This window comes from Thunnus thynnus, chromosome 5 (assembly GCF_963924715.1).
Source record: "Thunnus thynnus chromosome 5, fThuThy2.1, whole genome shotgun sequence".
Lineage (NCBI taxonomy): Eukaryota > Metazoa > Chordata > Actinopteri > Scombriformes > Scombridae > Thunnus > Thunnus thynnus.
Window position 1 is genome coordinate 10,882,391 of NC_089521.1, and position 288,358 is coordinate 11,170,748.

The 288,358-nt window shown below is 41.3% G+C and overlaps 10 protein-coding genes and 1 long non-coding RNA gene across 18 annotated transcripts in view; 5 read left to right on the plus strand and 6 right to left on the minus strand.

The window, feature by feature from the left end:
- Positions 1-668: 668 nt before the first annotated feature.
- tbxas1 (thromboxane A synthase 1 (platelet)) lies at positions 669-8,395 on the plus strand. The gene is made up of 14 exons (XM_067589187.1): positions 669-772; positions 1,657-1,813; positions 2,309-2,402; positions 3,103-3,155; positions 3,263-3,359; positions 3,507-3,623; positions 3,833-3,921; positions 4,003-4,151; positions 4,478-4,608; positions 4,764-5,093; positions 5,243-5,331; positions 5,519-5,656; positions 6,346-6,508; positions 6,805-8,395. The coding sequence occupies exons 2-14, from the start codon at positions 1,713-1,715 to the stop codon at positions 6,916-6,918; spliced, it is 1,665 nt and encodes a 554-aa protein (XP_067445288.1). The 5' UTR covers positions 669-772; positions 1,657-1,712; the 3' UTR covers positions 6,919-8,395.
- Positions 8,396-8,403: 8 nt separating this feature from the next.
- On the minus strand, positions 8,404-17,816 carry parp12a (poly (ADP-ribose) polymerase family, member 12a). Its single transcript, XM_067589186.1, has 11 exons — positions 17,403-17,816; positions 12,299-12,434; positions 11,898-12,162; positions 11,609-11,809; positions 11,294-11,483; positions 10,512-10,686; positions 10,053-10,288; positions 9,883-9,970; positions 9,644-9,774; positions 9,402-9,553; positions 8,404-9,100 (listed from the first exon to the last, which is right to left on the minus strand). The coding sequence occupies exons 1-11, from the start codon at positions 17,723-17,725 to the stop codon at positions 8,844-8,846; spliced, it is 2,154 nt and encodes a 717-aa protein (XP_067445287.1). The 5' UTR covers positions 17,726-17,816; the 3' UTR covers positions 8,404-8,843.
- Positions 17,817-17,920: 104 nt separating this feature from the next.
- cfap263 (cilia and flagella associated protein 263) lies at positions 17,921-24,195 on the plus strand. The gene is made up of 9 exons (XM_067589190.1): positions 17,921-18,271; positions 18,815-18,950; positions 19,286-19,447; positions 19,532-19,681; positions 19,895-20,005; positions 20,258-20,356; positions 20,520-20,627; positions 23,376-23,531; positions 23,701-24,195. The coding sequence occupies exons 1-9, from the start codon at positions 18,186-18,188 to the stop codon at positions 23,839-23,841; spliced, it is 1,149 nt and encodes a 382-aa protein (XP_067445291.1). The 5' UTR covers positions 17,921-18,185; the 3' UTR covers positions 23,842-24,195.
- Positions 24,196-24,407: 212 nt separating this feature from the next.
- srgap1a (SLIT-ROBO Rho GTPase activating protein 1a) lies at positions 24,408-110,057 on the minus strand. Of its 5 annotated transcripts, none has more exons than XM_067589181.1 (22): positions 109,310-110,049; positions 77,699-77,894; positions 69,602-69,764; positions 63,227-63,289; positions 57,671-57,850; positions 56,775-56,903; positions 55,013-55,234; positions 54,283-54,384; positions 48,932-49,129; positions 48,299-48,383; positions 47,136-47,163; positions 45,573-45,678; positions 43,315-43,375; positions 42,481-42,558; positions 42,123-42,257; positions 39,876-39,981; positions 39,429-39,653; positions 38,111-38,190; positions 33,972-34,152; positions 32,090-32,227; positions 28,119-28,491; positions 24,408-27,277 (listed from the first exon to the last, which is right to left on the minus strand). In XM_067589181.1, exons 1-22 carry the CDS (start codon positions 109,371-109,373, stop codon positions 26,870-26,872), a joined length of 3,321 nt encoding a protein of 1,106 aa, XP_067445282.1. In that variant the 5' UTR covers positions 109,374-110,049; the 3' UTR covers positions 24,408-26,869. The 5 variants fall into 5 exon arrangements, 4 of the variants coding, with proteins under 4 accessions (XP_067445282.1, XP_067445284.1, XP_067445286.1 ...); XM_067589183.1 differs by lacking the exon at positions 45,573-45,678 and adding an exon at positions 44,844-44,877 and having other exon boundaries at positions 109,310-110,044; XM_067589185.1 differs by having other exon boundaries at positions 27,157-27,277; positions 28,043-28,491; positions 109,310-110,055.
- A 1,287-nt stretch (positions 110,058-111,344) lies between these two features.
- On the minus strand, positions 111,345-116,929 carry rxylt1 (ribitol xylosyltransferase 1). The gene is made up of 6 exons (XM_067589189.1): positions 116,702-116,929; positions 116,371-116,556; positions 115,001-115,103; positions 114,540-114,854; positions 114,227-114,397; positions 111,345-112,399 (listed from the first exon to the last, which is right to left on the minus strand). Exons 1-6 carry the CDS (start codon positions 116,847-116,849, stop codon positions 111,997-111,999), a joined length of 1,326 nt encoding a protein of 441 aa, XP_067445290.1. The 5' UTR covers positions 116,850-116,929; the 3' UTR covers positions 111,345-111,996.
- A 2,719-nt stretch (positions 116,930-119,648) lies between these two features.
- zgc:112052 (protein C19orf12 homolog) lies at positions 119,649-123,587 on the minus strand. Of its 2 annotated transcripts, none has more exons than XM_067589192.1 (3): positions 123,504-123,587; positions 120,617-120,777; positions 119,649-120,391 (listed from the first exon to the last, which is right to left on the minus strand). In XM_067589192.1, exons 2-3 carry the CDS (start codon positions 120,774-120,776, stop codon positions 120,126-120,128), a joined length of 426 nt encoding a protein of 141 aa, XP_067445293.1. In that variant the 5' UTR covers position 120,777; positions 123,504-123,587; the 3' UTR covers positions 119,649-120,125. The 2 variants fall into 2 exon arrangements, with proteins under 2 accessions (XP_067445293.1, XP_067445292.1); XM_067589191.1 differs by lacking the exon at positions 123,504-123,587 and adding an exon at positions 121,243-121,464.
- On the plus strand, positions 123,571-130,672 carry uri1 (URI1 prefoldin like chaperone). Its single transcript, XM_067589188.1, has 11 exons — positions 123,571-123,943; positions 125,042-125,076; positions 126,236-126,314; positions 126,588-126,723; positions 127,952-128,043; positions 128,145-128,208; positions 128,299-128,494; positions 128,583-128,823; positions 128,957-129,108; positions 129,244-129,484; positions 130,024-130,672. The coding sequence occupies exons 1-11, from the start codon at positions 123,872-123,874 to the stop codon at positions 130,210-130,212; spliced, it is 1,497 nt and encodes a 498-aa protein (XP_067445289.1). The 5' UTR covers positions 123,571-123,871; the 3' UTR covers positions 130,213-130,672.
- Positions 130,673-133,679: 3,007 nt separating this feature from the next.
- Positions 133,680-162,240, plus strand: LOC137182751 (zinc finger protein 536-like). 3 transcript variants are annotated; one of them, XR_010928368.1, is made up of 6 exons: positions 133,680-133,998; positions 143,169-144,987; positions 150,483-151,418; positions 151,707-151,789; positions 151,880-151,920; positions 157,228-157,274. XR_010928368.1 is itself a non-coding variant. In XM_067589195.1 (5 exons), the coding sequence occupies exons 2-4, from the start codon at positions 143,376-143,378 to the stop codon at positions 151,900-151,902; spliced, it is 2,571 nt and encodes an 856-aa protein (XP_067445296.1). In that variant the 5' UTR covers positions 133,680-133,998; positions 143,169-143,375; the 3' UTR covers positions 151,903-151,920; positions 157,228-157,347. The 3 variants fall into 3 exon arrangements, 2 of the variants coding, with proteins under 2 accessions (XP_067445296.1, XP_067445294.1); XM_067589195.1 differs by lacking the exon at positions 151,707-151,789 and having other exon boundaries at positions 157,228-157,347; XM_067589193.1 differs by lacking the exons at positions 151,707-151,789; positions 151,880-151,920 and having other exon boundaries at positions 133,681-133,998; positions 157,228-162,240.
- Positions 162,241-181,538: 19,298 nt separating this feature from the next.
- On the minus strand, positions 181,539-198,469 carry tshz3a (teashirt zinc finger homeobox 3a). The gene is made up of 2 exons (XM_067589196.1): positions 198,068-198,469; positions 181,539-185,793 (listed from the first exon to the last, which is right to left on the minus strand). The coding sequence occupies exons 1-2, from the start codon at positions 198,105-198,107 to the stop codon at positions 182,477-182,479; spliced, it is 3,357 nt and encodes a 1,118-aa protein (XP_067445297.1). The 5' UTR covers positions 198,108-198,469; the 3' UTR covers positions 181,539-182,476.
- A 34,576-nt stretch (positions 198,470-233,045) lies between these two features.
- Positions 233,046-288,358, minus strand: part of LOC137182753 (neural-cadherin-like) — a 99,517-nt gene continuing 44,204 nt past the window's right edge. The window contains exons 10-34 of the mRNA XM_067589197.1: positions 287,892-288,060; positions 286,974-287,144; positions 285,712-285,884; positions 282,078-282,245; positions 279,774-280,023; positions 279,149-279,276; positions 278,542-278,728; positions 277,021-277,164; positions 275,357-275,640; positions 273,196-274,804; positions 272,376-272,469; positions 271,371-271,555; positions 270,141-270,370; positions 269,375-269,652; positions 267,065-267,279; positions 265,422-265,549; positions 265,113-265,240; positions 250,901-251,024; positions 249,733-249,916; positions 249,285-249,451; positions 246,484-246,748; positions 245,667-245,850; positions 241,162-241,412; positions 234,725-234,879; positions 233,046-234,082 (exon numbers count right to left, since the gene is read on the minus strand). Of these exons, the coding sequence (XP_067445298.1) occupies positions 233,516-234,082; positions 234,725-234,879; positions 241,162-241,412; positions 245,667-245,850; positions 246,484-246,748; positions 249,285-249,451; positions 249,733-249,916; positions 250,901-251,024; positions 265,113-265,240; positions 265,422-265,549; positions 267,065-267,279; positions 269,375-269,652; positions 270,141-270,370; positions 271,371-271,555; positions 272,376-272,469; positions 273,196-274,804; positions 275,357-275,640; positions 277,021-277,164; positions 278,542-278,728; positions 279,149-279,276; positions 279,774-280,023; positions 282,078-282,245; positions 285,712-285,884; positions 286,974-287,144; positions 287,892-288,060 (6,438 nt within the window). The 3' untranslated portion in view covers positions 233,046-233,515. The remainder of the gene's footprint in view (positions 234,083-234,724; positions 234,880-241,161; positions 241,413-245,666; positions 245,851-246,483; positions 246,749-249,284; positions 249,452-249,732; positions 249,917-250,900; positions 251,025-265,112; positions 265,241-265,421; positions 265,550-267,064; positions 267,280-269,374; positions 269,653-270,140; positions 270,371-271,370; positions 271,556-272,375; positions 272,470-273,195; positions 274,805-275,356; positions 275,641-277,020; positions 277,165-278,541; positions 278,729-279,148; positions 279,277-279,773; positions 280,024-282,077; positions 282,246-285,711; positions 285,885-286,973; positions 287,145-287,891; positions 288,061-288,358) is intronic.
- On the plus strand, positions 243,855-245,851 carry LOC137182760 (uncharacterized). Its single transcript, XR_010928369.1, has 2 exons — positions 243,855-244,001; positions 245,688-245,851. It is a non-coding gene; the product is annotated as an uncharacterized lncRNA (long non-coding RNA).

Here is a 288,358-nt window from a genome sequence, read left to right on the forward strand (position 1 = left end):
TATGGTCTGCCATCATTCCCATGACTTTTATGTCTACAGAAGATGTTTCCATAGTTTAGTGATGAGTGTGATCTTCCATTGTCTCTTTAAACTGTCAGAAAATGACACTGACCCCTGGAGCACCTGTTGGGTAATGATGAACAACACACATGTACTCCACATAGAGCCAAGTGAAATACCAAGTTATCACTGTATTGAACCATGTTTACACTGTTGTGTTCAATCGAGTTGTAGAGTGCATGTGTGCAATTATGTTGGTGTTTTGTGAATATAAAATAATTGACATTTTTGCTTTAAGCAAATCTTAAAATCTCATTTTTCTCAGAATACCAAGATTTTTTCTTATGACTAACTGAATGCAACATTTTCAATCAAGGACATTTTTCAAGGACATAGCACACATCACCTTTATTAATTTATTTTCTTTTATTCATATAATTAAGCACAGCACACATCACACGCACATATACTTGGGCTCAAATCTCAAAGTCAGTTCTTGTTGTCATGTCCCTAGTCCATGGTATCTGTCATGTGTCCTTGTTACTGTGCTTTGTTTTATTTGTTTTTTCCTACTTTCTTTCTTTTTTTTCTTCCTCTTTCAATATTTGATTCCACTGTGAATGGGGTAAAGTCGTGCTGGGTGCAGTACTCTCTGTACACGCCGGTACAGTAGGGGGCAGTATGTAGCTAAGCTCTCTCTGGGATGCGACCAGATGACAGGACGAAGAAGATTTCATAACATTTATGCAACGAGAGAAGAGAAAGCTATGAGGTAAATAAACGTCTATGGCATACTCACTTTCGTTTTTGACAAATTTGGAACAGAGCTGTGCGTATATCTTTTTCCAAATATAAACATGACGCTGGATATGAGGACATGAAAACGTCAAACATGTCAGACAGCTTGCTAGATGTTGTAGCTATTAGCCTAGCACCTCAGATGACCTATGACGTCGGGCAAACACTGTATGTCAACATAAACAAAGGCTGGTTAACTATTAAAGTCGCAGTGAAACGGTAGTTAGAACATCCTGAGCTTCTGTACAGGGTCGTATCTCCCAGTGAAACGGAATATTTGGTAAACAGTGAACAGTTACAAAAGGGATTTAACTCAAATTTTCGCATTTGATTGGACCGCTAAAAGTGGGCGGGACTTACAGAATAAACACGATACGGAGCAAGTTTGAGATCTTAGTCCAGAAAGAGATGCCGCTATGTATCTCTTCCCTTTAAGGAAGTATAGTTCATAGCATGACATTTAAGATATAGTCTATCAGTCATGATTTGTGTGGTGCTATCAGCATACTTGTAGCTTTACAAAATACTTACACAGTGAGATTTTTTAATAAATAATCATCTGTAATGTGAATATAATGACTAAGTGGGTAAGGGAATAGCTAGAACGGTCTGGTAAGTTCAGAAAATTACATCACTGTATTGTAATGCAGCCTTGAAAACCAGGAAAAGACTAAACTTATGCCATATCACGATATTACATTAATCCAAATCTAAGATGATATCCAGTCTCATATCACAATATTGGTATAATATCAATATATTGCCCAGCCCTACTTATAGTGATAACTGAGGTGTCAAATACACATATTCAATAGCATTTACAAAGCCCTAATCTTTTTCTGTCTTGTTATATTCTAGGTGCAGTGACCCAGTGCAGGTGGTAGAAAACTAAGAGCTGTTTTTTTTGTAACATCATGGAGGCTTTAGTTGACTTCCTAAATGTATTCCACATAGAGGCCAGAGGACTTCCCGTCACACTCAGCCTCTTCCTCGTCTTTCTGGGTCTTCTCTATTGGTGAGTAAATGCTTTGAATCCCTGTTGCATTTGATGTTGCAGCTGCTGTGACAATTAACTCAGTCATATAACTGACCAGTAACATAAATGAAAAATGTCCATGGTATAAAAAGTGAAATAGAAATTATGAGATTGAGGAAAGTCAAAATGCATACAGAATTGGTACAGTTTGTTAAATTATACCAACAGTATAAACTTTAGTCTTCTAGCAAGTTACATGTTGTGTGTTTGAAACGCTGCCCACCATGAATCAAAAAGTTGAAAATAAGATTGGAGAGTTTAAAATAAGACGTGAATATAATATTTGTTTCATGCTCCCCTGTCTGAGATTATTATTACACTTAGAAATTCAACACACCCCAGATATTCATTATATCTGGCAGTGGCTCTGTGTTTATTTTAGCTGTGACATCCAAGAGTGTATTTTTGGAATTTTTTTACTGTATTTTCCTTTAGTCATCACTCATCAACACACCTCTGTGCTCTTTCTTTTAGGTATTCAATCTATCCTTTTTCAGTCCTCTCTCGATGTGGCATCAAACATCCAAAGCCAATGCCGTTCCTCGGCAACATATTTATGTTTCGGCAGGTAAGATATGATGGATGAAGATTTAACGTTCTGTGATCTCTAACATCTGCTGGACTTTCTGTCAACCTGAGATTTTCTTAACCATAGTAAAAAGCATGGCCTGTACTGAAAAACCTTTGAATGCAGATTGATTTGTTTAATCCATCCAACCCCTGAAAAAAAACCCCATCTCAGTCTCAGAGATTATTGTGAAGATGGAAGAGAGACTCTTATCATCATCTTCTTTGAAAGAAAGTGCACCAGCACCTAAATTTGTTTCTATCGGAACAAAAGTCATGAAAAGCATGTTTTACTGAAAATATTTTTTCTGGTCTCTCAGTTTTTCACATTATTCCTCTGATACAAACCACAAGATGTGCACACAAACAAATGCACACACAAGTTTTCACAATTTTTCTTTATGTAAGTGCATGTGTTTAAACATGCATGCTTCTCTTAATTAGTTTCATTCCTCTCTCTGGCTTTTAGTTCTGGTGAGAGATTATAGTTTCAGTACTGGTCCTTTCATTGGGCCATCAGTTGACTGCTATGCAGTATATACAGCTCTCATAGACGCATGTTAAAGAGTTGTGATGCTATCATACTATAGTTTACATAAAGACAACAGTCCATCATTTGGTTTTCAACATGGGATTATTTAATTCTTAAAGAGCTTCACTAGCTTCACTCACTTCCCTGAAAACTTTAATGTTGTTTTCAGGGATTTTTCAACCCTATCAATGATCTCATAAAGACACATGGCAGAGTTTGTGGGTAAGTAAAACAAGCAATACATTACATTTTTCAATTTGTTTTTTAAAAATCTTCCACATTGTGAAATAAGATGAATACTTTATACAATTGTGTTGTTTGTATTTTAGGTATTATTTGGGCCGGAGACCAGTGGTAGTGGTGGCCGACCCTGACATGCTCAGACAAGTGATGGTCAGAGACTTCAGCAGCTTCCCAAACAGAATGGTGAGGACATTAACTAAAACATATCTAAGAGAGGAGAAACAACTGCCTCATACATTAGATGTACACTGTGTGCTGATTCCAACATGAAGTTTGTTGATGTAATGATAACAAACGTTTGTGCCCTTACTCTCTTGTCCCTCTATATAGACTGTTCGCTTTGCAACCAAACCCATGACTGACTGTCTGCTCATGTTGAGGAATGAAAGGTGGAAGAGAGTCAGGAGTATCCTCACCCCTTCCTTCAGTGCTGCCAAGATGAAGGAGGTGAGATAGGAATGCTCAGATTGACTGGGCGCTGAACAGAGGCAGAGGATATTTATATGTTCCAATTAGAAGGGCACATAATAAATGGCTACATGATACACCTCACAGACCTATCAGGGGATTATTATTTTTTTGACTGATTATCTGTCCATTCCTAGAAGTCATCTGCAGTTATGACAAATGACACTGTCTTTTGTGTTGTCCTGTAGATGGTTCCACTCATCAATACAGCCACCGGTGCCCTGATGGACAACTTGAACACCTATGCCGAGTCAGGAGAGGCCTTTGACATCCACAAGTAAATGCGAACACACCTACAAATCACACACAATCAACATACACAATTAAGATTACTTAGTCTTGTTCTGTCCTCTCTCAGGTGTTTCGGCTGCTTCACTATGGATGTTATCGCCAGTGTGGCATTTGCAACTCAGGTGGACTCTCAGAACAATCCAGATGACCCTTTTGTCCACCACGCTCAGATGTTCTTCTCCTTTTCTTTCTTCAGGCCCATCATGCTGGTTTTCAGTCAGTCCAATCTATTTGTATTAATATTTATGTACTCTATATATAAACTATGATATTCGAGACATGTTTCTATAGGATGCTATGAAGGAAAAAGAAATAAATTAAGAAACCAACCAGAAGCAGAATGGTTTACTGTCCTCTGTTGCATAGATTTAAGAGGAGTATGTCACAGTTATCTGGGGTTCCCAAGTAATTCTTATTTGGATGATAAATTTGAAGAAATTGAACATAAAATAAAATAGAAACAAGTAAACATAAAACATTTTTATGATTGCACATTGAGTCATTTGCCAGTGTGTAAAACAGACTCTTGTTTTTATGTGCAGTTGCGTTTCCATTCATCATGGCTCCTCTGGCGGGACTCATCCCCAACAAAAGACGAGACCAGATGAATCAGTTCTTCATCAACAGCATTCAGAGGATCATCAAACAGAGAGAGGAGCAGCCTCCTGAACAGGTGAATCTTGATAATCGCAACTTAAAAATGTGTGTTAAATCCTTGATCTTTCATTGAAATAGTTCTATGGATAACCCACAATTTCCTTCATGGATATACTTTCTGATATATAGTTTTTTTTTAAATGAATTTCTCATGTATGTTTCTGTATGTAGAGACGTCGAGACTTCCTTCAGCTGATGCTGGATGCACGAAGCAGCAGTGATGCAGCAAACCATGCTGATGAGCCCGAACACAGGAACCAGCAGACGCAGCCGTCAGCCTCGAATCAGGATGACGGTCTTCACTCACAGGAGACACCCACCAGGCGTCCACAGAAAAAGATAATGACGGAAGACGAGATTGTGGGTCAGGCTTTCGTCTTCCTCCTAGCAGGCTACGAAACCAGCAGCAACACGCTAGCTTTCACCTGCTACCTGCTGGCCATTAACCCTGAATGTCAGCGCAAAGTGCAGGAAGAGGTGGACGATTTCTTCACCAGACATGTGAGTGTGTTGCCTTGTGGTTTGTTATGATCTCATTATGGCTTGGGTGGAGAGTTGTTGGTTTATCTCACTTGAACTTTCTTAAGTTTCTTTTAAAACTCTTCATACATTACTCTGAATTTATCATGTATTCTTTTTTTTCCTTGTAGGAGTCACCAAATTACACAAATGTCCAGGAGCTGAAGTATCTGGACATGGTCGTCAGTGAAGCATTGCGCCTTTATCCTCCTGGATTCAGGTAGGAACATTAAATGAGAATAAAAGATGCATTTTTACTAGCAGTGTCATAAGGTGCAGTTCACTTTTTGTTATGATTATTCTGGCCAAGACCTTTCAGGCATTGCATGGAGTAAAGAAGGAAAAATTAGTTGAGGTGTATATGACATGCATGATCACTCTTTTTCATGGCATTTTGTCCCAAAAAGGTTTGCACGAGACATTGACAATGACTGTGTGGTGAACGGCCAGTTCCTCCCTAAAGGAGCGACGCTGGAGATCCCAGCAGGCTTCCTCCACCATGACCCAGAGTACTGGCCAGAGCCTGAGAAGTTCATCCCAGAGAGGTAGACGGTTGTTTTTACAGTAGATAAGTAAATAGTACTATAGTATCTTCAGCTTGTGTATCAGTATCATCTAAATCTTGTAGATGGCTCACTGACTTTGTCTGTTACCACCTGCAGTTAACTGAACAATCAATCTGTTGAAATGTCACATTACTTCAGCTGGACATTACTGAAACCAGCTCAGAACAGCACTTTGGGGGATATGGACCCTCACAAAAAATCACTATGATTGAATATTTGTGGATTAACATCATACGATGGCAGTGAATAGCCAGTACATAATGACTGTTACTGGTGATATCTAATTGTAACTGTTTTTGACACATTGGCGGGCAAAATAACTGTACCTTTTTCTTCTACAGTGCCATGAACCATAGTGGTGTTGCATCTAGTTTTTTTTTTTAATGTTTTGTGTAAACAGTGATGTTGAATGAACCTCATGCAACTTGCAGTTCACCAGTGCAAACACATTTCTTCTCTTGTTTCACCATGTAACACCAGTACATAAACTGTATCCCTGCAGTCCAGTGAACTTGAAACTGAAATATGTCCAACACTGCTATAACAACAGCAGTAAAATCCCTGTATTGCACTAAAGCTAAATGAAATACAGTATTTTGACAATGACCTACTCTTATTTACTGTAGCTTTTAATTCATCCAAAAATATAACTTGTGGTTGATTTCCAGATTCACACCAGAAGCAAAGGCCAGTAGACATCCATTTGTATACCTGCCGTTTGGGGCTGGCCCCCGCAACTGTGTGGGAATGAGGCTTGCCCAAATGGAAATCAGAATGGCTCTAGTTCGTCTGTTCCAGAGGTTCAGCATTGTGGCCTGCTCTGAGACGAAGGTGGGTTGGAACGACTGAATACAAACAGCATCTGTATTATCTGCTAAAGATCATTTTGAGTCACAGAAAGGATTCATACACTTAAGAGATAAACACCCAAACACTGCACTTGTGGGTGTCACTAGACATGTGAGATTACTGTGATTTGCGAAATTTAGCTAATGGAACTAATAATGTAAAAATTCAATATGTGTCTGTCAGCTGTTTCCATATTTGCTTATGAACATAATCCTACATTAAAAACACAAATATTTATGGAAGATGTTGCTTTCACATGTGGTACTCTTTTCTTTCAGGTTCCTCTTGAGTTGAAGTCATCAAGCACTCTAGGACCTAAAAATGGCATATTTGTGAAAATCACAAGAAGAGACAGTGAAGAAAGTCAAGTGAATTCGCCACCAGACGATTAGACAATGAGTGTTTGTCTTCTAGATGTCAGAGGGAAGAATGAAGAGCTACAAACCATCCTGCAGGTCTATATTCTTATAGTGGCACTTAGTGTCATTGTCTCTGGCTCACTATCTATTATTTTACAGTAAGTTACAATACACAGTATACCTCCATCTATTGCCTTTTTTTTGATTGAGAGTGAGCTGGAAAGTGAACTGAAGATGAGCAACAGCGCTGCCATGCTGTCATGATGACATTTGCACAGAAGTGTGGTTGGTCTAAGTGCTCTTCACTCAGGCAGTTTAGGTCCACTTGAGCCTTCGACTGACTTCTCCGATTGTTAGCGTGATAAAACAACAAGGGAGAGCGAGGGAGAACACAGAGAGCAAGGAACAAAGGAATAGGATTGCACTTTGCTTAAAAAGAGCAAATCACAGACTCTTACCTCACGATTTAGCAGTATTGATAATTTTTAGCTGCTGCCTTTCATAAAGTCTTTTTCAGGGAAGGAATTTTCTCATTTACCATGAATCGGTACAATATTTTTTTTATTTCACAATGAGCAGGTAACTATTTTTCTGTTTTGCACTGTAGCATTAGGTTTTATAATTGATTTGTGCATTTAAAGGTTTGACCTTATCACCTTCTCAAGTTTCTGTGGTTATTATAATGCAGTAATGATGAAAAGGAAAAGAAAGTGAAATTGAAACTTGTGCAGTGTGTTATGTAAAATCTAATAATAATGACGAAGCGAGCCTGTAGAACTAGTTGAGCCAGATCAGTCGATGCGGAACCTGAAAGTTTGCACATTCCCTTAACAAAAGAACAGTCTGTTGTGTAACTAAGCTGCTCACTCTTTGCTCCTGCTTCCAATAGACTGACAGAAAACCAGCATCCCTGTATCCACACATGGGCTTTGTATACTTGTGTGATTCCCTACAGGGTTACTACTGATATCTCCCTGCAGTTTGGTTTGTTCAAGAAATGATACATGCAAGGAGAAGTTCAAACTGCTGTTTCCTGATACGTGATCCAGTGTTTATTAAATGTCTCAGAATAGGAAACTGGACCTAACTGGATATTACATTGAATATTAGGTCCAATTTTAAGGTGTTGAGCCACAAGTATTTGATCACTTTATCTCTTAATAATGTCATCCATGATTCTTTAATGAGACCATTTATACCTTTTATTGAAATTGGACGAAGGGCATTACATAATTATTCATCATGTATGTAAGTGACTTTCATCCTAGTTTGAATTTTAGCTAATGACTGAGTGATCCAAGATCAATTTCATAAGATGAATTTTAATCTTGAATGTATACAATAATATGTATATTACAGCAACTGTGATCAAAGGTGATTAAAGGCCTGTTAAAGGTCTTCATTTAAAATGGGTCAAATACCTCTTGTTTGTGATTAAATATTATAATGTGATGAGATTTCTGTTGGATACACAATGAAAATAATGACATTAAATGAATACATAAACTACTTTCATGGTAGCTTGCGATCTGTTTATTTCAGAGCAATCAGTGAATTTCAATTCATATTTAAACACCAGATCATTTGTCGCCCTCAGTATCCTTCATTTAGACTTGTGTTCAGACATTGTCATGACGAAATAGACACCATCATCAAAATAGACATGCTCAAAGGAAAAGCTCTCTAGTAACTATACGATCTGTAATGCAAAAGTATTTTCTGTCACCTAATAAATTCATCAAAACACACCAATAAACTTGCAGAAAAATCCCATAAGCAGTCAATTGTATTATAAGTATATATGGATATCCAGAGTTCTAATCTTGCCACATTTCTGTGTTGATGTTATTTCACATAGAAAACTACATAAACCCTTAAAGCCACTAACAGCTACAGTATAGTAAAATTCCCCTGACCATTGACGTCCTCAACAAAAACAGCACCACTGTTGTCACAACTCAGGAGTAGTCAATGATGTACTCTGGATAAATCTGTTGTTTTTCAAAGACGACGAAGATGCTGGGGTCCCTCTCCCTGTCAACGCAGCTATCATAGAGGGTTCGGCTGTTTCCTTTTGATGGGGGCCGAATGTAGCTGCTGCTTCCCTTGGTGTACTCCCCCACCAGGACCAGAGCAACAAACATGATATAGTTCAGACTTCTTTTGGCCCTGGCGTATCTGTCTGAGTAGGACGCATCTCTTGCAAAGTAGCTCCCTAAAAAAAATAAAAAAAGTATACTTGTAGTATGCTGCTTCATGATTAGACATTCAGTTCTGAAAGCCTGATAAACCTGGAACTTCTTACAAAATAATGTGTTCTGAACATATTTTTAATGTGCACTAAATTTATGATCAAAATCGTCTCTAAACAATGTCACAGCTGCTGAGATGGGAAACAAAACTGTAATCAAGTCACAAGTGGACAAAGTAAAAGTGCGTTCTGGACAGCCTCCAATATCATATATGCGATATCATATTTATGATATTACTAAAATTCTGAGGCTTTTTTTCTGTACCTTTGCCGTATGCCGTGCCATGCACACCACACATCCTCCAGTCAAAGTTTTGCTCACAGATGGCCTGAATCAGGGACTCATCTGTCCCGTGGAACAAGTACTTCTCATCCACAGGTTTCCCTCCGCTCCTCTCCTTCATCTGCTCTCTCTGCCTGAACATGAAATATTTAAAAAATTAATGTGATTATGTGTTTTAGGGCTGCACAAATTATTATTATTAATAAGCCTTGTCTGTGATTTACCACTGAAAGACTTTCCACAGAGATGGGTTCTGGATTCTTTGGATGCTGTTGATTTTAGTCTGGGGCATGGTGCGCCTGAATAACATCTCAATCATTTTATACTCCTTTGCAGATGTAGAAAGAGGTATGAGCTGAAAGAAAAGAGCTCAGGTACAGGTCATCAATCAAGGGTATAAATATGTGTTCAGTGTTCTTGAGGGGAGGGGGGTTCTAGTGTATAATACATGCTATGAAGATACCTTGTATCCAAAATCAGGTAAGGCACTCTTGTCCCAGTAGGATGGGACATTTTCAGCTGTGGAGGGGCTGGAGCTAGGTGATAACGCACTACCGAGGAGAAAAACATACAGTAAGAATTGTCTGACTGGAGAAGTCACTTGAGACACGTAAAAGGATAATACAAAAATACCTCTTCAGCTGCACTTCCACATCTTGAGCAGACACAAAGCGAGGCCTCCTTCTGACCTCTCGTTTGGTTCTGTATTTTATGTTCTGCTGATACATCTGCTGGGCTCCCGGTGCACCTTTGAAGTTGAGAGTATACTGCTGTTTGCCAGCACTAAAAGGAATCTCTGTGTCTCTATCCGCCAGGTATACATTCTCCAGAGTTTGAGAAGTGACAGAGACTGGTGTGTCAGTGTCACCCTAAACAGAAAAAAACCAAAACAAAACAGAGAAGAACTGAACAAAGTTTTAAAGTATAACTTGATAGAAGATGGAAAAAAAATTAATTACTACGGAACAGACTAACAAAACCAAATCTTATTCCCTCAGACAGGTACGATACTATGAAGGATCACAGGCTCTTAAAAAATAAGTTGTCTGAACAAATGAGACTTGTTGCTGCTTTCATCGTCCTCTGACTGACCTGTCCAAACTCCTGCCACTTCCCGTTTTCATCCTTCCAGAACCAAAGCCACGTTGTTGTGAGAATGAAGTGAGGGGGCTTGGAGACAGAGGAGGCGGTGGACAGGCGACGAACCGGAGACCCTTCGTATGTCATTGTCATGAAGTCCACTGACTGCGCAGCAGGGGGTGCAGTGCTGAAAGCAAACAGTGAGAGTGAACCAACAATTCCCCCCAACACTTTAACCAGAAGTCTGTGAATACCAGACTTTAAATGTAATTGTTGCTCTAGAATAGAAATAAACGGGGAAGACTGTTACTATGTGAAACATAGACTTAAAACCCATCATTTCAGACTGGCTTTTTTGTAGTGCCTTCTAATTTTATGGTTTTATGATTCTTAATGTTTTTATTGCTCAATTAATTTTACATTTTATTGTAATCTAATCATTTTGTATAGTGTAGTGTTATATAATTTCATTGTTTTGTGTTTTTTATTGCTTGAATTTTTCAATTTTACGTTAACTGTTCTCTCATCATTTACTTATCTTTTATTGTTGGCTTATTCAATTAATTTTTTACAGTGGGTTTTTTTTCCTTGTTTCCCTTCATTATCTTTTATCATTTATTTTATTTATATTTTACAAGTCACCGTGTTTAAATTCTTGGTATTTTACTTGTATCTTAGTGTGCATTAGTCTCCCATCTTGTGTTCACTTGTAAAGCACTTTGAATTGCATTCGACTTGTATCAAAGCCGCTATATAAATAAAGTTTGATTGGCTGACTCATTCATAATGATCACCTTCGTAAAGAAAGAAATCCAAAAATCCCCAATGTGGCCGATGCTTGATCGGTGCAGCTTGTGTCTTGTCCTGGGTCACAGTAGGCCTTCTCAATGTCCTCCATATTGGGCAAGTCCTTCCAGGTCACATGATCACTCTCTAAAACCTGCCATCTGTAAGGTAGGTGCCAATGGACACGGGCACACTTATCTGCAAAAAAAACCATAACAAAGATAAAAAGGCAGTACAATTTCCTCTCCACACACAGATCTACACACATGTATTGAGAGGTTTCTGTGGATATGACTCGTCTGTTCTGGTAGCAGCAATGTTACCTTTGAAGCTGCAGTGTCTGCGAATGAAGAAGAGGCAGATTTCATTCCTGTCAGCATCACTTATTGTTTTAGTTGCCCCTGCAGAACTAGTGGGGGATGTGGGGGTAGTGGGGGTAGTGGGGGATGTGGGGGATCCAGGGTTGCTGTGGGAGGGCTTCTTGGAAGGCTGCGGCACCTTCACTGGCAGCACTGGAGGAGATACTAATCACACACATAAATACTTGTATAGACTATCACTATCATAAGATGACAAAAAGTTCTCAAATTATTCATAAACGTAATTCTTTACCAGTAACAGCAGAGGGTTGTCTCTCATGTTGACCTAAGATGATGAATTTATTTCTGTAGATTCCAGGAAGGTTTGAAATAGTCTCCTGACTGAACCCTCGGAAAATCTTCATTCCTTGTGCTTCAATGTTATGGTTCCTCTTACATGTCGAGCCAAACTTACAGTCACCTTGGAAATGGTGCAGGCAGACGTGAAGCTTGGTGCATGTGGTGGTGAACTTGCAGGAGCCGTGCACACCATTGCCCTTGTTGTAATGTGGGCATATCTAGGTATTGGGGGGAGGGTTTGACCAGAGTGTTACAACAAAAATATATGATTCAGAGATTTACATAATTTTCTACACAATAGCAAGAGATTCTCAAGTCCCACCTCTGTTTCCCACTGTTGCCAGTATGACCTACCTCAGGCAGCAGATAAGGATCATTCTGCAGTAACAGCTGGAACAGCTGTTTCTCTGTCAGGTCGCGAAAACCCCATCTCTTCAAAAGTTCAGCATTGTACGGTGACGCCAGACTATGGGGATTTTTACACTTGTGTCTGAAAATGACAAAAATGCCATCTCAGGAGTTTTAGTTTTACTGAATTTTAAATTTCAATTAAAATGTGGTTTATGTAGTTCCTATACACAGTGTATACGGACCTCTAGAGATTTAAAAATACATTGACAGTACTGTTTTAATACTACTGTTGATACTGGTTGCTGATGGCCAGGATATGAAACCTACACTGGCATAAATACACACATTTGTAATCATGTTTATGGTTTTCATATGTTAATGATAATAGTTTTGGGTTGCTGTTATTGTTGGTTGGTTTGGACAAAATTAGTAAAAATATGATATTCCTATATTCTGCAGTCTATGTAGTGGCCTTATTCCTTGACATGTAAATTACTGGCCATAACAGCTGTAGTCAACAACACTTACAAAGAGGAAATAATAAATGTGATAAAGGTGAATTGATAAGATGTGAACACTGCCATCTTCTGTTTGAATAAAGAACTGGCAATTTGCATTTTTGATAACAGCATACAGTCACATGATCTGCTGTTCAACCACACTTAAGTTTTACAGTGTGTGGAGTGCATAGTTACAATAATAATAATCTTAATTAAACTTTGTTTTGTTATTTCCTTCATATAGACTTTCAACAGCAAAATGGTTAATTTTTCTTCAAATATAAAGGCCATCTTTTTCATGTATGAATGAGCAGCTTTCTTTTGGTATATTGTGCGTTAGACTGAGCTGAATAAGGTTATGGCCATAAGGTCAAATGTCATAGTGACGTTCTCAATTGACAGACATTTTGACCTGTCATAAGCAGGAAAAACACAGGTGGAACTAATAACATTACATTCAATGTACCAGTGAGTCATTCCAGTGAACTGGTATGCACAGTAGCAGGACCTTGAAACTGGCTAATCTAAATTGAATTAATGTTAATGATTACACCTGCATTTGTCCTGCTGTGACATCAAACTGTCTGCTGAGAAAAAGGCTTATTTCTTTATAAATGCTTCATACTCTGCATCTACCTGAAAGATTCTGTGCTCTCACACGGGTGTTTTGCATTGTTTTTTATTTGAGTTCCTCCTAACTTCCTAACGTCAGTTGAAGTTAGGAGGAACTGTGCTGGAAATTACATAACTTGTTACTTAGTGTACCAATTATATGATGAAGTTGTGAGTTGTCCTGTGCAACAACACTTCCAGGGAAGTGACTGATTTTTCTAAACTTTATTTAACCTTTATTTAACCAGAAGAGTCCCATTGAGATTAAAAATCTCTTTTCAAGGGATACCTGGCCAAGACAGGCAGCAGTATAGGCTAAATAAAAAAACAAAGTTACAGACAGAAAACACAAAAGGAGACAAAATGAACTCTTTTAAAAACATTTTAAAAGAGAAATTTCTCGGAAGTCAGTTTTGTAACCAGGTAAATTAAAAACATTGACATCTTAAGGAATCTGCCTCTAATTCTTTAATTCTGACTAACATGTGAATCAAACAGTCAGCACATACCAAGTCATGAGCAAAGGTCTTATCAGGCAACACAAGTAAACAGCTATGAGGGTGGACCACGGAAAGGGTGTAGTCTCAATAGATTTAACTTTTTTCCAAATATGATAATCACAGGCGATGTAATACAGTAGATTTGACATAAGTTTTTTTCAAAAGTTAGAGAGTTATAAATCGACCGTTGCACTACTTTTGATTGCGAAACTGAGCTCGATATCTTTCGAAACTCTGGTCAAACCACAGCCACCTCTAAATTTAGAATGCGCGCATATTCTCACCTTTACGATAAATGCACTGCACTAAGCGAGCTGGGAATTACACTTTACTCTGGCAGGTGTCTCACTTTCCAAAGACAAGGCTATGGCGTATTTATTCTACCCGAGCACACCAAATACAATACAATTTATCAAACTACGTCAGACTAGGCGCAAGAATACACATGTGACTACGTCCAAAAAAAAAAAAAATTATGGATAAACCCTCCGTGCCGTAACCCATAGATTTCCTGAAGAGTGGTTTTGAAGCTCAGAGTGGTGGGTCCAAGCCCCCAGGAACAGCGTCGGGCTTTGAGAGAAGGGCCTACACGACACGCCCACTTTACTAGATCACACGCCCCCCTGATGTTACCATAACAGCATGTCACATGACACACCACCCCGACCCCTAACCATCCCCGTCTTCATGCCTAAATACAACCAAGTGGGCGCAAAAAAAATCGACTTCCGGGTATGAAAGTACCTGGATCTTCCGCATTGTGCGGCCCATAGAGCGAGCGCACTAGTGACTTTCGCTGGCCGAGTCGGCTACTTCCGGTTTAGCCCACCGGTTAACTTGAATGGGGATAAAACAATTCAATCATGCGGCTCTTCTAGGCTTTTGAAATGTGATCGGACCGAATGGATTTAATTCTGACAGTAAGACAAGTCATTTCGCGGGGGTTGTGACTCTCAAAAAAATGTATCCATCTGATTTACAGATGTCTCTTTCACAATGTAAGTCTATGGGAAATTGTCTTTTTGGGCTAGTGTGCATCACATGACCTTGTAATTACACGGTTTGGCCGCTGTGTCAAATTTGCTTTAAAGCCTGGCGCTCTTCCTGTATCCAGTTGTCTTTATACATCCATGGCCAAACCATGGAATTTAAACTTCCGGGTACGAAAGGGGCCCAAAAAGCATTTTTCCCACACACAATCATGGGAAAAGGAGCAGCTGTAAAATGGTGGATACATTTTTTTGACCATCACAACCAAGCCCCCAGGAACAGCGCCGGGCTGTGAGGCCAATTTGACATAGCGGCCAAACCGTGTAATTACAACATCACTTGATGCTATTGGGCCCAAAAAGACTTTTTTCCATGGACTTACATTGTGAAAGAGACGTCCGTAAATCAGCGAATAAACTTTTTTGAGCATCACAACCCCCGCGAAATGACTTGTCTCACTATCAGAATTTGATTCATTCGGTCCAATCACATTTCGAAAGCCTAAAAGAGCCGCATGATTGAATTGTTTTATCCCCATTCTAGTTAGCCAGAGGGCTAAACTGGAAGTAGCCAGCTCGGCCGGCGAAAGCCACTAGTGCGCTTGCTCTATGGGCCCAATGATCTCGGAAGATCCGGGTAATTTTATACACGGAAGTCGAACTTTTTTGGCTTCATGCGCCACTGAGCAACTTTCATAGGAATGAACGGGCCCCGCCTCTGACGCTGTATCCAGTTCTCTTTATACATCCATGATCACAACCCTCATGAAATGTCTCCTTTCACTATCATAATTTGATCCATTTGGTCCAATCACGTTTTGAAAGCTGCACGATTGAATTGTTTTATCCCCATGTGTCTGTCTTGGCCGGTGAAAGTGGGCGCACGGGGCCCATAGAACGTGTGGAGTATGTTTTCATGTGGGTAATTTCTTCACAGTGGGAAGTGGCTTTTTTGGCTTCATGCGCCACTGAGCAACTTCCATAGGAATGAACAGGGCTCTGCCTCTGACGCTATGTTCAGTTCTCTTTATGATCCATGGGTGGCTCTGGCCATTGTCATTTTGATTGTGCCTGACTCCACCTAACTCCTGGCTAATCTAAAAATAGGCAATGAGGTGGAGCATGGGTGAGCTGAGGCTAGCCACCTGTGACGCCACCCACTTGTCACTCAAAGCGGCCACGCCCTTAATTTTGCATAACTTTAAGCCTTAATAGAATTTAAATAAGTGAGTTGGTAGTTATATGAAAATAAGCAGTACAATGAAGACACTGTAATGCCACTCAATTCTGAAGATTAGTTCCTGGCGGAGAGTATTTAACCCTTTACTAGACCCATAAGATTTACTACGTGTCCAAATAAGGTTCTTCTTTACTCATCTGTACATATGTGAGGATTCTATTGGGTACTGGATCCTAAACAAGAAACTATGCTTATTTACACACACATTGTCTGCATTCAGGTCACATTATACATTCTAAAAGGAGACAGTCTGACTGTCTGAAACAGAGTACAGCATATTCTCTATGACCTTGGTTCCCCTAGGATACAGCCAGCCTTATCAGGACAGCTGCCTTACCCAGTCATCTATAACAGACAGAGAGATGAACTGCTCTGAAAGAGACAGACCATGACCTACTGCTCCCAGGTTTGCAGATGACCCGAAAATGCCCCAGGAAACACTGTATCATATTACCTTTAAGCCTAAAGATGGCAAATTACTTTACAGAAATTAGATTAATTGGATTATATTCATAGGAAGCATAAAGCATGTTAATTGTGTCCCTTATGAATGAAAACATGCCATTAAATTGCAAGTTCACTTCCATGACCGGTCCATACATAAGATCCACCCTCAGCTTCACCAAAACACTTGAATGTTTTATGTGTTCATTCCACTGGTACACCTTTCAGCCTCACCCACTCCTAGAACTGGTCTGCTTGTTTAGAATCTGTAGCTGTCCCACCCAATCCCTGTCAGCCACCCACATTAAAACCCATCTTGTTGTTAAAGGGACTTTTCCATTTCTTTGGATTGCAGAGTGACAGAAAGTGAAAATGCTTGAGTGGTCACAGTTGTCCTGAACTTGAATATATCAGTCATTGTCAGGATTTTTTTTTTCTTGCAACCCAAAAATCAAAAAATAAAGTAATGTCCCTCACAATTTGTGGGCAGAGTTTCATACTACAACACCTAGTCTTCGGAAAGTGAGACGTGACAGAGTGAATGTCTGACTCTTCATGTCAGCTCGCTCTGACCCGTTCCAATGCATTTGCCGTAAAGGTGAGAATACGCGTGCAACCCCAATTTAGGAGCAGCCGGTTTCACCACGGAGTTGTGAGTGACGGCTAGCTTGACCGCAGTGAATGACGGCCGAGGTTTTCATTGTATTATACTGGAACTGCTTTAATCTCAGCATATTTTAGTGAAAGATGCTCTAGTATTAATATGAAGTAAAGAAAAATTACAAAACCTTCAAATATCGGCCTACAGCAGTCTGTACTTACCCGAAAGTGCAGTCTCCGCAAACAAAATACCTGCACAAATGCAAACTATCGCACTGTGCACACTCTCCGGGTTTTTTCTGACAGATCCGCAGGGTGGTTTTCGCCACAACCAGACTGTCCGGGCTGATTATTTGACCAGAACCAGAGACACTCCGTCTGGCCTCTCGAAGAGCTATTTTACCATCGTCGAAGAGGACTTTCCTCATAACTGGTTCCGCGACAGTGAAACTCTGCCTGATCTTCTCATCCAGGCTCTTGAAGTCCAGACATCCCTGGTTGTCGCACAGGGTCTTGATAATAAAATTAGAGATGGTCGTGGTCATCCTGACATGAGTTTCGCCAGCTCATCAGACTGTGTTTACAACGGGGCTGCCTTAGTTTCCCACAGCTCCAGCGAAGACTGTTACAAAGAAATGAAACTGAAACTTAAAAAACAGGCCCTGCCCCTAAAGTCGTCTATCATCTAATATTAGAATAAACACAAACATTAACATTGAGCTATGCGCATGCATTAATGAATCTGACCTTTCTGTGGACGTCATTGCCTTCATAGAAATATGTTAAATTTACATCTAAAAACTGCAAATATAGTTCTTCTTCTTCTTCTTCTTTTTCTTATTATTGTTGTTGTTGTTGTTGTTGTTAACGTTTTAATCACGCTTTTTAAAAATCTGTCTATAGGCCTATTCGTTGAAAAGTTAATTGCAGGGTTTTACACGAGCACGTGAAGGCAACACACTAGCCCTAGCAACCACTGCGGGGGCTCAGTGTACCTTAGCAACCATGGAGGACGAGATGTTGATGGAGGAAAAAAGCAAGGTCACACAAGAACAGAAAGAAGTCCTCTACGGCCGAGTCGAAGAACTTAAGTAATGAAAACTTTATATTCAGAATATAAACGTATGGCTGAAGACCATGGATATGTTAAGAAGAGATGTATTAAAGACGTTCAGCCTAATGCTACATGGTGAATTTTAAGGCTAGCTTAGCTTCTTTAACGCTGGCTCTGTTGTTGAGCCGTAACAGCGGTAAACGTCAATATTATATTAAAACCTATTTAATATCTGTGGGAAGAACCATTAGCTAAATGCAGAGGGTCAGAAAGTTTCTCTCATACTAGTGTTATTCTTACCTAGCAGCACCTTGCTCATACTTCAAATTATTCTAGCATTTACATTGACTATGAAAGGAGTATTTTCGTTTAAAATGTTGAGCTGTTACTCTAGTTTCCTATAGAAATGAATAGAGGTGATGAAAAAAAGTTATTAGCTAGATGGTCAAGTTGTAAACAATGTGAAGCCGTCTTGTAAAGTTTTTGGTTTATCTTTTCAGCTTAATCAACCAAACTTTTAAAGTTTGAAGCCTTTTTTTTTTTTTTAGCTGACTTTGAAGTTGTTGTCCCCTCCCACTAGGTATTCCATTGCAGCCCTCCTGGCAGAGAATGACATGTTTGAACGTTTCATCAGCCGCCTGGATCCAAAAGACCTGGTGCCCCAGCCTCCGGGAGAGGGCCCGGGGCCAGCAGGAGCCTCCCAGCTGGAGGGTGGGGTAAGACTATATACAGTCACTATCTATTGTGATTGGGGGTTTTCCACTGAAAATGAACGCAGGGAGAACAGATTTTGCTCTCTCTGTCTACACACAAAGAAATATATAGAGAGAAAGCTACTTTCCCCATTATAAATGACAAATGAAAGAATTGTTGTTAGTTATTTAAAACCCTTTTGATGAGCTGCTTATATTCTTTTCATGCCAGTAAATTTTGATATTGACACTGAAATGATTTTAATTGTGTTCCAAGGAAAGATGACCTGTCTGCACTGTACTCCTGATAGCCCCACGTCATTTTGTGTGTGTGTGTGCTTATTCTTGTGCCTTGTCAGGGTCGTGGACGGAGGCGGAGGTCCCGGTCCAACATGTCAGATCGCCTCCTGCAGCTGACTCTGGAACAAAAGCTTTATGTGGCACAGAAAGAAGTAACAGAGACACAACAAGACCAGGAGAAACTCAAACAGAGATACGAGAGAATTCAGGACAACTACAAGGTTACTGCATGCTCTTGCCCAAAAAAAACAAAGACGAAAACACATTGTTATATTTCTCCTCAGTGATTTCTTTTGTCATTCCAGGCCTCCCTAAAAGAGGCAGAATTACGTCTGGAAGAGATCCAGAAGGCCAAGAAGGCGTTTGAACACAGGCTGCTCAAACCTAAGAATGAGAGCAAATTGGAGATGAAGGAGCCCAACAAGGTGCTCCAGTGCATTGTGGACAAGTTAAAGGTAAAAATCAGGTTCAGTATAATGACATCAACCTGTTCAAAAGAGGAATATGAATAGATGCTAAAACATAAATCGACTACTCATTTTAACTGAAAATTTTCTCTCTTTTTTTTCCTATTTTATCTTATTTCCACTGTAATTTTCTTTCATTTTTCATCTTCTTCCCTTTGTCCACATTCTCTTTTTGGTATTCACACACACAAACTCAAACAGGTCACCCAGTTGGAGAAGTTTAATCTGAAGAACCAAGCACTGAAGGTCCAAGAAAAGAAGCTCCAGCAGCAGCTTCAGCAGAAAAAAGAGACGGGAAAAGCTGAATATGAGGTAGAGAATAAAAGCGTGAAGGTATAGCTGAAAAAAAGAGATGGTTATATCAGTTATGTCTCAATAGATTGTTGGTTGATTGTGTAGTTTTTTTTGTTAGACCGTTACAAAAAGCTGTGCTGTTCTGCTTTTGTAAAACAGGGTTAGTTAAGTAGTTACATGCTTGGGAATTTACCTTTTAACTGTTGTTTATCACTTCCAATCATTCACTTGTTAGTAAATGTAACAGTGTGTACTGTGTGTCGTATCTAGGACATTTTCCAGGCATACAATGAGCAGAGAATTGAGAAAAACCTGGATGAACTTCAAGTTAACAATCTGAAAGTACAACGTGTCCTCAGTTCACACAAGGTAACTCATTCTAAATTTGCATATGAGAGAAAGACACATTTCTCAGTGTGGTTTAGTATAGATGTACGAAATCTATCACACCTTTTGCAGTATAGTTCATCTTACCTCCAGCTTGTCAAGTCTGTGTCTATATGTTTGTTTGTGTGTATGTTTGTATGAACAGGAGATGCTGCAGAGTGTGACGTGGGAGTCTACGGAGCTGAGCAATGACATCACCAAAAGGAAGCAGATGCTGGCAAAAATTGAGGAGGAGATACAGCATGCTGAGAAGGTTTGTTATGAGTCCAAAAATGTTCTGGACATTAAAATTATTCAGGACAGACTCAAATACATGAATGAATCAGTTAATATCCTCTATTGTCTGCTCTTTAAACTAAACTAAATTTGGACCTCTGTTTTGGTAGAGACATGCATGTAACCATTATTGGTATGTATCCCCCCCCCATGTTGATGCTTTGGAGGACATTGCAAAGCTCTGGTCACTGTATGCCTCCTCTGAGTTAATAATAATGGGGGATCTTAACCTGGACCAGCTCTCTGACAGCTCTTAACAGATTAAAAGAACAATGCATTGATCTTAATCTTTTTCAGCTCATAGACAAACCCATCAGCTCAAATGTCAAAAATCCTCTTAACTCTACATTAACTGACATCATGCTTACTAACAGTCCGCACAAATACCCTGCCTCTGGAGTTTTAGCCCTTGATGTTGGTGATCACTGACCCGCTTGCCTGTGTCAGAGACACCAAAATCCCTAAATCTCAATCTCAAATTATCATCACAAGAAATTACAAGCATTTTGATCCGCAGGATTTTTTTCATCTCTGACATTGATAATATTTTCTCTATTACTGATCCTGCCATGGCACTGGAGAACTTTTCACAATCTTTCAATGTTATTGCTGACAGATATGCCCCTTATAAAAACATGGAATGAAAAACAGACACAGTCCTTGGTTCTCCCCATAACTCTCCAATGCCATCCACAACAAAAACAAAGCCTGGTCCAAGGCTAGATCCAGTGGACTGGTTAACCTTTAAGCAACAAAGAAACATCTGCACCAGTATGATAAGGAAGGCTAAATCAAATTATTATCAGTCAGCTCTCTCTGCCTGTTATAGTTCCACTAAATTTTGGAACACTGTAGCATCCTTTAAGAATTAATCGCGATTATATCTCTCACCTCAAATCACATAGATCATCCATAGTTGAAGCTTAAAATCACCATTTCCTCTCCTCTCATCTTTTATTTAATAATAAAAGTCTAAGATTCAACTGTAGACAATTACCTTATCAAATACCTCAGCTTCTTCTGGCTGCAAGTTCTTTTAGTTTGGTAAGCAGTGCAGATGTTCACAAAGCTCTGCTTAGGTTTAAAGTGTGCAAAAACACTGGTGCAAATAATCTTGATCTTCTCCATCTAAGTGCCGCCTTAATCTGTCCACATCAAGCACATATTTTTAACCAAACCTTTTTAACAGGCATGATTCCAGCTTTGCAGAAAAGCACCTTAGTAGTACCCTTACATAAAAGTGGTGATGTCTCCGATCTAAACAACTACAGTCCAATGTCTAAACTTCCTTTCTTAGCAAGAATCATAGAATCATTGGTCAATTTACAACTACACACTTTCATTGATTCACTAAACTTTCTACAGCCACAACAGTCTGGTTTTCACCCGGGTCACAACACAATAACAGCTGCTGTTTGAGTCAATGATAACATTGTCTCCTAGATAAAAAACAATGTTGTGCTGCTCTCTTCATTGACTTCTTCTTCTGGCATTCGATACTGTTGATCATACTCCACAAACTACAATGTATAGGTTTAGATAAAGCCACACTTAATTACAGACTCAGACTGTTGTTGCTGATGGAAATGGGGTGCCACAGGGGTCTACCCTCGGTCCATTGCTGTTTACATTATACATAAATAACAAAATTCTCCCTAATCAATACGTCAACGTCCATTTTTTTGGCAGGTGATACAATTTTATATGCCCCAGGCTCCATCCCGGCCCAGGCCCTGACTCGTCTTCAGTCTGCCTTTGATGCTTTCCAATTATCACTCTTTAATCACAGACTAGTTTTAAATGCAGAAGGACTAAGTACATGGTATTCTCCACCTCCATCAGTGAATCTGACTATCCTGCCATTAAAACTTTAAATGGCACCCATATTACTGTTGCTAGGTCATATAAATACTTGGGAATTTGGCTTGATAGCAGAGTATCATTCAATATTCATGTTCAACATTTGACTTTGAAATCAAAAATCAAACTAGGCTTCTTGTATAAAGTTAAAGAACGTCTGTCTTCTTCCAACTGTAAGACTATTGTGCAGTCAACCTTCATGTCTGTCCTTGACTGTGGAGATATTCTGTACTGTCATGCTGCCTTATCAACACTTCAGCAGTTTAACTTTGTGTATCATAGTGCATTATACTTTATCACAAATGACAAATTTCATACTCATCATTGTTCTCTGTATCACACGGCTGGATGGACTTCCTTAAAGTCAAGAGGAGATAACCATCTCATGTTATTCATGTATGAAGCTCTACTGTTGAAGCTTCCCAACTACCTCACATCTCTTCTCTCATTTAAATCTATTAACTACAGTCACAATCCACTAACTACTTAACCTGAGATATCCTTCATGTTTACACTTATATTAGCAGAACTGGTTTTAGGTATTATGCACCTTTTAAATGGAGTGAACTGAAAACCGCCCTAAACTTGAGTCTTACATTCCTTTTGGAGATTTTAAAGCCTTATTATTTGATGTTTTTATGATTCTTGTAACTGTTTTTATTAATTCCTTGTTTGTTGTGTAGTTGTATTTTTTCCGGCTGCTGATCGTGTTCTTGTCTTATGAATGTTTCTTCTCAGGTCTCTCTTGGAAAAGAGATTTTAATCTTATTGACATTGCCTGATTAAATAAAGATTAAGTAAATAAATAAAATAATTCCCTTGCTGTACTCCATCCACTTTTCCTACTTCATTTTTTTCTCTTCAGGAGCGTTTAAAGGCAGAGGCCCTCAACCAACACCTGCGCCGCCAGATGGCAGATTATCAGGCTCCTGAAATCATTGAGTACATGCACATCAAGGATAAACACAAGAAGCTGCGGCAGAGCATTCACACATGGGAGAGGAAGGTTGGGATTGCCGAGGTAAACCATGTTTTATTTTCACTCTCTGGTGTAAAAATGGGAGCAGATTTTGAAGCGTAGTATCTTCTGTTGCACATTTATATCACACCAAGCCTCAGTCCAGCTGGAAAAAAAACGTTGGCGTGACAGTATCCAAAACAATGGGCACTCTCTTTTCTTTTTTCACCAGATGGCCTTGAAGACCCACACTAAAGCCTGGAACAAACAGAGAGCCACTCTTACTCCTGCAAACAGTGCTGAGGCTGGAGCTCGGTCTGGAGAACACCAGATCCCAGTAAAGCTCCCATACATAGCAGAACACAGCACTTAGATGAGCAGAGAATCAGAGAGCTTACAGGATTCATGTAGGAAAACATTACCTGTCCCAAACTACGGTGCTGACTTCAGTGAAAAATGCCTCGTGTCACCATATTACAATTATCCTACATTTAATGATTTGTCATAATAATTTGAGACTTTCTTGTTGGGGAATGTGGAAAGAAAACTCACTAAATGTGAGTCCTTGAAATATTTTTACTACACACCATTATTAAGAATGAAATGTACTGTCAAAGTTCTGTAAATTTAAAAGCCAAGCTTCATCAAACTATTTCTTAAATATCATAAAAAATCTCTGCATACCAAATAATAATGAAGAATGAAAACAATTTGATTTCCTATACTGTATTGATTACGATGTCCGTTCTGCATAATGAGTACTTTTCAGTATATTTTTCTGATAATACATCTGTACTTTTACTTAAAGTAGAACTTTTATTGTGTATGTTTACATTGTGGTATTTCTACTTTTACTTACATAAAAAAATCGGAATAATTCTTCCTCCAGTGATTATAAATAAACTGAAGTTTACAGTGGAAAAGAAATCCACCTCAGACTCGACAAACTATTTCCTTTATTAGAAAGAAATCCATTGAGGTATAAGCCCTCAAAGAACTCTAAATGTTATGATGTTACATGCCATATATACAGTTATATACATAAAAGTGCAATGTCACAATGGGTAAGCTGTTTATTTATTATTTACTCTGTCATATAACTTTGGAAAATGGCATCATTACTTATTCATGTGTCTTCTTCCTGCACTGCATTTTCTCAAAACACAGCATCTGACATGAAAATGCAACAGCACAGAATGTCTGAAGTTCCTCTAAAACATTTTCAAAGGCACTTTCACAAGTACATACTACAGATGTACAGAACACCACAGAGTAGCTTAACGCCTACACACGGCATAACTGAGTCCTACTGTTGATGATGTTACATAGTGACAAAAGCACACTTTTTTTTTTTCTTTTTTTTTCTTTGTTTTTTTTTACAACTGGCTTCATAGGTGCAATATCTGTATCTCTGGATATTTATTCTACATCATTTGTTCTAAATTTAAAGTAATTTCTACCCAGAAACACAAAAAAAACATAACAAAATGATTATAAAAATAATGAAAGTTAGTAATTCAGAAATCAATTAATTTTTGATTACTATACACACAATATCTGTCAAGTCAAAGATAGTGTAAACCTGCTGTTAGAGAGCATTGCTTATTCATTGCAAACCAAGTCTTTTCTAAGTGTTGTTATGCTAGCCACACATCCAAGACATGCACCCAGTTCTGCTATTTTTTACAGTACAGAGGTTACTTAAAAAAGACACATACAGGGGTGCAGTCACACGGTTGGAACTCTGGCACATACAGTTTTATGGGGCTATTGCGTTTTGAAATTATTACTTGACATGGACGCGTATGAACTGACCGACGGGCTGTTCGCTGACGGTGAAAGACTTCCTCTTGTTCCACATTTCCTGCCACACATCAGGCGTTCAGAGGTGTCATCATCCACAGAGAAAGCCTCAAGGTCAGTCAGAGAGCAACACAAGAACACACTACTGACATTCTAACCTGTGCATAAAGCAGACTAGAGGGACTCAGCGAGCTGCTGTTTTCAGAGATCTTGACAAAGAGAAGCACAGGAAGCAGGGGGAACACATTAGGAGGCTTTTACACTAACAGTCATTAGGTCCATGGCTACCGGCAGCACTCCCACAGGGCGCTGCCATGAGTCTATACACATCAGTCACTATGAAGAATGCCTACATCGTATATGGAGGGTCAACATCCATGCTTTAACTTGTAGTCATGTCTTTGGGTAGATAAAGCAAAGCAAGGCGCAAAAGAAGCGATGGCATGTGTTCCACGCCGTATAATAGCATATGTGTTGTATATACTGTAGGTAGGAGATGATTTGTCATAATTTTTAAAAGTACAAACCACTTTCACACTGCTCCCCATGGGATACACAGATGCAAAGGCATAAGTTATTAGGCATATTTTATCCCCGCATCATAACTTACTGACGCAAGAATTCAAGAATGCATCGAAAATGTTCAAACAAAGTTCATAATGAAGTAGTGGTTTTATCCAATAGTCATATCTCATTCCAGGCAAAGTGGAAAATATGTTAAAATAAAATTTGAGTGGATCCAGCACAGAGGTGATCTTTGTACATTTCTGAGACACAACTGATGGTATGCTTTGCCAAAGAAAGTTGCTGAGTTTACACGCTACTGAAGAAAAAAAGCCTACTTCTATCAGTACTATTAATTCATTAACAGAGTACCGTTAGTTGTTAAGGGCTCTTCAGACCCATAATCAGTCCAACCTTCATACCACTTCTGTCCAGGTAGTCACAGCACCTTTATAATAGTAACATTTTAATATTTGAAATCAGTTACATCTCAGAGTCAGTAAGGCCTTTGGACCAGTTCACAAATGCCTTCAAGGGCCCTCCTAGGTTAAAGAAAAAAAAAAAAAAAAAAAAATCTAGTTCTATGTGTGAGAATGCCACTGTGGTCACTGCAGTTCTCATCAAGCTCCGTTTCAGGTTCAGTGGTAAACAGAGGAGCTACATGCACTGTGTTTTGTTTCAAAGTTACACAGTTCATGAATGTCTGTAAACTAAACTAACTAGTGTACATTTTCTAAAACCTTAAAGGAAGCCTTTGTGATTTGTTGTTTGAGTTCATTAAGAAACAGACTTATGTTAGATAATATTAACCTAAGCTTAAAACACATAACTGTGCACGTGTTATTGAGACAGCAGATTTGTCCGGCTGACAAATCTGTAACTCCTACACCAGTCTCAGAGTGCCTTTTATGATCTACTTTTTTAACTTCAGAACACCAAAAGGAAACAGCCATCTCAAAATGCAAGTAGTTTTTTCCTGTCCAGGTCCATGTATTCTACACGCTCTTTAAAGTATAGACACTGCTAGCAGCCCCCGTGGAAACTGGTTAATGAGAGTTTATCTTGTTTTTCATGTCTGGTTTCTGTCCCAGAGGTTACATGGTGCAGGACTTGTCCAGAGGGTCCTGAGGAGATGTAGCTGGAGGCTGTGGGACCTGGTTGGATTTGGGCAGGACCATGGGCTTGGGTCTCAAGGCGGGAGGTTTGAGCTGCACCCCCATGCGGGGCGCTACCATAGGCTTGAAGGTGCTCATGGTATCGCTGGAGGAGCTGGTGCTGCGGCGGATGGGCGGCTCAGTGTTGGCGGTGGACCTCAGCATGACGCCATGGATGGGGCTGAGGGACTCGCTGGAGCTGGCCGGCGTGGGACCCCCGCCGCTGCTGCCGGAGGTCTGCCGCTGCTCCAGGGTGTCCAACACCACGTCGGGGGCGTGCTTGGCTGAGCTCTGCCGCTCCAGCTCGCGCAGCTCGTTAAGAGCCGTGTTCATTGTTTCCTCTATGTCCTGCAGGAGACAAAGAGAGTGTGTGTAAGAGAGGAGGGGGGCGGGATGTGGAAGGATGATAATGACATAGGTGAGAAAAATGAGTTGGACACAGGAAGGTTGGTGTTAAAAATGAGAAAAAAACCAAAAAAGACAGGGTGGGGGAAGAAGAAAAAGAAAAGCAGAGATGATATGAACAGCAAAGACGTGAGAGAAGGGATAAGGTAGAGTTAGGCTCGGTACGAAACATAAAAAGCAATGTTAACAGAGGACCACAGTGACAGATTCTCAAGAAAACACATAGCATGCATTATACATGCAGAGAGTTAGTAGAGAGTATTACTTTGCACCGACACCCTCCCTCTGCATGCTAATGACTTTGGATAGCAAAGGAGATGCAGAGATGACAAGATATGTTCATCTGAGCATGCTCCCGGTAGGCAGACAGACAGCACAGCACAGTTTAAAGTGCTCTCTGTGACCTCTGCTTTCCAACTGAGGCTCTATACAAGCGTCATTCATGGCTCTACTTTTCATAAATATGTTCAATCTGTGCCAACATCCACTTCAACACAAATTATTGCCTGTCAGGCACGAATATGTTTTGTAACTCTATATTTCATAGGTTTTCTTTGCATGATCACAATCAAGACTACTGTAAATAAACTGTGATGAGTCCCAATGTCAAACTATGCTCCCTGCTGTCTGCCTGTGAAGCTAGTCTTTTGCGTGTATTTAGCACACAGACACAGTTGCAGCCAGAGGAAGCAGAAGACAGGGACTGACTATGTTTTTACAGGGCGGGGCAGGGCTTTGATGATGGAGGGAGCTGCGGTCGGGTCGCCGCTCTTCCCGCGCTGACCTGTGCGATGGTCTCCGGATCCAGGGGCTTGCCGCCATGGTGGTGGTGGGTGTCAGTGAAGCCTGTGTACTGGCCCGAAGAGGTGGAGCGGCGGATCGGAGGGCTCTCCATCTTCTTCAGGGACTCGTGGCGGCTGATGTTAGTCAGGCTGCCGTGGCCAGTGCGGCGCCGACGCTCGGGGCTGTCCATGGGCAAGTGGTTGCGACTCCGCAGCATGTCCCGCGGGCTGAAGTGGCCTAGAACTGGGGAACCCATCTCAGGGGTGCCTCCATGTCCGCCATGACCCTGCTGGGAAGGGTGCACCATGCAGTGGACGTCGCTTGGGCGGGCGGGAGGCCGCCGAGAAGGTGGTTCTGATCTTTTCCTGTGCCTGCTGGGAAAGAAATATACGAGAAATATATTTATTTATTGTATTACAGGTTTCATAACTGCAGAAAAGGCATCTTTTACTATTTTAACATCTAACTGCACCCAAACACTGTACTTTGAGTTCAGCTTTTTGTTTTGTAATTACAGTTTTGTGCCACCTCACATCTCTCTTATGTAAACTTCTAAGCCAATAAAAAAGACAGTCTTGTTTTTGGATTGACTGCTATGTACTCAGTAATTTAAGCCCTTCAATTATTGAATTTATTTGGGTTTAACTCTTGAGACAAAGTTATCCTTCACACATGAAAATCCTCAAAAAGACATACAAAGTCTTTCTATTACAACATGTGAGCATTATCTCTGGTCAAATATTTGAGCCTCATCAAATATTTGCCACTGTAGAGAAAAAAAAATTAATCATCAATATTGTGAGAGGAACCCTAGCGTTAGTGCCTGACAGCTCCAACAAGCTTATTTGGAGAGCAGGTTGAGTGGAGTCTAGCTGTCAGCCAGAGGGGGGACGCCTGTGGTTCATCAGAGCACCAAACACCAGGCTCTCTGGGAGAAGCTACAGCTGCCTCAGCAGGATGGCTGTCCTCTATCTGAACCTGGACCAGCACAGCACCACATACACACACACACACACGCGCGCACATACGCGCACACACACACCTCATCTGTGACACTCTACTTCATACTCACACAGATGCATGCTTGCTGGGTTATGCATGATTTTGCTCCACAGTAACATCTATTCCTTTGAAACTGTTCTATTGCTCCATAAAAGGCCAATAGAGCAACACATCTTCCTCAGTACGGCTCTAATAGGCTCTGCTCTGCATATTTATGAATACCAGCTCCACAGTAGCTGGGGACAGCCTGAGTCAGAGCTGTAATGTTTAATACAGCTATCATCACACCATCATCACTTACAGCCTCACAGCAGGATGACTGAAGAGGATATTTGAGCATGACTGTTGGCAAAGAAATAGAATTTTAATATAGCGAATTTAATAACTTATTAATTTAAAGTTATGTGGTCTTCATTACATGAAGATATTCAGATGAATTTTTAAAGTGAAAACAGAAACTAATATATCAATTTTTTTTATATTATGCTATCGCTTTCGGTGACAATTTGAATCATTAAATTCATAACATATAAAAGCTAATACATGTCAGGTTAACAATTTTAATTGCGTCAGCATTACTGGTTCTTTGTGATGATGAACAAGCGGTGAATGAGTCATACTTTAATCACTTCTCTGAGGCAAATGGCTCAATTTGAAAGTTTACATCTGCCTAATGAACGTCGTCAGAGCCATTATCATTAAGTTTTACAGGCAGCTTCATCACCATGCTAAACAAAAAGCAATAACGAGTAGGGATATCAATGATTACAAGGCACTTAGATAATGTAATTGGGATCTTCCCGTAAAGCCACTGTGCTTCAGTATCTCCCCAATCGTGTCATTTCATCACCAACAACCCTCCCCCCCAAAAAAAACAACAAGCGACTACTTGTCTACATTAACTAGAGAGTCTCAGGCCGATTCTTACGCAAGACACTGAAACCCATACCTGCTCACACACTGCAAAACCCTTTAGGTTGAGTGTGTGAACAAAATGTCTTAGACTGATGTGCCTGGTGAGAGAAAAATACTTTTTTTTCTGACTGCAGAGGAAAAACCTGGGAAAGTAAACAACTGCAGGAAGCACTGATAACCTGCAGGGGGAGCAGTCTGCATTCGTAACACCAGTCCTCCTCTGGGACAGCGTGTACAACAACAGTCACTGCAACTTACTCTGCATGCTGTCACCACACCAACAGCTCACCCTTTGTTTATCATGGCCTTGCCCGATAATAATGTAAATCACAAGACATTCCTTAAGTTCCTCTCCCTCGAATACAGAAAGCGACTGTAATACTTGATATGATCGCATCAGCGTGCGTCCTTTCCAGTAGGAGTGTTCATTTGAAAGCCGCGCTACTGTTTACTGACACTTGCTGTGATGCCAAACTTGAGGTCCGTTGGGTGAGTGGGTTGTTGATTGAGAACACCAGGAGAGGAAAATATCTAAATAAAGCTCAGGCTATAAATGATTCAACAAACAAGGATTTGTCTGAATAGCACAGCAGAGTGAGTGGGAGGAAGACAGGAGAGGAAGCATGAGGTGGGGATCACCTGGGAGCTGGTGACAAGTAGAGAGCGTTGTAGACGCCGGCTTAGGGGAGTTAGAGGAGTCTCATTAAGGCTGAATGTGGAAAAAAGACGATTCATTCACATATATACTTCATCCGCATACAAATACCTGCAGTGGTGTAAATATTTCTCCTAAGTATGAATCATCGACAGCTCGACGGTGAAAGCAGGGGGAGCGAGTATGGCTCGGAATAAAATAGAATTTGTTCATGTGTTTGGCACAGACGTTTCAAGGTCGCTTACTCCACCAGCAGATATGCGGCAATGAGAAGAGGAGAAGGAGACAAAATACTGGCACGCAACCAGCGCACGCTGCCAGAAAGACTGAGGTGTGACTGGATATGTGTGTGTGTCTCCTCTCTGCGTGTGCCATTCCTCCATGTGTATGTATATATGGTCCGGTGTGAAATGCTGATGACCAAGCACCGTTGTTAAATGGGTTTTAATACTCGTACTTTACAACAGGAACTGTCTGTTCGCTGGGAATAAAATAGAGAGGGAGAAGTATATTCCTCTAGTGGCAATTAGGCTTAGAGAGGTGAGGTGAGGATACAAAAATGACAGGAGGCAGCGGATGTGACACTAAGGAGTGGGTGCACACTGTACAGCTCGTTCCTGCTTCCTTCAGTTCTGTTTGAAGGTGGAAAACATTACTGATGATTTTCAGCAACATATAATCCAAGTACCCCACCTCTCTAAGAAAAACTGTATAACGAATTCAAAGTTTGTTCATTTTTCTAGTGTCTGAGTGTGTGTGTGTGTGTGTGTGTATTCACACCTAAAGCTATTTTATACATCTTGGATTATGCAACCGTAAAGTCTTTGCAGCTAGACTATGAGTTGTTATTGGATTGGCCATCTCTCATTAGATAAAGCCAATGTAAAGTCTTAGATGTGTTGTGGTCATTCATGGATCACTATGGTGTGAGGAGGACGGGCATTAATTAACACAGTGGGGTGCTTGTTAGTCTCAGATGTGTCCTAATGCATGTTTGGGTGCGGTAAGAAATCTTAAGTACTCATCAGAAACCTTTATGAGCTTTGGTCAGATCTTTGCTGCCTCTTCATTATTAATTTTGTTGCTCTGCGCCTTGCAGAAATTCCTTCTCAGTTATTATGGCAACCGTTATTTGATTTTCAAGTCATTAAGTGTGAGTTTCTGTAGATGATGCTCTTCATCTGTTCGACAGTAGTGTTTATCACTTCTCATGCCAACTGTCCTTTTCCAAACTGATCACTGCTGCTGCTGCTGCTGTTGTACAACAGAAACAGACATGTAAAACTCATCACTTCCTTTGGACTAAAGGACTTTTTTCCGGAAAATTAAAATTCTTATTTAAGTCCCATACAGCATGTTTTTGAGACAGACATAAATAGTGCACTTGGGTGAATACCAACCTGGTGATGTAGGCCTCAGAGATCCTGGTGTCAGAGGGTGAGCCAATGTCTTTTCCTGAGCATTTATCCTCCCCGGCGTGGCCGCTGCTGGCCTCGCTGTCAGCCTTCTGACTCAGAGTGTCTGAGAAGTTGTCATCTCTGGGACACAGAGACAGAGTGACATTGAAGCATAGAGAGAGCAAGAGGAAGTGACAGCCAAAAAAAAAAAAAAAAAGGGAGAAATCAGCGAATCAGTCGATCTTTCATATTTTGCACCATTCTTTGATGACAGTATTTGCTATCAGTTTCCTGTGAGTCAGCATGTCTCCCTGCCTCCCGAGGCCCAGAGAGTCAGATGAGTCATATTCCTCAGTAGCCTGGTGATGCACTGTGGTGGTGACATGCACACACCCACACACCAGCCAGCTGTAAGGGTTTCAAGCGAGGTGTGTGACTGGATACTGGCTACAGTTGGTGCCTGTCAGGTGGCGGTAATCAGAGCCACTGAGCTGCACTGTTGCCCATGATGATGGTGTATTAGCTGATATAAAACCACAGTCACTTATTTTGTGCTTCCACATGGATACACTCAGACAGAGACAGAGCAAGGACAAGCACTTCTCCAAAGCGGAGGCGGCAGTAAACTAAATTTACAGACAGACAAGAGAAAGTCTGAACATCCCGATAGCTGAATCTGGAAGGGAGACATCCTGTGCTGAAGTGGTCTCTCAGACGTCTCTCTGTGTGTTTTATTCTGGGTTTTTTCATGGGACCAGTGAAGATCACAACCCTGTCTGCTCTTAAACCCCGCCGCCTGCTCTGTTTAAAGTAGAGAGCAGCGTGTTACTACACTCGGGTCGACCCGTACAGCTGTAAATTCCCCCGCTCTTTCATTAACTAAGAAGACACACCATCAGCAGTGCCACTCCTGGTGAATTATTGATAGAGGCACATTGACAGGATGGTGGCAGAGTAAAGAAGGGAAGGCATTCTAAATAGCCATTTTGTTGGCCAGCTACTAAGCGATTGGAGTGATTTTGTTCTTGTCCCAACAAGACAGTAAATCCAGTCCATTAGGCACCAACAGTAACCATGGCAGAGTGAATGCTTGTTAGGGCTGGGAGCGGGAGACAGTGACAGAGGGGCTGGTTAAGGACTTTGGAGATGGAGAAATGCTCCACAGCTGAGCAGGGAGAACAGCGGAGGGCAGGACAAACAAGGTTGAAGGTCCTCTGTGCATGACCCTATGCTCAGCTGATGGCCCATGGCCTATTACATAGCAAAGTCAACAAGCATGAGTTGTTGTTTAACCTACAGGTATATCATCAGGGAGAGCTGGAGAATTATTCTTTGAAACACACCTCTAATGCTCTGACTGGAGCTGGTACTAGTTTAACAGGTAAAACAATCAGAGGAACTAGAGGAATACAAAGTAACATTTTCTCAGTGTACCACCTTTATGATTAAAAAAAAAAAATGATAAAAAAGGTACATACATGTTTTGGTTACTCTCACTCACTCTCACATGGTGTATGTAGAAATGCATGTAATGCTCAATAAAAGGCATATCTTTATTTTCAAAAATAGTGGTATAATAATTCTCAAAAACTTCCCACACTTAGAGGTGAGGTGATTAGAGGTGACCTGGTTAGTATCCACTGTGCATGCAAGATTTGTGCACCATGCAAGTTTGGAGGACATCCCATATATAAACACAAGATTGCAATCATTATTATACCAGTTACTTCTGTACACAGTGTTCTAATATCAGTATGAATTCAATATGCTGTCATGGAGCCTAAATTCATATGCTCAACAACTTGATGCTGAATAGATTTGTAGACGTACATATATATAAATATAATAAATATATATACACACATATGTATATAAAAACACTCACATGTCCTGGACAACTATATACTGGTGTGGCACCAGGCCGTCGATGCCGTTGTGGCGTCCCTCCCACCAGTCTTCAGACGCCCGTTGATACAGCAGCAAGGAGGCGCCCTTCTTGAAGGACAACTCCCTGGATGAGCGCCCGACGTAGTCAAACTTGGCAATGGCTTCAATGGGCTCACCCTCTGTCAACGGAGAGAGAGGATTAGACAGGTCAGGTACAGTAATACCTGATACATTTAATTTTGCTACAAAACACTCAAGTTTAATCTTAATCCGGTCAGACAATACAGTACTCGCACTTAAATACATGTTGATGCACGAAGAGTTTGACACTGGCATGACACACGTGTGCATGTGGATGCTCATGTGTGACAGTCCGTGCACATGGAGTTCAAGTGTGCCGACTGTGTGAGCCAGTTGGTAATTTTAGTTGTAGTCAGGCCAGGGCCACAACAGGCCCTGAGGAGCTTTAGCAGGATATTTATAGCAGCTGGTGAGAGGAGATCTATATGACTCAGGGGCATGTTAGCCACTGTGTGGATCATTAGATTGGGTTGATATCTACTCAATAACTATACAAGTAGACCCCTGGATCACTGACATGGGAAATAAACATGAGAAAGACCAGCAAAACTTAATAGTATACCAGCGCAAGTGGTAGTTGCAGTAATAATGATGCTTTCTTTCGGTTTATTTTTTATTGATTGCTCTCTCTAAGCCCATTATTTTTCATTTAAAAATCACTGAAAACCATGTTGATGTCAATCCCGAGGAAAAAAATCTGCAGTTTCAACAACAGCTACCGTCGACTCTTCTATATTCTCCTACATAAAAAAAGGTACAAGTCTCCGAGCCAATATGCATGCACTACAGCAACACAGGTCTAAAAATAGCTTCTTTATTCCTCCCTCACTCCTACCTCTGCCCTCCTCCCGTCTCACTCTCTCACTTTAAGTCAGACAGGGGGTCCCTGGACAGACGTAGCCTCACCCTAGCGCAGGTTCTCCGTATACATTGGCAGGGAACAAAGTAAATGGCTGAAAGCTTGTATCGGCTGTGAAAAAGTCATCATGATATATCTTTCACAGTAGCCTGAAAGTAATCCCCAGATGAGCAGAAAGGCCACGTGAGCGAGGAAAATGCAGCCACGGTTCTGAGCAGAGCGGAGGTTTCTTCATTTCTCTCGGTGTCCTTTTCAACCTTATCTATTTTTATTGTATTTCTTTTTCAACCTTTCATTTGCCACCTTCCTTGCATCACTGGCTTGTCAAGATTGACGTGGTGGATGTGACGTGGCTCCAATGAAATGTGACAAGCAGGAATTTACTGTCTGAATTAATTGGGCTGCACCGCAGCGGACAGGCTGTTAATAAAGTTGACGGCGCCCTTATCGGTGCAGGGGATTTCTCTTCCTCTCTCTATTTTCGTCCGTCTCTTTCTCTCTCTCTCTCTCTCTTCAACCTATCCATCCAACCTCTTTCATGGTCTGCAAATGTTTACCCAACATCTCTGCCAAAGTCACACAAACACTGTAACGTGGCTGTGGCTAAAAGCAGCGGGCGCACACGCATACACACATTCGCTGTGACTAGAGTTAGAGAAATGTTGAACCGTGAGAGCCGGAGGCCTGTGGTGTAAGAGATACGAACTGTCAGAGGTCTTACACAAGCCACTGGAGCGGAGGCAGTGTGGATGTTGCTCTACATCCGTGTTCACACATAGAAATAGGGGAGCAGAGGCCTGGCATGAGAGATGATTAAGATCAATACAGTAGAGGAGGGTATAAAACACTTTTTCTTTCTCTTTTATCCATGCTTTGCTCTGATGAAAGATGTAAGTGGGCTAAAGGCCCCTCTTTATGGGGGGAAAAAGGGATAACCTTCCTCGTACAATAAAATGCACTGCCCTTTAACATGTGCAATCCAATATACAGTATGCCTGCTGGGGCACTTGACAACAAGGACATCCCGCTATCCTCCTGCAAAGTGATATATAATCAATGTGCCAGTTAGGTCACCTCTGACCTTGTGGTGAATTTACCAGCAGATAGAACATCAATGTATTGATGGTGTGCGAGAAGTGCCACCCTAAAAACAGACAGTTAATCTCCCTGCGTGACAGCCACAGCTCATGGGACTGTCATGTGTGTCAGCGATGGGCAGAATTACACTGAAGGACAATGTATGGCTGAATACAACATGTAACATAACACCGAATATGTCTTCATCATCCATGATGGTCCCTCTCTTCATTATTTACACTAAAATCTGATAAAAGTTAACTTCCCTTCCTGTGTGTGTGTGTGTGTCTCTCTGTGTGTGTTTGCTCTGGTCAGTCCAGATCATCTATCTGGGCTAAAGAGCTCTAACACGCTCCAGGGGGGAGCTGCACCGACGAGAGGGCGACTTAAACCAAACAGGTGAAATGACTTTTACTCGTCTCTCTCTCTGTTTCCTGCTCACTTACTTTAAGGACAAAAAAGGGCAAACACATTTTGAGCCTTGAGGAGAGAGAGAGAGAGATTTAAAAAAATGTAGCTCATTTCAGTCTGCAGAATCAAGTGCTGGTAACTAAACAGCAGTTTGTTTTTGTGTCTGAAATCCAAATGAGGTTATGGGGATTTAAAAATAACTGATGGCAATAACTTGACCACAGTTCAAGGCTCCACTGGGAGGGACTCAGCTCAGTTAGGGCATTCTCCCAGTCCACTCAGAGAAGCTTTCAGAACAAAACCGTGGTAGCTAGCGAGGGATTTCTGGAGAACATAATCTTTCATTAATTACTCAAGGAGTTGATAGCTGCCATCTGTGTTTTACAGTGGGGATCCTCACATGCAGAAGTTTCCCTGTCCAATCAAATGTCCTCTTTAGTTATGAAGGATATCCAGATGATGATTTTAATTTGGAAGCGGAGTGATTAACAGCTTATGTAATGAGAAGAGATCAAATATACTTCCAATGTGGCACTCTTGAATAAACTCTGCCTATTGAAACTGATGATGAATGATGACAGGGAGTCCATAAAAACAATTGGCTGGGAAAAGGAGACGGGATTGGGGCAACTGTTGTCACCATGGAAACAGGTTTAGGGAAGTCTGTTACTAAGGCAAGATATAGACTTAGCTCAACTACAGGTCGACTCTTTTTTTTTTTGCTCACACCGTCTACATCTGGTCAGCTCTCTGTCACGGATATTTATCACTTTTTAATGAGCTGGAAGTTTTATTGTCTTCTTCTACATTTCACTGGATTTTAAACAGCAACGCCTGACCTCGTCTGATCTTCTGGTCTCAGCTAACACAGTCACTGTTTAATTTGGACTGGACCAACTGGTATCCGTTTCACTCGAACAAAAGCACCACATGTATGACCACACATCTTGAACGTATACCACCATGTCGGACAGAAGTCTATTGTGTCCTCTAGTTTCTACATGATGTTTTTCTTGGACACATGGAAATGTGGTTAAAAAGGAGAGAAAATAGACAGTGTAATTTCTGAAAATATATTAAAATCTAACACTACTGACACAAACTTTATAAACTACTCTAACACTGTTTTTACACAAGGTAATGAAAAAACAATAAAATCAGGGGGATTGAAAAATTTAACCCAAGACTGTGACCCTGAGAAAACAGGATTTCTTTCAAAAGGGGTCCAGTTGGTGCAGACCACCATGGAATTTGCAAAAGGGGGGGATGTGGAGGTGTCCAGGGCCCCAAGGGAGAACCTGAACCATTAGAATATGAATGGCCGTCCATCCTTCTGTGCCTAGTTCCCTGGCCATTCAAGGTTACTGCATTTAACAGGCTGAAAGGCAGGATTAGCCACCCCGAGCTGAAGAGAGCTGGGTTTAACCCTCGCAAAACCAGACACTGGGGAAAGCTTTAATCTGGAAACAGCATATGGAAGGGAGAGTGCAGCGTTTTACTTTAGGTGTGTGTGGTGCAATAGTTAAGATTTACGAGTGTGATGTTAAATGAAGGACGCTGTTGTAGAGGAGAGGCTGATAATACAGTTTGGTGGGAAACTGTAAGGAACAAAAAAGGTCCAAAAAGGACAATTAGACACATGATTTATATAAGTAAGTGCATGTGATTATATACTACATGAATGCATAGATGTTAGTGTTGTTACTCACCATCCTCACTGGTGTGTGTCTCCGTCCCTCCCTCGTTGTCTACCTCCTCCAGGGCTCCATGCTCACTGTAGGGGCTCTCACTATGGGAGACAACATGCAAACCATCAGAGTCACAGCCACGGCAAAGGTCAAGGGTCAGGAGAATTTTTTTTTGTCCCTGCAGCAAAGTTTTTTTCTTTCACTACTTTTTCTTTCATCTCCTAAAAAAAGATTCTAATTTGAAGACACTTCATCTCCTAATCATGTTTGCAGCAGAAGACTTATGCTTAAATCTCAACGGCCGAGCCTCATTCCAGTGAAGATGACAAGGAGGAAGTTCAAACAGCGGTCATTGTCAGTATTCTATGAGAGGCTTATATCCTCTATCTGGTGGTTGGGCCTCCTTTTCTAAATGGTCTCCTTCTGGCATCGTGCTGAGAGAGCTGGCAGTAATGCCACACACATGTCCACAGATTACCCCTGCCCGGAACTGAGTTTCCCCTCTCGTGCTAACATGTCACCAGCCTCCTCTTCTGTTGCAGGAGATGGTGAGATGGGTGATTAGCTCAAGCCAGGGATAAATCCCTGTGTGCCTCAGCCTGTGGTGATGAAGGGGATACAGGCATAGAAAAGAAGAAGAAGAAGAAGAGGCAGATAAAGAGAGGAGGAAACAAGTGATAAGTCCTGCTTAAAGATGTGGAGCTGGCAAAGAACTCCGGTATGTGCTGCTATTCACCTAATCACCGTGTCCCTGCCAGGTGACCTCTTTCTCTTTCTTCCTGCGGTGATCATGGTAATTAAAGTGATTGTTTCAGCCTGTCTCACCTAGAAAGTAGTCCACCATGTAAAGTCAGCACTGAAACATGCTCTGCCTTGTCATGTTCTTTAACCACAGACACCTAATTGGTTTGTAATTACTCATATAAACTCCACTGACGTACTACTAACACAGCTGCAGCGTTGAGCTGCTTCTCAGAGCACACGCATACCTGCATGCTGAGTGAGTCTCAAATGAAGGAGGTTTGGCTGTGTGCCTTTGTGCTATTCACGATTTAAAAAAAAAAAAAAAGGGAGTGAGAAAACCACTGCTGTCTGCCCAACTCTCAAACGTACATCTCATTTAAGAAAGCAGTGACCTCAGAATGCTTTTTGTCTCCATTTTTAATCCTGGATAAACTACGACTTTACCCTTAGGCACCAGTGACAGGGTGGTATTGTAGTTAGCAAGTGTGTGTGTGTCTCATAACTCAAGAGATCACAGGAAACTGAATCCTGAAGAATGACGTTATGTTTGGATGATCCATCTGTAAAAGCATCAGCTAAATGCTTCATTCCTCACCAATAGTCTCCTCCAGCCATGCACTTCTCATAGATGGGCCCGTCCAGTTCTTTGGCATCAGGAAAGATGGTCTCATGGTGGATGATGATGGTCTTGATGATTTCGTTGACGTGGGCCTGGCAGGACACCTGGTCCTGGCTGTCCGGCGTGGGCATGAGTGTGGGGCCAAAGCATATGGCCAGGTTGTATGGGTCCATCATGTTCTCGTCACTGTACTGGGACAGGCTGGGAAAGAGGAGGAGACAAAGGATGGAGAATGGAGGGAGGTAGGAAAAGAGAGAGAGATAGGGATAAGGTGAATGAGAAAAGGCGGAGGGAGGAAACAGTGAGAAGGACATGGCAGCAGAGACAGTATTTTAGACAAATCATGATGCATAACTTAAGAGGGAGCAAGCCTTATAAAGTGAACTGACAGATAGATTTACTGTTTAGTGTCTATAAACTTACTGGTTGAGGAAGGCGAAGAGGTAGCGCATAACGATGAGGACTGATCTCGGAATGGTCAGGAGGATCTTGCGGATGTACAGCGCTCTCTCATACAGGTTTTCTATTCCTACAGCAGCAAAAAAAAAATATTGTTAAATGAATGAAGTTTTCTTAGCTTCAGTTCAGTGTGAGGGTAAGGATTTACATCTGGAGTTCATTTTTGTCAATTGGCCTCTCAGATCCAATGCACCACCTTGCATAGCAGCATATTTAAAACACTCATCTATCTCATGGTGTCCACATATTGGTTTTACTAAACCAAGTGCCAGGATATAAATACAAGAGCATATTGAAGCTGAGCCTGTTACTTATCAAAATGACTGTAGGTTTCTGGGGGACTGGCAAAGATTTACTAATGCGGTAACGTTACGTGTGTGTGTGTGTAAAGCACACAGGAAAACGTATTCACTCTGTTGTCGTGACCCTCACGTCAACCTGTGTTCTTATGCTGACAACCACACAGGAAGAGGAAGAGGAAGTGGGGAAGGAAGTCGGCACTCTTCGTTAGCACCTGACACTGAACACACCAAGGGGTTTTTCCTGCTCTAAAAGAAAACGGCATCTCTCTAAAACTGTTCTGTCCACATCTCTCTGCAGAAACAAGGATAATAACAACAAAAGAGTAACCGTTTCTCAATAAACTTCAGCACGTGATCATTATGGAGATTTAATACATAGGCAAAACATTATAAATCAATCTCGTTTTGTGCTTTATCAATAAACAAGAGAATGCCACCCTTTAGGTCTTTCATTACTATCTCATTTGTTCCGCTGTGGCACTTGAAGCAGCCTATTTTATTTGGCTGAGCTGGGGCTGTGCTCGCTGCTAAAAATAGCCCTGTCACCCTCCAGCCACTCTGTGCCATCTGGGATTTGGGCTTCTGGGATACTTGTGATGCATTTCATCTTTCATGAACACCTAACTAGGATTCTGCAAGGTTCCTGAGACCTTCGGAAGCTACTATTTTAAGATCTACTCCAGTGCAAGCTTATACATCACTACAAAACACATGTGTAAGCACACCCAAGAAAAACATCCCCACTGCAAATTCCAAAATGAAAGATATCAGGAGCTGCAGTGTGTTGCTGTGGTGAAAAAAAAAAAACACAGTCAACTGAGAGTAGTTAAAAGGAAAAGTGATCCTGAAGCTGGTCTAAGCTGCTCCATATGTAATAAGCAGAGGGTTTTTAATATGGAGCCTGCTGGGCGTACAGCCCACACTGCAATCACTGGCATGTTGAGCTGGGGAATGTAAACAGGGAATCCCCATTACTCATCCTGCACAAATGTGTAAAAGTACACCCAGGAAGCACACACAGCTACACTTTGCACGCTCACGAGTACACAAAAGCCTACGCGAACACATTTCACACACAAGTACACATGGCGCACACGTACAAGGCGTTACAGCGCACATCCATGTCCATGTGACTCCATGCCTGTTTCATTGTTCTTTAACAGATCCTCAAAGCCCCCCCATGTAATGTCTTAAAAGATCAGAAAAAGCCACACAAGGAGCTGACTGATCTTCGAGCTGACTCACAGTAAAATGACAATGTGACTATTCTTGTGAGGATTCAACTGTAGATTCAGCTCTGGGTTCAACCATTGCTCAGGACATTGCTGCGGACATTTAACATTCCACCACCATCATGTAAGCATGACCACTTATGACACATAATAGCCTTCTCACTACTCAACCAATACCACAGTAAAAACACTAAGTGTCAAAGAGAAGTCAGAGCCATTCTGCTAATGAAATTCTACAGATAGTAGTTTTATCTATATAAATTTATTTGTATAATTTTATACACTTTTTTTTAATGTCACTAACTTTGAGATGCACACATAGCAAGATGAGGACCAGTGCATATTCAGTGCACATACATGGTATACAGGAGAAGAGCTATGTGATGTGCATACTTAAGTTTTAGTTTGATCATTTTGCTCTAAGAAATGTAGACACAACTGGGGGAAATGTTTTTCCAGAACTGCTGTATGCTATGAGTTAATTTGGCAGTAAAGTACATAAGTGAGGATCCATATTGCATCTGGATGAGATGAATTTGCCTTTTGAATGAGAAAAAAAATCATTAAAAAAAGTTAAAGATTTGAACAGGAAAACATAGTGTTGTTATGTCAGAACACTCTGCTCTGATTGTAACCTCACAGATATTAAGCTAGTAAAAAAATGTGTGTTCACTTACTGATGCAGGAGAGCAGATCACTGAACCTCTCTTTGGGGAAAAGAGGGTTCTCCAGACCTCGGAAATAGAGTTTGAGAACGCCAGCCACCGAGTTGATGTCATGATTGTTCTCATCATCTGTCAGAGGGTCGTTTCCTAAAGACAAGACAGCAGGTCAGTTGGATATCTTTAAAAAAGATTTAAATGCACATGATTTAATGTAAAATATATGCTCCACAAATCAAAAAGCTCACTGGCTAAATATCACGATGAGTCATAATAATGACGTAATTGGCCCAAACATTTGGATCTGATAACAGTGAGTCAAAAATAGATAAAAATCATTTATTGTTCCGGGAATTTAGCAGACATCATGTACCTCTCTCAAACGAGTTCTTGATGTCATTGACTTCCAGCTGGGATCCAGATACGCGAAATATTCCTTGATGTTGAAGGCCTGCACAGAGACAGACAAAGACAAACAGTTTAAGGAAGGTGAAACAGAAGCCAATGGAAGAACATAGACACACTCATAGAAAGAAACTCCCTCACTCAGCAAATAAAGCCTACTTTAGTTTGGACCTAAAAGGCACATCCTGTTCGTTAAGCCCCTTCACTTTTCTAATTAGAGATAATTAATGAGTCAGAGGCACCGCAATCAAGTTTTACTAAAGTGTCTTCCAGCTGGGATTAGGACTTAATAAGGGGAGAGGTCAGGGGTCAAGACGAAGCATAATTAGTCTGCTGTTTGTCTTCTTTTAGCTTTTTCTTAGTACGTCATCAGTTGGCTGCTTGATGAGATACAGCAGACGACCCAGCGAACCCTGAGACCTCGCTGCTGTCTCATCTTTAATGCTTCAAAGTTAACATTCTTTCTGAGTGTCCTTTTCAATCTGGTTTAAAGCCTCATCACTTGTGCCAGGCTAAGCTGTCTGTCTGTCGGGGTGGAAAAGGCTGCGCCGTTGTAAACAAGATGGAATCTGCATTTTCCCATGACTGCAACCAGAGTGGAACAAACTGTAACCCCAAGATGAAAAAAAAAATAATGTACACGCCCAAACAATTAGCGCCTGTAGATTGCTTAGGTTTCACTTTTCACCAAAAATAAAGCAGGTTGCAGACAGTTCAGGAAGAGAATATACAAATATCAGTGTATGATTGTTTTACTTAAGTGGCTAAATGTCTACACACAGTATAATAACAACAAACTCACCATACAAATTTATGTAGCGAATACAGCTTTCAACCACACGAGGAATAGCCTGTCCAGAGTCCTTTAAAGACAACAAAAAACATCAGATCACATATAATTTACACTAATTGTATTTTTTTCACATGCACAAGAGCCATAGAGCCCAACCAATACTGGATTTCTGAAAATGATACAAATGATAATTGAGAATAATACTTTTTTTTTTTTTTTTTTTTTTTTTTTTTTAAATAACACAAAAACATAAAATACAGTCAGTGGTAAAGATAATCTGAGTTAAGACATTTTACAGTTACACAATGCACTTTTTTATAAAATATAATTATACCAGTAAATATAGGAGTACTTTTTGATCAATAAATGTAATTGAAATAATTTTTAATAACTCTAAATATAGAAACACTTGACACAAAACTTTATGCAGTATTGAATGTAGGATAACACATTTATTATGGCACTTTATGTCTCTACAATGTCTTTTTACATATCTGAAAACATACATGTTGATGCCAATATATATCTGTGATGACCCAATATGGACCGATGATAATAGCCTTCCGAGGTATTGGTCGGGCTCTGACAAAAACTGGTTAACGTGACGTTCAAAGTACATAAACATGCACACCCAGTGTAAGTGAAGTTGGTAGGTTTAGATAGAAAGTGAGGGTTAGTATGCTGAGATCTCACTGAGACAGACTGAGTTGACATAAACAGCTGTGAAATATCACAAAGTATCGAACAAATCACTTACTAGACTACAACAAGCAGCATGTAAAACCCTGTTGTCCCACACATTTCAACGGGGCCCCAGTGATCCTAAATATACTTTCTGTCTTGTTATGCTAGCAATCAGTGTGTTTGAAGTGATGAGAACTTATCTAAAGAGCAACACGCTCGATATGGAGTTCTGGGCAGAAGTAGAGGAGATGAGAGGAGCTGCACCGTCTCCTTAAGAGAAAACACATTCCTCTCACGCACTTAGACGTGGACTGTACTCTTGTTCTGCCGCTGTGCCAACTGCTCCCGAGGCTCAGTGCTGGACAGGGACTCAGTACATGCTTTTAATGATACAGTGGATCTGTTCACATCCCTCAGGGGTATACGCACGGTCCAAACACAGCAACCATGCCAAAATCAACTATCTATCGTTGGAGTGGAACCGTTGAGGGTTGAGGCACAGGTCTGGTGCAGCAGGATTATGTAATACTATCTCTTTGCGTATGTGAGACTGGGGATGAGTGCTTTCTATCAGATAAACTCAATACCAATTTCGACATTGGAAATGGTTCATGCTGTTAATTTCCAAAGACAATTCGACCTAAACAATTTGCTGTAACATCTTTGTTGAAGGAATATTGATTGACCAGATTGTTTGGAAAACAAAACATCAAATCAGTCTGTCTGAGTCAGTTGATGATTACAAGATATTAACAAACACAACAAGAAGTGAAAATGCTGTTAAGGCAGGACAGATAAAGGAAATGAGCGCAGGCAAGCAGCATGGGCCCCCCAAGATGCTTCAAGGTGTCTACCTGATGTCGAGCGTGTGAGTTCCGTCGTCCGCGGCTACAGAGAAATGACGCAAGAGCCACAGATGGAGAGAGAGAGAGAGAGAGACAGAAAGAGAGAGAGAAGCAAGACCCAGATTAGGACCACAGCAGCTGCCCATCAAAGCTTTTACTAAGAGTGCACCCTCATTCCACTCTGTGCTGGCATCACACCCAAAAGAAAACAGTGGGAACTGGACAGGACAAGGCAGGACCGGACATGGTCACTGGTGGGAGGCAGAGAAAAGGCCGGAGGAGGGAGGCAGCACACCTTATCAGTCTGGCATCCGCTCACTGACTGTCATTTACCCTGCTGCTTTCACTGGCCTCTGCTCTCACTCTGGAGGAGGAGGAGGAGGAGGAGAGAATCTCTCTGCCAGAGCAGCTCAGTGATGCCGGGTCAGCAGTGAGTCAGTGGAGCTGACTGAGACAAACATTTATCCCTCCAACTGCCCTTCCTCTCCTCCCGCAGCCCTCCGAATCTATCAGTGCCACCCCTACATCTCAGACGCCGACTGCCAGAGCTCACTTACTCATGAGGGAGGTTTCAAGAATCCATCTTAGCACAAATACGTTGTTGTTATTTGTTGGTAAGAGATAAACTAAAGCTAAGATGCTTTGGGGGAACCCACCAAAATGACCAGAAAGCCAGAGCAAGACAGGAAATAGATAGGAGAAGGAGCAATGTCAAGCGGGCAGACTGGTAATCGGTACCTTGATAAATGACTCCAAATTGCCATTAAATAACCTAACATTAAAAACAGAGCGGGGTCTAGCCCGCCGGGTGCCAGTGTGGGTTTTGAGCGGACCATTGGGATGTCTAGAATACAAAAAATGCATTAGAATAAGTAAACAATGCAGTTTTCCTTTCAGAATAGTTCATCTCTGCGAGGCTTCTCTCCAATAACTTTCATGCCCTTAAAGAACTTGAACTGAAGTTGAGGCTGACTAATCTTTAAAACCGCCCGACTTAAGATGACAGACAGGTGAATGAGGGTATTTTCAGCTGCCGCTGAGACCCATGAATTATTTTTTTCTTTATAATCCTGTCTCTTCTCTCTCTACAAGATATCACAGGCCAGTGAAATATCAGACCTGCTGAGAGCATCATGTGTCAGCATCCACCTCATGACAGGCCCCGCGGGGCACTGCCTCTCTTAGTTTGTGTGAATGTGTGTGTGACTTAATGCAATTTGGCTTTTTGTGACCAGCAGGACTGAGATGAAAAGAGTGGAGGACTTTAGTCCCTTCTGCTGCTCAATCACAGTGACAGAACTACTCTGCACAGGAAGGACTGGTGATGAAATATCTGTTCATACCCACACAGAAGATGAAATATTTGTGATGTGAGTAAAACTTTGTTTCAGATTTCCTAATGATGTAAAAGCACTGTTACTTTACTGGTATTTCACCTGAGTATAAACACCATTAATTAGTTTACTCAAGAAATTTTGTGTGCACAGAAGAAACATTTCTATTCAAAAGAGACATTGTTGGACGTGACCTTTCCCGTGTGATTCTAAAAGGACAAACTAAACTTAAACATAGATAATTTTGATTATTAATATAACTAAATATTACAAAATAACATGCAGTAACAAAGTTGAATCAAATGACTTTTCTTTGCTGACTCACAATTCACTGTGAAAGGCTCCATAACTGTTTCGTTTCTGTTTCTCATAAAGAGCTGAGAATAAGGTTATATAAGTCAAGTATGCTGATTCTGTGATGGGAATAAATGTAATAAGTTAATTCCATACTTTGATCCATTTTCAAATATGCAAAACTCCGACTAAGGGTTCAACTGACCCATCAGTTCTTATTCACTCCTCTGGTTGTTCTTGAAACCTGACGCTAAAACATTAAAATTTCATGCAAATCTTTTGCTCTATGATTACTTAAATATTCTCCACTTTACCACCTCTCATTCCATCTAAAGGTCTGATAAATAGTACTATTAGGACCGGGAAGTACAGTAACCCAGCCATATGATAGCAGCCTAAGCTTAAAAAAAAAAAACACAGAGGCTTGCACATCTGCTCAGTGCTCTTCTGAGTCTAACTATGGACTCCTCTGCTTTCATGGTCACAGAAGATTTCACACGACAATTTCCTGAGGCTAAGTGCTCTCGCATTGATGAGCTGCAACACGTCACAAAAGTTTCTGTCGTCCTCGGAAAAGAAAAGCGGACTGGATGTGTGTCTTGAATACGCGCAGGTCCGTGAAGTGTGTGTGTGTGTGTGTGTGTGTGTGTGTGTGTGTGAGTGTGTGCTTTACCTTGTGGTCATGTAGTCAGCTCTGTGGCCTGCGGGTGAAGAGAGAAAAGAGAAGAGATGTGAGGGGAAGCTAGACATGTGGACATGCCAGAACCTGTCTCTGAGGTCCCTGCGGTGCATTGTGCATACGCCTAGTGAAGCATTTGAAGCCTGCCATCTGTCCGCAACCGCTGGCCTCTTGAGCAGCACAAACAAAAACCCATACACACACCTACGCGCACACACACATCACACGCACACACACACGACAGCTCATGGCTTGCACAGAGACTTATACAGGCAACTCTTTAGTTACATCGACCTGGCACACAGTTGTACGTTGACAACTGACACCGGCACGGCCAAACAGAGACACACTAATCATTATAGTAATACACAGAGCTTCAAGTTTGGACAGGCAGAGTAAGATTTAGCACAAAATAAGTTCCAAATGGTTTTGGAGAACAGGAGTAGTTTTGAATATGGCCATCTGTTCCCGTGAACAGGATCTGACCTGTCTGTGTATCTGAGTGACTCATACTGTACCTCAGCTCATTGACAGCAATATGATTAAGGGGCACGTTGGAGAAGCAGGAGACTTTTCTCTTCCTCATTAGGACACGGCTCCATCACTTATTTAAGCAGACAGTTTGACTGAGACCACCAGGACTTCAGGTTAGCACGGTGACTGACAAGACACACTTTGGGTTGACGGTAGATTAGCTGAGGCCTCCAGGAGATCCCACCAATGTAGAACAAGGGGAGACCCGTCGTAATGACCACCACCCCTCTAATACATTGCAGTCCATTAAGTTTGGAGCAAATCAATCACTAAGACGGATAATACGAATTCACAATCCCCCTCAGCTCTGGCTTGCCTGGCTAAAACCCAGATTACTGTCTAGGAGCTTTGACTAGTGGAAAAAGCAAGCAAACAATGGGAAATTTGCCATGGAAAAGACTGAAATTGCTCTGGAGGACTGCAGAAAAAAAAAGACAAAATTCAATAACCAATTGTTAGTTATGTTGGCTGTTTGGACACAGATTAGAGCTAATACATCCTCATTTTTGGCTGGAGGAAGGCAGGTGGAAGGTAAGAATAAAGTGCAAGTACTCGACACAGTGTGAGAACGAGAACAGTGGGAGCTACGAGAGGAGGGTAAAGTAAAGCGATTGTGACCGTACCTTCACCAAGTGTCCTCTTCAGCAAGTCATGTTTGGCCTGCAGTTTGGAGATGAGATTGCTGCCCTCCAGAAACTCCCGGAATTTCTGTGGAGAATTGAGAGTAATTACACGGCGGCCCTGAGTGCCAGCTACAGTGCCCACTCTTAAGATAGCAATCTCCGATAAGGCAGCCAAGGGCAAAGGACACACTGAGAGTCTTTTTAAAGCCTTTATCAGAGCATGTCCATCTTCAGACTGGAACAGGATAGCGGCTGGGCTTACAAAATGGAAATATTTTGGGAGAGTTACCCCTCTGCCGGCTGATCAAAGATTTCAAAAGGGGGCTAAGTGAATAAATTCAGAGTTTTAAGTCCAATAGAATTTATAGATTAAGCTTTTTAATTTCTCCATAGAGGCTTTGAGTTCATATTCTAGAGATTTTCATAGCATCTATTAGAGTGTGTAATCAGACAAGGGAAATGTGGCGTTTTCACTTTTTAAAATATCTAAATATAGAAAGCTAAACGAGGCATCAAAGAGTCTACAAGAGAGATTTATTTTTATTTTCATACAGAAATATAAGACATCTTTCAAGGTTTTTCCTCTTTCTATTAGGCACCCTTTCTTCTCTCCAGCCACACATCTCTACTCACCATGAAGTAGAACTGCTCCGTCTCCTGCTGGTTGGCCCTCCTCTTGGCAATGCTGGGTTTGCTGAGGTACGTCTCCGACACGGTGGACTTGACTGACTCGGTGGATCTGCTGTGGTGGAAACACTCGGACACGTCATAGTCTTCGATGGTCACCATGTCCTGGATGGTGGTGAGGGTGGCCTCTGACGTCTTTTTGATCTGAGCAAAGAGGGAAAGGAGGGAAGATGTTGAAGAGTCATTTGCCAGAGCAGAGACCGCCCCGCTTAAAAGCTTGATGTCATCTCTTCACTTTCACCACTGCGGCGTACTAAGCAGCTTGAATCATCGCACTTCCTAAAAACCTCTCTTGCTATCCTATGACACTCTGAAAAATTCAGGTGGTTTCTGACAAGACACACATTCCAAAAAAAAAAAAAACACTATCCCTTGAACATGACGCCCAGCCAAAGCAATCAATTTGCATGCACTCAAGAGGGGCCAGAGGTGAGTAGGAGATGGTACATCCAGTTGCAGGCTTTTAAGATTCATTTCCATAACCGCCTCTTCCCTGTCAACAGAACTGCTTCTCTTGGAGCTTATAAACGTCAGGACTTGGCCAAACATGCCCCGCCACTTACTGAGAAAGATGTTCGGCGAGGGAGTGCTGCAGGCCATGACTGTGTCCAGTATACAGTATGATCACACAAGACAAGAGAGGATGTGACATACAAATAAGAGGGCAAATGAGTTTCTAATAGCGCAATAAAAGTTTAAGACATCAAAAGCTGATAAAAATTGATTGTTCTTGCAGTATAATGTGATGGAACAAGAGTCTTAGGGCCAACGTTGGCTAAAAAAAAAAAAAAAAAAAAAAACAATGTTATGAGAATAAAGCTGTACTTTTGAGAAATAATCATAATTTATGATAATAAAACTGGAATTCTTGTGAGAAAAAGTGAAAAAAAGAGAATTTAACTAAGAAAAAAGTTGTATTATTTTGAGAGTAACATCTTAATATTTTGCTATAAAAGTTCTCAAAGTAGGAGAATAAAAAAAGTCTCTTTTTTAGGAAAAAATGAGAAAAAATATGAGAAAAAGTCATTATATGCAACTTTTAATTTCAAAACTTCTGTCCTCAAGAGTAGCCCTAATTCTACATTAAATACATGGCCATATGGGCTGAGGACATTTGCAGAATGAGGAAAAATAGGGATAGAAATAGAGAGAGAGAAAAAAAATAACGGAGACAAACTGACAAGGAGGAAGAGTCTAGAGACTGTAAAGTGTGAGCAGGAATCACTGATGTGGAAAAGCTGCAGAGGAGAAGAGGCCCAGCTGATGTAGAAACACCAACAACTGCCTCTCAGGAAAAATTCAGCAAAACGCTCCTCTGCATTCAACAGAGACACTGCGGGGGGGGGGGGGGGGGGGAGTGGAGCGCTGTGACCATCGCAGCTTGATTGTGTGGGCTTTTAAAAGGTGGGGGCATCACAGGTCAACGGGGCCCTGAGTGAGGCGCAGCTGGAATTCCTCCTAATTATGTTTAATGATCAGGAGGACCCCCACTCAAATGTGTCACCATTTCTCAATTATTAAGTGAGTCTGACCTCAACGCTAATGAAAGAACTAACTGTTACACACACAGAGACAACAGTGGATAATAGCTTGTTTTTAACTGCCTGTGACTCATTTGGCCTTTAAAAAAAAAAGAAAAAACCCACCTGAACAGCAAGGTGGACTTCACCTCTTTCATGTGTTGCTGTGATGGATTACAGTGCTGACACGCATGCCTCTGTGCACAATGTGAGTGTAGTTACAGTGTCATCCATCCCATTGGAAAGCAAAAACACACTGCAGGTTGGAACAAGGCTAATGACAATGTACAAAAGGAAATTGGGAATTCTGGGATCATAAAACTTCGCAAAAACATCATCCTTGTCTTGTGACGACAGTCAGGGATTGTCAGTTGGTGATCAAAGGATTGATTTTCTGTGCCAGAATGAAAAAGAACCTGCTGACTCTAATAGACAGAGAGAAAGGTAATGAAATAAAATGATAGATTGGTGATGCTTGAGTCCTCTCCTGTGAGATTTAGACAAATCAAACATCCATGACATGTCCCTAAAATAGATAACTACCTGCCACAAAAAGTCATTAGTTCTGCATTCTGAGTGCTTTTGGTCTCCCTCTCCTCGTGTCCCTGCAGCCTCATCCTGGGTGGCCTCGTGGAGGCGAGAGGCCCAGCTGTCATCAGAAAGACAGGACCCATGCATGCGAGAGAATTGCTCCCAGTGAAAAAAGCTGTTGGGTTTATCCATTATTCAGCAGACGAATAGTTACCAGTGTTCACTGCTGGGCTCAATTACAACGGAGCTCTTAGAGAGACATGGTGGACATGCTCATTAGTCCCTGCCGCTGCACAACAGACCTGGAGAAAGTCCCTGGGATTTAGTTAAGTTTGTTTATTTTAATGCAGAACCTTCACCCAAGTGTCTTCTACGGTGCTATATCAACAGTTCAGCAATTGATGAGCCAAGTCTCAGTTTGGTTTACTTGTGGTAAACGTTTTCTGAGCCGAATATAAGTCATGTTCCATTCGCCACACTTTGGAATCAATGTTATACTGCGGGGCAGCCGTATAACGTCACTAACAGTTATTTCAACACCTATTATCTCATCTCAGAAGGAAAACTGCTGTCCCCAGCTTTCAACAGACCCTGTAGTAAGTGTGTAATCTGCTGATCATCCCGCTATGAACACACACACACATGCACAGGCTTTGATGTGCCTCCCTGAGATTTATCTGAGGAAAAACAAACACTCCCTGCAAAGGAGATGGTTTTAGATTGCCTAGGTTTAGTGTGAAACGTCTTGAGAATAACCGTAAAGTGTGCTTGTGTATCTGGTGAAAAGACGGAAGAGAGCAGAGGAGGAAATCATCATCTGTGCCGGCTCTGGTGCATACAGAGGCAAATGAGATCTAAATGGCCAGATTATTAAATCTGAAAAAGAGATGAACCATGCTGACTGATTGAGGAGCTGCAATGAACGGTGTCTTCAGAGTAATTGTAATTGTAATTTCTGCCGTGACTCACACAGCAGGGTGATGTTACCCCAACCCCTCCAAGTGAGAGTAAGATCCAAAGTCTTCCTCCCCACATCGCACCCCATTCACCACTGATGCAGAGTAAATTATTCAGCAATGTTTTCTTTCACCATTTCACGGGAGTCAAAGAGGTTTGAGGAAACAGCTGCACTTCTATTAAGCACTGCCCTGCAGCTTTTCCTGGCCGGACGAGCACGGACTCTCATGCTCTCTTGTACATTTGACAGTCGTGCTTGTAGGTCGACACAGAGCTTTGAAAGTTCATTTTTCAAGGATGTATCTGGCACGCTGTGCCCAGGAAGAGAGGCCATCTGGTGATCCTAACACAAGGCAGCAGCGCCCTCCAATTCTGACCCACCAGGACATCCGCTTAGAGAGGCAGGCAGACAAGGACATGAAGCACCAGAGCTTGTCATCATACCCACACACACACACACACAAGGGTGCAGTAATATTGTACATACTGCATGCAGTGTGAACTGTGATGACACCAGCAGGACCCAGACCAGCCTGGATACACATCATAAAACAACACACTGAGTCTGAATGATAATTAGTAGGGCTGCAACTATAGTCTATGAGATGTCAAAGGAATAATAAAAATTACCCAGGAAGAGAGCACAAGGTCATATTTTGAAATGTCTTGTTCTCTCTGGCAAACAGTCCAAAACCCAAAAAATATTAAGTACAATGATATCAAACATATAAAACCAGTAAATCCTCACATTTAAGAAGCTAGAACCAGCTAATATTTAGCATTTTCTTGCTTGGTTAAAGTCATAATCCCTAAAATTTTCATGAAATCAAAGCCAGTTTTTGATACGATTTATGGTCAGCATTTTGGCACATGTCAGCAACAGCCATATATAGTTGTTTAATTGTTAGTGGTGGAGTCCGCCATTCCCGTGCTGGATTCAAATTGCCTACGAACATACAAGGTATTCACAGGACACAATGCATGCATTTAATCATGTTTTTAATTGTCTCTCATTGATATCAGCCTCACTGTTTACTGTTCACTCTCCTAATGCTCTATCAGCGCTGTATCAAGTTACCACTAATGCAAACCTCACATTTCCTACTGCTGCTAGTTCACTTTAAAAGCATTCAACTGGTGAAACATGGAGTAACTTTTATTATGAAGCAGTCAAAGGAGATGCTAAATATTTGTCACAGAGATTAGCGCTGACAGCAATCATTCATCAAAAATGCACCTACAAAGTCCTCAGCTGGGTAATCAACTTGCATTCTCGCATTTCTGACAAAGTAACTACTAAAGGACCGTTTGCTGCATTCTGAAATATGTGGGATTATACGGCATTTGCTGTTACCATAGGTAACCAAGGGATGTCGCCAAATCAATCAGGAATGAACTCTTAAGGATTATGACTTTAAACAACTTTAAAAATTAATTGATTATCAAAATTGTTGCAGTATAATTTTTTGCCCAAAAATACAGCTATCTTAGTCATCATCGTTCCTTCCTGTAGATGTATTTTCAGTCAGTTTCACTTAAAAGAAGCTCAAGCCACAGTGGATGTAGAGGAAGTTGAATGACATGTTCCTGTGTTTCTGTTAGTCTTTGTACAGGCATAAGAGAAAGTGCACTGATGTGGAGGGAAGGAGAGAAACAGAGGATAGAGACAAAAGGCAGTGAGAGCTCATAGAAGGGAAGCAGGCCAGACGTTATATACAAGCCAGTCTGATGGACGTGATTGCACTCTGTGAAACAACAGCAGTCTTGACTATTGGCCTTTGTTTTATATTTTAAAAAAAAAAAAAAAAAAAAAGTTGAATTACTCAAGCATGCTGCAGACAGATTAAAACAATACAGCCTGCATAGATGCACCTTCAGTGTCAAAACAGAGCAACAAAAGATAGGTTTGTGCAAATAAAAGCGAGACAGTGAATTCTACCGGCGGGAACAAAAATTGAGGCTTCACAGAGAGGGTTTGATGGCTACCTGCAGGGCATGAGAGAGAGGAAAATATAGTGTGTGTATGTGTATATGCAACAAAAACTTTAGAGATCATCAGCAACTATTCTCTGTCTCAGCTTGGATGACTCCATGATGGCTAAAGTTAACTTTTTCTTTAGTAGCTTTAATACTCCACATCTTGCAACCAACAAATGGCAGCATAACGGAACTCCTGCATCTCTTGCAGACAACAAAACCAGAGCGGTATAGAATATTTTTGACGTTTTCAAATCCCCTATTTGCCACAAATACCTGGATATTGAGTTACATTTATTTGCACCGTTTTACCTCTTCGTTTTCGATCTTCAGAGTAGCTAGGCGAGACTGCAGCTGCTGGAACCTCAGTATGAGTTCCCCGTTCACTGGTGGCTGCACTGAGATCTGACACACCTGGGGAAAGAGGAAATAGACTGTCAATGATCAGCAACCTGAAATTACAACCTACTGGAGGAACAAGGAGGCCAAGTAACCTTTGGTTTAAACAGGATATAGGAATCCAAATTCTTCTTCAATTGCAGAGCAAACCACAGTGAATTCTGCTGACTGAATGCAGACAGCCGCACAACAACAGCTAGTAAACAGACATGATATCAGCGGTGGTATTGCCAGCCAAACAGTAAAACTCTTAACACATGGTGAGCTACATGACTGCAGGGTGAGGAATAACACATAATTTGTCAATTGCAGTGCCCCATAAAACCTGATCTGGCAGCTCAGACGCAGTAAAACGCTGCACTTAAGCCACTGAAAATCAGACCTCATTAAGTCTGAGACTTTTTTTTTTTTCTAAAATCAACTCCAAATTCACCTCCATGTTGTTCAGTCTATCTGTAGTATGCACTGAGCACACAGATGTCTTTGGAGCATTTCCACACTTAATAATAAAATAAAATAAAAAAAAACATATTTTATTGATTCAGATTTGGTCATGTAACAACAACCCAATTTATATAACGACTACACAATTACATCAGATATTATCATCATCACACCACCTGTTGTTAAATGAACTCTGTACCTCGTCTCCCATGTGAGGCTGGAACTCGAATTTTGCTGGTGGGCAGAAGGCTGTAGGGTACATCTCCATGAACCTCTGTCGATCACTGCGTGGGTCCAAACTGTCCACAGCATTTTCGATGATGTCAAGACCCTCGTGGCGTGACGTCTCAAGGTTGTATTCGGCTGACAGGTAGGTCCGCAATGCCCGATTCAGACTGGCGTGGTACCCCAAATCACAGCACTGGATGGAAAGAGGAGGATCAACGTAAAATGGAAAATCATAAAGATGAGTAGTTATAATTTGATGAACCTTTTAAACTTTTATTTGAAATACTTTGAAATACACTCAGGACAGGCAGGAAAACTGGAGACAGCTGAATCCAATGTTTTCTGATACTGTTTAAGGTTTGTTTATATTAGTAATATCAGTAAATCCGATCTGATCAGTTCAAAAACAAAATACTAAGAATAATGTTGAAACATACCTGTAATTCAATGGTATATACTCAAAGAAATAAGACACATTCCATTACTAAACCATGGTTGTCCATTCACTTTCTCAGCCAGCAGTGTTGCCTCTGTGTTACACAACCTCAATGTTACCTCCAGGACCTAATGCTGATTCTTAATAACTAGAACCTTGGCCAAGGTCTCTCCTGGGAAGACACATGAGCCCCAGGCACAAAGTCACATAGTTATACACACAAATACGACATGGCCTGACTGATAGGCAAACAGGATACCACTACCAGCCAGCATGTACACTTTGTTTTTGACTATAAAAAGTCTCCTTCATCAATAAACAAATGTGTACAAGCCTGCAAATACAGCTCACGCAGAGCGCATCCCGCACACAATCACACACACACACCCTAGTGAGATGTGAAGGCTTGTGAGCAAAGCGGGGAGCAAGGGAATTTCAGAGCACAGCATGCTGCTGAACAGAGGTTGCGTTTCTCTTCTCCTTCATTCCTGTCTGGAATATAAAACCCCAAATGCTCGCTAAAAACCCGGCCTTCTCCTGTTTCCTTAGAAACACCACAGAAAATAGTGCGGTAAGTTAGTTTCTCTAACAAAATAATAACAACCCAGGTGAGCCATATTATAAATAAGTCATGTTTATTGGTAGGGTAGCGGAAGGTCAAACAAAGCAATCTGCTGGCAAGGCAGAGTAAAGAGACCTGAGTGCTGTAGTGAATGGAGTGATGACCCACAGCTGTAAATGACAAAAAAGGGGGTCAGGGCCAATCCCAGACTCCATTCAGCCTGAAGAGAGTCTGAGAGATGTGGAAAATATTCAAAACACTGACATACTGTCAGAAAAACACGGTAGAACTGAATATAATATGTGGGATTTCAATAATGACATGGAGAGAGGGGAAAGAGGAAAGAATAGTTTTTCTTCACAAAATTTAATAAGCTGCTTTACAGTAGTTCTGTCCCACACTGTAATTTCCATCCCACAGTCTGGTGTCCTAAAATGTCTTTTATATTAGTCCTGGCTGCTAAAGTCATCAGTCTCTCCTCTGATTATGATTTTCAAACTCTTCTAAAGGTCTGTGAAGGTGGTTCGTCTGCATGAGGAACACAAAGAAACATAAAAACTTCTCACATGAACCTTAGGTGGTATAAAACTCCAGAGAAAGACGGATGCAAAATGTGTTGGCACTCTGTTTATGCAAGCGTGTGCTGAGCAAAAACTTTTTTGAGTCTTATTTCAGGCAAATAAGCCTTTGGTGAGAATGAAACTGTCTTAGAATAGTACGTGGTTTTATACTTACATCAATTAAGTCCGACAAGTCGTGGATGTAGTATTTGAAAACGGAGGAGTTTGACGCTTCCAGTGTCAGTAGGTACTCGTTCCGCGCTTTGATCGACTTCAGCTTGTTCTCGGAGTACTTGGCTTGACGCTGATGAGAGAATTAGAGGCAAGAATGAGAAACAGACGAGCAAGAGAGGAGGAATGTAATGAGTCTGGAAGTGCCTTTCTGACAAGTGATTGTGCTTTTATGTCTGCACGCACTGCGCATCACGCAGCTGAGACTGGATTGCCGGCAAAGCAACAGCTTCAATAAACATAAGAGCAAAAAAAAAAATTAAAAATAGCCAAAACAGGAACAAGAACAGAAATAGAAAAATCTAAACTAAAAGTGTCCTTCACTTCATCTGGGATACGTCTGAGCCACCTGTCTTTATCCTACACTTCCTCTCAACCAGACAAACAAGGCTGTTAGTTAGTCACCATCCACTGACCAATGGGCTCCGACTCACGCACTTCCAAATCATCCATATTTTAACACTTCCCAAATGCATTGCAAGAAGAGCGGTGTGAGAAAAAAATTCCTTTCCCCTGGACATTTAACAATTTGTCACAGAGATTTAACAGAAAACAGGCCCCTTCAGAGAATGTAAAGCTGTAAAAGACTCTGTTCAGCAGGACTTCTGAGCAAAGATAGTGTTCTTGTGGTTGCACGTGATAACAAATACATGTGAATATGAAAGTGCTTCATATCCTGATCAGATGTTTTGTTATATTCAAAGTACTAAAAGATGCTTAATGTCTAATGGAAAAGTGGATGGTGTGACTACTAACTGCTGATGGCTGCCTTTTAGCTTACACGCAACTGCCACAAATTGGACTGGAATGGTTTCGGAATGTAAACCCCAGGCGTTTTACCTTCTCTTTCATCTTCTCAATCTTCTTCACGGAGTTGCGCTTCTGGTATTTGTCCTCCATTCGGATGCTGAAGACCGGATCTCCCCTGCCAATCTGCTTCTCCTCTTGCTTCTCAGCCTCCTTCAGCTTGCTCTCGGCGCTGATGCTCTCCGAGTGGTACATGTGGTAGGTCTTCATCACCTGGAGACACAGAAAAGGATCTATGATGTGGAGAATAAAAATAATTTCTAATCTCTGTCATTATTTCATCCAACTATAAAGCAAGAACTCTCTGTCTGTCCGTATGTACATATGTCTGTATGTATGTATGTATGTATGTATGTATGTATGTATGTATGTATGTATGTATGTATGTACATATGTACATATGTATGTATGTATGTATGTATGTATGTCCTTCACATATCTCAAGAACCGTTCATCTGAACTACTTCACACTTGGCAGGTGTGTTGCTGGGGACCCAAGGATGTGCGGTGTTGAATTTGGTGCAATTTGGACATGCAACACATTCAATATTAATAAACACTGAATAAGCTAGAGATAAGCAAGTCACTCCAATCTGCAGTAGTAGGGCCCAGAGGCTGTTCTGGACTCAGCAACTGAGTGAGAGAGAGACAGGCTGGTAAGGAGAGACAGTGGTTAACAGCTTTCTCTGAGAGAGAGAAAGCCTGTGAATGACAAAAATAAAATGTTATTTTCTTATTGTTTCACGGCAGTTATGTTCTAAAGCACGAATAATTAACCATCAAACATTCAACAGGTGATTAACTATGGAGACAGATGCTCTTGGTTTCTGTTTCTTTTTCTTCCTCTGCATTTTTCCTCATACATCCAACTCATTCAGCAGTAAATACAAAGAACAACAGGACAAATCAGTGTTGTTTTTTCCCCTCGTGTGAATGCTGTATTTCAAGCACGGCAGCAGAAGAGCGCGCAAATGAGAGAGAGAGGGCACAGTGGAGCGAGGAGAGGGAGCGGTGGAAAGCTTTCTCTGAGACAGAAAGCCCGTGAATGAGATAAAAGACTGACCAATCAGTGGTCTACAGTGTTTTCACGTCACCTTTTAATATCAGCTCAGCTCGAGAAAAGATTTTTCACATAGCGTGCTCTAAAAAAATGAAAAACAGACAGCTTTTAGATTCTTAGCCTTTATACTCACTCAAATGATCCGAACTGAAGCCACAGAAAATAAACCATCTAAGAGCCCGATATGATTGATCCACTTAATTTTAGAATGCATGTTTTTTCAAAAGCTCTGTTATGTATTGTATTTTTAAATGCAGCCCTCATTATACTTGAAATGAGAAAAGACTCACTATTACGGTACTTAACATCTGTGTATAAAAGAATGTTAGTTTCTTTCATGTTGTTGGTGTTAATACTCATTCACACCTCACATCAACAGTATTTATTTTTCTATGCGTTGAAGCAGCAATACCAGAGGCCAAGCAATAGGTCCGTTCCAAACCGGCATGTTTTGAAGGGGCACTGCACTAGTGTGCAAGATCGACAAAAGGCAACACCCTGAAACTGAGGTCTCTGTTAAAAAAAAAAAAGTTGTCTCAGGTCAGTTTCTCTGAGGTCAGGGGTGAAAATAAACCTTCTTCATAGTCGAGACTGACCTTTTGTACCCACAACTGAGGCTTTCATCATTTGACCCGCTCATTCATCTCAAATCGATTTAACTCATCTCACAGCAGGCGGTTCGTCTCTCGCTAAACCACAAACCAAAGACAGATTCCGTCTGGCCCTTTCATACAGGGCACTCATACAACCACAACAACCACAAATCACTACAGCTAAATGTAATGCTGCTTTAACTGCCTCATGTTAGGATGGGGGGAGGGGAGGGCATTTAGCTCTTGTCTTTGAAGTCAATTCAAGTGAATACCTTTTGAGTTTTTATTAAAGGTGTAGCAGTTGATATTTTTTTCTGTTTAACATGTAGCATATACTCTCAAATAGATTTAAATGGGGATATTTCTTATTGTGCAAGCTATAATGGAAAATAAGTTGAACCCTTTCACTCCTTGTGTCATCACAATGCAGCTATTCAGTACAAGAAAAATGCATTATCTTGATGGTGAACTGTTGATTAGAGCTACTTCCTACGGTCTGAGTCATCATCGTAAGAAAAGGTAAGAGTGTGTGCGTTACATACTCCTTGAATCCATTAGGCAGTGACTCAGTCGTTCAGCAACAGGTAAACCACAAAACACAAGCAATGAATTCTTCAAGGGCAGAGAGACCAGAAAGATTATAAAAGTCTTATTAACACTGGCTCAGAGTGTATTTCGTCAGGAGGATGGAGGACAAAGACATCTGGGGGCTCTTAGGACAGTGCAGATGAATCTCTGGCTGTGGAAGAAATGCTGATCTGCAGCCCCTTTCACAAATGCAGTCTATCCCTGAAATGTTCAAGAATATTTCCTGCTGTTACAAAAGAGGTTTGCAGTTACACATCTATCTGTTTGTGGGTGAAAAAAGTTCACACAGAACTCAACTGTATGTGTGAATCCCAAGTTTATAGCTACAAATCAAATCTACGAGTACAATTTAACAATGAGGATTGGTGATGGATTGCTTGTTAACTAGTCATTTAAGTTACATTTTTACTGAAATAAGTCCACATTTACCTACAAAATGGGTGACGAATTAAATAGTGGCTCTTAACGTTACTTAATTTTTAAAATATCATGTATGTTGCTTGTCTTACACCTACAAACAAGGCCTATTTCAAAGTATATATTTATAAGGGAGTTCAGCATGAGTGTTGATAAGTTCAGAGGCTCAGAGGCTGCTCAGTTGGGGCGTGCTTTAAGCGCCCTCAGTGGACACGCCCCCAGCATTTCAGAGCATCCCCATTGGCTATTCAAGAGGAAGCGTCAAATGTGGGACAAAAGTATTTGTACTGGCAGATTCTGTGTGAACTTTTTTCACCCACAAACAGTTAGATGTGTAACTGCAAACATTTGTGCACTCACACTTTGGAAATTATTTGTGCAAATCTTTTTCAGATATGGTGATACACAGCTACAATGCATATGACCCTAATTTAAGCCCATACATTTGGAGATGCCAACTTGTATAGTGTCAACTTTAAAATACAAACTGATCCAGACCTTATAGAGGTCATTGAATCATGTAGAATCATGGGTGTTGTAGTGTGTGAGTCTAAATCTTTCCATATAAACAATCCTTTGTTTTTTGCATTAAATAAGTTCAAAAATGACAAATATACAATATTATGTGAATATCTAATCAGAAGTGAGACTTGATCAAACCTTTTTGATACAAAATCTGTCTTCAGTAAAGCTAAATGAGTTTGAGTTCATGGCATTTGGCCAAATTTAGTGAACTGAGAACAAGGGCAGAAAATACACTCAAACACCCAGGAGAAGACAGCAATATAGAGCACCTGTGGTTTAACCTGGAATGAACCAACTCCAGAAAATTACAGCTCCACAACCTGTGTATGCAATACACTTGTCTGCACCAAACCTCAACTCCAGTACAAATAGAGACTCACCCATCTCAAAATCTAAACAGCTTTCTCCCAAACTGAGTTATTTCTGTATGAATGGAACAACAGAGCAAAGCCCGATTTGTCTGGAGCCCTTTGCCTTTGGTGAGGTTTGGCCTAACTGGAACCAGTTTAGAGATGGGTGACTGACCTTGGGCCATGTACTCTTTACTTACTGGTCTGGAGTCTGCCGCTGCTGTGTTTACTTTGCTGCTTCTTTTAGAGGGACATATTTAGAGACAGACCAGACCTGTTATTTCATTGGCGGTAGCCGACATCGGGACTGTGGCTGTCTGATGCAATAGCTACCAGCATGTGTGTGTGTGTGTGTGTGTGTGCGTGTGTGTGTGTGTGTGTGTGTGTGTGTGTGTGTGTGTGCATGTGCGTGTCTCCTCCCACAGGGGCTAAACCAGGTCAAATCTGGAGTGCGGACTGTGGTGAGAGTGACACACATTGAGTTTGGAGTAACACGTTGTTGTGTTTGGAACACATCGACTCCGCTCTAGTCCTCAATAGTGAGTCACTGGAGACTATCAAGCAAACTAAACTGCTCTTCGCTCTATCTCTCGGGAGAGCACCAAACCCGCCTTGGCTCATATCTCCATCTGTGGAAATCCCAAGTTACCAGGACGATCAATGCCGTGATCATAATATGATACAGTATCTGAATATCTGACTATATGAGTTAGTTTTGATTGATGAGCAAACCAGTGCACACTGATCATGCTAACAATGTCACTGATTATAGTGAGGTGACATGACTGATGACACACACACACACACACACCTTCCAATGTTTTTTAATCATTTTTTTGGGTTACAAATGAGACATTTTGGTATCAGGTGCACTGTGGTAGATTCAAGTGCTGTTGGTCACAGTGTAAGTGTTCATGTCGATAAGTTACAGCCTTGCTAGAAAATGAAAGGATGGGCCCCTGGAACAGTTGTTTGAGACCCTAGAGAAAGTCATACTGACATTATATTGCTTGATCATTGCTTGTTGTGGTTGATGCCTGTGAGTGATGGAAAGTGGGTTGTATGAATTAGGAGACAGTATAAACCGATAGCAATAGTATGTAAACATCACTGGATACGAGTTTAAAAAGAAAAAGAAAAGCCGAGATTCATCCAGGTAATCTAAGAGTGCACCAGATCAACATGTGTGAGGCATTATACTAAGCTAGAAGGCTACCAGGGCTGATTGTGGTAATTAAGGCAGTGGAATTAGCTATTGATTGACCAAGGTCAGAGCAACACAGAGACTTCAGCAAATGCATCGAACAGAGGAGATGAAATAGGCTTTATAGGAACTAGACTGCAGATGTGCGGCTTGTATGATGCAGAAGTTTGATGGTCTGGTGAAATGCTACTCAGACAAACAGAAACTTAACCTCTAGGTTCAAAGGTCTGAAGCCAGGGCTACATTTACTATGCTGTGTTTCTCAAAATATGTACAGCGTGAGTCTCTGTGAGCTAGCGGTCTATGGTGTAGCATACAGAATATACTATGTCTACAATTCAGGCTGGGGATTTTCTGTTGCATGTCTCTCTGTCTCTACTGTCAACTATTAAAGTAATGATGCCAAAAAACACAAAAAACAATCTTGAAAAATATATATGGCAAGCTTGTTACTTTTTCGCTGAAACCCCCCTGGTGTGGCTTTGCATGAATTTGTTTTGAAGAGCAAGAAAACACAGCTGATAAAAACAACAAAACATGAACTCCAGTGAGTCGAGCAAACATGACGATGACACTTTGCATTTTGAACAGCGGGTCCACGATGGTATAAAGATTATGTTTTCATTCTTTTATGCTGTAAAAATGATTTCCCTACAGTTTTGAACAATCCTCTTTGTACTGGTCTATTTGTTTGAATGTTAGATACAGGACATCTAACAGATATCCCTGAGCTACACGTTAAAGACTTCAAGCTGTTACAAATGCAGTCAGTGCTATAAACCAGTCTCAACCGCAGCAAAGACCAATATACTTAAGTGCATTAGTAAAAAGAAGGCAGGCATTACTACTTACTGTGTATAGCTCATTTAGGACCTTCATTAAGTCTTCCTGGAGCTGAAAGGCTATTTCCTTGCTCTGAAAATGAAACAGACAGAAAAACAATTAGACTTACATTGCAAATTGCTAATTTGACAAAGTGATACGCTATGTATCACTATGTTTCTTCCAGACAAAACATTATAGTGAAAGCCCCTTTCAAACAATGTGACCTCATTTAAAACCATTCAAACCATAAATTCATCTCTGCTTATTATCAGGGATACTCAAACATTTCTTTATACGACCAAATTAAGAAATTAAATCCCATCATGTTTTATGTATATTAGATCCGGTATAATTCTGGGGTTTAGCAGTGATGTGTAAGCTGCAGACTCGGGTCTTGTAAGAATAGTGAGCAGCGAACAGACATTAACCTGTGACCACGGAACAGAACAGTGCATTAATCATCCCGTGTCAAATACAGGGTTTTTTGTGTGAAAGTGGCGTCACGACAGCTTTTCCACTCAAATCGTTCAACGCAGCTTGAATTTCACTGTCCACATGCTCAACACATTATCTGGCTTCTACACTTGAATGTGAGGGATTTTTTCCCCAAATATGTTAACTCAATCAGGCGTGCCACAAGGCTGACCCAGTAATACTATCACACACACACACGCCCACTTTAATGCATCTCACGGTGTGGGATACAGTTAACAGATGAGAGAGATCCCGTGATGGATTTAGTAGGGCTTTTACTATTAAATTAAGTGTGGAGCGTCCATATTTCCTTCACACTGGCTCATATACTGTATCACGTTTATGAGATTATGAGTCATGACAGTGAATTTTTGATCTCTCCACTACAGTTGATACCACGCGCCTCTACCTGGGTGATGTTACAGCCTTGGCCTGCACTCCGGGTCTTTCTCTAACCCAATTATGCTCAGACAAATCTCATTCCGGGAGCCGCTCCTGACAAAAGGCTGTGACGGTCTGAGAAGGCATCGGACCATCTAATGTAGTGGGATAGAGTAGTGATTTACTTCTGATCAAGAAATGGAGTGCACAACAGATTTTTTTTCTACTATTGCAATTCAGTCAGAGTTGTTGTTGTACACACGAAGGGCAAAATGACTGATAGGAAAAGACTTTTTAAAAAGTAGGTTGTGGGGCTGTTCTTTGGTCGTTTAGCTTTAGCACTAGATTTATAAAATATGCATTAAACAAGAATTTTCTGGATCCAAAGCCATGTTTTTATAATGGTTGAATCATGGCCATCAGAATTTGTGAGCAGTCTGTCAGCTGGCTTTAGCCGCAGGATCTAGTTCATACACAGATGTAAGCTGAAGCAAACCCGCTCACACCAGGATGATCCCAAACCCATAAACTAAATACATTTCATAGTGATATAGCATGCATTTTGAGGAGCTGTTTTCAAAAAAAATATTGCTAGTTACTCAAATCATGAAGCAGTACTCATGGTAAAAAAATACACTGCAACAAAACTGCATCCCAACAAATTGATGACCTGTGTATGGGATGGGATTTCCTGGCTGGAGACTAGATGAGTCACACATACTCTGCAGCCAAGCACACATGTGGCCTCCTGTGGGTTTGAGCAACGGGGAAATGTCTCTACTGAGGTCACACACCTCATAGAATCAGGGGGAACAGTCTGATTCTCAGCCCTGAAAAAAAGATTCCTCTGGACTATAAACATGCAGACAGAGACAAAAGGAACCCTCCTGGAAACTTGGGTGCACAAACTCTCACTCTGGTCCAAGACAAGTCACTCACAGGTAAAGCTGCACGATGTCCAGACATGTGAATAGACGGCAAAGAGGATTATGCTCTCTGTTACAGGCTGCCAGGCTGGTGTCTGAAATTAGAGCGTCGTGCTGAGTGACCTGGCCGATTGGCAACATCTTCCTAGTCACCACCTGGTCCGTCACTTCCCTGATTTGTAGCTCTTACCTAATCGGAGGGCAAATAGCCTGTAAGCCTGGATAACCAGAGCTTTAGAGGGGCCAAACTTGGCAAGAGGCAACCACAGGCATGTTTGTGAATTAAGGTTAGATAAGAGAACTGCAGTAAAGTCTTGAGTTTTGGGTAAATTATAGGGTGGTCTGGTTCTACATTTATAGGAGATCTGTAATTATTTCTTGAAAAAGATGACAGTACCATATTTTAAATAGACTGCCTTTTAATTGTAAATTCTTGCATATCATAAGGATGGTAGAGATACAGGCTTTCTCCTGTGGGAAAATCCATTAGCAACCATCAGTTCAGAGGACAGAACCTTTGACTATCTGTCAGATCTAACACTCGTCAGCTCTTCTCCATTGAGAAGGCTGGGAAGTGATCCAGAGCTCAATGAAAAGCCTTCTAAGGGATCACATGAGCTGCGAGAGTGTGTTTGTGTGTGTGTGTGTGTGTGTGAGAAAGAGAGAGGTAAAGACGGGGATGAAAGCAAAGGGACATTATATTCAAGACATGTTTAAAGTGCCCTCACCAGAAAAGCTGCAACTAACAAAATACTTTTAAGAACTCTTTTTTTTTTTTTTTTTTTTAAAGTAATCTCGTTTTTTAAACGGTGGCTAAATGTAACACGCATACTGTACACCTCAAATTACAAGCAATAAGGGCTGTTTACCAAATGCTGTTTTGTGTAACTGATGTCGTTGATTTGATTTGCACAATTTAGCCTCCTTTCATTTTAAAGGAATCTCAATTGAATTGGGGGTTTCCAATTCGATCCAATTTATTAAAAGGATCCTACAAATGGGTTTCCCCTTTTAAGGTCGTACCATCTGTATTCCAACCACATTAGAAAGATGAAACAACCCCAGAGAGGAGAAACCATGTCAGCCTTTGGGGAGTGGTGGGTTTCATATTGCCACTGACATTAATCATGGTATAGAGATGGCAGTTGAATACCCTGTGGGGCTTGTGTGTGTGTGTGTGTGGGGTACTGAGTTTAGATCTGAGTGTCTTGTAACTGTAACACAGACAAGCTGTTAAGATGCACAGTAGAAAGTCTGACAGAGTTAGGTGGTGGATTTGGTAAAAATGTTATCTAGTGGTTAAATGAATAACTTAGTTACACAATGTAGAATTATAAAAGACGACAATTTATCCGTCTTTTACCAGTAGCTTATCTGGCTATAGTGAAGGTTGCCAGATATGGTCAGGTTTTGGTTTCTATAAAAGCCCAATGGTGCCAACCCTAGCAACCTCACTGTGACGAAAAGACTATTTTTCACTTTGGAAATAGCTAGGCTGTCCCCCCCCCCGCCTCAAGTCTTTATGCTAAGCTAGGCTAACCACACACTTAATACACAGACATGAGGCTAATATTGATGTACTCATCTCGCTCTCTGGGAAAAAAAAAGCTAATGAGCATATTTCCCAACATTGTTGAACTATTCCTTTAAGATATATTGTAAAACCAAGTGTTATCTTCAGCTGATTAAGCGCGAAGATCAAACACTGGGGGTGTAGGCCTCCGCTCAGCCATAAATACACGACTGTAAAATGAACACTATTCAGCACATGCTTTGCCTGTGGAAAAGTTAAAAACTGCCTCGAGCTTTAAGAAATCCAGCTTGTAGCTGCAGCCACAGAACGTGACTTCCATAAATAAAATAGGGCAGAGTAAAACAAAGAGCCAGTTGTATGAATAATGAAAACTGAATACATGTGATAAGATCTGTCCAAGCATAAAGAGAGAAAGAAAGGAAAAAAGAAAGAAAGAAAGAGAAGTCCACTACTTGACTCTTGTATTCAAACAAAGAAAGCAAAAACAGGGTCTTTCTGAAAGGATTTGCGGCTGTGGTGTCATTAAAGATGTCCACAATACGGAACTGAAGAAATAAACACACATGCCAAATGGCAAACAGGTCAACCGGAGGATGTTGACGAAGACACCGGGGCTACTCTGGGGTCCTCCTCTACTGTTCCACCTCACAGCATGAGACCCAAACATACAAGGAAATAAAAACACTAGTCTTTGATGTGCTGGAAGGATGACAACGCTACAGCTGTCTCCTAGAAGCTGTGAGGGAGCCCACGTAACATCGGGGACTTCTCTGTTGTTTGTGCCTCGTTACTGAAGCTCTGCTGAGATCAAAGGCTCAAAGAGGCTTTAATTAGAGGCCGAACCGTGTCTCAGGTCTCCTATGAACCGGGACCTCCCACCAGACTGCCGTTTGTCTGCACAGTGTCACCTGGATCCACTGAGAAACTGCATTAGAAACTTTAAAAGGGACAGCTATTGCACATATGGTTAGATATTGCAGATTCCAGAGCAATAATGATGCGGGTGGTGCAATGGTGGGACGGGTTGGATTTAGCAAAGTGTCTTCAGAGTTACACTAAAAACTGTAAATCAGCATTGAAGGTACTCTATCATTATGATCATCAAAGTGTGTTGGGTGAGGGGAGGCAACGAGAGTAACATCTGAAAAATTACTGTCTGTTTCACATCTGGCCTCATTAGTAGAACCATGAGCCTTTAAACATTATCAAAAGGAAATGACTGCTGCAGCTTCCTGTTTGTGTGCTGGGGGTTCTGGTGAGTATTTAAAAACCACGCCCTCATACAATCAGATGAAACCGCAGCCTTGAAGAGATGTTAATTACTTTGAAAACGAATAAAAAAAAAACCCTCACTTTTACTTGGAGGGTTAGATGGAGGTTTGCAGCACAGTGGAGTTAGAAAGAAAGAAAGAAAGAAAAAGTGGCAGCTGAACTGACACAAAAGGCACTCCTCTGAAGCAAGCCCACTTTGTAATTTGGGCCTGCGGTGAGTTCATGTGACTCCTGAAGCATAGGAGCTCATAATCTGTTAGGGAGTTGTCGTCTTTGTGGTGAAACAGGCAAGCAGAGGCCCAGTTTTGGTCATGAAGCCACAGTCTTCAGACGGGAGAGTGGAGGCATACTGATCCGAAACTGTGGTGACCGAGGCTCCTCTGCGTTGCTCTAATTCACAAAACTAAACCACAGGACTGCAACAGAGCTTCATCCCGTCAATATATATACTGTACATACAGTACATATCCTATCGTGCAACTAAATATACTTTGTTGCCAAATGAATGGGTTAATTGAAAGTGAAAGATTGTTTATATAACATGAGTGACTGGAGACATTGCTGACCACTATGAAAAATCTGGATTGTGTTAGCGGTGAGTTCAAACTTCTGTTTTGTTGATCAAAGACAAAGTCATATCTGAGCTGTTTTAGTAGAGGTCAAACATTGGTATAATAAAAATCAAGAGAGAGGGGGGTTGAAGCACTCGTGTGTGTGAGCGCGTGGGAGTGACAAATACATAGAGAGAGTTGGCTACATTAGTTGAAATGACAAATACTAGTGGAAGTGACTTTGTTCTAAAGATATTTCATAAACATCAGAGTGAAATGAGTCCCAAGTCCCAAGATGAACATAGTGACATTAATGTGGACCAAAAAGGATGTTTACCTTCTTGTACCCCGTCTTTAAAGGGGACATATATGTCAGGTATGTTAAACATAGTCAAAGTTCCAAAACTTGCTCTGAACACTTTGTTTGCAACCTTTTTTTCTACCTTGCAAGTTGACGTCAGCTTGTCGCCCATGCCCATAAACTGCCGTCCATGCCGTAGCCTTTGTTGCTAAGGCTGTTCGATGTGTTGTTTGCATTGTCCACTATCATATTGAGGATCGGATTTCAGCTCAAACATGCATGGATGTATTTGAGAAGTTGACATTTTGAGTAAAGAAGGAGAAAAAGTAGTGAAATCATACTACTATAGTTTGTTGCATGGTTTAGCCTCCGCTGCCAGCGGAAGTCTCCCAAGGGGCAGCTTCCAAGAACTGGCCAATCAGAACAGAGAGGCCCCCTCAGGAGGGGGGCCTTAAAGGAGCCAAAAGGACCTGTTTCAGACAGAGGCTAAACAGAGGGGCTGCATAAAGTCAGTGTGAGGTTTTTTTTTTGAACTGCCAATCATGCAAAGATATTCCAGGAGCGTCCCAGATTAGATGCTTTTAATTTACCAAAGTTTAAACTTTCTCTACAAATATGTAGTCATCAGCTATTTAAAAATTTTGATTTCTTTTCATTCTATTCAATTTCTTTTAGATTCCTTTCTCAGCCCAACTACCTAAAAGGCCTCTCTAACCCTAACCCTAAAAGGAATGTTTTGTTTTTTCCTCTAAAACCACAGAACCTACCCCTAATTTCTACCGTATTGAAAAATGACTTAAGGGCCTCAAAGCTTACATCATACATATTGTAATACAGCTAATTACAAGGTATTAGCTCACTTGTATAATCAAAATGTAAGTATTTGTTAGCATTGTCTTTGGGAGTGCCCTGACAATCATATTTAGCTTTAGTGTGAACATATTTTGTATTTTCCACCCTCACCTTCTTGAGTAGCCGTGTGGAGTCCTCGCTGATCTGCATGAACCTCATGATGACGTTGTTGAGGTAGATGTCGCTCAGTGTGGCGTGGTCCTTACTCTCCCTCCTCACTTGGTTCAGCAGCAGGTACCAACAGTTGACTGGCGACAGCAGGTTCTGGTCTTTCCTATATAAACCAGGGAAACAGGGTTTGTTTGTTTTTTGCATCAGTGCAACATTTTTCTGTCACCATGTGAATGTCTCAGCCTTAATTTCTTAAGATTATATTCGTCATTTTCACACGGACACTGTGACAGTTCCTCGCAAAGCAGGATGTCTACAAACACCTCAAGTGCACTGAGGCCTGTTACAAAAGCAGAAGAGAGATACGTCATAGGCCTCCCTTGGTATTAAATGTCCCACATACTGCTGGTTCTGGACCTAAAATACTCTCCATATATTACAAGTATATTACACAGTTAAAATGGAAATACTTTGTATCAGTGACATTTCTGGGGCAGAGCTCATGCAATGCTCTGAGCCAAGCGGACTTCCTTCAACTAGGGAAGAGTGTGCCACAGGCTTTAAATACACTTAGTGGAATGAAGTGGGAGAAGCCATGGATGTATTTTAAGTGAAGTTGAAAAGTATTATTACATATGAACTGTGACAGTAGAAGACAGACAAGGAGGGGGAGAGAAGTCACAGCAAAGGGGAAAGATAGGGATCTGAGTGCAAAAAAAAAAAAAAAAGCTAAAGAGTAAAACATACAGCAGAGCCTGAGAGTTGTTTCCTGTGCTGTGTGCTGCTGCTTCCAAGCTAACTGTAGGACATTGTCCAGGCCAGAGTGAGCTGGGGCCCTGCGTAAGCACTGGCCTGCAGGCTGACTTCCTCTGGGTTAATCTATAACATTCCTCCTGCCTGCCAAAGAGCAGCACAGAATACGAGCGTGTGTGTCTGCGCATGTGCGTGTTTTGGAGAAGTTTTAAAGGTTGGGTCGTTGGGGTCAAGCCTTGCAGGAACCATATGGAGACTCGCCTCTGCTCTCTCCTCACAAAGTTAGTTTGCATAGATAGTCAGCACTTGTCAACACAACAGGTGAAACTCTGCACTCTGCAAGTGACCTGGCCCTGAACTAGCCTTCAGCAATGGCACAGCATCTGCTGTAAGAGCAAAAAAAAAAAAAATCAAGCATTTCTCCAAATGAACAGCTGATAAACATTCCAACCGGCTGAAAATTTCCCTTAGACTTCACAAAAACAGGAAGCAAAATGCATTTGATAAAGGCAGAGCCAAACAGGCTGACATGAAAAACATCCGAGTGTTCGAGAGCACGGTCGTTTCCTACCAGTAAAACACTGAATGAAAAAAACTGATTTAGCTAAAAGCTGAGTGATGCACTGGTGCCACATGCCCAGGCTACACGTGCAAGAGAAAGCTAGAAAAAGAGAGAGAGAGAAAAAAAAAAGAAGCAGTACCAGAGCTACAGCAGCAGGACCGCTGGACAGCATCACACACACACACACACACACACACACATACACACACTCACTGTCAAAGAGCAATTACCATAAATCCTTTCTGAATTATGTATCAGTAGAGTGCGATACTTCCATTCTATGGCCCTAAATCTAGACGTGTGAGGACAGCACATGTGTGTGTGTGTGTGTTTATTAATTCATGCTCACTTTTGCATGTGCAGTTGCATAATGTCCAGGTGACCACTGACATGAAGTTGGACATCATGGACCTCTGCAAAAATGTATAAAATAGCCTCCTCAACAGCAGTCCTTTGCTTTATGTTTGATGTCCCTCTGATCACCTGTCACCGTTTTGCCCCAGTTGTTAAAAAGATGAAGCTAATTTGATTAGGGATGCAAAATAGCTCGAGTAAAAGCAGCCTGTTGGCAGGATTAGCCGATGTATGTTCAGCCAGCACTTGAATTTGCTGGAACTCACCTTATTCCTTAAAGCAACACAGCAGGACCCCTCACTGTGAATAGTTTGACCTAATTCACAGCACCAGAGCTAAACTGATACAGTACGTGCACACGTCTTATAAAAATTCAGCATGTCACACTATAGGCAGTCAACAAAAGCAGCACCCTTCTTTCACATGAAGCCTATTTTTTTGATATCAGACACAAGGATGACCCAGAATTCATTATAAAACAGTCAAAGGAGAAAATAAAGTAAAAGTGTGTTACACAGTAGGGATGGCAAAAATTACAAAAAGGTCTAGAGAAACTCTGGGGGACATCACTGCTGCACCCAAATGTTATTTCCCCATGAATCATGAATACATTTCTTCAAGCACCATGTATGTTTGTTAATGGGCTGACCTACTAAAATCAAACTGAAGGCCTGCAGTGAAAAGAGGACAGAGTGAGAAAACAAGCTGGGACTGACAGGCCGTGACGACAAAATAACCTCTGGGAGTTGCTTACCCCACATAATGGCAGGAAAATCTCTCAATGTCATCATTTCCCCCTCAGCCAGGGCAGGAACTCAGTCAGACAGACACACAGACAGATAGACGGGCCACAGGAGGCAGAGACTCAGGTATAACGGGAAACTGCTGGGGCTGTACCTGACTTAAAATGTTATCAGTCGAATCAGATTTGGCTGTTCAATATGGAGATTCAACTATTCCTTCCTCTTTTTTTTTCATACAGACTATCCAGCAATCAGAAAATCCATTGGCATGAGTTTCAGTGATGATTTCAACCACATTGACATCGTCAAATGCAACAGAGTCAAGGAACATATTTTTGAGCACTTAAAAATCAATAAAAGACAGGTGCGTATGATTCAAGATTTGAGTTGCGGCCTGTTTGAGTTGCTGACACATAATGTTGGTTTACTATATGGATTTGTTGGAATAATGAGACAGGCAGCACACATGTATTTTTGTTTGTGTTTCTGTTCTGTTTCTTATTGCCTATTTTTATTTCACTTTAAACATCAAAATGTGTATGAATAAAAAAAAGAAAGAAATAGTTTTCATTCATACCATTGCCCACTATGAAATAACTCTTCTTCAACAGGATAGGCCTACTTCTTTATTTCTCTTTAAACATAAAAACAAAAAAATGTAAACAAGAATAAATTAACAAATGAAATTATTTAAGATTGGAATTATTTTAAGATGAAAATAAAAACAGTAGACCTGACATTTTTAAATAAATTCACAGAATTGTCCGCTTTCAAATAACAACTTCTCATCTTCAACAGGATCGGCTTATTTATTACGACTGCTCGACTTGAAGGATCTCAGTCGAGTGAGGGGTCTCCGACAGATTCAAGATCTTTTTTATTATCATTTTACAACACAAGGTTGCATAACGAAATGTAGTCTGTAGCCTCCCGATGCCACACACAAATGGACCAACAAACAACAAGTCACAAAAACAAAATTATTTTTTATGTTGTAGTGAAGAGGATGAACTGAGGAGTCTCACAGCCTGAGGAAAGAAGCTGCTCTGTAGTCTGGTGGTACGACAGCGGATACTTCTGTATCTCTTGCCAGATGGCAGCAGGGTGATCAGGCTGTGGCTGGGATGGGTATTGTCTTTAAGTATCCTTTGGGCTCTGTGCAGGCTCCTCACCTCACTGATATCACATCAATTTTAGGGCACAGCCCTTGAAACTACTGTCCTGGAGAGGCCAGTAGGGAGACAAGCTCATTTGAAACTTGCTGCCTGCTGTAAATGCTTTTGAACGTGTGTGTCTATTCTGGCAGCCTAAATCCAGGAGTCACTGAGTCAATGTCAACATACTTGCATGCTCATACAATAACGGGCTGCTAACAATGAATGAAAATTACCACTTAAGTATGCAGGGCATTGAAACAGGAGCTCTTATCAGCAGTGGAGGCAAAATGGCAAAGTCCTCTATTGCCTTACTGATAAGATCTTTCATTAATGAACTGCGCTGGCGGCCTTTATAGCTGCAACACAGTGACTGACGTTCATCTACAATGTGGTCTTACAGCTGCTACCAAAGCAACGTGATCACTGCAAATCCAGTTGGCCTGAGTGTATCACTTACAGGAAGATTTAAGTTTAAAAACTAAAAAGCAAGCAACAGGGTGAAGGTTTTCGGCTGAGCTTCTTGTGTAACATCATAAAAACAGTTTGATCTACTTTATCAACGCATGACTCGTCCAGCGAAGACGTCCAAACGAAAATGGCGTTGAGCTTTAGTCAAATTAGATTGTTTTTAAGAATTTTCTCCACTTTGCAGCTCATGCTCAATTCTCTGCAGACAGTAACTTTTAGCAATATCTACAATATGCAGCCGCAGCATGTTGTACACCTACGTTCTATCCTTCGAGACAAAGAGAGGAAGTCCTTTAACCAGAAACCCTAATTCTGGATAAAAGCAGCCTATTTAAGATGATCCCCGCTGTGGCTTTGGCAATATAAATAATTCAATGAGTTCTCTGAGCACCATCTCCGTATCCCTCCCTGAACAAACTTTGCATAATACAGTATCTGGTTGTGTGCATGCACGTGTGTATGAGTGTGTTTAAGAAGGAGCGGGAGAGACAAGAGGAGAATGTTTGCCCATATTTGTTCATTTGTGTGTGTGTGTGTGTGTGTGTGTTCTGCAAACAGCCGCTAGAACACAAATGAACGGCAGACAGGACTAAATAGCGCTCCGACAGAGCGTTGCTGTGGCCTGGACATCATAATGTGGCCCTGTTGTTTTCTCTCAGTGCAGTTTAATTGAGAGGAATAAACGTTTATCCAGAGATGAACGGTATTCCAGTCCATACATGAATATATATTCAGAAAATCTTGATTCCTTGAGAAGGTGTGGTTGTCAGGGTGACTAACCAGGTAGTATCGTGCATTGCTACTGTTTGTCTGGGTGTGCCCATTCGAAAACCCACTTAATTCTTAAAAGTAATGGTTCCTAACCTGGAGTTCAGGACCTCCTGAGCCACAAGATAAATCTGAGAGGTTAAGCGTTGATTGACAGGATGGTAAAGAATAAGAAAAAACATATTTCTGCTGCACAAAAATTGTCATCGTTAAAATCATATTTCTTATTTGTCCTCTCTTTTCTTTTTTCTAGAGAAACACTTGATAGTTTTACCTCTTCAGATGAAACACTCGCTCTATGTCTAATCTTCTCACACCTCACATGCACAAGTTGTGACGAGGGGTCTAAAGAAGACAAAAAGTTTGATAACTGCTGTCTTAAAAGGATGACACCGGTGGAATTGAACTTTTTCCTTATTGTCATTAGTGGCCATTCGATGTTTAAACCCCCTGATGCATCTGCTACAATTAGAGGCTACGTGCTGCGTGTTCCTCTGCAGTATTTCCTGACTAAACTCCATTATAAACAGCTCACAGAGAGATGATCGTGCCTCGTGTTGAACAGCATGCGTTTCTGTTGTGTTTCCTTACTTGACTTTACAACAGCTAAGTATCAAGTTTAATTGGGACCGTTTCCCATTTTCCCATTACAGCACACATTTCTAACAGTTTTTACCTCTGATGGTAATGAAGAGGAAAAACAGAACTTTAGGGAAAAAACACAAAAGTCTCTTCATACTGTATTTCATTATTTAGTAAAGCCGACTTTTGATATAATTGCAAATCACTGTTACTGTGGTGCAACACAGCCACACCAGCAGGAAATGTAGGCCAATACGTGTTACTGGGAATGAAATAGTGTGTTTGTCAAGGAGGCAGGATGTCTTTGTAGCTGCTTAAATTGATTTTGTTAACAACTGGAGGCTATGACGTTCAGCAGGTGAAACAAACCTGCAGCAGAAGAAACATCTGTAGCTTCTGAATGCGGCAAATAGTTTGGTGTGTTAGTGTGTTTATTTTTTTATCATTTTGTTTTATCTTCCACTCCTCTTATTCTCCCAAAAGGCACTTTGCTTTTTTACAGACCTTCACAAGAATTTGCTGGCTTAATTTTTATATTTTAATTAGCTTAATCAAATAAAAATTAGAATATGAATTATTCATTGTGTTTAATATATTTAATTATACATCAGACATATAATATAAAAATGTTTCTGAGAGGCTCACATGTCGTCCAGACCCACTAAAGCTGAAAGTCTGAGACAATCTCTGTGTCTTTAAAAACATCAGTTTTTTTTTCTTTTCTTTCTTTTCTTTTTTATAAGAGTTGGCATTTTTACTTTCTAGAGCAATCTTGCCTGCAGTTTTGTCAGACTCGACAGCTGAACAGCAGTACACAGGACACTTCCCCTGAAGCGAGATGGATTCCTCTCCAACAGAGAGCTGGCGCAATACTCCCACAGGTGGCACATACTCTGTGCTTTCTGACAAACACTAACTTTATTTCACTCCTGAAGAGGATAGGACTGAACTTCTACTGCGCCAAAACTTTTTCCTAGTGCCTAAGGAGCATGAGAGTGACGGAATTAGACCTGTGGGACATACAATGACATATTGGTGGCAGAAATGAAAACATTTACTAACCACCTGCAGAGATCCCGGGTTGAATGGCAAGGTTTGCAGCTGGGTGGGAAGCCAGTGTGGGATCATGTCCCCCGTAGCTTCACGAGTAAAAGGGCCTTTACAAATCAGGTTGGGATTCTGAGGAGATAGCATCAATTTCCACTTGTGTTTTGTCCCGCTGGTAAAGATTCTCGATGAACAGTGAAACAAAAGTAGCGGGTGTATCGAAAGGAGGCTCGTGACCACTGTCCTCTCCACAGTGAACTGAGCATTTCAAATTTAGGAAGAAAAGGGGAAAAATTATCCTCCAAACAAACAAAACCTATTACACATACTGCATATTAATGCAGCTTTAACTACAAGAATGACGTCTTGTCAACTCGTCTCACCATCAGTTATGTAAACCGGATTCAGAAACGCCGCTTCACGGACAGTCACAGCGCTGGCCCCCTTTTGAATGCAGCTTGTCTAGACTAATTACCCAGAGATTTAGCCCCTCATTTTAATGCTACTTTAGCATTTTTGCTGCTCTGCCAAGCTGACCTGTCATTTGAATGCTGGCTAAAGGCTACGGACGGGAATGAAAATGCATCTTTTTACGCACCATAGACAAATCTGTCCAAAGAAAACAGCCGAGAGAATGTGGAGAACACAGAAGCCCTACTGTATGTGTGTTGTTTATGTGAATACAAAAATATAGACCTCGCGATTTAAAACCCACAGGAAGGTTTTTAATGTTATTCAGACGTCTTGTATTTACTTAAGAAATACGCTCCTAGGTACTTGCCAAATGTTTGCCCTGTGAATCAAGTGACCAGACTGTACATCACGCGATGAAAACCACAGAGCGCCATACCAGAGTCCCCTCACCAGTTACTCACATGGGCACACACAGCTGCTAGAGCCATTGGAGTTTCATACAGAGAGCAGGGTCTATTTGCAGACGGCGAGGACAAACATACGTTTTATTTTTGTTCCCACCGCAAGTTCAAACAATATGCTAATGTCTGCTTTTTCCATGAGTAGAGTCCTACAGTTTAATAAGGTCAAAAACTACAGCACACTAAACTGTGTCAAGAGAAAGAGAGAGAGAGAGAGGTTAGGGGAGGAAGAGAGAAAAAAGAGATAGATTGAGAAAGGAAAAGATGACAAAGGCAGCAGTTTCCTCTTATCAGTTTGAGAAAATGTTCAATTTTATGCCGTATTCTTTTTTTGTACCAATCCAGTTTCATTTGTTGTGAAAGCGGAAAAATTTACATCGTAGAAGAATTAAAATCATAGCAAGGAATTAACTTGTAAAGATGAATTTCCTACGCTAGACAGGTAAACATCACTGTGAGAAAAGAGAGCATCCTGGCAGTAGAGCTTCAGAAAGGGTGATTTCTGTGATGAAGACATGAGACGGCAATGAAAATAAGATGTCACTGAGCTGCTTTTCTGTCTTCATCTGACTGACTTTGAATATGAAATGAAGATTGATATAGCTCATCAGCACAAGAATCATATTAGACCTTAGTGATCCTATCAACATTACAGTGAAAATGAGCTCCATATGTCTGCCTAAAATCAAATGTGTTGTTTTTTTTTTTGTTTTTTTTTAGACCAGCAGACTATTAGTATTCCCAGGCCCAAAAATGAACCCACATAACATCATAAACAAACTCCTCACTTGTACTGCTGGTGATCCTTGGTGCTGCGAGTCTTTGCCATGAAGCGCTCGGCCAGTTTCTCCAGGTTTCTGGAGTATTCCATCTCAATCTCTGCCTTTTTCCTGAAGAAGTCCTGCAGATCCTGCAGCAGCTGGACCCTCATCTCTGTCTGCTGGTCCAGACATTTCTGCTGCTCCACCAACTGGGCCCGGATCTCTGAGAAAACACAGGAAGAAAACAAACACACAGGTCAGGATGGAGGCAGAACCTGAAGGGCAAGAAATACAGTTTGTATCTTCTGGTGATAAATCAAGAGATTCTTAATGTGGTAGAAAATATGATGTACAAATGTAGATATGATGTAGTCATTCCAGGTGTTATTTATTGGAGAAAATCATCTTTGATCAGCATAGTTAAGACACTGGGTGCAAACAGTAAACTGAGCAGACAAGGGCAAGGAGTTAATTGGCTACAGATGAGCGATAACATGATAATATCATTTATCATTCAACTGGTAAAATCAACAGTTGTTAATTTTCACCTCTTATAATTTTAATACATTACCCCAAATTAAAACCACAGCTCTTGCAATTGAAAAATTACACTTATTTTAATCATCTGTTTGAAAAAAAAATCCCATAAAGAATCTGTATTTGCTTTGGTTAGCTGCAGGTAATATGTTGAAGTTGGCTCTTTAATGTGGAGATTTATAGATATTGTCATTTGTTTTAAATGTTCTCTTTTTGAAATTGGGGAACTGGTACATCATGATTTGACATAGGGCCGTCCTGGTTGTTGTTTGTCTTGTAAATCCATAGGCTAGGCACAAAATCAATCATTCTTTCAAATCTTGAATGAGTCAAACACTGAATCATTCAGCCGTAGTTGTTAGTTGCACAACTCGGATCTACAAATCAGCAGGAAAACATCATTCATCTAAAATATACTGATGTGCAAAAAAAGGACAGCACATGTACACTACAGTAGTAGAAAACAACTGAATGCAGCTTATTATCCCTTAGTTATGGCTCTTTGGAATGCTTGTAGGGATGTGAGGTTGGCCACAGTGGTCTCAGGTGTTTCATTAAAGCTGAAAATAACTCCAGGATGAATGGAACCTGATTCCCATCACACCCGGAGTTACAGTGTAGAGCGGGCCACACACACACATACACACACACACACACACCCTCATCAGTGCTTGTAACTGAAAACCCAAGTCCCAAAAAAGCAGAGGGGCTGGCCTCACTTAAACAAGTTGTATTTGCAGGTAAATTACCCTCTGAGGTCTTTTCTGAGGAATCACGCCTGTCAAGAGTGCCCCCTCATTTAAATTTACATCCTCAACAGGACAACTAAGATCTAACACACATACATGCATGCACACACACACACACACACACATACAAATTGTTCCCTCCCTGTGTCCTGCCTGGCCAGGGCCATGTATAATGGATTTCTTCTAATGGAAGGTAGCCGGGGCCAGACATCTTCAGCAGAGGAAACAGATTAATGAGGTGATTTAGAACCACACAGACAACAGAGAGGGGCAGAGAGTGATTCCTCATCTTAAAAAGGCAGAAAACACTAAAGCTGCAACATGCCTTCACAAATGATTTGTACAACTCACGGGACAAGGTGCTATTATAAAAGGTAACAGCTTGTAAGGTCTTAGTGGCTGTTTCTGGCAACATATGGAAAATAAATAATACGGTCAGCGGCACTGAACAAGGACCATTTTTTCAGGGCAAAGTTTAACATGCATCATATTTTCCCTTCTTACAGTTGATGTGGTGATTATAAAGTAAACACCTACAAATATATGAGAGTATGGCCATTCCTTGAGAGCAGCTTTAAATATGTGTAGTGGGATTTGAGAAAATTAAATCAAGAAACAAATCATAACCATTTCTGATCTGGTTATGTTACTTGTGCGCTGATTTTTGAGTCCATAAAAGGAGTATGAGTCATTGTTTATCATCAACTCTTTTGTTTAGCTGTGAGACACAGTATTCCTGGAATATGGGAACATCGTGACAGTGCAGTGTCCTCACCATAAGATACACCGGGTTCTTTTAAATGAGATCATATTACTGTACTCGTCCAATATTGTACTGAACAAAAAAAGTTCATGCAGCACTGGGACAATACTGATTTGTAACACTGTCATGTGCACTTCATATTAATATATGGTTAAATAAATCCCAGCCCATATGAACGAGTGTTATTCATTAAACCATCTTATTATGTTATGTTGCACAGCCCTCTAGTTTTTTGCCCTTTATAGCAGCTTATGCCGTTCTGCCCAGTTTCAGATGTAGGCCATTCCTGAATAGCGGCTCTGCTGCAATTACCAGCTTTCAGAATGTCACAATGAATCATTTTTCTTTTTTTTTTTTTGGTTAGTCATAGTTTAGAAACTGTCCTGTTGAGTGTCTTTCTGTCTCAGGCAGGGAGGTTCAACTTGCAACTTTACCACATCAAATAATTTGGCTGTTTTTGTAGCCAATAGACTATTTTTCCTCCTTTGATGATTACAAGCTCCGTGTAACGACAGACACATGCTGCTTCCATCTTGTGTAGCAGTCTGTAATTGTAATTTATTGTAGTTACTACAACATTAAAAAATCATTTTCATGTGCAGTTGATTTTGTCATTGTCTGCCTGCCTCTGACCCCATAATCAGCTGAAAAGAAATATTCTTTTTGTTTATTTCAATGAGAACTTCAGCTTTTGTAGTCAACATCACTTGAACTAGAGACTAAACTGAACCGGAGCTAGGCAAACAACAACAGTGAAAACCCATCCTAGCCAAGAGTTTCAATCTGGCCAACCTGCTGCTTAATGAATGCTCTCATTAATATGGAAGTAAAATGGACTGAAACACAGATAGGCATTTGATGAGAGAATAAGACGGCAACAAATGCCTTTGCAAAAAACAGCCGAAAGATCCCCAAGAGCCTTTAAAGGAAACCATCAATAGCTGAGTACATCAAGCTACTTAATGGCCAATCAACTGCTGACTCAATTAGAAAACTTCCCGTCAATGAGGGGTGAGAGCTGCATTTATGTGTGTGCTCGTACGGGCACGTGTCCTTAATGCAGTAATCAAATTACCACAAGGTTCCCCTCCATTCATCAGCATTAAATCTTCTCACAATCTTGATAAATTAACCATTTACGTTGGAGTTTTTTTTAGAAACCGTTTATTATTTCTTGCATTTTAAAAGGAGCAGCTACTTCCTCTCTGGCACTCACCAGGAAATAAACCACTTGATGTAAACAGACGTGACACATGAGAGGCGTTCCAGCAAAACTAAATCTGAATGAATGCTTATCACTGCAGCTACACTCTCAACCACAGTGAACGACGGGCATCGTTAACTTGGATGATGGGATATCAACGGCGAAGTAGAGGCTTGGCTTCAACCAAGAACTCAAAACTTCAGGTCACTGGTAGAATGTATAGATGACCGTGTGCATGAAGAAGGTAGTTGTGTTTAAATGTGACTGCAAGTCCACCAGGCCTTTTTGATAAATGGGTAAACCTTCCAATTGCTTCCATCTCCAAAGGATGTGGGGATTAAAACAAAGCTACCATGGCACTGACACAAAGGAGCGTACTGGATCATTTAACACAATTACATTCATGACTGCACATGGAAACTCATTAAATCATTCATTTTCTGAGTCAAACATTGGCAATTGAAGCTGTAGCACCAAGTTGAAGTATGGAGGAATTAATGCTGCAAGGCAACCCACCTGTCAGAGAAAATTACAGGTCTAGCACTTCCACAAAATAGGACATGTTTTGCAAACACACTTTTTAGCTCAAGAAAATTGGCCATGTCCACACTAAGGCAGATCTTTATTTTCTCAGTTTATTTTCTCCTTTTAAACCGAGCCGTTTTTTGTGTTTGACAAAAAAAAAAGTGGTGTTTTTCGAAACCCCTTTCATAAGTACAAACGGCAACCTTTTGTCACCTCGGTGACTGCTAATTTTGAATGTCATCTGAGGATCAAAATGTCCTTAATAAATTGGGTACGAGAGTAGGGGATTCTTTCGTAAAGCTTTATGGTGCCTAAGAACTATAAAGCTTATAAAATAGTTTAACTGATCATCAGTGGAGGTTTGGTTTTTGTTTACCAAAAGAGAATAATGGAAAAGTTTTTACTGTTTTTACATTTGATTATAGATCTTGAACTTTTCACATACAGCAAGTGTTTGTCCGTCTTAGATTATGACCACAGATTATGATCTGGCATATATATAAGAGAGAGAGAAAGTTATCTAAACCCAATGGCAAATATTTGAAACGAATAACTAAGTTACTGTAGTGTTCAAGGACAGCCAAACAGCTCCCTTTGATCATACTGATGCTTCATTTGAACCCCCTGCTGCAGGCAACATCAGCTGTCTGACTGCTTTCTCACAAAACTAACACAACCCACACAGACTCACACATGGGACCTTGAATTTACTTAACGTGCTAACCACTGTAATCCACATTTTTTTCTCAAGTTAGATCCATCTTAGTGTCATTGCGAGTGTTCCTCTACTATTACATGGTGCATTCCTGCCATTCTGAGGTCATCTGTATGGTAAACACGTGTGGCCTCTGTGCCGAGGGATTTGGGTGTGGGGAGAGTGTGTGGTGGGGACATCAAAGCCCTCTGTGATCCTTTTCAAACTGGGGAGCTGAGAGGAGATGAGAGCACCTGTGCGCCGTGTTGAGAAATGACGCTACAGGATACAGAAAGAAATGGTGTAATGTTGCTGAAAAAACAGTCTGTCACTGCATTTCTCTCTCTCTCTCTCTCACTCTCTCTCTCTCTCTACCTATCGAGCAAACAATCAATCCAACAAAGCTCCGTAGGCTTTTATAACCATTTTGGGGTTCATGTTGACATGAGTGGCTTGCAGAATTAAAACAGGGCCTATAAAGCAGTCAGCAACAAATCCAGCTGACTGATGAACATTCAGTCAATGTGGCCCAGAACGCACATGGTGTCGATATGGACAATGAAAGAGCGCTGTTTGGTCTTTGTGGTGATCAGTTTGGACCAAAGCCCTTTTGTTTCTAAACTGGATGTTATCCAATTGCTCCTTTGGAGGCCACATCACATACTTCCAATAACCCCATTCATGGCAACAAATATGTCCAAAGTTGCAGTTCAGAACGGCTTCTGATTTGCCAGATAGGCCTGTTCCATTGTCAAAGAAACTGCCTTGTAAGCAGGATGGGTACTGACCCACAATGTTGACCTGCAGAGAGAGAAACTGGGCTTCAGTGAAAACAACTCACCCACTGTGAGAGGGCCAGAGACATACGTTTTTTTTTTTTCCCCTCTCTGGAACCCAGTAACATGCTCTCCCCTGATGCTCCCAATTAACCTTGTGATGAATCGCTCTCTCTAAAAAAGTATCTGTTACTTTTGCTGAATGCACTGTATGTATTCCTCTGCCATAAAAGATTACAAACTCTCCAAAAAGTTTCTACAGTTTCTCCAAGTTGATTACAGTCTCTACCAACAGCTATCTGGGACATGCTGTACCACATCAGTCCCAAGGCTGCGTTTCCAAGCCACATGCAGAGTGGCTCATCAGCAGTACCTGAAATAGCAGCTGAGGCTTGAGGAGGGACAATATGTGAGGGTGCCCGGCCGCACCATCTGCCTTAGATCTAGGATTTGGGACTGGCAAAGTTGCCTGTGCCTCTTCTGGAGGTTGGATACAAAACAGAATAGATGTGATCAAAGGTAATTACGAAATGGCTGATCAAGTTTTTAACAGAGCACAAGCTTTCAATTACAGCTGGAGTGGGATCACATGCCTGAAAGAGCCAAGTATCTACAGTATGTCTTCTTTTGACATTTTTTGAGCATTCATAAAATCCAACAAGGCTATACTGCCATACGTAATTATAGCGGGGCTATCAGTCATGTTCATGCTTCTTTGATAAATGTATACCATATGGTTCATTCCAGCAATTAGATTGGTAAAAGATGTGCCTACTACGTTGCTAATTTCCACAGAGCATGGCTCACTACGTAGTGAGTTGGTGTTTATGTTGAGTCTTGCAGAAACCAGGAATCTGTTGTATGAGCTGGTTTACCTTCTAATGTCTCTACACATTTCACACATCAAATAACAGACGATACACTCATTTGCACTCCTGCCAGTGAAGAATGCCCTCTTAGTTATTAATACATTACTGTATCAGTTGAAAAGAATAGCTTGGCTTTGAATAATCAATGCAAGCTATGGAATAAGGCCATGTTCGCATTAGATATTAAAGAGCAGAGAGATGCAGGAAAGATAGTAGATCAAGAATGTAGGAAATATAAAGTTGGACATAAGCCCATGGCAACACATGGCACACACCTGTGCCAAAGAAGCAACCAGCACAATTCATGTAGTCACAGTGTTCAACCGATTCCTACCCAGTTTGAAAACTGATATGGCTCATTCCCTAGAAACCTCTATTGGTTGGATGGCCTTTTGGCCATCCTACTCTCCACCTGAAGCGCTCTCTGCCTTCTTTCTTTCCACAGTGTTAAGGAGAAGCAGATGGATGTGAGCTAAAGGTCTGCCAGGTGACTGACTCCTCACCAGTCCTGTTCCACCGGGCTGCTGTGGAGCATTTTATCACCAACACCTGGACCAGATGGGGAAACACTTGAGGGGACTGCTCCAATGAGCACTGAAAGGCGTCATGTGACCGACAGAATTAGACAAAGGCTTTTTGGTATGCTACTCGAACTGTACAAACTTGATTTGTAAAAAGCAAAGTGATCAGCCTCAGCGGATGCATCAGAGGGGCGCATAACACAACTGGCCTCGAAAGTTGCCAGTGAGAGTCTCCAATCATCACAGCAAAATTCCTTGTGAGTATAATTACTAAAATGCACAAAAACAAGTATCCAGGAATTCACTGAAAGCCCATTGTGTACTGTCAACAGATGGTCACACTGTTCCCTCAGGTGGTGTGTTACAACAGGGTGTATTTTGGTCCTGAATACTAAACCCCTCTTGAATTGTACCAGTAAGTTCAAGTGAAACCAAAAACAATTCCAGGTCCATTATTTCATTCAACCATTTTATACCTAAACATAACTATTTTTCATCTTTTTTTTTTTTTTGAAAACTCTTAAAACAAAATGGGGTAAACCCACAGCCAACTGTGGCCTGTTGGCTACCAGTGTAATATTACCTCACTAACCCTAGCTTTGGCTAGACTGCATCCACTGGTCACATGTCCCACATCATGACTGGTGTAGCACCCTCAAGAGTCTCCCAGATGGGAGAAGTTTCTACATTTGACATCCTGACTCATAAGGGTCGGTGAATCATGACCCAGAAAGTCACAAACAATGTACTTGTAAAATAATCTGCTGTTAACTACCGCTAAGTCACATGGTATTCTTGTAATGACTTCATTACGTTGGTGGGACCAGTAAGAAATTCATCATGTGCTTGGTATGTGAGACATTGCTGGACCTTACTACCCCCTTTGCTTGATCTGGACTTCACCGCTGAAGTGTGTCACCGATTCCTGTGTGGTTATCATCTGAGATTACGTCACTACTCAGATTATATTACTAATGTCCTTATCTCCTTTTATTTACCAGCATGTTTAATACAGTCTCAGTCTGTGATGAAACATATAAAGCACTGAAATGGCGACAAATCCAATTTTAGGTTAAAATAAAGCTGTCAGGGACACAGTTACAACCTGAGGAATAGTCAGGTATGTCTGAAGAAACATAGATTTGCCAAAAAAAAAAAAAAAAAAAAAGTAGAGCAGATTCTCTCCGATCACAGCCAAGCTACACACAGCATACTGCCAGCTTTGCTAAAGCATTTTATCTCAAAATATTACAGAACTGGCAATGTGGGCCCCATTACAACATCTGACTGACATGTTAGCAGCTTCCAAAACCACAGAGAGTGTTCCAATGGAAGTACTGTAGACTACTGCGATCCAGAGAATGACTGTTAAATCACGGTGGAAAAGAGCCTGGCCCATAATCCCCTGTTTCTTTCAAACACTGTGAGCTGAACCAATGTCCTTTGGGATATTTCATGATCTAATAGGAGTATGGCATTACTTGTGTGAAGTGGCTTACAAGAGGTACATATGCAGCAACATATCAACAATGGCAAATTAGTTTGTTGGTCACTGCTGCCACATCCATACTGCTGAGGAAGAAAACACTATGAACTGCAACTGGGTCACATAAATTAAGATTTCCTCTGACACAGACACAAACAACCCCCCTCCACACAACATAACAGGTCCCATGGACAGAGACGTAAACCAAAAAAATTTGTGATTATACACACACACCCGCTGCTTCTCTCAGCAACTACAATACACACATACACACACGCACACACAGGAAATGCAGTAGTGGCTGTGATTTGACTTCTTGTGTTTTCTCTTGGGCCTGGGAGTATTGTGGGCGGCAGACCTAAAGAGCTCAGGTTCCTTCCTGCTCTCTGGTTTTTATAGTCTGATTCAGAAACAGCTCAGCCATGCCGGCTAACCGTGCTTACTGTTCAAACACAATACACTCCAACAGTCAAAAAACAGATGTGAGACTAGACGATTCTAAGCGGGCAAAATAAACACTTAAATCTGTGTCAGTCCCGTTTAACGAGGTAATATTTAAAATGTGTGATTTCAATAACTGAAATGTAATAATGTCTGCCAATTAGATTCAACTCTTCCAAATAACATGAGCCAAAAATTCACAGTTGCTAAGGCAACACCCCTACAGACAAGAGGCCTACAAGCAAGCAGGAGGGAGATCAATCACCACTGACATTACGGTGGCCTGTGAAGACCATCGTTTTGATCCAAACCAAATAAGAGAGCGAGGAGCTGAATGCTGGGAGAAGTAAGCACACTTTAGAGGCAGGGCTGTTTGTTCAGCTGCTGGTTAACATCGAGACATTCTGTTTGATCTGGACACCAGTCTGTCCAGCCGAGATGTGTGTGGTTGTATGTGTGCTTGTGCTTGTGTGTGTGTGTGGGTGGGTTTGCTTCTGTGTGTGAGTGTGTTGATATATACAGTGCCAGTCAAAACTTCACACCTTCCCATTTTCTTGAATGAGAAAGTGTGTCCAAATGTTTGACTGGTACTGTACATGTATGTTAATGTGAGTACCCTCTTAAAGGAACACTAAACCTTTTGGGTGTCAAATAAGCCTTGTAGACTTGAAAAGTGATGCAAAAAAAATGTGTAGTTTCGTATAGGATGACAGGTGTATCATCTTAGATTCATAGCAGTGATGGGATTGCAATGGAGTCCCGTCAAAGCTTATTAAAACTTCCATAAAAACTTCTCAAAACACTCCTGTGGTTCACTTGGCTGCCCTACATGATAAGTATATTCCAAATACTCATAGTTTAGTCATCGTGTTGTAGCCTCCTCAGAGGTAATGTATTAATTGAATTATTGGCGATGCAAGGATATTAGGAGCATACCGAGTATGCAGATCAAAGGCAGAGAGAAGGATTAACACAGTGAAAAATCACCCATGTGTCTTTGTGAAATATGTGGGACTACTCACTGGGCTAGTTTGTAAACTACTGTTGTTAGCTGCCAAACCGCTAACACTCTAGCCAGCTGGTCTAGAGCTAGTCAGACACACTTGGTCTCCGGAGCATCTTTCTTTTTTTCCTCTGTACTGGGCCATTTACTCCCTTTTGGCATTTTGTTCTCTGGATTCTACATTATTTCATTTCAACAAAAAAAAAGAGTTAATGAAGGGGGAAAAGGTTATCTCGGGTAGCAAGCTTGCCAATTGTCTGTTAGGAAGCTAGTTAGCCCATGAAACAATAAGTTTACACAGTTTACGCAAACCATTCCTCTTTTACGGAGCAAAAAATAAGCTAATCACCCATTATAGCTTTCTTCATTTTGGAATCTCCGGCCCTCTGTTCCCTAAGAGGTTAACACTGTCAAGACAGCTTGCTATTGGTCAATGGCACAATGTCAAAGTTCATCAAAGCTGCCAAAAATCAGTATAAATTCACTTCACACCCTTGAGCGAATCCACTAATCGCAACAATCCAAATGCAATGAATTGATTTCACCACAAAATGTTAACAATTCAAAGACTGATGTGATCAGGCCTTGATACTTCAGAAGTTGTTTGAATAGTTTCCATGGGCATTTGGTCTTTTCTGTTGCTGTAACTCTGGGTCGCCGTTGGAATTCTTTTGTAGCTGCTGTGAGTCAAAGCTGACTACAGATGCTGTCCTCTGCGAAGGAGCAAGCACATTTCAGACATATTTTAAGCCTATACGGGGCGAGAATTTGATACTCAAAAAATAGATTTTCAGCAGACTCTCCTTAACAAAACAGGGGATAAAATGATCGACTCACCTCCACTTAAACGCTTCACGCAGTGGTAGAATGTGGACACGCAACTCTAAAGATGGGAAGTGGTTACATCTGTGTGGCTCAACATCAGAGAAAATGGAATTTGTGCGAAATACATTGATCTCTTTCAGTCTCTTGGCCAGACCTCACCCACTTTTCTCATTCATCTCTACACCATACCCAGCTGCTCTGTCTGCTGCCCTAAAGGGACCAGTGTGGGAGCTTGTGTATGAAAGAAAGAAGAGAGAAAGAGGGATAAAAAAAAAAATCTGTATACTGAAAACCAGTCCGGGCAAAAGCCCTCAGCATGTTTTAATTTAAAGGCTAGCCCATACACTGAAGTTTGAAAAACTATACTGGGCAGAGTATGAACAGCTCGGATGTAAACTTTTTCAACTTTTCCGAATGAAAAATGACACCTCGCCTTGCATATGGCCTGCCTTTGTGCTTTTGTTTGGGGATATTAGTGATGGGAGAGATAAAGGGGCTAAAGCTCATATGTCAAGACAGCCTCTCATTCTCAACAAAACTAACCTCAGGCAAAAGACTTGGCTGGGCAAGCCTATAGCTCTTACAGTTGGGATGTTTGTTTGGGGTAACAATACTATGAAAATTCTGTGGTCAGACAGCTGAAGAGATAAATGCCATTTAAAAAGGGTGCCACACCAGAAACATCTGGAACCGAGGCGCGCAAGCTTTCATCTATAGGAATATTTACTTCCCCTCGCAGAAACCAAATAGAAACCGAAGCATGCTAGCAGGGACCTGAATAATACAAACACTGAAAGATGAACCTTAAGAATGGCAGAGCAGTTATGTGGCCTGCGGTGATAAGCGTTTGAAGGAGGGGTTGTTTCTAAGAGACTGTGGATATATTCCCTCCTCGTGGGCCCCAAGGAGGCGGGAAGGAGAGAAAAGAGAGACAGAGAGTGCATATAAACGAATAGCTGCACAATAAGACTCCTCACCTACGCACCTGCATGCACCCTCAACACAAACAGGTTGACTTTAGACTGTGCACCTGTGTGGGGCTTGAGTCCATTACATTTTGCAGGTGTGCAGAACAGACGGCTGAGACATTTCCAGAGGGGGAGACGGATCCATATGACAGCTTTGTCACTTTCACCTTCTTTGCCCTCAGTTCCTGAATCTCCTGTGTGTGTATGTCCTGACCTCTGCTCTCCACCCGTCTCCCTCGGCTGCACACTGGACAGTTTAGTCTCAGGTCATGTTTTGTCAGCAGTCTCTGATGGTGCTCAGAGTGCTTGTGGTCTGCTCTCCAACACTGATGCTTATTCCTGTCTGTAGGTCATCAGTGCATTTACTGACTTCAGTGAGACAGCAGTGCACACAAATTTACAGTAAAGCAACCAATTATTATTTATATTATTGCTTTATCTATTCATCATGGTTTTTTAATGAAGCAAAGTCTATAAAATACAGAAAATGCTTTTTAAAAACAGTCCAAACTCTCAAAATATTCACTTTACACTGATACAAAAAAGTAGCTAACATTTGAGTAGCTGAAAACAGTGAAATGTGTGATATTTTTGCTTGAAAAAAAAAAAAAAAGTATGCATATCTATTTATCTCCACACTGCCTGTTTGCTTACCTGTCTCTATTGTCCATCCACCTGTTTGTCTCTATCCAGACGATCTACATAGCTGCTGTCCTACGCCATCTGTCTGTCTCTCTGTCCAGCTGTCTATTTACCCGATGTGTTTGTACATCTGCCTTCCTTCACAGTATGCACACCTCTATTTTAAAGGCCTGCTCTTTTGTCTGTCTTCCCACACAGCAACGTGGAGACACAAGAGCTGGGCAGGGACCAGGATCGGTGGCCCGGAGCCAGCTGGACCCGCTGCCAGCTCGGATGACAACATGTTCCCGCAGACGGGACACCATGGCACCGTTGGGCCAGAGGAAAGTATAGTGGGGAAGAGATGACAGTACATAGCTACAGCTGAGGTGTCAATGACAGAGACGGACCACCCAGCTAACGCACCACCAAACAATAAGAGAAAAAGAGTCATGGATCATAAACAAAACTCTTAATTTGATCCAACAGACTCTCCATTTTTTTTTACCATGAATTGCACAACAATAACTGGATACAGACCTAACCCTGATTTTTTTTTTTTTTTAGTTATGTGTGTGTCTGTGTCTGTGTGTGTGCACTCAACTTCCCTTGAACCTTGACCTACTGAAAACTGCATCCCAAGAATCAAAGCCAAGCAACTCAACTCAATTCAGGGTTTCAAGTTCAGGGATTTGTCTGAGCTTAAGGCAGAAGGTCCACTGAAAAAGCACAATGCAAGCAAATATGATGAACAAGAGATTAAGAACATAGTGTATTTGTATTCATTCAAGTGCAGAGTATTCTAATCATTCAGGTTAGAAAGGCTTGCTGGCTCAGGAGCTTGGAAAACCAGTCCCAATGTTACTGAGGTCTCTGTTAAAGCCCCCCCGAGTCTCCCTTATTCTACACACCTTCTCCATAAAAACAGCCTGCCTCCATGACTCCCTTCAGACTCTTCAGAAAGGTTTAGGCCCTTAATGTAATTTTAGCGGACGGCTCTCCTAGATGAATTCTACATATAACCACAGAAGAGGAAGGGGAAACACACCTGGGGGCTATTTTTCATTCTCCCTTTCTTGTTCAAATGTTTCATCTTTCGTCTTAATGAAAACAAATACCAGCAAAAAAAAAAAAAAAAAAAAAAAAAAAAAATGGCCGGTAATATTAGCTTAATCCGTCTTTTCATGACTCCAAGAAAAAAAAAGATCAGTAGATGAAGGGAGACTGTGAACTTCAAAAATATGTTAATGCAGGAGCAGCTTTAAGAACACAAACAAAAACACAAACACCAGACAGCAGTGAAGTAACGAGGAAGCTCCTAATGGTTTGTGCTTTAATCAAGGTTTGTCCTGCAGACACGCTCTCCATCATTACTCTCTCGACCCGACCGGTTGAGGCAGATGGTCGCCCACCTAGAGCCCGGTTTTGCTCGAGGTTTCTTCCCATTAAGGGAGTTTTTCCTTGTCGCTGCCGCCTGGTGGTTGCTAATGGGGGAATGTTGGGTCTCTGTGAACTAAAGAGTAAGGGCCTAGACCTGCTCTATATGAAAAGAGCCCTGAGATAACTTCTGGTGTAATTTGTTAAGACTGAGGCTGAAGCTGCACATTACTGACGAAAAGTTAGTATCCTCACCAGCTGATGATGAGGATCAGCAGTGTTCATGAACAGACAGTTAGTCATAGTATCACAGTACAGTGTTACAAATAAAAACACATTGAAATGTTTTTCCTTCCTTCCTAGATAACCCTTGGATGGTTTGGATGCTTACTACAGAAAAACATACTTGGACTCACAAAACACTGGTTATATTTATGCTTTAATGTTTGTATTTTCAAACAATATCCTTTACTTTTACGAGAAAAAAAATTTGAGGATGAAGAATAACCAATGAGTTTGGCTGATGTCATGCTGATCCATCCCTTTGCATTTTGCTCTGTTCTTGGTTTAGTACAAGCAAAAAAAAAAAAAAAAGACACCACCCTCTAAACTCTTCAGACATCAAGCATCACTTTCATTAAAGAAGAGAGAAATCCAGAGCTTGACAAACTACTTGTGCTTAGTTATGGTCACTGTGCTATGATTGGACAATCACTGCTCACCTCAGAGTTTAGCAAACGGTCAATTCCTGACAACATAATGTTAACATATGGAGAACATTTCATCCATAAGCCCACAACGGTCAATGTAGAGTGAGTGAAAAGTAAATCATTGTCAAACACAAGTGTATGTGGTTACTTTCCAACAGTAGGGTGGGAAGAGATTTATCTCAGCTGATATGTTGTTTGATTCCTACTCATTTCTTTCTGTGGTTGGGTCAGTGATTGATGACACCTTCAGGAGTCAGCCAACCAGCACGTGTGTGCCAGAGACAGAAAGAGCAACAGCCAACCTCAATCTTGCAGCGTGGAGTACATTACGACTAACATCACAGGGGTGCACAGCTACCCTGAATTAAGGGCAAAAACCAACATGGGAAACATCAGCCATTCCTTCCTGATTTGTTCTGTATCCACTAAACGGCGAAGAAAAAAAAAACATCATCCTTTGCTCATGTGTTTTCCTTCTCGTTACTGACCACCCCTTGCTGCGCCCCTCCCCTCGCCCCGCCACAAAAAACAGCACCTCACAGGATGTGTGGTTTCTGGGCCTTTGATAGGGTTAAGCCAGTAGAGGAGCTGGAGGGACCGATGAGGAACAACCCTACTATTCAAGACCAGGCCTGTAATTCCAGAGGCAAGGACATGTGCTGCAAAGCACGCTGGGGGAGAGAGCGAGGGAGCAAGAGAAGCAGAGAGGGGAGGCAGAAATGGTATGAGGCCGGTTATTAGTTGGAAAAGTGTTAAAGAGGAGGACTGAGGGCTCCACTATCTCATGAGCCAGAAGTAGGCAACACAAAGTAAACTTTCCGACAAAAAAGGAAGAGTGGCTCACATTTTGTTGTCAGGCCTTCAAGCTCTGTATACAGTAAAAACTGTTCCTGGACCAACTCTGGCCTCTTTCATATTATTATATTGTTATTTTAAGTAAACTGAAACCTGCTTCAGATGTATCAGAGATAGGTCAAGTGGCACCAGAAAGGACAAATCCATGATTTAAAAAAAGGACAAAGACAATAAAGGCGACGCAAATAGACAAAAGCATCATACAGACATGTTCTTAATGGACAGAACATTTCACTGGTGGGAAAAGAAAGTTAGCACGACTGCACAGTGTCAGTGTTCATTCCACAACAAACAATGGAGTCTTTTCTCAATTGTACACAAAAGCTTCCATCTGTTGCTTTTTTCTCGGCCTCATCTGTAAATCGAAGGATTGTTTTGGTAGACTTTTTTTTTTTTCTTGTCCCTCTTTGCTTCATCTTGGTTATCTCCCACTTCAAACAAAATAGAAAAAAAAAATATCCCCAAATTCAATTTAGGCTTTACATTTGCTAACAAGACTCTTAAAAAAAAAAAAAAAAGCTGGAACCCATGAACCAGACTTTCAAAACTTATAATCAGTTCCAGCGTCCTGCTCAGATATTCCCGGGACAAGTTTTTTAAGAGACAAGGCTACTTTCAAGGTCAAAAAAGATGGATAACACGTCTTATCTGCAAAAGAGCAGCTGGCTGAGACAAAGCTTAAAGTTTATACTATCACTCTACGCACACACACACACCACACACACAGACACACATGCTCATTCAGCATAGTCTAAAAATACTTTTACAAACCCAACTGTGTCTACACACAGGCAGTATTGATTACTAGGGTAATGCCTTTAAATTAGAGTCCAAGTAGCACACAGCGTCCTTGTGTGCTAGCCTCGTGAGTGCTAGTAGGATGTATAAATGTTTGTTTAGCGTCATGCTCTGTGTGTGTGTGTGTGTGTGTGTCTGCCGCTCCCATCTGTCATCATTTCAATCTTTCTGTGCGAGTAAATGATGCTACATTTGACCAAAAAGGGTTTGCAGGTCATGAGAAGTTCTACAATAGTGAGGAGTTCTATGAGACAGAAATCACATGAATAATGCATAAATGAGCAGAAGTACTGCAGAAAAAAATGCAACACGGCAACATCAACAGACTGTAGGAAAATGTTCTTAGTTCAGTCGAGTAAACTCTTGGCCTTGGAACAACAGTTTATAGGTAGCTGACCATAAACGGCATGACAAAGAGATGGCATAAAGATAAAAGCTCTCGCTACCAGTGGCAACAGGGGCAATGGAAGAAAAGCACTCTAGCATAAGGAGGCATTTATGCTCCTATTTTAAACTTTTCTGTGTATGGGCTGAAAACAGTGTGTACAAAAAGCAGAAACTTCCCTCAAACTCCTCTGAGGAAAAACAGTTCATCTTTTCCCACCTGGTGCTCAGAGTTGTGACAGCTGAAATAATCCACTGGTGGAGATGGCTTCAGCCTCGTGTAAACATAGTCACTTTGGGGAATGTGGAGTGTGATCTCTTTGCACGAACGGTAGAGTGATATAAGAGTTGTCCTTCAAAAAGGTGCTAGAATATACAGTCTTCATTAAACGTAGAGTTTTTGAGATGTCTGAGTGTTATTGAGACTAGAATGAAGCAAACACTTAAGACTGCTGCAGTTCTCTATACTGAGGACATTAATAGAGGTGTTCAAACGTGCTTCATTAAAACTTAACACTAAAGGAGAGAGTTTGCCTGCTAATGTTCACAGTGCTGAATCAAAACACCTCAGTCAGCTTAACGTTTGCTGTCTATTAATATCTTTGTCATAGAGAATCAAGTCGAACTAACAACTACTACTTTCGTCTCAGTGCGGTTGACAAATAGCTAAAGCAATCTATTTACTTTAGTAATGGGAATGACTCCTTTGTGTATTGCAGAAAAATGTTCTCAGTCTAAGCTGAGCATCATTTCGCTATCCTGACGTGGTCATCTCTGAGCACAGCTGATGACATCAGCTCTAAAAGGGACATGGGGGAGCAGAGTAAAAGCAGATCAAACACCTGATGTATCTGGACAGCTGGTGTCCCGTGAGGAGGATAAGAGAGTTGGGAGCCAAGGTCTCTGAGGCCAACTGAGTCCGATCAAGTCCGCCTGCTATTTCCTCTATTCATCTTTCTCACTCTCTTGACCTCAGTTTGATTAAAAGAAGGGACTTTTAATACATAGTGTAATGGGATTATTGTCCGTTGTAATTAGATTGTCTGTTGTTCTGGTCGATTATATATCAATCTTCTTCAACTGATTTTTTTCCCCCCCAATTGACAGTGCTAGCATATCCTTTTAATATTTCTTCTGCTTTTCTAATTGAGTGAGGATGTTTTGGAGAGCGCCCTGTTCAAGCCCCTTTGAGGGATTTTGCACCTCTCATCACATTTTTCTGTTGTCTCTGTGTACATCAATATGAGTCTTTTGCAAATGTGTAAACAAATCAAAATCAAAAAATCAAAAATCAACAGAAAGGCCTGTGGATGTGCAAACATTTGGTTCTTTTTCAGGATATTTTCTCTGTAAATACAGAAGTAGGAAGTAACCAATGCATTTTCTTGTGCACAGATCCAATATGAAGATTTCTGAGAGGATGAAAAGATCTTTCATCCTTTGGGAGGCTAGAAGAGAAAAACCTGAGAGTTGAGGCGGCATTGACGACAGGCACAGTTTTTGGAGCTGTAAAACCATGAACACACTGAGAACAAATTTGAAATGTGTCAAAATTCATTTTCAGTTGGTAACCACACTTTGGCAGCTATTTGAGCTGAATCAAATCACCTCGACCTTTATAAATACAGTAAGTTTTATGTTTGGAATTCTTTGGGAAGCACCCAAGGAGTTCCAAAGATCTAAACTGCAGATACTATTGCGGGACTGTATCTGCAACTAAATGTGCAGAGAAAGAAAAAAAAAAAAAAGAGAGAGACCACTGACGAGCACATGGTCCATGTATATGTATATGCATACAGTCCACCTGTACAGTCATAAACTTTCAGCTATATGCAGACAATCCATGCAGACGCTCGCAGACACGGGTAGACGCTGAGATTTATATCACGAGGACCTTTGCGGCCACACAAATGTGGAAAGTATTTGAGTTTAAACCATCCCTGATCAGAGACCAAAGCGAAGTATATACCCCTATATTATAAATAACTCTCCTGCCTGAACAAGCACATCAATATGACATGCTTTAAATCCACACTTGGCACGCTTTGGCCTTTAGGCTGACTGGTCACAGGCTGGGGGATTGAGGGCACAGGGTTGGGGCAAAGAGGGTATGTTGGGGGTTTGAGTAATAAAGTGCATTGGTGGGTGCGCTAAAGCTGGGATTGAAGATTGAGGGTAGAGAATTAAGGGCAGGTGGAAGACAGTGGTGGGGGGTTGCCCGAGGGCTGTGGTTTAAGCTGAAAGCCAAATCTGATAGCCTTTATGAATAATGATACCATGCACAATGTCCCATACATACATAACCATGGTCCTTGTTGACCATGGTTATGTATGCACAATCATTCTGTTTAATTTTAAAGGTATTATAATTAGTGGTGTATGCAAACACTGAATGAATACAAATATATATTCAAGCTGATTCCCACCATCAGACATTTGTGAAGGGTCTTTTCCAAAAGCCACGAGAAAACGCCATTGAGATTTTGCCAAGAGCCGAACTTCAAAGTTAAAGCATAATCTAAAATCAAAGAGCTATAATTCTGCTGATATGATACACTGCTACATTTCAACCAAATATGCACACATGCATTTTTAATGGCTGATTAAGAGCTGTAAATGAATCATCAGAGCCAAAGAAAGAGGGACCATCTTAAGCCTGCAGTCATTATCATTTTATTATCATGCAAGTTTCAAACGTTCCCAAAATCGAACAAAATATTAAGTAGAACTCCGTGTTTCTTGAGCTGCGACTAACCAAACTGACAGCTCAAAGCAAACTTTAAAAGAGAGAGAGAATTTAATGCTGTACTGAAGGATTTGATTTTTTTTTTTTTGCTCTGTCTGATGCAACAACATCTGTAAGGCCAAAGCCGCACTGCGAGGGCATAATAATGAGGCTGCCTTGATCGAGACAGCCCGCTGCAGTGCAGCTGAGTTTAGTGGTTTAAACTGAGGCGTGGATAAATATTTGCTCTACATTCCTCTCCCCCCAAACATTAAAAAGGATCATTTCGTCAATTTTCAACCTTATCTCTAGCTATCAGAATTAGGGATGGAGTATGAAAAACGCCTGCTGTTGTTGCCGATGTTCTCTGTGTCTCAGGAGCACAGCTGCAAAATCTGTTGTTCTTCTGGCACCGGCGTCGTCATTTGACGGGGTGTGCTGTAGATGCCACTCAAAAACAGAACTTCCTTGTTCTCTTCGGTTGTATTGCAAACTAGCTACATTTCCAACAGCAAAAAAGGCATCCCATAATATGAGTGCAGAGGATGTTATGGACGAGGATACATTTCACAGTGTTTTGGCTGACTCGGATATTCTGCCGTATTTATTGGAGCCAGAGTATACAGCCGAAGAAATGCAGTGCAGAGAGGTCGAGGCTGTGGCTGCATTTTGAGGGAGGAAGCTTGTGCGCAATGCATCCTGGTACATGTAGGCACTGCTGGTAGGGCTCCACGAGTGGGAAAACTCAGCTTTCTCGGTCGATATAGCACACACTGAGGAAGTTATTGCTTCACTTGACTACAATTACTATCAACACTGATTGGACATCCACATTAAATGTGACACCTAACAAAGGAAATTTAAGAAAAGGGGAGCACGAAGGAGGAGGATAATGACATGTTTATGTCAGATTGAGAGCTACTCACTCAAACACGTGAGCAACAGAGCACATTTCTCAACTCTCAGTTGTACCAACACTTGATATAACAGAGGTCTCATTTTTATCTGAAACATAAATTTGGACGTGTAACTTTTTAACTTGTAGCTAAAATATGTTGCTTTTTGCCATGACACAAGAAAAAGGAGACAAACACAAGCAAGTTACAATAACTGCATGAATAATTCAATAATGCTGATATTTACCAATGTTTTTATTAGCTATGTGTTTAGCAGAGAACATTTTGCCACTGAGAAATTCCTCATCACTGAAAACCTCATGTAACGGGGGATTTTTGCAAGCCGAGTAACTTACTAATGAGTGGAAGCATAATATACTGTAAGTAGTTCAATCTTTATTAGGTCTTTTTCCTCACTCAGCATTACTTTAGAAGACGTAGCTGTACTTCAAATCACATCCTAATCTTTCCCCTCACTCAGGTTTCAGATTGAGTGACCCAACCGCATCCCGTACTGCCGCCTGAGGCCCAATCAGTCCCCTTGTCACAGTCCTGGTCACAGCCAGCAGGGGTGATTTCTAACAAGGTATCTGAAGTGAAAGCCAAGCCGCAGAGAATGAGGAAGTCCACAATGACCGCCCCCTTCCTCACAGGGCAGAGGCTAACATGACTAACTTCAACACTTACACACACACACACACACACACACACATACACACACACACACACAGAAGACGAGAAAATGAGGAGGCTTCACAAAAACCTCATTTCCAGATAATTACAGTGGAAGCCAATACGGAGGAAGTGACAGAGGGTTACGTGTTGTTATCTCCTCCGACCTACCCTGAGGGAAGCTTTAACGGCCAATCCTCCCCCACTTTCCTAAGTACCAGTGACGGACTCTGAGAGCAGTTTCTCAGGAGCTGAGATGACATGTCTTCTACTTTAAAGATGTCCATCAGAACATCTCATTAAAAGCCTCTGTCATCTTCCCTGCGCGAACACAAACTTGACTGGACTGGACAGGTGAAACCGAACGCCGGTTTTGCCCGCAGGAGGCAACACCACACAGATCCGCCCAACGCTTTCGGATTACCATAAGAGATCTGAGCCGAGCGCGGCCAGAGGATGGGATCGACCTCTGGGCAGCTGCTCAGAGTGCGAGAGCGGGGGACAAAGAGGGAGGAAGAAGAAAAGAACAGACAGATCAGCTTTCACTGCTCTTTGTTTCTCTACACTATAGCGAGCAAGACTGGGGCTTTCTCTTTTCTGTCTCCCACAGAGCTGGGAGATAGAGGCCACCCTTTCGTGAGCGTGTGTGTGTGTGTGTGTGTGTGTGTGTGAGAGAGACAACGGTCCAGTCATGCATGTGCCACACACCCAGCCAGGTTGCCATGCATCACACACCTCTGACACGCCATTAACCAGGACAAATCACAGGACCCCAGGGGAGATGGTAGCTTCCTCCACATTGCCTGATTAAAAAGTGAGATATATGAGGCATGTCCACAGTGTCTGTGGCCATGCTAAAGCAGCTGACTGAGCAAGTGTATGCAGACCCACACACACACACACTGCTGACATTTTTGAATTGTTCTAAACATATTCCCAAGCGACAATGGTGCTTCAGCAATTTCTGTCAGCCTGCTCTCAGAGCAGATCATAATCTATAATTAAGAGGGAGATAAAAAGTGTCCTCTATACTATTTTCTTAATGACCATTTGTGTCAGATAGACTACTTAGGGTTATGAGAAAAGGGGCAGAGCAGTACAGAATCACACTCATTCTATTTCCAGACCGGTTTGATCTAAAAAACTAACTTTGCTTTGCAGCCCATGCCACTCCTATTAAACTATAATAAAATGGGCTGTCAGGAGTCTGCAGGGACTTCTTGCAGAGAGGAATGTGCTCCACTTCATCCTAACCTAAAAAAAAAAAAAAATCCCCCAGAAACAGATATGACACGACTAAGATTTCCAAGAACTCAGTTGCAGCTACATGCGGTGCTACTGTGCTTTGCCAGGCCGGTTCCTTAACAGGATTTCTTCACACAGACATCACTGAAACAATCAGTAGATGGAAATATGATAACAGAAGCATTAAATTACTTTTTTAAGTGCAAGTTTAGTTTCTAAGTGTGCTGTGGAAAAATACTAACAGCTTGTTTCCACCACAAGAACTTTTCCAATGGTCCAGGAACCATTGAAAGACCTCAAGAACCTCACCTGTGTTTCAACCAGAGTGACCAGGGACTAAATTGAGTTCCTCTGCTATAGTTTCCTTAAAAAAGTAGCTGATTTGGGGGCAGTACTTTCTAATGATCCAAGAATGAGCAAATCAGAGACAGCAGCTATCAAGAGAGCTAGCCAGTGAACGAAAGAAACAGAACTTCATTTGCCGATTGTTTCATCACAGTTACGTACTAAAGCAAAAGTAAAAAAGAAACATAAAACACTACCCTACTTTCAGTATCCTTTTCCATCTCTGCATGTCCCCAATATATCTGTTCATTACTTTCATTCAAACATCAAAGTCGCTCCACAGTATATACAAAGAACAGCATGACTGTTTCTTCTTCCTTCTGTGTGAAAATTGCGTCGTAAAAATCATTTTTTGAATCCGTCAACAGACTAGTTTTCCTAACCTTCACAGATCTTCACGTGTACTGACAATCCAAACAGTAATGAGCAAAGCTTTAGTTCCTGTAGCTTCATATCTCCTGAAACTATTTGGGCAAAAGGGGCTTTTATTTCCAGGAAAAGGTGTGCCAGTTAATAGTTACTTTGCAGTACGCAGTATAAATGTGAAAAACATGGGATTGAAGACTCATTAATTATTCATTTGAATGGTCATTGGGTATCCGCCATCCCTGCTGTCGGCACACCCATCCAATAGGACAGAGGAGGGAGTTGGCAGAGCTGAGGACTCGGGTCAAGGAGCAGAGGTCAGAGGTTTGGTGACCAGAGTGTCAAGTTGTCCTGGACAAAGGGCCGCCAGTAGGGGTTCAGTGAGAGGACAGAGACAAGGGGCAGCACAGACAGAAAATGAATACCACAAGTTGCATGTCAGTAGCATTTCACTTAAATTCTATTATTAATTAGACTGCTGTGTGTGTGAATGTGTAACTGTGCTAGAAATAGTTGATGACTCAGGTGGATTCTTTTCTTTCATCTGACGGTAAACCACAGGCAAGAGGAGGATACGAAGAAAACATCCGCTGTTTCATCTATTGCATAATAACCGCATGACTTCAGGTCTCATGACAATAAAATAATTGTGTTATTTATGGAAACTGTTGACCAGTGTTGCATAGCAGCAAGGAGAGTTTTCAGGAGAACTAAAAGCTTCACAAATGCATCGAAAGATAAAAAAAAGGAAACTATAAATACAAATTCATGTGTCACCTTCAGTTTATTTCACTGTTTAAAATGATCTGTTAGCCATGGAGGAAATCTCTTTGAGAAGGGGGCATAACACAACCAATGAGAAGGACAGAAACTTTCATCATGTGTGACCACTGGAAGCGGGACACAACGAGCAGCGGAAGAACACGGCTGACAGATCTTTATCCGAAAATGGCTCTTTTTTTCTTTTTTTTTTTTGAAATTTCCGAGCACCCCTCGTATCCTCGAACCACAGCTATGGTTTCGGTTTCCATCTCGGGGGAGGGTGGAGGAGAGTTCAGGCTGAAGCTCACAAGACCTGCCCCGGGGCTGCTCAGACACCAGTCGTGGCTGCACACTCGGCCCTGGCTGGCCTCCTCCCGCAGTAACCCACAATGAGCCTTTATTGTGAGGCTGATAAACTGAGACCATGGGAAACTCTTCCCAGCTCCTCACTGCACTACGAAAAACAGACCGCATGCACCGAGAGAAGCAGAAACAGAGGGAGAGGTGACCACATGAAACAGTGAAGAACATTTTGGGGGTGTCCGCAGCAGCCAGACTGCATTATATTTTCAAATTAAACAGAGCCGGCTTCTTGGCTTGAAGCTATTATCAATCAGCCTTACAGACACAAAAAGGGGAAGAAGCCTTTAGTTGACATTTCATTGACCGCTGCTTTTTATAATACTATCCCCCCCCCCAAAAAAACTTCTCCTTAAGGCAGTCAGCCAATATGGCAGCCGTCCCTCAAGGGGTGGTCTTTGGTTATTGATTAGGGGGGCAGTTGCCTCAAAGGCTGCTTCCCTCGGGTCATAAGGTCAAGACAGAAGAAAGGAAAACGGGGGGGAGGGGACAAGGAGGAGTCACGAGATCAGTAAATTAAACTTGTGTTCATCAGTGTTGAGGGTGAATGGGAGAGAGATGACGGCAGAGGGTGGAGGGGAGAACTGTTTGGAAGAGATAGTGTGTGAAATTTTACACTTCATGTAAACTGTGATTTTTTGCTTCACATTTATCAGACCCAAAAGGATCTGAGGTTTGTGTGTGTGTGTGTGTGTGTGTATGTGTGTGGTGTGATGACTGAGGCCAGAAACTAGTGACTTTACAGTGGCTTTGGAAAAAAATGTGATGCAGTTTGCAGCATTTTGGGTTATTCTGCAAGAAATTGTGGCAGATGTAGCGCTGGGGACAAAATTTCAAGCTCTCATGAGAACAAGTCTTTTCTTTTTCCTACGACACGGAAAGTCGCTAATGTGATTGGCCTGTCTTAGTCAGGTGCTGGAAATATGACTAGCCATTTGATGGACGCAGACAAGGCTTGACTTGCTGCTGGGTTTGTTATTCCTGCCAAACATTTGATTGTTTTGAATTGCATTATTTCAGGAACACTGGGAAGACTGCCAACTAAAGGCAGTCGGAAGTAGAGAGACATACACGCACAAGTTAAGGCCCAGGATCAGATAAGGTGAACACAATGCTACAGTTGTTACTAAAGAGACTCCACATTTCAGGGTGTTTTTTTTTTTTTTATATAAAGGCATTTCTTATCACTTTAGGTTTGGGTTTGTTTATGTCTCAGTGCTCTAATGAAGTCAAAATATCACACAGAACCAGATCTCCTTCCATGCAAAAAAGTGGAACAAAGGTGGGAGTTCTTAGTTTACTCATTTTTCAAATAAAAAAGCCAAATTGCAGCTTATGTATTAACTCCTTTTCTGTTTTTAGATTACTGTAAACTAAATATCTTTGGGTTTCGGACAAGATATTTCAAAATGTGGGATCGCAGTGGCACTAAAAGACTGAGTCAGCAGTCCACTGTGACTGATTGAATGTAACGAATTGCAGAAACACACATTTTTTATAGTCGGATTGACAGACAATCTTTAATGTGGATCAGTCACTTCATGGTCAATACATGATTCACTTCATAAGGTCAGTATCAGTATCGCTGCATGCCTAGTAATTCAAAAACCTGATAAGTAAGCCAGCTGGTAATATAGCTATGCTTACTGCAATTACAAACTTAACGTGAGTAAAATGACCTGATTATGGTGTTAAAATGCCTGTTTCAGTAATCAAAGATCTGCCTTGCATAATCAAATTAGCGGAGCGCATGTAGCCTATAAGCAGTGAGTGACTATGACGCCTCTCTCTGAGCACATCAGTAATTGATCTGATGAGTTAATAACTCAGTAGCAATGGAAGTTTTTACAAAGGAAAAAAGTATTTACCTATCCATAAAAAAGTATTCTGCTTAAACAAACACTGAGCACTGTGAGTCTTTGCCACTGGGAGTAGATGGATGACTGTACAACTCAACCATAGTTCCCAGGAGGTTGATTCAAGACCTGTGTACCTGAGCCGAGCAGCAAACCCCAGCTTGTGGACAGATTGTTGTGGCCTGTCAAACCTTTGACACAGCAAAAGGGGGAAGCTAAAGTGACAGATGTCACATTGTTTAAGTGAAGACAGGAAACAAGAACCAGCAAGACACTTCACTTATAGCATGATTGCACTCATCTTAAAAAGCTTTCGGCACCGCTAAATGCATAAACGGCTTACAACCGGCAGACGAATCTGTTGAACACACACAGACGCAGATTAAAACAAGTCAACCAAGTCGGAGCTTATATGACCTCCGCCTTCACTTATTCCTGCACTGACCTCACACCATCCTTTCCCATCCCCCAATCTCCTTCCCCCTAATCCAGTCCTACTGGGAGGCAGGCAGCAGCATGGCCTGATGGTCAAACTGTGTCTGTCTGCCTGACTGTCTGTCCATCTGCTTGGGGCCCAGCAGTGGTTGAAAGGAATTAAAGTTGTCCAGAAAGTAGCCAAAATCTCTCCCAAATCCTCCTTCAGCCCTCCCTTTTATGTCACTTTTTCCCCCCTTCGGTTTTAATTCCTCTGTCGTACTTTCTCTCTGAGCGTGGTCCAATTCCATTAACACCCTGTACCTTCTATTAGCTAATGCAGTGGAGCTACACACTGAATCTCATCCAGCTCATTACCAGCCACTCCGCACCCACACAGGGATCCTTCTCCCTGCCTAGTGGGGGGAGTCGAATCCGGATCCAGTATTCGGAAACACACAAATAGTGGGTTTTTACGAATATTTATTTCGTACAAATATTTCTTAAATTATTTGTTTTCCAGAGGAAAAAAATAAAATCAAATAACGCGCAGGTCGAGACTCGTAGCATAGCGAGGTTACCGCTGTCTCCTCATGGATGTATAAATAGCTGCAGGTCTGTGTGTTTGGCAGAGCTGAGCTTTAGCAGCATGGTTAGCGTAGTTGTACATGGTCCAGGGTTTGACACCCGATGTGGGAACCCTCCTTCGCAAAATGGTCTACTGAAAAACACTTACTTTAACACTTTAATATCCTAAAGTTATACGTGTAACGAAAAAGAAAAACAGGATTGTTACGCCCATTTCCACTTTTATTTGAATACAAATACAAATAATTTTGCTGCCTCAACAAATACAGATACAAATACTGGGCTCTCTGTACATCCCTAGCTCCAACACCACCAACAGAGAGATGGGGCAGAGAATAGCAGCAGAACGTTGCACGTGCAGCAACTTGGTCAAAAGAATGATACACTTATTTCTCAGTCTCTGCATGATTCATTCACAGGTAGAACAGCCTCAGTCAGCGTCACACTGCAGTGGGTTTGATTGGATCCTTTCTGGGAAGAAACTGAATTCACCAGTGTCAGTTACAACTGGAGACAATACACCAAGGTTCTTGTTTTGTCTTCAATTGCAACAGTGCCACTTGAATTTCAGTTCTTTGGTTCAGGGATGCGGGGGCATGGATAGGGGTTGGTTTTTGAGGGGGAGGTGAGGGGTCGGAGGGCTGCAGCAATGTCCCACTAGCCTTTGTGGCTTCATTGAAAAGCACAGCAGGGAAAGTGAAGCCTTGCTTGTGCTCAGCAGAGTTTATTAAAACTGCAAAAAGGGTGAGTGGCCACAGATGGTCCTGTCAATAACCATTCACCCACTCATGCATGCTGGTGCACAAGCACCAACGCCACACCCTGTGCCATACCACAAAGTGGAAATGCACTAGAGACACGCACACAGTTATAGACGGAGGGGTAGTGAAAACAGATGGTAAGTGTGTGAATGGTGTGCGACACTCTGAAGAAGTGCTCCAAGAGGCGTTGGGATTCCATTAGTCTCTCAACCTCTAACCTCCATCAACACCTCTGAGAAGCTGTTAGGACAGAGATATCGGCTGACCAGCATGAGCTAAAACTTAGCTAACTGTTGCAGCAAGTGTAAAATAGTTAAATCTGCTACTTGACATAACATATTATGGCTGTTTGGATTAATTAATGTACTTTGGCTATTGAAAACAGCAGTGGTTCACATGTTATTAGTCATTCACCTTCCGGTATCCTATTTTACTACTACTACTACTACTACTACTACTACTACTACTACTACTAACACATCTCCGGATGACTGTACATACAAAGAGAGGCACTCCATCATGTGGCTTCAGCATGGTGTTAATGGGACAAAATGTGACCAGTCACATTTTGTCAGGTCAGGTTATAGTGACAGCTCCGCACATCCTCCCCAACTCACAACTGACAGTGTTTGGTAATGAGGAAGGCAAAGGTGACATAAGGACACAGAGGTCTGACAATTGCCTTCATTTTCATAATCATTCTATTCTCAAAAGGGAGTCAATTCATAAATCTGTGGAAAGATTTTAATCACTAGTGATTCTGATAATCAATACATTGTGTAAGTTGCTGGTTTTGGCAAAAGTTTCATATATAACAAAACAAGCGATTTGAAGATGCCGCTTTTGGCTCTGTGATCTTTATTTGTCATTACTTTTTCATTTTTAGCAAATACATAATCAGTTAAAACAATAATCAGTAAATTACAAATCAGTTATGACATGGGGAACATCAACATACAGCAGCTTTAGTTAAGTATTCTGACCTAAAATGATTATGTTTAATATTGAATGTAATGTTGGTGCATGAAAACACTGAACTGCAACTGAATTGTTTGTCTTTCTTCCCCTGCAGAGACTGTTTGCTGAAGGACTCTAAAGCATTGCCAGTGTTTTATCATCTAAAAATGTGTTTTTTTTTTGAGTGAGATGAGCCACAGGTACAGTGAAGAGCCTTCTTTAAATAAAGAGCAGGCAGCTTCAGCACACCATCATCATCATCTGGTGACACATTGTGTAACGGACAATGATCAACACATACGTATTAATCTTCTGCCGTACGATTGGACAGCATTATTTCCCACTATTACTACTGTACATAAACAAAGAACTCTTAACCGCCAGACAAATATTATCATTTTGAAAGATAATCACAGCCATACCACCTCAGTTCAGCTTCCTCCCTTTAATCCCCCTGCATACAAACATGAGCAGACCACTCTCTTTGAGTATGCAGAGGGGCTTGGCTCTGATTTCAAACAGCAGTGAACGCAGGTCAAAGGGGGCAGCCTTTATGATGATCTGGGAGAGAACCCCTGTCAGAGGCTCAAGGGGTCCTGCCATCAGAGTCACGACCCCCAAGTCACAAACAGCGAGCCATAGCCTGACATCAAACCGACACTTTGCCCAAGACAAAACAGGGGAGAGAGTTGCTATGCCCTGTTCCACCCGTCCACAGAAACAGAGGCACACACACAGAATGCCGACATACCCACAACCTTCCCCTCGCTGGTTTAAAATGACTTCAATTGACTGTGACCGATGTGCACTATAAAGCACAAACAAATTCCACTGTCTTAACCCAATCTTCTTAATGTTTTTTTTTTTGTTTTTCCAAAACAAGCCCAGCCTTGGTGTGCATATCGACTCAACAATTAGCAAGAATTAAATCCCAATGCTAGAGAGCTTTTTCAGTAACAGCACAGTTTCCCTGAATGGCCTAAATGACATCCATTTTCATTTCATCTGTGGGAGGCTATTGGAGGGTAGGCTACTTAAGAAGTGAATGTCAGCTGAATGACAAGTCGGGCCTGAGAACAGTAGCGTTAGCCATTGTGGGGAAGCTTGCAGGCAGACATGAAACACCTCACATCTACCAACTTGAATAACAATCACAATCTGCACACTGTCGCTATCATGACTTTGATCAATACTAACAGAGTATAGGAATAAAAAATGATTTGAAAAATACAAAAAAAAAAGAGGACTGTAACACTAAATATGCATAACTGCTGGATAGCTGGATGATGGCAGACGGTGCACACGTCCCCTGTCACAATCAGGACAGAGGCTTCAGGCTATGGTTCAATGCGTAAGGTGATGCACAACTGGCCGCCAGACATGTGGAAATACTGTGGAAATTAGACCAGTTTTTACACTGTGAGACAAAGCAGATGCGGAGCAGAGGATCATGCATCAGCTCAGGCTGTTTCCTAGGCTGCTTGTTGTTCTACTTCTTGAGTAATCAGTGTCTGTTCAACAGACTCTGCCTCTGGCTATCACAGCTCCACTGCAGATGTGATCCCACTCATTATCACGCCAAACTCTCAACTCATAAAAACACTTTACAGCTGCAAGATCAGGAGCTACGCTGAAACAGAATACTTAATGTTGACTTAACACTTATTACTAAGCATTTTCTTCCACTGCTAACTAACCACTCGTATCTTAGCTGTATCCAAGCTGACAGCTATTTTTCCAAAACAAACAGGGTCTGCATTTGCAGTAGTCATCTGACCTACCAAAGACTCTCATTGTTATGCTTGCCAATGAGCATAAACACACTAAGTTTTGCAGACATGAATATGCTGTGCATGAAAATATGAAAGATAATGTTTTTCCGTGGCTAATTAGTGAATTAAACTACAGCCGAGTGATAATTTGTCAATGGTAAATGGAACACAAAAGATGAAAAAAATGTCTTTGTCCAAGAAAACAAATTTGAATTGAATTCAAACTGAATACCCGCAGGTTATTTGCCATGCAAAAAGAACAAGTACAGTTCTTTATGCAAACAGTTGAGCACAACCTGTGTGTATCAACTCTCACCAATGAAATATTTACAGTCCATGACAAGCCTCCATGCATTAGCCTCAGAACTGAAATCTGCATCTTCTGAAATATAACTTCACACTGATTTACTGAGGCTCCGGTGGTCCAATCTAGCAACAGCTATACTCAACAGCATCAGGTTGTAGTTATTACTCCGCTGGGTTCTGCATGACAAATGGGAGGGCTTTGTCATCTCTTGTTCAGCATCCCCTATGACTGTGCATCATCCACTATTATAGGCCGAAAGCCCTTAGTCATCCTCACAGGGAGAAGGAGGGGTGCTGAACATTTCTTGCAAATGAGAGCTTCTACTCAGGAACATGCAATCTTGTAATTCCTCAAGTAGCACTGCCCCCGACCCCCGCTAACCTCCCCCCCTCCCCTCCCCTCCCACCCTTCTCTCTCTGGATTTAAGGTTGGCTACAGGGACCTGAATAGGTGGTATTTCAGCATGCTAACGGCGCTGAAGAAAAGAGCTGGTTGGCTAGGGGCCAAATCCCCATGGTTACCCTGGAGCAGCAACTGCCTCTTTCCTGTGTTGGTCTGTCTGGGAATAAGCTACCTCTACTCTGCATGTGTGGGGAGGCTTTAAGGAGACAGAGGAGACAAGATAAGTTAGGGTGGCATCATTGTGGAGTCTTGCACACCTCTAAAATCATCTACCTAAGATCAAGGCACATAGCAGTGAGTGTGTCATTGCGACATTAAGAGGGAAACGGAGACGGTACAGTAGTGTACATAAGGGCCCCAAGCCGCGAGCACCAGCTCTTCTTGAGTGCCCCTGAGCAATACACTGAATCTTCACACAGGTGTTCTGTCTGAACTTGTGCTCCTCCTTTCTTCAGTTGCATAATCCTGCTGTGGGAGCAATGCGGTAAATACAAAGTCTCACACGACTCAGTCACCAGCCTTAATGGTAACAGGTTGCTGAACACATCAGCTTAACATAAAAAAGGCACCAAACCAACTCAACAGTGAGATGTGAGATGGACCAAGGTTGGAACGTGCCTGAACATACAATCTGAACTCAGCAGGCTATATCTAGGAAAGATAGTGATATCTTTTCAAGGCTACTGGTGAATCTGTGGAGCACTTTCACTGGCTTTCACATGCAAAACTACCAAACAAAAGCCCCCGCTGAACTCAATTAACAATCTTTTTAGTTTGCTAATTAAGTTCATCCCCCTTTCAATGCATAAAACTCTTTCAATCCGACCAAGCCTGTAAAGTCATATCACAATAATGCAAGTTATATGAGGATTTTGGTGTTTTGGGCTTCATGTGTGCTTCTTTGCCTTGCAGTAAAACCCTACTAGTGGTCAAGTATTTCCAACTTTTTCTTTTTTTTTCCTCCCCAATGTATCACACCATATCACTAGCTATGACTCATTGGCAAGCAGTGATGAACTAGCCTGGTCCCAATTAGTCCCTTCCCGTCCTCCCGGTGGCTCCAACCACCACATTTTCCAAGCGAAACATGTCACTCTCCCTCACCTTTTACTTGACTCTCGTACTCCGCGATGATTTCTTTATCCTTTTTGAACCTCGGCGTGGACATTTTCTGGCTGCTAGTGTCCGGAGCTTGTTGTAAACTTCTTCTTGTCAACAAGGGGGGATCCTACAGCAGCCGACGCATCCCACACACAGGACGAAAAAAAAAGGAAGCGCGAGATAAAAAAAAAAAAAATGACACTATGAACGGATTTAACTTTGCAACAAGCTCGACTTGGAGCAAGAAGAAAACGTTTAGTCCTTCATTGTTCCTCTTCCTTCGGGATAAGCGGTGTATGTACAAGCAGGGCCAATGCGCAATCCTGCTGCGACCAATGGATCCACTCAACTAGTAGAGCAGCTCAACAGCACTGCTGCTACCACAGGAGGAGAAGAAAAAAACAATCACGCAAGTTTCAGAGCTCTCCGCCGTATCCACTGCTCTGGAAAGTAGTGCCAACAAGCCAGCCGGAGCGCATTAAAGTCGACTTCAATGTGTGCGCTTTTTGGTAGTGGTTTCCAGTTTGGACTCGCGCGCGCTCACACACACACGCACGCACGCACGCTTCAACACACACATATACACACACTATCACCCCCTTTGGTCGTTCGCTCTCTCCCTCGACGGTTTTCTCCCCCCCAAACTCCCGGCAGGCTCAGAGGCAGACAGGGCAGGCCGACGGCAGCACACAGCAGCTGGAGCCAGGCAGGGAGAGGAGAGGAAGGAGAGGGAGGGATCTGCACACACACATATACACACACATACACACACACACGCACGCACACACACACCCAGACGCAGCTAGTGGACACCAGTGGACTGACACTCTGCTCCCAAATCTGCAGGGTGTTTTTTTTATATATATATATATTTATTTATATTAGTCAGCTGTTGGAACAGACTAACCTTCACAGTGTGACTACAGGCTTCTGCAATTTAAAAAGTAATAATGAATGGAGTAAATATGCATGAGACATATTTTGGATGATTTCAGATAAACACAGACCCCTCCAAAATGTTTTTATGACATAAAACTTTTATCATTTGTCCACAAACAGAAATCCCATTACCTCACTGAAGAAATCTGGAAATGTAATCTACTCTCGTCTCTCTCATTGAAAAATTCAGAATCAATGAATGTGCAGATGTTGTTCATTTCAAAAGTTTAAATGAATGAGACTAGATTTTAGTTTGCTACTTCACTGAAAAGTCCATTGTCAGTATATACGCACAGGAGGTCTCAGTTTCCACATCACTCTTGTGTCCGGACTTGTGATGTCACAAAAGCAGGCTCGTTGGTACACATCTTAAACTGAGATTTAAGGTGGGAACAGATAAACTTTCCCCCTTCAGCAGGTGAATTCGAAAACATTCTCCTAGTTTTACACTCCGCACGAGCACATTTTTGCACTGTGAAGCTCAAACATCCAAGTGAAGTAACAATAGGCAAAACACATTTTTGAGTAGAAGGGGACTTTAAGTATTTGTAATTACAGTTACTTTTGTATTTATTTAATCAAAAGAAAGACTCCATAGAAATTAAGAAATATTTTTCAAATGTACATCCACTCCTGGAACTGATGGGATAAAAGGTAGTGATATAGGGGCCCACAAATAATCCAGTGAAAACACATTCAGGGGCCCCATACATCCAATCTACAAACATAAACTCATAGCTAACATAGGCTTCTTGTGTCACTAGAAATAAACATGTGTTCAGAAGTTCTTGAGATTTATTCCTCTGCTGGAGCAGTTGCTAATCTTCCCAGGGTCCACACAAATTGTTTAACATGTTAAATTAAAACATTCATATGAAAATGAAAAGTAGGTCAATAGAGAGAAACCACCATGCTTTGCTCTATTACTTGATCTTCGTTGACTTGGGTTAAAGTCAAAAGTTTCAGTTTCCCTTCATCACTGTAACAATTTAGCAAGGCTTTTGTCTCACATTTCAGTAGAAAACGTTATCTACTGACAATTAACTGGTCCACAACGCCATCTGCAGGACAAATGAAAAGACTGGAGAAGCACATCAGCTGATTTCTCATTAGGACAACACTCCACTTTATTTTATTGCACTATCTAAAAAAAAAACCCATGCACCACAGTACTTAAATAAATTGAACAAAAACTGTAAAAAAAAATAAATAAATTATATTTAAAAAAAAAGATCAGACAAGCTACACATGCCACACCAACATCCATTTTCAAGCTGCTCACAATACATAATAGATTTATGTACCATTTTCAAACAAGGCCTATAAACACATTATTATCTCATTCTACTTCTACTGTGACATTGTAGTGTTTTCGTAAAAATCACATTATTAAATATGTACAAACAGAGATATAAAACATACTTAAAATAATACAAGGATTTTAAAATGCAAAGGCAGCTTATTCATTATTTCTAAATAACTGGACATTCCACCACTGTAAACATTTAATTGATAAATATTCAGAAATGTCAGGGGCTCCTCACAGGGCTTAAACTGACTTGTAGTGGCAGCTTCACTACATACATAAATGTTTTTATAATAACCTGCACAAGAATATTACACTGAACATCACCAGGTTCACTACACCAGTAGGCTATCACATTTCTCCACAAACCACAAAATAAATTAAAATCAACGTTAAATGATACCCCTGTTGATCTTTTTTAAAATTTGTTATTTAAGCACTACAGTCAGCCGCTTTTGAAGAAGGTCTCCTCGATGACCTCGGTGAACCTCTCCTTCATCTGCTGACGGAAGCTGGCGTACCATTCCAACAGCCTCCTCCTCCTATCCACCCGCTGTTCCTGGCTCATCCCTCTCTCCCTTTCCAAGATGGCTGGCAGTTCCTTCCAGTCACTGATGAAGATGAAGGGTGCTCCCGCAGCTTTGAGGAGACGTAGTGGGGAGCTGGGCCCGGCTGCGCAGGTCCCAGGTGTCTGTATGTCTTCCACCACGGGCACTGAGCCGTAAGAGCACGCCTCGTAGATGCGGTAGCATTCTGTGTTGACCCCGACTGGGCAGAGAGTGAGCTCGCTCTGGGCCAGAGCTGTTTGATAACGTCTCAGACTGTCTGATGTCTCTTGAGGGAGCCACCTACGGCAAGAAGTGCAGAAAAGATACTTAAGCCAACAGTTAAAGCTACTAGAATAACCATACACGATAAATTCCAGTACTGTGCCAGTAAGACAATTCATGTTGTAGCTGTCTCTCAACTCCTTTAACAGCTTAATAAATCTGAACAAAACAAAATTCTATGTTTAAAATGAGCAAATGAGCAAAAATGTAGCTACTAATAATTATTATTGTTCAAGGAAAACCTCAGCTGAGATTGCTGTTCAGCTAACTCTACATACATCTACACATATGTGTGACATAATGCACAAACTGCATTATGTCACAGCAGCTATCTTAAAATATGAGCGTAGCAACTAAACTCATGAACATGCCTCAGCTATCTCTGGGCCTTTTTTTATTTTTATTTTTTAATGCACCATTATTGCATTCTACTTGATAAGATCAGCACAAAACTCTCTGTGATGTCTAATTTTTTCCCTGAAACTTTATCTGATGTTGTTGAACTGTTCTTGAACTTCATCACACAATTTAAATCTCATTAAATCTGATTTGAACCAACAATACTGTTATCATAAATATTCAAAAAGACTTTATGTTAAAAAATGTCTAGAAAGGTCTGTAAGACTTTTTTTGTATTAATATTCCTCATCAGTCTTTTTATTGTCTATTTATATTATATATGCAACAATGCAATATATAAATTGTGTCAATGGGCCTCATTCACTAATAAGTGAGTAGAAATGTTCTTACTTGGCGCAGAAAATAAGTGTGCATGCGTAATTACCGTCGGATTCATGGCCAATTTTGCTATTACCACCGTGCGTATGTTAGTGAATCAGAATCATTCTAATTTGACAGGCGCGTGCCCACTATCAGTAATTAGCATACTACCACGCTACCATTTCTCTATATAAGGAAAGCTCTGTTTGAGCGGTGCAGCAGTGCAGAGAGCTGTCACGCATTGCAAAGAGTGCAGTGATGGTAAAAATGTAGAAAAACTTTACTGCTAAGAGTAGAAGCCAGAAAAGGCATATTTGGCTGGTAAACATGTCACTGGCTCAACCGTTTGGAGCCTGATTGTGAATACAGCCTGCGTACCTGTTGCACCACTACTTCCATAACAAAATAAAAAGTCGGTAAATGTGTAAATGTGATCTGTGGAATTGATCTGAATAAATCTCTTCTGCTGCGCCAGGTGTGCATGGTGTTTCGTCACTGTCCACAGCAGGCCGTGATATAGCGACAGCAGAGCGTCCCTCACTGGATCACTACTGAATTGTGAGGCTGTGAGGACACTGAACAGGCTGCTGGTTAACTACTGCATATATCACGGCCAAATCTGATGCTGTCACATGCTAATATGGAAATGCCGATATATAAGCTATTATCATCTAAAAGTGGGAACAGGATAATTTTAATATATTAATAATTTCATTACATTTATGATGATGATTTATGGATTACAATGTCTTAACTATTAAGTTTATAATAAGCCTAGTAAATAAATTGTGCAGCAATTTCACAATTTTAAATGTTGTATATTTAGGCCCAATCATTTTTTATAATAATTGTGGTTCTACTGTACTGTTTACATTGAATAAATATTGACTATGTCATTTTTGGCTGTGGGACATTTATGATTTGTGCGTATGCATGGTCTAAGGCAGTTGTAAATTTGTTCACAGAGTAAGAACAAATCCATGTAAGAACATACTGATGAATCCCGGATTTGTGCTTAAGACGTTTATACACATGGTTTAAGCACAGGTTTGTGCGTACGCATTGTTTGTGAATGAGGCCCAATATATCTGTCCTAAACTATGACTGAACACAATAATGACTCACTTCTCCCTGGCAGTGGTGATGCATTCCTTATCCAGGCCAGACTGCTTCAACACCTGCATGAGTGTTTCTCTGGAGGAATTCTTGTAAACAGTTCCTAGGAAATTGCAGAGGTATGGTCTGTTGGAGGTGATCATCTGGGCATTAGGTCTGATCATCGGAAACTGCCTGTATCTGCACAGAGAGACAAGAAAAACAGCCATGTAGAGGACAATGTTATTCATTTAAAAAGACAATCCAGTTTTATCTATGAGTGTTGAGCACTAATGATGTCCACATACACACAAACATGCAATACTACTAAGGGATGACATACGTGGCGACACCAAGAGGCCACTGGAAGACATCTTTGTCGTTGACCCAGGGACTGTCGTACACCACAAACAGTAGATCCACAAAGCCACCGTTTCTCTTTAAGTACGGGCCGATCCAGTCATTGTTGCAGTGCTCGTTGCCCAGCAGGACCACAGCAACATGAGACACAGTGTGGGACTGTACCAGAGCATGGACATGCTCCAGCCACCGCGTGGAGTACGACACCTTCTGCTGCTCGCGGCCGTTCAGAACCAGAACCAGGCTGTTCATATCCAGAGGGACGTGACCCTGGACCACTGCAGGACCGGTGTAGAAGCTAAAGACAGACGGGCAAGAGGGGAGGAAAAAAATGTAGTGGTTCTGTCTTATTCAGTGGTATAGTATGTTTCATGGAGTCACAAAAGCAGAATATATTATACTTGGGTTTGACAGATTTTAAATATCCCATGTGTGACTAGTTACCTGAAATCTATTTTTTCTGACTGCAGCTCCCCCTCTCTCCATTGTGCTACTTTGTCAGTGGGGTTGAGGGGTCCTTCTAAAATATGTTCCCAAAGATAAAGCCCTGAGGAGAAAAGAAGGGTTCAATGAGTTAAACTGTCAACGTGTGCAGCATCATTATGTTGTAACTCCTACATTGCCAGACAGCAACAGAGTATAAATCAATTTATATCTGCAGGATAAATTTGTGGAAACTCACACTTTAACTTAATAGCTTGAGAAATATGAAAGCATGTAAAAATAAAATTTACGAAGCAGCAAAGGGATGAGAAAAAATCATGCTGAAGCTTACAATTTTTGTAATTTGTTTTTAACTATGAAATGTTTATATTTTAAGCTTTATTTATTAATCTAAATCATCATCAAGATTATGTAATTTCCTCACAGAGACCATGAAAGTGGTTTCCCTTTTTCTAACAAACAGCATATTTAAGCGATGTCCCTTTAAATAAGGAAGATTTATAAGTAAGAGAAATTATTTAAAACCCTTTAAAACATTTTATGGATGCAGTTTAATTTGATATTTGTTTATCGGATATTTGCTCTTTTTCTGGGCTACACCAATCAGACACTATTTATCTACTATCATATCTCATTTACTTTTAGACTACAAAAGAGAATGGTAGAACAATCTTTTTGATTCTGGACATTAAGATACTCACAATCACTGTAATTCTTTTGATTGTGAAAAAGAATTCCAATCTTATTTTCCTTTAGATCGAGTGTATTCATTTAAGATTTTCCAGAGGCAGTCTGAGTTGTACTTGTCAAATTACAATTTTTCCAATCTAAACACTGTTCACTTCCTCACCAAAATGTCCTCTTACATTTCGCATTCACACAGCAAACTTTAAGTACAAATCTTGTAACTATCTCTTGTTTGTTTATTGATCATAATGGGGTGAGAGTACGTTACTTTGCTCCTAAATAGCTTCAGCTCGGCAGACATGCACGACAACTCGTAGTGATTCTGTGTATTTCTTGACAGCACCTCAGAACTGCAGATCACGAGGCTAGTTGACAAGTGGCTAATAGTCTTCCAAAACATTTTATCTGGATACTAATTATTGATTATGTATTGATTACACGGGTTTTCTAATATGCATAAAAAAATCACAAGTGTCAATGTAATTTAGGAGCCATGACGTCAATTTGGAAAATATATCTGCAATCGTTGGACGAATGTTGTAACAAGGCCAAAAAGTAATTTGTTGTGTATTACTTTTATACTTTAAATAACTGGATTGGATAAAATTAGATTGATGAGTTCATATGTTGAAAACTAGAATCTGGGACGGACGCCAGTGGCATTTCATGAGGACACGCCTTACCTATGGCAGCTTTCCCCCAGATTTGGACCCTGTATCTTTTAGGTTTGTTCTTGTTAACTCGGCCCAGGTGCTGTTTGAAGGCCTCTCTCCTTTTGTTCAGAGCAGAGTTGTAGTCCACCTGTTCATCCTCCCACGGATTCCACTCATCTGCTAAAACCGGAGCAGCACCACCACCTCTCACACCACCTGCAAAGCACAACACACAACTGTTTATCGACAAATATTTCCCTAATTGACAACTGAGTTTCTAACCATTAATTCATGAACATGTCAGGCAGTTTATCTATTAACATTATAGCAGCTAGATAACAGTTGTGTTCCGTTTAACTACCTGAGTGGGCTGCTGACTCTTTCTTTACCACCCGGTGAACGCGGGAGATTACTTTGCTGCTGAAGAACACATTGTACGCAGCATAGAGAGAAAACGCAACATAAGCAAAAATTATGAGAAGAAACAGTTTTCTTTTGGGTATTTTCATTTTTTTCTGTTTTTTCCTCTCTCAGGTTACCATTGTGTAACTCATCTCCATATTTTGAGAGAGGACCCTTGTTTACATCATGAGGACCCCTGAATAAGCTGACCCAGAGAAGTGCCTGTCCTGAATTTGTCGTTATTTTAAATGTTTCTAACCTTTTTTTGCACCAGACGTATATTAAAAAAAGGTAATAATACGTTAATGTCGATATTAATCGGAATCTTTTAAACAATCTTAAACCATTTTATTCTTTAAAAAACCAACGGCACACTTTTTTACGGTCGTGTCTGGATGGTTACCCTAGATTTGCGAAACTCTCGAGAGATTTGTACGCGTTGTTCAAATGATCATATCTTATGATGTGACAACGCTGTGATTAAGGTCTGGTTAGGTTTAGGCAAAAAAAAAAAAAAAAACCCAAAATAAACACTTGGTTATTGTTAGGGAATATCATGATTTAGGTTAAAACGATCAGTCTCGCGAGATCCACCTAGACACGACCCACGGTTACAGCACTTTGTGTATATAACTTGAGTGTACAATCACAAACACTCCAGGGGAGACTAAAGGTTGAAAAAATAAATAAACAAATGAATAAGTATCTTGCAAAGCTTACAGTGGTTTACGTTTTCACAGATTTTTTTGTACATTCGGATGTTAAAGAAATGTATTGTTTGAAAAGTTTGGCCTTTTACTCATGAATTTGGATTTGTGAATACAACATTTAAGTCAAAAATAGTAAGCAAAGTAATCAAATAGTACGGAGAGCAGAGGTTCCTGTCATATTAAGTGAGTACAAACAATACATTGTCAGAAAAGCACAGTGTGGCAGGATGGATTAAGAATGAAGTGGGCGATCAACATTAAACGCTCCGGCTCGATAGTCGTCGAGTGTATGTCAAAGATACAGATGGAAAAAGCCTTGAAAATCTTTGTGTTGGGTGCTGGGATAGATATTTACCCAGTGGCATGTTTTCCACTCAGCAAGAAAGCTCCAATAGAAGGTGTTGATGATGGAGTCTCACGCGGAGTGGATGCAAGGAGATTTAAGTGTAAGTGTAAAGGGGTGACAGACAGCTGAAGAGGTTTAATGAAGTTGGTATGAAAACATGTGGTAAAGGTGGGGAGAATGATTGTGAACGAAACTGTGAAAAAAGATCCAGAGTGTCTTCTTCGCAATCATGCAGTATGGGAGGATAACTGTCTCAAGAGAATAAGGGAGGCAGAAATAATCAGGGTTAGACCTCAGAAGAGATTTAAGCATGAGGAAGTAGATAAGAAATATTTTGATGTGACGCAAGAAGCTATAAGGAGGCAAATCAGCCAGAAAAAAATGATGAATTTTGTTTTTGTAGGGTCAGGTGAAGTTTTTGGCCTTTTTGGCAATGGCAATTCATTGTGCTGCTGGAGTAGAAAGAAAATCTGAGGAAATTGACATAATTGTAGATGCAGCAGGGAGATTTCTGGGTGTTGTTGGAGTTTCTAGAGAAGGTGTTCAGCAGCTGCTGAGAGAAACTTTAAGTCTCTTTCAAACACCTGAAAAATGGAGAAGTTACAGGCTAGCAGAGTGGGAATGGTTGGGAAGGGGTTATTATTTTATTCAGTCATTGGAGATTTGAGTTTAAATCCAGTAGATGGCAGTAATGTGACATTTTGGACGCCAACCAAAAACCAATAAGGATAAGAAGATTAGCACATCATAACAGAGAGGTTACATACCAGGTTATGTCCCCTGCTGCGGGCTGCAGGTGTCATTATTTTGAGCAAATATGATGTCCATTGGCGGACGTTACAGGGCTTTTGTCCCGATTTTGCAAGCAACAAACCACCCAGTAGAGTTTGGTTTTGCCTGGAGCCCCAAAGCTGGTGCTCGCTGCTGGTAAAGTCAGTTAACGGACGTGTTGCTGTTAACGTTTGATAACGTAGGTTGGTAACTTATAGAGTAACATAACTTCACATTTCGATATTTCACTAGCTAAGTTACCGTATGAATTCAGTGGATGACACAGTCATTGTGTGATAAATAGTGGATCTCTACCTCAATTCTCCTCTGTAATATGTATTTTTAAATTTTTGTGAGAGTTGGGTGTGACATAAGTTATGTGTATCTACTAATAAAGAGATATTTCCAACTTTATGACACTCATTGCATCTTTTCACTCTGTCTCACCAGATTTCTCTCTTTTCACACTAAGTTTAGCATCAGCAAAGTGCTTTGGAGACAAGGAAGCAAAACAGAATAAATCAGACATACTGTGGAGAAAAAAATATGAAATGCACACTGTAACAGGTTAATTGCCACTGAATTATAGAGGGTTTCACATATACTTTAAAACATGAGCTTTCCTCGCCTGAATTCTACTATATACTAATGAAGGCCTTTGATGGAGCCTCATTAACCTGGCATAGGGGTAATACATTTCCTACATCTGCTTAGAAGTAGCAGGGATTTTCCACAGTTTGGAATGGAGGGGTGTTTGATTGTTATATGAAGTTGAGTTATTACAAGTAACGTCATCAAGAAGGCACATGTGAACTACCAGAGGCAGTGGGAACATTTAGAAACAGAACAGTTGAGAGGGCAGGGAATGGTAATCTCAAAAAGTATCATTCAAACCAGTTCAGGGATTGAGATCAACAGATATGGATAGTCTTCTTGACCAGCACCAGGTTACGTCTTAAGAAAATGTAGATTTCCTGTTTTTTTTTTGTTTGTTTTTTTTTTTTTTACAGTTGAATTACAAATTGATGTAATCCTGAGCAACAAAGTGTACTTTGTATAACTACTATATGAAACAGTGACAAATTTGTTTTTGTTTTTATTGATGAAATGGTCAACCACACTGTGCACAGATGCTGGTAAATTCCTACTCTTAAATAGTGTGGTGCTTAATACATTTACACAAAGTCTGCATATTTCACACTGTCTAATATATGATAGGTAATTTGTACCCTTTGTACCCCAGTTTTATATTGTCAGACCTTAATTCATGGTAACTTTTACAGCCAGATTTGATTATCAGTGCCATTGTAGGCATAATAAAAGAATCCTTCAGCTGATAAGTGCACTTCACATAATAAATTAATCCAGTTATACAGCTGTTTGAATTCACATTAATGCAAACTTTTAACCAGTGTTACCTGTTACCAGGACTGTGATGGCTGTGCAATATTAGTATGTGATTTCACATTTAATTAAGAGTCTGTCCAGCTTCATAAAAACAGTTCATGTTCTTTTCAAAGGCTCTCTATCCTCCTGAGCCAGTGTGTCCACAGTCATTAATCCACATAGTGCACCTCTGCTTGGAGCTCCTTGGTGATATACCCAAGGAGAGCGGCTGTAAGCTGCTGCTTCAGGGCGGCGTTGCCCATCACCAAAGCCGTTAGCTGAGCCAAATCTGTCCACTGAATGTCTCCCAGGATGGCCATGAAATCACCATAAAGCTTCTGCTGCTGCTGAGGACTGAGCTCCATGATGATCTGAGGCAGAGGTTTAAACTGTCCACTGGTCAGCCAGCAGCCAAGAAGACCTCCGACAGCACCACCTACGGGGGCAGAGGGTTTCAAACTTGTGAAATGAAGTAACTGTATTGATCCGTCCCACATAGAAACAGACTTTCGCAATAAATCATTTGCTTTTGTAAATACCGAACATAATACATACACTAAATTCTAGTATACCAGCAGTCACAAATGAGCCAAGATGACTGTACATATTTTATATTCTTCAACACGGTAGACAAACAACTGTTGCCTTTTTTCCCACTCACCCACTGCAATACCAAGAGGACCTCCAACCAACCCTCCAGCGAAGGCCAACCCCCCAGCTGCTGCTGCTCCCTTCCCTGAGCCCCTCACTGTGGTCTGGATTTGCTGATTGGCAGATAACTCACAACACAGCTTCATAACATCATCGATTCGATGACACATACTGTGAATCACATTTATAACTTTATGAGACATGACAAATTGTAAGTGTAAGCTACTTAACAACTAGCATAGAATAAGAAATCAGGAAACTATTGTAGGATATAATTGTTAAAATTCAGGTTAATTGTTAACTGCTGAATTTCAATTAACTAACTGAGCTATCAATTAACTAACTGTTGTTAATTGATAGCTCTTTAAAAAAAAAATCACATGACACTGACATACACACTATCATGATCATAAATTTATTAAATACCGTGGCACATAATTATATGTTTGCTAATGCAATTATCTACAGATTAGACTAGTTTATGGTGTAATAGACCTGATTGCATCAGAAAGCATCACAGGACCTAGGCTACACAGTGTCATCTGATACACAGTGTCATCTGTAGCCTCTTTATAAACAAAATACTATAAGAGGCAAAGCCTGCTGTGATAACAAACAGTAAACGTTGAAACATACCTTGCTGTGTTATGAAATCCACATCAATATTATCTCAGCTGATGTAACACTGTTATTGTAATTGAAGCTGCGCTGCGCCTAGTCGGCTACACCTGATTTCTGAGCTTGACTATGGCCGCAAAGCGTGATGGGAGCAAAAGAAAGGATACGTTCAGGGACCATCGAACAATCCCGAATTTTACTAGTGATACCTTGTGACAGGAAGTCACTGAAAATGCTCATCACATGTTTCATAACAGATTTGCTTTGTAGGAGATTGAGACGAATGACGATAACTTTATTCTAATGGTATTAACAAAAGCAAATGTGTAAACTGTGGAGAAAGTCACATACCTCTGTAACTTGGATTGGTTCCCCTTAAAGGACTGGTTCACAGTTTTTCCCATCACTTACATTATAAGTGCATTATGAAGGAATCTTCTAATGATCAGTATGAACAAGAGGAATGATTACGGCAAGAAAAAACTATTTCAGTGTTTATTTGAGTGCCTGACTGTTGTTTTAAGACAGATTTGAAAAAAGTGTGATGCTCTCCTTTAGTTTGTTAAGTAAGGGCTTTTAATTTTATTTTTTTTTTACCAAACAATCTTTGTTTAGTATATTTTAAGGGGCAAATTAAGGATTATTTAATGTTTTGAAGGTATTCTTTTCTTTGCTATTGCAAGAACTTGTAATTGTGATATTTCCGACAACAATTAAAAGCAACAAAATCAGCCAATGAGCGTCAAACAAGAAGGGGGCTGGAAGCATAGATAGAAAATTTATTTTCTGAAACCATACTTGTTCATCACAATAGCGCTGTGTGATGTAATTTATCTCTGCAGATAGCTATATGGGCTATTATGTGCATGTGTGTGTGTGAATAAAGGTTGTCTGTAACTACGACGTTTGTGCAACCAAAGGCAAACCCACCGGGTCACATGGGGAGGAAACCCTGTCCTAGTTTTCAAATACATTCATGTCTGAAAATGGCTGTGCTTGTCACTGCGTTGCTGTGTTTGTGTAGCTGCAGCAGGATTTTAGCTGCTTAAAGTAGGCTATGTCGATTGTTTACATTTGTGCATTCGTCCACATTTACCCAGAGTACACCGGGAGACAGAGAAACAGCTGCGTCAAGCTCGCTTGTTACGGCTAGAAAACGGAAGTTTTAATATTTTGTCTTCAAAATAAGAGAGCGAGGAAGCGAGCGAGTTAGTGGTAAAATGAAACCAATTTTATTTTCTCAAGTACTGCACATAAGTACAATTTTACTGTACTTCGGTCTTATGCTACTTCATATGTACATCTACTCCACTACATTTGAGACTTCAATATTTTAATTTTCACTCCACTACATTTATTGGTTACTTTGCATATTAACAATTTACACACAACATACGTGACCATCTTGTAATTGCATATAATTTAATTTAAATTAAGTCACACTTAATGAAGTACAAAATTATATGCTGCTTACACAATCATATCATCAATAGCATCAATAAGAAGAATTAAATGATGCAATAATACCATAATTATAAACAGCAAAAATGGAATCATTCTGTATGAGTACTTTTAATTTTTAAATATTTTGTACACTTTGTTGACAATACCTTGAGTAGTTTTACTCAGTGCTTGACTGCAAACCAGGTAAAGCAGGCAACTGCCTTGGGTCCCCAACCTAGGGGCCTCAAAAGTGCCAAACTCACTATCTGGCAGTTGTTTTGTGGCCACTTACTAAATTGTAATTTTGTGTTGGAATATGGAAACACAGGCTTATGGTGGGTCCTGCTTCAGTCCTTAATTAATTTCAGCGTGTAAGCAAATTACCACACAGCAAACAGGACTATGTAATATTCCAGTACAAGAATACTGTATACACTGTTTGGAGAGAGGGAGGAATGGGAGTCAATAATAAAATTTTGAACACAGAATTTTTACTTGGAGTAATTTTACAGTGTGATATTTTTGTTACTGTATTGTAATTCAATTACTGGCTTACATCTGTTCATCCCTTGGTTTTTTTCTTTATCTATGTTTTATGTTAGTATTTTATAATTTGTCACAACCCGACTCAAGGCTGTACAAAGGAGGGGAGACTACACGAGTTGTAACTAAAAATAGGTGTATTCTACACAATTAAAAGGGAAATTAAAGTAAATACAACCAATCTTAACACGGTGGAAGACCAAACCCAAACTCCCTGACTCCACCTGACTCCTGCAGAGAGAGGGAGTCTGGCACAAAGAGGTTCCTCACACATACTGAAAACAGCGACCTACCAATGAGCTGTTTTATGTTGAATAACCAGACCGGATGTTCTGTAGTCATTTCCAGGATCTTGACGTCGGTCTGAGGTGCATGGCGCAGCGAGAGTGACGAGGAATATTTGCCCTGGGATTATTAAAACCGTGGATATTTTTGGGAATAATGCAGAAATCCTGAAATGAGAGTGTGAGATGGTATCACTTCCGAAAGTGTGGATAACAACCACTGCCACATTGATGAATAATACCGGAACGGGTCTCAGGAATAGCTGCTGCTGCATTCATAAACACTTCTTTAGGACTCACAACAAACCCTGAGCTTTTGTTTCGGGGTCAAAAAACACACACACATCACAGATTCCTGCTGTGCACGCGGGTTGACAATGGCTGAAAAAGGTAAAATGGATATAGAGCATCTCGGCGGAGTTGTCAGGATGCGAGAGGAGCACGAAAAGGTAATTTTACAAGATGACACTCAACACTTTGCTGGCGATCAACCAACGTCTCGTTTAGCAAAGCCACGCGGTCTTTGCGCCACGAGTGGGTTTGCTGAAGTGCTCTTTACACTAACTGTAGACGCTTGTGCACTTATTGTACTGTGTAGAATATGTACAAGTTGTGACTTTGTCGTGTTGACTTCTCGTTTTCTAGAAGCTTCCTCCTTGCAGCCCCTTAACCCAGTGGTTCTCAAATTGTGGTCTGGGGACCCCCAGGGGTCCTTGAGGTGGTTCCAGGGGGTCCCCAGCAAGATAATTTATTTTCACTATAATTTTATTCATAAGTAACACAATGAGAGACTTTATGACTAGTTTGGTCATGGGTTTCATACAGATTCTTTAAAAGCAACTATCATATCAGATGGCGGTCTAATCTGCGTCAGTTCAGGGACCCTTGACGTGAAAAAGTTTGAGAACCACTGACTTAACCTACATGTTCAAGCTCCTGTTTAACAAATGTTGCCTTAAGGAAGGTTTCATTTCACTTCTATGCTCCTAACAATACTACTAGTTTCACTTGTAGGTCTATTGGCCTCCACTACTTTCACGTAAAGCCAGAGTTAATCAGGCAGGAAGTCACAAAAGTCTGGTTTTCCTTTTGGTTAACAACTCAGTGTAAAGTTGACACCAGACAGAGTGGAAACCTTTCCTACGGTGCACTCCTTTTACAGCGCAGTATTCAAATAGGCCTATTTTGAGTAGAGATGTGTAGGGGTGATTGTGCTGCTGTCCTGACCATTTGGATGTTGTTTTTCCAGCTGTAGTGTTTGTCTTCACCTCCTGTGTCATTGTTTTGCTTGGGTGTTTTGTATGTTTCTCAGTGCATGATTCCTCTACTTTGACAAAATATTCATAATCTGTGTGTTTGCATAGTAATATCTGTAGTAGCAGTCAAATAAAAGCACTAATCATAAAATGTTTATGTGTAGAGAATCTGCTTGTGGTGATTATCACTGTGATCACTGTCCTATAACTTCTGTAGGCTCAACTCATGGCTGTAGAAGATCTATAGACTGTCAGTGTGATTTATGTTAAAATTATTTGTCCTAAAAACAGGTGGTGAAAGACTGTGAAAGTCGGATTCAGCACTGGTAAGCATGACTTTTTCAGCAGTTGCACAGTGTTGGTATTATTTTTGCTTGCGTTTGACGGCACTGTATAAAATCCTGATGTTGCATCAAGCGGCAAAAAGCAGCAGGTGGACAGAGGTTCTGATATGACGGCTCTTTGTCTGTGCAAAGAAACTCACTCAAAAGCTCAATGTGATTTTACTTCACCGAACACAACTGTGTTTCTATTCTGCACAAGTCCTGCCATGTAAAATCATGTGTAAGTCAAAGTCAGGAGTTTTTTTACAGGACCAGCAACAGCTCCTCTGCACTCGTGTGTCTGTGAGTGTGTCCATATCTATGAGTACAACCAATTGGAAAAGGAAATCAAATGGATACTTCACCCAAAAATCGAGCTTCCGTCCTTCCTGTGGGTTACGATTGTGTGTTGGGTTGAATCACAGTTGGTATAGCTCCACGTTTCAACTGCGCAAACCATTTTGTAATAATAATTGTGAGTTTTGCCTCCACAATTAAGCGAGCGTTACTCTGTGCAATATTGATGCTTTGCATTTAGAGTGCCGACTCTGGTTAAAATCAACAAATTAAACACTCCCTGACTCATCAGAGGCATTTGTTTCAAGTAGGCTCTGATTGGCCGGTTCATTCCTGCTTCCCAAACACAGTTGGTGATGGCGAGAAGGAGAATTTTCAGTACACAGGCAACCTTAGCAGCATGGTGGGAGTTGTGTGATGTCATCATACTCTTTGTTAAGGGTCCATTTTCCTGTTTGACTACTTGAAAACATCATAAGTTGTATTTAAGTTGCGGTCTCAGAGGTTTTAGAAGAGCGCAGTAGAGCAACCAGTGAGGAAAACCAATGAGATGAAGTCTTAAATAAGGGCTTTTGGAAGCACGGTGCATTCCTCTTTCACCAGTATACCTATAAATGTTGGCAAAGGCATTAAAAGTTATGAATAACTGCAACATCTCACTTAGTCAACAAGCCCTTCGTCTCCACTGACAGGGAAACTGGGACTTCCCCATTATTCCCTCGCTGTGGTTTGCTTTCCATTGTTCTGCTTAACATCCCAAAATAAGTCAAACAAACAAAACTAGATAACAATGGCTTCAGAAACAGATGTGATTTGTTTACTTGAATTGTTGGCCTAACGTTATTGTCTATCCATGATTTTTCAGGAAGAAGGTGTCAGGTGATTACGAAGCCCTGAAGGACCGGCTCACAACTCTTCCCGATCAACTGTCTTATGACATCATGGTGAGTGTTAACCTTATTTACAACACCCAGGAGAGAAAACACACATACAGTTACACAACTTGTTTATAATGGGTCAGTTTTAGGGTCAATTCCAGTGTCATGAGCTGGGCTGGTATTCTTAACTTTGCAGAAGCAGACCCTAAAAATATATATTTTTCACCACTTTCACTAAAATCTCTTTCTTTATATCACTTTCATGTCCGCATTCTGCCATCTGCTTTGTTTCAACCGGTTCTCTGTCTGCTCTTTTTCCATCCGCTGTGCTATAAACAGGTGCCGTTTGGCCCTTTGGCCTTCATGCCTGGGAAGCTGGTGCACACAAACGAGGTCACGGTATTGCTCGGTGACAACTGGTTCTCCAAGTGCTCCGCCAAGCAGGCTCAGAAAATTGTCGACCACAGGATGAATTGTGAGTCTGTTTTGAAGAGATGGTTACCTGGCCTCTATGATAACAGAAAGCATTGTTTCATTTTAAATAGAGAAACTCAACACTGCTCTACTTTGTCCAACAGAGGGAGCTGCTGCACCAATCTAGATAGCTTGTAGGGGCCAAAAGAACTTTTAGCTTTGCCGTGATTCACCACTTCACTAGGAGAAACTTTTCTTAATATCTGCGCCATGCAAAGATATCTCCTAGATTGAAACTGTAATGCTGCTTGTGATAACTGTACTGTACATGCTGGAGCATGCATGATTTTTGACAAAGGCAAGGTACTTTATTTCACATGTGAAATCATCTGCAAGACACTTTTGCAGCACTCACTCACTGCACTTGTTTCACCACTGTCAGGGCTTTTGTTGCAAATCCTGTGATAAGCGTTTTATAGCCTTTTGCCTTTCATGTAGTCAAATCAGATCCTGTCTTACGCAACATTATTGTCCGATGAAGTGCAAGAACTTTTTTCAGGAAATGATTTGTTTATTGCAACACAGGCTATATGTTGCTTTACTGCCCTGTGTGTTTTCCTTCCTGCTCATTCTAGGTCTGAAAATCTCATATCGAGTCAAATAGGCCCAAGTAACGATCTCTGATGTGAACATTATTAGAGTGTTTAGTGAAGCAGAAATGTGCTGCCACAGCCCATCCGCAGCCGTCTGCCCCCCCCTCTCCTCCCACACCCCCCCACCACTACCACCACCACCACCTCCACCTCCCCACCCCACCAATCTTCTGACCCTGCCCACCCCGCTATTACAGAGCTAAATGCTGTAATACAAACATAGCTAGCTGAAATGTGTCAGACAGCGGCTGAGTTGTCAGGCCTTCTGTGTTTAACCTTTCCTCACTTCCAGTTGATGCACTGACTGGAGGGGCTCCCGATCGCCATGGAAACAAGGGCCCTCTGCTGCTATTAGTAAAAGGGCTTAATTGTTGTGAAGATTTAATGATCCGGAGTAGTATTCAGGGCAGAAGATATTATGAACTGTTTGTGTCATCATTTTTCAAATTTCTTTTTTTTTCTCCCCTCAACTTGTTTAGGATTTTAACTCTTTAGTGGTCGGTTGTCAGTGTTATGTTAAATGTTTTAGTTAAATCTCTGTTGGCTTGCAGCCTGTTTTTTTGCTCATTAGGTTTTGTCAGTCTGTCCCCATCTCCCAGAATGCACAACATGATGATGTTTCACCGTTTTCTGCAGATGTAACCAGTGAAATTGATGATCTCTCCAAGACGATGAAAAACTTTGAAGCCAGAGTTGGGTTGGCAAAGGATTTGGAAACCATGTCAACCGTATGTTGCATTACTTCAAAGTTGTCTCACAAATAAGATATCGCATAAGAAATAAATGGATTGTGAACAGAACAAATGTATTGACTTTGCTTCTGCTTTAGACTAAAGGGGAGTATGTTGAAATCAGAGAAGACGTCGGAAACAATGACGCTACTGCCACCAAAGGTATCTTTGTCAGCCTTTAAATGGATTCTACATCAAACTCAGAAAGAAAAGATGTTAGAAAGTTCTCTCTCATGTTGTCTGCCTCAACAGGAAAACAAAGAATAGCCCACAAACCAAATTCTAAGCCTAAAGTGGATGCGGTGTTGGATCTAGAAGAGGAGGATGAGGAGAATGAAGGAGAGGACAGAGATGGAACAGGCATAAAAAGCGTCATGACCAAGGAGGAGTTGTGGGCTAGACTGGATGAACTGGAGAAACTGGAGGAGCTCCAGGATGAGCGGGACAGGTACATGAACACTCTCTGTGAAACTGTTGAAAGTTATAACTGCACATGTGAGTAATTCAAATGTATATGTTTGGTTTTTTTTCTCCAGATTATCCGATAACGCAGACATGAACGGTGAGGACACATCATCCTCTTCCTCAGAGGAGGAGAAGGATGGAGATGCTGCTCCTCCAGTAAACGGATTGAGTCTGAAGCCAAGCTGGAGCTCCGTGCCCCACAGTAAAACGTCACCCAGCGGAGACATGAAAGAAGAAGAAGACGACGACGAGGAAGAGGAAGGCAACTGTTTGCCAACCATTTATTTCTCCCACACAGTCGAACCCAAGAAGGTCAGAGTGACAAATAACTTTTACAGCATTTTACAGATAATCCTGCAAGTCAGTTTTGTTTTGGCAACTTTCTCTTTATCCTTTCCTCCTTCCCTTGTTTCACTTCAAATCTGTCTTTGTCGTTTGTTTTTAGGTGAGGATAAACACGGGAAAAAACACCACGTTGAAGTTCAGCGAAAGGAAAGAACAGAAGGAACATTCGAAGAGGAAAAAGAAGAACGGCCACAATAACGGACACTCTCATCACGAACTTCATAAAATCATAACACCAGCAGACATTTACAGGTGACAACTACACATTAGGGCTGAGCTGTATACCAAATCTTTGGAATTACTGACACGCAGACTAAATTCATTCATATCGTAATAAGGTCTCTTTTAGTGATGCTGGCTGCTTGTTGTTGTTGTTATTTCTGTCAGGTTGTTCGTGGATGTGAAGAACGGGGAACCCATCCCCAGGAAGTCCATCCTAAAGTCACGTAGCCGAGAGAACAGCGTGTGCAGCGACACCAGTGAGAGCAGCGCAGCGGACTTCGAAGAGCGCCGGATGATCGGACGCAGCTTCAGCCACGACGAGGCGACGCACAGCGACACCAGCGACGGCATTACGGAGGAGGACAGTCCGACAACGGTGCCACTGCACCCCGCCAGCAGATTTGAGGTAGAAAAGACGTGGTCGTCTTTTAGGTATTGTTTTCTTTGTCATGTTTCTACAGTGCAGACTTTGCAATATACCTATATTAGGAAGCAGTTAAAGAAAATGACACCTTTGAGCCTCGGATCCCTTAATGAGAACACAACAGAAGTTAAAATGGGAGTGGAGCACGGCTGAACGATGATTAAATGTTAGTCACGAAAGGCAACATGAACAAAGAAACAGAGGATGAAAACGGTTAAACGCTTTTGTGGACGTCCTTATCTGGCACAGAGCATCAGGTCTAACCCGATAACTATGTTCAAGCCACCGCCACCGCCACCAAGGTCATCATAGGAAAGACATCTAGAGCAGAGACGTCAGGAACAACTATTTTCATCTCAGGGGAGGCTGAGGATTTAATGCTCTCTCTTGCTTGATAACCAATTACCCTACACTTTTGCCGTCTCTGTGAGGTGAAGGTTATTAGTCATCAAAGTTAACATAAGTGTCTTTTCTTTTTTTTTTCTTTTTTTTTTTTTTTTCGCTTTTTCTTTCCTCTGCAGGCCTTTTCAGGCACAGTTGTAGAAAAAGACCCGATGCCTTCAGCTGTTCCCCATCTGACCATCGCACCACCAGCTCTGCCCACCATACTGGAGAGGAAACAAGAGGAGGTGATGCCCGACGTCACCCCGCCCCAGCAACCTCCGAAAAGGGTGTCGAAGTTCAAAGCTGCCAGGTTGCAGCAGAAGTGACTGTTAACAAAGCAAATATCCATCATTCACAATAACTTCTTCTTTTTCTTTTTTTTTTTTCTTTTCTACAACTGGACAAACCACAAACCATCCCCTCTACTCCTTTCTTTCACTTGTCTTCTTTGATTGATCTCTTCTCAGTCTTTCCAGCTTGTGTTAGCTGATCGCTGTCTGACATGTTTTTTTTTAAGAAGTCCTGTTTACCTGTCTACTGCTTTTCTGTTGATCCATGCTATTACCAGTTTAGGTAAGACTGTAGGCTTCGCCACTTAGGATGAGTTGCCTTTTCTGTTTCTTTTCAAGTATTGATTATTAAACAGAATCAGGTACCAGCTAGCTATCATTTTAACTTCTCCTGACCTACCTAATGAATGTATGTATTCCTTTGTGACAAGCTTTATGTAAAGACAAAAAGACTATTGATGGAAACAAAAAGGAAAATAAATGATTTTGGCTAAAAGTCTTGTTTCCTTTTCCTTCCTTGTAAGAAAATATTATCTTGTTCTGCCCCTGAAGGGATGGATCCCTGTTTGGTTGCTCTTCTGCAGACTGTGTTTTGCTGACAAGTCTTTATTCTGCATCAGAATATTTTAATCATAAACTATTTTGAAAGGTTTTCTCAAATTGTCATCACACTGCATAGCAATAGTGTATAATAGTCAAACATTTTTGCTCCTGATACCTGTTGTAAATTGTTTTGGTCTTTAAACAGCTATTACCAGACACTGTCTGAGCTAATATGGTCTTTTAGGAATCACTGTTACCCCAGTTGTACATTAAAATTTGAAGAGCCATCCCTGCGTCAAATTGCAGCCAAACATTTAAGGGAGCAATAACATTTCATCAATGCTGTAATGCCAGCTGAACACAAAATGCTCACTCCAGTTAGTAAAAGTGCAGTCAAAGTTCAGCCTTAATGGGAGAGAAGAAATATCCAAGCCAACCTCTCTGGCAACAAATCAAGCTTAGCATGGGCTCAAAAACATCAAAATTGAGCTGCTGAAGATGTGAAGAAAGTCTGGTTTAGAGGTTAAAGTCTATAGTTCATGGCTGCAGTCAGTCAGCTTACATGAGGAGAATCCTCACTGAAACACATACAGCACAAAACTGCTGCCCTGCTCTATGAGTGGATATATGGACAGTGGGGAAACACCCTCTGTGGCATCACTGATCGAGATGCAAAACACTTAAAATCTGAGCTAACAAACAGGACAACATGGTGGTGGAATGTTTCACATGCTCTAGTTGACCACTTTAACCTGGAAAAAGTAGCATTTTTTATTTGCATTGAATGGTTTCTGACCATTCATGCACTTAAACATGACCTGAAACTTTGTCAAGTCTAGTTTCAGGATAAGGAAGAGCAAAGAGTGGTGACTTGCATGGCTGTTCTTTTTTCATTTGAAACAAACATCACAAGACATAGTGAGATACCGTAACTTGATTCTGATTCTCATGTATGTTTTCTTCATTCATATATGATAATATAAAAAGACAACAAGCGACAATCAACATACCAAACTTTAACTCAGCACCATATCACTTTACTACTTTGAAAAATAAAGAAAACATTTTTTAGAGCTATTATTACGATTACTTTGCTAATTCTAAACAGATGTACCACTATTTGAAAAAAAAAATATTAAAAGTTGACTTTGGTTCAATTTAGTGTGACTAATTATTCATTTTACAGCTCATTGACAGTTTGGAATTGTCTCTGACTCTTTGTAGTTGCTTACAACCATCACTTTGAGCCCAGATTAATTTCTTTTAACCCTATAGGGGAAGACATGGTTTTGCTTTTATAGAGGACTGGAAAAGACCATCCTTAGGGACTGAACTGTATTGTTTTGGACATGATTTTGATTTTGAGTGGGGGCCACTTATAGACACCACTGTACTTCGTCTCCCACCGAGCTGCTTTAATTAAAGCTGCGGCTTGTGAGCTGAAAGGCTATCACTCCCCTTTTAGTTAAATGGTGGGAGTGCAGGTCTCTGATAAGAAGCTTTTAAACAGGTCCTGAGGTGACTCTGCCCCCCCCTGCACCCCCCTTCATCAGGATTATTCCTCCAATATGAAAATCCAGGTAACATGAGACAGATTAGGCAATGCTTAACATGCTAGCGTTCTGTTGGTGAGACACAGATCAATGGATTTATGTGGGTTAAGCTGTGAAGGTATATGCTGGAACATAGCAGAACTACATTTCAAAGAAATCTAGCATACAAACTATGTAATGGGCTGGAACAAGCACACATGCGAGATCTACATTTCAGGGATTAAGAGGGATTTTAAGAGTTGTGTGATGAAGGATTCCAGCAGGTATTGTTGTCCAGACAGGTGCTCGGGCCTGAGAGGGGGAGAGGAAGAGTTGCACTTAGCTGCGAATGTCAGACAAACGGATTAAACAGCAGCCAGTATATCTGCTTAACTGCTATTTGAACATATGATGCTAAAGATCCAGCTACAAGGTATCTACATCATTTACACTCACGGCCTATAAGAGGAGATGTTTCTTTGTTCATAGTCTAATGAACCTGAGGTGGAAATCACAAGTGAAAACAAGTGTTCAGGTGATCCATGGTGATGTCACAGCTTGGATGATCACACTGCTGTTTCTGTCCTCGAGTTCAACTCAAACCAATTTCTACCAAATGTTAAAAAATATTCGTTCTTGCTGTTTAAATGTTTATTGTGTCTTTGGGTGGATTAAAAACTCAATATAAATCATTCAAAAAAGTATTTTGCTTTAACTTTCACCTCATGATGTTCTTTTTAATTTCAATACAAAAAGAGCACAGAATAAAAAAATAAAAAAGAACCTGATCCAACATTTTCTCTCTGAACCACCAAGGACCTGTTGCTGTGTTGGTGTCCTCAGTTTTTATTTGCTTTAAAAAAAAGTGTATTATGTGTAAGAATTTCTGAGAAGAATATTTTTGGAATGCATTGACATATTTGAAGTAAGATAGCTCCTCTTCACTTTCTTGGAGGATGATCAACAGTGAAGGTCAGATGGGTGGCAGAAATGTGATAGATGTTAGAGAATCCAATTTAGCTTCCTTAATAGAGCCATTTACCAACTAAAATGCTGAATCACTGACGTAGTCATCCTTTGTTCCCTTATATGCCAACAAACAGTTTGGGTCCATAAGCAGCTGTTGTGTTAGTCAATACAATACAACACATTACACAGAGCCAGCGTGTGTAAAAATATGTTTGCGCGAAAATGATTTTTGTCTATAAAGAGTTTAAAGATAATGAATCCATCGCGCTTTCACGAAAGTTTTCAAAGAACATAAAAGTACTCTTGCAGTTAATCACCATACCGAATTTGACATCCATAATACCACATAATACGTTCAAATACATGCATCTCAGAGGAAGGACTGACGAGGTCTGCGTCTTGGACGCGCCAGTGCACATTTTACGCACGGTGCCAGTCTGTTACACTTACACACCAGCGGCCAGATGAGGGAGACATACGGCTTCCGGACATGTCGAAGTATCCCGAGTAATTTTATAAGATTTCATTACCTCTTTCTTCAAACTGGAAATACAACACAGCAAAGCGCACTGCTGCCTTCGTCTGGTGAAAGCCTTTCAGGATTTCAGAGGAAACGGCAGTTCAAGAGGAAATCTGGGTCCGACTGTGTGCTGGGCGTTTATGATAAAAGCGTGTGAAGCGTTCAGTCCGTCAGTCAGCAGTCAGTCATCCAGTTCAACATCACTCTCCTCTGAACTCCAGCTGTCACCTCGTGTCCTCCGCGCCTCGAATCGGACAGGTAAGACATCACTGCCGCTTTTTGAAGATTTACTCAAGTTATTTGTGAAAAGTGATTGACTTTAAGTTTCTGACGAGTCGGATTCTGATAGACATGCGTTTGCCGGAGATGTTACTGTTGGCTTTTCTTTTCTTTTCTTTTTTTGACGAAAAAGAAAGTAATAGCGAGGACAAAAAGGTGACAATGGAATTCAATTATTATAAAAATTAAACGAGTTATAATTATGTGTTGAGTGTGGAAAACAGCAAGTGTGTGTGTCCGGGGTGTTTATTTGTGAAAATGTTTTGTGTACAGTGGACCATGAACATATTCCACGATGTTTATACGACCTTCCATCATATCAGATTATTTCAGAGCGCATTAGATATTTTTTATTCAGTGTTTATTAATGTCTCGTCACAAAAAATAAAAATGATACACCACATCCCATTCAAACATGGATTAAAGAAGTTATGTGGTTGTGACTAAGAATCATGATGCAAGATTTCTGCATATTTAAATTCCTCCATATTTATTAAAGACAACGAGTTGCCTAAAATGAATGACACCATTCACAGGTTTTTAAAGTTGCAGCCTTTATTGCTTCAACACAGTTTTTTTTTTTTTTTTTTTTTTTTTTTTTTGAGAGGCCATGCTTTAGGTATTGAAACCTTTTTTTTTTACTGTCACCTGTACAGAGCCACTTTCAAAGCCTCCCTCACCCTCTGCCCCCCTTCCTCCTGTTTCCAAATGCTCTCCTTTGAAGCGATGATGCCCCATCTGTCATATGTGAGCAAAGAGAGACCATGCTCTGCTCTTCTCAATTACTGAATTCTCCTCATGCCAGCTCCGGTGGGACAGGAGGAGGAGCAGGTGGGTGGCAGTCAGTACGATCAATCAACATGAAATATTCAGCTTTGAATATACACATCATTTACTACTACTGCTGCTGTCCTTGTTAGAAACACCCCAAAAAAGAATTGGTGGCATTTGACCGAAGCGTTTTATAACTGGGACCATGTGCTTGCTGTGACACAGTTTCTGATTTAAAAAAAAAATAAATTGGGAGAGGGAGTGTGTGTGTGTTTGGAGGGGGGGGGCTGTATTCAGGTGACACCATCTTTTTAAATGTAAAACTATGACCTGTATGGAGACTGGGGGGCAAGGGGGGATTTGAAATTATCATCATAATTGAGAGGAAATTAGGCGGAGGGAGGGAGAGTGGATGAAACTGTATTAAATGTATCGTCACAGCCGTTTCCTCATTATGCCGCCATATATTCATACAGCTTACATGACAAAGCTCTGCTTGGCAACTTTCTCCCCTGATAGAGGCACTTGTTTGAACATGAGGCACATGATTTGAATATCTGTAATCCATGCTGAAATCAACAGGCCAGATGAACTTTTTGGCACCCACTTACCACCACATTGAGTAGGATTTCCCCCCCCCAAAAATACCTAAGCTATTTAGACTTAGGCTTAAAATCACTTGAAAGAGAAAAAAAAAAAGTGAGGCAAAAGTTATTGGATTTGTCTTTCTCACACGGGCCGCAGAAATCCTGGATCTTTGAAATCTTATCAGAGAAAATCTGAACCTTTCCAATCATTCAAACTCTTCAGGAAACTTTGAATCTCCTAAGTGTCTGCCTTGTGATAATAATATCTCTGTGATGTTGCCTCATGAAATTTGCCCGAGTACCATGGCCCTAAGTATTTGAGCTATGAGGCAATACAGTGAAAAGCATAGCCCCCTCATATGAGAACACAACAGTGAATAATTAATAACCTTGCTCCCAATTCCAGGAAAACAATAGCATATTGTAGGAACACTGCACTAATTTAACTAGAGGAGAGAAAAAAAAAAAACACTCGACAACTTCGACAAAATGTGGAATGCATCGCCATTGTTATAAAGCATGTCTGCATGAGTTTTGGTCTAGTTATTACAGCGGCTGCAATCTTTTCTCACTGCTCTGTAGTAGGCTATGTGTATATACAGTACTGCACTGTCGTGTTGCATGTGGTATAATGTTTTAGTGTAATGCTGTTTGCCTTTGAGATTAATCAGAACCCATTAAATACCCCTCTCTCACCTGCTGGCAGTATGTGAGGTGGAAGTGCACATGCAGGAAGCTATATTCCACAGGCCTCCTCTCTTGGCTGTCAACTCCCATTAAGGGGGAAGGTGTCATATCTGTAACACAGCTGAGTGCAGATGGCAGAGTGGAGGGGATGGCTCACCGATTTAAACAATGATTAATGAACAGAGATGGAAAACAAATTACATTGGACTATTGGAGGCAGGGAATTGTTTTTATGAAAATGTTAATTGTGTCTGCCAGGCTGATACCAGAAATGGGGGAAGGGTGGAGTGAGGGCAAGGCAGCGAGGCAACCAAGGGGCTACTGATAGGACGTCTACTACTCCCCTGGCTCAGATTATCGGCGCGTCTCAGCATGCAATGTTTAATACCATACCTTGGCTTTAAGACCTCTAATGTGCCATAACTTTCAAGGTTTAGCTTTTTATGATGAACCCCATGAAGAATTGTCGCCCACCACTGCACCAATTAGCGTTATCTCTAATAATAAGTGGTTGTAAGTGACGAGAGAAGGCGCCCTGTTCTAGTTGTAATTATTGCGGGCGGGTGCAGCTGCACTACTTAGGGAGATGATGATAATTATTTTTCTTTTTTTTTTTTCATTGCGGGTTGATTATTTAAGAGCATCATACACTCATCAGAGTAATCAGGAGAGAGTGATTAGTGAAAATCCACGAGGCTAACAGCTGCCACATTAAACACTTGCCTCTGTTGCCAACACACAGAGGCAGAGGCCTTCCACAGGACAGAGACGAGCAAAAGCACTTCACCTTCAACTCCAGGACCACATGTGTTTGTTAGAAAGTCAAGGCTCAGGGCACACAGAGAATTAGAGTAAACAGAGCTCCCAATGAAAAGGCATGTTGTCGTGCATCCAAGGTCAATCTTCAATGCTTCAATTCAGGAGCGAGCTGAAGGGGAGTAAAAGTATGCTGTGGCGTTTTTGGAAGTGTGGGAAATAGAGATAGTTACTGTGCAGTGACCTTGCCCTCCTCCTGAATTCTCTCCTGTTGTACTGAAATGTGTCAGTTTTTACCGCGCTGGCTAACGAGGGCCGCTTGATAAGACACCCAAACCCAAACCGAAAGCAGTCTCAATTGGAAATGTGTGTGTGTGTGTCCGGTGTTCATGCAGCGCTGCTTGCAACTGTGTAAGGGCCATGGATGTATTATGGTAAGGCCCGCTAAACTAAGGGCTAATTCTCTTAGCCCAGATGTTGCCTGAGCACAGTCCTGGGATCCCACTGGGTTGATGAGCTCAATCAGTGAAATGATGAAAAGATGATTTTGTCCCTGTAATTACAGTGTGTAAACTACTTAGCTAGGATTGCAAAGGAAGTCATTTTCTAATTACGCTGGTACCCCGTTGTCTAATGGTGGATGTTTTGTTGTTTTAGAGAGCGCGGGAGAGAGAGAGAGAGCGAGAAAGAGAGAGAGAGAGAGAGAGAGAGAGCGGAAGATTATATATGTGTGTGTGTGTGTGTGTGTGTGTGTGTGTGTGAAAGAGAGAGAGAGCTGGGGGCGAGAGAGAGAGGAACTTCATGAGGGGTCTGTGCTGCGCTGCTGCGGCTGAAAAAAGACCATCACAAGGGCAAGATGGCTGCCAAATGAGAGTTCATTGAATTATCAGCCCAGTTAATGTGCCTTGGATTATGCTCTTTGTTTGTCAGTTTTTTTTTTTCCTGTAGATGCCATAGCTTAATGAGATACTGTAAGTGGCATTACCAGGCTCCTGCTGTGATTTTGTGATGACTCGTTTAATGACTTTTGTTTTAGTGCCTCCGAGTGCTTTAGCAATTGAAAGTAGACGCATCTAGTTTCTCCTCCGTTTTTTGCCATCTCTTTTGCAGCTCTGCAAATATTGAGCATTGTCACAGATGAATGTAAAAACAAAATCATCCAGACTCAGGCAGAAGTGCTGTTAAGTTGAATTATATAGCGACAAGAGTTTGCATCGGCAATCCTGCCTTTCTTCTCTATCAGGGGAAGTTGTACTTTTAGAGAAAGCAAAACATGTCAGTATGTTGCGGACTGAAGAAGCTCAATTCTTTGAGATCTGTGTGAGTTCTGTTGGAGCTGGCTGCTGTCCTGCAGGGCCCAACCATCTGATGCAGCCTACACCATGTGGATAGGTTTCTCTTGTGCAAGGCATCCCCTACGCACCCCACACTGTTAACACACCCCATCGCACGCCAAAGCTTTGTTTGTGTCCAGAAAGAACAGGTGGTCTGTGCAAACAAGAGCAACTGTTTACACATTAGTGATTTAAAATACATTCTATACGCACGTGCCCGTGTGTTTGTGTGCTTGTGCATGGGTGTATGTATTAAAGAGAGACAGAATGTGAGAATGGGTGTCTTTGTATGTGTATGATGAGGGAGAGTTAAGGGGACAGTGTGTGTATTTCCTTCGTCTTCAGGCGCAGTGTGTGAGCACTATTGAAACCATCAGAGGAGCCTCATGAATGCAAAGTTTATTTATGACAAACAGGCATGCACACACCGTAATGCGGTTACAATACTGCAAGTTTGCTTTTTTTGCACACTTTACTTAGTCACTTAAAGTTTTTGCACAAATGCAAACAATTTGTTATTTAAAGTCTGTGTAAAGCAATGATAAATGTGTTCTGAGTTTCTCACACCAGAGAAAAGTGTGTAATCAACCACCCAGTTAAATTTGAATAATTAAAAAAATAGCAAAGTCTATAAAATTAGTTTTCAAAATCGTGCTAAAATAAGCAGTATTCTCTGCTCTGAAAAGCTGGGAGAGTGTCTGCTGAAGGTGCTGAAACTGAACAGCCTCTGAGTTAACAACGCTCATACCAAACTCCTGTGTAAAAATACACAATTTAAAATAGGCCTTGTTTGTAGGTTTAAGGCAAGCATTATGGATGATATTTTAAAAATAAAGTAACGTTAGGAACCACTGTTTAACTCGGCACATACTTTGTAGGTAAATGTGGACTTGTTTCAATAAAAATTGAAACAAGTAAAAGTAAAAGTAACTTAAATGACTAGTTGACAAGCAATCCATCACCAATCATTGTTATGTTAAATTGTGTTTTTTCAATGGAGTTCGGTGCACTTAATTTTACTTCTCTGCTGAAAAGTCCTTGATGGCTTCATCGTGGCCATCACTCTTGGAGCAGTCGCCTCTCGCGTAGTGCTTTTAGTGAAGTGCTGCCCGGCAAATGCTCTACCACTGGCTGGGGACCTCCCAGCTGCACAGCCGGTACTGAAGTTGAAGTGGCAGTCAGTGACGGCTGCTGCTGGCGCCACATCAGTTGATTCTACCTGTCCTCCCAGCAGAACAGCCGGTGCTGAAGTCGAAGCCGCTGGCAGCTCCACCCGTCAACAAACGCTTCAGCTGGGTTTAAAATAACTCTTTGAGCACTAATGTTGACCAAAAATGGCCCCATTCACCAGTAACAGCAGATTATCCAAAGTGAATCTCAGTAAAAGTTTGTAAAACTATCCGGTGTAAAAATAGTAACTATTAGTATGTGAGCGGGGTCACGCTAGTAGAGCCCGACTGATAAATCGGTCAGCCAATATTGGCCTTTTACAGATATATCAGTCAAGCCCTACATGCTAGTAACTCTTCTACATCATCCAGCCACCATTTCAGGCCCTTTTTTCATTTCAACGCTCTAACTCCACAATTCAGTACCGGATAGTTCAGTCTTTTCAGGTTTTCAGCAATTATTTTCTAACATGTATACTGTGTTTAAAAAGAAATCTCTGATTTTCCTTTACACTGACTTTAAGAGTGAATTAGAAGTATTGACATTTAAGAAGTTTTCTTGAAAAGTTTGAAGAAAATGGTTGAATGACTCGAACAGGTACAAACACATCTGGTCACCGCTAAGCAAGCCTGCTGTTTTCAGTCTGACTTGCAATCGCTATACCCTGTAGCTTTTGGGACAGTATATTGCCAGAGGAACTTATTTTCCCTCTGTTGTACTCAAGGCCACTAATCTGCATTACTGAGTGAGACAAACAAAATTAATCGAAAGCCTCCTTTCACTTAACATGTGGACTAGCTGACTCCCAAATAACCGCACATCACCACTGCACCACATGCAAGCCAGATTTATTTTTACAGGGACGAAGCCAGATTTTTGATAGTTGTAAAAGGAGTGGCATAGATTTACTGCAGCCACAACAAATGTGTATGTATTCCTTTATGAGTTCTTTAGCTATTACTCACAAGGAGCTAGTTTGTCAGTGCTGTGTATGCTCTTTCTGTGCTCTGTACTCCTGCAGTAATGAATGGTGCTGGTTAGACTATTCTGTCTCCGTCAGGCTTTTGGGGGGGCCTACAGAGAAGCTCCTATAGGCTTTCATTAATCTACTTGTCAGAAAGTATATGGGTGCTATCTTTTGTATGGGTCACGGTGGGCAGCTGTGTTACCAGTGCCCTCTTCCTTGTACAGACTCTTCGTCCTCTGACAGGGCAGTCCACAGGATAGTTGGCTGGCTGATTTGGTGGGTGGGTGAAGTGAGACACAGGGGGCGTAATGCATGGCACTTGGCTTTGATTGTCTGCACATAAGCCTGCTCTGTAATAATGAATACATTGTCAAATGCAGACTAGGAAGTCAGGGGACTCTAGGAATTTGGAAAGTCATGTTCTTGTGTCATCCCGGGTGATTTTGAAGTATATATAGATATTCTCTTAGTATACAGGTTGCATTAGAGGGATTACTACGGTGCATTCATAGGCTTTTTCTGCTTATACCAACCAAACAGATTATTAATGCTTTGCCACTGCTGTTAAAAAGAAATATGCACTTCTGATCTATAAATTTGATTCATGTGTTTCATTTCAGTGTCACCTCACTATGGATTTACAATATTGTCCATCCATCCTAGCTGACAATACACAGCAGCTACAAAGTAAAAATATTACATCTCCACCCTCTTACAGATTAAATACTTTACAGAATCCATAACCTGACGGCGGTAAAAATAAATGTAACAATGTTTGATACTGTCAGATCTAAAATCATCCAGAATGCACAGCTCCCATTGCTGGTTTAAATGTGTATGTGTCACTTTTTTTTCCTTTATTGCCTGTGCTACATCACACCTGCTCCTTGCTTGTCTACTCGCGGCCACACCTAAGAGGCGCTACTGTGACATGATGCTTAATAACACTCAAGCACTCTCTCAATCTCCACCAAAATAGCCTAATCCACTCTGACAGAGAAAACACCTGATGGCCCTGCACGCCGCTCCCATCTCCACCAGTTCCTACATAACCAGAGTCCACGCACACAAGCACACACGCACACATGCGATGAAGGTTTTATGCCGTCTTGCTATGCTTAGTTAATCAGAGGAATACCACTTTAATAAATATGAAGTGGATCTAGTGTATGCTAATATCATTCGCTCACTTTCTCCCTGTCAGATATGATTAGGTCAGGTCTGTATCCTTACATTGATCTCAGCTCAGAGCAGAAATGCTGCTCACACCAGCTATAGCTGCAAACATGTCACGGTCTTTATCTTTGTGGTTTTGTGCACAGCATTTTCATGACCTATGGACCATAGACAGCAGTAGCAGCAGCAGCAGCAGCAGCAGCAGCAGGTGGCTGAGACTCTCTTTCAGACATTTTGTTTGGGAGATCAACACTTACATTAATCTGAGTTTCTTTTATAAGGTTTTAAAATAATGTTTTGTTTGGGTCCCTCTCACTCTCTCTCTTTTTACAGCTAGAAGTGAGAGACAGGTAGGAAAGAGAGCCTGTGAATTGCTCACAGTTATGCAGTAGTCAGAGTTATTTCATGAGAGGCTGCAGACACAAAGCCAGTTGAACTTGAGTTTGATCAATCATTATTGATTGGGTGCAGCCTTCAGATTGGATACACTGTACCACATTACACAGCCAAGGCTACAGTACAGTAATGACATTAATAGAGGCAAATGCAATAATAGTTCAAATTACCGTAATCCTTGAAAGTGGGTGGGAGGTGGGGGGAACAACTACCCCCTCCCACCCCCGTTCTGGCATGACCACAAAGGAATTCCAGGTTAAGAAATATGAAGTGGATCTGGTGCATTTTCATATAATTTACTCCCTTTTGTTTCTTGTCAGATATGATTAGGTCAGGTCCATATGGTTACATTGATTTTGAGAGCAGACACACTGCTCACACCAACCACTGCTCCTGGCCTGCCAGCTCTTTATCTGTGTGGTTTTGTGTACATCATTTTCATGACTGACTGAGGCTGCAGTCCAGGATGATGTAAGCCTGTGTTAATTCAGTGTGGACAGTGCCGGCTTTGTTCTGTGCCCTTTGGTGCTGCTCTAGAGCTGTGCAGGGCTCGCTTATGTGACCTCTATCATTGTAGCACAATGTGAATTTGAAGCTTTGTTTTGCTGCTACAGTTGAATCAAAAAAAAGAGAGGCAGGGGAAAAGTGAAGCATATTTTAGCTTTCCATTTGGATATTTTTCCTTTAACTTTAGTTTGCATTTTTGCATCATTAAGTTGTTTATTTTCCTTAGTACTCCTGTGACATAATTATCCTAGTAAAGGTTTTATTCAAATATGCAATAGACCTGCTGAAAAAGCTTAACTCTCATACTTTAATCTTTTTTTTTTTTTAAGCTTTTCAGAGATTTGTGAAATGCAAAGGAAGGGCAAGTAGAAGTAGACAGTCTTTGATGTTTGTGCTGCCTTAGTATTGTGTGTCAGTAGAAAATGAGATCAAGACAAAGATTTTCACCTTACCCTTTAGTAAAGATGAGATATTTGTTGAGGAAGCCTTTGTGGTTATACTTAATCAGCATTTTTACAGTCTCCAACAATAATCTAAAACCACAGGTATACTTAAAACAGGATGAGGAGAGTCAGAACCTGCTTTGCTCTATTTCCTGACCTATTTGTGGTGCATCACTGGCATTATACATCAGTTGCAAAAGTACAAATTTACACATTTAATTGACAGCACATAACCGTACTGACATTTTACTCATCTGTTCTTGTGATTTTCAAACTAGATAGTAATGTATTTGAATACTTTCTTTGTTTTGGGAGAATTTGAATGTGCTTAATGTTCTCTTTGTTCTCTCTGTAGGTCTGAGCTACAACAAACAGACATTTCATCTGAACAGCATGAATCCACATCCTGTTTCAACTGAATAAGTGTAAACAGTCAGCATACAGTTTACTGCTAACCTCCGGACTGTCCCGGATAGACACCCCTGACCACCATACTGTAACATCGGCCAGTCCCTGAAAGGACAGCTTCATTACCCCATCCACCCACCCAATTAGGAGCCAGATGGCGCTTCTGGCCAATCAAATCATGGATCCAAGGATTCTCAGCAGTATGAATGGGAGAGTGGAGCTATCCCAGTTCTTGAGGGTTACCAATCAAAGCATCGTATCCCAGGTAAATTCTGCGCAGGATGACAACCGCAAGAACAGGAAGTATCCTTGCCCGTTGTGTGGAAAGCGCTTCCGCTTCAATAGCATTCTTTCCCTCCACATGCGCACACACACTGGCGAGAAGCCCTTCAAGTGCCCATACTGTGACCACAGGGCTGCACAGAAAGGCAACCTGAAGATACACCTCCGTACTCACAAGCAAGGCATTCTGGGCAAAGGCCGTGGGAGGATCAGAGAGGAGAACAGGTTGCTTCACGAGCTTGAGGAGAGGGCGATTCTAAGGGACAGGCACATGCGTGCCAGTCATGTTGGCCTTCAGCAAACATCTAATATAACCCAACTTCAAAAGCCACAACCGCCCCCGACACACAACCAGTTCTTAAACAACTCAGTCGCTGTAGAGAGCCAGCCACAAACATCCACATCCCCTGACGTGACTACCATCCATGATGAGCCCATCCAGCCCCCACCCACAGGTTTCAGATGCTCATTCTGTAAGGGGAAGTTCAGGAAACAGCAGGAGCTTGAGCGCCACATCCGGATCCTGCACAAACCCTACAAGTGCACCTTGTGTGAGTTTGCAGCCTCACAAGAAGAGGAGCTCATTGGCCATGTTGAGATGACACATATAACTGCTGATTCAGGCCCAGGACAGAAGCCTACGTTGGGGGCCAGTGATAAGGGGAAACCCGCTGGTGAATTCCCCTGCGAGGTGTGTGGCCAGACCTTTAGTCAGGCCTGGTTCCTCAAGGGTCACATGAGAAAACATAAGGACTCTTTTGAGCACTGCTGTCAAATCTGCGGCCGTCGTTTCAAAGAGCCCTGGTTTCTCAAGAACCACATGAAGGTCCACCTCAACAAGCTGGCTGCTAAGAGTAATCTCCCTGCTGAGCACAACACCTCTGTAAACATGAGTAATCTAACCCAAGACCATCAGAGCAACCTCTACTCACAGTACATCTCCCGTATTCACAATCGGTTCCTCACAGCTGAGAGAGCTAACCAGACAGATTATCACCAGATACTTGCCACAGCAGGTGTTGACATGAAGGTTAGGGAGATGTTAGGGAGGATGATTTCCTCAGGTCCGGGCCCTCTGACTGATGCAGAGAGCTCATCTTTGTTGGGCTTAAATCATCTCCACCCTCCACTGAACTCCACTAGTCTGGAATATCTGCAGAAAGTCATCTCCAACAGAGATACACTAAACAGCAGCAGCAGCTACCCAGGCTGGCAGATCATGACACCAGGGCTGCCTGTTGAGCAGCCAATGTTCAATCCTAAAGACCAGCAGCAGCAGCGCTCCTCCTACCTGCCTGAGAGATGCCTCCCTGCAGATGATGGGAAAGTATGTCTCGGTGACCCGGACGCCAACAACATCAGCAGACCCAGCAGCCCAGGCAGCCTGAGTCATCATGGGCCAACAGAGATCATCACAGAGACCGGGAGCTCCCACTCTGGCAGTGCCCTGGACCGTCAACCACAATCCTCTTCTCCAGCTACAGGTAACTAAAGGCTATTGTAAGATTTTGTTAAAAGGGGCACTCCACCGATTTTACACATTAAATTCAGTTTACTCGACCTAAGGAGTACTACTTAGTACAGTACCAGTTAACACAGTTTTATAATGTCTCTGGAGAGAGGCTTGGAAGGGTCTAATGAATGACACTATCCAGTTGGATTTTATTGGTTTTGGTTTTTCAAGCTTAATCCTACTCGGGAACTAAAAGTCAGAACATTTTGGGCTCTGCAGCTTTGATTTTGCATTAACATTCTTTTTTAAACATTTAATTATGCTTTATACTGTAATTGACAGTATAAAGTAGAGATGCTGGTTGAAAATGTGGGGAGAGACAAAGAGGGGGATGGATTCGGACCAGGGATGTTTCAGTTTCTGTGGTACGTGTTTTAGCCGTGACACTCTTACCATTCTTTTTTTAAAGTCTCAGGCAAGTATCACAACTTTAAGGAATTGAGTACTGAATCGCTGGAGTACCCCTTTAATATTTTGTCGGTTTATTCAGCAGGATTACATGTTTCTAGTATGAGAATCTATATGAGTTTGGGCTATTGTAGACCCACAAACAGACATAATTACAGCACATTAAAAAGCTTCAGATATCACATGTAGATGTAACAAATGATCAAATTAATGCATCTCATAATCTTTTATATATGTTTTCTTTTTTCAAAATATAATAGCTACAGTAAGTGACAGCTGTGGCTTCATCTTTCTTCCCACTTAGTGTAGGTGGACATCAAGTGCAGGGTCAGCAACACCACCACAGATATTACTGTCATCCACAAGGACTTTGTCTTCCTTTTAAAGATAATGGCATCATGTTGAATTGTAGGGATAATTAGTACCCTCTATTTTATATCCGTCACATCCCCACCCCTTGCCTACGGGGGCACAAGATGTTAATGCATGCCATCTGGTGTTTTTAATGATTTGATATATACCACCCAGTGATTTTTATGATTTGATCTACCACCTGGTATTTTTATTGATAGTCTTCTGTTCCACCTGGTGATTTGGATGATTCGGCTCTCTGGGTAAATGCCTTTCTTGTCATGGCATCCTGCTAACATGTTATCATGAGCCTAAATTACTGCTATAACAGCGATGTTAAGAGAACAGAGGAAAAATAAATCCAAACTTTGTCCTGCTTCCTCTTAGCCTGTGACTATGGTTATTTTCCTCAAGCGCTGGAGTACTGCTGTTATGTGCATCTAAGTCTGATGCGCTCTTGCGGGATTTGATCCAGTATCCTCTTAAATGATGTCCGTGTAGCAGAGATAAATGGATCAGGTCTAATCTCATTAGATGTTTTGTTTCCATATTGTACACACATACTGGTATCTGCATATTTACATGTAAATGCTCGCGTTTTATGGCCAAATCCCTCTCTGGTTGCTCTTTAAGAAACATATTCAAGCTCTGTTGTTTTTACTTTCCCTCTTCTCCCCTATCTCCAAGACCATACGGTGTCACTTCCAGAAACATTTATGATAGCTGGCTAGCTTAGGATTTGAGTGCACACAGTTCTGGGATGGCACATTCAGTATCAGACTCTAATTTCAGTCAATATTAAGCATGGAAACTAATTCATTGTAAAGGTCAGGCGTCATTGCTTTAGTCAATGATGGATCCGGCAGGCTCTCTCTCCCCCTCTCCTCCTCTCTTCTCTGTTCTTAGTCCTGTGTAATGGTAGACTCACTCTGGGGGCTTAGCACCGCATTGTTTAGCTCTGACAATATATCCCAGAGACCTCTGCAGCTGCTCCCTGCGCTCACAATGACAGATTAATTAACACAATCACACACTGCTGGCCCTGGCTCAACACACAGGTCTGCTACGGGACAGATAGGTAAATCCTACACATATGGAGAACACGCACCACTTGATGAGGGTTTAATAACAGGGATAAGTTTTTTCAGAGGTGGGGGGTTGTAACTGATCAAGTCTGTCTGTCTCGATGGTTGGACGTGGAGGGAGAGAGAGAGAGAGAGAGTGTTTTCTAATTCAGGAGAGCGGAGATGCTGAGGAAGAATTACCACTGCCAGATGTTCAGCTTGAGGAACATTGATTAGTCCAGAATTACTGGCTGCATTATTCATAGTCAGCCTATGGTGGTCATGAAGTTATTGATGTTCTCAATATGGATAGCAAATATAGTACAGTCATGGCTGTCAGAGTGAGAGACGGCTCCTTTGCTTGATACATTCAGATACAGTGCCGGATTTAGATTTTTAACTACAAAGACCCAGCATCTTAAATTAGAGATCACGCTCTGGTTTTAAATAGGAGGCGTGTGTTACAAATTACTTCTCTCAATATCTAATCAGGACAGATTTGAAAATGCACTTTGACTTTAATTATAATCTGAGATTAAGAATAACGACTCCTCTTAAAATGATAAACTAATGAAGGGTGCATGCTTCAGGCCTCTGACCTACATTGGACCAGTTACATTGCAGCTCTGAATAAAAACATGCCTAACAAACATAAAATGCCCTGACAGTTATTAATTAGGCCCATTCAATACTCTTAACCTCAAGGTCAATGAGCAGACACCATGTAATGATGTTGTCCCCACATGTGTTTTGTCCCTTATTCCCTGCTTTTGCACTGCTTTTACTGTAACAGCCGAGAGAGCCTGAAATGATAAGAGTCTGTGAAACTCTTAACGGTCATTTGAGCAGTGGTTTACCCAGAAACACAGATAAAGCACTTTTCATTCGGCTGTTCCTGTTACATCAGTCTTTTCTCTGTGATTGCTGACAGTAAAAGCATCTTTTAACTAAACGGCTCCTTATCTGACTCAGTGCTGTGTCGAGCTTAACAAATTCAGCTCTTATTCAGAGATCAGAGTTGGTATGACTGGTTTGTCTAAACTGATTACCTGTTGGCTTTTCTGTCTCCCTCTCACTTCTGTCTTTTAATCCTCTTTTTAATTATTATTGCAGATATGAGGCTCAAATTAAGCTCAAAATGCTTGTTTTCCTAGCATGCAGATAAAAAGATTTACCCAGGGAGTTCTGAACACCTGCCTTGAAATATTGTTCCACTGTCTCCTGAATGCCATTTGGCTTAATTGACTTGGAAACGTCCCAAATGCGTCATTGACTATGTGGTCTAATTAATATTAATAATATATGCTATTATAAACATCAAAGAACATCTGGTGCCCCTGTTTTTCTCACCAGTCTTGTGTGTGACTCTCGCTCTCACTCTGTTTCATCTTAAACCAAACCAGCCACCATGTATCACTGTTTTGCATTTCAGGTGCTTGATTACATATATAGAAAGAGCCCTCCAAAGCCCCACTGTATATAGACTTTGATATCTACAATATAACTGCCAAATGCCTGTGTAAGCATATAGTATGTGAGTCCGTGATTGCATTGACGGTGATGTATGGTTGTAAATCTTAAAGCCTATTTCCATATGAAATGAATCACTTGTCCAAGCCCAGCTGCATGCTTTTCCCAAAGACACGGCTCACTTGAGGCATTTATTTATTTATTTATTTACCTTTTTCCTCCGCCTTGCACATCCAGTAAGGGCGGATAACTCATACGCATCACTTCATTAGATGCTCTGTGTTAGGTGAGAGAGGCTGGGGTTTGTAATGATGCAGTAATTGGAGTTTTGGTTGATAAATCTAAGCTCTAAAATTACTCCCCTCACATAATGTGAGCCTCGGCACTGTAAGTAAATCTTAAACTGATTAAGTTAGCATGAACCAGGCAATCACAAAGATGGCACCCGTCCAAAGGAAGAGAAAAAGGCAGAGTCTTCAGTCTTTGTGTTGTTTTACTGCTCTCATGTAGGCTGGCAAATGGGTTTAGGAAGGTCCATGCTGAAAGATGAGGTCAGATATATGTGTTTTCTGCATTTGGAGCTGACCGGTAATGTCATCGTAATTTAAGCCACAGAATAATTGAGATATATAGCGTGTCTGAAAGAGTTCCATTAAGCTGTTTGGAATTTTTTTTGTCTGTTACTGGAGACAAGGGTGTGGCACTGTTGAAGTCTTTTTCCCGTTCTTGCACACCCACGCATGTCGCCGCGCACATGTAATGTACGCAGACATTAAATTAAACATACTGTAACGCACTGTATCCACACACACACACACACACACACACACACACAAATATATATATATAGTACAAACAGGGATGAATGTCTTTAGTTCAAGGACACAAATTTACCATTTTAGCTGTGATCTTTCCAATTTCATTAGGTTCAGCTCTATTTAATTAACACGTGGGTGTTATTTTACGGTTTTATAAATTTTAAATATTAAAAAACAGCCTTCCTTTACTACCATTCAGCGCACAATTGTGGGTTTTTCTATTAAAGTTGGAAACAAAGTAAAGTAACAACTACAGATCATTAGATTTAGATTTACCTCTGAGAATTACCTCAGGGTCAGATCTTGAGGTGTATGAAATTGATATTTCTCTGGCGGGGATGAATCACTGTTGTAACTCAGATATTAGTCCATTAAAGAAGAACAATAAGGCATCAATATGCATAGAATTAAATTAATGGTGGTGGGTTTATCTCCCTATCCCAGACGCATCCCTAAAAGACACAGTATAATGTATGACCTGACCTTCAAATGCCAGGAGAGTGTTGGGCAATAAACTGCCAATATTTGTGGCTTAATGGCGTCGGATGACTTTTACTGTAATTGGAATGGCAGCGAAACAGCTGGGCTGTTTAAAGACAGTGCAAGGCTGAGGTCTCAGACAATCACTAACTCAAAATGGTCACAGGGAGTGTGTTTAACCCTGGAGGATGTTTCTGTGATAGCTAAAGGATTAAACTGTAGGTAAACAGACATTATATATTACCTGCAATTAAAAGTGATGGTGAGCAGGATCAAATCTTGTTTCCAGATGGATATTTTTCGCAGGCTAAAAGGAGAAAAAATATCCTTTGTCATTCTCCACAATAATACACTTTGTACTTTTTGAATTATGCTCTCGACATGCCATTTTTCAAGTATGAAGCAAAAATAAACTCAGCTACAGTACATGGTGCGGTTAATCAGAACTGTTCACATGTTGGACTTTGTTATTTTTGACTGGGAAACCCACTTACTGGTTTTGATGGAATGAGGTTCTTGTCTGCGACATCTGCCTTGTTCTAGTTGCTTTACAATTTCACTGTTTATTATTTCTGGAAGAATCTTGTTTGGTGTTAACATCTTTGGGTGTATTTATTGCACATGGTGGTGGCGTCCATACTGTAAAATGATGGATCACTGGAGCTGAAAGCTGATTACAAGCTTGATTTACTGCAGGGCAGCGCTTAAATCATTCAGCTCAGCCTGGTGTGGGATTGCAACATTTTTCATGTGTAAACAACAGTTGATGGTACATACTTTTCTCAGAACAAAATGCTCAGTATGCCTCATATACTCATAGTTTCCTAATTTGATTTGGATTGTATTATGTTTTTTGCTGTTATTGTCTGTGTTAGGTGAGAAAGTCTACAGGTGTCCACTCTCCAGTGACTACACCGCTGCACAGACTGCCTCCCTCAGTTTCCATCTGGATCGCTACCACTTCCCCCACTGGCAGAACAACAGGGATCTATCCTCGCCACTGCAGCCCACCAGCAGCAGCAGCTCCAGTCCCAACCCCAAGCTCAGACCCAGGTCCAGGGAAGACTGGAGCCCAGTTACAGGTCACTACCTTGCTCTGGAGAGCCACAGTGAAAACACCTTGCTCACCAACAAGCAGTCCGACCTCACTGACAAAGATCCAGTTGTAGACAGCTCTTCATCTGGTCAAACCAGGAAGTCCCAGTATGAGCCTTTAGATTTGTCTGTCAGGCCAGAATCTATTACATCTCACTCAGCCATGTCTCCTGCTGTACTGGTGCAAATGTCTGGCGTTTTTAGTAATGGACTGTCCTCCTCCATCACCCGCCAGCTACAAAGTTACTCCAATGCCACAGCTGAACTCAGTGTGAAACCTGCATATCAGTGTGACCTTTTGGCGCAGGGAACAGCAGAAGAAGAGATGAATACACAGAATGCAGGCTCCACGGGTCACGATGGTGAAGGTGAATTTGAGAAATCCGAGCAAGGGAGGGAGGATGCAAATGATGACGCAGCCAAGTGGAAGATGCTGAAAAACAGTGTCCTCGAGCCAGAGGAGACAGGACAGGCCAACGCTGATTTCCAGGGTCCTGGAGAGAAGCACGATAAGCTGGGACAGTGGGGCAGAGCTGTGGCTGATTCTCCCATCTCTTCTCTTGAGAATTTGACTCCAGGACAGGCCAATCCCCTCCAGCACCAGGGTAGCCTGCTCTCCTTCCTCAGACCCCAGGGGAGCCTGAGCAGCACACCTGCAGGTGCACAAAAAGCCGCCCTGAACGGTGGGGGAAACATGGAGAAAGATGTTGCATCAGGTGAGCATGAGCTTATATATCATATATGTTAAATGGAGCCGTCACTGTTACCAAGATGTTGTCAGTACTGTCTTCAGTTTTGAAAGTATATATTGCCACCTAGTGGACAAAGACTGGTTGTTCCTCATCTTGTTATCTTCTTTCAGATGCTCTGTACAGTTCCATGGCATCTGAATGTCATTATCACAGATGGTTTGATGGGGAATATAACAATATTACAATTGGTTAATTTAATGCTTTATATATGTGGCTGACTGTTTGTTTTGTATGCATGTGTGACATTGTCAGCCACAAGGATGCTGCCATAGAAATCCAAAAGAAGTTTTTGGCAGTATCTCAGCCCTCATCACCTGACAGCGGAAGTGTGAAGAGTGAGTGTGAGTGTGTGAATGAATCATTCCAATTACGAACAACACACTTCCCTTATACTTATAGCACTTATGTTTTTTTTTCCTTGCCAGATCTTATCACTGATCTCAAATAAGGGCTAAAGAAGACACAGGTGTGTGGCACTGATTACCCCTACACTTTAAGGGATGATATAATCTCCTTGTGTGATAGGTTACAAATCGCCCAAGCCAATGGAGCCCACTGATGGAAAGGCTTAAGCTCTTGTGCTGGTGTGATATGCTTGCTGAGTGCAGATTTAATAATGCTGTCTCTCAGGAGAGGGAATCCAACAGCTGGGGTCTTTGATATGCATGTATTATGAGTGCAACATGATACACCTTCCCTCTGATCCCCCTCTTATTCAGAAACTCAATATGTTCATGTGAAAGACAGGAAAGTGCCTGTCAACTCCATTAGGGATTAACATCTGTTCCCTTTCTTTATGATTCTAACAGCAAGATGTAGTTTTCTATTTGATTGTACAGATGGTTATTATAATATGCCGAAAAGCACCCCTCCCCTTCAACTCCTGTCGTAGCTGTCACACTGTTAATTTTTCTTTCTTTCTTTTATTGCATTTAATGCCATTTGGATTAAAAAAAATTGATAGGATTTAGAAAATCTGGCAGTTTTGATTTGCCTGTGAGCAAACCTCATGTTACAAATTCCTTCAAAAATATAAGAACAATGGCAGCAATCAATCAACCATCTCTTTTCCAAAGAAGCAGCATATCATAGCCACAGCTTTTTTTGGGGGGGGCGGGGGGGTTTCAGCAATCTCATCAATGCACTAGTAGCTGCAATGAGTTATTTCAAGCATCCCTTGCCTTTTGTTTGCTGTAGTTTGATCATCCATATTTTTTTTCTCTCCCTGAGGAAGTAGATGTCAAAGACACAATAAACACCTGTCAGTCAAACGGGACACTGAGATGGGTAGCTGACATTGAGAGTCCGTTGAGTGTCCTCTAAAACTGAGCTAAGCAGGTGGCCCAGCAGCCTGTCCTGTCTGCAGTGCTGACCAGGTGGCTTTGTCATGGGGCTGTCTCCTGTTGCCCCCATCCTCTCCATACTGTATGGCACGTCGAGTGGCATGGTGACATATTGCCGGGCAGTTTGGACATGGAGTGATGTGTTTGTGATGACAGTTCAGGTCGGCTCCAATGTGCCAGCAGTGGTAATTGGCCAGATGGTGACCTCTGGTTGAACCTGTCTGCATGCTCATTAGTCTCACTGAGCCTTCCCTTGTGTTTTAAACAGCATCTCTCTTCACTGCACTGCTTTGATGAAACCACTAGATGGCAACATTTACCACTCTAAGATGCTGTGAAGCTTATAAATGTCTGCACCAGGTATTACGGCATGTATTCATATTTCATAGACACAATTAGGACAACTATGTGTGATAGTAGAGTCATGTAGCACCATGAGGTTTAGAGGATTATCTAACTTTAAACCAGTTAACCAGTTAACTAAACCATTATGATCTGACATGAGATCAGGCCTCTCAGACGTATGAGAACAAGTGAATATGAGAAGATCCATAAAGAAAGGATTATGAATGAAAGAACACGGATGACAGAGAGAAAGAAAAGGCACTGATTTGAAAGGTTGAAAGGGGTGAGTCATTATCTCATTGTCTGACCTCTGTATACCCTCCGCGGAGAGGGTGACAAGAGAGCGAGAGAAAAGGGAGAGAAAAGGAGAGAGAGAAAGATCACCATAGATGGAGATGGATGGAGCGACAGCGAGGTGAAAGAGGAGCAGTAGTGCGGATGTCTCCATGAGCAGATGTCGTTTGAGGGCAGCGAGAGGGCAGCGCGGCCTGCCTTTGTGCCGTGCTTCTCCCCATAGAGATAATGAAGGGTGGAGCACTGGGAAGGATGTGCAGTCATCACTCACTGTCTGTGTGCCATCAGAGCTCAGCCCTGTGTCATCCGTCACCATTCAGCTCCTCTGGCCCCCGTCGGCCCTGCCACTGTCATCATGGTCATTATCTCACATAACACACTCTCACCGCACACACACGCACACACAAACACACATGAATGCATGCATGCAGGTGCAAACATATAAATGGGTACAACTTCACACAAATATGCAAATATGCAATATATGAGTGTCAATGCCAATAACAGAAGAAAACTTTAGAAATACAAACAAAAGAAGCCAAAGTTCTCAGTTTTAACTGTTGACTAAACACAAACTGTTCAAGAACAAGAAACAAAAGCATAAAATTGGCAAAGTTGTGATTTAAATAAGTAAATATCTAACTAAAGAATACATAACTACTACAAGTCAGTGTAGACGTTTAATGCCAACTTTTAGTAGCAATGGACACCCTATTATTGCAAGTTTGCAAAAGGAACAGTTTGACATTTTTGGAAATCCGCTTATGCTATTCTCTATGTATGTCCGTAAATATGAAGCTACAGCCAGTTGTCTTAGCGTAGCACCGTGACTGGAAACTGGAGGGGGAAATAGCTAGCTTGGCTCTGTCCAAAGGTTAGAAATCCACCTACCAGCTCCTCTAAAACTCCCTTGACACATGACATTTTGTTTGTTTATTTCGTACAAAATAGAAGTGTAAAAGAGCAAAAAGTTGTGATTTTGAAGGGAGTTACGTGTATAAGTCTGAGGTAAACATAAGTTTTAAATGATCATTCAGGTTTTCAACAAACCCTCGGGTTAGTTAAACTTTTTTTCTGTTTTACTGGCAAATAAAGTGGTCAAGTCTGATCATATGATCATCTCTCTTGCCCTGTCTGGCTTTGTTGTAGTAATGTCAACGGGTTCCCAGATCTCAGCCATTATTTGGTAGTAAGAGTGTTATTATAACAAACATAACAATGGCTTAAACTACTGAAAGATGATCAAAGTTGTTGTAAATTGGAATTAACCTTTAATACAGTCCAAGGTCAGTACTCTACAGAGTCAAAGTCAGTAATCACTCATTCTGTTTTTCTTTTACTATTGGCATATCATCTATGTTTCTTTCAACACCACACAATCCCTCCCCTCTCATTTCCTGTCCAGCCTATTTGTGCATCCGTGCATGTGTACTTGTATAGGTGTGCATGTACTCTGTGTGTATGTGTGCAAGTGTGCGGCTGGTTTGAAGCTGTGGCTAGAGCAGCCTATGAATGGAGGATCATGTGGTGAAGAGATGGATGGCTCTGAGCCCACTGCTGTCTCCTCTAATTGTAAAATATTAGTTACATTAGACTCTGGCCTGTGATTAATGGAACTTATTTGGAGGTTGCCCTCTCTTGGACCTCCCCTCTCCTCTGGTGGGAGGAAGAAAGAACGGCAGACCCAGGAAGGAGAGAAAGAAAGGCGATAGAGAGGCAGTGAAGGGAAGACAAGCAGGGCAACAACTGCCTGATGTAGACGCGAGACCTTTTGGCTTATTATTAACTGACTTTATGAAAGCATAATAGGCTACAGGGTTGTTCACATCATCTGACTGCATTTGCAAGATTTTAACAAGATTGAGGGAAATCTGTTCCGTCACTCAAGTCACAGTAGATGTGTGAAATTTGGGAAAGTGAGGTGACAGTTTTACAGTTCTGTATGTGCAAGACTGCAACTTTAAAAACTTTAATTTTAAAAGGAAGCAGCATTAAAGTTTCAACAAGTGACTTTAAGACATACACTGAATCAGAGCGTTTTTTTTTTTCCTTTTGCTGTCCACCCCCATTTCCTGTTTTTCCACTGTCATTGATTGAGGCTCGGATAAGTTGAAGTGAGTCAGGTGGAGTTGAACACACGCCACAAACTGCTCTGTGTACCTGGATTTTGACAAAGCTTTTCTTTTACTATTGTTCCTTCCAGACAGCTCCCCCCTCCTCCCCGTCATGCACATACACACAAACACACAAAACCCTCTGTGCCATTCTGATGATATTCAGATGTGTCAGGCCTTATCCTCTCGCTGACTAGTGTGTGAATATGTGTGTGTGTGTGTGTCCTTTACGGCCATCAGGTTATTATACACCAACAGATGGAGCATTACCTTTTATTGCTCACACCTTCTGTGAATTTTCCCACTTCCCCCCCCAAAAAACACCTTTTTTATGTAGATGTGAAAGTGAGCGTTCAGCTCCGTGCAGCTGTCTCGGCTCTGATGAGGAGCATGATAGAGAGGAAGAGGCGAGGGCGGGGTGAAAAGGCTGAGACAGCCCTCAGTTTTTGGGAAGTGATGTCAAATGACATCAGCACATAATGGTTTACTGTAACTATGAATCACAGAAAAACACATTGAAGTGTTAGACAGAGGGGAAAAGAGAAAGTCATTATATGAGGTAACATCTCAAAAATAGCACGGCAGTGAACAAGGACACATGGCTGTCTAGGTAGAAAGGTAAATGAGTCACCCAGTGCAGTTTTGGTTTTGATCTTAGCAACACCTTAAGGCTTTGGTGTCATACTGATTTTTTTTATTAAGGTCAGATAAACTTCTGGAAGCTATTAACGTTTTGCTTTGTTGTTTGTATCTTAAAGGTACACTGTGTGCTGTGTCATGTAGGTTCACAGCGTTTGTAGTGGAGTTATGTAGCGGCCGCTAAAGAGGGGGACAGACAGGAAGTTTTGGCATGCCTTGCCTCCCAGCTGCAGACGTCTGTCATTCCTCAACTCAACACTTGTGCGTGTGTTTATTTGTCTGTGTGTGTGTGTGTGTGTGTGTATGTGTGTGCGTGTATTTGTGTTGTGAGCAGGAAATATGTTACAATGAATTAGAACTTGCTGCCCTTTTTTGTAAAAACCAGTCAGCCTATGATTTGTCACAGTGTTTTGGTAAAGTTGTGGTGTTATAAAGTGCTAATCATTTTTTTAAACATTTTTCTACAAAACCACAGTGACTGTGGCACGCCATAACTAATCAGAAACTTGCTTGAACCCCATTGAAACGTGTAAACTCTAAATGTAAGTGTGGTCTTGGTTTCCCCCTCTGGCATGTCAGAGCCTCGGTGTCAAAATTGTATCTTCTCACCTGCCAACATCTGGTCCAGAATACTGGAAAAATGACCTGCCAAAAATTATATTTAGTATCCAGAATTATAACATACATTTCAATCACACCCTGCTCATTTTCACAAAGCTTATATCATAAACAAGAAGCAGTACAGTATGAAATATTCAGAGAAGTTTTGTCTAGAGCCAGATCCACTGGTTTGCTTTGATTTGATTGGCTCACAAAGTAGAGTTGGGACAAGGTTTGAGTGCAAGCAAGCAGTATAAACTGTCAAATGATATAATCTCAAAAGTCATCCAATGGAAGCTGATGCTCAATGATTTACTTTTGACTTATATTGCTACATTTGGCAGAGCCTGCAGAGGTTAAATTACTACAAACTATATCAGCATTTGTGTTAAGTTTGGCTTCTCAATTTGGATTTCTGTTTTTCTTTTTCTTTTCCAGCTCGAAAGCCATTCCAGTGCAGATACTGCCCCTACAGCGCCTCCCAGAAGGGCAACCTGAAGACCCATGTCCTCTGTGTCCACCGTAAGCCCTTTGACAACAGCCTCTACCCAGACCGCCGCCTCCGGCGCTCACACACACCCCAGAGGCCTTCAAGATTGCCCCCGAGCATCACGGGAGACAATCGTGCGCCAGGGAGGGACCAGATCGGCATGACATCGCTCTGTGGGACTTGATGTTGTCATGGCAACAACAGATACAGACAGTTATTATTATTATTTTAGCGTCACCTCGGAGGGGTTAGGATGATTGAGATTGTTTAAAAAAAAAAGTTAACAATAAACCTTGATGTACATTCCAGTGTTTACTTGAAGAGCCACAGTATGTATTTATCTGTAGCAATGAAGCTGCCTATAATAATAAAGTCCATTGTGATGTGAAAGTGTAGAAAGGGTATTTTAGAGCCGTCCATTTTGTCAAAAGTGTCCAAACAATTTACTTGTGTTTACATGCATCTATCAGTTCAACACTTGTCTGATAGGGAGAATGTACCGTGCCTGCCCGAAGCTCTTGTTCTTTCATCCAGTAAATACCCTGTGTTACATTTTTGTAAATATCGCTCGATTTCCCTTCCAGTCCAGAAGTCTTGTCTATCTGTCAGGATATGGTGCCAGATGTTCGGGCTGTAATCGCGGCAGATGTAATGAAGTAGAATGTTGCACATCGGAGCTTCCATTTGTTCTGGATTCCACTCCAGGGAGAAAGCCTCTCTCACATATAATTATTGCCCATTAACTCCTATGCTTCATGCCCTCATGCTGGAACAATGCTCAATTAAGAGGAACCAAGGAAATGGAAAAACTGCAGAGATTCATTGATAGTACATTCAAATCCTTTTTTTTCTCTACTTTTTTTGAAATTTTGTTGAACTACTCGAGTGTGTGTGTGATTTGTCCACTAGTGTAAAATAGGCCCAATCAACATGGCTATTGTGTGCCATGCGTGGTAATTTTAGCATGATCCGGGCTGCCTCAGCCTCCCGTGCCAACAGTCTGCCTGTACACCCAGAGATCACCTTGGGCAGCTGTGTGCCTGTTCAGCCGGGCCCTTGTAGCCACAGCGATGTGACTTTGACTGACAGTCAACCTGACAACTCCATTCATGCGCCACCTGCTAGCTGTCAATCAGGGCGGCCATCCTGGGGCTATTGACGGAGCTGTCAGCCTGTGTGAGATGTGTCTGTCAAAGCCCACCCACTCCGCCACTCTGTCTCCCTGCCTGGGCAGTCTGACATTCGTTTGCTGTCCTCCTTCCACCCTTCCCTTCCCTTCCATCTCTTTCTCTTTCTTCCACTCTCTGTCTGTCTCCTGCCTGTTTCCCTTCAGAGACACGGCAGCCCCTTAATCCCCGATCCAATCACAGATTCTTTGGGTACACATTTGTCATCCTCAAACCCTCTGGTTTTTGGAAAGGAGTGCTTTGCAAACACTTCTGCAGGTGACTTGGGCCTGATATACATGTGGTTTTTATCACAGCTTCTTGTATTTGTTCGTACCCCGTCAGCCCTTAATGCCACTGTCACCAATCCTTTTTCTCCTCTTTTTTTCCTGCAAGCTTCTCTCTCTGCCTTCTTCCTCCTCCTCTGCTCAGTCACCCTTCATCTCTCTACCTGACAGGTGACAAGGTCTGGGCCTCCAGCTGACTGGCTAATCGGAGGCCTGTCATTTCTGTCAATACTTCCAGAGCCATGCCAAGCCAGATCAGACCAGACCAGACCATCTTCTCAGTTGACCAAGGGCACAGAGTTTTGCGGGTAGAGGAAGAAATGCTTCAAAAACTCAAAGCTTTAGAGAAATTCTGTCACTTGTACCCCTCCAACAGCCCTCTGGATATGGATCATCCCTAAGGCCTCATCCTGTCAAACCTCCTAATTAAGCGCAGTTTCCCTTAAAGCAGGGCCCTTTAATTAATGCTGGAGAAGTTTGTTAATTACCTCTAATGGTGATGAATGTTTTAGTTAACGTCTCACTACCATAGTCAATGTCATACTCAGGCTTTTTGCTGCTTTGTAAGGGCTCATCTTTCCAGTGTGCAGCCCTGTTCTTTCATAATTTGCAGTGTTTTTTATTTGCTCAAGGACTCATCGTATCATCAAATACAGCTTTATCTACAAAGGCAGTTCGCATGTTATCAAGTTCTGCCTTCGCAACCTGATTGGCCTCACAGACAAGTGAAATACAGAAATTCCTGTATTTTATCCACTAAGCTTTGGCTCACCTTGACCTTTTGCTTAGAATGACATCCTGTTTACCTGCAGTAAATCAATCCTCATTCTCTGACACCTATAAATAACCCTTCTCTGGAGAAAAGGCAGGCATGCCATGTCACAGACTGTCAATGTGGGGTTTATCTTTGTCTAAGATCAGAATTTTTTCATTTTTAATTGGTGTCACGTGAAATTTTGATTTGAAAGTAAACTTTTGACAGGCTAATTGGCTACAAATATTGTTCTGTCCAACAAGTCTTTCTATCATTTGTTTTTCTTTATGTCCATCATAAAAATGATCACCAGCTTCTTCATTTTACCTTCTCGTCACTCTCATCCCCTCATCCTTATCCCCTCATCATTATCACTATTTACAGTTGCTTATCTGCAGTCCATGTTTGAGGTCTCTTTCACAGCCTCATTGAGAGAGGCGGGCATGTTCAGCTAATCAGCCTGAATAAGTAAAGGAAACAGTTTGACAGGCCAGGTAATGAGAAGTAATGAATCACTAATCACAGTCTCTTACAACCCTTGGAGCACAGATGAAAAATTAAAGGTAATTAGCTTGCACAGTTGTGAAAACAATATTTAAGACTGTTGGCATCACATGGCACAGACTTAACAGATTTTCTTCGCCGACAACATACATCAACACCGCACTGAAGTCCTAATATCAAGCTGTTATTGGAAAAGCTTTCTCGATGTAATTTTAGTGACTGATCTGATCAGGGTATACAAGTCTCCCTTTTTTCTCTCACAGGCAATCTTGCCAAAACGCAAGCATGAAAAATGTTTTGCTTTTTTTTTTTTTTTCCCTTAGGATTTTCGCTACTGAGGAAAAGAAGGAACATGCCAGCAACATGCCTCTGAGACTCAGCTTGGGTAAAAGTAATACTGGGGAACACACACACTCACACACATATATAGAAAGTAAGGCAATTAAGAAACATGTGGTCAGAGCTGCGAACCCTTTGCAGCTCTCCATGGCTCCTGTGCTTGACAGCAGAGTGAGGGATGCTTTGACAGAGCCCGTGTTTGACAAGTCTGCGTGAGACTCAAAGTACAGGATCCAGACATGGCCTGTCAGTCAAAGCCGGCACATCTCCCAGCTGAGACGTGCCAGTTTAGTCACAGTTACAAAGGAACTAATATGCGTTAACTGGAGCAAGGCACACATATGGGCCCGGTAGAGCCCTGTGTCCCGAGGCTGGGATTGAACGGATGCCAAAGAACATAAGCCCAAGATATAAAAAGAATTACAAGGGGACAAATAAAACACGGGGATTATGTCAGTGTGAGAAATGGAGGTGTTGTAATTCTGCATGTGTGCCGGCTCGCCTCTCCTGTTTCAGCATCCAGGGCCTTTGGGCTGTAGCCCCGCAGTCCTGCACCTGTGCTCTGACGATCCAGGAGCTTTAGAGGCAGTTATACTGTATGTGTCAGAGAGGGGGAAAAACAGAGACAGAGGGAGAGTTGGAGGAGAGAACTGGGACAGGACAGACTGATTGGGGCAGCAATCAGGACCCAGAATGCTGTATCTGCCAAATCAACTGCCATGTTTGAGTTTTAGGCGTACATGCAGGAGAGTAACTCTCCCCTCATATCATATAATACACATGTTCAGTTAAATACCAGCGACAGGAAGTGACTAGATTTAAGCCCACAGCTACTCCTCTGCTCAGCCGTTTGTGTCGTGTTATTGCCCAAAGTTCATTTGAGTTTCTCTCTCTTTTTTTCTCTCCCTCTCTCCTCTTTCTGCTGAAAAGACCTGTCTCACATAACAAACAATTGCACCAAACTCCATTAAAATCACTTCATGGGGATGTGATAGTGCCTCAAGTTAAAGGCTATAATTGAAAAGCATTTGACAAACCACGCACCGAAAAGCGACAATAGACAAGCTGTGATTCTCACTTGAGTTATTCAGTGGAAATGATTATCATCATTTCATTCTGTGCCCTACACAACTTGGTTGAATAGTACCTCTCTAAAACAGTGATTCTCTGATTTGTTCATGCTAACAATCTTCAGATGGATACATGCCCAGATAATGATTTTCGTTTTCACTACATTCCTCAGTATATAATAGCCACTGGAACCAATACACAGTTTTCTACTTAACTATCTAATGAAATAAAAGCTAAAATGAGCTACTTTGACATTTTTTTTTTGATCAAATGACACCTAAACAGGACTTCCTGACTGCCTCTTTGACAACTTACTGTTCTCCAACCTGCACTGAAGCGCAGTGTAACCAGTCAAACCTCAAGAAGTGGAGAGTCTCCCTGGGAAGATGCTCCCGTCCATTGATTTGAAGTGACAGCCACATCCTTGACAAACACACCTGTCATTGTTCAAGTCACATCACATTTTCAGTTTCATAGACAGGAGGCAGTAGAGGTGTGCAGGTGTGTGTGTGTATGTGTGTGTTCATGCACATGTAAGCATGACTTCCCATAAGAAAGTTTTTCCATCCTTTCTTTGTTTTTCTTTTGTTTTTTTGTGGGCAGATACGTTCACTCTGCTCCAGCTGTTATACAGAAACACAGCCAGATTCTTTCATTGGCTTCTTCAGCCGATGTTTATGAAACAAGACATCTGGGGTATTTATTTTCAAACATGCGTCAGAAATGGATTTAATGTGCCAGAACCTGCTGACCATCACTCTGTGTGGATAAGTTAGTGTCGCTGGGCTGGTCAGAGAATCCTCTTCTCTGTGTGTACGTGTGTGTGTGTGTGTCTGCAGTGGTGTGGCAAGTTTTGGGGGTGGGGGGGTGGGAGGAGGCTGGTTATGGGGACTGAGGGAGGGGGAGGGTGATGAGCTGCTGCAATAATAAGCAGATTTTAATGATTTACTATAAATCAGCAGCCGAGGCCTCTGCTTGGGGAGACTGAGGGGGATGACAGCTCCTGACTCACACACCTCGCAAATGCCTTGCTGATGATGTGTGCGCGCTTCAGATCATCAATCACTGAGCGCATAAACACTCTCACACACACACACACATACCACACTTTTACAAAAACATGCTTTCAACACACGTACGCAGGTGCACAGGCACACGCGCACACACACACACACATGTGCAGCAACACACATGTTTCTTGTCTCTAATGTCTCCTCTGCTGTGGCAGGGGACAAATCAATCACGGGGTACAGAAGTTCAAGGGGGTAAGAGATTGTCTGGTCCGTTTTTCCCTATGCTATTGATCCCATTTTACTGGCATCATCGCCAAGCTGTCTCACAAACCCCGAGACGGCGATGGATTGAAAGTGGATGATTGAGAGAGGAGGTAGGGTGACATTCACTGTAATCTCAGCCCCCACCCACACCTCCACCCCACCCCGCCCTCCTCCTAACAAGCAGACAAATCCAATGACATTGAAAGTTAGCATTGTACCAGGAGTTTTTAGAGCAGATAGAATCGGGCCTATCAGTTTAAATCTGTGCTATCTGGCTCTGAAGGAAAAGCACTTGGCAGCGATTAACAGTACTTTTTTTTGTTTTCCTGTCTCTTTGCATTCCTACTCCAGCCGTTATACTGTACGTCTGACTGTCTGAAGGTATTGTGCCATCTCCTGTTCCCTGAATTTGATGAAAAAGACATTGGAGAAAACAACTCCTGACAGCACATCCCAGAGTGTGTGGGAGACGAACAAGAGTGACACAGAACATTTCTCTGAAATTTCAAAATGGGGCTCATGTGGAAAATATTGATGCATGCTCAATTTCCTCTTAAGTACTTGCAGTGTTTCTTATCTCCTGTGTATAAACAAATGAGGGAATTTTCCCAGTAAATGATGGAGAGCCGTCTGGTTCGTGAATGTGCATGGAGCAATGAAAGCAACACTGTTGAAGGCGTCAGAGGGATCACAAGATAAACATATTGCTAACAGATTTCCCAAGATAAAACTGTTTCTGCTGAATCCTGGGATGTTTTTATGACGTTGTCTTCCTGTGTACTATTGATTCCCACTGATCAAATGATGCATTTTAAGAGAAATAAACAATGTGGTCCAAATATTTCAGTGTTTCAAATTTTATACCCTCTCTAATGTCCTTCCAAAGAATTAAGGATGTATTTACAGTAAAGATAAATGTCTATTCTATTTATAGGAGCTGTTTCCTTCGGCTTCATCAGCGAGTTCATTTTGTAATGATAATTAAAATCATTCACCCTACACCACTAAATTACACCAAAGTGAAGATATACAGTAGTTCATATCATTCAGCACCCAATTTTACAATATAAAGCCATAATGACAATATAGCTCAAATTATTTACCTTCAGTATCACAATGCAAACTTCAAGCAATGATGAAGCTCAAATCATTCACCGCACTATTAGTATCAGTATATCACCGTCAGGCTGTTTATCACATTATATCTACATTATGATGATGCACAAGTTTAATTACAGATAGATGGATGCTTCATTCATCTTTCCTGTTGCTGACGTCTTGATTAAAATGTTTAAAGGATTATCTATGGGACTCCTATTTGTGTCCTTGTGTTTGTCTTTTCAACTTTCATCCACTCGCCTGATTTATTCCCCTTGTCTATAAATAAGTAGACAGGGTCCATGTGATGGATTAGTCTGTTGACATTGTACCAACTGCAGGTAAACAATTACTATTCATGCTTCATCGTCGCAGAATCTATACCAGGATACTGCCACTTAGCAAGGGACAAAAGGTTAGATTCCAAGCTATTGTTCTGCATTTGATCAAAATGTCATTTGTTTCATATTCCACTGCAATAACAGAAATTTTGAAGTTTCAAGAGATGTAAAATATTGAAATGAGCCTCTCCAGAGCTGATTTTTTAAAATGGAATTTGTTGAGTCTCTTAATCAAAGGCAGGCCTGTTTTTTACATCAGTGCAGTACGGTCAGTGTCTGTGGACTATGAGTATCCCTTTACGTCGTGAAACCCACACTAGTTTATGACCACATCCAGACACTCAACATACGTCATTCATTGTTTATTCAGAATCCAGCATTGCTCCAACCCCTCAGCCCCTGTGGGCTGGATCAGTCCACGGTCATTATGCTGATATGAGCAGTGAGTCACAGAGAAAAGAAAGAGTGGGTTAAATCTATGTATATGTGTGTGTGTGTGTGTGTGTGTGTGTGTCTGTGTGTGATTATATGTAGTATGCCTACATCTGTCAGAGTGTGATTACAGTGTTAGGAGTTCATGAAACAGCCTCTGTATCAACAATTATTCATGTCCCTTAGGCCATAAGAGTGAAAGGCCTTTTTCAGACAAGACTGTGGAAAAGAGGATTAGGGAGAATACTATGAAGATGTGTGGCAGAGGAAAAACATGTTGTACAATACCAGCTTTCAAGCGTTATTCAACCAGTCTTTTCTCTCAAAGATGATTTGTTTGCTCAATCAGATTTGACTAGTTTGCTATTGTTTTCTTTTGTTTTAACTGTGAAAATGAAATGAAAACATTATTATTCATAATAAGTAAGAACCAGTGAGTTTTTGAGCGGTCAAGCAAACATAATGACACAACATAATTTAGAGCAGCACCAAACACCTGTGATTGTTCTTAAAGGATAATTCACAATGTGGGTCTCATTTGCATTGTTTTGGCCACCAGTTCTACAGGTTTAATCTATCAGTTAAAACAGTGCACTCACCAAAGTTATTGCTGAAATCTGGGAACATGGCAACAGTAATAAGAATAAAATATGGTAGCAAGTGAAATTTTTTCAGCCAGATTATCTAAACTACTTTTTTGGAGATAAAATTGAAGGTGAGGGCACCCAAAATTTTGGTAATAAGCATTTCAAAGGAAAACTGTGTGTGCACAACTGCAGTAAGTACAGTATGTTAAAGTTTGGTTGATAATTTTACAATTCATCTTCATATTCTCTTCCAAATACAGTGCATTTGGCTAACCTGAGAGTATGTTTAAAACCTGTCACAGTGTCTGACTGCTTGTATTTCCTTGGCTAGTACGATGTTACTGTTAACTGATTGTCTGAGCTATAAATATAAGATCTAAATTATATTACACTGGAATTATCCTTTAAATCCACTATTTATATTATTGACACAAATTAAAATTCCTCCAAAACACGATTTCTCAAATTTACAGTGTCGAGAGAGCTAAAAACAGTGTCGGATGGTTTCATTAACACTGACCAGTAAACCAAAATCAGAAATCTAAAGCAAGCAGAAACAATGTGATAACAGGTCACATGAAAGAGAGGCATTGATGTGGTTAAGGCAGGTGTTTATGTGGGGACACATTAACAGACAGTGACAGCAGCAGGCTGCTGTTTGGTCTCAGCGGTGATGGAGGGACAAAGCTGTGGCCCGTGGTTCATCGGCTGAGACATTACTGGGCCATTTCTGTCTTAGGCGGCGTGATGCCTTGTCACCTGACACTGGGCTGCTTTGACAAGCTGTAGCACCTTGCTGAAGTGTTCTGGAGACCTCGTGTACACACACCATCAATTTCTCTTACTCATGTTTTCTCAATGACTTTGCCTCATGTAGAGTGTGTCACTGAGAGTGTGTGTGTATCATGGAAAATTACACTTTTGTAAAATAATTGAGCCACGGAGGGGGAATGGAAGGAGGGGAGCATTGTAATTGCAGATATCAATGATTTTCATATTAGAATGTGAAATATTAACTGTAAAAAACATTTCATGTGGAGACATTTTGATATGTTACAATAGGTAAAATGATAAAAAAATAATGATGGCCGAATTCCATTTAACAGCTTCAGTTTCAAGGTCCTGCATTGTTCATGCTGGCTCACTGTCACACTGTCGTGGCTTTCTGGCACACTTGAACAGAACAGAGCCATCATTAATGTCATCAGTAACACCTGTGCTTTTATTGCTAAGTCAAAATACCTGCTGTAAAAATGGCCTATTTTTAATGATCACATGTATGATCTAATTTTATTAAGAATACAAAGACTTTCAGTTTTTCAACTCCTGATGATTTATAAGGGGTACACGAAATAAAAATGAACACCTGACAATATTATAGCCTGAATATAAATACTGCCACTATGAATATTATGTTCATAGAGCCTCTGCTTCAACTCTGTAGTCATTTCTGAAACAGCACTTTGTGATGTTGTGTTAGATTTAGCCATATTTTCCAGTTGCTGCCTCTATGAGGCTATATTGAGAATCAATCAGCATTATGGGAATGGTAACTCTAGAGGTCCCTGGTATGATTTTTAAGATAAAGCTTCATTTTATTATTTGAATTTGCATGCAGTATTTTAACCTTTTACCACCTAATTAGTATTATATATTGTAGAACTTACACAGACTTCTTTCACCATGAAAAGTTACATGAGTTTCTCATCGTAATGGTAACAATGTTGTGAAAGTAGTCTAGATATATTGTATGTAGGACAGACTATACAATTGAAACTTTAAAAATATGGTGTTCACAGGGGGCTAAGTCTTAAAGGAATAATAAAACATTTTTCAGTGTAAATGAGAAGATACCGCTCTCAAACCTGTCTATTAAATATGAAGCTACAACCAGGAGACTATCTTAGCCTAGCATAAAGACTACTAGCTAGCTAGTTAGCAAATCTAGCTAGTCTGGATCTGACCAAAAGGTAAAAATCCACCCACCAGCATCTCTAAAGCTCACTAATTTACACATTATGCAGAAGTGTTCGAACAAAAAGTTGGGTTTTTTTTTGGGAAGTTATGTGCTACTTTCCTGGAGTTAAGAGTGTCCCCCCCCCCCCCAAAAAAAAAATTTTGTTATATTTATTTAATGGATTAAAACAATGTTCTTTATGAGTAAAACTTCACTATATATGACATTTTCCAGTCGACCATTTATTGTTCAAAAGCTCTCTGTTCTCCATTATTGGTGTACAACATGCTTGCTTGTATATTGGTTGTCAGGATAACATGAAAACAGGATTTGGGAGGCAGCTGCTCATGTTGTAGGCCTTAATATTGATTGAACTGTAGTGGACCATAGGGAAAACATGCAAATTGTCAAAGTGAGCTGTAAACCGCTTTAAGTGGTGTGTTTGCTTTAAACATTAACCTGTAACCGTCTGCTGAATGCATAGTTCAGTGCTTCCAGGTATTGTACACCTGCTTCCTTTCTTTATTATAGATGAATTACAGCATTTAATGTATATCTATTGTTACATTTTATGAGCTTATGAATTCTCTGCGTGTTTTTGTATATCACAGTGCGGTATGAAATGTGTGTGTATGTATCGACACATGTCTATAAACACAATACATTGTCCAGTAAAGTCTCAGAGGGGATCAGTTTCTTACCCCTCCCCTTCCTTCTCCTCTAACCCTCAGGAATGGAAGACATTTCTTGTGAGAACAAACCTTTAATTGTCTGCCCTGTCGACATGTAAAGGAAGTGATGCGTTATATTATATCATCACTCTCCCTGACGTCCCCTGAATGACCCCAGAATCAACGATTCACAGCTAAATGGACCTATTGTTGATCACATTTTAATCTTAACCTTTCAGTCATCAGATGAAATATTTGTGTGACTTTAAAGAAAACAGTCAATTTAAATCACTTCCTGCGTCTATTTAACTGACATTGCAGATACCTGATCGGGATTGACGCGGGCCCCAGTAACCGTCAACTCCTAAGGGCCACGGTCGATGGAGAACATCCACCATACTGGTCGAGCCTTAAACTGTTTCTGCTCTGTCTCTTTTGTTCTTCCCTCTTTGCGGCAGCACCAGAGGGGAGAGCTTAAGAGGGACTGCAGCTGAGTGACAACAGTGACTGAATTACCCTTCACCCCGTGAGGGTGCAAGTTTGGGTCAGTTACTATCGACAAGCCTCTGCCGAGCTGTGGAGTAGCTGGAGGGAAGAAGGGAGGTATTGTTGTCTTTTTTTGTGCTGCTATTATTGGCGTAAATGTTACTGCAGTTAGACAAAACACACAAAACTCCAACTCAGAGCCAAAGGAAGTAAAGTGAGCATACAAATTTCCCCAAACACAATGTCTGCATTAGCCTATTCTCTGGCAGTAGTGGGGAGGCACACATTCTTTCCAGTGACTGACAACTAAATCAGCTGTGGAATTACGATGCTATTGCTCCCTTTGTACATGTTGCCTTACACAAGCTGGGCCCATATTGGATAACTAATTAGGCAAAGAAAGTAAAGTGCGAAATCCTGTATCGCTGAAAGGTTTGAGATGGGGAAAACGGCAATGCATTCTCAGACAAGAGACTATTTGGTGGACCTTATTGATTCCGAGGCAGAGGCAGAGATCAATGAAAAGAAACAGACTGAGACAAAGAGTGGCATTTAAGGGTGGAAAAAGCTGACATTTTCTCCATCACTGTCACAGCTGCGGCCATAAAGCAGCAGCAAATATTAAAACATTTCTCATCTGCGCGGGAGTATTGGCAGCAGAAATTGTTTTCTCCGTGGTGTGATACTCAGGCTGAACTCCCAGTAGGATCCCCGGGGACTGCAGATTGGTGACTGTGACATATCGGCACCAGCATTTACACACACCTGCCACTCATTCCCAAACAGCCCAGGAGCAGGGCTGTAGAGGGCAGATAGCAGCCGAGGAGGCTGTCGGTTGGACTGCTGTCAAGGCGGGTAGGTGTTGTGGAATTCATCACTGATAACACGCTTATGTTTGCAGGCCGCATAGAGTGCTTCTATTAGTCAGCAATGCCCTCGACACTGTATGCTGGTTATGCATATGTAATGAGCATGTGTGTATATGTGTGAATGGCGTTTCTTATCTGTGTCTATGTGCGCTTGTGTTCATGCAGCACCATTAGTGCAGAACACAGACGTGTGTGTAAAATGTAATGTATGTTTATGCGTGCGCACTAACCACATTGTGTGTAATTATGAGTGTGTGTTCTGTCCTTCGAGTGCACTCCCTGAGTCTTGAACTCTGAGTGACACGGGTACTGCAGGGTCATATGTCTATTTGTGGGATAAATGATATTATGCTACACTAAGAGAATTACATAGAGGATGTCCCTTCGAGTCACCAGGTTCAGTGATCAGTCATAGTTACTCTGTGTGTCTCTTTTAAGCCCCCCTATCTGTACTCATCCACTGGTCTGGAACGGGTGTTAAATGGATCCTAGACCACATCCCGTCATTATGAGCTTATGATTTGAGCCTTATGACGGAGAGAGAAGGAGAAGGAGAACAACGCAGAGGGGAAATTCAGAAAAAGAGATCATTGAAAGAATATGACACATTCGTTTTTGCAGTGGTCCTTCTGCACTCTCTTTTTTGGCATCACCTTCCTCCCTTATCCTAACTCTTAATCTCTTCGTCTCATCTCCCTCTTATCATCTTTTCTTTATCGCTCCCTTTCTTGCTCTTTCTTTCAAAAAGCTGCTCTCCCTCCCTAGCTTGCAACTTTTCCTTTACATCCCTCCCTCTCTCACTCCCTGCGCCTTCCTTCGCTCCTCCACTCTCCCTTGGTGGTATTTGATAGCAGTAAAGCAGGAAGCAGGAGAGCAAACAGCAGGTGAACCCACTCTAATACTCAGCTGTGCCATCTGCTGCTGTCACATGACTGTGCTGCACGCCCGCTCTAACGCCATGATGCCCCATCATACCTGACACATCAATCAATCATGACCAAAGAGCAGAAGAGAGAGAGAAAGAAAGAGTGAGAGAGGAAGAGTCTGAATGATAAAAACATCAAGACAACACTGAACACTGTACGTCCTATCAATGAAACCCAGCCAATAATGCACAAATATTATACCTTGTTTAGTAATTTTGGCATCTCCCCTGGAATAACATAGTTAAAAAGGGTTTTATTGACAACACTGATTTGCATGGTTTCCCTAAATTTTGTCAAAATCTTGTTTATGTAAAAGCTGCATACAAAACAAAAGGGAATTTAACAAAATAATGTTGCACCCTTGATTAATTTGTGTAATTTTATGTCCCATAATCCAAATATCCATCAAAATCTGATCTTTAAAGTCTGATTACTGCATGCCTAATGCGACAAATGACGACTGCAAAAACAAAAATTAAACCACAAGACCTCTTATTTCACACACACGCACACACACACACACACACACTCACACACACACATACACACACACACACACACGCACACACACACAAAACAAATGAAAAAACAAAAGAAAGGGAAAACCAACAAAACCTCTGCTTCAACCCAAAGTTCTTGATTGGGTGTGAAGAACACATTCAATTACAGCAACAGTGGCTACAGGAAATGATTTCAGTCAAAACTGTCCCTACCACAATTAAGCTGTGTTAATTATGTATTTCATTAAGTAAGTGGATTAGAAGCAGTGCTGATGAAATCATAACGGGGTTTGCCGGAGGCCAGGCTGCAGAGAACAGACAGGAAACGACTGATATCTCTCCCTCTTACTTACACTTCTCTGTTATACCCTGAAATAACCCTATAAATACTTAACACCTTTGCAGGCCTATCTAGGTTGTCTTCATTCGCACACAATCACCTGGCCCCTCTATCTGCATACCGTTTTTGTGTAGGATCATATAGTGTAACTGTGCCATAGATACTGTTGACATCCACATGCTGTTTGCGAGTCCTCTGGAAACCATCAAGTCTCTCCATTTCATCTAAGCCAGTTCATTACCATTCAGGTGCAAAAAGGAGATAAAGCAAAATGCAGATCGCTCTTTCTGTCTCCCTCCTCTTTCACACCCATACTCTCTCACTCACTCGCATGCACTCTTTCACTCTATCTCTCTCTCTCGTTCTCTGTGTTCTCTGATGTTTTATTTGATATCCCACAATAAAGCCTCTCTTTGAACTGCCATCAATTGTGTATGGATTTTTCCTCTGAGGAGAAACAGAGAGCTGTCTGAAAGGGCTCCAGTCCCGCAGGCTGCCTTCATATTGATGCAGAGGAGTATTGCCATCTTCATTGCTGGATCAATCACTCACGTCACTGTTGTTTTATGGCTGGGGCCACTTCACAGAAAGAAGCCTGACAACATCACCGCAGAGGTTTGCAAAACGATACAGCTCTGATAGTTGAGGAGGGTGGAAGGGGGCGGTGGAGGGCTGCAGGAGGCTTTCAGAGGCAAGAGGGGATGAATTTAGATTCTGTAACTGTCACACACACATGCGCTCGCAGATATCTCTCTTCTCTACAGCTGTGGAAGCCTCTGGTTTATCGCTTGGTGTGGTTAAACAAAAAACACTGAGAGGACCACCGGATGTTGTCAAAGCTTGATCTGATCTGGGTCACCTTGGATGGATGCAAAGTCTCTGCGATATACCTCCACTTCCACTTTCTGTTCAGGTGTTTGCTTTCAGTAGCCTACATTCTGTGTGTGATGCCGAGCTTCCTGATTTATTCTTTTATAACAAGAAAGCCTTAACTTGAAAACAATCTAATGATATGGCTTACTAAAAATAGTGTGGTACCGTCGTCTTTAAAGGGAAGTTCCAGGATTTGTCAACATGGGTGTATCATTTTAACATCTCACCAAAGATTTGGGAAATGCAGATTCAACTTACAGTAATAGAAAGCCTCTCAAACTGTTCTTTGAGTCCAGCCAGAAAGTAGTCCCCTGGAAATTATTGTAGTGGACTGCTTGGCACGACTCCCGCACTAGGTCTCCTATCTCTAGGAACAGCTGTAGATTTCAAGCTGGGGTGTTTTTGATCTGAACTGTTGTGGTAGTCATCCCTTTCAAACACTTTACTACAAACATAATACTCTACTATACTCGTATTCGAGGCAATTTTAAGAGCAATTAGCCACAAGTGTGGTCTTTATCAAAAAATCACTGTAGATCAAAACAGCATGGTGCATACCTGCCTTGTCTTTGAATTTTTGCTCTTTGGAAACCATCTTCTCGTGTTCACCACTACTTTTCTAGCATGTAGACAAACAAAACAGAAAGCGAGCCGCAGCCATAGCCTCACACTAATGTAAACAAACCTGCATGTGACCATGAATACGAATGGACACATGCACATGAATACAGTAGGTAAGTCAGCTGTCAAGTCGATAAGGAAATGTACGTTAGGTCAGACAGAGCGTGTAAATTTTCATCAGAATCAGATTCATTCTTTATTGTCCTCTGTAGAGGAACTTTGCTTTCAAACTCTGCACACAAACACTCAAAAGATGTAACACTCAAAACAGGATATAAACAAACAAGAACATCACAACAACACAAGTCTGTTACAGTGTACCCAGGCTGTTTAAGGCAATGATTGCTGGGGGCAAAATACTTCTTTTTTGCAGAGTAGGTGTCTGTATCTTTGTCATATGGTCTTCAGTATGTATGTCAATAAATAAACACGCTATCATTCAAATGTACTTCAGTACAGTAAGTGAATGCATCATTGTTCATATGGCCTGATGTTCAGCGTTGATCCTGTCCTCAGTTCAGTAGTGCATTCAGTCTGTTGCTAGCCCAAGCTATCATGTTCAGTTCAGTACGAAACTAGCCAATAAAAGCACTGCACATTAGTTTGGTAGCTCAGCAGCATATTATATCAGATTATAGTTGTTTCTGTAGCTTTTGCTGTCTTTTAATATGTTTTTCCAAGGAGGTAACATACTTTGAGTCACAGCTGAGTTGACAGCGACGCTCTCAGTCACTGATTAAAGGTACTGATGTGGTCAGTAACAATGGTGATTCAGTATATATCGTAGATAAAGATTTGTTCATACATGTACTGATCACCTCAATATTACTCTGCTGATGTCCTCATGGAACACTGCTCGCTGCAGTAACTCCCTCCAGCACCCCAACCTCCTCCACCAAAGATCTGATGTTCAGCAACTATGTGTTGAAGAGTTTTGTTTTCTCAGCAGAATCTTTGTTGCTGCCCTAATTCTTTGAGAATGAAACCTCTTTTTTTTGCTAAATCTAACTGTGTAATTGCCAATAAATAGTCAATGCCTTGACAAAAAGTAAATTAGCTATGCTATTCTGTTCACTACAACAGGTTCAGGAATTACTAGGGGAATGCTTTTTGAGTTTAGTTTTTTTTTTAAAACTGTATGAACCATGCTTTCCTTTCCCCAGTCAGCATGCTTATATTCCTGTTAGAGTCTGTGTATCTCAAATCTCTGCAATGCAGTTGATGAATAAAGTGTTACATGATTTATATGAGCCATTTCTCGCAAGAGAACTTAACCAGATTGTCATCTCTTTGGCTGAAAATAACATTATCTTCCATAAGTTCATCTTTGGTCAACTTTTCACATCTGACAAGCTAACTGATGGATACACCTCCGCAGAGAAAGAAGAACTGTTGATCCAGTTAACGGCAGTCTGAAGGCACTGTGACTTAAGTTCAGACCTGCCTGTCCTTGGTCTGGTCCCAGCTCAGCCCGGCCTGCTCACAACTAGTGAAGCCTGGTCTTTGAGAGGTGCAGCAGTAGACACCAGAGTCCCTCTCAAGCCATCAGTCATCACTTCACTCTGAACTCTATATGACCTTCCCCTCTGCTCTGGAAGACTAGTTGGCTGTGTGCACTCTGGCATCTCCATATTCACCTTAAAGAGACAGGACCTACTTTTTTCTGAATTACCCTAAATGTGAAGCTTCCTGTTTCAGCATCTATTAGGTATGAGAGCTGATCTAAAAGCAGTAAAAGCCGCGTAAGAAGGGGTGGATGAAGCCTGGTCGGAAAAGAAGTGGAAGTCCTCACGTCTGGTGAATGGCCCTTTAATTCCCTCTCCTGACAGAAGGCAATGGCAGCCTGGAGGAGGGTCAGGACACCAGTTGGCATGAATAGACACATTTTTGTCTCGTCTCCAACTTTCTCTGCTCTGTGCCTCCACGGACTGTAACATCTCATTTTTTTTCCCCCAAGCTGGAAGTCTCAACAGCCATTCTCTTGTCACTGGAAGGCGGGCAGGCAGCTCTCTGTCTCCTCACTCACAGATGAATAGAAAACATTGTGCCAAAAGCTTCAGAATCGCCAAGCTGTTTTCGATTGCATATAAAACACAGAATTTGAGAACATGTTTGAAAATGACAGCCTGATTGGCTGTGGTCATTTCAGGCTGTGTGGGCCTCATTTTTTCCTGTGTTTCATCAGTGGGTGCATTCATCCATTCAGGATAGATTGAAGCAGTAGCCTTTAATAAAGTCACCAGGCTTGAAAATATATGAATAAAATGACATCCACTGCCTTGGATGGATCAAATTGACTTATCCTGGTAATAGCCCAAGGATAATGTGTGCATGTGTGCGAGTGAGAGTGTGTGTGTGTGTCAGAGTGGAGACAGAAAAAAAGAAGAAAAGAGCAGAAACAGAGATGGATATAGTGGTAAGACAAAGGCAGGAAAGACAAGAATATCAGTGAAATAAAACAAACTTGACCTAAGGGGACAGAATTCAATGAAAACCTGGAGCTGGACTCATGACTTTGAATCTTATTTGTATTGGTGAAAGTGACCCATCTCAGGCGCAAGTGTTATTAGGGATGCTGGAAAGGAGAAAAACAAAGCCATTAAAGGAGAGAGCAGAAGAGGAAGAGTGACAAACTTGATCCTAACAAAGTTAAAGGGTTATTCAACACAAAACATCAAAATTATGAGTCCAATTTCTCCAATTCTACAGCAATTTGATCGCGCTGAGCCACAGAGGAGTCCCAAATCCAATGATACACCAGAGGAGGCATAAAGAGTTGAACAAAGGCAACAATGATGACAAAGAAAGTTTCATATTTCAGTCAATTACAAGGAAAAAAAACACACAAACTCATATCTTGACCCAGCATACTGCTTTCCTCTCATTTTCCTTATTTTCCTGTCCTTGTTTGGCAGATGGCGGTTGGAGTGTGATGTTGACGGAGTGGTCGTGAACCACAATAATGACAGTCAGAAGGGATGGCTGTACAAGGAGACACATGTCTGTTCTCTGCTCTTCAAATGTCCAGCTTAAACTCCTGCTATGTGTGAATAAAGAGGACAGGAAGTGGCAGTTTGGCAGCTCCAACCAGGAGTGTCACTCTCAATTGCGTCCCCTGCCAGCTCCAGACACATTGCACGGCCAAAGAGGTCACGGGTCTGACTCCTCTTTTTCTCTCTCCCTCTCTCTCTCCTCTTTTGTCTGTTTTACAGGACATTCCATTTCAATGCCACCTACGCCATGCATAACAGTCAAGGAGAAGACAGAATGATGTACAGAAGACACGAGTTAGAGCGACGGCGGCACATTTTTTTTGAACATTCCCATAAAACATGAGGCCTGTCTTGTCAGATTACCCTGACACCCTGTGTCAAAATCCCTGCCATGTCTCCGTGAAGCAGAGAAGCAGATGTCCTGAGTTTGCCTTCCTCCTCTGGACAGAGCTGTCAAGATTTTCTCATGAAGGACACTGAAGACAGTGCAGATGGAAAGAATGAATAGTCTGAGGTTTAGCTTGTTTCTCTGTCAGGAATGAGTTTTATGATCAGAAACAGTGAGCTCTGTGTTGAAAACGGTGTTGGATTTTCTGGTACAAAGTTTAGTCATCTTAACAAATCACACAGCAGTCACGTCTTTAAATATTTCTTTTGTGTGAAAAAAAAATCTGCCAAAGTATTAGGTATCACTTTCTTAATGTCCATTGTCTGCCTTAATCTATGTTAATTCAAACTGTGTTGCAAAGATTTACACAAATGTATGTATCATTAAATGACTTACAGGCAGTGGTGGAATGAAACTAAATACATTTACTCAAGTACAGTACTTTCGATTATGATTGTACTTAAGTATTTCAATTTCAGGTTACTTTATACCTCTATATTTCAGAGGGAAATACTGTATTTTTTTTACTCACTACTAGACTACAATTGTCACAGAGATAGTTACAAGTTATTTTTCAAGCTGACATTTGACATGTAAACCATATGATCAGCTTATAAAATATGACTATAATTTAGCTCCTCATTGACAACATTGGGTACATTTTTCTAATTCTAATCCTAACCCTAACCCTAACTCATGGAGTATTTTACAGTTGGGTGCTGCTATATTTACTTGGGTGAAATATCTCAATATTTCTACTACCACTGCTTAAAGGACATTGAAAATATTGCGTTTTTACTCCTACAGAGGAAAAGTCATACTACTTGTTCTTTGTTTTAAGATGTCAGTTCCTACACTAGCTGCTGATAAAACAAAGCTCCACTATTATAACATTATATGTATTAAATTCAGGAACCTAGATTAAAATGCACCCATAAATGTCATTTATATCTGATAAGAAATGGTTCTTGATGATAATAAGGCCTTGCCAAACAGAGGGGAAGTCAAATGGATTTTGATTCCACTCCAAATCATTCAGTAGCTTCCCACTAATGTAACTTGATCAGGGCACTCTCAAACTCGAGCTCTGTGGAATGACAGTTGAGATTAATTTTGTCAGCCTTGTAATCGCGCCTTATTGATGTGTTTCCTGTGAAACGGCACATTGGAAAGAGCAGCTTCAGCCACGGGGCAACTGTGTTTCATATAGTAGTCATGGATGGACATTTGATGTTGACCTCCTGATCGCACACCTTCATACAATTGGGCAGGCATGCACGCACACACACTCACAGGTAATGCTCTATTATGCTGATTTATTGAAGGTTAATTTAATCACTCTTGTAATACCTGACCAGAGGGTGTTTTTACCCGTGAAAAACCCAAGTAGCAGGGAAAAAAAGGGAGAAAAACATGACAACAAATCAAAAAGTGATTTCATGAAGGTGGCACCAGAGACAGGCCAATCCATCAGAAGGGCGGCAGAGTGTGGACGTGTTGCCACGCGTGGTGCCAGGCGAGGTGCCAGGCGGTCCAAGGCACATCCTCCATGCCAGCGCCCTGAGGCTGTGTGTCCTCGTCACAAGGACAGAGAGGTCGTTAGGACCAACTGCACTAAATCACATACCTCCTCCCACCCACTGTCATGGCCGACGAAGCAGGTTGATGCAGAAATACTGGGAGAGGCAAGGCAGCTACTGGTCGAATCTACTGGTTTATTCCAAGTAATGTACATCACATCCTCTTATTCCAATTGATACCATGATATATGATGTTGTTATGACACTTCCCCTGCTTTTGAGTGCACCCCAATGTCAACAAGGCTTTACACAGAGTGAGTGATTCCTCCTAAATGCATTTTAGAGTTTTGCACAAATACATTTTCAGAGCTAAGTAAACAATGCAGGCCATTATCTAGATGTATTGTTTATGCATTTTGCGCTCCGTGGCTGGGATGAGCAAGTGAGCAAGAGAGCAGCAGAGAGAGGGAGAAAGACAAAGAAGGAGGAGAGGAGAGAGAGAGAGACAGCCTCCTTCTCCAAAAGACATCAGCTCTGTGAACAGCACGGGCAGATTTTCCATTCTGTCAGCATTTTTCTTTAGGTGCCGAACAGATAGCTAAAGGTAGCTACTACTTAATGTGATGGGAGACAGGATCTAATGGATTGATACACAGGTTTTGACATGCTATTTGAGCATGGAGCTCGCTATAATTGGTCATGTCATTGTGCATTAAACTAACGATATATAGAGTAGTGCCCTGAGACGAGTGTCTTTAGCAAATCTGTCAGATATCACACCAAAATACCTCTGACAGCTATCTCAGGCAGAGGCAGCACACTGCAACACAGCAACATGAAAACCTGCACCCAGTAGTGAATGCACATTTGGAAATCAGACCCCCTTAAATTCTTAAACCTCTCTGTCTATTTCTCTTGGTGTCTCTGTCTCCATCTCTTCCCTACTTTGCTTGCTCTCCAACAAATAGCTGTGTCTTGTTGTTAACTTAAAGGATAGGTTGTATCTTAATACAGTACTCACATGCCCATAGGTACATCAAAGCCGTTTTGGTAGTTTTTTCTGCTCCTCCTCTCCATACTGACCATCAAGAAATCCATTCCCAACACACTTCTAATGTAAGTGATGAGAAACAAAATCCACAGTCCTCAACATGCATAAAAATGCTTTCTAAAGTTTAGTTGAAGCTAATGTGAGTGGTCTAAATGAGATAAATCAAATGACAAAGTTATAGTCTTTTTAGTTAATAATTCTCTTGCATTTCTGTTGTGTTCTGACTGAACTTTACGATGCATTTTTATGCAGAACGAAGACTGCTGATTTTGTCCTCTATCACTTCTACTGGAATCGGGTTTGGAAGGGATTTGTTGATGGCTGCTATAAACAGCAGGAAGGATTATATAACCAGAAACTGCTTTAATGTACATAATGGTATGTGAGCTGAAAAAAATGTGAACCTATCCTTTAAATCTTTTATTCCATTTATATAAATTATATTATGGTTGATTTCTTTAGTGTTGTAGAAACTAAAGGCAGTATTTCCTTTCTGGCAGAAATGGTGACAGGCCAATGACCTTCATATTGGTTGACATAGATGCGTGTGGCTCCTCCCATGCAGTACAGAGACAGGGGTCAGAGGTCCAAGGTGAAGCTAACTTGGCTCTACCCATGACTCCTTCTCTGCTGTCAGAAGACATCATGTCACCTTTGGTATGGAGGCTGCGTGAATGGACAACACGGATTGTCTTCCATTTTGGCATGCAAGGATTTAGGGAGACTTGAATCTTTGTAGGCAACGACATAGTTGTTAATCAAATTATGATGTCAGCCCAGAAACACGTGGGAGGAGCATTTGATGTGCTGTTCCTCTTTGATAGCGGTTAACCCATTTTATCCTCTTAACCTGTTGATATTTTTAAGACTTTCTTTGATTAACGTGAGGCATTAAAAACACGAGAGAGCTGGCTTCCATAAATCTAACTGAAATCACAATTTATAGATTTTCAGAACCTTGTGCGTGTGCGTCACACAACAGCCTGTATCAGTTAACACAACTGTGCAAGCACGCTAAGACAGGAGCAATATATTTCAATGTGCTCTAAAGACATCCGCCACTATTTTGGCAGCCATTTTGTTTTCCTAAATACATAGCCTCTCCTCCTCAGCTGTCTGTCTGTCGTTGCTGTCAGCCACTCTTGTGTGATTGGTCTGATGGGCTTGATGCTCATCACTCTGTCAGGCTAGGCTCGCCTTTCATTAGTCTGGGCCCCTCCATCCGCCACACTCACACAAATCACATTGACATCCAAACTCCTCAGATCCACAGAGCAATTTAACTGATATTCATTAGAGGGATGACAAGAGCTGATGGGAGATCTGTGGAGTGGAGGAGTGGGGGGACTCATTCTCCTCCTATCCTATCCCTGTCCTGTCCGCCTCCTGTCTTCCCCCTTCACTGCTGACTTTGTTTTAGGAGCATTGAGGCGCATCGGCGTCTATAACTACCCAGCCCTCAAGGATAGTCGAGACAAAAGAACAATGGATAACACATCTAATCTCCTCTTTATTATCACAGAAAAATACAATTGAGAGGAGTTTTGTGTTTTTCATGCTAAATAATTGGCTACAGCAGATCCACAGCTTCTACATCGCTCTCTCCTCTTGCAGCCACTATAATGCTCATCCAAGCAGAAGTCCAATCATTTAGCCCTCTCCCTCCAGCCCCTCATTAACCCCCAAAGTGTCAACTATCTCATTAACGCCCCCAACCATCTTCACCTCGACTCCATCAGTTAGCCTAAAGCATTCATCAACACATACAGTGTTGGGGGGGGGAAAAAACACTGATCACGTCAGAGAGATAATTTTGTATCTGCAAAGACTCAGTAAGCTTGGAAAACTCACAAGATATTCAATAAGGCAGCTCAGTCTTTTTCATTTGCATTATCAATGGCTACCGGTCTGAATCCCATCTTTCAATTATCATCCTTTGTTAAGGGCTTTATTCTGCTTGTCAGATGTGAGTCATCACCGGGTTCTCCCACAACGTTAGACCAATGTATCCTAAACGTCGGAGGGCCGGGAGCAAGTCTGAGGCGGTAATGAGTTTGTGTGAGAAGACGGGGTCAGGACACAGTGTGTGTGTGTTAATTAATCTGTTCCCGGGTGGGAGGAACTGAAGCGAGATGATGAGATTTAAGAGAGTAAATGGGTGTGCTGCACTCGAGCTGTCCTCTGTTGAGTGAGCGAGCAGGGCCAGAGGCTGGGCAAATGGCCGTCACCATAGTAACCAGATAACTTCCCTGGCCCAAGTCACTCAGTCAGTCAGTCATGACAAGCAAAGCCTGGGAACATCAAACAGAAAGAACATAGTGTCCCCAGGCATCTTCAAATGAGACAAAGGTAGATGGTAGAGAATCTGAGTAAATGTGTGTGCATGTGTGTGTGTGCCTTCATCGTGCACACTGAAAAACATTTAAAAAAAAAACCTTTCTCTTTACATGGCACTGAGCCTGAATTGTGACTACTCTGATAGCATCAACACCTGCCAGTAATATTGTTAGATCCAAAAGCCTGCTTTGAGGGAATAGCACCTGTCTGTGCATTCTGCACCACTGTCAGCTTGTCTCAACGCGCGTATATAGGATCCGCTTTATTTTTTCCATGGGACAGTCTTGGAGTCCAGGTGTGAGTCAGATCTGCTGTCTGTGCCCAGGGCTCCTGATGGCATCCAAGCCCCCGTGGTAATCAGCCCACTCTGCCTGCTGTTGCAGCCCGCCTGCCTCCTCCTCCTCCAGTGGCTCGTTTCAGAAACATCTGGTGGTTTACATGCAGCACACACCACCTGCCAGACGCCTTGCAGGCAGTGGCACCACTCGCACCTCTCAAGTCCGCCCCACAACAACGCGGCGACACAGAAATCACCAGGAATATCTAGACAAACTGTGGCTGTGAAAACAACTGCACAGAAAAATGCTGAGCGTTTTTAAGTTCCGTTCAGCATTTCTGCAGATGTAGGCTTGCAAGCAATCTGTCAGCTGATTTGTAAATGCTTAGCCATTACACTGTGGAACAATAATTGTGTTTTTTCTCGGATGCATGATTTTCCAGTAAGCCAGGTGAAAAATTTGATATGGCTGGCTAACGTCAGTCAAGTGTGTCAGTTATCTCTCTTATTTAAATATTGCTTTTTAAATTAGAAATTCAGATTCACCTTGATCCACAAATTTCTCTAATTGGTAAATATGAAAGAAAACAAAGGTTTTATGCAGCAGTTAATTCAATTTAATCATAGAAGCACAAGGCATTAACATATTTGTATTTTTTTTTATCAAATAACATTTATAAAACTATTGTGCAAAACAATGTCCTTTTAATCTTCTTCAAAGGCTCTGCACCAGTGGATAGTCATAGTCCTCTTAAATTAGGAAATATAACAAGTATGCATAATTTAAACAGCAAGTTGTAAGCTTATACACTATATTTACATTTTTACACAGACCTGGATTTCACGTGCCCCTCACTCAATGATAAAGAACAAGGCAGCTTTTACAATCAGCAAGTAAATCAATAGGCTGTACAGAGAAAACTATAAAAACAAGCAATGAACTTTTGCTGTTTGGCAGATTCTTTTAAAGGAGCTTTCCCAGGCATTTGGCTGTTTTAAGGTGTTAAGAAAAATTACCAGTTTGAAAGGGCATTTTAAAATCTGGACAGGACAGGACTGTACAAACGTAACAGTAAAACTTGTTGAACATGCAGTCTACCAGCAAAGCAAAACCAAACTCACAAAAATACAAAATAAATACAATAAAGTTAATACATTTCAAGTTATCAGATGACCTTCTTGTCAAGAGATTCACCATGATCATGAAATAATTTGTACTCTGTTGTCTCTCATTATCAAAAAGGTGTACATACTGTATAGTGAGGGAGACAACAAATCGGGCTGAATATCTTTGACCTACAGTATATTTTGACATGTGAAATAAATGTCTTTTGAAATAGAGAGAAATCAGAAATGTTTATAGGCCGAATAGATGTAAACACTTTGTGCTGACATTTTTAACAGTAGTTCGTGGCATCTTTGTGCATTACCACACTTTTCAAATATTCAGTTTTTTTATTTTTTTGTTTTTAACAGTCAGTCTATATAAATGTATATAGATGTCTTCCAGTTTTTCTACTGCTGAGAGTACTTTAGTGTTTTTCGAGTTCACACACATATAGCAGATGGTCCTCTGGAGACTTCCCATGGCTCTTGCTGAGGTGAAGCTTGATGGCGTGCTTAGTGGCAAATTTACGGACACAGAGCTGGCAGCGGTACACTACCCCATTACTACTGCAGTCATCTTGTGATTGTGGAGAAAGGAAGGACTCCAGGGGCACAAGTTTCTCAGTGAGAGTGTGGGAGTCCCTGACAGTCTGTTTTGGGGACAGCTTGGCCACGTCCCTGATTCTGAACCCCAGGTGGGCTTCCAGGTGGCATACATATGCTGCTGGGGTTCGGATCTGCGAGGCACAGTCACTACAGAAGAATATAGGCTGACCAGAGTCCAAGTTCTTGAGGAACTTGGTTCTGCCGGTTCTCCTTAGCTGGTACTTGACGTTAGCCAGCCAGTGGCTGATGGTGGTCATAGAGAGACCTGTGAAACGAGACACATGCATTCTGTCCTGTGGGCTGAGGTCATTGATGATGTACTTCCCCTCTGATGTCTGCCTCAATGTTGAGGCAAACTGGGCCTGCAGAAGGAGGAGGTGCTGTGGGTTCCAGTTGGAGTGACGACCCTTGCGTTTGTGGCCATGCAGGGATGAGTCATCATCATCGTGCGTAGAGACCACAACCTCCGCTTTGTCTGTGACCCGGGACCGTGAGGAAGGCTTTGGGACATGGTGGGACTGTGTCAGGTTCCTCAGCATGTCTGAGATATCTGACAAGGCGTTTTCGTGTAGAGGGCTGCTGGATGTGTAGGGAGAGACCACTGTTAGCTTTGCAGGAGTAACAAGAGAGGAGGGGGAGATGGAGGAGGCTGTGGATGAGGGTGTTAAGGGGGCTGAGCCTACAGAGCCTACTCTATCGCTTTTCCCTTTTGTGAGGTCCATAGGCTGGTCGTCACTGGGCTGGCAAAAGCTATTATCAACTACACTTTCTGGCTTTTTGGTCTGTGAGGGAGGAGCGGCCACAGCAGCCCTCTCAGCCATGCTCTGGCTGAGCCTGGAGAGCAGGCTCAGGGGATCTTGGTTTGGCAAGGAGGGCTTGGCTGCTTTCCCCAAATGAATGTTCATTACTGACTGAAGAGCACTTAGAGGATTGACAAAGGGCTGCTCTGGAGGAGTATGGCCAGTGATAATGGCGGTGCTGCATCTCAATGCAGAGGTGAGTGGGGATTTGACTGCTGTCTCTCTCTTGGGTTCTGTTGCCGGGGATGCTCTGTCGCTATGGCTTCCCCTGTCACTATTGGCTGGGGTGACTGCCCTCCATTCCCGTGGTGAGTCAGCCTCTCCTCCCTTATGTGATTCTCCAGCCTCACTACTACAAGGAGAGAGATGGTTCTCCCTCTTTGGAGACAACTGCTTCACCCTTTGCTCTACTTTTGCTACTTTCTCAGTCACTTTTTTCACTAAATCCTCCATTGCCTGGAAGTTGTTGCTGGGGAAGGGGGAAGACTGCGTCAGCGGTGGGGAAATTAGGGGCTGGTTCTTGGCGAGGGAGGACAGCACTCCATCCCCTCCGTTGAACAAGAACTTCATTGGGGAATTCTTTTCCATGCTGCCCTGTTGGAGCTTTAGGGCACTGGGGAACTGGTAGGCTGCATGGATGCTAGGGTAGCCGCCCCAGCTTGGATTTCCACTCTGGGCCTTGTTGATGGCTGATGTCACAGTGTTTTCCAGTGATTTCAGAATATCAAAGCCCCCTTTAGGACTCTCCTTCAGGTCTTCTTCAGTAAGATAGTTATACTTTGAGATGTCATATTTTTCCTCCTTCTCAGCATCCTCTTCCTTCCCAACTAAATCTGCAACTTGCTTCTCATTTTCAACAGCCTCTTGCTTAGTACACTCCTCCTCAACCTCCTCCTTTTTGATCTCTTTGAGAGGAGGGGAGGTAGCGGGGGGAGTCGTGGTAGTTTGAAGAGGTGGAGGAGAGAAGGTGGAGGGTGCGAGTGGGACAGACTGGACCCTCTGTTCAGTAGGTGTGGTAACCCTCCCTGGGTTGGGGGAGGTGGCCTCAGGAAGTGTTTTGATTCTCTTTCCCACAGAGCTGGTCACCCTCAGGAAGTGTCCTGTCACCATCATGTGGGTTCTCAGCTCTTGCAGTGTATTATGGGAACTCCCACACTCCATACACTTAAGGATTTGGAATTTGTTGGATTCAAACTGCCAAGCATAGCTAGCGCCGTTCTGGTGGCCATAGCGGTTATTATGGGCGGTGTAGGGGCTGGAGGAAGGTTTCTGTGAGGATTCACTCAGGTCTGAATGTAGGTGCTTAGCTTTGGGTGTTCCTTCTCTAGAACGTGGTGAGGCAGTGAGGTCCAACCCCACAAGCCCCCTTTTTTTAGAAGATATGATTTTGGCTGCCACAGGGGCCATAGGCTCCTTCAGAGGCACTTTCTGGTAGTGTTTGGTCTTGATCATATGGACACTGAGGTCCTGGAGGGATTCAAAGGAGTGGCCACAATACATGCACTTCAAAACCTTCTGAGCATCCTCCTTCCCCTCCATTTCTAACAGGGATCGCTTGCGTGGTTTGGACCAGCGCTTTGCACCACTGCCTGCCCTGTCCTGGTTGTCATCGCGGTAGTGGCCTGTATCATTCATGTGAACTGTCAGCTCCACCAGGGTATCATAAGCAGCACTGCAGCCCTTACAGCGGAATTTACTGGCTCCAGTGAAGATTGAGCCAAACAGCTTTGGGTTTTGCCTGTGGAGCTGGACTGTACTAAAGAGGCTGGACTCAGAATGAGCAGGGTGACGACTCTGGGGAGGATGCTGTTGAAGTGTCTTTGCCACTGCAGACTGGTGCCAGTCATAGCTACTGCTGCTGCAGCTACTACTGCTACTAGTGCTGTTGCTGCGAGTTGGCTTCTCCGTAGAGGCAGAGGACTGTGCCTGCGGTGGTGTAGAATTAAAGTTCAGTGGTGACCAGAGCGGACTGGTCAGGAAGCTAGAGTAGACAGCCTTCATATGTTCCAAGGTGTCCATACCTATGGGGGGTGTCTTAGTGCCACCATTCAGAGGTGCTGTGACCAAGCTGCCCTCAGTTTTTCTGGAGGGGCTCTCAAAGTCTGAGAGACGATCACTGGTCTCACTCACATGTGACTCACTGTCCATCTCTTGTCCAGAGAGCTCTGCGGCCCCTGCTGATTCCTGGTCATATGCCTGGTCCTTAGCAGGCCCTACACTTTGCTCCGCAAACTCATCTTTCATGGGAAGGTCGTCCTGAGGGGCTGAGGGTAGGTCGTCTGCTTCCACCTCCTCATCCCCCACAGTGTGCTCTGCCAGATCCTCAGGAGAATAGGCTGCAAGAAAATGGAGACAAAGAGAGAAAGAAAGAGATGAGTTAAATTGCAGAGAGTGAACACACTATGTTAGAATAACTGGAGAAAAAGTTTCCCTGCTATGTGTGCCTGAGGACTCCCAGGGATAAATGAGCCATCTGTGTGGGAGCCTTTAAAGCTGAGCTGAGAAATTACAGTCATCCCATTTCACCTCATCAACCGTTGAGGTGTTATTTTCCTCTAGGCGAGCCTGTATTTATATACTACCCCAGCCACACGGAACTTATGCCTCCCCTCTCTTCACTCCTTCTATTGGAGGAAAACAAAAAAGAAATATCTTGGCAAAAACATAATGCGCCATTTTATTTATCTCAGGGCGCAACAGCTTGAAATGAAAACTAAATCTGAAATTAATGAAGCCCAATCTCACTGTGGCATTCTCCTCTGGGGTAATAAATGAGTTGGATCAACCTCCATCTGTCAGTTAATATGTCTGACGCCTCTTCATCTGCCTCTTCTCTGATTACACACACATACATACAGACACACACACACATGCACACGCACACAGACAAAGAACATATCATGAGGAGTTTAAAGAAAGGGATGTCAGAATTTTGTTGAAGAAATTTCGACATGTTAGATAGAAATCCCACAGTGTCATCTGGACTGAAGTGAGTTCATTAGTGTCTTAATGTGTGGAAAATGGTCAATACTCTGGGTTCATGCCGCATTCATGCTGCAAATCTCAACAGTCGACACAGGTGTTAAATGTCATGCAAACGTAATACGGAGGCATTTCACACATCATAAAAAAGAAAAAGACAGGAAGAAAATAAAAGTAGGTAGAGAATGAAACAGAGGGAAGAGAGGGATTTAGAGGATGAGGTGAGAGTGAGGATTGTCAACATGATGGCGATGCATAAGCGACCTGTCACTTTGCATGTAGGCGCCCACTGCTCATATGGAGAGAAATGGTAAGTGTGCGTGCGCATGAGTTTGTATGAGAAAGATACGTGTACTTTAGGGCTGCACACGCACACACACACACACACACACACACACACACACACACACACACACACACACACACACACACACACACAAATACACACAAATCCCCATGTCCTCTGTGGCTGCAAACCTGCCCACACAACGCCAACTCACCCACCACTCACCCCCGTCTTCCGCAGTGTCACCATGCCCCCCTCCCTCATTTCCTGTCCACCTCACTCACTAAACCGCTCAACTTAAGGAAAAACAAATAATCTCTGGACAGGTCTGAGGCCATTTGGACAATATTGTAAACTAAGACAAATGCCACAGAAAGAAGCTGTAGGTATGGGCTTTAATGCTTTGGGCACTCACACAGTCAAGCTTGTGCATGTGGACACAAACAAGCACACACACACATACACACACGCTGTGACTAAATCCTTCATTCCCCCCACCGCCCTACACACACACGTCCAGTCTAAACAAAAATGTCATAGCTGAAATAACTCTCATTTCCAGTGCTAACAGCCAATCTCTAGGCAGCCATGCGGCTGGCGCTGGTCTGATTTGGGCCCTGGGGGCACAGTCAGCAGGCAGCCCCACTGAGAGGCCAGCCTAATGGAGACCTGGCAGGTGCGGCCCACTCTCCGTCCTCCCGGAGATTTGGTTTGTCACTAGATATCCATTACCTGCCATTCTCCGCTGATAGGCCCCGACAGCCCTGATCAAAAGATGTCGTCGGGCCCCAGTCCGCTTGGCAGTCAGTGGCATGTCGTTTGTAAAAAGGGCCAAGCAGGGTGTAAATAAAATGACATGATCACTTCCCTGGCCCCTCATGTTCTGGACACAATTATGATAATGTGGAAGTGGAGGGGAGGGAGGGGTCTGGGAGGATGGAGGAAGGGGGCGAGGAGGTAAATCGCTCATGCTCGGGCAAACATGCGAGGGAGATATCGCACTGCTACCAGTGCTCAAGCAACTGCCCGTAACCTTTTTCCTTTCGCTTTACTCTCTTTTCTACCTCTCGTCGGGAAGGTAGTAGTGTCAGATTCTCATTTGAAAGAGGAAATCCAGCCAGGATGAGGTAGTTAATGTGTTTGTCTCCTGACTAGCTGGTCACAGATGTCAGATTGCATCAGGGGAGCCTGGCACACCGCTTGACCAAGTTGTCAGGTCACCTTTCTCTCCCTCAACAAGGAAACATTCCACATATTTCTCCACATTGTCTGGCTATTTCATCAAACTATCGTTATATCCAATTTCACATCATGCGATCACATTCGTAAGCCTTCCCTGGCCTCTCAGTGTGCTTTAACTTGGTAGTAAATGTTTTACATTTCATACTAATAGAGCTGCGGCCCTTTAGGTTATTGTTCATTTGTCATTAAGCCGAGATAGCGCGCAGAGGGGGAGAGAAGAGTCCAAAAGGACCAGCTATAAAAACCTACAGAGTCTAGCCGTGCTCCCAGGCAATTTAAAATGCAAAACAAAAACCATTATGTCTGAGCACTATCTGTTAATTTAATCCCCAATGACTGATAATCCATCACACAGGGTGACAACCACATCCAATTATTCTCCCTGGCTTGACTGACAACAGAGGTTATTTATCAAGCTAATAAAAGGTGATGGGAGTATAGAGGCTCCCTTAGAATAAAAAAAGAAAAGGATTATAAATGCAACAATACTCTTGGATTGCAGTCTTAACTAATATCTAAGCATATGGTGTAGGGCCAGTGTGTGAGTTTTCCTAATGTTTGTGTATATGAGAGAGAAAGTGTGTGTGTGTGTGTGTGTGTTCTTGTAATGATAAAGTGAGCTGATGCCATGTGGGGGAAAGACAAGAATCATTAGCTTCCTTGAATGATTCCTTTGGGGTGGGGTGAATAAGAAGGGTAGGAGGTGCACTTTCACACAATCTACATCTCAGTCACGGCTCACACAAAAATAGCAATAACACGTTCACACAAACACACGAGCTGCAGAAAATATAAGTCTCACATGCAGAAACACACATTTCACCTTAAGATACACAGCCTCAAATATACCCTCACGTAATTATAAATAAAGCAAGTCAGTCAGTCATGACACCAGCGCGGCCCCCCTACCCCCCATCACACACACAAACACACACGCACGTAGATGCAAGAGATGAAGAAAGACAGTGACATCTTGGCATGCAGGAGGCATTCCTGTGGAGTATCATTTTCATAAACATAAGGGCCGCAGACGAGGAGGGAGAGATCATCTGATAGAAATACTGCAGTGCTGCTCTGACGATCAGGAACAACAGACAGGGCAGGGACAGGGGGTGATTAAGCAGGAAGGTGCTGTGGCTGCCTGTAAAGCAGAGCCTTTCAGTGTCTCTCTCTGCCTCCTTCCCTCTGTCCCATGGGTTATTTCTCCTCAAGTGCTGCTGAAAATACTGTCTGTTTTTGATGCTGTGTTTTAAACCAGGCCTCGTATGCATAAGAGATTATATGAAGACCTGGATAAAAAAATAAAAAAAATAAAAAAAATAAATCAATCGTCTGTTTCTCAAGTAGAAATCGTACACTGCCATCTTTAAAATAAGCTTCAAATCTTTTAATAAATGAGTGAATTTGTGAATATGTCTTCATCAAGCTTCAATGAAATCCTGTCCTTTTTCTTAAATCAGTCCCTTGATGACCAAAGAGCATGTTCCTGGTTTGGCCTCCACAGCTGGGGAAACAGTCTGGAAGCCAGATCACACCCAACAGCAACGGGGTAAACAGGATGTGTCATTAAAATCTCTACCTGTGTCTGACCCTCAAACTCCAATGACTGCTTGGTCTCTGAAAATAAAAAAAATACAACCTTGCCACAAGCATTGTGATATAAAATGCTGAGTCCTTTGTGCGGTCATTACGAGTACGATATTTCATCTGTTCTTTTTTACGCTAAAAAAGGCGCTGCATAGACAGAAGATGTCTGTATATTGCAGAAAGAATGTACAGCGCCTCTGTTTCTTTTTCTGACATTATTGTGCAAAGCTGTGGTGAGAACACACACGCACATACTCCTATGTAAAATAATCTCTAAAAATGATGGTTAGGCACTTCTGTTAACTGATGTAATGTATGATGTAAATTCAGTGTGTTCATTATAGTACATTATGTGGATAGAAGAGAGGAAGAAGAATGCTTGGTTAACATCCTCAGGGGATTTTAAAGAAAATAGAACCAAAATGCATGCTATTGCAAAAGTAATGTTTATATGGGTTTTCATAGCTCCATTGCATCTTTATTTATCACTGTATCACTGTACGCAGAGAACTGTAATATGCGCAAAGATGCAGCTGGAGTCCAGGGAGGGGAGAGGAAGTTGTCTACATGGGTGGTCCTTTATAGCTTACTGTAAAGATTACAAAAAAGCAGTATAAAGACAAAAACAACAAAAACAAAGCACAGATTGCCGTCTATTGTTACTAGTTAAATAAATTCTACAACTATGCATGATTATAGGATTTTGCCCTGTTGACATAAAAGAACTGAAACACACTGAGCTGTACTTGCATAAAAATACTATCTAAATAGAGTGTATCGTGTCTTATTTTTGAACAACAGAGGGAAGGAGGTACGACGTAGTTGCCGAGACCTTTGATCACATGTTGGTTTGGATATTTGAAGTCAGTCGGTGATTGGGAAGCAGGTCTCTAAGAGGAGAGTTAAACATGAGTGTTTCTTGACATGTGTACAGTATTTTAACTGGACCTTGACGCCCTTAAACCAACACGGCCCCTCAGCAGGGGGCTCTTACTGACAGGAAACAGCTCTAGAACGCTACAGGACAGGAAGTCACCTCAGTCACAATCAAAAAAACCACAAACCACCGACTTCCACTCACTCTCTCAAGTTTCCCAGCTGCCCTAAAACTCTTTAAATAGATTAGAATAATTTAGTCCAAAACAGCCTCATTCTGTCAAAATAGCAGCAGATCAGTAACATACCTAAAATGCCTTTCTGTTGTACACATTTGTCAAAGTAACGCACTCAATCTAACTTAGTTCTCTCTCTCTGTTCCCTTTGATCCTCACAGTCTGGCTCAAAGTCCCACGAGAAAATATGTAACAGGTGATCAGTAGCCATTTGAAAAATTAACAAGTCCTGACATAAGTCCTTTTTTTCAGATATGACCAGAGAAGGCTATCTAGTGCTGCGCACACTCTGGGTTTTTTAATACATATCTCTGCCACTATGTTATGCTCATACAAGCTATCATGTTACAAGTGATCATGGATGTCTTTGTCAGATTTTATTTGTGTGTGTTCTCTACCCCCTGATGGCATTGTGAATACATTGTGTCCGCCGATTGTAGTGCAGGATGTGTGATATGGGAGATGGGAAAAACAGAGAGATCATTCTGGCCCCAGGCAAAGCTTAGGGCTGAACCTTGTCAATGCACAAAGTAAGAAGAGGGAGGGAGGGAGAGAGAAAGAGAGAGAGATAAAGAGAAAGTGCAGCTGAGAGATAGACAGAGAAAATGAAAGAAAAACAGAAAAAGAGACTAACACTCAATAGATTCAACTGTCGGCTGCTCGTTGTGTTATGACTGGACCTCAGAGCTGCCAGCTGCACATACAGAGCTTCAAGACCTGAAAATTAACCTTGTTTGTCTGACACGAAGCGATCCACAAACACATAAATGCCTCCAGTTATATACACCGATATAGAAGAAAACAAGGTGACCAAACTCATAAAGTCCTAGTTTTTACAATTTGAAACTTGATGCAGTCACAATAAGCGATAAACAATGTGGAAACAAACAAACAAAAAAAACAACACAAAGAGGTTAAACAGGTGCAGACTCAAGGGCAGTAACACCGATGGAGACTCCACAGGAAGGCGATGTTCCAGTCCGACATGCACACCGAGCCTGTCTCATCTGGTGATACGTAGTGAGTCAAACTTCCTAAAACTATCCCACATCTCGGCCTCCATCACTCTTTCTCTACGCCTTATTCAAACAGTTCACAATCAGAGCTCCATGAAGCAGAACTGCTGTTTATTTCCCCATTCCTTGAACTGTTTAGGTCTCATTTAACAATGGTGTTAAAAGGTCATCAGGCTGTGTGAAAGGAGCTATACAGTGAGGGAGGCGATAAACTGGGGTTGAAAGTAATGCTAAAACTAAGCTGAGGACACTCACAGTCTGACTAGGTCCAGTAGGTCAAAGACAAACAGTGTGCAATGATTAGTTTAGTTACATTTCTTTTCACCTCCAGTGTAGTGTTTTCATAACTGGATTACACAGGACCTGTTTAAAACCTGTCTGGTCTGCTCATGTTTTCTTTGCCCCATGGACTTTATTGTATTTTATATCAGGCCTGTGCCAGCACAGGGCAGGGTGTGCAGATGTCAGACCTTCCCTTTGAGGCTTTCATGTGCATTACTGTAGCTAAATCTGCAAGTCTAACTTGGATGTCTGTCAGGGCTGAAGGTATGACTGGGAGTAAGACAATAGAGTAGGAGCTCAAGCTGGAGCTAAAGTTGAACCTAAGGGATGGGCTCAAGACTGAAACTGGGATTAAATTTGCGGCTCCTAGCTGGGACTACAACTGGGACTGTGTTGAAAGTTGAATCTTGGGGTAAGTGTGTGTGTGTGTGTATGTGTGTGTGTGTGTGTGTGTAGGGGGGGGGGGACTGGGAACAAAGTCTGGGCTGGGAGTGGGACGACCAAACCCCTCTCACAACACACAGCTGCTGCCATGATCGCCTAGCAACGAGGAGGTGATGGACGCAGCCTGAAGATGGATGGCCACCATAAATCACGGTAGTGTGTAGGAGGAGGACGAGGAGGAGGTAGGAGAATGAGAGAGGGAACAAGAACAGGACAAAAAAAAAACAACAAAAAAAAACAACAACACAACAACAGTTTTTGTGCAGCAGCAGTGTTGGCCTTGCCTTGACCTCTCACTGTACTCTTTTATTCATGATTGTTGGGGAATGACGTGGGGCTGGGGACTCTTCTGGGCAAAGCTAAATGGAAACTTCTAGGTAGTCATTACATTCGGTTCGATTGGATCCAATGGATCATTTTAATGTATAATTGCAATAAACTCCTTTGAGGCTTCTACAGAGTTTTTTCATGATTCTGCTTACTAAAGATGATAATAATGACAGACTATACCTTTCATAAAGCAACTCTCCAGGCAAGGCAATCTGGGTAGTGAAGTTGCGGGATAAACATCCCTGGGCTATCTGATTATGGCCTACTGCTGCGGCACTGGTGTCTAGTAACACTCAGAGAGAGCGCTCAGCCATCCATCACACAGTGAGTGTCTGTCTAAGGCTTTCCACCCTGCTTCTTCTCGTCCTGGCTCTCCAGTTACAGCAATACACGGCCGGCCTAAATAATATTCTTCATGATAAATGGCACTATAAGCCTGGTATCCATCATTAATCTGATTTTTAAAGAAGCATCCATCTTGGAGAGAGCCTGTTAGGGCCACGGGAGAGCAGAGCAGCTCGGGTTCATTTAAAGGCCAGGCTGCTGCATGAGTGATACCTGTCAGCCCTGCTCATCAGGGAGCAGCACACACACACACACACACACACACACACACACACTCATAAGGCATTAAACATTGACGCCATATGGTCACACGTGCATGCGCACACACACATACTTCTACAGTGCCTCTACACATGTTCAGCTTGCATATATTATGAGTACACAACAACAATCACACACTTGTCGGACTTGTTGTATACTCACAAAGCATACTTCTCTCCCTTATACAGACATCCAGAGACGTGTCATGGAAGAACATTCTGTCACTCATCAAAACACAACTCAGTGTAACTCAATCCTCCCTGTCATCTCGAAAAAATCTCCCCTCCCAAACGCTTCTGCTCAAGGGTTTCAGGAAAACTCACTCTTCCCTGGAAAAACTCTCTCACACACAAACGACAGTCTCTTTCCTAGCTCTCCATTTCTCTGTCTCTCTCCACTGACTCTGCACCTCATTCCCCATTCCTCTCCTTCTCTTTGTTTCTCTCAGTCCACTCTCTGTCTTGTTTTATCCTCTTTCACTCTCTCTTTCTCTTCCTCTCTGCCCCCTATCCACCTCCCTCCTCTGTGTGTCTGGTAAAGCCTGTTTGATAAATGACACACGTCACCGTGTCAGAAGCGAAGGGTGGGTCAGTGATAAATGACTCTGTTGAAAAGGAAATCGGCTCTCTGGCATGGCTGGGCTATTCTCCTCCTGGATTGGGTTTCAGGACCCCTGAAGACCAGAGCGGCTCAGTTTCCCCGAAAAGAGCACACATCCCATCAGGCTCTGACGCTCTCTACCTCTGGGAGGGGTGGAAGACTGAGAGCGGGTGGGTGGGTGGGTGGGTGGGTGGTGCGGTTGGAGGGATCCAGCCTGTCCCAATTGTCGCCACAGTGCAGCTGCATCTATCACAACAGCGGTGGGACTATTTTTACAAAGCCTCAGACTCAGTGCCCAGACAGCAGTCCCGGCTGAAAACCTCGGCTGAAAGCACACTGAGAGCTGAAAGGAAAGAGTGGATGGCTAACGGTTTTTCTATTTGTGACACTACTACAGCACTTACACTTCTCTTTCTCTCCCGGAGCCCAACCCTATGGCCTGACATCTGCCAAGTGTGTGTTAAAAAGGAGAGGAGGCCCATTTCACCACCCCCGCTCTTCTTCTTCTCATCATCCCTACCACCAGCACCTCCTCCTCTTCTTCCTCCCCCTCTGCCCTCTTTCTCTCTTCTCTTACACTCCCTCTTTCGCTCACTTGCTGGCAGAGTGGCACTGTTATCATTACACAGGCAGGATTTATGGAGTCAGGGCCTATGGCAAAAACAAAAAGGCATCTGTCAATACCTGTGGGAAACACTCTGTCAGCCCTCCTCCTCCTCTATCCACTGGTGCTCACAGCCTCATTAGGTATGCACTTATCAGACACATAGATCACAGACGTGACTCAACCTCACCGGAATCCAGCAACAGGACTTTCATTAGCAACGGGGACTGCAAGGCCAAAACATTAGCCACACTCACACCTGCAAACAACGCCAGCGGAGGCGTATTGTTGTTAAAGCTCACTAACGCTGTCAGTCCGTATGTCGGCCGAACAATTAAGTTCCAACTCGCGCTCCCCTGCTGCTTCCGTAAGGGCATGCTTTTCACACATAAACAACAGGAAGTCAGACAGATATAAAAACAGCGTACTTCATTTCACGTACTGCTTTTACAACCCAGCCACAACATGTGCACATGTGTCTGCAATGTGTGCTATAAAAGCTTGTATCTTTACTAGCGTCAACACTGCATGTTTGTCTACTACGTCTTGTGTTGCTAAGTTGGCATATAGACTGCATAGGTGAGAAAATATAGAAGAGAAGAAGAAACCGGGCGACGTAAAAGGACTACAGGGTTCAGAGAATTATGGCAAGACCCCAGCAGGTAGTCTACAGTTACAATTCCTTTCATCACTATCATAAGCCAAACCACACACACACACTATCAAACCCAACAAATCAGAAAGTGGATGCCCACTGATTTGAGCCTGCACACAGACACACTCACAGACAGACATGAGTGATGGCTGCCAGTCTGGCAGCTATAATCCTGACCCTGCAGAAAGAAGAGACTGTTGCTGTGGAGCCTGGTCCAAACCAGCCTAGCTCCCCCACCCCTCTCCTTCTGTCTCAGACTCTCTCTCATACACAGTCATACACAAATGACCAGAGCACAGGTAATGGTGTATGAAAAGGGAAGGCGGCTTTCTCTACGGTGGCCTGACAGTGCAGTGACACATGCAACACTCTGGATACTGTAAATACATTGACACCATTCTGTAGACATACTGTACAGGTTCGACATTCCACTCAAATAGCCGCAACTTTGCCCACATGTTGTAAAGCCGATGTCGACTTCCCGTTAAATCAGTGGAGTATTTCAACTTTCTGCAGCCATTTCAGCAGCTTCGGGCCCCAGGGCTTGCGGCAAAGCTAATCGCCAGCCACGAAGGAAGGAGGTCTGTATTACCACAGCTGGGAGAGTCTCTTTCTCATGTTTGCTTGGCTGTTTACGTGGCCAGCTGCCCTTGGTTGTTAAGAGCACTCAGACCTGACCCAGGTACGCAGGCCCATTTGTCACCTGCAGCGGAAAATTGAGTTACAGCACAACCAAAGGCGAGCGGCTCTGTGTAATATCAAGTTGATTACATCAAAGTGGTGGCAAACCTCATTGGGCTGGGCACCCCGAGCTTGTCATCTCCAATCACAGGGCCTGTCAGGACTCCATCAGCCTCACGGCTAATTGGACCAACGCTAATGAAGCAGGCAAAACAAGTTTTCTACTATGGAGAGAGAAACCCTCTCAGACAGAGGAAGGAAAGAGAGAGTGAGAGAGAGAGAGAGAGGCAGAAACTGAGAGAGTGTGTGTTTGAGAGACAATGAGAGAGCAAAGCAGGGTGTGTGTATGTGTGTGTGTATATATGGGGGGGAGGGTGGGGGGGTGGGGGTAGATTTTTCATGCAAGTCTCAAGGTTGCAGTGGGCTGACTCTCCCCCTAAGTCCCTAATCAGGGCCCATCATCTGTCATCCTTTTCTTTGCTCTCTCTATCACCATGCTCTGTGCTGCAATCAATTCATCATCACCCTTTGTGTGCCACTGAACAGTTGACAACTTTATAACTTGCAGCTGCACGGGCTGACTGACAGGGGTGGAAGGGGAGCATGAAAAAATGAAGAAATGAATAGATGAATGAATGAACAAAGAAGCGTGGTTTCAGGGAGAAAAAGTTGTTTTCTAAAAACACAAAACGATCTATATTACAGCCTTTTATTCCCTTTCGTCAACAGAGAAACAGCAGTGTAGCAGGGAGGAGAGAGTAGAGAGGAGGAGAGGAGGAGATGAAAAAAAAAAGCATCCTTCTCACTGATCTGAAATCAGAAAGCTTTCAGTCATTCTTTATGTGCTCCCCGCGGCCACTCTGAGCCAGTGAGCATGTACATTAGGCTGGGGCATTTTGATGAAATAAAAGCCCAGGCCAGCTTATGGCTAAACAGAATGGGAGCACTCACTCAGCCTGTCTCTGATTGACCATTAAAGCCATTGATGAATGGGCCTGTCAGGGGAGAGACAATTATATCAAACATGAAACAAAGCCGTTGTGACGGCCGGTCTGACAGAGCAAACCCATTCCTCCCCTCCATTACATAGCACACGGCTCCTTTTACAACCCCTAACCCACTCCTCCCGCCTCCTCTACCCACTGTGTGTGTGTGTGTGTGTGTGTGAGACTGTGAGTGACTGTGTGTATGTGTTCAAAGTGAACAAGTGAGCATGTGCACATGAGAGTGTGATGTTCTCTGCTGGAAGTGTGTGTCTCTCTGTGTGTATGTGTGTGTGTGTGATGTCTCACTGTGAAACCACTTTGTCCCCCCTTCTTTCACTTTTTCGTGAGTCACTTGACCATCAGAGAGAGAGAGAGAGAGAGAGAGTAAGAGAGAGAGAGTGTGTGTGTGTGAGAGAGAGAAAGAGAGAGAGGGTAAAAAGTACACAGGGCCTTTCAAAGTGGTTTAAACGTGACGTCAGGGGCCTGCAGCACATGGTGGGAAGTGATTTTCTGATGCAAATCGGGAAGGATCAGATCAAAGCCGCATGACAGCCAATCAATCAACCGTCAAATCAGACATGGCAACTGTCGATTATGGCTCCTTCCAGCCCACGAAACCCCATTGTCTGCTCTCAAATTGTTTATCTTATCCCAAGAAAAGAAAAAAAAAGCTCAGAGGTAGGGGTTTTTCTTTCTCGCTTGTGCAAAGAAGTTATGCGCTCGGATCAAATGCGCACAAAGCCCTTATGTCCACCTTATGGCACGCCTCGGGCACTCGCCCTCAACAGGAAAACACTGTTTATTTCCAGAGTTACTATTACAGATCACATTTAGATGGCAGTTCGGATCGGGAAACTGTCGGGGATTCAAGTTGGGAACAATAGGAAGCGAAAGTTTACAGCAGCCAACTCATCCGATGGGACTACAGTAGCTGCACAGCGTGGAGAGCGAAAACGCAGAATCACAGATCGTTGTATACAAACTGTACATCCGCTTTTTAAAAAAGGTAACAGTTTCTATGAGGTCTCGCAAGAGTAGCCAGGAGTGACAAAGCGCATCGTTAGTGAGCAAAAAAAAAAACACAAAGTGGAAACGGAAATGCTGTGACTGTAAAGTGAGCTTTACAAAACCAAAGGTGACATCCGCAGCTTTATCATAATAAACCTTTTTACGCACATTATAGTTGGATCTACGTACCTGCTGCGCGCTTGGGCGCTTCTTGTTTCCTCCGTGGCATTTTTTATTTGCGGGGATTTCCGTGAAACTCCTCTTTTTTTCTTATTCAATATACCCCCTCGCTGTATCCGGGAAGATCCACCTCTACTCAAAAAAGATTCACGCCTTCGTGTAGTAGACTGCACAACATCGGGGAGTCCGATGGAAAGAAAAACTAAAAATCATCGTTACGGAATAGCAGCCTGCGGGGAAAGTCAGCGGGGAAATAAATAAACGGAGCGGGGTTTAAATAAAAAAATATTGGTGTGGTCGCGTTGAGAATGTCAGCGTTGATAAGCCAGCGTCCACCTCGGCTGCCTGGTCTGGCAACAGGCGAAGTTGAGGGATAAGAGAGATGATCGCGTCACTCACAGCAGGAGAATGGGCAAACCCACCGCTCCGTTAACTCTTTACTTCTCAGAGAGGGGCGGACACCACACACCAGTGTCCTCCTACCTCTGCTCTCCTTATGAATCACCGCTTACGAGCTATTAGTTGATTATTACACATTGCAGACTGATCATCACCAACCACAAATAATCTGAATAATATCCCAAAAATGTCTCCACAACGGACATGTGTCAGGTATACTCATCATGAGGGAATATAACATTTTCACATTTGAATTTGAATCTATCCTGGTGAAATTCACATGGAAATGTAGGAATGTGCTGTATTTATAACTATTTATTATTATTGGAGTTTTATAGTTCTTTTAAGTCATTATTACATCCTAGTGATAATAATTAAACACATTTACTACAATCAATTTGCAAAAAACACACTGATGATAAAATTATTTAATCTGACACATTTTCAAAGCTTTTGAACAGGTTCATGATTTCAGTTGTTTTGTGCAATATAAACTATTAATATTGCAATGTAGAGCAGTATTTATTACCATTTTTTACATATCATGTCACAAATGAAAAAAAATGTCTGATAACCAAACAGATTAGACTAGATTGGATTACAATTTTAGCATCATTGCAATGAAATGTAGTTAAGTATCTAACCAAACAGTGCACAAAAAGATATGGTTGTAAAGATAAACTAATATCCAGAATGAACAATAGATCAGTGTGGTGGTGATAGCAGGAATATGTGTATCTGTGATTAATATAAAACAATTAATATAAAATGTACAGTACAAAGCTACGGTATTTAAAGTATTAACAGGAACTAATAAATAGTGTATATTATGTTGTGTTATTTACAGTATAAACAGTAAGCAGCAGATATGTAATGTGTACTATGTAAAAGTAGGAAATATGCAGTTGAAAACGGTTACTTAGATACAATCAGTTAAATGTAGATAACAGGAAGGGTAAATGCAGAAGGAAATGAGGCCTAGTAGATGTGGTTTTTATATGTTGCTTAACCTATTTGTATAATTGTATGTATTGTAAAAACAAACAAAAAACTCACATTCATAGACTATATCATAACTGGTGCAAAAAAAGAAAAAAGTTAAAAACCCCCTTCTCACTCCCCCAAAATGCAAACATGCTTGATGCCTTTTCCTTGCTAATTTAATGTGAGCCGTTAAATGTTAGCTTTCATCACAGTAAAAGCATCAGTTCTCCCATATATCCGCGTTAGGCAGAGATCAAAGCCAGTTCAAGGAAGCAGCGTTAAGTCTTAGTGCCAAGGTAATGAGTTTTTTTCACCGCTTGTCTCTCTTTTTTCTCGAGCCAGCAGTATCTCTGCAGAATGGGATGGTCCTAGATCTCCCTCCGTGCCTCTGATGTGAGCTGACCCCTGCCAGCAAAAAAAAAGACACATACAAATGCCAAAACATGCTGCGTGTGGGTGCTGGATGCAGCAGCACATATTATACACACACACGCATGAAGTAGAGCGTTCTCTGACTCAAGAATATGCTCATGCTCTTAGATACAAATCTCACAAATGTTAACACACATCCTCTTTCGCTTTATGTTGCTCTAGCTGTCTCATGCACACATACTTGCACACACACACAGGCATCCTCACTCGGAGAACAAGAATTAAAGGCCTTCCTGATCACTTGCCCCTGTCTCCCCGTCTCTAAGAGCACAGAGGCTGGGTCCCTGTCACTTTAACAACATAAAATTACAACCCAAATGGGATGTCAAGGGTTAGCAGTGTCTCTAAGAGAACTATGTGAATATATATCCTCCTATGGACTTGCCCCCATCATGACCTCCCCCAGGAACAAGAAGTAACCCGGTGATTGGCGTTTTTACAGCCAAATTAAAGTGTCTTGGAGCCAGCTGAAGGCAGGAGGAGAAAGCAGCCTATCCAAAATTAGTGAGCCATCATCATGACAGAAAGTAGCAGGGACATGGTGTCATCCAGCTACTGTATCGATTAACCCATAAATAGTATATGGCCTCTACACTGTGGCTCTCCCCGGCTTACACTGTAAATGGAAGTTATCTCAGCTGTGCATCTGTCTTGCTTTGCTCTGTGTGTTAAAACGCTGATATCTTCACTGCAACCTGGTTGGGTGTATAACACATTATGAAAAAAAAAGGACATTATGCATTCAATGAGTGAAACGCAAACAGTCTAGGATGTTTTTAGTGCTTTAAGATTATTTCCCTGATGAAAGTGTAAAACAAAATGTGGAGAATTTAATTAACGTAAATTAAACTACACAATTCACAAAGGCAAGGTTACTCCGCAGTATTAAGAGATGCAATTTGATACAGTGTGTGTATCACATTTCACAATGTGTGTGCACATTTCTAAGAATATTCAGATTTTTTTTTTCCTACACAGCACTGTGTGTGATTTGCTCTTGTGTCAGGTAGCCCAGCTGCATTATTCTCCTCTTCTTGCTCTTGACACCAGGATTATCATAAAAGAGGAACGTCTGTCAAGCCTGCATTGATTTGCACACAAGTTCGCCCAATCAATCTCAAAGTTGCGATTAAAAAGCACGAGCTGCTTCTATTTTTCTATTGAAATCTTTTGGCAAAAAAGGGAGAAGGCTTTCAATTTCATAGCCTCCAGAACACTCAAGTATTCATTGCGCTCTACTTTTCGCTTTCAACCTCTCTGCGGGAGGCAGGACTCATGACATCTATGTATGCTGCTCCTATTCACGATGCTATTCAGCCTTCAGATGTGTGCTGCAAGTGATCCCTCAATACCATCAGATCGCTCTTATTGGCATACACCCAATTATGGGCTTGTCCAGAAAGGCAGCACGGTGCAGTGTCAGAGTGCAAACTGACAGCTCTGTTCACATAAGGAGTCCTTTTCAACACAGCTTTGTCCAAACTAAGGACCAATCATTTGCCCAAAATGAGACGAAGTTTTGCTGCTATTCTTAAAAATGAGTCTTATAAAACTTTAAAGGCCGCAAAATGACACTGAATGTGGTTTTCATTTATTTCCTGCCAACAGATACATGTGTTTGCCTGCGAGTGTGCTTCGTGGGCTTATCTGTGTATTCATGTGGGTATGTTCATGTGTGGGTGTGGGTACGTAATGCATGGCCCTGTTGAGAAGAGTGATTGCTTTATTCCTGCCTTGTAGGTGCTATGGGGGCCAGGGCCGTGTCTTTGGGCAGCTGTATGGATGGCTTGAGGAGGTCTCCATCATTCATAAAGCACACTCCTACATGTAGAATTGATCTTGCAAAGAAACAGGGTGGCAATAGCAGTTCATCAGTCTTCCCCGACCACAAATCACTCGGAGGTGTCCCCCCGGGGGAGAGGTGACACCATTGTCACTGCAGCGGTCCCCTTGGACAACAGAAGGGGCAGGGCAGGGACTCTCGCTCATATGGTGGCCCCAAAGTGTCCGGTGAAATATGAACAGCATTTTGGTTCATGTAGTGGCGCTTACGCAAATATTAGCATAGTAAAAGCTCATAAAATATATGCATTATAATATAACAACATGGAGAAAAGACTATTACAAATACTTTGGCTGACAATGCAGCTAAATCTGACTCTTTCTCTATTTATTATCTGTTTGAACATTTTCTAACTCTCATTTTTCTGATTAATTTTGAAAATGCATCTACATGTCAGGCGCTGAAGTCAAACAGGTTTTATAAAGGATGCATAATTAAAGCTACCTTTACTCATAGTGTTTAATATATGCATCTCAGCCTATTAATAACCCAGGTCATTAATTTGTATAAATCAGCTATGTATGGCACAGAGTAATTTCCACTCCTGTAAAGAGAATTGGTGAGATGAAGCTCTTGCCTTTGGCCTTGGGTTGCACATTACACTCATCTTACATTAGGGCAAATGCTTCTCCTGTTCCTCCTCCTCCTCCTCCTCCTCCTCCTCCTCCTAGCCTCCTCCTCCTCCTCCTCCTCCTCCTGCTGCCGCTCCTCCTCATACCGTTTGGACTTTGTCATTGATCTTCATTCTAAAATAATCTCTTATCATTTCTCATTGTAAGCCTGCAGAGAAACCTTTTCCAGATCCCAATTCATTAGCTTCACACTGAAAATAGAAAAGCTCAGGGAGAAGGTGGACATGCGATGAAGGCTCAGAGTAAGCACCTTTAAAATATGTTCACCGATCGACCTTAAACACTCGTGATCTTTATTTAAGCTTTTGACATGCTACATATTTCTCTTTTGGGATCACTTGTTCCCCAAAGCTTGAACTACTCATTATAAAGAATAGCTTTTCAGCCATGATGTTGTCACTCTCCTCTTGGTTTTCCCCTGTTATCAAGCTGTATAGTTCAGTTTTCAGTTCATGTCTTCATTAAAAAACATTAACATTCACAAACTGAGCGGGTCAGGCATTGAAAAGGTCTCCTTAACATTTCTCAGTGCTTCTCCCCAGAGCGCAGACACGCAACTCTTTCTCAATCATCATCCGGACAGGAAAGGAGAGGAGAGGCATATGTGAGACGAAAGTAGATTTTATTATTTTGTGGTAAATTATTATAAAAAAATCTGATAAGATTCATCCTTTAGGAATGGTAGATGACTCCACACCATTTCAATTAGCGCACCTCTGATTGTAGAGGCAGAACTCAGACAATTGATCAAGTCTCTCTCTCTTCTTTTCGTTCCCTGCCTCATTGCCCAAAAGACCCTTTTAAAATATTCAGGTAGATTATGAATGGTTACACCCCCTATCTATTTATATCTCCTTTATTGACAGTATTACATTTATATGGAGTCAAGGTGAGGGATTTAATTTAAGACTCTCACAGAACTGCTCAGAATATTTTAGAAAAAGACTGATTAAGGAACAATGATTTATATGATTAACACTTTTCAGAGAAAGAAAGTTTAGCATCAGTTGTTACTCTAATATGGGTTTGCTGGCTTGGACAATTCTAAGCAAATTCAGGAATATTTCAATAAGTTTTTTGAGCTATGGTTTCACTGAGTGACTAATAATTGTGGTGTTACCTTGTTATGGAAATTCGAAGCTACGTCTGGCACATTGCTCCTCTGATGTCACGTCAGTCTGCTTAGTGCTGTCAGCTTGTGTTTGAGAGAGGGCTGATTTCTCTCTTTCCCCTTCCTTCTCAGGCGGGGAACATAAAAGGGAGGATGTTTATGATGGACAGGCAGCTTTTTAAAGAGAGGCATCACAGGGTGTTGGATGGGAGGGATCCGAATCAGGACGGCTGTGATGTGACGAGACAGACAGGAACATCCTTCTCCTCGTGTCGAGATGTCAAGCAGGGGGAGTCTTAGCAGAGTAGACAGTATCATCACTCTCCCGAGTGAAGCAAGAATTCGCAGGGGAGGAGAGAAGTGGAGGGACAGTGGTGCAGAGCGGGCGTCGTCTCAGCCATGTTGGCCTGACTTTTGTGCCAGGTTGTGCTTTTTTTTTTCCTTTGTTATCTTGCTCTCTGTCTCAATTCCACATGTAATCTCACCATTTGTGTACAATAATAATACAGTAAGTAAAATAGGTGCTTTTGCATATGTATGATCTTGACTCTTAAGGATATACTTTAATAACAGATGAGGCCATGTGATACAGCAATTTGTCCGTATTATATTCATTCCTGACATGAGATAAATCAAAGGCAAACACCTAAACAGACATGCTGTTAAACTTTGAATGCCCGTGTCTATGGATGCACTTTGTGAGGTGCCTCTTCCTCTAGAATTATGGCTGAAAGACAGTCCAGTCTCGAGATAATCTGCATAAATTTACACCTTTTAACAATGTGAATGTTCTGTCTTTCTCCTCCTCTGCCTCTTATCCTGTTTGGTAATTAGCCTTTGACCCCCCTGGGCTCACGCAGGCGTGAAGATTGAAGGACAGAGATAGTTTAAGCGATGGATTTGTCATAGAAATTTCTCATCAGTCTGAAATCTTGAGGGCAGAGCTCCCAATTTATTACATTATAGAGCACATCTTGTAGCACTATCACTTAGGGAGGAAGTGTCAAACGGAATCTGGCTTTGACTGTCGTGCCAGCTCCATTTGCCTGGGTTTTACAGCGTGCCCCTTGACTTTGCCATGTGTGGAGAATCACTAGACGCTGGTGATGGGCAGTAATTCCCTTGCCTATATGAGTGAGTGATCAGAATTCATATTAGCATCTTTACACGCTGATGGCAGCCTGTCACTCCAGGTGCCAAGTGGTCTCCTTGGACTGCAGTCAGTCACTCACAGGGAGGGAGCAGCATCCCATTTTTATCCTGCTAGAGAGAACAACATGGTGGGTTCCATTAGTTCCATCTGGAGCACAGAAAATGATATTTGGTGTTTGGAGTTATATCAGATTCGAGCACAGAAAAAGAGTCTTCTGCTATAAAAGTCACTATTTTATGGAAATATGTCTCCGATCATGTGATGTATATGCCGGTAGCTTATGAATGTGCATTTTCACAGGATATCCACAGAGCAAAAAGTGGCTCTCTCTATGTACGTTTTCTGTTACCGGCCTGTGATTCTGCTGTATTGGTTTCTCTGTCTGTAATTTCAAGAGATTAATGACACTGTCACACACTTGTGAAGCGTCCTTAACTAAGATTCAGCAGCATAATGTCCACTCCATCTTTGTTTCATTTTTTCCCATTCAAAAGGCATTCCAATCAGCATTAGGCCATCTTGAATCCCTCCTCGTTCTGGCTACTGCGCAGCGATCGTGCCAGTGTTGGAGGGGGAATGTTTTTGCCAAACAGATGGAAAAGCATCACTGTGTTGCACACACACACAGACACACATACTTCCCTCTTGGTGATTTCACGGCCCGCATTGACATTCAGTCATTCATTACAAAGTGAATTAATGTGCCAGAGTTGCAGTTTCCCCTTAAAAACAGATGTCGCCGGAACATCTAATTAAGCAACACACCAAATCATTGCCTCTCGGTCATCTCCAGCCATTTCGTTTCTGCACTGCATAAGAAAGTCCCGCTTGGAAGTGTACAGTAAAGCTGTATCTCATATGAATCTGGCTAGGTGTTGTGGCTGTGACCTCAGTGCCCAATAACCTAAATCACCATTTAAATTATTCACACAATAACGACATCGGAGCACTCCATTATGAACATTATTGCTGAGAAATGGGCTCGGCTGAGGTGAAGGATGAGTCTTATCTTTCGCTGTCAGTCGGGGCATTAGTCATGGTAACGGGTCCCTCAGACCTGTGTTCAGGGTTTTCATTGAGCTTTACATAGCAGATTTATCACAGATCACTAGCTGATGTCAGTGTCCTAACAACGAGATGAGATGACCATCTAAAGCTGTTTGCTTTCAGTATTGTAATTTAAGGTCTGGATGATGCAGTATGCGGACGTAGGCATGTGATCTGTGAGATGGTGTCAGTTTAATGTAACCGATATTGTGTAAAAGTTGGTGTCTAAATGACACGTCTTGAGTCCTACAGATAGCAATCCGCTGCGGCACTGCTTTGACATTAACATCTACATTTACTGCGGCTCAGGAGTAAATGCAACTTCACTGACAGAAAAACTTTCCATTTCAACCAAACAAGACAGAAGAACGGAAAGTGTTTTCTCTGTCATTGCTCTTTTTTCCCCCGTCAAGAAGCCAAACTCAATTTATGTCAAACAAGGTTTAAAGGACCTTGGGATTAAAGCCATAAACTGGCTGCTGTCAGACCTGAAGCCCTGCTAACAATTTAGTGCCAAACCAGCGTTGTTCAATATCATTTCATATTATATCATGTCACGACACAGTGACAGCTACACATCAGCCCAGTCACAGCTGGTTTGCCCTGAAGAACTCCTCCGATGTCGGCTCCAATCGAAGCTGACTCCACTTTCCTCTGATCTAAATTGGGAAATCTATCTGAAGTACTCTGCAGGGAGCGGGTCCAGCTTTTGGTAACGAATGCTAACAGGTCGATCAGGTAATGAGAAGCGATATTTGGGTGGGTGGGTGTGGAGTAGGGTGGACTGCTGCTGTAATGGGCCTGCCAAAAGCCTTCACTGCCTCCATTATAACGGCTAGAGACAGCACTAATGGAGTACTCACCTATACAGAGATACAAAATAGCTACAGTGGGAAATCTGGAATGTTTCTCCTTTTTGCTGCAAATATGTTTGTGATGCCAATTAAGCTTAGTCCCTTTTAAAGGTGTCAAAGGCCACGTCCACACTAATGTGGATACATTTGAACACTGTTTATGTGTTAACAGTTTTCTGTACTTGAATTTTCAAATTGCTATGTAGAATTTTTTACCAAAAATGCCAACACATCAGAAAAAATGTTTAAAAATGTTGGACACTCACAAGCTGCTTGAATGAGAAGCTTTAGGCAATTTATGATTAAAACAGTTTCTCACTTTTTGCAAAAAGTGTTGTGTAACCAGCATGAGGAAGAGAGTGTGCCAGCAAGATTTTAAACAACAGATCACACGACAATCAAGTGTCTGAGATCATATGACAACCATACCTAAACCTTTTTAAATCCGTTATTCTGATCCACACTGCAGCACAGGACTGGGGTTCTCAATTTATCCACAAAGGACAGTTTTTGAGTTTATTTTTCAGTCCCATGAAGATAAAAAAATAATGACATCATATACACCTATATGGCGTATGTAGGATTATGAACTAAATTCTATAACAAGGGAAAAATGTAAAGAACTATTATTACAAAATATGTTCACGTATGCAGAAAAACATATATATTGTATATGTCAACATGAGGGCACACATATGGTGATTGTGTATTGCAGGTGTCAAACATTGGCCAATTTTTTCAGCATTGCTCAATAGTTGGCCTTGCACGGTTTTACAGGCACCACCGAGACACAGGCATGTATGTTTTACAATTTAATATGTTTATTTTTATTAACTGAAGAATCACATTGCTTTATAAAACAGTTTTAGGATCATATCGTGTGTATCTCTTGCATATCGTGTGTCCTTTTTCCCATTAAAAAAATTGACTCAGGAAATTGAATTGATTGGTTCCACACACAATAAACAGTGACCTGATTCAGTTATGGGTCAGTGGAAGTAATTTTGTTGTTGCCTAGCAAAAAATTTTTTAAGGCAACAACAAAACAAAAAAGATAATCAGTTTACAACGATATAAAACAGAGAAAAGCAGTAAATCCTCACATTGAAGAAGCTGGAACTAGAGGATGGATGGAGTTTTTGCTTGAAAGATGACAAATGATTTGTCAATTATCAAAAAAATGTTGCAGATGAACTTTCTGGGAATCAATTAACTGTTTCAGCTCTAATTTGAGGTCATACATTCACATGAACCTTGTATTCATACTGTTCTCCTATAAATTAATAAAATAATCGATAAACAATAAAAGGTAAAACATAAGCTAAGGAGGCTCAGATTTGGCCCACAGGCTGCAACTTGCAGACGATTGGTGTGTACAGTATGTCACTGCATATATACACCATATACATATAAATGCATTGCGATTATTGTATGTCGTTATTCAGTTGTTTTATACTCTGTTATGTTGTTATTACTCACATAAATTATGAGTCATATACACAATTTAGCTGTAATATATATTGCATACATGCATAAATGTTGAAATGTGCCTGCACATTTAATATGCAATTAACTGATATGCAATATATTTGTGTATAATAGTTTGTTCTCAAATATACAAACATATATGTTCATTCACCTAATGACTTTATTTATATTTTTCAATACATGTGGTCTTATATGCAACCCATATATAGAGTTATCATTGTATCGTCAAAATATACAGTAGTGTATGTTTTAGGACGCTATCATGCAGCCAGACTGTGATGTTGTAACAGCAGCGTCTCTTCTTAATAGGGAAGTCCGGGTCTGAATGTGATCATTTCTGTGTTGAGTTTGTTCACCTGGGTTTCATCACATAGTCTAGAAACATGCAAGCTGGACTTGATGTATGAATGTGCTGGTCTGTCAGAATGAACAAAATGAACTGTATGCCTTTCATTTCCTATCCACAAGTTTCCCCTTTTTACAGGCCTCTCAGTAGAGGCATCCTGGGTGTACATTGGTCGGTAAAATACACAAATGAAAGGGATCTGTGTCTAGCACTTCATGTGTATCTGTTGCTATCTGTGAGTCTCTTAAAGTAAAACCTCTTGAGCAGAGAGCGAGAGAAGAGAGGGGGGACTGCGGGAGCAGAAGGACAATGGGACAATTTGTGCAATCGGAGGAGGAGGCAGAGAAGGAGAGTGACAGAGGGAGGGCGAAACCTCCACGTGTTTGATGGTGATTGGAGACATCACTTACACAAACAATGAGGCGGAGGATGACAACATCTTCTGCATGACGAGTGTGTTTGTGAAGGCTGTCCTCACACAACGAAATGGCACTTTGAATCATCCTCACGTCCCAGACGCACGATGACACGCACAAACGCATCTAAACACACATGCATGCACAAAGACATTTCACTTCACATTTTCCAGCCTGATGTCCAAGTATGCAGCTACTAGTGAGGTGGGGGAGAGACACAGGGTCACTTTGTAAGAGGAATGGATGTGCCTTGTTTGTCAATCAATATACAGGCACAAAAATGAGTGAAATAAATGCAGGTGTTGGGAATATGGACACATCTGTAACACAGAAAAACACCACATTGTTTGAAAGAACTCTGCTCACTCTGCTCCTCTCCCTCCTCTCTCTGTCTTCGCTTACCCTTTCTGTCTTTCTCGCCCAAACGTAAATGGCTTTGACAACTCACTGGTCTATGGCCATTCCACAGCACTATCCTTTCATTCGCCTTCCCTTTAGGGTAATGTGATTTTACACAGTGGAAGTGGAGGCTCTCGCACACACAGGACACGGGGGATCAGTGAGCTGTGCAGACAGGCCAGCATGCTCCAACAGTGGGGTCCAACTACGCAGCTGCTTTAGATGTGGCTAACACATTGTGAGGGGTACAAGAAATGAAACACAATGTAGTGACTTTACAGAGTCTACCTCCTGTTCTCACTGAGGTCCTCAGACAGGAGTCAGTGGGCCATGCTAAAGTGCAATTTAGCAATTTAAGAGGAGGTTCAGGAGGTTCTTAAGTAAAGAACAATTCCTCTTTTTTTGACAGTTTCTTACAAATGTTTACAGTTTTCACCTATTTTTTTTCTTTTTTGGCTGCTCAGGGGCAGCAGATGTGAAGTTGTTATGTCAAACTTCTTAACAAACTGTTATATTTTTATATAGCCAGCAAACACTGAGCAACATTAGTACTTATTCAATGTAAATACAATATCCATTCCCCTTTTAGCTTTGTTTTGGTCTCCTCCAACTCCAGAGGGAAATATCTGCCTCTTTAGCAGCTAAATGCTCTACTTTGGTCACCAGCTAGTCTCTAACCGTCTGTCTGCTGATCGGTGCTATTTGGCAAGTAAGGTACAGCAAGTTTATCAGAGCTATTTCACTAAAAAAAGCAACTTGCTGTGACTGGAAATTGAGCTGATAAGAGCAATGATACTGACCCAAACAGAAAGGTGTGAGCCACAAAAAACCAAGTAAATTGACAGAAATGTCAATTTACTTAAACCAAAACAAAGATTGAGAAGGTGCTAAAAAAAACTCTGTAGAGCTGAGGGTGCTGCAGAGTTGAGTTTCCCTTTCACATTCACATCAGTCATACACATAATATTAATATAATAATTTTGATTAGTGAAGCTTGCTCGGGTAAGAATGCTGACCAAACTGCCACAATTTAATCAAACTTTACCAGACTAATATTGTATTCTCAGTACTTTGGATAAGAATATTTCATAACATGCAGCCTGATATCTCTGCTGTCTATAAGTTTGTAGGAAACTATTTGAGACACATATGATGATGGCTATCTATATGGTTTATTTGAAAAATAGATTTTTTTTAATGCCATGAGCCTTAATGTCATGCTGTCTGTTGCTTAATGGCTTCTAAAATGATTAAGTTTCTTGGATGGAAAGTGGCAAGAAAATTATAGAACTTGTAATAATACAGGAAGTAATAAATTAATACATTGAAATAGTCTTTTCAGATGTTGGTTTAAAAAACAAATTTGTCAGCTTATGTTTTCTTTTTTCCCAACAATTTTAGTTATAATAGAATAGAATAGAATAGAATAGAATAGAATAGAATAGAATAGAATAGAATAGAATGGAATAAAGATGTATGTAAATAAATATTTTTTGCTAATTTGTAGGCATTAAAAAAAAGTCAACACTTATGGACTACTGTATCATGATGAAGATAATCTTTCCAAATATTTCCATTAAGTCTGTTTTTTCCTATAAGGATTTTGTGAATGCTGACCCTAGAATCTAATCCAAAGATTAGGTGTTATGGTGTTTTAAACATATAGTTCAAGCTGAAGAATCAGCATCACGCACTAAAACATGCACATACAGACAGACAGTTGTGTCACCTGGTTTGCTCATTTTAATCTGACATGTATGTTTTTAATTACTGAATTTCTTTTACTTATATGGTTTTCATTATTTGTGGTAATTTTTCTCTCTGCGTCTTCCACGTGTGGCTGAATAGCTTTGAAATGGATGTGGTCACTGGAGAAAAAGTCCCTGCTTTTTCTTGCCCTTTCCACTCGGAGGTCAAAGTGCAGAGTCACACACACAAGCACGCCACTGGAGGTGATCATTTTTCAGTGCTCAGCGGAGCAGATGATGCAAACATGGAGCTTGAACATACCCCTTCATGTCAGACTATAATGCGCTGTGATGCCTGGCAATATAGATTTTGCTGTAGATCTGGAATTGTATAGTATTTTCATTTAATAAATGTTGTATACCGTGTGTTTGTACAGTAAATTGCACACTTTTAGTCGTTAGCACACAATCCAGTTCTACCACACAAGCTGTCCTCCTACAACACGTATCATCCTCAGGTGTGGTCCTCCCAGATACAGACCATCAGCTGTGCAATCCACCATATTCTGCTGCCAGGCTAATAAATGGCTTGTGTCAGAGGCAGTGTCAGTCTATTGGTTGCTCATTTTGAGTTTGTCTAGGGGTTGGAGAGGAGCTTTGCATTCTCCGCCACCCTGCTCAGTGACTGGCAAAGTCCTGACTTTATTGATTTCTTTCTTCAGTGCTCTTTGTCAAAATATCCAACTGCAGACCTTAAAGACCTCCGCCATTGCTCGACATCTGCAGCCACACACGACTCCTCTTATAATGTTCGACTTCAGCACTTTGTTTTTGAAGAGGGAGGAAGGGATGATAGGCTGTGTGAGTGGAAGATGATTGGAGAACACAATCTAAACCCTCTGCAGCTCTCTCTCCCTCTCTCTGTTTTTTCTCTGTATCTCACTCTCTCTCTTTCCAGTCTGACACAGAGAAAATATTGTACACTGACTGACTCCCATTGAATCCACGTTGTGATTCATCGCCCAATTTCAAACTGCCAAGCAGCTAAATTGCACCAGGTCTGCCAAAATTCATCCCAGGAACACGCAGGAGATGTGAAAAATTAAATGTCATCGTGGCACAGTGGAAAACTTTCACCTCTCATCGAGCAGAATATGCTCGCTTCATTCTGTACTGATGGATGATGGCCCGGGGCTATACTTAACCTACTTAGTAATGTCATGTACCGCAGAATGTGTTTACTTTTGAAAAATAGTGAGAAAACATAAACTCTATCAGAGCTTGACATCTACGCATTCTTCCTCCAAATAAAGTGGCTTTTTATGTTGATGCAGGAATGAATTTTCCCCCTCATCAGACTTGTTTGCTGTATATCATGTACTAACGCTGGAGGTGTAAAATAATGCAGGCGAGATGAAAAGACAGATACTGTTGCTAAATATTAATAGATATCTGTTAGACATCACTGCTTAAATATCTGGATAAGCTGGGAGTGATTTTATTTTATTTTTTCACATGGCTACTCTTTAGGTGCCAATTTGAAATTTTATGAAGGAGAGCTACATCCAGACATCTGAAGAGATAAAGGTACATTACTGAGCGTGAATGAGAGAGAGGGTGAGAGACAATGGGCTGAAAAGCAGAGAAAGGATGAGGTTGGGCGGCAGGGAGAGGGTAGGAGGGCTGAGCGATGACTGGCTACTTTAGCAATTAAAATGTGGGGCAAAGACACAGAGGCTTGGTTTGACCGAGAGACTGCACCATTCATCATCCCAGCTGCCATAAAGCAGCAGTAGATGGAATCTTTGATTTGAGCTTCACAGGAACATAAATCAAAATCCAAACCATGGCCTGTCAGGGCCATCGCCAGAATAACCCATTTGAGAGAGGGAGAAAGAGGAAGAGAGGGGAGGTAAGGTTGGAGAGAGTAAAGGTAGTTACTTTTCTGGTTTTGCACTCCATCCCACATGCATGCACACACACACACACACACACACACACACACACACACAAAGACAAATACAGTTTACAGACATACACCTTCAGCCCTTCATATGTATTTGAAGTTCAGACGCAGCTGCCTCACACCCTGGCGCAATATTGAATCCAGGGATCATTGATCAAGTGGCTGGGTCCTGTCAGTGGCCAGTGGTTTGCCTGACCCGCCCCTCCCTGCCAACATCTCTGCGTCCACCCCCCTCCTCTCCTCATACCCTCGAATACAAGGCAGAGAACAAGGAAGTGAGGTCATGCCGCGTGTACACCCATCCATCTAAATAGCATGACAACGACAGCTAATAAATCATTCATTCATTGTTTAATCTATTGTCTGCCCGGGCAAAAGTCATGTGGCTGATATGAAGACAGATTTACCCCATGCAGGTGGGGCCCGTTGGAGAGGGATTTTTACTGGTTTCCTTATCAATTAGTAATGCGTTCATTATACCTTGGAGCAATTAAAACCTCTAATGATTGAAATAACATGGAGGGTCTTTTATCAAGTCAGTGCCAAAGTAATTTAAGCCAATTTAGTCATACATTTTATTTTTGCTGGAGGCCTCAGGGTTTCAAACATTGTGATTTACTGGTGTGTGGTTGACTGAGAGATGAATGATTGCTCATCTACAAGTTATTTCAACATTACATTCACCTGCACAGGAGCGACTTTAATAATATATTCATTTGGCAGGGAGAGGAGGGGCTCGGGGGATGTGGGCGAGGTTCTTGACTCACTAGCAAGGTCAGAGCAGGTTCACTTTAAATGCAACGTACAATCCCAGAAGGATGAATATTTAGGTTCATCATCTCCACCCTGAGCCATGTTTAATTTATTATAATTACAGAAAGTCTGAGTGAAGGCAGCGTGTTATGAGCAGAGGTAACAACCCTAACATAACCCTATTATGGAGGGGATTACGTTTCCCCAGTGCAGAATCAATGTAAAACATGTGACCTGAAACAGCTCAGGACAGGTTAATGAGGCTACATTTGGGATATGCATCTCATTATGGCAGCCAGAGGGAAGGTCACTAAACACCACTGTTTACCTTAGCCCACACGTTGAACAGACTCATCCCTGAAAACCAGGGCGAAATGTACCAAAACACCAGCAAATCATCACGTTGTTATGGTATGACTTGTATACAAAGCCCACATTCCATTTGGGAGAGGTCACATACGTGTGTCCCACGGCGAACACGACCGCCATGTTTGACCTGTTGTTAAAGCGACGATAGTAATTGTTTTACGCCAGATGAGTCTGATACACAATATGATTTAGAAGCCATAAAAAGCGATGAGGTAGTGTTGATCTCTCAGACAGCTATCATCGCTGATGAATGATTGAGCTCGGGACGGGCTCGAAGCCGACGATGGGAGGCCATGAGAAGGCGTGTGTTCATTTATGTGGCGGCGTACAGCAGCCAAAAAGCGGTGTGTGGCACTCCTGTCTGTGCCCGCATGCGGAGCGTGGCATTAGTCAGAGTGTGTAAAGCCCTACCAGTCAGACGGGAGATGGGTTGAGGGAGATGAATGGGAGGCAGGTTCACTTTATTACTGTCACTCTGCTCTCTCCCAGTCTGCCTCAACCTCCCGACTACCACCCATCCATTAATCACATGTTACTGCCTCCTCCCTCCCTCTCTCACTGTCTATTTCTCCTCCCTCCACCTTGCTACTCCTCCTCCATTGCTCCAGCTATCCATCTATCCCTCTATCATCCACAATTGCATCACTTTTACCAAACTCTCACTTACTTTCCCTTCCTCACACCCCCTTTTCTATTATCCTATCAAATCCCGCCTGTCTCTCCCTCCCTAATCTTGAGGGGCACACATGCCTTAAGATCAAATTGTGGCATTCTGTAAGAAAAATTAACCTCAGATGTGATATATATCAGCATGAATGCAAGAAACCTCTTCTGTTGGTACATAAACATGCAGAATGTTACAGTTGAGACACTATAGATCAGTGTGGAGCAGCAGCATTACCCCTGCAGTGATGCCACCAGCCTATCCCTCTGTCCCAGCAGCTATCAGCCTCTCTGCAGCTCCCATGGGCCACACGTCAGACAGTAGTGCTGTGTTGATGCTTTTGCTACATACTGTATATATATATAGCCAGCTAGCTCTGCCTCTCTGGGGTACCTGGATGAGCTGTGTGCTATGTGGATACCAGGGCGGAAGGGGAGAAGGAGGGAGGGAGGGAAGAGAGGCCCCCATAGGCTGGCCATGCCGCCGCTCCCCGGTTCCTATCAGCTAATGGGTCGGCAGGGATTTGGGGAGGGGGTGGAGGTGGACAGAGACGGATGGCTCCTGACAAACTCACACTGACAGCCAGTGAATACAGGGCAGCCTAGCAGAAAGGTCAGAGCAGGGATGGATAAAGGACCGCTTGACTTTCAAAGTTTCACCCTGCTTGGTGCCACCGCACTGTCAGCGTGGAGAGAAAAGTGTTTACGGCTCGTCAGATTGTTTCTCTGTCAAGTTAGCTGTGCGTCTTTGCTAACTGCCACACCAAAGTTTTAGATTCCTCCAAACATTTACATCCTATGTAGCACACAAACAGATTTTTACAAATAACAAACAAAATGACAACAATTTCTAAAATGGCTGTGCCTTTTAAATGTCCAATTCCGAGTGTGGCACATATATGCAATAGCACTGGCATTCTCATTAAGCCCCCAGTAAGCTGTGTACCTTCAAGGAGAAAGAATCAAACCTTCTCTAAATGAACTAATCTGGTGTTCACCCTAGAGGCTTAGTTACTGTGTGTGTGTGTGTTTGTGCGTAGGTGATGTGTTTATTGACTCCAGTAGAGGAGTGGATAAGAGGAGAGCCTCTGACTGAAGAACACTGATCCAGTCAGATGTCACAGGCCCTCAGAACTGCCTCTAATGGGGCCCAAGGGACTCTCTATCTCTCTTTCACCCTCTTCTTCTTCCTCTCCCTGCCTCACTAGCTCTCTATAGCCTATCCCTCTGTGTCTAGAGTATCTGGCCCCTGGCATTCTGCTCCTCTTATGCTCTCTGAATCTACTGTTAGGTTACATGTATGCATTTTCAAAACTGCTAAATCTGCATAGAATGCAAAGACCACCATCAAAGGTGCCACCAACACAACACTGGTACCTGGGAGTGAAGCTTTTCATTGCTGTAGAGTATATCTGGGTAAAGTCAGACTTAGATATTTTAAAAGAATGGTTTGACATATATCGACAAGATATAATGTGTTCATTTGTGAGCTTTAAAGGTGCTGGTTGGCAGATTTTGTTTCCTTTTTGTTACCTTTGCTGTTAGTTAGCTGTTTTAGCTAAGCTAGCACAAAAACTCTTCTGGCTGTAGCTTTGTATTTAACAGACAGAATATGGAAGTGGTAATACCAAACTATTCCTATAACATCAACTTTATTACTTATAAAAATATGTATCATACTGTATATTTAACAATAGCTCTTCATATCTTTTCATTTCATATTGTCATTTGTCTTCCTCCTCTTCCTTTACTTTATGTAAGCAGCTAAAAGTCTCACTAAGATTAAAACCCGACTAGCTAAAAACAGTGCAACAACATTATATACAGTACAACATAAAAAAGCCAAGAAAACAGCACAAGCCATACATTTTACATTTGAATTTTCAAAAATCATCCAAATATTTGCTAGCTAAATTGCTAAAAGACTGCATGTCAGTGAAATATCACACTTTTTGCACGAGCTGCTACAATGTCATGTACATTGCAATATATTCAACTTAATCCTACACATTATCTAACATTTTAGATAAAAGCACATAGTTGTCTTTAAGCAGTGTTTCGTAATGTTAACCACCATCTAAATATCTAAAACACAAAAGAACAAAACTTTTGCAAGCACTGACAACAGTCAAGCCTACCCAGATTACATGTGAAACACTTAACCGCATCTGATTTGCCTACTTAGCGTGAGCCTCATCATGTGAGATCAGCGAGGACACCACTCGTCAGTGTGCTAGAGGAACCAGAAGGGACAGTTCCCGGCAGGACATCCACTCCTCCCACCGCTCCCAGAAGGCCATGCTTCAGCCATGTGTCCATCAACGCCGTCGGGAGGCGTCCATTTTTGAGTCCTCATGTCCTCCATCTGAGGCACCCCTGTCTCTTTGACGAGTCGTGTGACCTTTTCCCCACGTCAGGTGTCGTGCTTGGTTACGTCAGGACGGCGGCTGAGTGTCAAAATGTGGTCCTGTTTGTGTCTGTTGACTCTGTTAATGGTTTTACCCAAAGAGCACCGCTTTGGAGTGAAACAGGACCTGATATGAGATGACAGGGGTGACACAGACGGGGCTGGCCTGGCTGTGTTCGACGAGGTGGCCCTGGCTCGGTGGGGAACATCCTATTAAGACGGGACACACACTGTTCATTATCAATGTGGTGGAGAGCAGATTCCTGGAAAAATGCAAAAGAAATGGTCTATTTTTGCATGTGTGTGTGTTTGTGTGCATGTGCTTGTGACACCCAAGAATAAGAGAAGGTGCTGAGAAAGCAACAGGGAGGTTCTAAGAGGCCGCGCCCCCACACTCAACACACATCCTTTTTCCGTTCTCATCACTTCCCCTCAGTGGGTTCATTATGGTGAACCATAATTACTCTCAAAAACTGCACAGATAAAAACCAGTTGTGTGCACATGATACGATCGATAGAATAGTATAGAAAAGAATAGAATAGAATAGAATAGAATAGAATAGAATAGAACAGAATAGAATAGAATATAGGTCACAAATCTGAAACTGTGTTTTAATGAGTCTCTAGTGTCACCAGATTTGACAAATCTAAGTATAGTGGCTTTTAATTAAGACCTGGTCTAATGTGGTCTGGATGTGTTTTCTTCTGTTTTTATAAGCAAATAAAGGTTTCACAAATCTGAAAATGGGTTTAAACAGCTTTAAGGCTTTTGCTATGATGTCTAACATCTTTTCATAAGTTTAAGTGGTAAAAAAAAATGGAGAATTAGCCGCTAAATATCATTATTTATGTTTCCCTTTGTTCTCTCAGGCAACTGCCTGTCTTTGCCAATCAGAGGTCATGGTGAGTATTCAAGATGACCAATCAAAGGAGTAGACTGTCTTTTCCTCCAAAGTCTCAAAAGTCAACTTGATGAGCAATTGCTCGTTGAGCAAATCTGGGGTAAATTTGTGAGTAAGCTTCCTTGTTTTCTTTTTGACATATCTGTATGCTGACTATTAAACAGAGAAATGAGTAATGGTGAATTGGAGAAATGTGGAGTAATGTGCAGACTTAATGGGACTAAGAAAGTTTGTTTTTTCTGATTTTTGAGTTAAAGTGAATTAGGTTTATGATATTGCGCCGCCATGCTGCAATGGTGATGGCAAGAATAGCATGCATGCCAGTATCTTTATTAAACTGAATTAGCGATGAATCACCCTCATGCATGAATCATACATCAATAATAGACTAATTTTACGCATGATTCATGATGATGAAGATACAGAAAAATAGAAATTCATGGAAAATAGCATATGGTCAATATTTAGAGACCCCCCAAAATTTCACAAATCATGTTCTCAGGGGACCTTGTGTCTCATTAAGGGGAGCCAAACTCCCCCTGGCTCCCCTGCAGTTCACACACTGCTTGCACAGTAGAAATGCTTCCTCACAAGGATGATGAATACTGTTCTGCGCACTCATATTATGTGCACGTGCCTGTTTTTTTTTTAAACGCCATAGTTCATGTGTGCAGATGTTGCGATCGTAGCACTTCAGCATCTAGCTAGCTACAGAAGGGGAGTGAGCCTAGACGGAGTTGCTTTTTCTGAAGTGGTAGGGGGTGATTGTAGCTCTGCCACACTGGTCCCGCTGCTAGTATGAGGAGCATAAAGTGCCCTCCAACTGGGATGAGTATTTCCCAATTAGAAAGTACATTATTAACGTTAATGTGTAATAATGATAAAATTTAAAGCTTGCATAAGTAACGTCATTCATTTTAGATTTTTTTTTAATCAGACAGTGGATATTTAGGGCTGCATGATGTGTTGTTGAAGTTAATTCAAAGCACAGCCCAGAGTAGCCACAGCAGCACATAGCCTGTCCACAAAGACAACAAATCCACCGGCGCTCACAGTAAAAATCAATTTGGAGATGAGGAGGAGGTGAGTCATTTTTCCCCGCTGCACCGCTACACTGGATCTTAGGGTTCCCCCACCTGCCAAATCCCACTTTAACCCCTGTACATGCATGTTCATGTGAGTGTCTCTAAATGCACAATAGTCTACACGCTGACCTTACAACCCCCAAGAGATTTAATCTAATGCCAGACAGACAGTGTATGTCCCTCCACTGTGTCATAACCCCTTTTCTTCTCCCTCATTACATTTCTTAGGGTGGACAAAACACATCGTGCTCACACACCATTGCCTGATCATGTTAGAGTTGACTGGGACACCAGAGCCAGTGTCCACTGGCCTCCCCTGAGGCTTCTTTACCCCCCACTGCTACTGTACAATCACTGGAACAAGGGTCAGTCCAACAAACCCTCTGAATCTACCAAACACACTACATTTTCCTTTACATTATCAATGGTTATGTTAGCCGCTACAGACTGGAGTGCTCTGTATCGTTATCAATATGTCATGGTTTCCTGGGAAGTGCATTTAAAAAGGGCACAACACATCAGTGTTTGTTTCAGCGCATGGCCAATCTGCAGTTTATCTGGACACATATTTGCTCCAGTAAAACACGTCTTAAATGATGGTTCTGTTCCAGCATTTAAACCTGCTTGAAAGACCTGTTTGAAGCCTCGAACATTTGGTGTTAATAGGGCAGAACGGCAGGGTGTATTTGATAACCACAGCAGCTACAGTATGACATCCACAGCCAAACGATGGCTACCAGCTCTGCAAACAACCACCACACCCTCGATCCATTTTTATTGTATTTGAGCAGCAGTGTTATATTTCCTGGCCTCCCCTTAGCACCACACACACAGGGCACTCCAAACAAAAAATCCATAGTATCGACCCGCCAGTGTCACCACAATTACTCTTCCCAAACAGCCATTGAGGACAAATTACATCTGCACTGCCTTTTCACCCGGTCACTATGGCTGAGCAGTAGCCCCCTCACACCTCCTCCTCCTCCTCCTCCTCAGCCTCCCGTCTCTGTCCCTCCATTTGCCCCCTAACTGAAGTCTGGATGATATGGACAGAGGGGTCACAACAGGGGACAGGACAGCGATGCAAAAGAGCAAGCAGCTTAGACCAAACACAACAGAGACACTTCATAAAACATAGCTTTAACTTATCATTGATCACGCCATTTCAAGCCTTCGAGGCAGGTGCCACTAAATGTGCAAAAGTTATTCTGCTTGAACACTCAGTTATCAAAGCAGAGATTTTTGTTTCCCCTACACTGACATGTAGCGTGGGCAACCAGAAAAATTGCCTGATATTTGCATACGTCGTATTGAAATAGGAGATGTTCAAATATCATCTTCCTGCCGGTGGTGGCAGACACAAGCTGAGAGCTGCATCTTCCTCTGCACACAGGCAGGCCTCCAGTGGTGAGAGGTAATCTCACTCTGAGGTGTGAAGAAAACCACTTCCCATGTTTACATGAATACAGAAGCCCAACGCCACAGAAAACCCTCTGGTATTGATTTTCCTGTCTGTATACACTGCCAAAATCATTTATTCACTATTGGCAGCGGCGCTAGCAACAACCAGCATTTAATGCTCTTAGCTATTAGTTTCTTTGCAAGTAATCTCAGAGAATGTTGTCCCCCCTCCAACAGCAGACAGGGTGATTGAATTTTCCTGATGTTACGATAGCCCAGGAGGACATTAAAATGACTTCTGGTGCAGGTGTTGTAGGTCTATACCTGGGTGTCAGAGTTTGATTCTGTTTCAGACGGTGTGTAGGTCCCCTTTCTGAATCAGGATCATCAGTCACCACCCACACACGCACACACACACACACTGCCTTTCACCTTCATCTTAAACAATGAAAAGGTCTACACAGTTTTAACTGTCATAGCTCCAATGCCATCCACTCAGTATTTCTCCTCACAGGAGCACTTGTGTAGAACTGCTTTCCTCTGAGGCACATCAGTTGCTTCAGTGATATTTTCAAAATTGCATTTGCACAAGTGCTGAATGACTGACTTACTGACCAGATTTAAGAATATAAATGATATTCATAAACAAAGATTTTTTTCATTGGGAATAGGAATATGAAAGAAATAAAGAGATATATGAAAAAACAGAGAAATGGGAAAGAAATAAATCTTTGATTTGGTGGAAAACTTGGCAGCGTCAAGTCATACATCAACAAAATCTCATATTCTTGAACTTGAATGATTCAAACGACAGAAAATATTTGACTATCTAATTTTCAGAGAAGTCTTATGTACATCATATCACCGGGAGACTCATATTTCAGTGGGAAAAGATGAAACTCAAAATTGCATTTTCACAGGCACTCCTGCTGCGTTTCAGGTTTTTGAAGAGATGATAGAAGCGGACAAAGCAGACATTTTAAACTATTTCACAACACAAAATAGCAACAAAAATATATCCAAATAAATCCAACCGCCTCCAATTCACACGACAAGCTATTATGCTCCTTCTCTAGACCCTGCATTAATGCACAAATCTGCATTATAACACTAAAGCTCCAGCTATCAAGACTGTGTGTGTGTGTGTGTGTGTGTGTGTGAGTGAGTGAATCATTCATGCATCTGTAAGTGTGTACTTGTATGATATATGGTGATCAGTCACAGGAGGGGTTTTTACTGCGTGATTATTTCTGCTGTGACACTAACGAGCTTCGGCTGCAGATCCACTGCAGACCAATTACACTGGAGAAGAGGCTGCTTGCTTATTACAGTCAGATAATCAGCAGGTTTTACCCTCCATATTACAGCTCCTGCTACACACATGAACATTTGATTTTTGCAGGATGTGCATGGCTGAGTGTTTGCTTCATTTATACATATATGTCTGTGTCTGTGTTTGTATATCACAACCCTGCTATTCAAATGGACAGTGGGCTATTGTCTGTGATGCTGTGCTGTCTATATTGGGGGGCTCCAGCTTGTTGATTTATCACTCCTGCATTGTGTTGCCAGAGCTCTCCATTCGATTGTATCATTGGTGCACCAATATGCCACCTCTGCATGTGTCAGATTGCGGCCGGGCTCGGTATGAGGGATTTGTGACTGCAGGGGAACCTTGCAAACAGGAGACCTATGAGGAAGGAGAAGATGAGGGAAGAAAGAGGGATCAAAATCTCTCTGTATTCAGTGATTGGGTTATTCTAGACAGCACTGTCAGCACTTTCCACAAAGAGTTGCAGAAAACCAGGGAGGGCGGTAGGGGAGATCTTTTGATGTATACTGTATGTGTGTGTGCGCGTGTGTGTGTGTGTGCACGTGATGCACTCTAATCACCTTAATTATTTCCTCTAATTACCTGCAAACAGCTAATGAATTCCTCAGGAATCCTATCATGTTGTGTATGTGCTCACATCATCATCCGTTTTGCACGGCTGCCATTAATTTGCTCATAAACAAATACAATTAGCATAAAATGTTTCATTACAGGCTCATATATCTGGTTTAGTCTCTGGTAAGGATATGAAACAGCTGAACAACACAGACAAAAAAAAAATCATCAATTTGTGGCATCCCTGTCTCGCTTTGTAAATGGTGTGATGAAATGAATGTGGTTTAGAAAAATATTTCATGTTGTGTATGTTTGTTGTCCTTGGAGATGTTTATGCATGCACTAGTATGCATGTTTGCACGCATCTGTGTTTGTATTTGTGTGTGGTTGTTATTTTCTTTTCGCTTTATGAATTTTCCATCCAAGGTCGAATGCAGAAGAGGGACAATGGACTCGGTCCTGGGTGGACTGATGATGAATGTGTACATTTCATGACAACAAAAGCATAATGACCTTATTCTATAATGAATGGATTCATCATTAAAAATCTCTGGCCTGCGGCAAAGTCTTTTTTGCATATTCTGATGTCACCTCCTCTCTGAACATCACATGCATTTGTAGTCTACACCTCAGGTGTACTCTGTGTGTGTGTGTGTCTGTGTGTGCATGTCCAAGTGTGTGTTTTTCTGTTTTTTTTGGTTTGTGCAAGTCTGCATGTGTGTATCCATGTGTGTGTGTGTGTGTGTGTGTGTGTGTGTGTGTGTGTGTGTGTGTGTGTGTGTGTGTGCTCTGTGCCTCTGTGGTGCACCACCAGTCCAGACATGGCTAACTACACCACCTATTAACACAGTCAGACATGCTAGCTCCGCAGACCTGGTGCCACAAGGGGCATTAAGGGGGCTTAAACCCCTCATTATTTTTTGCCCCCTCCGTTTAAGCCTTATGTATCTATAGAAAAATAACAAAATTATTGGCTGAGATACATGTAACTATTGCTGTTGTTTCAGAACAATGAATAGTGCTGCTGTTGTTTCAGAACCATGGACAGAGCTGTTTGTTGTGTATAGGGGGTGCGTGCGCTGCATGCGACATGATAAAAAAAAAAGCTGCGAAAACCCAAGCTAGCTTGTTTACTGGTAGTTCAACTGACATTGACGTTGACATATTTCCTGCACGTTACCTGGCTTGTTTGCTTAGCTGTAAAATGCATTTCAGGATTAAGAATTGATATCAGAATGTGATGTAAAAAAAAAACAAAAAAAAACCCAGTAGAGACCCCCAGCCGCCCTCATCTGAGACTGAGTGAGTGGTAGCGGCTTATGTTAGTGCTCTGACTAATAAATGTATTTTTTGATTTTGAAACAATAGCCTTAAGCTCTGGTTATATAGCCTTTCTGGGGCTACATGGTCAAATCAATGAATTTTATTTTATGAAAAAATTGCCCCCTCACAATTTTTAGCAGTCCCCAAAGTCACTTCATCCTGGTACCGGGCCTGCGGCTCCAACAGACTGGTGTTCATGCTTGTCATAGACATATTTATGGAAATAGTTAATGTAATGTAATTAATGCCGTCATGATTGCAGAGCGTATATGTAGCATCTTTCCTTTAGAGAATTTGTGATGAAAACCTCCAACTGATTACACAATGTCACCAAAGCCAACTGTGAGAAACCATGTTTATCAAATCATGAACATTTAACTGTGTTGTGTAAGTTCATGATTTCCTGAAGTATTAAAAGTCAGATGTAATGAAATAACTTTTTTGTTTCGTCTGAATTCTTATGTCAGCTGTGCTAATGATATTTCATGGCAGCTATTTCACAGCTCTTGTCTCGACAGTGATATTTCTTTGATGGCAACAAAAGGCCAAAGTCTGCTGTAGCCTATTTTAAAACTCAATTGTTTCGGATTTTAACATTTTAAATGGTGAGAGAAATTTATTACAGAAGAAAACCATTTATTCTTCGGCAACAATTCTCTCTCTCTCTCACTCTTTGACCCTCTACCTCCACTTCTCACAAAGAGACGTTTAATGGCTGCACAAACACAGTGATTGATTGACAGTGGTCAATTATCAGTGCCTCTCTGTGCCGTATTGATCCACGGGCGAGATTAGTATCTTTCTCTAGCTCGCTGTCCTGCAGGTCATGTAACATGCTCTGACCCTGCCATGGATACAAATGGCACATACATCTCCTGAACTGCTCCAAATGTCACCTGTCAGACAGGAACACAGGGAACAGAGGGGCAGAGAGTGGTTTGGGGTAAACACACACTTAAGTACACAGTACCGTCAGGGTAAAGGATCACAAAGCTGAAGAGATGTCTCTCGTTATAAAATGGCAATTATGTCATTTGACAAGATTCCTGTTTGCATCTCTCTCCTCCTGTGGGGGGAAACTGACTTATCCGCTCCACTATGTCTGCCCTGCAGGTATAAAAGCACTTGAACTGAATCACCCTTTCATAAAGTAAACACTAAATTGGAATATCTAATACAGAGCAACATTATTACTGAGCCAGCTACCGCACCAATGCATTTTACAGATAAAGAAGCCCTCTGAATTTAGAAGCCACAATGGATGCACTGTACAGTCAGCGGGCGAGGAAGCAGTGGAGTCCGGGTGCCAAGTTGAGAATTCAGAGCTTCCCCTCTGTCTATAGTCAGGTGGGATGACAGGGGCGAGTGCTGGTTGGTGGCTCTCCGGCAGCTCTGACAGCCTGTCACAGGGAGATCACTGCCACATGCCTGTCTGTCCACAACGCTGACGGCTGACCCGTCCAACACGGCCCGGCCTGCTGGTCATGCCATCCCTGTCTGCTGTTGGACGTCTCTGACAGCTGACAAGACACCTGGGACACGGCAGGCAGGGGCCAGAGCACTGCTACCTGTATAGACATCAGGATTTACTGCTGCCAAGGAGAAGAGTGTGGAGGAGGAGGAGGAGGAGGAGGAGGAGGAGGAGAGAGCAGGCACACATTTTCAAAAGGATCACATACTGTAGTTGCTAAAGTCTATTATTATAAAACAATAGGGATTTGCTTCCAGTTAGTAAGTCTTTGTCATCAGTTGTTGTCTAAACATAGATGCACAGTACAGTTAATACAGCATATCCTGTCTTTTGACAAAAACCTGTGTGTGTGTGTGTCTAAAAGTGCTTTGTTTGTGTGTGTGTGCGCATTACATTTCTCACAGCATAACTCCCTTTAGATGTGGAGACAAAGGAGGCTGGCGGCTAGAGTCTCGGCTGCTGAAACATATGGGCCATGTCATTTATCACGTCTGCTGGTGAAGGAATGAGAGCCCATCAGTGGCCTGGCATTGATCCCTGTATGGGCCAGCCATTGTTTCCAGCAGCACCTGGTGGAGTTCTGTCTGCAGTAATGGGGAGAGGAAGAGGAGACACACAGTGAGGGGGAGAGGATTAGTTTGGAAAGAGAGGTGTTAACATTTTTTTGAGCTACTACTTTTTTAGAAGCAGGATTTGAAACAAAACCAAAGTTTCAAAGCTGATATGAGTCTGTCTTTGTTTTTGTAGTTATATGTTTGGTTATGTTTTGGTAAAGTGAATGAAATAAGTGATTACATTTCGATATGTGCTCCCTTAAAGGACCAAAAATTGAGGATACATGCTCAACTCTCTTCTTTTTCTCCTTCTATGAAATGCACGGGTGCTAGAACTTCGAAATTGATACCACCACTTATGCAAAAAAGATTATTTAGCGCCATTAAATAATCTTTTCCGCATAAGTCATGGTGTGCTAACTTTCTTTTCTTACATTTATTTTGTGTTCCCATCAAAAGATCCCATTTTCAAATTGCATCTGTTTGATACTACTTGGTGTTAAATCCATCTGACTTTATACATCATATTGTTTTTGATGCAAAAACACGCTTAAAAAATACAATCAAAAAATTAAACAATATTTCAAGATTTAGTAGTGTGTAGTAGTGCAATAAAGAAAAGTTATTAAAACAAGATTAAATGAATGGACTAGACAAATAAATATCAAGTAAATTCAAAAACGTAAAAAAAGCGAAAAATATGTGATATAAGAATTAAAATGCTTTGCTATGCTGTTTGCCCTCATATACCGAAAAAAAATGAATGAATAGAACTTATATTTTAATATCTGGCGCTCTGAAGAGAAGCTGTGATATTTTCACCTGGCTTTGTTAAAAACACATTTGCTTACTCAGCATTGTTTGTCTGCAGTAATTCATCACACAGGCTTTGAGCTATTGATGGAGCCAGCATCCGTTAGCAGGCCCCTGTCAATGATTCACTCACTAAGCCCATCTGTCAGGCGCTCTCTGCTTCTCCTCTCTTCCTCGCCACCACTGCTGTTCACAGCTCAACCCTCCTCTTCCTCATTGATGGATGGAAGGAGTCCTTGACGGCCTCAAATGGCCGCATTCAACACAAAAACACCTCACAGATTCACTCGCTCTTATGTAATCCCCACAAATATTCAATCAATTATAGTCTCAAAGTCACCTGTAGCGCACAAGGAAAACCCTTTTACAACTTTTGAAAAGAAAGGCTGTGTGGGAAGGTGATTTCTGGAGGTGATTGGTAACTATTTGAGTATTCACAGCTTAGCCGAGGACAGTGATCAATAAATCAACTGCTCACAGAATCCATCACGATTGTGCCATTAAATGCTCCCAATACAGTCAATGATAAAGTGTGGCCAGCGCATTTCTGGGAGGTTGTGTGGTGCATCCATGCAGAGTGGAGTACCGGAGCACTGAGACACACAGGGAGGGAATGAAGTATCTAACTGTCTGCAGTCTGAAAAGAAACCTGAGGATCTTGATGTGAGCACAGATCAGCGGTGTGAGTCAGCGCTCAGGTGTGGCAAAGAGTGCCATCTGTGGGTGGACGGGAAGAGCTGCATGATGGGATGGCATAAAACAAATCAGACTCCCATAGTTTTGACATGCAAAAACTACCACAAGGTCATATTTAGCAACTTTTCTGGAGCGTTCCATCATATCACATGATCTTCATCAGCAGAATGAGTTTGATCATTTGTTGTGGAATTGTAGGTGCTGAAATTTCACATTTTTCCTGAACACTTTTAGTACCACACTTTTCATTCACAGTAAGTCTTCGTGTCCATGTTGGCTTAAAAATCTGAGATTTAAAGTTTATTCTTGACCCTTGGAAACAGTATTTCAGAAAACAATCTCACAAGGTACATTTAGTAGCTGATTTATTTGCCATCTATCACCTCACAGTTATCCAGGTTGAAGGGAAAATGTTTGCTCTTTATATCTGATTTAAAATGTTTCTGATCACAGCTGTTTGTATCCCTCACTGAGTAAAAAATAAGTGTTTTACCCCCTTTTTTATGTCAATTCTTACTTTCTTCTATCTCTAACCAGTTAGTGGTACTCTAACCTAAAACGATGACTATACACAAAAGCGTCTGCTTCCTGTTGCAGAGACAATGTCCTGAGGAGGGTAACCATGTTGGAATTGATTTTTCATTTGCCCCATCCCTCCGTCTACCATCTGTCACCTGCCCTTGTGAGAATCTGTGAAAGTGTGAATTCCCATTACATGTAAAGAACAGGGGCCCTCTTCCCGTTTTGTGCAGTAAACCACACAATCTTGTTCTGTAAAGCAATCTCAGATTCAGCAAAATGTTAAATACAGTGGGGGCAGGTAGAGGCTGCCAATCTTCTCAGTGGTGGTCTTGTTTTGTTAACAGTGTCCCAGAATGAGTGGGATAATGATTTATTGATGTTAACATGCTACACGTGACACATTTAAGAACCATGTCAGCCCGTCTCAGACAAAAACAGGTTTCTCTTACATCCATTTAGGAACAAAAGGCCGTAAGTGAGGTGTAGCATAGTCGCTGCGTCTCCAGCTGTGCAGAGATCACTGCAGCTTTCAGTCACCCTCCGAGAGCCCGGGCCCTCAGCGGTGACCCCCTCACATCAAACTTGACTGCTCATGTCCTGTCTGCACGCCAAGTTGTCGGGCGGGCTGTGTCGCTCTGTCACAAGACATGTCCCACATTTGCAGCCGCAATCGTTGGCCAGCAGGATGAGAGCGTCTGTCAGGAGAGCTGACACGCATGCCACTTTACTGGGCGACTGACAGAGGGCCACGCCACACTGTCACTTCTCCCAGATCTATTGCCTGAGGATAAGCACACACGCACACATACACACACACACACACACACACACGTTAATAACACAAGAGTAAACAGAGTTGGAATCTTTGAGTGACTGACTGACAGTCTGACTGGATGACCGGCCGGGGCTGAGGAAGCTGGAGCTCTGTGTCAGCCCTCATTCTTACAATCTCCAGCTGTCACATCAAACACTCTGCTTCTGTGTTGCTCCGCCTTTTAGACTCAAAGAGCCCCACCACCGCCACCACCACCACCTCCCCCCAACCCCGCCATCTTCACTGAGATCTCATCAGAAATGTATCCTGTAGCGGAAGAGGACACACAGACACACTGTATCATCCATTCTGGTAGTGCCTGAGTAAATATTGCCTCATGCTGCTGCCGCCATTCTGTTGAAGATATTCTTTAGTAAGTTGTTATCTAGTCATCACAAACTTGATGTCTTTTTTGAGACTTTTTTTTTGTTGCTGACATTTTAGAGCTTCAAGTTTGTGGGAACTCTATAAAATGTAATGTATCCCGTTACATGATTAAGTGCAGATGGCTGAAAAAAACCATCATAGAGCTCAGAGACTTATTCTCTAATGTGGTGTTCTTTGCAGTGGTGGAAAATAAGTATATTTAGTCAAGTACTGTATCTGAATACAGTACATAGAAATTTTTACTAGAAACTTAACTGGTTTACTACTACTACTACTCACTTCTACTTCTTCTATTTGACTACATGTCAGAGAGAAATATCTGACAGCTATAATAACTGCTGACTTTTCAGTTTAAGATTTCACATTAAAAAAACATATGAGGAGCATATAAAACACTATGCACTGTTAAAGATTGAACCAGTGGTTTCCAATCTTTCAAATCAACATAGTGTCTAGTTGGGGCCCCTTGAGACGTTTGAGAAGTCTATAAGTTATTATCAGTTCTACCACAGAGTGATTTCCCCTTTAATCTTCTCAGATGGTTTCATTTAACTAACCATTCGAGGCTCAAAGAGGTAAAATTCACAAAAAAAGCAAGGATCTGAGAAAAGAAAGAAAATGAATGCAATTTTGAGTAGCAGAACTTTTTTTCTTACTTCCTACCCCATTAATCATCTCACGATCCCTCCACATTTATCTTGATGTGACCCTTTGGAGGGGGCCCGACCCCTAGGTTGAGAATAACTGAAAGAAACCTAACTGCCTCTAAAGTACTTATAACTAGCTCCACCTCAATCAGCTACAACAGTTAAAAGCTACTCATGCATGGATGCATAAGTAGTAACAATCTAATATTGTAATATATATTAATGTTAGTCACACAGATCATTTTTCTGAATTAAGTAATTTCTCTTTTTATATTCTAAGTACATTTTGCTGGCAATACGTCTACATTTCTACTTAAGTAAGGTTTTGAACGCATGACTTACTTAAGGCCTCCCTCCACTCAAAAATGTGTTTTTCTTCTCGTTCCCTCACTTCACCGTACAGAATATTGTGTAGAGTGCAGAGTTTGACACTAGAAGGTTGTTTTCAAATGAAACTGCCAAAGGAGGAAAGTTTCTCTGAGCTCACTTAAAATCTGATTTTAAGGGGTGGGCCTATACGCACAATTTGTGACATCACAACTAGTTTGGACGCCAATACTGGTCCAGTATACCACTTGCACAAGTGTGATGTGGAAACTTGACGCCTCCAGTGCACAAACACTGAGAATTGTCTTCTTAGTGAAGTAGGAGACATCTCGTGTCCAGCTGTTAAACAATTGAGATTAAATATATTCATATATTAATAGAGTCTGGAATTTTTAACGAGGGAAAAAGAGTAGATGCCATTTTAAGGATTTTAACATGGTAATTATACTTTTTTTTTGTGGAAAAACCAAATCAGACACACATTATTGTTCCAAGCAGGGTATTTTCATATGTCTTTATACATTTCTGGAGGGGATCTTGAAGTAAAAGTTCTGGATACTTGTGTTTTGATGATGGTGGTGGAGAGTACTGATGACTGTGAAGCCAAAAGCATATGATTAACATCTATTCATGTCTTTTCACTCTTTTATTCAGGTTTTTCCTTTGTCTCTCACTCACCTTTCCTTTTCACCCTGTACACCTCTGACTTTCAGTACAACTCGGAGTCCTGTCATCTTCAGAAGTTTTCAGATGACCCTGCAGTTGTGAGGTGCGTTGGCAGTGGACAGGAGGCAGAGATACGGTGGACCACGTTCTCGGGGTGGGGTGGTGTGGGGGGGTACAGATACTTTGGAGTCCACCTCAACAACAGACTGGACTGGAAATGTAACACACAGGCTGTCTACAGGAAAGGACAGAGCAGACTCTACTTCTTGAGGAAGCTTATGTCTTTAATGTGTGTACTAAGATGTTGCAAGTCTTCTATCTGCTGAGGCAGCAGCATCAGAGCCAGGGACACTAACAAACTAAACAGACTGGTCAGGAAGGCTGGCTCTGTGCTGGAGACTCCTCTGCAGCTGGTTTTGGAGAGGAGGATGCTGCACAAATACTTTAACATCATGGAGAACTTCTCACATCTCCCCTGTGACCTGCTGGTCAAACAATGGAGCACTTCTTCAGCTCCACTGTGCCAAAGAACGTTACAGAAAGTAATTCCTGCCAACTGCCATCAGACTGTACAATGAGAGGGGACTCCCCCTTTGACAGAGAGGACAGACTGTTCACCTGGACTTCTATTTTGTTGCATTATCCACCACATCTGTTATATTCATAATATCTTATATTTGAGTGTATGTAATTAAGCGTTTAATTACATTTGTTTGTTGCATTATCTATCACATCTGTTGTATTCATAATATTTTCATATTTTATATTTCAGTGTATATAATTTAGCCTTTAATTGCATTCCTTTCTTTTGCCTTTTTTGCCTCTTTGTTTTTGTATTTTGATTAAATTTATACCGACTGGCTGCTGTGGCATTTTAATTTCCCTTTGGGATAAATAAAGTATTTATCTATCTTGAATATCACCCCTGTGAAAAAGGCCCTCAGGTACTGTTGCAGTTTTCTCCTGTCTACCATGCTGCCGCCTATAGACTTACAGTGTCCTCTAGAGGCTGAAAGGTGAATAACATTCATTGAAATAGAAGTATGATGGTATGTTTCATATCCTTTATTCATTCAGGGTAGTTTTGCTGAGAGCAATGTTGGAAGCTGTCAGATGTGTTGGTCACTGAGCAGCTACACCCGGGGGTTAAGGCCTTGCTAAAAGGCACCATAGGGAGGGGCGAGTGCTCTCTTTCACTTTCCCCATCCAGATTTATCCTGATGTTTCCTGGAATTCTATCTTGGAATTTGAAATGTAGTTTAATTCACAATGTAGTTTGTCAACATTAATGAAGCTAACGACCTGGAAACAGAAATGCACTCGGCACCAGACTCCCTTTTACAATTTCATTTTTGTTTTCTAATTACAATGTGGATGGTATTATGTAACTATGTACTCTGTATATAGGAAGAAAATTCTGCAGCGAGTGAAATGTGTGATCAAGTAGCTCAGGAATTTTAATTTATGCTAATCATGCATACTGTAAGTGCACTACTTTTAATAACTGGAATGATTTTTAGAACTAAACTGTAATTTATGTTGCCAGAGATAACCATGAACTCGTTCAAGGATCCTTAGATCCCACTTTGGGAAGTCCCACATGTGTGCACTGCAGAGATAAACTGTAAATCTCAAGTAATGAGCAATTGTTTGTATCAAATGTGGTGCCAGAATTTTGCCAATAGGTGGCAGTATGCATTCATGCAACACGTTTTGAGGACAGGCCTGAATCAAACACAGATAATTTAGTAATAATGTTAATAACCATATAGAGAAGCAGATGTACTGTGGCATGAACGTAGTGATGATCCAGAAGCTCACATAGAGAAAACTGGCGTTTCTCATGTACACAACACCAAGACTCATGAATACCAAATAGCTAAATATGAAGCTCCTTAAAAACCTACAGGGAGTGGAAACCATCCTCTTCGCCTCTCATGTTTCTTCACATGATGTATTATGTAGGTGTGTAGAGAGACTGGATACAGACATCAAGATCATCAGCTGCATGCAGCAGCTCTGTCTGCTTCCCCAGCGGCTCGCTCCAGTGTCACAGCTGTTTAACTCCAGTAATGCTGGCCAATTAAGTGTGGTGTAGGGCAGCCTGTTGGGACCCCCCCGTGCTTTTGAGTTCATGCTGAAGATTCCCAGAAGCTCAGGTCAGAAGGCTACAAGCTCTGGGCATGAATGATTAATCCTGAAATTGACTTTGTTCTTCCCATCAGAGCCTCTTGTTGCTGGTAATAGTTGGCTGCATAAGACACGAACAGCTGTTTCAATTTATTTCTGTCATGAAATCTGTTCTTCTAATCACTGCAAGGAATGAAGGTAGACAAATAAAGAGGAAAAACATAGGATTATTCATATGTAGATAATAAGAAAGACATCTTGCTTTGCTTTGTGTCTGCTGAGAATTTTGACTGAAAAAAAAAACTCCGGCCTGACCAACATTTGATGATGAAAGTTGGCTTGAACTTCAAAAAACGGGAGATTTGATGATCACTAATGTGAACTTGTGTTTGAACAAGATCAAGCTCAAACTATTATCAAAGATATTCATTTATTTAAAAGGAAATAGATAATACAAATGAAACAAAATCATTTTGTCACATAAACGATCTCATGAATCATTAACAGCAAAAAGAGCCCCGGCCCGCTCTCTCATAGGAAATTCATTTGCCTTCGTACTTGCAGACATTACTCTTATGAGTTTTATGACATGAATAGTTTTGACACCGGGAGCTTCCAAAAGTGCTTTCTGTGGAGTAAATACTGTACAGTGCAATGCCAAGTAAACAATACATCAAATCTGATCATTCATTTTATATCAAAGAACATAAATGTTCAAAGTTTCATCAATACAGTACATTTATAGCAGACTTCACATAGACCCTGGGCAGCCTCCCAGTCTCAGAGTATTTCACATTTAATTATCTCCCTTTGGAATTCCACCACCACCCTCTGATTAGTGTTGCTTTTTCACAACCTTCAGTTCTGTTTCTCCAAGTGCCTCACCCACTCTTCTCACAGTTCAGCTGCCCTCTACTCTCCTTCAGTTTGTCTCTCTGGCCCTCCGGAGACTTGGAGTCTCCTCTCAAATCGCTAAGCACAGCTCGGAGGGTTTTGAACCTGTCCAGCCGGCTGCTCTGGGCCCCCTGAAGCCTGACTTCTGAACCCTGAGATGCACTGAGGGAGCTGAGTGAGCGCACCACTGCTAAGCCACGTTCCTTTCCAGAGGGACGGCGCGGTGTGGTCATGGTACCGAGCTCCCCTGGGTGCTCCATGTCCCTGATGACCTCACACAGGTAGCGGGCCAAGTCCTGGCTGGAGAAGGACAGGGTTTTCTGGGAGCGACGGAAGGTCAGAGGGGACGGCAGGGTTTCGGTCTCTGAGGGGGGGATGGCCAGACGCAGGGCGATGGCTGCACTGCCGTTCCCATTAGACATCCCCTTCTTGTTGTTGTCCTGGGGAAGCTTAGTCTGCGGGTAGGAGATGATACTTTGTGGATAGCTGTACCGAAGTGACTGTGCCGGGCTTGGCTGGAGGGAGCGCTGCAGCTCCACCATATTAAAGGCATTCTGAGAAAAAGACCAACAGAGAGAAAGGCAGGGGATGAAATAAGGCAGGAAGACAGTAGAGAAGAAAAGAGAGGGGTTTTTTCCCCCCTCGTGTGATCTCTTTTTGGAATTTAGGAGATAATGAAAAACAACATTGCCACATGACACCAATCTGTGCTCAGAGCAGTGTAGCTCAGCTAATGCCTCTACTAGTAAATGGACTTGCTTCCTCAGATGAAGATCTACCACATAGGAAGAGACGTTGGCAACAACAGCACCATTGATTAGCCAAGTAATTAATTATCTGATTGCAAAAGGAGGCAAACTGCTATTACCAGCACTATTAAAATAGAGGCGTTAACAACTATTGCTGTCTGCTTGCTTAATTTCAGCTAATTGACTTACATTCCCAGATCTCCAAGGAACTGATAGGGAATGGTGTTTGTTGGTGCTTTGAACTGAAAACCAAATAGGCCTATCAAATGCTACTCCTTATTGTCCTTTCTTTTGTGTATCATATTATTTAAGCCTACATCCTGTTTTATTTAAAATACATAACTATGTGTTTAGAGCTCAGTTTACTTTCCCTACCTGTCTAAATACCGGCATGTGTGTTTGCATGTGTATGTATGTATGTCTGTTTTGTCCTCCAGGGTGTCATACCTGGTCCTGCTCCCCTCCACCTTCCTCGTCGTAGTTGAGCACATTTTCTCGGATGTCCTCCCACTCGCCATGGTGCGCAGACACATGGTACACACCCTCCTTCAGGCCCTTGTGTCTCCTCCAGCAGGAGTACAGGAAGAGTCCCAGCATCAACACTGGGGGGTGCCAGAGAGCAGGTTAACACAGCAGGAGTCCTCTCACATAATTAAACTGAGATTCTGAGCAGAAAAAAATATCTTTGGGTGTAAATGAAATTGAAGTTGTGAGCGGAAAGTGATGATAGAAACACTAGAATACTAGTAAATACTGCACTGGTTATACAGCGTGAATATATGTATTTTTTCATAAAATGTAATATAACACCCAGCATGCTTCTAAATAAATAGGTAAAGCAGAAATATAATATTTGACTGTGAATTGATATTCAACTGGATTGAAATTTGCTGTAAAACCTATTAGTTCCAGTGAATGTACAGTTAAGACATACTAATGGAACATACATGCAAGCAGAGGCACCACCTTTCCAAATATTCCCTTTGATGTTGCCTCTCTGTTTCCTGTCTTATCAAAGACCGCAGTTCCTTGGAAACCTATTAACTGAATTTGTACTCCTCCCAGCTTAAACTCAAAGCCTCAGTGGCTCAGCTGAACGCGGAGAGAGGAATGCTGCCGGAGCCGAACAGCAAAGGTCCTAAAGCATACACATCAATCACAGCTATTGTGTGCTGAATTATACAACATGCTGGACTGACCTTTAAAGTCCATTAATCTCAACCAATATTTTTCTCCCATCTGCCATCCCCTTTTCTCTTTTTTCCTTCCTCGCTATCTGTTTTTACTAGTTCACACTTTGACTGTTCTTTCTTTTTTATCTCTATAATTCTTTTTTTTGTCTTTCCACATTGGAGCTTCCCTTTGTCTCCCTTCACTCGTTAAGTCTCTCGGTGTTCCTATTTTTCAGTCCCTCTCTGGCCTCTGTCTGGCCTCTTCTTTTATCTCACACACTAGATGGGATCCATTTCAACTAGAATGGTTTATATGGTGCGTGCTAAGTATCAGTTTAATTGGAAATCTTCAGAGAAATGCGGGGTAATCACATTAGTCTGGATTTTTAAAGTAATTGCTTCGAAAGAAAAAAATGCACCAACAGCTCTTTGGGGTCACACTAACAGGCAGGTATTCATAAACAAAGACAGAAAAACAACTCCCCGAGAGTTAATCTCCACCAAAAGAAAGTGTTATCTCAATTAAAAATCGTCCTCTCTATTTATTCACCGCCTGGAATATCTTTAACGTCTTTCTATGCTGCTCTCATATCAGATAGAAAAAGAAGGATTGTAAGCTTCCCCCCTCGATCCTCAGCCGGCTGCCTTCAGTATGGGGTGGAGAGAGAGAGCTGTATTGATCGGCTGACCCAACTCCTTCACCGCTGCGCTGGAGAACCTAGCAGAAAACACCAGAATCTTGATGAGGCTCGGCGCCAATGAGATGCCAGCCCTCCCTCTCACCTCCAGAATTACCTGCAGGCCTGCACTAACCTCAACCCTCAACATCACCTGTGCTGATATTAAATGCATCTCTTTTGGGGGAGGAGTTTGATACACACACAGTGTAGAGGGGCTGAAGCACAACTCCTCGACCACACACACACACACACACACACAATTAGGCGCAGGTAAACACACACAACGTAAACACATAGGTTGCCTGTGCCTTGCACCAACTCTGGGCAGTAGTGGCTGCAGGCGTGTGTGTGTGTGAGTGTGTGTAGTGGTGTGAAGCTACATTCCAGTGAGATCAATATCACTCACGGCGGAGAACAAACATCACAGTCATTCATCAATCCATAATGCTGCTGCCTCTTTGCCCTCTAACCGTTACTATGAACAGGGTATTATGATGTTAGCCTGGACTGGACCGTGCATTATGAATGAGCGTTGAGTAAACAACTAGGTACAACACAGCTTGATCAAAACACTTAACTCTTTCGCTGTAGCTCCAGTCTGAGGTTAATGAGAAGAAATTAACATTGAGACAGAATGAAACATCGATGGGAAGTTGGGGAAAAGAAAACTGACCAACGAGCAGAAGGAAATGAGACAGGTGAGAGATGGGGGAGAGTTGAAAAAATATCATTTATTTGTAAATCCTTCAGGGAATAAAAAGAACAGGCACTTTACATGATCACTTGGCATCCAGAGCCCATGTGGGAAGCTGTTTTTTTAAATTTTTAAAAAACATATTGTCAGATTTGATGCTGGACTAATGAGGCTTGGTCAGATATCAGCTCATCTGGCTCTGTCAATAGCACACGCTGAACTCACATTCTGATTGGTCTTTGAGGGCTTATGTAAAGCTTAATAATGGATGATCATTTTAAGTTTTAATGATGCTCTGCCTCAACAATAATAAGTTGAGGCAGAGCAGAAGTCCCCCTTTAATTTAGCACTCAGCTAGCAGTCTTGCTTAGTGCAGCGAGTGTGCAGAGTGTGAGTGTATATTTATGGTAGTGCTTCCTGTGGTGATGAGGGTCATCATTAAACAGCTATACTGTATAACTAGCTGTTCATTAAACCCGACCACTGGATTAATTTCACTTCCATATCCATCCAGGAGGGCTGATCACAGGGTAAAACCCTTTCTTCGTTAGTTCAAGACAATATATTGAATGATTTATTTAACTTACTTTATTAAATTTTTCTCTCAAGATGTGAAAATGTAATAACAGTCACAGAAGACCACTCTTTCCATTCTGAATTATATTAGCAAACAGTCTGTGATTCTTGTAGAGGTGAAAAGTTTGAGCCTTGAATATAAATGCCTCATCAGCAACAGTGGGCAAGCTACTTCAAATGGACTGCTCCTTCGTTAAGCATGCCAGCAACACATGAATTTTCATGATCGATGCCAAGGCCACACTTTATCATCTTTGAATTCATTATCAAATATTGAAGACCGCTTTATACTTTTCACTCTCAAGTGTCAGAATAACTGATGTCCCAATACTAGCCACATGCCCTGGAGGGAATGTTGAGTCAGTTATAGAGGCAGGGACAGTGTATTGAATTGCCCAAGCGTTTTATAAGCCTGTCTCTGACAGAAAGACTCATAAACAGCAATGTGGCCCTACAGAGGGTAGTGAGTAACAACATACAAGCCACTCACGCATTCACACACATACACATCTGTCCCTCTATCTTTGTGAGGACCAGAAAAAATCACATTTCCTCTCAAAATTAACTTAACCATGAATTAAAGGGATAGTTCATTGTTTTGGCTGTTTTTTCTTTTTTTTTTTTTGACACAAGTGTGGTGTGTTGTCTAGAGAAACCAATACATACATGTTTAAAAAGTCCCTGCTGGGAGCAGAAGTGGTTAGTTATTGAATCTTGAACTAATGCATACATGTTTAAAAAGTCCCTGCTGTGAGCAGAAGTGGTTAGTTATTGAATCTTGAACTAATGCATACATGTTTAAAAAGTCCCTGCTGGGAGCAGAAGTGGTTAGTTGACCCTACTAGAGCTTAACAAGCTTTTGGCATCATCAACCATGCATTTTTTATTAGACTGTTAACATGAATGGGTTGGTGTCACTTGACTGGTTCAGGTCTAGGGCTGAAACAATTAGTCAATAAATTGATTAATTCATCAAGAGAAGCGAGACAAATGTTCCACTTTTAGGACCTCTGAACTCTCTCAGTATGTCAAATCATCTTGGCGTTTTGACTCTGAATTAACATGAAATGCACAGAAAAAGACAGAGGTTTAGGTGTGCTTTTTTAAACTAATATATTCAAAATCCCAAATATTTTGCAACTACTACATGCCTGGAAAAGCTCATCCACGCATTCATACCTTATCTTAAATAATAGCATGTACTGAGTCATAAAATTCAACACTTCAAAATTCAGCAGCTCAGTTCTCAACAGGTACTAGAAAAGACCACATAACTCTTATCTTATACTTATTGATTTTAAGATTCTTCTCCTCACCTACAAAGCAGTCAATGGTCAGGCTCCAGTATACTTTTCTGAACTTATGACCCTTTATATGTCAGTAGGCAGCCTTAGATCATCTGACAAGTCAAATTCTTCAAAGGGAGACCAAGCTTCAGTCAATGCCCTCAAACTTTGCAACAGTCTCCAACACCAAGGGCTTGCAATTTCAGTCTCTACTTTTAAGTAATTTTTTTTCCTGAAATTCTTTCTTTCTACAGTAAACAAGCTTTTTCTTCTTTATTTTTTGCACTATCAAATAATTATATGAACTGTTTATATTCATATTGCTCCCTTAATCTGGTGTTCTCATTTATCAGAGTCTAAATTGTTAAACGACACCCTTAAAACCCATAACAGAATAAAAACACAATAAACCCACAAAATCTTGAGCCTGAAATGTTAAAGCTTCTTTTTGTACACAATATAATGAATAAAATATGAGTAAATTAATTAATTTGCTGTTAGATTTTGACTTGATTTTGATAAACACGCTCAAAAAACAAGCTGTTTTGATAAACATATCTGCTATTCATCATATCTCTGAGGCACACTAGTAATTTAATATTTTCTCGAGCGTGAGCATTTATCATTCGTAAAGTGCCAATGTGTTGTTCACAGGCCACACCCTCATCACCTCTAGCTGACTCCAAGTCTGAGCTGTGACTGGGTGAGACTGTGGTTAACCTTAAATTTAGACACTAGATATGTAATAAATGATCATTATTCATTCTTCAAATACCTCAACAAAATTTTAATTTAGTAGAGGTCCTGAGTGAATTCAAAAGCCAGAGTCTCACACAAATACCCATATTTAACATAATAAAGGGTAAGCAAGAGCTTATTACATGATGGGCTAAAATGCTAAGACATTATGGACTGAAGATTTTGTTACCTTACTGGATATGTATTACATTATGGGCTTTGTTTACACTTAAGTTTATTACATTACTGCCTTTCAGAAGAAGTTGTCTTTAGGTTTTTTTATATATATAGTTGCATTATAAATTACCTTACAACCAAAAGTAAAGGTATCTAACAAACTGAACCAAGCTTAAAACAAAGCTGTTTTAGTCATTTTAGTGAGACAGTTCATGTGACATGACAGTAAAAATATCAACAAAATTTGCTTAAAAAGATAATAAACAAGTTCAAATGTGTTATTCAGGTTGTGAATATACAGTATATATATAGAAGTGAGTATTTTATAATAAGCAATATGAATAAATGGAAAGCATGCTAGCCGGAGAATAACATTACTCTCCAGCTAACATGCTTTCACACCTTAAAATATATACTGGTGGTGTGCAGTGCACAAAAATATCTACTTCATGTTATTTTTAGTTTTGAGAGGACACACAAAAAAGGCTGTTTGCTTTTGTGGATGGTTAAAATGTTTTTGCATGTTACATTGTGGCACAAAATGTTTTTATCGCTCACCCACCTTGTTTTTTTTCTTACATGCTGCTCGCTACCAGATCTCTGAACATGGGAATCTTGGCCCATATATTTCCATGTATCAATATCACTGTCAAAGTGTAACTCACAACACTTGTGTCAAATCCAGACTATCCCCAAAGTCTAAGATGAGTCTGACTCTGATGACTGACTGAAATACAAGAACTAACCTTAACCCCCTAAATCACTCCGCATTCATCCCAGAATTAACCTTGATTGAACTTGAAAAGTAAAGGACAACAAACAGTTTAAACTTTGGAGTTTTTTCCTCGTGTGTGTGATCACTGATTACAGCTCCAAACACTGTACACCACACTTGTGCACAATATGGGCACATTTAGGTTGGCTTGGGGAAAAAGAAATGTACAGAGAAATGTGGAAGGAATGAAAAAATACATCAGGGAAGTAAAAGGAGCGGATGGTGGGATATAAAATAAGTTGGACAGATAAAAAGTAAGGCTGAGAGTGAAATTGACTTCTGAAGTCAGAGCGTAACATTGGAAGAGACAGGAAACGCAGAAGTGATGAGAAATATAGAAAAACACATAAAGTTTCAACATTCTCCGGGGATTTTTACAGCTTCCCCGTGAATCACAAATTAAGACATACAATGTTTCCTTTCCATTGCAGATATTTGTTTCATGTTTCCTCCAACCTTCCATGGAGAAATCATATCCTGGCACAACTCAAAAGATCAATACAGCTACAAGATATGTGTATGAATAGATTTCACAGAACCAAACAGGGATGGCAAACAAATAAAACAGGGGATGTTGCAGATAACACCAAACATAATGCAAGAATTATACCATGAAGATGAGAACAGAGACAAAAACTAAAATACAACAAGATGAAAAACAATGTATTAAAGATGAAAAAGAATGAAACTCGCAAACAAAAACATACAACAGACATTATGAGACATGAGAAGAGATGACGATGTTGGGTTACCACAGGTAGTAGATTACGTAGTCAACATAGCTACCTAGAAAGGCCATGACACAGATGCTGATGGCAAACATGGAGCTGAGGCTGAGGCTGTTGCCGTCCTCGTTATGGTACATGGCAAGCGCCACCTCACAGTGCCGTCCCCGGTAACCCTCACTGCAGTGGCACGAGTAGCGGGAAGGAGAGTGAGCCAGACAGGTGCCGTGGCGGCACGGCCGGCTGGCGCACAGTGTATAGATACACACTTTGCCCGAGGAGCTCTCTTTGGTCATGTGGCCTGGAGGGCACCTGTGCAGAGAAGAGACAGGTGATTGTAGTGTAAGGCAAAGACAAGAGACACTTGGAAGGCTGTTAGATAAAAAGAAAAATGAATTCTACAGAGTCATGAAACTTAAGCTGACAGTGTAAAAATAAATCTCTCTTGAGTTACACCTCTTATATCAGATTCAAAAATATGCTCCTTGACGGTTACAGAGTGTCAACTATACTCTAACTAAAAAAAAAAGAAAAAAAAAAGAAAAAACACAGAAAAAGGATCCAAGAAGCTAAGATTGGCTTTGCAGTAGTAGTCCCTCAGTATATTTGTACGAAATATCCCCTGTATCATTCACCCCTGCCCCCTGCTTCTCTCAGCGCTTTGTATCCTGAGGCATGCTGCAATCACAGAATATGGATATCCAACCGCAGTGTAAAGTCCCACACTGTTTCAGAGTCTTGAAATCACAGCCAGGAGACTTAGCGGTCCTGCAGAGTTTAAAGAGGCAGCAGATCCTCTGACTGTCACTGCTGTTATGCACTATTCTCTCAGGTTGACACACTATTAGACACACAGTGTCACAGGACTGAACTCAGCCTAGCTGCCATCTGGTGGACACTTTGATTTCAAGCGTGTTGCAGGAATCTCTGACTCTGTATGTGCTATCCAGCTAGTATATTATCTGTAATGATTACAGTGTTTTCTTCATGTGCATAGTTTTTATGTATATGCATTCACTGTGATGTTTTACTATACATTACAGGGGTAGACAAAAACAACTTTACTTTGTAAAGCACTCTATAAAGGGTTGAAACATTGTAACTAATGAGTACATTATTGGTCAATAAATTGTTTAATAAAGCTTAATAGACCATTTAGAGGCCAATAATGGGAACAACTTTAGGGTTGCAAGTTCTAAATATTGATAAACCATTTGTAAAGATCCATGGGTTTCTTATTTTTTCATAAGCTATCAGCAGAAGTTAGTGAGTCATCTGTCAGAACAGATAAATAAGTGGTCAAAGGGTCAATTGAATGAATCTTCCTGATGAACTAAAGACCTAGCAAGGTGGAGGATAAATTACTGGCCAAAAGGACTTTCCACAACCCGGCAACCCAGAAGTTGTTCATCTTAATGGCTTATAACTGATCTAAAGCAACTATTTATAGCTTATAAACCCTTTACAAAGTGTGCCTTTTTAGAAAGTGGTAACAAAAATACCAACCTTGAAATAGTTTAATCACTGCAAACACTACAATGGTGGACCACACAATGACATGCCAATTAGTGCAATAATGTTTGCTTAGTTTACTTTACTCCTCTTTTTAGATGTGTTTACAATTTTGATTATATTGGTTTAATTGGTTTATTGGTTGTTACTCAATATAGAGCACTGCACAGCTGCATTTTATGTATGAAATGCACTATAAAATAAAGTTATTATTATTATTGTGACTTGGTTACTTGGTTGTCTGTCCTTGTAATATGATGTCGTGATTTTCCAGGCTGTTCCCCTTGACATACTGTATTTTTGGGCCAATGCACCTGCAATTTGCCACAGATGATTTGTCTTCTTTTGAGCTTTTTTTTGGTCTCATGTTGCACTGAAAACTATGGAAGCCCTGAGAGGCAAGTGAGAAAAAAAATTCTGGTCATTTTCTAAGTCTGATCTAAATTGTTTTCTCTCCTGTGTCTATAACTTAAGAACAGGTGAAAAAAAAGATTTTGCCAGAATAATCTTTCGGTTTGAGCCCTCCGGGTGCGTCTGTGTCACGTTCCAGCTGCGATGCGGCCACTGGAGCTGATCGTAGCCACTCTAGTCAATGCTTGTGCTCCCACCAGATGTGCTGCAGCACGTTTCAGAAGCATCCCAGAAGTGGCTCTCTGCTCTGCTAAACAGACGCGCCTGGTCTATTTTTTACAGAAGTTGCATCAAGCTACACAGAGGAGAGCAAGCTGGGCAGGAAGTCAGACACAGAAACAGCATAGAGCATCCAGTCAATTTTCAAAATAAAACACCCCGTGCAGGCTCCCGATCGTATATCAACAATAAACATAATTAAAACAAAACAAAGAAACCATTTAACTACGTAGCCTGCCTACTCATAACAGAGGCATGAAAATCAAGGAAAATGACCAAAACAATAAAATATGAATAAGTCAACAAAATCAGGCAGTTAAGTTGCACTCCTACTGTAGTAATTAACTGTAGTAATTGCGGTAGCCTAAAGGCACTGCTCGGCTTTGAATAGGCTGCCATAACTGAATTTAAAAGGCAGCTGGCTTGACTGCAGTCAAAACGCTCTATTTCTGAAACGCTCCTAGTGGGGTATGAAGGATGGAACAAAACCATGTCAGAGCTGGAATGTGATGCAGATGCTCCTGGTGGAATCACAACGTTAGTTCCTTTTTTACCAGGATCATTTTTCTAAGTTACTTTTTTTAAAATCTGTGAAAACAGGTGAAAAAAAAAGTTTTGGCAATTGAAACATTTTTTTTTTTGTCAGGATCACTTTTCTAAGCGTTTGTTGTTGTAATACTCATTTTGGCCACAACAAGCTGAAGTGCACCAGCACCCCATGTTCTAAATAGGACTAAAAGCATTCATGATTTCTTCCAGGTGAGCACAAGGTACATATATTGTATGTTAGCAAGTTATGTAACATTACTGTCATTTCTTTCTTTTGGCTATAAATGTATTTTAATTGGCACTAATCTGCTGTTAGTGTCAGCTATACTGATGTTAGCCGTTAGCCTGCTAGCTAGCAGGTGAAAAACATAATGTTCATAATTAACCAACAGCTACAACCTATCCTGGTATCCTATCGACTGCATAGGTAACGTTAATTTACTGTAACGTTAGTAATGGTATCAGTGTCACTTCATCCCTTATGCGTTGGATGTTTTACCAATGAATATTAAAAAAAAACTACTTATGAGTGGGGCATTTGGATACTTGCTAAGGGAACAGAATAATCCTGTACATTTAATGATAGCTGTACACAAGAGAAAAAGCACTTTGGATACATTTTGATTTTGTAAAATTAAATTAACATGGTTATTATTCATAATTATGGTACAGAATTGGATGCTGTTTATTGAATATTGCAACTAATTGCTTATTTTGAATCAGTCCAGCAGTTGACAGTTGAACCATTGGTACTTAGACAATTGGTTCTCTACCTTTTCGTGTCAAGGACCCCAAAATTGATATGTAACAAGCCATGGACCACAATTTGATAAGATTTCTGTTCTAGGGACCCCTGCCTGAGAAGATAGTTGTTGGATATGATTTAGTAGAGAATTCAATAACTGTCTATATTGTAGGTGGGGAGGTAACCATTGAGAGAGATGGTTAGAATGTATGAGAATGATCAGAATAGTCATTCTCATACATTCTGCTAACTTCTAATGAATAGAATATTAGTATAATTGAACTATTACCCATTTTTATGGAGATCCCCAGGAACCTCAAGGACCCCTGGGGTTTCCTGGACCCCACTTTGAGAGCCAATGACTTAGACCAATCAAAATCACCCTTGAGGCCAGTCAGCTGATTTTTGATTGACTTTTCCATCTCAAGCTTAAATTGTAGTTTCCGCGTCTGTGAGTCTGCAAGGTCTGCGAGGTACGCATGACGTAAATTTTGTCATCAGAGGGTTTGCGCGTAGGCTCTGTGTGGACATCCGCGTACCTGCAATTTGTTGTGTCCATGCGGACCTGTCCACACCGGACACAACGTTGTGTTCCTGTAGACGGCGATCTACTGCGCATGTGTGGAACGCATCCTCCAAGCGGACCCCAGAAGGTAGTATAAACACATCAACTACCCATCCGTGGTGTCTGCAGCTGTCCGTGTGCGCGTCCGCTCAGGAGTATAAATGAAGCTTAAGAGGTAGAGACTTAAAAAATGGATCATAAGATTTTTTTTCTCACCTGCTTCTCAGGGCTTCTGTAAAAACTCATACATACAAGTAAATGATGATTGCGAGACCATGTTTATAGCTGACAAATGATACTAAATTGTATTCAAACTAATTTCACCCTGCTTTGTAGAAGTGTTTCAAATTGTATTATTTCACATTTACATTATTTTATCCAGCTGCTCTAATAATTGCTGTTAATTTGCAAGTTAAGTACTGGCATTACTAATTTTATTATAAACAAGGCTGTGGTATGCACTGCTTGTCTCTGGATGTATCCGTGCAAATATGTACAGAGCGTGCCTGCATACTGTAAGGCCTTATTAACATCCCAGGGTATTTATTTTTTGTATTTACTGCACCTGCACTCGTGGTGTCTCCAGAGGTCTACGCAGACCAGAGGAGGGGAGCAGTGATGTTTCCTGCAGGCCTCTGAAGAGCAGCCGACGGAGATGCCCTGGGAGGAGACCACCTGAAGCCCCTCTGAAGACTGCTCCTGATCCAGGGGAATGGTGCGGCCATAAAGCCTCAGATCACGCAAACAGCCTGTAGAGAGAGAGAAAGAAAGGAGAAGAAACAAAAAACAGAGAGTTTACAATGCCAAAAGACATAGTAAGACAGCAGTCCTCAGGCAAAATCTTTTATGGACACACATTTACACTGTGTCAGGGGTGTAAACTCAAATGCGCACACAAACCAATTCACCGACACACCTGCAGACCAACGTACTTGTGCACAACACACAAACAGCCTCAGGCTAAGCTGTCAGCATGGACTTCTTTTTTTGCAGGATATTTTCTCTGCTGGTTAGTTTGCTCACTCTGTGGGAAGCAAGAGGTCTAACACATCATTTAAATACAGATCAGTGCCACTGACTCACTTTCTCACATCTACCTAAAACTACAGCTTCAAACAACTTTGGGCCATGTTGTGAAATATAGAAGTACCAGTAAGTGTTAAAGATCACCACTGAATCCTGTATGTGTCCGTTCATCTGAACATTTATACATTTATAACTGTGATGTTCACTTCTCTAAGTACTGTTTGCATATCGCCAAATGAACTTGCTAATTCAAATATCAATCATCCATTGATTTGATTGATTTTTCAACGCACTGATTTATCTGTACATCCATTCATTCAGTCTCATTCCTCTAAAACCCGTAAGTAGCCACCTACCAACAAAGCTCCGGTTGTGTCCTGAGGGAAAAGAATTTCCGAGCATCACCACAGAGGGGTCAATAATGATTTCTTGACTACGCCCAGGAGAGGCCGTAATTTCCCGCCGTCCTCCACCTCCATCCAGTCGCAGGGTGAACTCTCTGCCGTAGCGATCGAGCTCCACCTCGTGCCACTCTCCATCATCCAGGCGTTGGAAGGGCAGCGTCAGGTTGTACTCTCCATCACCGAGGTTGTAGAAAACAGCCAGCAGACCCTGAATAACCTGAGATATACAGTAGAGCTTTGCTGATTTGAAATGCAAACTTCAAAACAGACAAAAGATTAAAAAAAACAAAAAAAAAACCCTGAAGATGTTTTAATTTTTTCTTTTTTGGATGGGCTTCACATTAGAGGCATCAAAACTCTACTTCTGGACTGCATTCAGAAGACTTTTGTATAGCTCCAACAGAATCAGCTGTTAACACTATTTCTGTTAGAGTGGATTTCATGACTTGGAACAGCTGTGTGAATAAAATTGTAAAATGAGGTGACACAAATTCTAAACTGACAGAGCTGGACCCCTGCCATATAATGCTATGTTGATGGGCGAAAACAGATCTTGAGCATAACAACATTATGAGAAGTAGGCCAGTTCCCATGGTGAAGAAAAGGAAGCAAAGGTTGGACCAGGCAAGGATTATGAAATTTAACTACCCAGAAAAGGCTCTCTGTGGTGAACCTGCCAGAAAAATGGCATAAAAATTTCAGTGGTAAAAATTAATTCAGCAATTTTGCAGCCATGATGCCTTGCAAAGCTGCCGTACACATCACTGCATGGCAGAAGCCGGAGTCATCCCGAAGGGAAGGTATACAAGAAACAACAATTATCTTCAGCAGTTATGGATGAGCGAACACAATGAACTCAACCAATGAGGGGCTCCAATAACTGGAGCTTGTACATGTCCAAAGCTTAATTGGAAACAGTGGGGCAAGATAATTCACATTCAGCCCAGCCTGCATTAACTATTTCTCCCTCAGCATGGGCATCTCAAATGCATCTCCCCCATTGGACAAACACATTCACACACAGTAAAAGCTGACTTCTGCTCTCACCACTGCCTCATCCTGCCCTCAAGTCCACAATAAAAAATGAGCAAGGGACAAAGGACTCAATCAATACTCAGGAAAAAATCTGATAACTTTACCCAGTGCCCGCAGAGATCTTTGCAATCACCATTAAGCACAAAATGTTCAAGTGAATTTCTGAAGTCTGAGTTTCTATCTATTTTTACTTTTCAGAGTCAAATCATATTTAAATGCAAAAAAATAAAAAAATGAGAAGCTATGATTTTAGAGTTTTACACTTCTTAGGGGTTATTGGTCTTTGAGAAAGAAGTTCATGCCAGTTGCTCCCAAAAAACTCCTTCACAGACTGCATTAGATAAATGTTTTCTTTACAGAGGCACCATACTCCTTGGAGAGCCGCATGCTGTTTATACCCAACTAGCCCCTTGTAACCTTTGTGTGAAAGTGTGATTATTTATTCAGTGTGCACTCTATCCCATATCTACCCTTAAGAAAAAAGGGTAGAGAGGCAGCCCTTTAAATTAGTGCTTGTTGTCAGCAAACGCACTAGGCTTGTGGTCAAGTGTTTCTAAGAGCTTTGAGACACCCGGGCTGAAAGTGCTTCAGCATGCTGTCAAAGACAGACATCAGATGTTTTATACAGCTCACCAATTCAGTTTCAGAGATGGTTTCATAGACAGACTTCACATCCCACATACAGTAAGGGCTACAGCCTTTTCCTTTTCCTGTTACTGTGGGACTGCTGCATGGGAAGAGGAATGCTGTTTTTCCTCATGTAGTGTAAAGTCCATGGAAGAACAAGAGATGAGGCAGACAGTTTAAACAATGCTGTCTAACAAATAACAAGCACAAGCACAAAGACAAGATGTTTTCAAAGACAGACCAGCGGTGTGGAATACACCGTAAGTGAGACAAGTTCACTGCAAACAGCTGACCTGTGAGTTAGCCAAAAGTGACAATCCTAACAGAACCATTCACTTCCAGGTACTCCTCACACTCGGCCTGTCAGTCAATGAGATTAAAGGCTTTGACAAGAAACACTGGCTTCATATCCACTCAGCAATGTGTCAGTCAGGAGAGGCATGCTACTATGGAGGTATGGCAAAGTGAAGTAGACTTGTCTCCTGGAGAAATAAGTAGGTAAAGTTTTTTTAATATAGAACCTTTCCTGGAGAAAGGTCACAAAATGCTTCAAAAGAGTAAAATAAGAAAAAATCCTCTGTGAAGTTTCTCCAGGAAACGCTCTGTGTGAGCACCACTCCAGTCCTGGCTGTGGCAAAGCGAGCAGCATGTATGCATACATGACTTTGAGCTCACCACTTGAAGCACGCTTTGGCAGAACCCTTAAGTACAGAGCAGGGGATTTGACCATCAAGAGCACTCTGCCCTCGAATTGCAGTGCACACAGTTGCTTTCTTGCCATGCTGAATTGTGTTGAAACATTAACCAGACACAGAAATAACCTTGGATAAAGGAGGGCTAATTTTTTTAAATAGCAGCCTCTCAATAGCAGCGTTCTGCAGACTTACTGAAAGGCCTTGTCGAGAACATACATATGTCAATCTGCAGCCCCCTCAGTATCCACCCATATGTCTCCAACCCTGATATTACTCACTCTCAGCCTGACAAGGATTTGCAGCAATCACAGTTCGGGCCCTAATCATCATTTTAACGCTCACAAACAAGACAATCAGAGCTGTCAAGGTGGATGGGAGTGACCAGCTGTGACTCACCTCTAAACGTAAATATTCATTCTGCTCCTGAGAAAGCAAGCTGAGGATCACACCGGCGGCAGCACGTGTCCGAAGCCCAGCCTGGACTCTTGTCTGCCGCGCGGGGAGGGACCATAAGAGCTGGAACTGAATGTGGCTCCGTCCGTCAAAGGAGAACTCTGGAGCCACTTGTCGATCAAAAACACACAAAGCATGTCCAATTAATTCAGCTGTCAGCTGGGAAATACGCGAGCATATCACGACGATGGCACGCTGTTCTGCAAAAAAACACTTTATGTAAGGCGAGGTTATCTTCCTATAGCAGCAAAGTGACGCTTTAGAACACAGAATTTCCCATTTGGATTGTATACTTTGTGAGGCTTAAAATGACTAACTCCATAGAGATCTAAGACACACTATACTTTCCCAGAAAGCCTTACAGACAATTTAAAGTAATTAATATGTTTACCTTGGTCACATTGTGGCCCTGTAAACCCCGGTTCGCACAGACACCTGAAAGAGCCCCACTCGCCGTGACAGCGACCCCTCTTGCCACAGGAAGGGAGTTGCTCCATGCTGGTGCAGTGGTCATCAATAAGAGAACAGCCTGGCACAGTGTTGGATGATTCAGCTGGGGAACCAAGGTCATACAGCTGAATGGAAGAAGAACAGCAAAAAAAAAAAAAAAAATATGAGGACTCAGTGAACTCAGTGAAGGAAAGAAAATGAAATGGTGGATGTCCTTGTAATCATAGTAGATGAGTGAACGGAAATGTGATTGTGGAGAGAGAGAGAGAGAGAGAGAAAACTGTCTTATCATTAAGTATGAAACGCTATAAATTACTATCTGATTGCTGATTGTTTAATGATATATTGTTTCTTGAGTTATCTTTTCTTGAAAGTGCCATTTCATACTGATATTATTACTACTAAGATAGAGATGAGGTACATTTTATTGAACCTGCATAGGGACAGTAAATAGGGCAGTAAAAAGAAGTACAAAACCAATCCACTACAAAAATCTATATTTATATATCTATGTATTGTATAATAATATAATATTAAAAGGAGCTTTTGATACTTGAGTAAATTTTGGTGATCATACTGAACTGTATAATACTGCAATACTATATTTTTACTTATGTACAATTCTGAATGCAGGACTTCCACCTGTAATAAAATATTTTTACATTGTGGTATTACTAATTTTACTCAAACAAACAATCAACTGTCCACTACTGTCCTTTTTGATAATCAATTGGACTCAAGTATATACTTACTGTATGTCTGCTTTATAAGTATTGAAACAGCATGGATAGAATAATTACACTAAGCAAACTTCCTATAGCTGCATGCTGACTAGACAGACAGACAGAGACAGTGAGAGGGAATTTGTCCAGAGGAGAAAGCGATGAGCGAGCGACATCAGCATTCATCAGGTTTTTCAGCATAGCCTTGAGGCCACATTTACATTCCTATTGAAGTTGAGTCCTCCAGCACCTATGCTGTCGGTTATTCAAACTCGTAAAGAATAAAGGGGTACAATATAGCGCTCTATTCATCTAGAACAGGCACATAAACAGGCCTCATGGCAACGTGTATGTACTCTAGTAAACTCTGCTTGTTCCATACCATACCTTGCTGTCCACGAGCAGGTTCCTTATACATCCAGTATAGTGTTTGTGCTGCAGCTGTGGGTATTCATATGATATGTTCTCATTGACCCCTCCAAGCTGCAATACATGACTTCCATTCAGATACCTGGGAATGAAAAGCAACTCTCAACATACAAGTAAACAGAGAAGAAGAATGCGAGCAGAAGAAAAGGCATCGTGTAAGTTGTCAAGGTTACAATTCAAAACACAAGTCTGTAATATAAGGAAGCACACAGTGCGAGCAGATAACGAAAATGAACACACAAACCACATAAGCCGTCACGGTTTAAATTCATGGTTTCATTCTTTTTTGGCTGAGGCTGTCATCACTGTTACTACTTTCTGACAACAAATGTGACATCTTATTATTGTTCTTTTTCCTTTATTTTTAAAACAAATGCATGATGGGTAAATTATATTTGCCTGAAACCATCAAAACACAAACTGATTCTGCACAGCAGCTCTGGTATTTTCAAAACTGGCTGCACAACAGAGATAAAACACACACAAGATGTTCTTCGATGCTAATTTTAGTTTGTTAACTAGAGTATTCCCTGACAATTTGTTTCATCAGTTGAAACTCAAATACAGCGATCGCAGTCTAGATGACACATAGTTAAACAGTTGTTAAAGGTTCTTAAAATTTTGAAAAGTTATTAAAATTAATAGCAGTGGTAAAATCCTTAAGTAAATTGCTCAACATCATAAGCTTGCAGCTTAATTACACCACAAAAAAATGAGCACAGTGGCAGGCCAAGCTCACAATAGGGGTTAACAAACTCTGCTTTGGCAAAGCAAAACCATCTATGTACGGAACATAGTAAGAAAAGATTAGCTGGCATTTTAAGGATTACATCTGAGGATTTTATCAACTGTTCTCTTCCCTCTGGAGAGGACGGCTGGGTACGAGGAGAAATTGAACATGGTGGGCTAAAAACAGTCTGAGTCACAAACTGATTTGATTTCCATAAATGATTCCTTGAAGTTTGTTCATGACCACAATTTTAGATACTTTTACTGAACATCTATTATAACACTGCATTTTTGCTACTGTAATATACCAGAGGTAAGCACAGTACTTGTTTTTATGTTGCAGGAGTATTGAGGGAACATAGGCTGTTAACAGTTAAAAAGATTTTTACTCAGAGGAAATGAAGGACAATGAGAACGCTGCAGTTTCCAACAAGGTTTTGCTAATTGTTAGGACTAACTTTAGAGCTGAAACAATTAATGGAGTAATTAATTAGTCTATCCACAGAAAAGTAATCTGCAACAAATTTGCTGCTGCTTTTTTTAAAATCTTTTCTGTCACATCAAACTGGATATCTTTTTGGACTGTTGGTTAGACAAAACAAGTAATCTGAAAATGCTACCTTGGGCTCTAGGAACCAAACTATTAATCAGTCAATCGAAAAAATAATCAATAGACTAATTGATCATTTTAGATGTTATTATTCATTTTACTGTCCCGCCTAAGCTGTGAGACTTTATATAATCTTTCAGGACCAAGTCCTAAATAAACAATGTTTGGCTATGGACTGTGTGGTTGATGTTATATAAATTATGTAAAAACAGCTAAATTAAATATCCATGACTAAAATTCTACTAGTCTACTAGAAGAATACAACAAACACATCCTTTATCCACTGACGCTAGTGTTTTGTTTCTGAAAAACATCAGGAAATAATTACAATAACAGGAACATAAAAGTGAGAATAGGTATTCTATGCTTGGAAACAGTGGTCCATATGAGAGTTGACATATTCTGCATGCAAGAATATTTTTTATTGACAGTATTTAAATACAATATACCTAGGTATTGCATGTCTGTATGTAGAAAATTGTATTATTCTTTTTTATTATTATTATTTTACAACCTTGCAAATTGCTGCTACTTTAACTGCTAATGCTCTGCTCTATGAAGGATTGTTTACCCCTATTGGAGCATTGGGCATTTAGACACAAACAAACAATACTAGCACTCACAGATCAATAGTCTTCTATTTATTGTTGGAAAAAATGAAGGTGTTTCAGGTAAAAGCCATCATCAGCGTACCAGAAGACAAGAAGCTTATAGCAAGATAATATATAATAAAAGCCATACAATCCAATAAATGAAGATGCTCTTACGCGTAAAAACAAATTACACCAAAACATTATGGAGAAATATCATACATAATATACATACATTGACATTATATATGACCTTGATTGAAGAAAATTAGTAATTTCATAATCATAAAATTAGTCTATGCTTAAAACTGCCCAAAATACACTAATACTTGCTATATGTAAATGGAGGGCTCAAACTACTCAGTTAATAGAAACATAAATCTCTGAAACAGGATTGGTCTATAATAGGGATACATAGCATGTAAAATTAATTAATTTATTAAGAGCTGTATGACCTTGTTAGTTAGAATTTTTTCAAAAGAGCATAATAAAATGTCAAAGAAAAAATGTCAATAATAAATACATCTACACAATCTAAATATATAATCTTAATATAGTAAGGACCCCAATGGATTATAAGAAGCAACTAAACAGCAGTTCCTTGTTCATCAATCTTTTGGGCCCTCAATTTATAATGCATTGATCCAAGTTGCTTCCCTCTTACAGGAAGTAACAGTAATCTGTCCCACACGCCACCCCTTTTAAAAGGATGTACAACTTCTATACAACGACTTCTACTAAGAGTACATACATCATGGCCAGCTAAACTTAAGTGTCTGGCCACTTTTCATCTTTATTCCTAATGCTGCTTTTATGTTCAGAAATCCTCATTTTCAACTCCTGTTTAGTTTTACCTATATAAGCCAACCCACAAAGACATTTCAAGAGATAGACCACACATTTGGCTCTGTTTTTAAAGTTGAACTTTTTTCCACTATGGGGATGTCTCCTATAATCATAGCAGTACACTGGGCAGAGTTCAAACATGGGAAATCACCACCTGGTAGGTTTGACAGAAAATGTTGAGGAGGTACATAACAATCTGCCCTGACAAAGGTGTCCCTTATGTTCCTGGCATGCTTATTGGCAAAGATTGGCAAATGTTTGAAAGAATGACCTACTAAAGGGTCACTGAATAAAATATGCCAGTGTTTAATAACACAACTCTTGATCTCATTGGATAACATAGCCATTACAATTTTTGAGTCCCTCTCAGAGGGAGGTTTAAGGGCTAATAAACTGTTTCTATCTATGTAACAACACAATCATTAGCCTCTATTTCTAAAACAATTACACATATCCATAGCTTGTTCTTCAAATACACTGCCCATGTTGCAGATTCTTTTTGCTCTCAAGAGTTGACTATATGGAAGACCTTTAAACCCGGAGGATGATAGCTGCTGAAGTGTAAAAGTGTATTTCTATCAGTCTGTTTTCTATAGACTCTAGTACTGAGATGTTTTGTTCTCTATACAAGCACATCGAGGAATGACACAGGTTCTCCACTGTACTCCAATGATAATTTTATAGTTGACACACTAGAATTCAGGTGTATACTGAATGTCTCAAATTTGTCAACAGTAGAGAATATGCAAAATTTAACAATGAGAGAAAAAGGTTGTTGTGACATTCATCCTCAAACTTTCCCATAAATAAATTGCCATAAGGGGACCATTTACTGCCCATACTGACTCCCTGACACTGCACGAAGAAAGAATTTTCAAATTTTAAGTAATTTTTGTTAAGGACCGGCTGGGTAAGTTCTGCAAAATAAATAAATAAATAAATGAATAAAACAGTAGGAGGGGTCTGATTCTTTCTCAAATGTAAAAAATTAGTTAGTGCTTTTAAACTCTCTTTATGAGGAACATTTGTGTAGAGGCTTACACTGTCCATAGTGCATAATATGTCTATTTCTTACATATTATGCAAGATCCTGAATAGAAGAAATTTTATTAGCAAGGTCAGTGGTGTCTTTTAGGTAAGAAAGCTGATATACTAATTGTTTGATCCATATATTGTGATATGGGTTCCATGAGACACTGATTGCCTCCCGACTATAGGGTGCCCAGGGACCGGTTTGTTCCTTTTGAGGTTTGTTCCTTTTGGGGAGTGTATAGAAAATAGGATATACTGGGTTTTGCTGCAAAATAAAATAAGATTCATTTTTTGATATCAGCTGATCATCTATAGCAGTACTAAGAAACTTTTAATCTCTTGAACAAATTGAAGAGTGGGGTAACAACTTAGAGGTCTGTAAAACTCACTGTTTCCAAGTTGGCGCAAAATTTCAATTCTGTAAGCTTCCTTATTTTGAACTACCACTGCATCTCCTTTGTCAGCACTCCGTATAACAATAGAGTTATCATTGGACAAACTATTAAGTGCTTGACGCTCTTGACGCTAAATTGGAGAAGCCTTTATTCTTATCAGTTTTGAACAAGGATCAAATCTCCTGGTCTACTATCCTACAGAAAGTGGTTAGAGAGGGATTGCTGACTGGTACTTTTATTGTCCGACACATTGCTTTCCCTCAGACAAGGACCTGCTGCTACCCCGGAGCTTAAGTGTCAGATATTGATGCCAGGATCCCTTATATTCTACAGAAATATCCTTCTGCTGAAGTAGTCCTCGTCCACGTCGGAGCGAATGATCTCAACCTCCAAGGCTCAGAGAAGCTCAAACAGGATTTTAAAACACTCATAAACAATTTACTGGACTCCTTCAAGCACTGTATTATATCTGCACACAGAGAAATAGAGGTATCATTTCTGTACCAAAAGGTACATTTGTCAGAAAAGTACCCTGTAAGGTATGGAAATGGCCCTTAAGGTGATAACTGTGGACTTTTGTTTCATTTTAAAGGTACAAAATCATTGCTGACAGCAAAGGGTACATAATTTTAACAAGCTCAAAGTAAAAGCAAATGATGCAGCAAATCAGTGATCACAAAATCACAAAATCTTGACTTAAATAGAGAGTTGGGTTTATTGAAATAAAATAGGCTACTGATAAATTTCCATTCAATTCTTGGTCTGTTAGCTAGCTACATCAAGCTCATTATAGGCCTGTTGCTAAATAGGCTACACTCTTATTAGTTATTTCAGAGTGATCTGATTTGGTCTTTTAATAGAGTAACTGTTAAACTTTGTGACAGGATACTTTTTATTTCAGAATGACATTTTACCAAGTAACTGTCAGTGTAGCAGAGTAAAATGCTTCTATTTGCCATGACCATTACTCCCCATTTTATTTTATTTTATTTTTACAAAGTATTTTAACTGTTTCATTGCTGTGAAATGTCCGTGAGTTAGCTAACATTAGCTAAGTAGTTTGGTGTGTTTTAGCTTCGCTCGAGATTTCAGATTCCAAATGGCAGTCACCTGTGCTGTGTTTAGCCCATGGTTTAATTAGCAAGTGTTCATGGAGAGTTTCGTCTCCTCTTCCACACATTTCATCACACAAAAGTGTGTAGGTGTGTTTACATTTATTGGCCCATAACTGTGTTGTAATTTTGCGCGTGTGTGTTATATCTCAGAAAATGACATGGATGGAGAAATGGTGGACTGTGGACTCACTGAAGTCATGGCTGGATATCTGTTTGATGGTTCCTTCAGAAAGCAAATAAAATTCAATAGTTTGTGTGCCAAATACAAGGAGGGTGAGACGATTGTTACATTAGAGCCAGTACCAATCGAGTTCACAGCAGAGCAACCTCAGCCTTCCACTGAACCAAGGCAAGTGCATCACTATGAGGCTTTAAGAGGCAGTTGTGGTTAACCTCTTCAACACAATATGGATGTGACACTGTCCTATAATATGGTAGCTATGGAAGCTACCTAAGGGGGGATCCCTTAGGTAGCTTCCAGGGTAAAATGGGAGTTCAAGGGGTTAATGTGCTTAACAACATAAAAATGAATCAATATTAATGTTTTTATGATAGTGGTTGTCTGCTCATTTGCATGGTGTGTGGTTCTGGTTTTTGCTTTTTCAAAAACAGTGTATAGTGAGACATTATAAAATGAAACTAGATATTGGCTGGGATTATTTTAGTTTTTAAGCTTAAACCTTGGCTTTTCCTGGTCTTAAAGGCAGCGTTACAGTAAAATGTTGAAATCTTCTCAGTTGTGGCTGAGTGAAATGAATATTGAATGGTTCTACCTGTTTGTTCATCATATCCATATTACTAATGATTCTTAAAGACCATTTTCTTGTGTGTAAATACCCTCTGAAAGAAATAATAGAGTAGTCATCCCAAAATACTGTCACATTATCACCAAAGGCTTATTTACCTTATTCCCAGGCTTTCTCCTCAACAGCCAAAAAAACAGCCAAATGTTTTGTTTTCCAGCAAGGAATACAATGGAAGTTTTTTAATTAATACTTAATTGTGACATCCAAATAAATTCAAATCCAACTCAAATCAAAGCCTGAAAAAAGGCCCCTGATTATTGCGGAAAAAGAACTAATAAGACCCACCCATCATAGTTTCATTGTTCTCTAGAGTTGTGAATACAAATGCGAACAGGACAGTGAGCTGGAAGAGCCTTGTCAATGCTTGACATTTTTGGTATTTAAGAAGAGAGAAGGAGATTTTAGTTCGTCAATATTGCCAAGGTCTAAGTTTCCATATGAGCAGTGAGAACAGGCCTGAGCAAGAGCTGTCTGACTAAAGAATTTCTATTACAGGGTGTTTGCTCAATTTGGTTCAGTTCATAGTTTGTCACAGACTTGCATATATTGTGGCTGTCTGCTGTTCAATAGCCCATAATTGGGAAACACTGATGTAATCTTGTTGCATTGCAGTGGTGAACCAGCTCACAAGACACTACCCGTTGTGATTGTCATTCCAATCTTCCCCAAAGATGTCCTGATGAGGCTTGATGCCAAAGAACCATGTCACAAAGCGCCAAAACTATGCAATGAAATAATCAGATTGTTGTATGAAATGATGGCAGAACTCCCTGTAAGTATAACTGTTATTACCACCTTTGCTACTACAACTTTACTACTTGCGGTCTTGTTCTCTCCTGACTAGATCCCTGCTTGTGTTGTATCAGCTCTCAGATGTACGTTGCTTTGATAAAAGTGTCTGCTAAATGAAATTGTAAATTGTATTCAAGTTTCCAAGGTACTCATTGTGAAATACCCTTTCCTGAGAGAAATGGAGGGGAATGGCTATGCAAGTTGCATTTTGTTTTGTTTTGTTTTGTTTTCTTGTTTTGTTTTTAATTCATTGATTTATCTGTATACATATATTTGCATAAGGTCTTGTTACTTAATCCTTACTTGCTAGAATATGCCAAATAGTCAAATGTGTTTGATTTTCACAAACACACCTGGCACATGTCCCTAAAGCAAAAATTTCAAGCAGAACATGCACCACTTGTCAGCAACAGTGAAGTCAGAAAGCTGAAAGAGGAGTTTGGCCACACAAAGCAGTCCAAAGCCACCAGTGCATCTGCAAGTTCGTGTCGAAAGCCAGCTAATCTAACATTTGTAAATCCATTTCCATATGCATAATTTATTCTCATGTTTTAATCACTTTTACTTTTTCACTTAGCGCAAGACAATATGAGGCAGACATTATAGACATTTAAATCTTTCTTGCACATACTCCTATCCTTCCACTGACTGTTCACTAGGTTTCAAACTGTTCATGCAGTTCAGTGGATATTTTAATCCAAAGCTCCTTAGTGTACAATGAGTGCACAGACTTTTAGCATGTATCTGTCTCTGTCATTATCTGTCACTATCTGAGCATTATCTGTCTCTGTCCTTTTGCCAAATGAAATCTGTGTTGGTGAGGATTCAACATCTGTTGAGGCCCATGTGAACGTGCCACAAAATGAGTATCGGAAGACACATCCAGACATCTCGACTGTCAAAGACCACATGGCACAAACGTTTCCCTGGAGACATCGTGAAGTCATAGAAAGGATGCCCCTGGAGGATATATTCAACAAATACTCATACTTAAGGATGCCTGCTGGAGTAAATATGGTGAAAACACTTAATATTACAGGGGAGTGTTATCAATCTATGTAATCATTTTGGATATACTGAAATTGAAGGCATGTCAATTGTTGTCACTGAAAAAAAGTTGAATAAAAATTTCTAAAAGTTGAGGTAATATAGTCTGTAAAGGTCACAGTATTGAAGCTTAACAGCATGTTATGAGCCACAATTACTCTCAGTGATATACTGACTATTATTAATAATGTCTTCATGAATATTCTACAGTTTTTTGACAAGGTTGACCAAATCCATCCTTCAACAAGCAGCTTCTGTCATTGCTTCAAGGAAGGCTTCGCCTGTGTTTTGCCAAATGTGCTGAAACTGGCCGAGGGCAAATCCCCCCTAGCAAAACAGTACACTGACACAAGACAGGATGCCCTGGCTGAAGATTTACTAGGTAGTGACAGTCACCTTGCTGATGAACCTGACAATAGATCTGCTGTAATTACCACATTACCCACTGCCCTCACCTCGCTTTGGAGATGTAAAGTTCAGCCATATTCGCCGACTTCACTTCTGGCTAAAGGGCTACTGCTACGCTTTGGGAATTCCATATGTGGACAACTTTACAACTTCATGGAATAGGCCGACTTTCTTCAGACGTGATGGATTTCATCCACAAAGGCTTTGATCCAATCTGATGGTGATGAACATGCAACTCACAGTGAAGTTTTGTAATAACAATTGATGCTGCGTGAGTCCATCCTTCCTAAGATAGATATCCCGGTAATAGACGCATAGGTCTGTCAACCAAAACGTGCGCATCCCACTCAGAAATATTAATAATCTATTAAAGATTTGGACGAATGCATCAACTTCTGCTTCCAGCACAAATACACTTAGAATGGCACTCTTGAATGTGAGATTTATATCCAGTAAGATTTTATTTTTAAATGATTTTATGTTTTTAATTGAATCTTGGTTGCAAATTAATGATCATAGCCAGCTTGTTGAACTGTGATTGTGATTGAACCACACTATGATTGTTTCAACCAACCCAGGGTCAGTGGGCGTGGTGGTGGCCTTGTGTTTACAGGAAGAGCTTCAAATGTTAGCAAGTACCTTGTGATGAATTTTTTTCCTTTGACGTTCTCACTTTTAAACTTGGCAGTATCCATCCACTAATGTTTGCTATCATTTAAACCAACTGGCAGCTTTTTGGCAGAATTCTCTGAATTTTTATCCACTCTTGTTTTAAATTATGAGTTGTTCTTTGTGGCGATTTTAATATCCATGTTGATGACTCCACTAATGTTCATGCTACTAATTTTTTAAACATCCCTACTTCTTTTAACTTTGAACCATATGTGTGCGGACAAACACATAACTGTGGTCATATATTGGACCTTTTATTTACTTTATTTATTTGGGTGTAAAAATATCCTCTGGAATTAATGGATATGACTGTATCTGACCACAAATGTATAGTTTTTAACTGTGAATCACCAGTTATTAATACTGTTTCACCCTACTCCTCATGTTTTTTAATGGGAAAAGTGTCTCAAAGTTCTGCACATTGTTTGATAATCAAAGCCCACACCTGTCTGAATATTCCCAAACCAATGAACTGGCTGACTGTTTTAATAGACTTTGGAGATATTCTCTATTGTCATGCTGCCCCATCAACACTTCAGCAGTTAAACCCTGTGTATCATAGTGCATTATACTTTATCACAAATGGCTGGATGGACTTCCTTACAGTCAAGAAGAAATAACCATCTCATGTTATTCATCTATAAAGCTCTACTGTTTCCAAACTACCTCACATCTCTTTTCTCATTTAAATTTAGTAACTACAGTACACCATCCAATGTCTGCTGATTGTGTTCTTGTCTTATGAATGTTTCTTGTTCTCAGGCCTCTCTTGGAAAAGAGATCTTAATCTCAGTGAGACTGCCTCATTAAATAAAGAATAAATAAATAAAATAAAAACATAAAAATGCAGCCTGCTTGTCTTCACTAAATATTATTGAACTCCTGAAGGTTAGGTCTAAGTCCTCAGAAAGAAAGAAGCCTTGGATAAACAACAGTATTCGCAGCTGTAAAAGGCAATGTAGGAAAGCGGAACACAGATGGAAAAAATCCGGTCCCAAAGTACATTACAATATTATGAAGGAGTTATTATTTCACTACAGCAATATTATTAAGGGTGTGAGAACACACTATTTTTCATAACTTATTTCTGCCCATCAACACAATCCTAGATTTTTATTTAAGACTGTCGATCAGCTGGAAAATCCTGCCCCTCCTTGTGCTCCAGTTGAAAGTGATGCTGATTATGAAATGTTTTTATCTTATTTTACTGATAAAGTGGAGTCAGTTAGAGCCTCTGTTACCCCCAATGCCACTTACTCTGATGTCCCTCACCCGCAACATGACAGTTTGAGCCAGTTTTATCCCATTACCTTCTCTGAACTTTTAGAAACAATATCATAAATGAGAGTGTCTTCCAGCTCTCTTGATATAATACCAACAGAGTTTTTTTACTAAAAATAATGGAATCTTTTTGGCCCTGTTTGCTCTCTGTTTTTAACTGTTCATTGTCTAATGGTTGTGTCCCTAATTATTTTAAAACTGCTTGTGTGAAGCCACTGTTAAAAAGCCTGGGACAGATTCCTCCCTCAAAACTATGGACCAATTTGCAAGTTACCTTTTATATCAAAAAATTTAGAAAAAAATAGCGTCTCTCTGCAGATGAAAATAACATTTCTGAAAAGTTTCAATTTGGTTTCCTGAAGTATCACAGCACTGAGATGGCCCTGCTCAAGGTTACCAGTGACCTTTTAATGGCTGGTGGCATGTGCTCAGTCCTTGTACTCCTGGACCTTAGCGCAGCCTTTGATACAATTGGACTGAGGCACGGGGGGATATCTGGTAAAGCTTTAGAATGGTTTCTATCAAATAGGAGGTTCTGTGTCTCTGTGAACAAGTATGTCCTTTCATTTTCTTCTGTTCGGTATGGTGTGCCTCAGGGGTTGGTTTTGGGACCAATTTTTATTTTCTTTATATATGCTTCGCCTTGGGCACATTATTCATAGACATGGTGTCTCTTTCCATTGTTATGCTGATGATATGCAGGTGTACCTACCCATTACATCCACAGACCCTGGAGTGCTGAGTGCACTTAATGACTGCCTTTGTGATGTCAAAAACTGGATGTCAAAAATTTTACTTCAGCTGAACTCAAACTAGACTGAGATCCTTGTCATCGGGTCCCAGCACATGGCAAAACAAATCCTGCCCACTGCTGGTTCCCTAGTTCAACATATCAAGCCTGTTGAAGGGAATCTTGGCATCTGGTTTGATAGTAATTTATGTTTTGAGCAGCACACCACAAAGCTTGTGCAATCATGTTTTTATCATCTTAGAAATATTTAAAAATACAATCTATTTCAACTTCTAAAGACACAGAGACCATTTTACAAGCCTTCATCTCATCATGTCTGGATTATTGCAATAGCCTTTTTACTTGCCTGAACCAAAAATCTGTTGATCAACTCTAGACTGTACAGAACTCAGCTGCCAGGCTTTTAACCAGAGCCAAGAGACATGATCACATCACTCCTGTTTTAGCCTCATTACATTAGCTCCCTGAATGTTTCAAAAATTATTTTAGTGATTTTAAGATCTTACTGATAACTTTCAAGGCTCTTCATGGCCTCTCTTCCTGCTATATTTTTGACATATACTACTGGTACATACTTGGGTCCTTGGGCAGAGGTCTTTTGTCTGTTCCAGAGTCTCGGCTGAAAACTAAAGAGGAAAGAGCTTTTGCAGTCAGGGCCCCGAGGCTCTGGAACAATCTGCCTGAGGAAATCAGGTCAGTTGACTCAGTGATCTCTTTTAAGTCCCTTCTTAACCCATACTTTTATCGGAGAGCCTTTCCTGATTTTACTTGATATTTAATTTTCTTTGAACTGTCTTTTATCTCCTTTAAAAATGTTTTTCTATTCTTGCTTGTCCTACACTGAATTGTTTTTTAGACCAATTTTTTTTTTTGTTTTCTTTTTAAAACTTGATTTTATGACTTGTCTGTTTTATTTTGCTGCCTTGTGAAGCTCTTTGTAACTTGGACTTTGAAAAGGGCTCTATAAATAAAGATTATTATTATTATTATCATTATATTTTAGATTTCAAATTTGGCACAATACGTATAGGTTCAACAGGTACAGGAGGGGCATAATGTGTATGAAGAGATACTCTTAGTTTAAAAGATCTAAAGAACTTGAATAGTTCTACTCTGGTTTGAAAAGAGTTTGCAGTCAGAACAAACCCATTGACAATACAGGCAGTTCAACAGGAATCAAGAGCCTATTGGAGAGGTTGACGACATTCATCACATCAAATGCGAAGCAAATTTTTCGTGCAGTGAGAATACATACAAAGTCAATGCAAAGACACGGATGACACAAATACACGAAATTTGTGACTCGAACACGTGAAATTTGAGTCATTCGTGTATTCACACAATTTGAAAATATTGAACTTGAGTGAAAAATTCACGCGTGTCGTGGGACTGGCCAACAGACAGCTTTTGAGAACTGGCCAGCTAAGGAGGAGAGCGCCAGGGAGCATGTTGGTGCTGCTGCTGCTGATTTCTAGAGGAATTAACACACACTGGACCACCAAACCAGTCACACCAGATTCTGCTCTAATCTGGAGCCATTTACCGGCACGGGTAGTTTATTTTTTAAACTTCTGAGATTAAAAAAATGATTTATCCTCACTTTTGCTTCTCCACCTAACTGGACCTAACACTGGAGTCACACACCCCCCTCAGCTGCTGTCATCAGTAATAAATATCTTAAATGCCTGTGAGTTGAAATAATTTCAAAGTTACACTGTGTAACTGTGTAATGTATATATAGATATATATGTAAATTAAACATGTCGCTGCCATATTTATGCCTTTAGATGACATTATTTTGAGTGTGGATGGAGTAGCTACAATGTTAGCAGAGCTCTGATCGATTTGAACTCCATTCACAAAAAACAAGCATTTTAAAAGTTGTTTGCTTGTCGTCTTGTGGACAGACCTGACAAAGCATGAATTCAGGCATCATGATGTAGTTATTTCAGCATCCTTTTGATCCTTTTATTGTGATTAAATCATAGCATCTTCTAAGTTTATTTTGGCTTCATACCGCTTCCGTCTGCAGTTGTCGTCTGGGAAGTGCAGCAAATCAACAGATTTTTGGGGGGAGTTTTGTGTGACCGGTTAATCCAGTTTATCACAACAAAACGAACAGAGAAGAGTTGATAATGTATCTCTCAGTGTCTATAGATAAGAGTCGGTATGACTGTTGTTAGCAGGAGGACTGAATCGTCATGATAGCAGGCAGGCTGAGCTTCAGTAACATCCCAGCTCTGGCTCTCATCGTCCTGGTGGGGACTAGTCGGTGTCTGCCGTTGCTCTCTGGCTGTTTGGCGCAAATAAACACAAATGGTCACTCTCATGTGAGTAACTCAAGGCGAAAATTTGCTTTGCGCTTGGTGTGAACACACCATAAAAAAGAGTGTCATCTGTATACAGCAGATGGGCCTTTGTTTCCTGAGTCCTCCGGACAGATCAAATGAAGATGAAGAAACCTCTTGTCTGTATAGATGGCAGTGTGTGCCTGACAGCCATGTGTTATTTTTGAAGTCCAGAGTATCTCTCCAATATTTCCTAAGATTCACTTCTGAAATTTCCATCTCGTATGTGGAGATCAACTCTGAGCATCTATCTTCACTATCATGGAGTTGCTGGGTGTTGAATTTTGTTTTAATTTCTTTCTTTAGATCAATGATTTCAGATTGCGTTTTGGTTCATAGTTCATTTTTGGATGACCAGCAGTATTAAGTCCAAAGACCATTTATTCTTCACATTTAGACATTGTCCATTTGGGCCATGCATGGTTCATAGATTAGACAGTGAACAGAACAAAACTTTAGCAGATTACTAGTTTCCAACCACAGGAAAATCCCAGAGGGAGGTCTGGAGAATACTAATACTAATACTACTTCTTGAACTGGGAGTTCCTCAAAACGAGACTTATTTATTTATCTATTTATGTATATGTTCATTTATTAATTACAAAACATAATAAATACTATTTATAATGTATCTGTTGATTTACTGCTTGCAGCCTGAGGTGTTTATTGGCTCCCTTTAGAATTCAGAAGAACTTCTTGGTGTTTATATTGTGCAGTGTTGGTTGTTTTGTGTAATTATTGATCTTACTTGTCCCTGTTTGGTGTGACCCCTCGAATTTCACAGGATGAGCGGTCCTCTGTCATTGCCCATGAGTCCACGCCTTCTGTCTCCATGACAATTGCACTGGAACATCGATCAAGGGTGAAGCGCACTTCCTTTAAATTGGGGAAGAGTGGAGAGAGGTCAACACTGCTGCAGTGTGTGGATATGTGGGTATACTGTAGCCAGACACGCTCTACAAATTACAGCATATATTTTAATCGGACATATTCTCCATATGCAAGGAGAAAGAGAGAAAACGATATAATGAGACTAGCATGAATAAAGTTCTCTTACTTTACTGTTACTCCTCACATCAAGTCGATGCCAGCGTCTGTCAGCAATCCCAACGTTATTTGTTAACTGGAGGACCAGGGTGCCAGATCCGTGGTTAATTTTCAGACTGGGTGTCCCACCAATCAGTTCTGAGGAAAAAAGAGTTCAGAATTAACACTAGCTACTAAAAAGTAAATCAAGATCACTGTTACACCTGAATGAAACGTTTGTACCGCAAACAACAACTATAGATTTGTAGAATTTTAAAAAAACAGCTTAATTTGCTTGCACAGACAAAATGTAGAGGCAGGATCAAGAAAAAAACTGATAAAATGCATTGCAAAAGAAAAACAGGCAAGATGCAAATATCTAGTTTGTGCAGACATGGGAAAAACCCAAGAGACTTATGAAAGCATCTTACCTCAAGACAAACATACAGTGTGAACAAAAAAAAAAAGAGGATGACAATATAACACAACTAGATTACACAGGAGAATCTGAATAGCACCAGAAACAAGGTGATAGTGATAGCTACAGTTTGTGTGTTGTGAAACAGGAAATAAAAATCAATGTAACAGTAAGTTCATCCAAATTAATGAATGTAATGATGACAATGTTTCTAGGATAAGATGTTGCCGCAGATTTTTTTCTTTTTAATCTTATTTTTAAATGATGTGGGCCCCACAAATGAAATTGAATTCACCTCCAATGTTTGGGGTGAAGGCATAAATCTAAGAGACTAAAAAAAAAAAAGAGAGAGAGACAAAGAAACAGAACAATCTGCATGGTTAGATACCACCAGTGGAAAATGAGAAAATATGTTTTGTTGTAATTGTATATATGTGTGTGTGTGTGTGTGTGTGAGAGAGAGAGAGACATATGGAGAGAAAGCAAGTCAAGACAATTAAACTACAGCACAAAACACATGATTAGGACTAGTTTATATAATATTTTACGAGCAAGTATTTAGAGTATACTTAAATTGGAGGCATAAACAATTCCAACATTACTTGAACACTTATTTTAATTTAAATCTTCATCGCCATTATTATTGTTTTCCTGTATCTTCAACTATTCTGGGGGTTTTTTCAGTAATGAGGCTCCTTCAAAGTCTGTTTTGCATTTGGTCTCTTGGAAATATTACGCTTATGACATTGTAACACTTATAAACATATTGTAAGCATTAAGCCTTACACCCAGCCATTGCTACACCATTTCACCTATTCAGTTTTATTTTTACCACTGTCCTCCACCTGGAGGATTCAGGTTGGAGCCTTTTTGTCAGCAGGAATAAACCCTGCTGACGTGTCCTTGATTAAGACACTGAATGTCTACCAGGCACTGAGTCTGAACCACTGCTCTGATGCTGAAGCAAAGGGGATAAGCAAAAACAGAATTTCTCATGGCACACGGCAAAGAATTACAATCACATTAAACAGTAAAGCTGGCTTGCCCGTGCAGCACCACATTAAGTACTTACAGTATAATTCTGTAGAGTGAGTGTTCGTATCCCTCAGCAGTACACTAACGAACAAAATTTGCCTCATATATCTGATTAGCTGCCACCCAGTAATTAAACACACAAAATTAAGTTCCAAGTTTTATTGCAATAATGGCCCAAAGGCCCCTTGGCACACATCTAATTATCCAGACTCATTCTTTACCTATGGCCATGTAGTCCTCAGCGTCCCCAGGCAGCAGAGTGGTCAAAGGGCCAGAATACAGTAGCAGTCCGTCATCTTCCTCTGTCATAAACTCCAGTGAAAGATGGCTATCAAAGCATGGCCTTATGGGGGGAAACCAGGCATAGCCGTTGCCAAGGAAACTAAGTCTCATCTGCTGACAGTCTGGCCCCTCAAGCTGTGGGGGGCAGTGGCACCTGTAGCACCGTGGAGGAAAAAGACAGAGGAAAATAAAGGCAAAACAAGGGGATAGAAACAATCACTGTCGTCCATGTTTTCTGCTCTGAGAAATCTTCCCACTGTCCAATCTCTGGATCTAAACGTGATGACTTTTCTCCGGCGTACGTGACAGTCTTGTTGATTCAAACAGGCAGGGGCTTTGACTTTGCTCCAACACGGACAGCTAAGAAAACACTTCTATAAATCAATTGTTTGCATTGGCCACAAAGTCCCCAATATTCAACTCTACATTAAATCAATTAGCTATGAACACGACATCATTCCGGTCTGTTCTTTATCTATCACAGCTGCCCGAGCTGAACCCTCTGGAGACTGCTCCTGCACAGCACATCATGTCTCCTTTGTTAGGAGATAATTAATTCTATTTCTCTCACTTTTCTATGCACCGTACCACCACTGATTTCCTGGACTTTTTTTCTTACTTATCCCCACCCGCCCCCTTCTGGTTTTTAAGGTATTACACACGCTGCATCTCCTTGTGCTTGTCTACTTTGATTAGAGCCTGAGTGTTAAGGATCACCGCTCTTGCAGAAACATTAACTAGAAATGAATGTTTTCAGTGCCTTTCTTGAATTTGCTTGTTTATAAGAGAGTAATTGTAAATATCAAAAATCATAGACAAACCTAAACATCACTGAAGAGATACATGCAATGATGAAAAACAGCCCATTCAATCATTGGATGGAAGGGACCGGTTGATCTCATCCTGTCCTCTCCACTGCAGGCATGTGAGACAAGCTGGCTTTGCTGATAATGTCAAAGCCATCTATTTTCATGCAGTGTCTGAGGAAGGCTGTGTGTACTGAGGCTGTTAGGGGCTGTTTCTCCCCATTGCTGTTTATTCTGCAGAGGGGCAACACATGTCAGGAATACTGATCCATACGCAGCAAAAGGGACGGCTTAGGCAGAGTGTAGCCTTATGCATACATATGCACACGCCAAAGCGCAGCACCTCACTCTTTCACTGCTCTTTCATGTGACTCAAGAGAGCAATGCCAATCCAAATCAAGAAGTACAGGGCATGTTTTTCTCACTTCTGACTGACAATATCTGATCAGCTGCTGTCTGAGGTTGCCTGTTAAGCTCCTTCAACAGAGGATAGAACCAAAAATTGGATTCTTTATGGTTGTACTGCATTCACATGAGGGCACGTATAGCACATATGGGGAGATATTCCTCTTACAGAACAAGGGCTTCTCGCAGCAGTGTGCAGATCAACTGCAGCAGAGATAATTTAAAAGATAAAAGTGAAAAAAAAGAGTTCTGTACATTCTCCCTCTGTAGATTTTCCTTTGACAAACTTGCATGTTCATGTAAATGGCATTAAATGAGCTTTTGAGAAGTTGTGAGCATAGAGGGGGGCCAGTTGTACTAATCCTCTTGCCCTATATTTATTTAATCTGGGCATTAGTGTGTGCATGAAATGAACTACATGCTGTTACTTCTGACTCCCACAGAGACCCACACACTTGAAGGTGAAGGCCTTCACATTGATTACTGGCATTTGGTCAATATTTAAGGTTAATATTCAAGTTACTGGTTAATGACCTTGATACAAGGGCTATATATTTTATTTATTGTTAACTTGTGCAAAACACAGTGCTGACAATCTTTTAAAATTCAATATTACGCTATAAATATAGCCTGTTTAAATACAATAAAATTATATACAAATATAATATATACATATAAATAAATACAACTTGGGCAAGATACACTCAGATTTCAGTTTTCAGAATGACATACACACACATGTACATTACCTCCATGGCAAAGAGACCAAAGCCCTTTGAGAAATCCTGCTACTCTATATTCAGCTGACGACACAGCAAAGCAGCTTGAGCAAGTTAGGTCAAGTTACAGGTGAAGGAGAGTTTTCTCACGGGGGGTGCTGTTAGTAATTCTGAGCTCATTTTCGAGGATGTCACTCTTACAGTAAGTCTAACAAGACTAGAGAGGAGACTGCAGCGCATTAGGAAAGGCTATTCCTGTTTTCTATCTTTTTAAGAGCAAACAGTAGTCCTCCTGAACCACTGCGGACATGCCTCTCACCTGTATCCATTCTGGGTGTCGATGCAGGTTCCTCCATTAAGACATGGGTTACTGGGGTAGGAAGAGCAGGGTTGGTGGGTCATTTCCCTGGCAGTGCAGCCACACATAGCCGAGGACGTCACCTTCACTGAGACAACGGACAAAGCACCCGAGTCTACCAGGGTGGGCGAGTCACTAATGCTTAAATGCGTAGAGCAGCCGCCGGATGCCTTACAGTCTGTGTGCACACACTCATCTACCTGCACCTGGCTCACATTCACACGCAGCAGGGACTGCAGCTGCAAAGGGTGAGAGAGGAAGGGAGACCAAAATGGGAATTACAATAATTGTCAGTAAAAATACAAGGATTTGTATCTCCAGTGTTTTATGTTGACACAGTAATAACGTGGAAAGATAAAACAACTTCACAAACAATACAAAATAGGAATGAAAAGCACACAACCCTAATCTACATAAATGCTTTCAATATTCATATAAATGGTGGTTGCTAAAGCAGCAAGGCATATAGTTAGGCATGACAGAGGAATTAAAATGATGCAGAATCAAAACATCAGAAGTGTATAAAAAAAGGAAAGGAGACATTGACAAAAAATTAATGGGAGAGACAAAGAGACATGGCAGGGCCAGGCAGTAAACAGACAGAAAGTTGGTATGAAAATAAAAGGGCAGATAAAAAGCCCTGTTATCGTTTCCCCTCAAGCCTCCAAGTATATCACTTGATATATGAGCACTGATCTCTATCTATCAGACAAGACAGTATATATACCTTCTTTTTATGTGCCGCGAGGACACCATGTAATTTCTCTGAGCGTAGGTAGCCAGTATCAGTTAGCACATAGAAGTGGATGTCCACTGTTTTTTCATCTCTGTCTGTTATGCTGAAAATGTTGATGCTCCCCGGTCTGACAGACAGGGTTTCAGACAGGAAGTCCCAGAACGTCTCAAGCCGACTCTTCCCCTCGACGTGAGAGTCGATAAAATCTCTCGCTGTAATGCCTTCAGGAGACAAAGAGAGTGGGGGTTCATGCAATAAGAACTACTGACTCGTCAATGACAACTACGGAGTTGATCAAAGCCTAGTGAGTTCCTGATTCCATTAGCACAAGAGATAGCCTAACATCTCCCTCTATTGATCCATTTCCTCACTGAATCATCCATAAGGTGAAGGAGGCGTGATGCAATTGAGTAAAATTCTTTATTTCTTCACTGAAATAAACCGAGGGTCTTGAGGAACTGCCTTGTACAAAATATTGTAATGTCCAGGAAAATCAATCACATTTGTGGTGCTACCTTCCAATAATATCTTGAGAGTGTGGGCAGTCATCTTTAATCTCCAAAAATGATAATGACTTGAAGTCAGAGACATCCATAATAGCCTTCAAGTCTGTTCGCCGAATGGCTTTTTAAATGTCAAGGACTTTACCTGACACTTCCAAATTGACCTTTATAACTCCGATTTGCTCTGAGAGAGTGACAGAAAAATGAAGATTCTAACATAAACTTCAGAGTTTTGAAGAGTAAGAAGAATAAGGAAACTATTACCAACAGGCAATGTGAATTGTTGCTTTACAATGCTTAGAAATGTTAAATAATGCAGTATAAAAATTCTCCTGACAGCCTATTATTTCAGCGTTAACTGGATTGACAACCTGATAATCATTCAATGAAAAGTACCAATTTATTCATGCCTGTGGCAGATGCTGTCTCTTTCAACATCAGCTTCAAAAAGGAATTTAACAACAATGGTAGCAACAAAGAGCAAGCTTTCTACTTTGTGTTGAATGACGGAGATGGGGGAATCCAATTGAAAAACTATTATACTCAATATTTTCTTGACTTATAGTTCTGGGGGTCATGTAGAGACATAACAGGTAAATAGATGTATGTTGCTGTGAGTTGAATCACGCAACACCCCTCTGAGCTGCAGGAACCCAATAAGTAAAAATTAACACTGCGATCATGCCATCATGTCAGTCAATGTTTCTGCTAACATTACCGGTCAAGCGCAGCGAGGCAGACGACAGGATAGCCTTTTCCTCCAGATCTCTGACATGAACTCTGACCCCAGATATCACATCAGGCCACACCCCATCAGACACCCCGATCCTCAACCAATAGCTGCCTGGTGGAGGGCTCTGTCGGAGGGTCAGCACTCCTGAGCTCTGATTCAGGCTGAAGTATCTGAGAAAAGACGAGGATCTGTTAAGTAGGAGAGGACGGCTTCAGTGGGAGATGAGAGGGGAAAAAAATACAAGTGGCTTCTTTTGTTTCTGAGCTCTTGTTCGGAAGAAAAATACCTGACAGATGGCAGACAGACAAGTAGAGAATTGGTCAGCAGTACTTGGGTTTACTCCAGCAGGAAGTAAATGTAAATTCACTTTCAGAAAACACAAAGAAACAGTAAAAGAAAAGACGCCAAGAAGAAGAAAAACAAAAGACAAATTCTTTGGCTCCAAAAGCTCCTAAAAGAGCTTGATAGTTGTCATGGTAACTGTCAGAATTTGTTATATGAATAAAACAAATGTGCAATTGGTATTTCTAATCTGATCTTGAGGGTATGAATACTGAATAGCTGCACAAGGTCCCTGATGGAGTCAGACTGTGCTCATATGGCTGTTTCATCTCGGAACATCATACAGGTGGACTGAGATTGCTTAGTTTGTTTGAATCTGATTGCATTTTCCAGAATGGCAATCACTGTTGATGGTTATGATTAAAGTCCCTTTGGAGGTTGTTCCTTATATTAGAGGCCTGGGAATTGGATCTAAGATTAGGAGGAGTACCGGTTGGGCTTGTTTCAAGCCGAGTGATATCATTAAAAGAGGTCTTGTTAGAGAAATACACCCTGAATGCTGAGTCTACATGCTCTTTATTTTTTCAAATTCTACACATTTGGCAGTTCTTCTGGTACTGTATTGCTTTATCACTTGTACTTATGCTGCACATTTGGAGATCAACATGTTTTCGGAAAAATTATATGCATTTAACAGAGAGCTCTTACTTGGCTGCACTTGTCTCCAGAGTGTAGGTCTTGTTGTCCCAGTCATCAGGATCTGGGGCATATACCTTCCCCATTGCCGCATTTGCCATCCTTCCTGTTCAAGGTAAACACACACACACACACACATTCATTCCGTCTGGACAGAATCTGCTGATGCCAACACTTATCTTTTCGTCCCTCTCTTCTCCTTATCTTGCATTCTTGTGTTCTGTTCTACTTATTATGCTCATAACTGTGGAGCCCCACTGCTGGAATGAATAGGCTCTCAGTGCTCCACTTCAGAGAGCGTGGAGCTTAAGGAAGCGGGGCTATCTCGGTATGGATTATGTTATTATCGACCTGCAGTGCCAGAGTACTGCAGCTGGGTAAACAATGGCAGCCTGGATGAGTCACGGCGCTCCTGTTTTTCACAATTACCAAAACTGCTATGTAGCTGAGTGTGCGATCAAATCACTAACAAGCCTACATACCTGATTAACTTACCTGGAGGGTAAAAAATTTTTACAAAAAAAGAAAATTCACGATCCTTATCATAATGTGATGTTCAGATGAGCTTTAAGCAAAGGGTTGGCAAGGGAAGTGCTGAGGGCTTGAGAAAGGATTTGATGATGATATTACCATAACAAAACACTGTTGGAATGTAAAAAGAAGAGCACAATTATGAATTCCAGACTACGCCAAGCAGGTATAGGAGTAAAAACTTTTCCCTTCAGCTGTAGTCTCAGTTTCCTCTCTTCACTCATGCTCTGCCTGCAGTGCAATGCTCTGTAGCGAAAACAAGGGCCAAGGAGAATGAAATGAGCGGAAGCAAGCAACTCACCCTTTCGGCTATGCACATAGACATCTTTCTCTCCTTCCTGATGGGCGTTATCATTCTGGTCACCAATAGTGATGGTGAGCGTGCTTGTGGCTGTCATTGGAGGATCGCCGCTGTCAATCATAATCACCGGTAAATAAATCTGTCTTTGCCTTTCCCTGTCGAATCTCCGCAGGGCAGTGAGTGTAGCAGACCCGTTCCCATGATCCTGCAGGTGGAAATCGATAGAGTAGAGTGAAGGCAGGGAGAGAAAGAAAGGAGGCCCATGCTCTGGGGAGTCTTTGTCCACAACATGAAGCAGAGTTGAGCTCTTGTTGAGCCAGACTACTTGAGGTGCTGGACTGTTCTCCCACAGCACAGGAGTATAGGCCGTCTCCAACTCTGGCCCGTTGTCATTCATGTCCTGCAGCGGTAAGTGGACCGTGACACTGCCAGTCCGTGCTGGGGTACCCTGGTCTGTCGCTATGACGACCAACTCATAACCTGACACTGTCTCCCTATCCAGCGGCTTGGCAACTGTGACCGTACCGGCTCGGCTGACTGTAAAATGTCCATATGGGTCGGACTGAGGAAGAATGCTGTACAGAATGTCCCCATTCAACCCGGAGTCAGAGTCAGCGGCTACGACCTGAATGATACTGGCTCCTACGGTCACGTCCTCAGGCAACGGGGAGAGAAGGTGGGAGCTTGGGGCAAACACAGGGGCATTATCATTCTCATCCTCCACTAGAATCAGGCAGTGGATGAGGCTGGAGAAGTCAGAGTCTTCCACCCTGACAGTAAGGTTAAAACGCTGCTCCCCTGGCTTCTCAAAGTCCAGTTTCTTCTTCAGTTTTAGAGTTCCCGTCTGCTCCAGTCTGTGGCTTACCACGTAGAATTGCTGCTCCGGGTCTCCTGCCATCACACTGAAGGCCAGTTGTCCATACGTGCCAGCGTCAGGGTCCACAGCGCTCAACTCCAGAATGGAAGTGTCCACATCAGTGCTCTCAGGTACACGAGCACCACACCAGTCCTCTCTAAACTTTGGCACATGGTCATTGATGTCTGTTACAACTATAGTGGCAGTTGCTGTACCTGTCATACCACCGCCATCCCGGGCCTCAACTACCAGCCGGTGGATGTCAGCAATCTCCCGGTCCAGACCATCTGCCGCCACAGAAATGGTTCCGGTGCTGGAATCAATTGTGAAAAGTTCTGCATTGTTTGTGTTGTGCACATTTTGAGTAATCCGGTAGGTGAGGATTGCATTCTGACCTACTGCTGCATCGTCAAGGTCTACCGCTGTCATTTCCACAACAAACGTTCCAGGAGGGGAGTTCTCCGCCACGCTACTGTGACAATTATCAGGCGCACAGGAGAAGGTGGGTGCATTGTCATTGATGTCCCACACGTTGATAATAACATCAGTGAAGCCAGTAAGTCCCTCGCCCTCCTCGTCTGTTGCCATAACAACAAAGCGCCAGACGGCACGCTCTTCTCGGTCCATGGTGCGCTGGGCATACATCTCCCCTGTGATGTCATTGATCATGAAGTGTGACTCTGCCCCTTGGCCATGAATGGAATACCGTATAGCGCCCTGGTCTGCATCTTTGTCTGGGTCAGTGGCTGTCACCTGCAGAGATAAAGACAACTTAAGAAAATGGATATTCATTCATTCAGCCAAACCCAAATTACAAGTTCCTCTTATCTCTTTTCAGACGTCACCCGAAAGCAAAGAAGATTTTCTTTGCTTTTGGATTTTTTAGACAGCCCATTTAAGTGTTTGCACTTTTTCCTAGAAACCTAAATTAAAGGAATGAGCTCTGATCAGGCATGTTTCTCGCATCTGGCCCCAGAGTGGGTTTGACAGCCTTCCTGCTGAATTTCTCCGCATAAAATCCATCCATACTGTCTCTCTAACTAAATGGGATGAGAATTCTATAAGATTTCAAGCTACAGTAGAGTATAAACACTGAAAGAGTAACAGTAACTACACTGAATTAACATGTTGCACTCTAAAATTGAAAGCAATTCTGAGATACCACACACAAATATACTCGGAACAAATTGTGAGAGGCTGTTGATTTAAAAAAAGAGCTCTCTAAAGATAATTACAGATCTGTGGATTACAGTAATTACAGAAAAAGTGTAAAACCTCCTAGCAGTGATCATGTTAGCCTCTCACCTGCAGTACAAACACAGGTGAGCCATCAAGCTCCTCTGTGACTGATCCATAGTACTCATTCATGGAGAACACCGGTGTCTCGTCATTCTTATTAACCACAGTGACCACCACAGCTGCATAGTCCTCCCACTTCCCGTCAGAGGCCAGGACCAGTAGTTTGTACCTCTTCTGCTGCTCATAGTCCAGTGGCTGTGCAATAAAGATTGTCCCCACCTCTGGCTCTATGTCAAAAACACCACCCTTGTTGCCAGATGTTATCTGGTAGCGCAGCTTGGCATTGGCCCCTGTGACAGAAATCACAAATGCATGATTAACCAGGGATTATAATAAATTTACTGAAATCTAAAGGTCAGTCTCCACCAACATTTTTAGAAGGTGGCAGAATTTACAGCAGGCTGCTGCCATCACTATTCCTTCATTCTCTGCATGCTGAATACTTCAGTACTGTGTATTGTCTTTTTCTCACTTTTAGTGGAATCACTCGGGTAACAACAGAAGGGTGTAACCACAAGGGTATTACACCTCATTTCCCCCGAGACCTGAGAATTAGCAGGTTTTCATGTATCCCTTTCTTGTTTTGATTACTTAATTAAATGGAAACTTTGCACTTCGTCTCCTCAGCTTTAATCGTATACTAATTAAAAAAAGAGTGCTGAAAAAGTAAAAGGGAGCATGAGAGTGAAAAGCAGCGTAATGCGCTCTGATAGTACCCTCTGAGGAATGATTTTGGGGCCCAAGAGGGGGTGGGGGGATGTAGTAAAGATGAAGTCAATATCTGAACTTATCTTCTGTGTCTCCATGGAGACCATCCTATCTAGTGGTTTAACATTGGAATAGATAAGATAATCTACTGGAATGTACAGTCTTCGCTTTCAATCATCCTGTTGGGTTAAAGTAGCTACAATCCCATGTAAATACACTAATCTGTACTATTAACACAACCCTGGCTGACAAAGTGCTCCGTGCCTCCCACAGGGATCCAGCAGGCTTACAGCAGTCAAGCCCAGGGTGGAGTTTTTAAACAAGACAGATTGAATGTAGCCTCTCAGGCACAAGTGCAACAGTATTGTAACTTTAATGTTGGGGGTTGGTGTTATTCCACAGTTATTCATCATTAGCGCTGCAGCCCGGCCTAAGCTGCACCCCCGCTCACCATAAATACTTGATTAACGGACCTAAACATGCCTGATAAAGGGATCTTAGTCTACTGCTGTACGGAGGATGAGCAACTGCTTTATTGCTTAAATCCCGCCCACCTACTGTGTGGGAGCGTGTCACTCTTTTTGGAACATATGTGCTACAGTGCATTACAAAGCTCTCAAATGACTAAATCTAGCACACCGCATGATTTCAGCTCAGTCCAGATTGCTCATAGGGTCATTTTATGCATATTGCTTCAAACACAGGCTATCTTGCATAAAGGTGCCTATTTGGCACACAACTACCTGCTGGAAAAATGACTGCCAAAATGTTTGTGGTATTTCAAGAAAGAGAGTCTTGTGAAAATGAACAACATGCAATCTGGAAACTTCTGTAAAGTTTCAAAGAGGCTCACAAAAACTTTTATATTGATTCTGGTTGGCTAGCTTCTTTAACCTTTATTTCTAAGAAGTGGCATCAGTAAAATCTCTGCGGGACCTCCCCAGTCGTCTCATTAGGCATACCTTCATCCTCGTCGTTAGCACTAACTGTGACAACAGCCAGGCCCACATCTGCATTCTCGTCAACACCAACTTCATACAGTCGCTGAGCAAAGACTGGTTTGTTGTCGTTGACATCGCTGATGAAAACCCGCACATATGCTGTGTCTGCAAGAATGACAGAATGGCAGCAGATTAAACGACAGCACACAAACTCACACGCATATTTCGACAAATACTGTGTGCATTCTCCTTCCATCTGTTTATTGATTTTACAATTCATTGTCACTGTTTAGTGGGAAAGAGGCACTTAACCCAATGCAATATGCCTCATTGACATGGAAATCAGACAAAACATTATTCACAAAGATGTGCAGTAAATTACATAAATAATTCATTTTGCCATGAGTTTATTGTTTTAACAGGGGTAACTGTTTTCAACAGAAAAAAACAACAGAATTGGGGCTAAACCATTTTTTTTTGCAGAGAGTAGATAAAGAACCTCTCTACTGGGAAGGTTAAATATTTATAAGATGACAAGTGTTTGTGTCTTATCGGAGCCTTCCTCATTACACTGTTTATTTCTTTAGTTAGAAAGAGTAAATTATCCGCTCACAAAACGCATGGGTGACATGTTAATTTGGAGATGCAGCAGTAACCGATGATGGTGGTGGAATGTGGCTATATTTTCTCTGCTTGTTTTTACGTTTCCCTCCTCCTCTTGGTGTATCCCAGGGGTGACACAGAGAGACAGGTAATGTTTGCAGAGGAGATGAGCCCTTCTGGATGTGGGAGATACATAACACAAGACACAGCTAAGGCTCATTGCAAATGCTAAGCAGCCCTGGCAACCCTGGAGAGAGGGCTTTGCTGCTCCAAAACATCACCCTTTGCCCCTAATACCTCCCTCGCAAACATTTGCAAAGACCCACTTCTGAATACAAACGTCATATTACGTCACTCTAGATACAGACTGAGGTTTTAGGACTGCCAAATGTCTCAAAGAGAACATGGTAAACAAACACAGGTTGTACTGATTAAATATTGAACATGAAAATTAAAAACTGTGAAAAAAAAAGGTTTGTAACAAAGAGACACTGCCAGGAAACCTCTGAGCTATTTTCACATGGAAGAGAGTGAAACTGTCTGGTCATGGTACTGGAATAAATCAAATTAAGATTCACTTTTCAAAGTCAGTCCCTAGGTGTAAATGAATGTAATGCAATGCCAAACACTGCACAGAGGAAGAACTCAACTCATACATAAGTTTTCAGTATTGCCCTTTAGGCTTATAGGGAAAGAACAATGCTGCTTTTTATGAATGAGGCATTGCACCAGGGCAGAGGTCAGTCCAATACCTAAAATTTCTTAGAATTGAACAATGATTAAAAATAACAATTTGAATGACTAAAAAGAATGGGGATATTGGGAAATGATAACTGAACAGTAATGAGCCTAACATGGGGTAATTAAATGAAGCAAAACATAAACTCATGAAGAGTTTCATGCTCTGATGTCATTATTAAAATTGTCACAATTTCTAACCTGAGTTGGGCTGTTTGTTCTTGCCAGGTCGAGCTGACTCCTGGCCATCTTCTGACTGCACCTCCAGCAAATAGGAGCTGCGGGCCTCACGATCAAACACAGCTTCTGTGTAAATGATTCCAAGTTTTGGATCTATTCGGAACAGATGGTGGTCACCACTGCTGTCACTCAGCAGAGAGTAAGTGATCTGTGGAGCACAGGGAATTTTGGAAATCAAACTACAGTATTCCTCAATTTCCTGCAAAAATTACAGAAATTAAAGGCTTTGGGGCTGAAAATGTCAGGAGGTCCCTGTCATATTCCCAGACTGTCTTTTAATTGCAGGCAAAACCTCAATACTTTTCCCCACCAATACTGTCATTGTCAGTCACACAACTGCGATGGCACAGTTCCCAACACTACCACAACAACTCTTTGACAACTCTGGAACAAAAGCTTCCGCACTGGAGGGATTGTGGTATGATGTTACAGAATGCTCCTTCTAGCGTAACACTGATGGTTTAGCAAGGGAAATGTAGTTGTAGATGTAGCTGTAGAGATTTCTGTTCAATCTCTTCATTTTTTTTTGTACTGGCATAAAATGAACACAAAAGAGATCACCACAAACCTCTCCGTTAAGACCCAGGTCTTTGTCATGAGCAGACACTTGGAGAACCGAGGTCCCTATCTGGGCTCCTTCTGTTACCGAGGTCTCGTAGATGGAGGAGGTGAAAAACGGCACGTTGTCATTGACATCTTTGGATATAAGAGAGATTTAGTTGCAAATTGATAGTGTGTTCATTTCCACATAGAATTAAGTGATAAATTCTCCAACTCCCAAAGCTGCAGCCTCTGTAACTGCACACATTAAAGATTTAGAGGTTTGGATTTTCTGAGGAAAAGTAAAACATGAGCGCATCACTGCCCAGCTGCTTATTTGGATATTCTATATTGGATATTCTTCTTGGCATATCTTGCCAAGTTAAATAACATATATTATTACCTTTTTAATCCATTGGTGCTGACATTATATGAGATTTTGACAAGTAATTTCATCAGTCAGCTGTTAATTATCACTTGGTACATTTAATTATATTCTATTTATAAATATAATAAAAACTTCAAATTGTAAAAGACACAATTATATCTAAACAGACAGTGTCAGTATTTTAATAAAACGTGCTAATAAACTGATTAAGTCTGACAATTTCAACTTCATATCAAAGAACAATGACAGTTGTTCTAAATCATACCTGTAATATTGACATAAACCGTGGTGAAAGCTGCAAGAGGCACTGCAGCCACGTTCTGTGCTCGCACCCTGAGAGAGAAAAAGGGGGTGGTCTCGTAGTCCAGCGGCTCTGACACCAGGATGGACGCAGAGCCATCTTCTCGGTTGGGGGAGAGGTAGAAACGAACTGGCATGTTGGTTTCGGGGACCATCCCATCCTCCAGGTTGTAGGTCACCCTCGGGTCACCCAGCTGAGAGGTCGCCTTGATTGTCTGAATAGGATGAAAAGTTATACCATGATTTTTCTTGGCAAAAAGTCAAAAATTACTATTCTCAGTTTTAACACTAGAACCTCCAAGGGTCGCTATATATACCTAAAACCGCCAACGGGTAAAATTTACTCTAAAATGACACAGAAAAACGGTATTAGAAGGAAATATTTGTATATTTGGTTGGTGTGATATTATTATAATCAATTATTAATTTAGGTATTTCAGCAATGTGTGAATAAGAGAACATCACTAAGAAACTTGAGGTAACCATTAAATTTTAATTTATAACATCATAATGCAAATATATATTTCTCTTTTGATGTTCCATTCATGAAGACAGAGTAAGGCAAAGGGCGAATTAGACTAAATAGCCTATCAACAATAAACAGTAACACGGCGAAACAAAAATGAAAGAATAATCAATTAACTAACAATAAGTTTTACACACAATGAACATTTGAACACATTACGTGATTATATGTGTCCCTCAAACACACTTTGAGCGGACATTCAGCACCTTGACTGTGCATTTTCCACAAACAGCTTTCCTGCACTTCAGGGAAGTGGCAAAGGTTTTTTTGCAGGTCATTCTCCTCTGCTATTTTTATAATTTAATAATGACTTGATGTAGTTGTCAGATCACACACTCCAACCCGTTGCCTAGCAACTTAGATTGTTTAAACATAAACCGTAGGGAAATTAATACATTTCATATATGGGTAAATTTTACTTGGTGGCCGTTACAGGTTTGTGTTTTTAATCTAGATTCATCTTCACTATTTTTAACAATAGGAGGTGAGTCACAACATTATTTTAGGAAAAGTCAAAGACTCGGGGACATGAGTATTTCATTAAAACATAATAATGTACTATTGAAAAAAACTGCCATGGGTAAATTTTACCACATTGTGGTTCTAGTGTTAAATGAATGATTTGACATTTTGGGAAATGCTCTTACTGGCTTTCTTGCTGAGAGTTAGACGAAAAGATCACTCATGTTTGTGCAACTAAGCACGGAGCTAGAGCTAGGAGGTGACTATCTGAACCTAGCATAAACAGTTAGCCTACCTCCATCCAAACTAATCTGTCCAAATCAGTCAGCTCTAGAGGTGCTATAGGTATATATTTTTTAACTCTGGACAGAGCAAGAATAGCTGTTTCCTCCTGCTTCCCACCATTTCCTGTCTTGCCTCCTGGCTACAGCTCCATACTTAACCTACGGACATCTAACTCATCTAATTGTTTGTTTATTATAAGGAAAAGGTCATATACAAGCATGTGAATGTATGTACCTAGTCCCATATGTATAAATCTACATGGTAATATACATTTACATAAGCATTATGTAAATGTATATGTAAATACACATTACACATTCATATCTGGATGTAAACACTGTGTAATGGATATAGCCTACATATCCATACAAGTATACCAAAGTATAGTAAGTACCTAAAACAACAAAAATAATCCTACAGAATTTTTTTGTTAAACTCATCTAAATTTTTGCAAGAAAGAAAGAAAGCAAATAAAATGTCAAACCATATCTTTAACAAAGATTCTCTTTAGGATGAGAGCCTGTTGTCTGGACCCTGAAATAACCTCTTATCTCTAAGTGGATCCCCTTTTTGAGGACCTTGGAGAAAAAAAGGGATTTTTGTGCTGTCCAGATTGACAGCCATGTATTTTTCACATCAAAGACATTTCACATCAGAGACATTTTGAATGGATTTAATTAGCCTGGAGCCATGAAACTTGCTTAGCACATGCGATCCAATGTCAGCTTTCACCCACAGCATCAAACTAAAACACGTTTACAGGTTTTTCATCACACTGACAAGCTTTCAAAGGTGTATTTTGAGCACAAAGAGAACACCGTGTTTCAATAACGTTCAGACTGTACACTAATCCAGGGGAGTAAGCAAACATTCAGCCGATTCAATTACAGCAATCCAAAATGGAAAAGAGTTAGAGAAACCAGCTTAACAACATGTCCTAATATAAATAATATGCCTGCAATCAAAGTTACACACACACACACACACACACAGTACCACTATTGGTGTGTCCCTGGCAGTGTTCTCAGGGATGACCACACTGTAGCTCTCCTCTTCCCACTCGGGAGGCTGGTTCTTCACGTTGGTGATGGTGACTGCCAGCTCCACAGAAGTGCTCCGGTTTCCTCTATCAGTCGCTATGATGTCCCTCGTAATATAGGTCCTCTGTGGTCAACAGTAACAGTTTGGTGAGTAAAATTATCATCATGGTATTTAGAGTTGAAACGATTAGTTGATTAATCAGTTAGTTGGTTGACAGAAAATCAATCAGTACCTATTTTGATGATCGAATAATCATTTAAAATGATTTTTTCAAGCAAAAAGGCCAAACGTCTGATGGTTCCTGCTTCTAAAATGGGTTGCTAGTTTTGTTTGTCTTACATAAATTATATGAAATAGAATGTTTTTTCATTTTGAACACCTGGTCAGACAGTAAAGACATATAAAGACTTCAGCTTGGAAATAAAGAATTTGTGCTGGCCATTTTTCAGTATTTTACAATGTTTAACTACTCGAGAAAATAATGAAAATAATCACTATTGCAGCCCTAATGGTATCATAATTAGGGTAGTGTAGCGAACATCAATACTTTTTGAGTACTGACCGATCTGTGTGTAAAAGCCGTGAGGTATCAAGCTTTGATTACTTACTCTTTGATCAGATATGTCATGGCCTAAATAATGATTTTTGTTATTTATTTTTTTAATTGAGTTTTTGTTTAAGAATACTTGTACAGTTTTGTGAGTTAAGAAAACATTGAACAGTGACGCGCTGAGAAGTTTGGAATATTTTGCTGAAAAAAAAAGGGTTTTGTAGAAAAACATGTTTTAATTCCTCAAACTAACGTATTGAAATAAGTACTGGTTTGGTATTGGGACCAAAACTCAAATTGGCACAGGTATAAAAAATGTCAAATGTACCGAACACTAATTACACTACAAAAAAGTAAATTAGCTTCCCTGCCAAAACACAAAGTCATCTCATACAAGGAGTCTCATATATGAAGTGTAAAAGAAACTGTATAGTAGAATGCCTGATGTACCATAGAAATAGTAACAAAATAAACTAATAGCCCATAAATCATCTTGGCATAATTTGAGTATAATTTGAGCTGTTTTCAGCTGCACTGTGGCAGTGGGCCGTTGGAAACCGGCCAATAAAAGGCAGAAAGCAGCAGCAACGACTGTAGATATGTGGAGCCAGGTTTTAAATAGACTTCTGTATTATTAGAACAGGTGTATTTTTGATGCTCAGAGTGATCAGCTCATGATCAGATGACTGGTAGTAATGTCTTCATGTTTCTGTCTGAACCTTAAACCTTTATGAACTCCACTGAGGAAATCATTTAATTAGTCTAAGAACAACAGAAGGAGCAGTATGAGCTTTTCCGAAAATGTATTAAAGTATAATTCAGGCTGCACAAAAGCTCCTCTACTTTTGTTATTGTGCTATAATTGAACCGCTAGGAAATAAAAGAGTAAATTTGACTGAGGAACTGTATTTCATCAAAGTGGACACTGCAGGGAAAGCTGGAAATTTCCGTAAGAGGTCATTAGTGTGTTTGATTCTTTTTATCTAAATTAGATGATGTGTATCAACATTGCACTAACACCAGTGAGGAATAAAATCCTCTAAAACCCACTGAAGGGCCCTTTTTTGCCCACATGAGGTCATTTTATTTTATTATTATTTCCACTCACAGTAAAACAGATAATGAAATTCATAGTAACACCACTTTGTTAATGAAAAATCGCTCAAAAGAGAATTCAGTTGTTCAGATGTAACATGTTCACCCATCAGCAGCATTTTTGTATCAATGCAAATCATGGCCTAGTGACTCTATTATTGTGCTGCAGTAGCCAGATAAAAAGAAATCTCACTTAACTTCAAAATTACATTTTCTATTCCTGGGACGATCCAATTAGTATTTGTGAACAAGTACAACCCTTTTCCAAAGCTTGAAACCAGAGAACAAAGATTGTAATCAACGATGTCCAGTTTGGACCCAGCAGCTGCTGCTTTCACAATGAATGAATGACTTACTTCTGACTCGGTGCTAACAACCGAGGTTTGAAATTAAATTTGCAATAATAGTGTCAGATCTGAACCAGAAAATATCCGTAAAATATTCTGGATATGGTCACAGCAACCTTTTCTTTCTTCACTTAATTCTCTGTGAGATCTGTGATCTCTACTCTACCGTGTGTTGACACTGCATGGATTTGGCTCTGGCTTACTGACTTAGGGCATAAGAACAAGCACTGTTGTTCACTGGTTTATTTCCTTCATTTTCTAATGAAATGCTGCAAGTAAAACGGGAACTATGAAGTTGCTTTAATACTTGCAATCAGAAACCATGATGAGAAAATCAAAATAGAACAATGTCTCAGACCAGGCCTGACATGTTTAACATTTAATGAAGTGTGCTTATAATCTTAGTTACAGCACAAAGCTTGTAGGATAATTCAAATTGCTTCTGAAACCATTCTGAAATATGCAACAGCTTTGTTCAGCGAGGTTTTAGGCTTAATACTTTCAATGTTACATGACGTCAGTGGGAAAATTGCCAGAGACTTCTAACACCAGTGCACTAAAAAGTATGTTAAATAAAACACAGCTCGATAGTGCTGTAGCAAGTTTCTAGCCAAAGAACAACTCTTATATATGAATAAGTGACAGAGGGAAACAGGAAGTAGAGAGCTGCAGGCAACACGAAAGTCTACAAAACACCTATGAAAAATGTAAAAAAAAACCAAGAAAAAAAAAGTGTTACATCACTGACACAGTAAATCACTTAGTTGACAAACATCAACCAGTGACAGACAGCATGCTAATCTTTAGAGCTAGTTGTCATGTTGAACTTTTATGCAACTAAAATAATTCACCTTTCAAAAAGAAATGTTTAATTTATTTTAACTTTCCTGCACTTTTCCCAAGCACATGGTTTAACATTTTAGTTTTTGAGAGGCTGTTAGCATTGAGGCTACCGTGCTTTGCAAGTCAAATCACATGCATAATTTTCCAGCTTCCAAATTGTTACAGTTAATAGCCTCAAAATACACAACTCGTCTTAAGCTGCCCCATGCCTTCAGTCTCCTTATCAAACTCCCAGATTATAAATTAAAATTAAAAAAAGTCCTGAATCCAATATATCAAAGGCAGTGCATTTAAAAAGGACACAGAGACTTTTGGTTTTTGATAATTAGCTTCTTAAAAACCCATGCCACACATTAAAAAAAAGCAGGTCTTTCATGAGAGCCTCTCGCTGTAGGTTAGGGGATATTTCTGCATATTTAAATGACAGTCTTTAGTGCAATAAACAGAACTGTAGTCATCAAATATAACCACAGTAATCCCACGCTGTTAAGATCTATTTTTAATACTTCGTTGAGCCTGAATTAGTCTCCCTCTGTCTTCTTTCTCTGTGGTCTGTCCACATGCAGCACCTCTGGCAGCACACATACCCAAGTAGCAGGCACAGGCACTTTGAGGTGGCTCATTCATTAACTTTGTTGACACAGATTCAAAGGCCGCCATGTGATACAGACTCTGTGTGTGTGTGTGTGTGTGTGTGTGTGTGTGTGTGCGTGCTGGTTGCTGACAGAGAGCCTGCTAATAACTGCTGACTGACCTGTGATATGGGCTGGTTAACGTAGACCCATCCAGTGATAGGGTTCACCCTCAGATACTCAGGCTGTTCCAGGGACATGGAGTAAGTGATAGCTGCATTAGTGCCAAAGTCGTCATCGTGAGCTGCCACGCGCAGGAAACTGGTGCCGACCAAAGTGTCTTCTCTTAGAAAGTCTACAGGGGATACAAATAATATATGTGCACTCCGTTTGCTGGTCAAAGAGTGGAAATATATGAAGCTTCAGGCACTGAATGTTAAAGGTCAAGCATGAGGGATGTTATGGACGTTGGATGGATGTTATTATGCAAAAATAATTTGGGTTATTACCACTAGGGATACTAGGTATTATTTTCATGACCATTTTCCATTTTTCACACAGAGATGCATTTTATTTAGCAGGAGGATCTATGATTTCTCATATTTTCTCAAAATAAAATCCATGCTAGAGGCATATTTACAGCATTCACACTCTTGAAACAGCAGTACCCAGCCTGGAGGTCGGGTCAAAAGATAATTCTGAGAGGTCACGACGTGGATAGAATGGAAGCTCATGTCTACTCAGTGAGCCATGAAAATCCAAATGTTGTTTTTTTTTCATTTTAAGACAATCTCTAATAATCTTGAGATATGTTATAATAATGAGATATTATGAAATACAGTAAGTCTCAAATATGGGATAGTAATGTGGGAGAAGTACAAGGGAATATATCTTAATTAGGACTTGTTACCCAATAATTCTGATATGGTATTACATAATTCTGACTTAATAAGTTATAATTGTAAGACAAAAGAAAAAGAAAAAGAAAAACATTTATATTTTACTTATTTGATAACAACAGCAGTTAATTGTTGTTTTTTTTCAAGTGGCAGTAATGGGCTTCTAAATTAACAGGAAGGCAAAGTGAAAAGAAATATTTCTGCTATACAAAATTAAGTTCTTTTTAGACTTTGCTCCACTGTTTGCTTTTTTCCCCCCTGTGAATTCCTTAATAATTGTATGTTTTCAAGCCTCTAAAAATTATTCATATTAAAAAGGAAGAAAATCTCTCTGGTAGACATATGACCAGTGACAATTGTTCCTTTGTTTTAAAGGGTCACAAGCTAAAAATGTCAAGAACCACCACTCTAAAACAAGCTCAATTAAATTAACTTACTAAATTAAAGAAATAAATGAGCATATAAGCCCTACCACTCCATCTACTTCAGCATTTTTTATGTTCTTGTTATAGTCCTACATACAGCATGTATTATCCAACACTTACACTCATAGCGCAAATTCTCAAACTTGGGGCTATTATCATTCTGGTCCAGTATTTGGACAGTGAGCTGGCAGATGCCGATGAGTGGCTCCTCCGCCCAATCAGTGGCCGTAACTGTAATTGAATACTCTCTCTGCCGCTCCCTGTCGAACCGCCTGGCTGTCACAATCGCTCCTGTAAATACAGAACAATAATCAGCCCGTTACCCGACTCCACCACACATGAATACATATATATCCATTCATCCATTCAACAATTCACCCATCTACCCATCCATGCATGCACTCATTCATCATCCATCCATCCACCTAACCATCCGTCTGTCTGTCTGTCTATCTATCTATCTATCTATCTATCTATCTATCTATCTATCTATCTATCTATCTATCTATCTATCTATCTATCTAATCATCTAGCCATCCACCCATAAATCAAGAAAACAAGTAAACAATTATAAATTTATTCTGAGTAAGTCAAGCATTCCTTTCAAGTGGAATGACTTTGTTATTAAATCTGGAGATGAAGAAGACAGAACACAAGCCTGAAAGAAAATGACTGACAGCATAACATGTTGACTCCACGTGTTAGGACTTCAGAGCAGCCTCTCTATTTGCCTTTCCCTCAATACATGTATGTACAGTCATTTTTATATACTGCACCAAGTCAGACCGAGCTTGACCAGATTAAAAGAAATGACAGTCAATAGACAGGTTTTGGTACTTCACTCAAATTCTTGTGAACAGCAATTTAAATGATGGGAAAATTTCATGTCAGTCTGTATGCTTCCTCTCCTCTCAGTTCAACTGCAATGACCCTTAGAGACGTCAATTAACATTAAAATGCAGCCCTGTCTGTCTACGATAAACTCTGCGCTCTATGTCTAATTGAGACCTATTTTAGACCAATCTGTGACCGCTCTACCTGTGTCTGGATGAATTCTGAAGGCAGGCATCGCGCTGTCTCTGTGCATTAAGCCATATTTGACTTTTCCATTTGCTCCCTCATCTGCATCCACAGCATGCACTTGCAACACAAAAGTCCCCGTTGGCTGGTTCTCCAGCACTGAAGCCTTCTCACGATATTGCTGGCACTGAGAAGGAGAAAAAGAGGGAGAGCGGAGGAGTAGTGAGACAAAGAGACACACAAATACAAGAAACAATTCTCATATATGGAAATAATTTGTCAGAATATGGTACATTAATGAGAATACAAGGATCAAAGAAGACGAACTCATTACATAGAAGGTCACTGAACACACACAGGGAGGTACTGTACATGAAACATGATATAGAAGTTATAGCTACAATAGCCTGCATCTATGGAAATGAAAACACTTGAGCTGATTTCTTTTGAAGACCCAGCAATGAACAGCTTTGTCTTAGCCAAGA

Coding starts and splice junctions, on each gene's coding strand:
- tbxas1 (XM_067589187.1), top strand. CDS start 1,713: ATGGAGGCTTTAGTTGACTTCCTAAATGTATTCCACATAGAGGCCAGA. Junction 3,624..3,832: donor GTGCTGCCAAGATGAAGGAG/GTGAGATAGGAA, acceptor GTTGTCCTGTAG/ATGGTTCCACTCATCAATAC. Junction 4,609..4,763: donor AGGAGCAGCCTCCTGAACAG/GTGAATCTTGAT, acceptor TTCTGTATGTAG/AGACGTCGAGACTTCCTTCA.
- parp12a (XM_067589186.1), bottom strand. CDS start 17,725: ATGACCACGACCATCTCTAATTTTATTATCAAGACCCTGTGCGACAAC. Junction 11,810..11,897: donor ACAACCCTCTGCTGTTACTG/GTAAAGAATTAC, acceptor GTGTGTGATTAG/TATCTCCTCCAGTGCTGCCA. Junction 9,101..9,401: donor TGGCACGGCATACGGCAAAG/GTACAGAAAAAA, acceptor TATTTTTTTTAG/GGAGCTACTTTGCAAGAGAT.
- cfap263 (XM_067589190.1), top strand. CDS start 18,186: ATGGAGGACGAGATGTTGATGGAGGAAAAAAGCAAGGTCACACAAGAA. Junction 20,006..20,257: donor CGGGAAAAGCTGAATATGAG/GTAGAGAATAAA, acceptor TGTCGTATCTAG/GACATTTTCCAGGCATACAA. Junction 20,628..23,375: donor AGATACAGCATGCTGAGAAG/GTTTGTTATGAG, acceptor TTTTCTCTTCAG/GAGCGTTTAAAGGCAGAGGC.
- srgap1a (XM_067589181.1), bottom strand. CDS start 109,373: ATGTCCACGCCGAGGTTCAAAAAGGATAAAGAAATCATCGCGGAGTAC. Junction 57,851..63,226: donor TCCTAAATGAGCTATACACA/GTAAGTAGTAAT, acceptor CTGTGTCTCCAG/GTGATGAAGACCTACCACAT. Junction 56,904..57,670: donor TTGAGAAGATGAAAGAGAAG/GTAAAACGCCTG, acceptor TTCTCTCATCAG/CGTCAAGCCAAGTACTCCGA.
- rxylt1 (XM_067589189.1), bottom strand. CDS start 116,849: ATGAAAATACCCAAAAGAAAACTGTTTCTTCTCATAATTTTTGCTTAT. Junction 116,557..116,701: donor AGAGTCAGCAGCCCACTCAG/GTAGTTAAACGG, acceptor TGTGCTTTGCAG/GTGGTGTGAGAGGTGGTGGT. Junction 112,400..114,226: donor ATCACCACTGCCAGGGAGAA/GTGAGTCATTAT, acceptor TTCTTGCCGTAG/GTGGCTCCCTCAAGAGACAT.
- zgc:112052 (XM_067589192.1), bottom strand. CDS start 120,776: ATGTGTCATCGAATCGATGATGTTATGAAGCTGTGTTGTGAGTTATCT. Junction 120,392..120,616: donor TCCTCTTGGTATTGCAGTGG/GTGAGTGGGAAA, acceptor CTGCCCCCGTAG/GTGGTGCTGTCGGAGGTCTT.
- uri1 (XM_067589188.1), top strand. CDS start 123,872: ATGGCTGAAAAAGGTAAAATGGATATAGAGCATCTCGGCGGAGTTGTC. Junction 123,944..125,041: donor TGCGAGAGGAGCACGAAAAG/GTAATTTTACAA, acceptor TCCTAAAAACAG/GTGGTGAAAGACTGTGAAAG. Junction 128,495..128,582: donor CTCCAGGATGAGCGGGACAG/GTACATGAACAC, acceptor TTTTTTCTCCAG/ATTATCCGATAACGCAGACA.
- LOC137182751 (XM_067589193.1), top strand. CDS start 143,376: ATGGCGCTTCTGGCCAATCAAATCATGGATCCAAGGATTCTCAGCAGT. Junction 144,988..150,482: donor ATCCTCTTCTCCAGCTACAG/GTAACTAAAGGC, acceptor TGTCTGTGTTAG/GTGAGAAAGTCTACAGGTGT. Junction 151,419..157,227: donor GGAGAAAGATGTTGCATCAG/GTGAGCATGAGC, acceptor TTTCTTTTCCAG/CTCGAAAGCCATTCCAGTGC.
- tshz3a (XM_067589196.1), bottom strand. CDS start 198,107: ATGCCACGGAGGAAACAAGAAGCGCCCAAGCGCGCAGCAG. Junction 185,794..198,067: donor AGCGCCCAAGCGCGCAGCAG/GTACGTAGATCC, acceptor ATTTTCTTGCAG/CCTATTCTCCTGAGGATCTG.